At 44.7% G+C, this 243,633-nt stretch overlaps 5 protein-coding genes and 1 pseudogene across 5 annotated transcripts; 5 read left to right on the plus strand and 1 right to left on the minus strand.

Annotated features, from left to right (window-relative positions):
• Nucleotides 1-20,153: 20,153 nt before the first annotated feature.
• Nucleotides 20,154-55,928, minus strand: LOC131290500 (uncharacterized). Its single transcript, XM_058319649.1, has 5 exons — nt 55,924-55,928; nt 53,449-53,574; nt 53,314-53,369; nt 52,576-53,083; nt 20,154-20,622 (listed from the first exon to the last, which is right to left on the minus strand). The coding sequence occupies exons 1-5, from the start codon at nt 55,926-55,928 to the stop codon at nt 20,154-20,156; spliced, it is 1,164 nt and encodes a 387-aa protein (XP_058175632.1).
• A 1,286-nt stretch (nt 55,929-57,214) lies between these two features.
• On the plus strand, nt 57,215-149,221 carry LOC131290503 (ionotropic receptor 25a-like; annotated as a pseudogene).
• Nucleotides 149,222-175,247: 26,026 nt separating this feature from the next.
• Nucleotides 175,248-192,881, plus strand: LOC131290504 (zinc finger protein 1-like). Its single transcript, XM_058319652.1, has 6 exons — nt 175,248-175,332; nt 180,650-180,759; nt 184,261-184,944; nt 189,244-189,635; nt 189,666-192,400; nt 192,682-192,881. The coding sequence occupies exons 1-6, from the start codon at nt 175,248-175,250 to the stop codon at nt 192,879-192,881; spliced, it is 4,206 nt and encodes a 1,401-aa protein (XP_058175635.1).
• An 8,056-nt stretch (nt 192,882-200,937) lies between these two features.
• Nucleotides 200,938-202,895, plus strand: LOC131290909 (transmembrane protein 181). The gene is made up of 5 exons (XM_058320096.1): nt 200,938-201,865; nt 201,946-202,223; nt 202,289-202,391; nt 202,461-202,685; nt 202,756-202,895. The coding sequence occupies exons 1-5, from the start codon at nt 200,938-200,940 to the stop codon at nt 202,893-202,895; spliced, it is 1,674 nt and encodes a 557-aa protein (XP_058176079.1).
• A 7,507-nt stretch (nt 202,896-210,402) lies between these two features.
• Nucleotides 210,403-218,236, plus strand: LOC131290846 (myosin heavy chain 95F). The gene is made up of 13 exons (XM_058320030.1): nt 210,403-210,586; nt 210,682-210,755; nt 210,836-210,965; nt 211,657-212,646; nt 212,723-212,887; nt 213,146-213,369; nt 213,447-214,086; nt 214,401-214,863; nt 214,934-215,024; nt 215,160-215,299; nt 216,134-216,181; nt 217,055-217,293; nt 217,382-218,236. Exons 1-13 carry the CDS (start codon nt 210,403-210,405, stop codon nt 217,774-217,776), a joined length of 3,783 nt encoding a protein of 1,260 aa, XP_058176013.1. The 3' UTR covers nt 217,777-218,236.
• A 12,940-nt stretch (nt 218,237-231,176) lies between these two features.
• LOC131290842 (uncharacterized) lies at nt 231,177-237,250 on the plus strand. The gene is made up of 2 exons (XM_058320026.1): nt 231,177-231,279; nt 236,034-237,250. The coding sequence occupies exons 1-2, from the start codon at nt 231,210-231,212 to the stop codon at nt 236,873-236,875; spliced, it is 912 nt and encodes a 303-aa protein (XP_058176009.1). The 5' UTR covers nt 231,177-231,209; the 3' UTR covers nt 236,876-237,250.
• Nucleotides 237,251-243,633: the final 6,383 nt, after the last annotated feature.

The raw sequence follows: 243,633 nt of genomic DNA on the forward strand, positions 1-243,633 counted from the left end.
TTTAGATTAGAATAATCATCATGACGTACTAATTACCTAATACAAGAATTTGAAACTGTAGAGTGAACTTATAATCATATACATGTGAGGTGGGCAAAAAGTGAAGGAGTAGACATTGAAGTAGAAAATGGTAGGATATAAAAAGGAGGGATGAGCAGTAGCAGAGTGAGTTTTATCCAGAGTGTGGAAGGAAAAGGTTATATAGTAAAGAGTACAGAAGTTACTCAAAAAGTTTGTAAGGCTTTTGCCTACATGTCAGGTTGCTGAAGAAAATGAAGAAGCAAAGCGCCTTAGATGGATGAAGTTGTTAAAATACATTTAAAAATGAAGGTCCTGTTAAAGCATATGGCTGGCTGATGGTACTTTAAGCTCGACTACCACATCCAATTGTGCCGGCGGCCGATCGAAGAAAGTTGTGGTGAAATTTAAGCACCTCTAGGATCCACTCCGCTTCACCTCCCACCCCTGGCGTCGTCGGTTTTGCTTTTCAACGACAGCTTTTTGGCAGCTCGAATTTGGTTTTTATTTGGCATTTGTGCTCGCACGCACAATGAGACTATCGGCTTTATTGTGGCGAACGTTTTTCCCATTGGCCTTTCCCCCTTCCCTTTGGGACCGTCCTAGACCGGCGCCCATCCGGACGCTAGTGCACAGTGTCAGCGATAGTTAGCGGAGCGGCGGTTTTGGAAACAGGGATTTATATCCGAGTCCTCTCGTCCTTCCCCGCCGATTGGAGTGACAGTATCCTTGGTGGCGGTGGCAGCAACCTTCGTCTTGTAAAGCCACCACGTGGGCTGGGGCTGGGGCATTGGTTGGTTTGGGCGCGCAGGCGCACCGTTGCCCGAGCAGCCACGTGATCCCCCCGAACCTGCTGAGTGCCTTACGAGGGCTAGCCTATTCGCGTTCACCCCGAACGCGGTGGCACTCAGCGTGGCACGAAGATCGAATGAACTCATTCTCCCCCCTCAATTCTTCGTGAAAGGATCTGCCTACAGGATCCTGAGAGGGGGCTCGTGTTTTGTTTTCTTTTTCCACCTTTTCTGCTCCTTTCTTACCGTTCTTTTGTGGTTCTGCTTTTGTAATTCTCTCATTTGTCATTCCTGAACGAACCGTCCTGAAACGCTCGGGCACTTTCGGGCTTCGGCTCGGTTCGTGAGGTGTTTTCCTCCACATCCCTAAATGTTGTTTTGTTATTTTTTTTCCAGTTCCGTTCGACTTTTGTTTTAAGTTTCCTTTTGCTCGTTTTTGGACGCGAAAAAAAACAATGCTGAAGGTGGTGCGTGCTGCGCATTTTTCCATTTGTTTGGAAAGGCTGATCCTGAAAGGGATGGCATTTTGGGGGGTTTTTCTGTTTTTTTTTCAAAACTGCTACTTTCTAGTAATGGTTCCAAGCGAATGAATTGTGTCCAGTTGCTTCGTTTGACCTCCATATAACCCCACTCTCTGGTTGCTACCATCTCCTTCGGTTTTATCTACGGTACAACCCCGCCCGAAAGTGGACCCGAAATCGATCACAGACCACTATGTTGCAATGGCTACGAGCAAACGATTTTCCTCCCTCCACACCTCACCATCCGCTCTGCGGGAAATTTTTCCTTTGTGCTGGTTGTTAAAGCGGCACACTGTTCCGATGAACCACAGACAGAACCAGCCTGTATAGCCTGACGTGCCAAAACGAGGGGCCTTAAAGAGGGGCCGTTAAGCTGTCGTTTGGTGTGCGTGTTGACCTTCTGGGCGCTGCATTGGAAGCACTCTTCGGAGTATGGATGCGAAAAGCACTAATTTGGCTGTTCGGTATCGATTTTCTACAGACGGATAATTTTTCGACCATAGTGCAGTTTGTTGAGTACCAGCTTTAGGGTCTTGGTTTTTGATAATTTAATTGTTCACTGACAAAAGAAAATGTCCACGTTCAGTCGATCCCGCCTTCAGCCAAATAGGTAAAAAGGCTGAAAGGCGTAACCGTGTGCCACCCGGTTGAGGAATCTTTTCTCCTCCTTCGGTTCAACCTGAGCATGTACGCCAGACATACACACCTTAGTGGAATATGATGTAAACTACCACCTAGTAGGCCAGGGATACATTTACCACCTTCATAGCTCGCTATAGGTATGCTTTGTTTGCAGCGAAAGTACGTACACACCGAACCCCAGCCTTCTCCATTTCGAGGAAGAAGGGGTTGTGAAGGTGCCCCCCCTTCCTTAGCAGTTTTGTACACAGATTCCAGGTTCGTTGCACATACAAAGGTGGTAGCTGCATGTAACTACGCAAGAATGTGAGCTAAAGAAAACACATCCACGAGTCGGTCAAGAAACGAAACGGGCTAAAAAGGTAAAGTAACTGCCTTCGGCTGCTGGATTCGGTGCCCAATACCGAGTTAAAAACAGAGAAGGAGTTTGTGTGTGTGTGTCTGTGTGTGCTAGCAAGAAAGAGAGAGTGAGTAATAAAAACGGAATAAGAAGAAAAAATAACTGAGAATAGCTCGAGGAGTATTTAACAAAAAAAAAAAGTGAAAGAGCGAGAGAGAAACTGCAAGGTGCAAGGGATAAAGCTCGTGGGAAATAATAAAAAAAAAGAAGTAAGAAAGCTTCACCGAAGAAAAAGAAAGGGAATGTAATGCACAGTGGAAGGAAGCAAGAGAAAGAGAAATATATTGATCAACCGGTGATTTAAGAGTAACCGTGCAAAAGGAGGTGAAAATAGGGCGACAGGAAGCCGGTGTGCTGATGGCGGGGGGGGAGGGGGGGTGGGGGGGGGGGAAAGCTTTAAGCGAAAGGTGCGATTGCTGCCAGTTGGGGTTTGAAGAGAAAGAAAGGGTTTGGGGTGGGAGCGGTAAGGGAGAGTGTAATCAACGGTGCGCCCGAAATGATGCGCGCTCTCGCACGAAAAGGTGGAGTCGAGATTGTGTCGCCGTGAAATGTTCATCGCACAACCTGGCGGAAGAAAAGTGAGAGAGATAGAGAGAGAGAGAGAGTGAGCGAGTAAAAGCGAAGAGGGAGAGATGGAGTGAAAGAGAGCATGAAAGAGAGAATGGAAGAAAATATATAAATGGGAGAAAGAAAGAAGGGCACAAACTAGATAGTGTGAGCGAGCCACGATATCTTGGGCAGCTTGTGAAAAGGTGGGATCCTTTCAGCAGCACTCGGTAGTCGCAATTCTTTACTTTGCTCAACATATACTTCTTCTCACCGGAGAAGGTGTTCGCGTGCTACCGAGAAGGTCGATTGCCTGTGGGTGTTGTGTCAGCAGTTTCTTGTCCTCTTCATGTTTATTTTTTTACCGCTTCTCGCTACTCTCTTTGTTGTGCTGTCTCTTCTTCTTCTTCTTCTTCTAGTGCCCCCCCGTGTCCGTCCGGTGGCCCAATCGTAGCCCGAGGAGCCTTCGGGCGGTGTTCGAGCTTCGGTGGCGTTCGCGTCGGCTCCTGGCACGCGCCTAGCTGCATCTCGCCTTTATTCGAATTCCATTATTTTTCTTTTCGTTGAGCTGATCCCTCCAAGATGAGGCTGGCAACTTTCACCCGTCGCTTTCGTTTTCGACCGCACCGTGCGTGGAAGGGTTTGGCATTATGGATGGAGGTGCCTGGTGGTTCATGTGGAGCGCCCCGATGGAGGCGCCCGGTGGTTCATGTGGACGACCCCCTGATGGAGACGCCCGGTGGTTCATGTGGACGCGCCCCGATGGAGACGCCCGGTGGCTGTTCACCTCGAAAGGGGTGTGTTCACCTTGTTCTTGGGGTCCGCGGCCGATTGCGGAAGGTGTGCTGTGTCGGGTCATTAACGGCGAATGGGTCTTTGCACCTTTGCGAGCGAAATGGGGGGTTTACACCCGAGCATCTCGGCAGCAAATCGCAGACTCGCCACTGAGGCTCACTCTGCTGCTCTCGTTCGCGCGCTTTCCAAGGCTTCTCTTTCGTGCGCCTTGTTTCCTTCTCGGTTTCGCTGCCTACTGCACAGCAACGGCTTATCGCGTGGATCGAGATTACACATTCACCATGACACGGTGTCCTTTTCTTAGACGGCTTCAGGAGTTTGCGCCACTCTGCAGAGGTCCTTGAAGCACGGTGCGACTACAGGTACTAATAGGAGGTTTGAACCTGAAGGAGGTAGTTCTTTTCAATTTGCCTATAATTGTTCATTTTATTAAGATTTTTTCCTAAATTCCAATTTCCTTTTTTACGATTATAGTTTTAAATTATTATAACCTCATCTTTGCATATTTGTTTATCGACTTTTTTCTATCCAGTATTCTACCTTTAATGGCACAGAATTATTTAAATGATCAAGGTCCTTTATCGAAGCTTTGGTTTGAATAGTATAGGGTTGTTCTACAAAACAGCTGTAAGATTTCATGAACAGTTCATTACCTTGCAACCTTGTACATAACTCAGCTTGGCTTTGGCACTCGCAAAGGGGTTAAAATAGGACCAGCTTAATGGCAAGTGATGGATCAAAACTTTTCAACATTGTTTTTATAATGAATGTCACTATTATACTTGCAAGAGTGTATACTTAAGTAAACATAACTAGTTTTAATCAAATGTAACTTTTTATCGAATAATTCTATTTCAATTTTCTAAATGGAATTTGAAAGATACATTGTAGTTTACTTTAAGATGAGTGACAATTCATCATTGTGCTAACGCGACGTAAAGAGAAAAAGATGGGGATTGTGAGTACCTTATTTTCAATGAAAACATTCGACAAAACACTGAGATCGATTTGTGGCGCAATTCCACAGTGGAAATGGACATAAAATCATGTATTCGGATTTAGCAGCACAAGTCATGTACTAATTCACTTTCTGTCAGTAAATAGGTTAAAAAAGTCATACGAAAAGTTTATAATATAATCTCAAATGTGAGGAGGGTTGATACTTTTTCTAAAAATTAAAATTAGAACAAACAAACGTTTCAAAGCAAAGCAAATAATGTTCACCTGGTCTGCAAATTTGGACATTCGCCGTGTTTGCTTTATTGACGTACTGTGAGATTACGACTAGACATTTCTATCGGATCGTTCGTAATCATTCTCACCTCTCCTTGGCACTCGCCCTTTACAAAGGGTACAGGGATAGAAAGATTGTTTTGATTGTTTACATTTACTTTCCTACCGACAGCCGCGCAAATATCGCTTACCGCATCTTGTTTTTCCCCCCTGTTTGTGCAGCTGCGATCCCGGCAGCTCCGACATATGTTTCCGCCAGACATCGTTCCTCCCGTTTTCCCTCGCCCAATTTGAGATTCGGGAAATGCGGCGGATGGCTGATTGCCGATAGGCAGCACGGATTCAAGTGCACGCATTTCGGCTCGCGTTGTTCCATTGTCTTTCCCGGCAGCACTTGATAGACCCAGGCTGGGCCAAACACGGTTTGGACAAGGTTTCGAAACCGGAAGACGCTGAAAAGATTCCACGCACGGGAAGCAAACGCAAACAATGGTTGAGACGGTGATGAGTTGACGTTAACTCATTCCAGTTAAGGATGCCTTCAGCTGCACTTTTTTGACTCATGGGAAGAGTTATTGTACTCGCTCCTGAGATTTATTGATTTCCGGTTTAATCGTTATGACTGAACAGCGATTTTACGATAAAATATCTTATTCCCCATGCCAAATATTCATGGAAAGTGAAAGGGATCGGATCCGAGCGTTTTGAGAGCGGCAGGTTATTGAGTGATTCCCGGATGCCATCCACGCGCTTCGTGAGCAAACATGTAAACACACACACGTACACGGGTAAACACAGCCACATAGGTGCACACGACGGAGAGTGTTTAACCCCTTTTTTCCCCCCGCTTCAACCGCTAATGTTTGTCCGAGGTAGTAATCTCGGCCGAATGAACCACCGAGCGAGCGAGTGGGTATGTAAACACATTTGCACTCGCATCTACGTGCGGGCGAAAACTACTTACCCCTCCAACCCGACACCGGAACAACGTTTGGGACACTTGGGCCAGTCGCCAGATTGAGAAGGTGAAAGCAATTTCGGCAGATTTCCACACAGATAACCGCTTGTTTTGGGCACGGGATGGGAAAGTCCAGGGAAAGCAGCATCCGTTATTGGTTCGGGAGGGTTGAAATTTTCTTGAGGGTTGAAAACAAGAGTGTAGTGGGTCCGGCGTGGCTGTTCGATATGCCGGCACTCCCCTAAGAGCCCGATGGCAAATTAATTTATGGCTGGTTATGAGACATTATACACATATGCTGTAGCGTGTGAGAGTAAGGGGGGGAGAGAGGAATAATGGTAAAATAGAGTAGAAGGTCATACTCATACTCTTCACAGACTCTCGGTCTCTATGCTCCAGTCCGAAATTTATTGATGGCTAAAAGAAAATAGTAGCTCCGTCGCAATATGCTTGAATTTAAAGTTGTGTGAATCAGATTCAGATTCTTGAATCCGAATGATTCTCTGAGGGAATACGATCACGAATTCGGGAATGCGATCAAAGCTTAATGAACCTTTCGAAACCTCGGGGTTTTGAAAGAATCGGGGAGATTCGTGACAGATCCATGACAGATCCATGACAGATTCATGAAGGTTTCAAAAGGTTCATTAAGCTTTGATCGCATTCCCGAATTCGTAAAGCTCCATGAATCCATCTCAATGAATCTTAGGTGAATGATTCATATTAATGAAACTCGTTTAAAGATTCATTAAGCACAACACTACTTAACTTGTCTTACCTTACCTTGTTTTATTTCTTTGTCTCTCTAACTTTACATCGATCGCAGCATCATTATTTCCAATGATGTGGATGATGTAATTTACACTTTGAGCATTACAGTTAAGGTTCTATTTCACATCATTAACACATCGGCTACCATGACTATTATTATTTCTGACAGCCGGTAGTTCGGAATATATTCTAAACACTTTTAACCTCATAAACAAAGATAAAGTAAACGTCCAGCATTATCTTGATCTGTCATTATCACTGAGCATGTGTCGTTTATTTCATTTTACATACATACGTACTGTGTACAATAAATAACTACATTATACTATTTTGATAAACAGATTTGTCATGCGAACGGAACAGGGTATATATTCAGCCTCCAGCGTTAAAAGAAGGTCCTGGTCATCACCCAACAGCAGCCACGGCGTGAGTGGATGCAGATTTACATCTCCTTCATCCTCTTGTGCGGCAAGATGTAAAAAGGATAATAGCACACATTCCAGAGGAACAGTCACCCTAGCTCGGATTGCGGCCCATTGTGTCAAAACCTCGGACCTGGCTGGTTTGACTTTTAATTTTATTTTCCCTCCACCCCTGACCTGCTTCCCCATCCAAATCCCTCCACCGGATGTTGGGAGCGAAAAGGGTTTATTAAGAAAAAAAAAAACTAAATCTCCAGGCTTCCCAGATATAGTCCCAGACGTCCGAACAATCCGGTGAATGTTGCGATTTACGAAACTTTAATGAGCATATTACAAACGTAACGCGCTCTGGCGTCGCCAACGGCGTGTGGGAGTGTAAAAATGGGAGCAAAGCCAGCTTGGCACGGGACGAGAAAGTTTGTTTGCCCCAAAGCCGGGGGATACCGGAATCGGAAGCGAAAAAGGGGCATGCATGGGCCGAGTTTTGCGAGGCACCTTTTTATGGTGTTTGAACTCAAAAAGTTTTCAGCCATTCATCTACACACACACACACACACACCGGGTGGAAAGTCGGTTCAACTTCGCTTTCCAACCTATTGACAGTGGTTGGTTGGTGGATGGTAGGTACACCCGCCTATGGAGATGCGTGGAGGACGGTTTCGGACGCATGAAGGTATCCTTAATAACCGAAACAAATGAAGCTCCCGCTTGTGCCCCGGGATGAAGATAAGAAAAGCAAAGGGGAGGTATAGAGGAGGAGCGGTGAGAGCAAAATGAGCAGCGGGGAATAAAGTCCTCTCGACCAGCATACTTTTGGGGCCGAAGCTTGACTGACCACTGGAAATCCATTTCCGGATGTAAATTAAATTATGTCCTTTTCGCACCCTCCAACTAACACAGATAGCACCGTCCATCAGGGTAGGAGCGAGTCTTAGCTGCCTAACGTGGATAGGTACCGTCTCGACGGAAGCCGGAACCGACGGTTTTGGGAAGGTGTGCTATATGTAGTGTTGTGTCAAGTAGCTCTTTTCAGTGAGCAGAGCGGAGTCTGCTCGCTCAATTAGATGAGCAGAATGAGCCACCTAGCTCAGCTTGCTCATCTACTGAGCTTGCTCACCTACTGAGCTTGCTCACCTACTGAAGTGGCTCAGTTACTGAGGTGGCACACCTACTGAGCTTGCTCACCTACTGAGGTGGCTCAATTACTGAGGTGGCTCACCTACTGAGCTTGCTCACATATTAAGTTTGGTGTGCCACCAGCACAACTGAGTTGGTGAGCTACCAGCACAACTGAGTATGCCGAGCCACCTCAGTAATTGAGCAAGCTCAGTAGGTGAGCAAACTCAGTAGACGACCTAGCTCAGTAGGTGAGCCACCTCAGTTTTTGTATCAGGGAGGTAGCTCTCTGCTCAGTTAGCGTGAGCAGAGTGGGTCATGTTGCTCACCTGCTCGCTACACAACACTAGCTATATGCCAGCACGAACAAAAACAACTACATCCATACAAAACGGAATCGCACACGGAAAGGAAAAGTCATTACCGGAAATGAATTTTCCAACTTTGCTTATTTCCTTAATTAGCGGCTTCCCGTTTCAGACGCACGGGCAGAATTGCGGGCTTTGTCGTTGACTCGTTTGGGTTTTGTTTTTCTCTTTGCTGGAGGTGAAAAAACCTCTACATATCTGCAGACCACTGGCCTAAACGAGGGACCAACATTCGAAATAAAGTAATAAATTGAAAAGCAGGTCAACGTGACGGCGAACAAAGCTGCGTCTAATTTTTCTCGCCCATTCCTAGTGGAGGAAGTGACGAGGACATGTTACCCGAACCTCAACAATGTACATTCCCCAGCATTTGTGGGTGTAAAAAGAGTTGTGATGACATTCACTAGAAGCCAACGAACAACAAGGGTTTTTTTTGTTGCGCAGGTGTTCACCAAACAACGAGAAAAAAAACCAAATAGGAGGAGCAAATTCCATACAACCTTCGCCATCTCTGGACCTCTGGTGAGTCGAGAACTTTACAGTGTGAGCCGCAAGCCTAGGATAATTAAATCCGTTTGCTCACTCGCATACCAATACAAGCAGTACAACAAACGCGCGCAGAATCTGTTTTGGGGAGACTTCATGCACCATTTACGACCCATTGTCATAATTATTTCGACATAAGATAAATTATTCTGTCCCTTTAGCGCACCGCTTTGGGTTTCCGACTATCTAAATATTCAACTTAGCATAGCTCTGTGTCACGCTGCTACACAATCTTCTTTTTTCTCGACGATTCAATAATTTTAAGTTAAAGTATTTGCTGTGCTTTATGTGTTATTTGTTTTAATTCTGCTTCCGTGTAGTTTTGTTTTTCTTGCTCGTTTTCTTCATGCTTTTCTGTTTAAAATTGATTTATTTATTTTTTTATCTTATGTTATTAGTTAGTTATGGGTGTGTGTTGAAATTGGTACATAGTGTGAATGTGTGTGTGTGTGTATGCCCTGTATTCGGGAAAATGTTAGAAGGATGTTGAACGTACATAGACAACATTCGATCTGTAGGAGAAATGTGTTCAAAGAAAAAACGCGAAAAAGACTCTGAAATACGCACATATGCATCTTCTGGTCGCATGCAAGCCAGACGTTTTCCCGGGGGGAGGTTCGTGTTGGGTTTCCTCCACTGCAAGACGCTATCTGCCGTTACCCTCATGGCCAAAGCGAGCGATCGCTCCGAGCGGCACTTGGTGCTTGGTAGTAAAGGAATCGCATCGTAAATCGTTTCATGTTCCCACTTATACTCTATTTCGGTTAGAAGCCGACTGTCCCGAGACGGCCTGTAGTAGACGCGGATGGTCAATGCTGTAAGGATAGGGAGCAGCTGGACGCTGTCGGCATCGGGAGGTGCGGGGGAGGTACCGTGTTCTGTCGACATGGCTTGTTCGCAGCAGGCTTTTATTATGCGATCTACATAGCGACGTTACGTATGCTTCACGTGATTGCACACTCACACTTTCTCCTCATTCTCCACATCAACGTTGCATCGATCAAGTCCCCGAGACGAACGCCGACATGGAAAAAGCTTCGGCTGCAGAGCTGCACCGCTGGGAAATGGATAAATTTACTTCCCCGAAAAATAGGCAAAGGCCACAAACGCTCCTCCTTTCAACTCCTCCATTATTGCCCATTCCACCCGTCTTCAAAACGGGTACTTTTCGTTTTATCCCACATCCAAAGGTCGTTGATTGCGCAAGGATGGAGATTTAAAGATGGTTTTTAAGGTTAGGATGGAATAGATTTGAACCGTAGTTCACTTCTTCCCAGTCACATAGGGAATTGTATAATCAAAATGTTATTTTAATGGAATGTATGAAGGTTACCGTGTGGGTTCATGGTTGTACAAATCAATCCAATGTAGAACGTTGCTTAAAAATCAAAGGAAAGTACGACGGTTCTTTCGATTTCTTTTGGAGTGATACAGCTCTAATGCTTCTATTTTTAAACGTAAACATTCTACCACATTTGTTCCACTTATTACCAATCATGGCGTGGTTTGTCTTATTGAGGCAACAAATCATGAATAAATTTATTTGATTAAGAACGAAGTTAACCTTGCGCCACCAAGAGGGGCAGTGAGAATAGATATATCGTGGCTCAAAACAGACGGTATGTAACATTTACACATCGGCCTTACATTATTTTAATATTAAAAATTAAAATTATTTGTGTATTTTTCAGATTTGTAAGTTATTTATCATATCAACTTTTACAACAAAAAAGTGATGCACACTTACTATTAATATATAGCACAAACATAATAAATTCATTTGAAGCTGAATATAACTAACTTTTAAAAAGATACTGTAATCAAACCGTCCTTATATCAATTCCATGTGAACATTTCGTAACGTTGAAAACAAAATTGAGAAAGAACAATAACTTAAAGATATGTAAAATATTCAAGACAAACTAAAAGCTATACATGCGACAAAAACTGTAAAAATAAATAACAAATATGACCGGAGAAACAGCAATCGCACGTGGGAAAGGAAACGAAAACATCAACTCGGACAGTGGATAGGAGAAGACGTAGGAAAAGCAACAAAAAAATAGTAATGCCTAACGTATTTGCATAAAATGTGTGTACAATATGTTTAAAGGGAACCTTTTTTTCCTTGCTTAGGGTTTCTCAAATAGCCGTTTGGGGTTGAATGGACAACAATAAAAAAAAAGAAAAAAATAGGAAAAAGACTAAACGGGGATGCAGGAAGGTGGCTGGGAAAGCCGGAACGGTACCCACTGCTGGACATCAATAAAAAAAGGTAAAGTAAATCTATGAACACACATCTTTCCTCCTTCACAGCACCGACCAACAATACTCGCCATTAATATTTTTATTTTTGTTCGGGCGTATGGGGGAAGGGCAGGGGTAAGTGCAGAAGGACCGAATAGAGAACCCCGTGTATCCGGGCCCCTTTTTCCGGCAGGAAGAGACGAAGCACGGGGAAAGGGGGTTCGAGCATCCCAGAAAAGCAATCCCGCATGGCCGGAAAGAGCACGTCCGGGCTCGAATGGACCACATCCTGCGGGCATGCCGGTAAAGTTCCACCACCTGATGTTTCAGCCTCCCCCTGTCGATAGCTGCCTGCTTCACCCTCGGGGTGATGAAAATGTCCATGCAATTCGACTCCCTTCAAGCCCCGGGCCAAAACACTGAAAGTTCCAACCGTCGTAACACATGACAAGATGGTTATGGTCAAGCGTGAAGTAAAAAAAAAGAAAGACAGGCCCAGGGAAGCGAAGGAAGGGAAAGAAATAGTACAGAAAAAGAAAACGAAAGGTGGGGTATAATACAATCGCACTGAAGCGTGATGGCGTTTGGATTTTTGGTAGGAAAATCTTTGAACTATAATAGTGTTGGAGTTGGGAAAAAGGTGGGCGAAGAGTATATGCAAATACTAAATGAAATATTGACGCGCCACGCATAGGGTGTGGCAAGAGGCATGGACCAAAAGGAAAGGGGAAAAAAAGTGAGAGTAAAACCCAACTTTCATGAGCCCAACAACCCAGAGACACACACACAAAAACGCGCAAGCAAACGAAATAGTAGTAGGGAAGGGAGGGGACTTGTGCTAGCGGAGAAGGTTATCAAATCACACGATAAAATCATTCTATTTTCACAACCCCTTCTACCACTAACCCTTTTTCCCAGTTCTGCTTCGGTCAACCGTATCATCTAACAAAACCAAGTCCGTCAAACACGTACGCTCTTGCCTGCCCTTGCCTGATTCCTTTTTTATCCACGAGCCGGCAATCAACAATGTAGCACCTCCGGTCGATTGTTAAGCCGGCTCCACATGGCGGTGATCTGTGGTTCAATTTTAATCCTTTAATTCAACTTTAAAGGTATGTAATTCAACACACGCACACACCGTGTCCTTCTGCAGCTTTTCTTAGTGTGTTTTAGTTTTTTTTTCTAACTGAATTTTTCAACTTCAAAACCAAAGTCTGAGACTAATTCTTTCCTTCAGCCGGACATATTGTGCGATATGAGGTTCCCCCAATTATGACAGCACAACCCGACGTTCGTTTCCTCGCTGGGAGTTACGATACGTGACCATGTTGTGGGCAAAAAAAAAACCGGGTTCCCGGGGGTTTGGAAGTCGTTTTCATTTGATCCAACCATGTCCGGCTGCATAGATGTGCCTGACCTGGTTGATGTCCAAGCGACGGTAGCAATGATGCCCCTATGGCCCGTGTGTCCCGAATCAAAAAGAAAAAAAAAGAACGTCCCCGCAACTGTTATTTTTGCGTGCAGGCTGTAAAAAAAAGGGATGCGATTTCAGCACAGGCTTTGCCAGCGTAAACAGCAAGCGCCGCACTGATTTTGACAATCCGCGCCATAAAAATGGCACATGCGGCAAATGAGAGTGATAGTTATAGCAGGTTCTTTGTCATACCCGAGGCATTTGGCAAGCATAGTGTTGTAGTAGTAAAACTAACCTAATTTAAATCACCTATCTGATTAGAGTATTTCCTATTTCATTAATGTAATATTTGAATCGAAATTTATGGATAATTTATTATCTACGGTGAAACAACTATCTATCTCTTTCTAAAATGTTATCGTTCTATTTTATCTTGACTGCCTAGTTCAATTTCACCTCTATTCTTAACTTTACGAAACTTTGAATCGTACACCTTTAATCGATATACCTGATCCTTTGCCATAATTAATATCTAGCTATAAATAATTTCGAATATTTTTGATCGTTTTATATTTTCTATGATTATAAAATAAATTCTACTATACATGTATGCAATAAAATGAATTCTAATACCGAGTGCAAAGAGAAAGGGTGCGACAAAAAAACAGTGTACATTCAAAATGCCTACCTTTGGAGTCGTTGCGATTGCCAAAATCAATGCATAGCTTGCATACGCTGACAAAGCCTGTAACTTTAAAAATTATATTCAATTCACAGCCCCTTGTGGTTTTTACTACCCGACCCTTAAGAACTGCTTACATACATAGGCTTTAATGTAGGGGTATGCGTGTGTGTGTGTGTGTCTGTACGTTCAATCCTGGGGAGACCACTGGCCAAAGGTTGCAAATACAGCCGACGACATCCCGCTCATCAGCAATCGAAGGGATACCACAAGGATGGGCATTCCGAGCGGGGAAAAAAAGGCAGATCAACATTCGATGCTGTCAAAGCTCATATTACCTTTCGGGCCGTTTCGGGATGGTTGAAAAAACAGCACTCCTAGGGAGGGTCCACTCAAGAGGCAGCATGCGTGCTAGAGAAGAAAAAGGCGTGAGAGTGGGAGTTCGTAGAATGGGAGGGGGAAAAGGGTTGACCCGGAACCACCACCAAGGGAAGCATAAAAAATCGAAACGAAATACCGATTCTCAGGAATCGAAATCGATAAAAGTTGATCGAGTTTGATTTTCTTCCACGCAACACACGATAATACAGCTGCTGGAAAATAGGGATGGTCACTGCGGTTTGTGGTGTTGTTACGGTTGCGTTTTGTGGTTTCATTGTGATTTTTTGAAGCTGGACACTTGTGACCGGCGTATTTGGTGCAAACAGTTGCTGTTCAACATTAACTTTGGGACATTTTCATAATTTGTGATTAACTTAAAGAAAACAATACAAACTTGTTAAATGAAATGAAATCCTAAATGTTTCTCACAGTCGACAACAAAGATAAACATGAAGGTGCACGTACGTTATATTAAGCTGAGACTAGTTCACGTTTTAATTGAATTTCAAAGGACAATAACATGAAATGAAAACATGTTGGTCGAATAAACTGACTCTTATGCATAGACAAAAACATAATTTAAAAGGTAAAAGTAAACTAAAAAGTAACTAAATAAATCTTAAATTAAGTCACTATAATCCAATATGACGCTACGATAAAATACTACTCTGTTAACAAACCACTGTATCCAATTGTGTTCCCCACATTGACCGAAAATCACTAGAAAAAATCTTTCCTGTGTAAACTGAATCGTTATCGTGAAGTTTCCCTTGGGCAGCTTACTCAGTGAGTTTTATTGTAGGTAAATTTACTGCTAAATCTTAAACGCCATCCGCCCGAATACGATACTTCTCCCGCATCGTCTTACCCTCCTTTATAGGGTTTCTATCACGGTCGAGAGATGAAAAAATGTGTACCACCGTGGCAGTCCACCATCCGTTGAAAATGTGATACTTACTCTCCCACTAGACGCGCACTACCTTCAGTTTTCCGTCGTCCAACCCTCCAGGGTCGTCTCTCTCTCGAGGGTGTATATTGATTCAATAAATTTTCGATTTCCCATCCCCCATTGATCTCCCTGGCGAGTAGAGCTAATGAATACAGACTGGGAGTTTCTGGAGTAAACCATGTGAATGTGTACAATAAATTTATGATTTTTTGTTTTATACAAATTTCCCCTTACTTAGAGTACCTTCATTTTTGTCGCAGAACAAGTTTTACTACCTCGATCTGGGGATTTCAAACTTTATTTCTCCGTTCCCTACTACACGAGAAAAAATTAACTCTACCAACTTTTTACAGGGCAGAAACACACTACCTAAACCTGTGGAAGTAATACCTTTCCTATTATGTTTTGCGCTCCGGAGGTGTTGGTAAGCATATTAGAACAATATTCTTTTTCTTTTCGAGATGACCGCTGCTTTTGTCCTCTTCTTTCCAGCGAGGGTTGGAATATTATAATTGAATAATCATGTTTCATGTCACTTTAACTTGTGTCTTAATCCGAAATGTTGAACATTGTGCGTCCTGTTTTTTTTTTCACCGCACTTCTCTCCTCACTTTATTTGTCCTCAATTAATACTTTCTAGCGTTTTTTTTCAATGTTTTACTTTCGTTGTCTCGCCATACCGGTTTGCTAGGTTCGCAGCACAAGTATCTTGGCCCTTGGATAGCAGTCTCTAGTGTTTTTCCTTTGCATCTTTGCACTGCAGAAGCGTCGGCCTCTTTTTTTATCCAATTTAAGGTCACGTTTTCTTCTTCTTTCACGCCAGGCATAGATTTCTCCCATTTCCTTTACCAAGTACCCTTATCATTGTCATTATCATCACCACTTCTGTGCTGGTTAGCTGGGTCGCTCCGTTCGTCAGGATATGCCGAATGCTGGACAAAAAAACGAGTTTTTAACGTGTTTTTTCTTTCAACTCCTGGGCATAGGAGTAAGGTAAGAAAAAGTTAGGGCAGGAAGGTTGGCAAAAAATCCTCTACATGGAAAAGAAATTATAAAGTTGCCGGGCCACGCTCCTAGCCCCGACTGAAGTATTTTTTGCTTCTCAATTTATCCACCCGATGGCCGTCATTCTTTTTATTTCAAAAGTTTTTTCTTTCTACCTGTCACTTGACTTGGCATGCCAGGGGGGAGGGTGGAATGAGGGAAAATTATTGAATATAGGATGGGCTGAGTGGTGGGATAGGTGAAAAGTGGCTTCTAGCTTCTACACCCTGTTCCATAGTGCATACCTGTGTCAAAAATGTACGGAGAAAATATATTGTTCGGTTTTTTTCATAAAATTTATAATAACAATAATAACAACAACAATAATAATAAAAGTAATAATAATAATAAAAACAAACCACGTGCGAAATATGCAGTAGACTCTAAAAAGTCAAAACAAAAGGCAACTTCTTGTGCCAAATAAGGAAAACAGCAAAAAACTGTCAATAAAACCACATAGTATAATGAGTAGATTGATAAGTAAAAAATAGGCTAAAATACTGTATGTACCTATCATGCCTCAAAAGAAAGACGAGTTTGATTGCTAAAACAGATTACGGTAAAGAGACAAGTATTCCAAAGCAACTTGCCGCTACACGACGAGAAACACTTTGTAACGTTGTAACACTCGCCCCACGGCACAATTTTTCGTGCACTTTAATTGTTACTGATTGGAGATTAAAGTTAATACAACTTCACTTCGCGCACGCCGTCGGAGGAAATTGTCGGTTTGGTCGGAAAAATACCGAACGGAAGCTGGAATAGCGGCTCGTCACGCTTGGCGTCATTCGTCGTCGGCCCACGGTGAGTTTTTCCTTGCGAACCGAAGCACCGGTAGGCTCGATTTACGCGCGGATTCATCGCGACTGATCCGGGTGGAAATTTTAATTTTCCCCCGCAGCGCACCGTGCCGGTTCCGGTCGGGCACTTTCCAGCGGCTTTATGGCAGTGTGCCACAGCACGGTAGCCTGCCTTGTGACGAGTGGGAGTTCGAAATTCCCTAGTGCCAGGTTGGTGTTTTCCTTCGATTCGAGTTTTTTTTACTAACTGCATTTTTCACGACGGGATGCTTTCAGTTTCTAAATGGCATGGAAGGAAGCGGACGACTGGAAAGGGGAAACACTTGCTTATCGAGTGGAGTGGTGTCAAAATCTGATGCCACAAACATAGGACCAACCTCACGGAAAGCGGAGTCTCCGGGACAAATCGTTCAGTGGTGCGAAAATTCCCCTTCCCGCTTTCCACCACCAGTCAGGCTTTCCGAACGTTCCGACGGGGGGGTTTTTTTTTTCTCTGGGACGGGACCGAAATGCGGTTCAGACAAGGGACACAAGACGGACGGAAAACAAAGTAAAAAACCCCCAACGTTTGAGGAAACCGAAGGAAAAACACCGGAAAAGCGGTGGTTAAGATTTTCTTGAAAGGTACTTAATTCTGGCACTCCGCTCATTTGCTCGTTCCCATTTCGCGCCCAGCGGAAAGTAAGCCTTCGCGAGTGAGATTTCCTTCAATTTTCGTCCCCTCCGCACTTTGCTCTGGTGTTTGGGTCCGTGCTGGCGTCCACATTGTTTTTTTTTGGTTTGTTTTTGAAAAATCGTGCCTAAAACATAGGAACATTCGCGAGTTTCTCGGGCAAGTGTTTCAATTTACTTTCTCGAGTTAATCATTTGCACACTTTTCCGTACGGTTGTCCTTTCCTTCGTTCTTTCTGTCTTTGTTTCTCTTCCTCTTGTTTCCTGTGTGCTGTTCAGTTGTGATTTTTTATTTCTCTAGCGCTTTTTTTCCACATTTTCGACACACTTTTCTCTACAGAGTTGTGTTCGTTTTTGTTTGCTACGTACCGCAATTTCCATTTTATTTCCCGACCTTCCCGACTGTGTGAGTGTAGTTGAGTGTAGTTTTTTACCGTTCTTTCATTCTCTCTTCTTCTCTTTTTGCTGTAGAGTATACAGAAAATCGCGGTTGGCAACCACAGACATAAAAACAAAGGAGATTTTCGCGCGTTAGGATATACATTTCAACTAATACAAACACACAAATGTGCAAGATACAGAAAGATGTTTCCCGGGATAGAGGGCTAGACTGAGGAAGATATGAAAAGAAGACATTACGGAAAAACAGACGGCAGAGTAAAGTGCAAAGAGCTGAAAGATTGGTGTAAGTACCTCTGTTGATGATAAGAAAACAAATTGAAGCAATTTCGTTTAATTTAATTCAATTATCCGAGTATCGAATGCGGATCGCGTTGCAAATGAAGAAATACTCCAGGAACATCCATTTCAGCCGGGGGGTGGCCAGCGGTGCAAGGTTTTGGCCTACATTATCCACACCGTACCATTTTCTTCTAACTCCCGTACCTTTTTCTCTTTTTCCATAATTTTTCTCCTCTCGCGTCACGCGACACCTTGGTGGTGAAAATGACTCGAAATGCTGATGGAAAAGGCCGGGAAATTCCTTCACCTACCGACTGTAGCAATCTCTGAAAGCCGGGGCAGTTGAATTACTTCGCTAGACTTGTGGGAGCGTTCTGTCGGAGCGTGGGTGTTATGTTTCTATTGTTAGGTAGACGTCATTCGATGAGCAATCGATGTATGCTTTATTTAGCCTATTTATTGAGTATATTTTAGTGTTTATGGTATTTTTGATGCGCTTCTTGATTACTGTACTAGTTCTATGTAAACGACATTATTTAAATTTTCAATATTTGAAATTCAAACAATTTTAGTCCCGGAAAAAGAAGTACTATAGAAAGCAATCTCCAAAGCACATGAATGAATAATAGCTTAATATTTTTTAAGTTGATAAAAAAAATTAAAAGAAAACTTAAAATGTTTCTTGAGTATGATTCTGTAATTTAACCAACTAATCCAAGTAACAACGAAACTAACGTGAGTAGCATCAAAATATTGTCTGTGATCTATAAATTGTTTTAAAACCAAGAGAAGTTGCAAACTATTGTTATTTGTCACGCAGTTGGAAGGTGCATAGTTCAGAGTATTTTTCTTTCCCTACCTGGTGTTCAGTTGTATGAATATCTATGTACCCAATTTAACACGCCCAATCTTTCTCTGGAGTGATCCGATTTGATCGAACATTTTTTACGTATTCGAATGTTTTACAAAATGAAAAAAGATTCTATATTCCATTTTGCTCACGCTATTTTGCTCCGTTTTTCACTCCCTCATTTCCATACGGCACCACTAGCAGCATGTTTTTTTTTTTTGTATCAGGCTCAGTATCCTTGCAGCGACAGTTTTCCACATGCGGCGGGATCTACCATGCCCGGGGGATATCCATTCGTTTTTATTAGTTTCTTCGTAGTTTGCTTCTTTAGCACTTCTTCCATTCGCTCTCCGCATGACATTTTCCATTTCCTGAACCCAACGAAGGGAAATCGTATCAACCTTTCACTGTCCATTCGCTCCCTATCTCACTCATTTCCTTCCCTTCATTTCCTCAGCGCTTTCCGTGGTCGTTTTGTATAACGCGCTTTCTAAAGAGTTTCTCCTCCGTCGGCAGGACCGCCTGTTTCGGAGGGATTGATCAGATTTGCTTCGCTTCAGTATTCCGAGGAGTGCATATACATAAATTATTCAACCACGTCCCACGAAACACAACCCTTTTTTCCCTTTTGCTCACATGCTCCCATTTGCTCCGCTTGCCCGGCTGACGTCTCTTGGTCTGGTGGACATCGCGTAGGAATCAGATTTCCGCGCTGATTAACGCCCGCGCGCGCCTCGAAACGGAATGGAAAATAAACCCCGGTTTGGGACGACGAAAAGGACAACCCGAGCGGTAGGAGGACACGGACACAAAAACAAACAAAAATTGTGAGGAAAAAAAAATGTATGAAACCGAGCTCATCGTCTCCAGATCGCAGCCCATAAAAACCAGAAGTCCTTGCCCGGAACCACGGTGTCTCGAAGGCACGCGGGTGGTGCGGTAATCCGATATGACACCTTTTTCTCCAGTTTGTGTCCCAGCGTCACAGCTGGCAACGGGTGCACCGTTGGTTCGGTGACCGCATGCAAACGACGACCGCGACCAACGAGCACGGTGCTGCAATTATATTTTTTTCTTCTTCAGTGTGTGTGTGTGTGTGTGTGTATGTGGCAGAGAGAGGAGGAATTATGATCAATAGCGAGAGTAGGAATGTTTGGACGATGGGAGAAAGTGATGATAAAATGAAAGAAAACATTGGGATTACATGGAAATTTTGCACAATTTACCAAAATCTTCTTGCCGGCCGCATAAAGATTACGTCTTACAATATGCGACCTAAGTATGTGTGTGTATGTGTGCATCCTTTCTTCTACAAAAGTAGCCTGGTAGTTAGTGGTGTGTTCTTGGAACCGAACCGCCTGGAGCCGCCCGGAGCCATCTGGAGCAGTTCGGAGTCGTCCGAAGCCGTCTGGAGCCATCTGGAGCCGTCCGGAGCCGTCCGGAGCCGCTTGGAGTCGTCTGGAGCCGCTCGGAGCCATCTGGAGTCGTCCGGAGCCATCTGGAGTCGCCTGGAGTCGCCCGGAGCCATCTGGAGCAGTTCGGAGTTGTCCAAAGCCGTCTGGAGCCGTCTGGAGCCTTCCGGAGCCGTCCGGAGCCGCTTGGAGCCGTCCGGAGTCGTCTGGAGCCGCTCGGAGCCATCTGGAGTCGTCCGGAGCCATCTGGAGCAGTTCGGAGCCATCCGGAGTCGTCTGGAGCCGCCCGGAGCCATCTGGAGTCGCCTGGAGCCGACCGGAGTCGCCTGGAGCCGCCCGGAGCCATCTGGAGTCGCCCGGAGCCATCTGGAGCAGTTCGGAGTTGTTCAAAGCCGTCTGGAGCCGTCTGGAGCCGTCCGGAGCCGTCCGGAGCCGCTTGGAGCCGTCCGGAGTCGTCTGGAGCCGCTCGGAGCCATCTGGAGTCGTCCGGAGCCATCTGGAGCAGTTCGGAGCGGTCCGAAGTCGTCCGGAGCCATCTGGAGCCGTCCAGAGCCGTCTGGAGACGCCCGGAGCCATCTGGAGTCGTCCGGAACCATCTGGAGTCGCCCGGAGCCATCTGGAGTCGCCTGGAGTCGCTTGGAGCCATCTGGAGTCGCCTGGAGCCGGCCGGAGCCGCTTGGAGCCGTCCGGAGTCGTCTGGAGCCGTCCGGAGCCGTTCCGGTTGCTTGTCAAATTTACACATCACCACTGGTACTGTGTCGCTACCGGTGTCGACCACTTGCCCGGTCGTATTAGGACATTCCCACTCTGTCCCCGAGCTCGGAGCTCGAGTCCTGCTGAGGCACTTTTCACCGCGGAGGAAAAGTTTATCACCCAACCTACAGTCCTAGGTGTGGAAGTGTGTGTATATTGCCCTCCGGAGTATTATCGGCTAATCTTTCACCGCATTGTCGTCGTTTCTAGGAGTTCGTGTTTGTCTCAATCTCGTTATCGTTATCAGCTCCGGCGGATCTACCGGAGCCCGAGTGCTCGGCTTCGGCTCCTTCTCGCGGAGGGTGCCCGTTTTTTCTCCCCCCCCGTAAAAAGGAAGAAGAAAACATAGACAAACTTCACCGAGCACTCTTGGGGGGCGCCTTTGCCCATGAACACTTTCGAAATGTATTAACGCTTAAAGGGATCTTTTAATTTATTTTATCTCAAACATTATTACGCTTCGGCGCGATCCGGTGCAAAACTTTTTGCCGTACGGCGAGCGAGAACGAGAATTGAACGGGCCGGAGGTAGAGAGTACCTGATCCACGCAGATCATTAATGTAAACCACATTTTGAAGGAGATTTGAAGCTGGAGATTTATTTTCCCTGAGACGCTGAGAATTATCTGGCTAACTGTTTTCCTTTCTCCACAAAGATACTCTGGAGATATTATTCACTGTTCATCGGCAGTTCGAAAAGGATGTCTCCCTTTCCCCGTTCCCAGCATCGGCCCCCGCGTGACCTTTCTGCCTCAGGGCGTCCGTTGCGAAAAGGAAGACGAATAGACTAATTATTGCTTTCGCTCCCTTTTAACGTGACCATTAGGTGGAAAATGGTGGGGCAGTAAAAAGGGAAATGGGGTTTGGTAAAGGATGAGTGTGCTCAACCAGGCCATAGGGCTCGTGTGAATTCGGTCACCGTGTAAGGGAATGTGGGGCAAGATGCACCATCAAAAACAAGAGTAAATCAAAGTTCGGTGAACGGATCGATGCATTCTTGATGAAAATATGTTGAGATGTTGAACATTTGATGTAAGTTTCAATTAGAATGTTTTTAATGAGTGGAGGAGAAGAGAAAAAGGTTTTTTCTGTTAAGGAGGGGCGTGATGCCCCACTTTACCTTACTTGCTCGCGGGTGCGCATCGAGGCCGACTAAATAGAGAGTATCTCTAGAAGAAACTCGGTGCAAAACTTCGATGTAAAAAGGAACCTGCCCAACGTTGGTCCGGCTTTTGGCAGAGCTGACGACAAAAGAAATAGTTGACTAATTATCCTGCCGCCGGGCAACTGGCATGCTGTCCTCGGTTCGGTCAACTCGCCTTCAACATCTTCGGTGAATTGTTATTGAACTAAAAAAGAAAAAGCTAATGTAGATATAGGGCTTTCATGTCCTTGGATGGCGTCACCCGCCCGAAGGAGTGTAAGATGGAACGACACGGAAGCACGCACCTGACCCTGGTACACGACACAATTGGGGTGTTCGTTGTCCGGCGAGTTGGCTCTTGCCGAAATGCTATCTTCTTCTTTCACCATTTTAGGTCCTTATGCATTTTACTTTCCTCAAATTGACAGGAAGAACTTCTTCCTACAACTTGTTAGATATTTGCCATGAAAAAATCACAAGCTCTTTATGCCTACTTGGTGCCACACCTTCCAGATCGTTACAGCATTTCTACACTTCGTTCGTTGGGAGGAGGATTCATTACTTAAGCTTCGTGGCCTCCGGGGTCAAGCGGACGGATTGGACAGGGGTCGGCCAAGATGATGGCCCTACCATAACGCGGCAGCCATTAATGAGCGTGGATGACGACCGTAATAATTGACAGCAGTAAGCAGCAGTAAAACCAGCACATTCGGTCCCGGAAAAAACTACCTTAGCAACGGCGCACTAGGCAATAACACAAACACGTTTAATACCAAATAGCAATAATTTTTATTTTTGATTAATGCAATCTATCGTGCCTTCCGCTCTGTCGCAAGTCGGCTGATCCCTTGATATCGCAAGAACCAATAAGAAATCCTCACCCGATGGCTACGTTACTTTTTGATGACCTCTTTCAACAATCCTGCCTGCTAGAAGGATATGAAAAAACAGGCGGTATATGAATGCATTACCCCCCGAATGCCCGGTGGGGATCAACAGCTTGGGCTAGCTTGGAGGGGTTAGAAAACTTATTCCTTTTTCGTATGACATGCTCCGGTCGGAGGAAAGGTTCTCAGTATATTCGAGAATGTATACCTATAGGTTCATATCATCTGTCTTGTTGTATTTTCTTAACAAGTTTTTTTTTTTTTTTGCCAAACTAAACCAAGTTTCAGTGATAGAAGACTTGAACATTAACAAAAATAAGCAACAAAATTAATTAGAAAATTTCATCCGACGTCACTTGCTTTGTATCGGAAACGAGTAAGAATAATAATTGCAAGTTTAGGAAAAACCTCTCCAGCATAGCATTGGACCCAAAACCAAACGAAGCGTTATTGACTGAAGGATGCATCAGAACAAAAATAACGAGAGAGAAGGGAATGAAATAAAAATAACTTTAGTGAAGACAGAAGTGTAAAGAAGGGTAAAAGTAAAGAAAACAGTAGAAGTGAAGAAAGCCAGAGGTAAAAACATGAAATAAAACTGACGAAACACCATGCCGTAGTGGTCATCATGCCTCCGTTGCGTTTATGGTGCACGCTCTAGTGATCATAATTTTAATAATCTTTTATTGAAATTTTTCATCCAATAATACGAACACGAACAATAATAAGCCCACACCCACTTACCACTCACACACACCGTAGACATAGGCGTACCGGGGATTGTTCAGTGACCGTAACGACCGGAAAACAGCCGCCGGCTAAGAATTCCTTCGTGTTGGCCATATTTATATAGTATTTCTTAGCCGTCCAACTTTGCTCGACCAGTTTTCGCTGCTTCACGTCTCTCGCTGCTTTGTTTGGACGCCACCGCTGCATATCCTTCGGTTGGTTTGCGCATCGTTCACTAATATTTGATCTCCGATTTTCCGTTTTCCCGAACCAAACATGCTCAAATTGGTAGTTTTGAGTTCTTTTTCTGCGTAATGGTGCACCTCGAGCAAACGAGCACCGTATTCTCCTTGTCCGCCTTCAGTTGCTATTGTTGTTGTTATATCCTTCTTCCCTCGCACCTAGCAACATCTTCTTGATCGCGTTGACTTAAAAATGTTATTAAGAAGCTTAAATGATTTTCCACTTGACCAGTTAACGGCGATGAAGAATTCTCCTCTCGAACACGGTAACTGTTGGGAGTTTTGCCAAAGTTTTACCTCGTCGAGTTAGCCTTCTCAAGTGAAGTGCATTTTCTATTGGTAAAATTGGTTAAATGATATTTTATTTTGATATTTATTTTACATTTATTTTTGATTACATTTAAGCTATTTTGAGGTTAATTGACATCAACTATTATTTGTTGTTACTAGTCTCAGAAATTGGCGTGCCGTTTGTTGGAGAAAAACGTGTTAACAAACGCTCAGACAGATGATTGAAAGATGAGACCAATCGATAAAAGTTGCTATCAATTATTATTGGCCCGAGGCAAGTACTGGAAAGTTTTCCAAGCTCGTTCGAAACCGGTTCCAGGTTTCATCGGGCCTGGGAGAAATACTTTGGAGGTGCAAGTAGGGAAAGCGTAAGGGTACGAACCTCAACTGGTGCTATAAATAATGTGCCTCGTTCGTTATGCTCCCCAAAATTCATTGCAGAAGAAGTAGAAAAAGTTGGAACGAAAAGATGAGGAAGGTTGAACGATGGGAAAACTAATCAAATTAAAAATAGTAAGTTTTTTCAGTTTTCTGTAAGTGAAATATTTCTATTACAATTCGTCCTTACTTTCTTATTTACAAGGTATCGCAGTGATATTTAAATCTATGAAGAAGTAAATGATATGAAACGTAACTTAAGTGTCGCATGAGGGAGTATCGAGAAAAGATGACTTTTGTTTCCAGAAATACCGAACTTTTCTTCGAACTTTGAGTATCCTTTTCTACTTTTTTTATCTACCGTTCACCGTCAGGTGGCTTGTTACAGTTCAATTATGACGATAGCTGTTTTTCGCTGTTTCGAAAAACTGACTGAAAGTTATTTCCTAGCCTCCACAGTTGGCCACCTGTTATGCCAGCCGTCTTCTCTAGCTCCGACTGCTGGAGTCTTCCGTTTGCGTATGTTCAGGAAACTTGTAGCCGTGGTTCCACTTGGCAACTCTTTTTTGTGTGTTTGCTGTAAGCTATTGGCTTCCAATCGATTTTCGCCTTCACGGCAACAAGTGGCGAATGGTTGGCACTGTTTCCCACTACCAGTGAATATTGCTTCCGTTTGTCTCACGTTACGTTTACCGCATGGTAGTGAAGCTGCAAGCAGACATTGCGACACTTTCTTTCGTTCGTACTGAACGGTGCTAAATTGCTTCCGCATTCTGAACTATGATCGTTTCGTTGATAGAACACCACTGGTGTATGACATTCGGATCACTGTGCAAAGTGATTAGCAAAACATGCCTCTAAAATGAGCAGCACCATAAAACCCACGGTACAATTCCTTATCCAAACGAGAAAGACAAAAAAAGACATATATGACATACAAAATGGCATATATTTATGGTATACAAATTAAAACTTAGAACCACAACGAAATAATGTAATGATAGTCCGGTATAAAATCCGAGTTGAAGAATAAAGAAAGAAAAATGTTTCCCCACTTGGAAACAAACATGTAGTTGCATCAAAACAACAAGGTTCTGGGAATATATCAAGTATAGGACTATAATAATGCGTTAAAAAACATGAAACTTGAACCTTAAAGATATGGTACGAGATCTCGTATATAAAGAGAGTACAGAACATAACCTATAGGTATGACCGTAAATGATCGTTTCGCAAAAATATCAGTTTCCATTTTCTAGTTTTGTTTTTGCGAATAGTCCGTGGTTCTTCTTTTGTTTTTTCCTACTAACTACTCTGTCCAATTCCGGGCTTCTTCACTCTGTTGGTTCTCTATTCTATCAATTCTCCACTCGCAACTCATTTCAAAGTTCTACGCTGTTAGTTTCACCCTTATCGTTCAGGCAATTCACAGCCGGGCTTACAGCGACCGGACCGGTGCCGGTAAGCACTTCAATAAATCTTCTTCAAAACTCACCTGTCACTTCCGTTTAATGTGTTGCTCAATTTACTCTGCCCAGTGCCAAACCCCCTTACTTTCCCGTCCGAGTGGGCTGTGGCAGGAAGCCACACCGCCAGTGTCGGGAAGCAGGGAAAAACCGTTTACTGGGAAAACGATTTGATCCCTCGTTTGTAACGTACCCCATCGAGCAGGTAAGCGAGGTGGAAGTCGTGATGGTGAGCACAAGGTCTCTGTTCTCATTCGCAAAAGGGTAGCTGCACACAGATCGATCCACTGGTAGTTACATGGACGGTATCGTCCTCTTGCAATATACAAGCTGTACCGGCTAAGCTCGAACCATTTGATATTGAAGAAAACATGTAGAAACAAAACGAAACCAAATTCTGAAACCATTTCGATAGTTCTAGCGTAGTTATTGCAATATTTTTTGAGAAGTTCTGTTGGAATTCATTTGTTATTATTATGTAAGTCAAAACTAAAAAGCAACAAACATTCCAAAGAAGATTACTGTCCAAAACGAGGTAACAAGATGAACGAATATGTCCTTCGTGCAAGAGCTGGAAGCTGGTTGCTGTTTGGCGGGTCTCTATATGTTTAATCCGACGCCTTAAAACTCCCCAGGACATGTCCAGCCGGACATAGCGTCCATTCGCTTACGTGACCGAGGTGTGGTATCTCCCGAGGGAAAAATCAACCATCAGAGGCAGAGGATAAAAAGTCTTTCCGGAAGAAGATACCATTAACACACGCACACGCACAGTGCTACCGAGGCGTGCACACAGAAGGTAAGTGATTCGGATTTTAATTGCACAGGAAGTCCCAGGGTAATTATTTTCGTTTGCACAAACAACCTTCGCCCGGATGAGGCGTCTGTTGGATGGTCTCTGGTTGCCAACTCGGTCACTTCCGCAGCAGCTCCATCTAGGTACAGCTCCCCCTCCTCCAGTCTCCGTTGGGTTGCGGAATCATTAAACCAAAATCTCTCGGGAACGACAAGGACGAGGAGCGGAGGCCAGGTTGGGATTCGGGACTACCGAAGAAGCAAGTAACGTGTTCGAACTACTTGAACTAGAAAGCAAAGGGTGAGAAGCATACTGTACGAACAATGACCCACGGGCAGTTCATTTAGAAAGCTTTCACCGACTCGACAGGGCACACACAATTCCTCTAGCGAACAGCGTATGGCTATACCTTCATAGTACGGCTATATCTCAGCAAGTTCTCGTCTTTCTCGTTCCAATTTCCAAGTTCATCGTACTATTTAGTTATAGGTAGTCTCAGGATCAGGAGTACAATACCTAGAATGAAGTTATCATTCGGCGGTCCTATACATACTATCATCTATTCCTCTCCAACACATCCTAGTACAGTGCAGTAACAGCTGGTTCCTTACGAGTCCACCTTCTCACTCCACACTGGGAACCTAAACCTCAATAGTCTGCCTTGCAGGGTAGGTGTTGCCTGATGGAGTCACCCTTACTCTGGATTGGTAAGTCATTCCAAAAACCCCAAAAAAACCTCTGGAGTCACTTTTCAAGCCACATCCATACAGTACGTTGAAAATGATAGGAAAACCGATTCAGGCAGGCTAAAATCCACCGAAACACAACACTCAAAAAAGTCAGAAGTGCTTGTGGGTGAACCAGCCAAAGGTAGCCGCGTACCCGTTTCGGCCATTTAAATTCGAAACGCAAACATACGCGGGGCCAAACTTTGCCGTTTTGTCGTTTTGGCCTAAACGAACGATGCGCCAACCTTTCTGCCGACAAATAAATAAAGTCACGGACTGTTTGCCACATGCCGTCCCGTGGTCTGGCCGGCTGGCATCGGTGGTTTTCGTCCGTCGGGGTGTTTGCTCGAATCAGAGAGGAGATTGGAGGGAGATAAGCGGATGGAGAGCTGCCTCACCTTCTGTCCTCCTTTGACCAACGGAGAAACGAAAACAGACGAAGCTTGGACCGGTAATATGATCCTCCATCGTTCTCCACGCGCGTGTCTCATTTGTGGAAATGTTTATACATTCTTCAGTTTCGTTTGTTTTCTGCCTGATGATGGGATGGGAGGGTTTAAAAAGAAAGCCTACCCTTCAGTGGCACCTAGCCTGATGTGTCCTCATGAAGGTAGAACAATGTTGCTGGACATCATCTAGAGTCATAACCGCGGACCATTGGGTATATAAATAAGAAAAAAGCATAGCACAAATCCGGTTGGTGCTACCTGAAACAAACTGAAAGTAAAAGGGAAACAGTGAAAATAGCTATAAACATCGATCGAAAAGGTCGTACGAGAATGCTCCACCACAAATCAAAGCAAAACATTACCAGATATCGCGTGGATGAGGCAATGAAGCAGAATACAAAATGACAAAACAAGATATGAACTGGAAAAAAAAACCCGTTCGGAAATAAGGGAAGCACGTGTCCCGGGGAGCAAGGAGGAGGTGGAATCCGATGCGGGTCGAGCAAAATCACAGATGGTGATGGTGAAAATAATTTTTGAATTCATTATTTATTAACACCCTACATCGATTCGTTCGCTCGTATTATCACACACTCGTCTTCAATCTGCGGCAAATACGTGCTCGGAATGCCGGCGGGAGATGCGCTTTCACCGGCTCCGGGCCGATCGGTGCGAATTGGTCTGTGTGTGATTGTGTTTGAGCCCCCGCCCCCCCGCTGTGGAGGAGCCATTATCCTTTCCCTACCGTCCTTTGTATGGAGTTTCGGTTTTGGTTTTTCGGTTTGGTTTTTGAGGTTTGTACCCTGTCCCTCCTGGCATGGTGTCTTTGAATGTGTGTAATTGATTGTGTGTGAGTGTCATGCAAGTGGAAGGACGAATCTCCCCAGCTCCCCACACAGACAAACACACCCACACGCGTGCTCCCAGTAACTCCGCTCTAGGATGATTTTTTGACATTGAATTGATTGTTTATCGTTTCGGTTGGATGGTGCGACGATAAGTGCGACGATGGCGATGTTGATGACGATGATGATGGTGGCGATGATTATGATGATGAAGATCATGGTGGAGATGAAAATATTTGACAGTCCACGGGTCGCCTATTGCCGGCACTGGCTAAATAAATAACCCATTACAGGCGAGCTACCAGAGGAGAATCATTCGTCTGTTTTGTTTCTGCGAGTTGGTTCCGGCCCCATTGGATGTTTCATCTGTCAATCTAACTGGGCTGTATAGGTGTGGTGTGGTGAACCGAAGCGTGCCGTTCGTGACGGATTCCGGGCGATACCTCAAACGATCCCTATATAAAGTTCTGCTTTGTTCTAATTTATAGTTCCACGCGCGTACGGTTGTCGCTCTTTTTCGAAGCAAGACACGCTGTTGTACGTTGTACGCCACCACAGAGAACGGGCTCGACATCGCACCAGCCAACTCTGGTGTCTATACGTGGACACACGGGAATTGGATGCTGTAGGATTTTGGCGTCGGGTTCGTTCCAGTGTTCCATGTCAGCTCGCAGCGAGCTCGATCCGTGCTAAATACACATACGCACCACAGCCCCCCCCCCCCCCCCCCTTCTCACCCTACCATTGCGATCTCGAGGGTACGACGCACACCGGAACGAGCCTGAATTTGATATGATGGATTACAGTATCGATTAGGGTTGATTGCTTTCTAAATAGCAATGTAAACATGATACTCATAAGCACACACACGCAGCGTGTACACGGCCGGGTACGAAAGACAGGCAATTTACTCCAGCGCCATCGTCTCCTGGCCGGAGTACGGGGGGGAGGGGGAAGGATTCGCCGACTTCCGTGGCGTGCAAGTTGTCGGTTAGGTGAAAGATTTTTGTGTCGATTCGATTTGTACGGTGTTTGGCTCGGTACGTGTGTGTGTGTGTGTGTGCAGTGTTGTCAAGCGGAACAGTGGTGACGGAAAGGGCAGCATATGCCCAACGAACGAGTACGGCTAGACTATCACGTGGATGCTGTGCGATCTCTAACACACGTAACGTTACCGGGCAGGGATTCTCAAGCTACCTGCGATCCACACGTAAGAGGTACTGCAAGAGTTTAACAACTCTTTCATTAATCCTGAACGATTTCTCAACAGTACAGAAGTTCCTTCATGGTATTGTGGACTATGTTTATCAACAAGTCCTCTTATTGATTAGATATGAGAAGAAGTTCAAGGGACCTTGATGTCCTGCAGCAAATTAGACTCGCCGGGCTCCAGTGTTTAATAGAATGGTGTTAGCGACACAGGCCATATAGTCTTTAGATGTTGTTTTAAACAAAAATAGAGGCATGGTACGTTATTCTGCGATGTAACGATGGTGTTGATTTAGTTGGCAATACAGTCGGGATGCGGAATAGGACCAGTTTGGCGAGCGTCCATGAGCGGTTCCAGATGGCCATCAGGCCCAAGAGCTTTCGGTGGTTGTAACGCCAATGCTCTAAAGTGTGTTAACTGTTTCTAATAGATCTAATAGATACATAAACAAATAACAAATGTTTTGGTGGTCCAGTCAATCGATAACAAATTTCGGGTACGGAACAAGTTCACTTAGTTTCCATCAATCATTTCGATTAATAAAACTACTCCAGGGTATATACACTAAACCATGAGAATCTCTGCACAGGATGGGAATCTATTGCTGATGTACGACACACACCGAGGGCTCCGGTGCAATTATTCTCCGAACAATACTCTCACACCACCGGTATCCCCACCTAGTTCCTAGTTCCTAGTGTATTTCGCAATTAGCGCTGGAGGTCCGTCGGTTCCGCGAGTGACAGTGGGCTGTAATCTGCTGCTCGGGATCCACAGGAGGTCCAGGTCGAGGTGAGTTGTTTTTCTTCGCACATCGAAGCACCGAAGTGGTGGTAGGGAAAGAAAACTTGCCACCATTAAATGAAGCAGAGCAAAAGTCTCTCCTGGGAGTAGTAAGGGGGCATTACGTACACAATTAAGATGGGTGGCAGAGATGAGCTCGACAGAGGGGCGCGTGGGGGAAGCCAGCCAGGACAAATATACACTCACCGCATACGTGGTTGATTCGTTATTGGTTCTTCGGTTAACTGCTGCGCTGGGAACTAAGGCTGTGGCGAGGTTGTACACTTCAGAACTACCATCATGGTGGGGCATGTACCACTCGCCTGCAGGCTGTTCGAGTGCCACTCGCCGCACGTACCACAGAGAGGTAGGCTGCTGTCCAAAAACAATTAAGAACTAATTATGTTGATTCATCACACCGGGGGATGGCCCGGGGATGCGTCAAACGGTGGATGGCGAACTTTTGCAGGTGCATTCTTGTGGAGACTCATTAGCAGCAGTGGCGTGGAGCGTGGAGTGAGTGGTGGTACACTTGCGGTATTAGACCTGCGGACACACATCGCTCTGACTGCGTCTTCCACTGTTGGTGAATAGCTCCGGGTTACACCGATGACGAATGAGTTCGATTGTCTGATGCGTTTGATTGAATCATGCCCCGGCACATGTACGATATATATGTGTGTGCCTGCCTTTTCCGCGACTACGACGGCACTTCATGCTGGGCGCGTGTGCTTTGATTGTGTTTGCTTCCCGCTCGCTATCCGCTCGCCACGAAAAACCAACCTCCGGTGGTGGCAAAAGACCTTTACCTTTGAAAAAGCAGCATGGCCCACCAACCCCGAGTACCGTTTCTGCCGGACAATTTATCATAACGCATCATCATCATCGCCGTCAGCCCGAACGAAGGCATCCGTCACCGGTATCGCCATCTCCGCTTCCTCTTCCGCGCCACGTGCCACGCTCGATCACACACACGTGCGGCCCCCTTTTGTGTCATTCGGCTGAAGAATTTTGCTTTGATTTTCGGCATCCGATTCGCATATTTCGTTCCGGGCTGTGGAGGCTCCCGACCCGAGCGCCCGACCGTCGTTTGCGAAATTTTGCATTTCCGGCAGGACGCACTCGGGTTTTGTGAGCGTTGGGAGTGTGACTGTGGTTCGGTTTCGGAGACCGGCCGGTGAGTGCTCATTTTCATCAAATCGACCGTGTACGGCCGGCGTGTACCCCGCGGCGTGCATCATCCGCTCGCTTTATTGTTATTTGCCCCGCTCTCTATAACTCCTGACATTACTTTTTACCCTGTTATTATATCTCTTTGCAGTGCCGCTGCTGCCTAATCCGCTTCCCAGCCATAGTATATTCCCATCCCGTTCCCGACTCCTTGATTAGCCTTTTTGTGCTACATCTGCTCCGCTGTCAAAAATCACATCTCGGGCTGTAAGAGTACACTCACCTATTGGCACGGCACCGCCGGTGCCATAAGCCGGTGCGATTACACACACACACACACACACATGCCAACGGTGCGCGCCCGTTTGTCTGGCGGATTTTCGACCCCGCACAAGGATAACAGAATTAAATTTTGCATCGTCGGCCCTGCCTGTGACCGCGCGATGCAGGGAATGACTCAGGCATTCAATATTAAATGTAGCTATTCATTGTACATTTCGGTAGAGATAAGCACTGGTTTGACTTTTTGCGACCTGCTTTCGGTATTTTGAGTCCTTAATTTATAGACTTTTGCCTTGATCCGGTAATATGAAACTGGGTTTACCATCTTTTTCCTTTCTTTATGTACGTGTTTGTGCGCGTTCTTCGTGAATTCTTATGCAGAATTCATTGCTATTAATGACAGTACCACTTATAGTATACATATATACATACATGTATAAGTTATGGAATTGATCCGTCTTGTAGGACGTCTCTGAGAATGAACTGACTATATATTTATGTGTATTTCACCTTCACCGACTATCACTTTTTTGTTCGCTATCAATAAGGAATAAGGATAATAGTTACTTCAATGAGCATACCATCTATTCTTATGACGCCAATGTAGTTATTTATATTGAAACAAAACAGACTTAAGTCAACATACCTCACAAAGAACACACATTTCCCACCGCTTTGACGTTGTTCCAACTCATTCGTTAATGATGAAGGTTTTCTTTGGCTTTCTGAGGCAACTCCAATGCCTTAGTTTAACATTCAATTTCACAAGTACTTGTGTTTTCCCCCGGTATATATCCTTATTGTTTCTCCACACCATTGCCTTTAATCTCCTGTGACTCGCGGAGTCTGTATTCGGTTGACTCTTGAATCCCCAAACGCACCAAAGGTTTAGCGAGCCGAACGTAGGCGTTTGCATTTTGTTTGATGTAACCCCGGTGCTGGCACGGACGAGAACAAAGCGAGTAGAGATAAAAATGCTCGATGCTCATCAAATTGTGCTTGGGAGCGCTGGCAAATGGCAGGAATAAGAGTTGGATCGTTAGAGAAACGGGTAGGCAAAGTTAAAAAAAAACGAACCGCCTTCAGTGTGAGACAGAAATACAAACAAAACCGAAAGCAGTACATCAAGGTGCAAACTGTGCCACCGTACTACGTGACGTGTATGTAGAAAATAAAAATGATTGGAACAACATAATAGTTTCGTTTTCGAGGATAAAATATTGTATTGGTTTTCCGTATAAGGTTCTAAGCAAGTGACACATGTGTTTACCTTGGTTTAGTCACCTTAGGCTTCAACGAGCAACAGAGAAGCAAATCGGAACACACAAAAAAACCGGCGCAGAAATACATACAGCAAATACGCATTTAGTTGAGAATAATTTTTAAAAAAGTTTTGCGTGTTGCCTACCTTTTGGCGCACACTTTGGGAAAACAGTTTATACCACAGGCTTTCGTTCATATTCATATGGTTGTACGCCATTCGGAAAGGACATCGCGTAGAGAACCGAAATAGAAGGGCAAAACATGACTTCCGGTTTATCTTCACACGCGTGTGTGTGAGTGGGGACAAGGGAAGCTCGATCGGATGACCTGTACGAAGAACGAAAAGTTAGAATGCGCATCGGAAAAATCCTGCAAACGCCCTGAAGGTCCATCCGTCCATCGGGTGGGTTTCAGTCGCACAAAACGAGTGCACACACACGCACACACACATACAATTGAGGAGAAAACAAACATATCAAACCCCCCACCCCCGCCCGTTACCGTGCCAGACGAATGTTTGTTTTTCACATGCAAATGTTTTAATTACAGTTTTTATCCCCCTTTGCTGTTGCAATCTTTTGAGAGCTTTTTTTTCCTTCTGTTTTTTTGTTAAATTTTCCCTATTCGTTGGTTCACATCCGAGTGGGTTTCCAACCACCCGAACTCTTTGACAAGTGAGTTAAAAAAAAGGTAACGTTAGTGTGGAGTTCTAAATTGACGCGAATGGCGGGTTTGGGACTGGCATTAATCTAGCAGACCGAGCGGAACCAAAACACACGGCTGGAAATATTATTTCCGCGCCGCAAGGTGCTGCTCACCGTTTCCAGTGAGTGTCGGGCCCGAGCACACGAGCAGTTTCAACCACGAAATGAAGTTTTAAACGATGTGGTCAGCGGTGGTCTACTTTTCTACATTTAGAAAAAGAGGCTAAAAATGAGCAAGGCACGAAAAAAATCTTCCTGACTTACCTCTCTGGTAAGCCATTTCTGGTTTCCATTTTTTTGTTTCTCTCTCTACTTCTGATGATCTGGCCACCATCAAAGGTAAGTAATGGTTGCGGTTGTTTGGCCACAAGCCCGACCGAAAGTAGTTACACCGAACGTGGACGAACACCCTTATGGAAATCCCGTCGACGAAACGACTAGATTAATGCAACGGAGGGAGAAAACATACTTGGGGCGCCTCATCCAAACCATAAGTAGAGGATCGAGAACTGAAATTAATATGCCACCGGACGGCGAGCTGCCAATCTAACGTAATGGGTAGAGGAGTGAACCAATTTCCCGTAGAAGTGATTTATTTTATCATTTTTGTAGAGCAAAGTTCACATGAACGACATTTCTTAGCATTTAAAAATATTATGATACGCTTACACTAGTTAACATCTTGTTTGATTATTACCAGAAAATACTTCACACTATACATTTCATCACATTGGTCAATTAATGGTGCTTGACAGATGACGGGTATTGTTCCTGTTATTTTTCTTTGACTGGCTTTGGCCTGATGTTTTATTATCATTCAGTCATGAGCATGTCATAAGCCATCCATAGTTAGTCCAGCCAATGTTATATCAGTATAATCGGGATTTGGTATAGCCTCTCATAGGTTTGATACAGGCAATCTACTAAATGGGCCTGAAGCTTTGATTTACTGAATTTATGTGTTGTTGTATTTGTTTTTACTGAATTTTCGTTACTTCGTACAGCTTTAATTTCCATATTGCAACATTCATTTTCTGTTCATCTTAACAACACGGGCATGCTTGGTTTACTTTTTTTCTAATAAATTATCTTGTTGAGTGATTACATTTAGTTGCAAAGTTTCGTTAGGATCGTTTTGAATTAAAGACGCTGTTTCTTATTTCTATTCTATAAAAATTCTATTAAAATTGTGAGCATCCTGTAAATATTTATCCTACTAGTGCTTTAATGTTTAGTTTGAGTTGTTTTAGTAACCTGAAAATCTGAATGAACTTTTAAAGGAAAATAAGGAGAAGGATGCTAAGTCAATGATTGGTTCAATTTCCTTATCTTCCATACTCACGTGTGTTGTTTACGATATTGAAGCTTACCTCATCTTTTTTTGTATTCTAGTTTTGACTTACACAGATGATGTCCAAAGTAAGGGTGTACTGGGTTTTCTCCACACCCGCAAAAGAACTGGAAAGATTTCCCGGCGTGTAGGTGGTATTGAGTAGGGTTGTTAGGTTACTGAAGGTAGCAAAAAGAAGAAGAAAAAAAATCAAGGGCCAAAATAAACGACCACTCATCTAATAACAACATTTTTTTTTATTTATGATTTTCCAATCAAATATCTACTCGGCCCGGGAGGGCCCTCGGGGCAAGGTGCGTCAGTTTGTTTCCGATTTTCATCGCCCTTTTTTGCAGGCAGCGCAGACTTCGGTACATTTCACGCTTTCCTGGCACGTCAGTTTTGCGTTCGTCCAGCGCGTCTAATTGCCGTCAGCGATGCGATATACCCTCGGTTTCTTATTGGCTTATTATTTCCCAATCCCCTCCTTGCGATGGCCCCTGGGGCTAGCCACGTTTGCCTCTCCGGGGGATAAGATCGGCCCAAAAGGAATCTCAATTAAACGGCTACTTCGACGGGCAATAAAGGGAAAGTTAAAATTCCTTGTGAAGAGTATATCGAAAATGAGAACCGAAAGGAACAAAATTTACACACGAAGTAAAAGCTGAAGAAACAAACAGGCAGGCCTTCCGATACAGATAGAAAGTCAATTTGTTGTTCTGCCAGATCCCGGGGTACCTTTACTGCATCCGGTGAAAGTCTCCAATCGGTGAAAATTTGTTTTTAGTCCTAAGCGTTCCATGGCCAAATTTCAATCGCATAATAAAAATTCATACTCCCCTCCCTTCCCGGGGCAAGCGCCCGAACGAAGGAAGGAATAGAAATAAAACTTATCAACATCTTGTTATCCGTGTTTTGCGACGGAATGGAATCGGAGGAAAAGCAAGGTTGCGTTTCTCACTTCTTTTTCTTTTGTCCGGTATTACTTAGTCGTGGCTTCGTTAGGCTTTTTTTCGTCCGGGAACCCATTTAGGAGTCCCATTCCCCAATCTTACGAACATGCCCAGGACACGTCTCAAATCGGGCAGATCGAACCTCATAAAGTGAAGTCACCTTGATCGAAAAGATAAACTTCCCTGTTCTGCCAACAACGCACCCACATACATATACACATGCATATACACTCACTGAGCCAAAGTATCGATAACGGTCGAGGTAAACGACCGGTGGAAAATCTCATCCTCGCTCCCGACAGCGGTTCACAATTCATTTTTCCCCCCCCGTCTCCCAGTTTTCCCCGTCCTTGGAGAAGAGAGAAAGAAGAGGCTGCGACGAAAACAAAGACGCTTTCGTGTAAGGATGTTTCATTTCGAGCGACGCACGAACCCTCGGTTGGGCGATTTTATGGCGATGCGATGCAATCGATGGTCCACCCTCAAGCAAACCGCAAACATTCCCGAAGTACGAACTTTTGCGCAGGGGCGCCCGAAGGAACGATTTTCGGCGGTATCGGGACGCAAAACTGCAATCATAAATTCGAACGAGAAAAGTGGATGTGGTTACAGCCCGAAGAAAGGTAAACGGCCATCGATAAGCAAGGGGACCGGATTATAGGGCAGGGGGAAAACATTGGTGAAGAGAAAAATCATCGTAAACGTAACAAACGACAAAGAGGTATGTAGTATGCTTCGTGTGTGTGTGTTTTCATCCCGATATGCTTCATTGATCGAACGGTTGATCGGATCCGGTGTATCTCATTTTCCCTCTGCCTCTTTCTGCTTCACACTATTTATTTATTCCCCCCCTTCCCCCGGGGTGTCATTTGCTGCCTCGTGGACTATTTTTTTATAACTTTCTCAATCTTTTACTGCATTTGGTTGTTGTTTTTTTTCAACCACTTCTTCCTCCTTTCTTCTCACAGTTTGGCCTGGATTTGGAGGTACACGCAAGGACATGCTCTAATGATGCGTTTAGGGATCATTTGCATCCATTTCATGAACACTTACAGCAAACAAGTTAAGTTAGATCGATTCGAAATCTTTTAGATCGAATAGATTCAGAGTACTGATCTGTTAAAGTCGAAGAAGCTTTAAGATGATCGTTAAGAAAATGTTTTGTTCTATAATGCATCTGTATTTCAACCGTACTTTAATGTAAACGGTGAGATCAGCAAACTTATCCACGATCGGCGTGATCAAAACTAATAATAGAGGAAGGAACTAATAGATGAAACTAATTCGGTCATTTGCTAATATGGTAAACTATAGTACTGGGATAAATTTGAGGAAGTACTGTGGGTAAAAATGAAAACTTTGAAAAAACCCCAGTAGTTCAAACAGAAAAACAAAAACAGATGACCTAACATCGCTTATCGAGCTAGAGTGTTTATTGGGCTGACTCTAGTGTTGTGTACAGTAGTATTACTCTCTTTATTATCTTGTTTTTAAAATTGAGTTTTGATTTTCCGTTAATGAAACAGTACAAAACTTTGAACACTTTTTTCGCTTTCAATGCTTAGTTTATTGAAATATGTTTTACTTACTCCTTTGCCTATTTTAAGTCCAAGGTACTTTTTGGTATTTATACCAATAATACATTAGACAGTAATGTATTCAAGAAGGACAAAACAAGTTTAAAAATTTTAAGGATTTATATACATAGACATACATATATACTAACGAGAAGCGCAAACATCCTGGCGGGCTTGAGAGCCCGGGGGACTAGCAGTGCACGAAGAACGCATCGTGTCCTTCGCCTCCCTGTAGGGTTGGGAGGGGTGAGAAGGTGCGTGTGGTGGATGCTCCGTTAGTGATGCGCTTCAGAGTGGGAAGTGAGATTGGCTGAAGGGGCATCACTTTCAAACATCCATCATCGTAAAAATCACTCCAGCACACGGGTGCCAGAAACCGGAACACCGGAGCAGAAGGTAATGGATGGAACAGACTTTCGATGCCAGGAACGATGGAAGGGGGTGGGGGAGTGCTAGTGTCCGGAAGAAAATACGTGCACGGGGATCATGGGACGCTATCACGCACGCACCCATGCTTCCATATTCCCCGATCGGCCATCAAAGCCACTCGAACCCCGAAATAGCTTGTCATCGCGTCCAGCCTGCCTGATGCTGGCGCCTAAATGTAGGCACTCGGCTGCTTTCCACCTGCCGCCAGTCTGTTTCGGTTCAAGAATCAAAAACGAATATAAAAAAAAAACAATGGGTATATGGTAGCAAAGGCCTTAATGGAATGAAAAAGTCGAAGAAAAACTCCACCTAGAACTTCCCCCAAGAGAGTGGAGCGTGGAGGCGTAAGTGTGTTCCACTCACGTCCTCGCCAAGTAGTAAGGGCACAATGCATTTCCGCTGGGACTGCCCTTGTTCTGGGGGTTTCCACACGGCTTTTCCGTTGCGTCTTGAGTACCTCGATTCACGATCGTACGTACGAATCTTAAGTCTTACACCCGTCCCGTTGACCACCAATCTACAAGATACCATTCAACAATAGGGTCGTAGTAACTCTTCTTGTAGAGAGGTCAAGTCCCACTAGAGATATACAAAACATACACTCTTTGAGGCTAACTTGGCAACAAAATTGAGTCGAAAAGAATTAAAGAAACAAAACAATTTGTCGGAAATGTTTTACCAGATCGAAGTTCTTGGCTTTAATGCCCAAGAGTAGAGGAAACCAACACACCCGCTATCCTTAATGTCTCGTTTTTCATTATTGGTGGTACCGTTGCATACTTTCAGGCGTCAATGTGGCAATACAGGGCGACTATAATTTTGGACCGTGGGCCTTATTTGGAATTGTCCCGTTTTATGCCTCATGTATCATGTTGATGGCGCGAATTGCCAAACTGAATGCAGCGCACGCCGTGTACGATGAGTAACGCTTTAACGCGCGCCAGCCCTGTGCGCTTCCGGAGTGAAATTAAGACTTTACCATATTGTAAAGTGCATTGTCAGTGGATTTAGAAAATTTCCCCGCACCCCCCTATATCAAGGCTGCTCCGATGCCTTCTCCCGGAAAACCCTTCTGCTTCCGTGAACCGGCCCGGTTTCGGTAGGCCAGTAGGCAGCCAGACCATTTTTCGGGCGATGATTTACAACCACCGAAACAACGCGCTGCCCACCGTTTTGTTTCCTGACCAAGTCGTCGAGTCGCAAAATAAGCACACCGCAATCGTGGTGAGGGAGGGGTGGGGGGTCGTAAACGAGGGAACAATTTATTATAACATTGTCATCCTGCCCGCAATCGGCTCGGGGATGCCGCGCCGAAGCCGATGACATCCCTAAAACACCGCCTTTTTGGAGGGGTTGGTGGAAAATGTACGCTGCTGGACCGAAATAGGACACCAAATAAATAAAACGGAGAGTGAAACCAAGAAAACGCATGGAAAAAACGGCCTCGGCTGAAGGAAAAAAGGTGAACGGTATGCGGGATCCGCAATGTTGCGGGCAAGAAGAAGAAGAAGAAGAAAAAACACAAGCGGGAATCCTATCTCAGGCTGTGTTCAACCTCTTACCCATTTAGGTACAGGTTTTTTACTAGCCTTTATTTTTTTTTTTGTTTCTTCGTCCACCATAATATCCTTCATCGGTTCTCCAAGTGTTCTCATCCCCGCAAAATCCTCGCCGGCTCGGCACTCCAACACAGGGACTGGGAGGAGGGAGGCTGAGAGGGGTTGAACGATAATGTGATAATCCATTTTAAATTTTATGGTTTTTATTCGCAAAACGTGACATGAATTGATGCATAATTAAGAGTGTTCTGTCATTTGCTGCATCTCCCAAGGCCCAAGGATGATGATCCTGATCCCCCTGCCCCCTCTCCCGATCCCATACGCTTACGTCCCTTCATTAGGGATTTCGCAACACGCTCAGACCCCGGTTACCTTCCCTTTTCGGTTCGGCTTGTCAGTCGACATGCTGTTTACTTCGACATGCTGCCCGGGAAGAGGGTAGCGGTAACGGGGAGAAGAAGGAGGCATAATGAGATCAAGCGCAAGCCACCTAAGTGACACGTGCGTCTGGGTAAGGTATCCTGCAGGGTTGGTTTTTTACTCCAGCCAGCACGACGCTGCCATTCAGAACCTTAATTTCTTTCACAAAATACAGAAGACAAAAAAAATGGGGTGGCGAGTAGGAAAATGAGTACGAAAAAATTATTGATAAACCTAAGTTTATCTAGTGGCGGAGAGAAAGTTACTTCGAAAATGAATACAGTAGTTTAGTAAATGCAGTAAAAAGAAGAAAAATTACCATCTACAACGAAAACTAGAAAACGGCGGAACTTATCGCAACGAAATCTGCAGGTGATTAGTTTAATAAATGGCATAATAAAAATAATAAAAAGTTAGAAAACTTCCAAGGAAAATCCAGATAGCTAGAAAACTGGAAGAAGCCTTTTTTTAAATTAATAGATAAAATGAATCCAAAACAATTTACAACCATCACTAACAAACTGCTAATCTTAACGAAGTTTTGGCACGCAAACGAATAAAACAAACAAACAGCTTTTCCCATTTTATCCATCAATTCTACAATTTACAATTTAGCGTTTTAAATAGTGACGAATCACAAGTGCGAATCAACAGATGATCGAGTCTCGGAGTCATCTTGTACTTTTGTATTTCGTAAAATAGTGTTTGAACTAATTTTAACTTATGTGATCATAGTTTTTTTTATCGCAAAAACAAAAACTCTTTCGAAAATTCCGTAGTATTTACTATAACCTCCTACCCTAAAGGTAAAAAGACAAGAAGTGTTGATGTGAAGACACCACAGGAAAGGGGGTAACAGTGCGGTAATTTGAAACAATCAAGCGCAAAAGTATGGTGACAGATTGAGCAACGAGATGACGGGGAGCATGACGCCAGGTGAGTCCTTGGCACAATACAACGGGGTTGAACGTGTCGGAGGAAATCGAAGGACGACAACAGACGAAGACCGACGAAGACGAAGAGCGATCGAAACCTGAGTAGTCGAAGGAAATAATCATAAATCACCTTAATTGTACTATTAAGTCGGTATTCCACTCGGGCGAGTGACCATTTTCCTGCACACACACACGTTCACCCAAACTGCGTCGCAAACAAGATAATGTTTATCTTCCTCTTACTCTCTCTTTCTGTTTAAAGGACAATCAAATCAATGATCACTTTATATCACGTATTAACAGGAGTAATATAAAATTGGTATGTATAATATGTAATATAAAGCACAAAACATATTCTAAAATGCTTAACACTTGCAGAACACTTCCTAAAGTTGCATCCCAATGTTTGAACTTCGAAGAAAAGCGGGAAAACCTATAAATATGAAGCAAGGAGGAGTTGCGAAACAAATTAACCAAGCTGGAGGAAAAGTCGTTGAGGGAATTGAGAAGAAAATGGTTCAAATGAAACGATCCAAAGAAATTATCATGTGACGGGAATCGGTAAACGTCACCTTTGACCCTCTGTTTCGACGGAACCCTCTAGGGGGTTGGGGGGGAGGGGGTTGTCCTTGGAGGTGGGATGAAAAATCCGGAAGCAAGGCTAAGAAGTTGAGTCAATGTTTGAACAAGGTAAATTTATCAAGCCGACGTCTCAAGCGCTTCCCCCTGGTGGACGGTGCGTGCTTGCGACGACAAATGAACCATGTCATCCCCTTCCTCCCTCCCCTACATATACGTCCTCTGTGCCGGCCGTGTCGGAGGGGAAAGGAAAAAGGCTTTCCACTTCTCGCCACTTCTTGGGGAAGCGAAGGAAAAACAAAAGGTAAAAGGCACATTCTGTCCTCTACGACGTGACCGTGGCAAGCGCAACATTGTCCACCACCCCGTCCCCCCACTCCCAAGGAATCACTTCTCTACCCCCCACCACCACCATCACCACGACCGGGGGAAAGTGGACGGCTTGAGTGGAAAAGTGGCTAACACGATTGGGCACGGGCTTGGCGGGGTCGGAAATGGTCGGAAAATGCGTTCGAAAAGTGGAAAATAGGCGACGACGACGACCGTTTATCGACCGGTCGCCCGAAAGTGAACAGTACACTCTCCTCCCCCCACCCCCCACCCTCCCAGTCGGACTACATATATATGCACTGTAGTGTTTTGACCGAACGCTGGGCCCGGCATGACTTATTCGCTATAGGCCGCCGGCCGCGCACCATTTTCCAATCGCTTGCCTGCCGGGGGAAATCTACACCCCCTTCCGCCTACTTTCCCCCACATACCGTCGGAAACAATCCATCAGCTTTACCTTTTTTTTTTGGGTGAATCTTTCGGCATTCGGGAAAACTGACTTCGCCTACCGGCGTGTCGCCCCTGTGCACCGGGACGGCGGACGTTTTCTGCATCTGTTACCTGCGCGTACCCTCCCCGCCCGCTCGCCCCCCTCAGCCACATGGATCGGGTTGCGGGCGCAAAGCAGACGGCGGAATGAATCGTTCGAATGAATCGTTCGGTAAATATAAACATTTATCATTTTCCCCAATTTCTTATCTTCCCCATACAGCCACCCCTCCACTCCCGTCCTGGTGCCCCCTCCTCCCCGCTCCTATGGTCTTCCTTGTCTTTCTTCTCCCCTCGCTTTCGTTTCAGCAAGTTGTTTCACGTCTGTTCCGTCCGAGTATTTGATGCTTTAAGAGGGAGAAGAGGACGAACAAAAAAAAAACGAATAGTTGCTCCAGGAGCAGGGTTTTTCCGATGTTTCCACGTTCGCCGGGAGGTAACGTCGGTGGAGCAGGTGACGGTGCGAGAGCGTACGTGTGTGCAGTTGGGACGGGGCTCGGGTTTCAGGAAAACCGTTCGAGAAGTTGCGGGATGCAATACTTGTGGACTTCATTTATTTTCATCTCACATTTTTCCGCGCGTCCACTGCGGGATACTGCTGCTTCTTTCTCCTCGTTTTCCACACATCTTTTCTCCTTGGCTTTTCCTTTTTTCGCATTGCCTACCCGGGGGCTTCGATCTTTTTTTTCTTCTCCTGTTTTTTGAAAATCAATGGGTCGCCCCGGAGGTTTCGACCAGTTTATTTAGAGCACTTTGGCTGTGCATTGTGGTTGGAGACGTTCGCCCACCTTGGACACTTCTTAAGGTTTGCAATTCCCCTGCTTCGAAAGGTGCATGTCGCCATTTTTTTTAGTGAATTTCTTTTACCTTTCACTTTCTTTTGGATTTTTTAAACGGTTTGTCTTCGCCACGTTTTCTGTCGGAAACAAGAGGTGAAGAATTGTGGGAGGGGGGAGGGGGAGGGGGGAAACGGGAGATGGCAGAATTCGAAGTTGGGTGGAATTATAATTGGAAAGCGGTCACGAGTCTGCGACCGGCAGCCTGGGTAGAGTATTTTTCCGGTAAATTTAATCGAGACATTAGCTTCCTTCGATGACCAACGACGTCCTGCTGCATGTTTTGCAGTGACAAAGGCATGGAGACTATGTTCTACCCAAGCACCACAAGCTATATACGCAATGCCAACAGCTTTCTCACCATAATTTTGCTAGTTGTCGATAGGTTTCCTTCATGTTAGAAAAACATTAAATAAAATTGAAAATAATTCATACAAATGATAAGCAAATTTGTTAATGTTGCTTTTCATACCCAAGTAACATATTCAATTTTATCATGGTTCTAACGATGTTTGTTAATGCATATCATTGAGTCCCCCTCTTAAGAGTAAAAATTCATAAATGCTGTGATTAATCCTTTATAAAACCGTTTAACATGTTGACTGTCATGGCTATCATTTTTTGATAGCAACATGAATATTTAAAGTTACATATTTAGCCTTATAAAAAGTTGGGTTAAAAAATGTTATAAACAAATTTTAGTGAAAACAGATTGTACTAAGAAAGTGTGCTAAAAACGCTTGGCAGTCAACGTGTTAAAGCTATTTTCCATCCTGAAAAACCTCCATAAACTCAATTTGACTTAGTACAACAGTGATCAAACAATGATGAAACTCGTTGAAATATAATCACGTAAAACAGAGATTTTACTTGACCGAAAGAAGAAAGTTTAAAAGAATAGAAGAATGTTGATAAGGGATAAATCCAGCCACTAAATCAGGTAAAAACGGCAGTGAAACAATATTTACGAACGGAAAAACCTTTTCCAGCCGTCGGCAGCCGGTTCCAAAATCCCGCCTCAGCATCCGACGTACCTGTTCGCCCCGGTGGACGTTAGATATAGCTGTACATCGGTGGCCACATACAGCAACACAGCACAGTCGTCGGTCTCGGCTCGGCTCGGTTCGGCTTGGCTCGGTACGGGAAAAACGGGGGCGTGGGGAAAAACCTCAAAAACATAAATACGGCCAGCGCGTACAGCGACGGCAGCACCTGTCGCACCTGCTTCCCTTGCGAGGGTGCCCGGCGGAGGAAAAGGGTAGTCTTTTTCTTGCCGCCGAACCCGGTGGGTGGTGGGTGGCGGCGCGGAAGACATAAATTGAACGCCAAAACAAAACACAATCGAAAAACAAAATTGTTATTGAAGATGAAAAGGTGATCGATGGGCGGGTGGCGAGGGTGAACAGGGGTGCAGGATGATCATGACAGGTGGGTGGGGGGAGGAAACGCGCGCCTTGTGAGGTGTGAGGAAAAACGCCGGTGCCAATGGGTTTGAATGAATGGGACGAGGGAAAACGGAGCCAAAACGGTGTGATTGAAGCATTTTCCCGCGAAGAGAAAAACCTTCCCGCTGGGTCAATGGTTTTTGGTGAATGGTGCTACCGGCGGTGCGCGGCAGGGGGGGTGGCCTAAAAATAAACAAACCAGCCGTTTGTTTGAACACGTCGGAGAAAAACGGTGGAAATCGATTTAAACCTCGGGGAGAGCGTGCGAGCATGTAAATCTTCGGATGAATTATGCTCGGCAGGTGTGCACCGTACCTGGACACATGGACCCGGTCCCCAACGACACCGGGTGCTACAGCCCCCTCACCACCTTCCTTCTCCCTCAAACCCCCTAGTCACACACACTCGCGAACGCGACCTCAAAATGCCGCACGGAACGGTTGTTTTCCGCGGCATGATCGCCCGTTTTCCCGACCGCAAGGTGCGCTACGCTGCACAATGGGGCACTTGTATGGACATTACTAATTTTAACGAGAATCGAAGGACATTTTGGGATGTTTTGTTATTGTTTGCACGTGTCAAAGCCAACATTGCAACTATTCTACAAGCTTTAAACTTTTATAAATAATTTATCATATTTTAGCGCCTGAAGGTATGCAATGTACAGCACACACCCGGTTTTGTAACAAAATTATCTTAGTTAACTTGTCTACGGCTAGGAAATGTAACTTAAATTATCATACTATTCATCGCCTAATGTCCGCCTTTTCCCCATAGTGCGGGAGGGACTCCCACAGTCATCTCCCTAACCTCCCCCTCCCCCACCAACATATGGCGGGGAGGTTCGCACCTCGTGAAACGGTTGAACGCATCTCGCGATCGTTTCGAGTAATATACGTGCGTTGTGGCCGATTTTTCCGGCTTCTGGAAAGTGGTGACGAGTGGTGGTGGTGGGAGGTGTGGATGCGACCGGTACATTGCTCCCTTGGTGGCCACAGAAAACGCGCCGTTCGATGCGCCTCGGTACCGACCGGCGTGTCTTCGCGGAGCGGATATACTCAGGTTTCCATCGTTTTACTTTTTCCTCTCATTTCATTTTGCCGCTTTCATCTCTTTTGCCGCTTACAAATTGTGGTGCAAGCCTTTTTGCATTGCTTCTTTGCCGTGGCATTTGAAGGTGCAAATGGTTTTTTGATCGTCAATTAGAATTTCTTGTTCACGGCGATTCCTCCACGCACATGGCAGTTTTGTTGCAAAATATTTCGATTTTGATGTTCGTTGAATTGTTTTGGTAGGCAAATCGGTTTGAAGAAGCCAAAGGAGAACGACATAAAGTGTTAAAACCGAACCGAACAACCTTTTCGTAGTTTATTTGACAGTTTTGCGTTTGTTCACATTTGTTTATTTAGTCAATAACATTTATTCTAAATTCTAACGACTTTCCATTCACACCATCAAACCAACGCTCTTCATCTTCTTTTGTTTTAAGACTCTTAATGACTTGTAACTTCGTTTCAAACGTCACCAAGTTCGGCGGGCAAGTTTTTCATTATTTTCAAACTGGTTTTTACGATTTGTGTAAGAATTTATCTTTTCTAGGCAGCTATTTAGCCGGTGTTAAGTATGCCATCATTAATTTATAATGATCTATATGCGGTCAACTCTAGTCAGATTGTATGTATACTGCTCTCAAAAAGGTGGTCAGAAGAGCCAACTCCTAGTTATGAACTTTTTACGTGCGAAATGTTAGTTTTACTCCTCGTGCTGAGGGACGAAAATAAAGAAATCCATAAACCATCCAATTTCGCGCAACGGAAACCGCAACAGGAGCATAAAAGTACCCACGGTTAAGCATCACTGCGTTCCTTAACGCTTTCCGAAGGCTAAGAAAAAGGAAAAGAATGCATGCGGCAAAGGAGTTTTGAGAAAACTCTCTCCTCTGCGGAGCTGAACACACTGAAAATAGCAAATTACTGTACGGAAACATTCCGCTTGGTACAAGAAGTTTTCCCCTTTTCGTGTCACTACAATGTTCGGTTCCGTTCCGTTCTACCTTGTGCGGTGGTGCGAGGGGTTTTTCTTTCGATTTTGCTTTCGTTTTTTCCGCATCTGTTATGTTTTTACACCTCGTGTGACGCTGCGTGTTTTCCCTGGCGACGACGACGACGGGGGGGAGGGTTTTCCACCGGTAGATCGCGACAATTGCACCGGCTTTTCATATCGGCCACTGAGACGTGTCGCAAGGTAAGGCAAGCAGCGACGGAATTAGAGACAATTTTAGCTAGATTGTAGTGAAAGGTATTTCAGGCCGCTGAGGTGTCGGGCCATATGTGCATACGGCGGCTTTTTTTTTTCGAGGGAGATGGGACGAGGTTTTATGACCACCGGGGGATGGGCGGGTGGCCGGGGATGAGATCTGAAAATAGGTGACAATTTATGTGTCACTCGTCAGTCAAACGGGACGCGATCGTTCGCTTGCCGGTGCTGCCTTTTTGCGACCTCGGCGAGGGGCCAGGTGGCGGTTGGCGGCGGTGAGTTGACACCCAAGGGCCAACGGGGTGCGTTCCGCTCGATAGATTGTGCGATAAATGCGCCCCGACACCCTGGCCCAAGGTGGGCCATTAAATCATTTCACTTAATTTAATTTTCAGGTTCAAAACTCAACGGTCGCGACAGCGTGCCGTTGTTGGCAGTCTAAGCCGTGTTATTACCCCTTTTTAATCCCAACAACCTGGTGTTCTTCGAGCGTGTGCGACGATTCTTGTTTTTTTTTTCGTTCTCTGGCTTGCAGGTTTGAGGTGACCAGTTTTCACAAGCGATTGTTTTTTTTTTTTGTCTGGGGTTTTTTTTCTCATTCGGACGGTCCTTTTCATCGTCGCAACATACTTCACATAACAACACCCCGAAGACAGGGAAGACACCTGCTGACGGTGAAGATTCATGCAATCGATTGCAGTGGCTTGGTTCAATTTAAAGTCTTTTTTTAGGCCGCTTGCAAATGAGAAGGTTTCGTCACCAGCGAGGAAACTACATTTTCAATTTGAAATCAACCGTACGCTTTCGGAATTGTTTTTCATTTCTTTTTCTAATATTTTTCAGATCAAAGTTTCATGAAATTGCAGCAGAAAAATAGTCTTAATAGTCGATTCATTTGTCAATTCAAATGAATTAGAAGTAACGACCATGAAAATTGTTGATCGTACTCTTTAAATCATCGTTAAAATTAATCGACTCCGTATGCGATTCCACTTGCTGTTCCTCATAGCATTCGTATTCATTAACTAACATGTTGAGGCACTCGATTGCACTTTTTTAGTTCAATTGCATCAAAGAATCATTACTTACTTTTTAAATGGCTTAATTTAGTTAAAAAAATGTATTTGTGCCAATTCATAGCACACTAAATGTACTGGTTTTCTTAATGACTAGTTTTATTTATTGGTAGAAAAGGCAGCTAAGACATGTTAAGCACAGGAGAACATCTTTTAAAAAAATCCACTGTGAATCAAAGAAAAAGGAAAACCTTGGGACCAAAACAAACAATGCATAACTTTATTCTAATCCGTTTACGTGTAGTAAAATATTCTTCCTAACTCACCTTACCTTCTCTCCTGCGATCATAAATCGTTACACTGCTATTTCGGTATTTTTTTTAGTAAAACAGAAGTGTAAAAAAAATCTCTAAACAAATGGTACAAAATTTTGTTTCCCAACTCACCCACCCCGTAGAAACGTTGAAATACCCCCATTTTGGGGTTTCTTCGTTTTAGCGCTGCAGCCAACTCTTTCTTGACAGCGAAGAGAGACCGAGGAAAAGGCGAGACGAACGTTTGAAAAACCCCTGGTGGAGTTGGTAATGGTGATTAGAGTGAAATGACTGGGCTCGCCTTACCAAGAAAACAATGGAACGCGTGCGGAAGAAGCAATGGAAAAAATAATTGAAAAAAAACGTAAAAGAAGAATGGTAATCATAAGTCAAGGAGCCATGGCGAGGCGAAAGTCGCCCGTCACAAATGGTGGAAACTGGCAGCTAAAGGAGGGGCAGTAAACGGTTTGGGAAAAGGCAGACAAATGAGCGCGAAGAAAAAAAAACACACCACACACCCCAGTGACAAAATAAAAACAAAAAAAAACGGCACACGAAACGCCGTTTTACGCCACAATTTTCTTTCCACTTAATTAGACAAATTTTAACAAATTGCCCCCTGTTCATCATTCCACCTACACCCGCGTGCTCCCATCGAAACCCTTTTCTAACACCAAGCTACGCGTTTTCCACCCATCCATTTGCCTGTCCGCCCGAGTTTCCACCATTTGTTTTCCCATCCCCGGCCGCGCCTTTCCTTTCGGCGCGGGATCAGTTGGTCAATTTTGTTAGCCTTTTGGTTGATGGATTTTAAATTCTGCCTGTCACATTCCTTCCTACCCTGCATCCCTGCATATCCTGCGCCCCCGCCAGCCGCCATTTTGTGCACCGTTCCGTGTAGTTCCCCGCTTGATTGAGCATTTCGGCTTGAAATCACACTTTCTTCGCAAAGCCCATCCGCGTGACAGGAGCAATGATGCAGCTGATATAAATGAGGTTCAAACAGAGAGCACCCAAAAGAGACACTTGTGCACCGTTGCAAGCCAGCATTTATTTCCCCTCGTTCTTTTTATCCCCTATCAAGAGTTTAAAGTAAATTTCAAAACCTGCATTTTTAACAACAGCTGGACCTCAAAGTCAATCCCGGCATGGCTAACAGACTTTTCATCCCTCTAACTGATTTTCTAATTGATTTTATCAGTACACTCGTTTTTGATGACATTTGATGCTTAAAACAATACTTAGAATTGTGTTTAAACCGTTAACAAATAGAGTGAGGCTCCCTAAGGATATGTTTTTAGCAACTTCTACAACCTACTACTATATTATGTTTCTTTGTCTTCTCCTCTAAAACTGATAACGATACGAAACCCTACAAGCTACTTTTCTTACCTTTTCTCTAAACAAATATGTAGGAATAACTGATGGAAATGCGGAGCGGAAATAAAGGGAACAAACGGAGGAAAAATAAACACTTTAGTCGCATTTTCCCTCCCCGAGCTTCGAGCTAGTATTCAATAATTCTTACTTCTTTGAAAGTGAACTACGCGTGCGCGTTGCACAAAAAGCGTTACAAGCTGGAAACGATTGAATGTTCCGGGTGATACATCCACCTCCCGTTTAACAATATACACTGCTTTATCGTTTTTCGTTAGCTTTTATGTTGTTTGAAGATTTTTCGAACCGGTTAACAGCTCCTTTTTCAAACTGCTTTCCCCGCAGCGATAGTCAACATGTTTACTATCTGGCTGTCACTACCGACCTCGTGCTGGCGCGTCATTCCTTGCATCCTCGAGGATCCTTATCGGCTGGTCCCCTGGTAAGATTGCATCCTCGTTACTAACTTTTACAATTCCTTTCCTTGTAGGCTGCAGAGTTGCAGAACTGTCCCTCGAAGGCGATCGGAGGCTTCCTTCCGCAGGCGGATACTAATGTCAGCAGGATCAGTGACCGCTGGAACCATGGCCCGATGGGAATGCGTCTGCGTAGATTGAATGCTTCACCGATAACGCTGAGGAACAACTGGTTTATTAGCATCAATATAAGGATCCGTAAGATGCAGTTCTTTTCTAAGTATGTGACCGTATGTTTCCATCAAGCCATGGGATACCAATCTCAAAGCGGTTATCTGTCTCTATTGTTTCCTCTTCCAGCATTCCAGGCAGCTTCGAGTGAGTAGTGTGTTTGTGCGGCGGTAGAAGACAAGGATACACAAGGTCCATCTTAGCCTTGTCGTCTTCGTACCAATCGGTTGGTTGGCCTTTCCCTCTTAGGCCAACATTGCTTGCCCCGATGTGCAGTTGTCCGCTCCGATCAACACCTGAGGTTTAACGCCAGCGGAGGAGTCGGCTTTCGCTCCCGTAATGTGTTCGTATCGCTTGGACAGTGATACCGAATTTCTTCAATAGTCTTTATCGCGCTTACTTATCGTCAAAGGCGCCAGGAAGTGTACGTGCTAAGCGGACTGATCCGGTCTCCTTGCGTTTCTGGTTACCGGTCCAGCTAATACACAGGGGTCGCGGAACTCGACTTAACCCCAGCTCTTCGGCCAGGTCGTGTTCGATGGAGCCGTTTGCCATTTGTTTTGCGGCCCCTCAGCTCGTTTGCAAACCTTCGACGCGCTGCGACACCATTTGTGTGTGTTTATGTGAGTATTATTTTATTGTTCAAACAGATTTATTCTTTTCTTGGCCACAAGAGTTGAAGCTACAAAAGTTTTACTACTGTGTAGACATACATTCACTAACAAACTGCCAACCTCTCGAGACCAAATCCAAATAACACTGCACAAGCATCAACAAACTTTCTTTCAACCAGCGGTTATCTACACAGTTCCAGTTACATTAAAAAGCATACACGTTATCCAAATCAATTGAAATCCATCCACGCTAGGCTAGGCAATGATCCTTAACAACTTTCCCTAAGCTTGGGGTCACAACTCCGACGAGGAAGCAAAGGGGAATCACCAAGCCATACTCCAAGTAAAGTTTTCATTTAATAACCTATATTACACAAGGATTTGCTCCGTTAGTGCCTCAAAGTGAATGTGAAATCAGCTTTTCAAACAAGCCACACAACAATATAAGATGTTAGTAGAAGGATAAAAATATCCTTGAGTTTACTATACCCTAAGTTCGGGTATACTTAATGAGATGCTTTGGAGAAATATTATTGTAAAACAATCCAAAAGCTGAGTTTACATTGTTACTTTCACAGCTACTTGTAGTATCGTTCGATCCTATTTATATCTAACGAAAACACCACCAAAATGTAACAGCGATTGCAACATTGTCCGTCCTAGTGTGATAACGGTTTGATTTGAACACCTGTCACTACGCCATCTCACCTGTCACTAAGCCCTCTCACCTATCACTACGCCATCTCACCTTTCACTACGCCATCTCACCTGTCACTAAGCCTTCTCACTTGTCACCGCCACTCTGTCAAAGTGACTTCCTCTGAAACCATGTGCTTTTACTAACCTACAAAGCTACTAACTTCTCACGTAAGTTTTACTTTCTTTTAATGTCTATCACGGCATTTTTACTTGCCGGAAGAACGTTATTGCCCCCTACCGTGTCCTGTTCATTAAATATTAAGGTATGTTACAAAAATACCCCAAGAGACCTACATGATTGAGTACACCTAACCTTCCTACACCTAATCCTCGCTCGATCTTCCTTTTCTTGGCATTCTAAGATGGTTCTGGCCCGCTCTTTGCGCCGATAGCACCTTTGGACATCGCCGAACAGCGTGATCATGGCCAGCGCCAGCCCGACCAGCGTCCAGATGAACACCCCACCGAGGCTCTCCGCATCGGGAAAGTCCGCATCGAGCCGCTCGTTTACTCGCCGGAAGCCGTCCGCCGCACTCGCCACCGGCTCGGCCGACTCGATGACGGTGAGAATGTTGATGTTCCGCTCCTTGATCAGATAGTCCCAGAACTGCGCCGGCTCGTTGCCGCTCGAGAGCGTCAGATTGCGCCACATCTGGTACAGCACGTCCTCGTCGTTCTTCATGTTGCGTAAGTATTCATGTGTGTCCGAGTTCTGCACGACCGTGTACTTGATGCGGTTCTGGCGCGACAGTTGCTCAAGGGACTGGACCGGTGTTTGCATGCGCTCCACCGTGAGGAACGCGGCCAGGTTTACGGTAAACGTCGCGAGCAGGAACACCACGAACAGCCAGTAGGCAGCGACCAGAGTTCGCCCGGAGAGTGCCTTCGAAGCTTCATCACCACGCAGAATCTCGTACTTGATCTCGGCCGAATCGTGGATGAAGGCAAAGAGACGCTCGTGTACCCGCCGGAAGCCGTCCGCCGCACTCGATGGCGGCGAGAATGCTGATGTACTGCTCCTTGATCAGATAGTCCCAGAACTGCGCCGGATCGTTGCCGCTCGAGAGCGTCAGATTGCGCCACATCTGGTACAGCACGTCCTCGGCGTTCTTCATGTTCCGGAAGTAGTCATGTCAAGGGACTGGATGAGGTCAACGCGAACCAGCAGCTTTCCTTCATCGTAAAGTTCCTGCGTGTGGGAAATTCAGTGGAGTAATCGGAAACGAACACAGTGGAGGAGTTACATCTTAGGGAACCTGATCTCTTACCGACACTCGTACGGATAGGCGGCCTTGTTGTTTCTTGCACTGTAGGGCGAGAACTTGTCCAGCAAACCGATGCGAAAGCGAGCCCCACAACTACTGATGCGTTGCCGGTGATCGCAGGATATCAATCTGGCCGATACCGATCGGTTTATGGCTAGCCGGAAAGTAGATGCAGATCAACAGCTGGAATCCTTTGCGATGGGCTACAAATGTGACCGCCCGGATCTGGACCACCTTCAAGCGGAGAGCGTCGTCAATGAGAAACAACGGCAGCAACTCGTCCTTGGTGCCCGTCACAAACGCTCCGCTGCGTGGAAAGCGAAACCACCAGGCTCTTAACGTCGTCCGTGTGACTAAGTTTGCTAGACCTAAATAGTTACTTCAATCATCCTCGCCTCCTTCCGATCAACCTCCACTTCCTGAGTGCATGATGACAGACCGGTTGTTCTGTGACCTCTCCAACAGAGCCCCGTTGATCCCGCGCCTCTGCTCGGTCTTCAGGAGGCCAAAGATTCCTTAGAAAACTAGCTATTTTCCTTCCGAAATGTGTGGTCGCAAACTTCCGGATTAGCTTGTGGTGCTACGCGTGTGTTAGTTCAGTGTAGACGACGTAAGATTGTGTCGGGAAGGGATACCAATGTCCTTTCGATCCCCGGTGTCCTCCAAACAGCCAAGGGTGACTTGCGAGTGCGACGTTGGTGAGGTAAAACACGTCGAAATTCGGCACTGCGCGTGTGCAAACGTTTTACGTACGATTATTACAGCGCGCGGTCAAAACCAACTGTTTTAGAATAATAAAGTTACTTGTCCTTGCTTTACTCTTTGCGAAAGAAAAGAAAACAGCTATCAGCTTCGTTTGCATGTCGTTTCCTGTGAGTAAAGTGTAGTTTAAGTGTGTTGCGAGTAAATTAACGGGTTCTAATTGTATTTAGACATGTTCTATTGCGAATTTTAGTACTGTAAGAACTGCATTTTGTACGTGCGGACAAGAACATGCAGTTTTACTAGTTGTTTAAAAACAAATGTTATCAAAACCGATTATATAGGCCATAAGAAGACCAATTACAAGGTTGTAGAGGCTAACTGCAGTTGTTATTCCACATTTTTGTATGTTTACACGCTCGTTTCTGATTTGAAGAATAAATAAAGTCTTAAATAAGGTTATACTAAAGAATTTTAACCCTTTTTGTCGACTTTTTATTGCGTATTATCCGAAAATATCTGGAAATGAGGTAAGTAAGCTTTAAATTATCCGAAAAGAGTTATTTTGGTAAGTAAAACAACTTTTAATCACCTTAAAAAGAGTTATTTTGAAGTAAGTTAAATAACTTTTAATTAAACTAAAATATTACCACAAATTTCAGGCTTTTTTTCCGACAAAATCCTGAAAAAATCAGATTTTTTGGTCCAAAATTGCATTTTTTAGCGCGAAAACCGTCTCTCCGGTTCAATTGACAACTGTCAGCTGACAGCTGTCACCTGTCAACCGCTTCGGATAACCGGTCAACCGTTTCGGCCGAACCGCCAACTGTCACCTGTTTCCCGCCAACCGGTTCGGCCGAACCGGTTTAAATTTTGTGCTACCTCCTACGAAACTGGTAATCCTTCGCTCCTGTTACTTTTCGGCCAAAAAGCCGGTTTTTGACGGTTTTTGGGGCCCAAACCCGAGCGGGCCCGACAATTTTCGACCTGAAAATTTCAACTTTTGTAACAGGAGCGCAGGATTTTCAGGAGGTAGCAGGAGCAAAATTTTTATCGATTTTTCGACCTAGCCTGGTGATGTGGGAGATTTATTTAGGTAAGTTGAAAAGTTTTTAATTATCCGAAAACATAGCAATTTTATCCGAAAAAAGTAACAAAAGCTTCAAATTATCCGAAAATATTGCATTTTATCCGAAAAGAATGAGTTAGTCACATCACTTTTGGTTAAAAAAGTTGAATTTTTCATCCTCAAAACCCGGCCCAAAAGTACCAGGCTAGGTCGAAAAATCGATAAAAATTTTGCTCCTGCTACCTCCTGAAAATCCTGCGCTCCTGTTACAAAAGTTGAAATTTTCAGGTCGAAAATTGTCGGGCCCGCTCGGGTTTGGGCCCCAAAAACCGTCAAAAACCGGCTTTTTGGCCGAAAAGTAACAGGAGCGAAGGATTACCAGTTTCGTAGGAGGTAGCACAAAATTTAAACCGGTTCGGCCGAACCGGTTGGCGGGAAACAGGTGACAGTTGGCGGTTCGGCCGAAACGGTTGACCGGTTATCCGAAGCGGTTGACAGGTGACAGCTGTCAGCTGACAGTTGTCAATTGAACCGGAGAGACGGTTTTCGCGCTAAAAAATGCAATTTTGGACCAAAAAATCTGATTTTTTCAGGATTTTGTCGGAAAAAAAGCCTGAAATTTGTGGTAATATTTTAGTTTAATTAAAAGTTATTTAACTTACTTTAAAATAACTCTTTTTAAGGTGATTAAAAGTTGTTTTACTTACCTCATTTCCAGTTATTTTCGGATAATACGCAATAAAAAGTCGACAAAAAGGGTTAAAATTCTTTAGTATAACCTTATTTAAGACTTTATTTATTCTTCAAATCAGAAACGAGTGTGTAAACATACAAAAATGTGGAATAACAACTGCAGTTAGCCTCTACAACCTTGTAATTGGTCTTCTTATGGCCTATATAATCGGTTTTGATAACATTTGTTTTTAAACAACTAGTAAAACTGCATGTTCTTGTCCGCACGTACAAAATGCAGTTCTTACAGTACTAAAATTCGCAATAGAACATGTCTAAATACAATTGGAACCCGTTAATTTACTCGCAACACACTTAAACTACACTTTACTCACAGGAAACGACATGCAAACGAAGCTGATAGCTGTTTTCTTTTCTTTCGCAAAGAGTAAAGCAAGGACAAGTAACTTTATTATTCTAAAACAGTTGGTTTTGACCGCGCGCGGTAATAATCGTACGTAAAACGTTTGCACACGTGCCGTGCCGAATTTCGACGTGTTTTACCTCACCAACGTCGCACTCGCAAGTCACCCTTGGCTGTTTGGAGGACACCGGGGATGGAAAGGACATTGGTATGCCTTCCCGACAACATCTTACGTCGTCTACACTGAACTAACACACGAGTAGCACCAAAAGCTAATCCGGAAGTTTGCGACCACACATTTCGGAAGGAAAATAGCTAGTTTTCTAAGGAATCTTTGGCCTCCTGAAGACCGAGAAGAGGCGCGGGATCAACGGGGCTCTGTTGGAGAGGTCACAGAAAAACCGGTCTGTCATCATGCACTCAGGAAGTGGAGGTTGATCGGAAGGAGGCGAGGATGATTGAAGTAACTATTTAAGTCCAGCAAACTTAGTCACACGGACGACGTTAACAGCCTGGTGGTTTCGCTTGCCACGCAGCGGAGCGTTTGTAACGGGCACCAAACCAAGGACGAGTTGCTGCCGTTGTTTCTCATTGACGACGCTCTCCGCTTGAAGGTGGTCCAGATCCGAGCGGTCAAATTTGTGGACCATCGCAAAGGATCCCAGCTGCTGATCTGCATGGACTTTCCGGCCAGCCATAAACCGATCGGTATCGGCCAGATTGATATCCTGTGATCACCGGCAACACATCAGCAAGTACGTCTAATTGTATGGACCACTGGCTGTAGTTGTGGGGCTCGCTTTCGCATCGGTTTGCTGGACAAGTTCTCGCCCTACAGTACGCACTGAAGGAAAGCTGCTGGTTCGCGTTGACCTCGTCCAGTCCCTTGACATGACTACTTCCGGAACATGAAGAACGCCGAGGACGTGCTTTACCAGATGTGGCGCAATCTGACGCTCTCGAGCGGCAACGATCAGGCGCAGTTCTGGGACTATCTGATCAAGGAGCAGTACATCAACATTCTCGCCGCCATCGAGTGCGGCGGACGGCTTCCGGCTAGTGAACGAGCGTCTCGATGCGGACTTTGCCTTCATCCACGATTCGGCCGAAATCAAGTACGAGATTCTGCGCAACTGCAACTTCACCGAGGTGGGCGAGGTGTTTGCCGAGCAACCGTACGGGATAGCAGGGCAGCCATCTGCAGGAAGATCAGAGCTACTTCATACTGGAGCTTCAGAAGGAGCACTTCTTCGAGTCACTCACGGCGAAGTTCTGGAATAACTCGGGGCGCGGCCAGTGCCCGAACACGGACGACAGCGAGGGCACCACGCTGGAGAGCCTCGGTGGGGTGTTCACACTCTGGAAATCGAAGATTGGAGAGGTCACAGAACAACCGGTCTGTCATCATGCACTCAGGAAGTGAAGGTTGATCGGAAGGAGGCGAGGATGATTGAAGTAACTATTTGGATCCAGCGAACTTTGTCACACGGACGACGTCAAGAGCCTGGCGGTTTCGCTTGCCACGCAGCGGAGCGTTTGTGAAGGGCACCAAGGACGTGTTGCTGCCGCTGTTTCTCTTTGACGACGCTCTCCGCTTGAAGGTGGTCCAGATCTGGGCGGTCAAATTTGTGGCCTATTGCAAAGGATCCTAGCTGCTGATCTGCATGGACTTTCCGGCCAGCCATAAACCGATCGGTATCGGCCAGATTGATATCCTGTGATCACCGGCAACACATCAGCAAGTACGTCTAATTGTATGGACCACTGGTTGTAGTTGTGGGGCTCGCTTTCGCATCGGTTTGCTGGACAAGTTTTCGCCCTACAGTGCAAGAAACAACAAGGCCGCCTATCCGTACGAGTGTCGGCAAGAGATCAGGTTCCCTAAGATATTGTAACTCCTCCACTGTGTTCGTTTCCGATTACTCCACTGACTTTCCCACATGCACGGACTTTACGATGAAGGAAAGCTGCTGGTTCGCGTTGACCTCGACCAGTCCCTTGACATGACTACTTCCAGAACATGAAGAACGCCGAGGACGTGCTTTACCAGATGTGGTGCAATCTGACGCTCTCGAGCGGCAACGATCCGGCGCAGTTCTGGGACTATCTGATCAAGGAGCAGTACATCAGCATTCTCGCCGCCATCGAGTGCGGCGGACGGCTTCCGGCGGGTACACGAGCGTCTCTTTGCCTTCATCCACGATTCGGCCGAGATCAAGTACGAGATTCTGCGTGGTGATGAAGCTTCGAAGGCACTCTCCGGGCGAACTCTGGTGGAGCGCATGCAAACACCGGTCCAGTCCCTTGAGCAACTGTCGCGCCAGAACCGCATCAAGTACACGGTCGTGCAGAACTCGGACACACATGAATACTTACGCAACATGAAGAACAACGAGGACGTGCTGTACCAGATGTGGCGCAATCTGATGCTCTCGAGCGGCAACGAGCCGGCGCAGTTCTGGGACTATCTGATCAAGGAGCGGAACATCAACATTCTCACCGTCATCGAGTCGGCCGAGCTGGTGGCGAGTGCGGCGGACGGCTTCCGGCGAGTAAACGAGCGGCTCGATGCGGACTTTCCCGATGCGGAGAGCCTCGGTGGGGTGTTCATCTGGACGCTGGTCGGGCTAGCGCTGGCCATGATCACGCTGTTCGGCGATGTCCAAAGGTGCTATCGGAGCAAAGAGCGGGCCAGAACCATCTAAGAATGCCAAGAAAAGGAAGATCGAGCGAGGATTACGTGGAGGAAGGTTAGGTGTACTCAATCATGTAGGTCTCTTGGGGTATTTTTGTAACATACCTTAATATTTGATGAACAGGACACGGTAGGGGGCAATAACGTTCTTCCGGCAAGTAAAAATGCCGTGATAGACATAAAAAGAACGTAAAACTTACGTGAGAAGTTAGTAGCTTTGTAGGTTAGTAAAAGCACATGGTTTCAGAGGAAGTCACTTTGACAGAGTAGCGGTGACAGGTGAGAAGGCTTAGTGACAGGTGAGAAGGCTTAGTGATAGGTGAGATGGCGTAGTGAGAGGTGAGAGAGCTTAGTGAGAGGTGAGATGGCGTAGTGACAGGTGTTCAAATCAAACCGTTATCACACTAGGACGGACAATGTTGCAATCGCTGTTACATTTTGGTGGTGTTTTCGTTAGATATAAATAGGATCGAACGATACTACAAGTAGCTGTGAAACTAACAATGTAATCTCAGCTTTTGGATTGTTTTACAATAATATTTCTCCAAAGCATCTCATTAAATATACCCGAACTTAGGGTATAGTAAACTCAAGGATATCCTTCTACTAACATCTTATATTGTTGTGTGGCTTGTTTGAAAAGCTGATTTCACATTCACTTTGAGGCACTAACGGAGCAAATCCTTGTGTAATATAGGTAATTAAATAAAAACTTTACTTGGAGTATGGCTTGGTGATTCCCCTTTGCTTCCTCGTCGGAGTTGTGACCCCAAGCTTAGGGAAAGTTGTTAAGGATCATTGCCTAGCCTAGCGTGGATGGATTTCAATTGATTTGGATAACGTGTATGCTTTTTAATGTAACTGGAACTGGGTAGATAACCGCTGGTTGAAAGAAAGTTTGTTGATGCTTGTGCAGTGTTATTTGGATTTGGTCTCGAGAGGTTGGCAGTTTGTTAGTGAATGTATGTCTACACAGTAGTAACACTTTTGTAGCTTCAACTCTTGTGGCCAAGAAAAGAATAAATCTGTTTGAACAATAAAATAATACTCACATAAACACACACAAATGGTGTCGCAGCGCGTCGAAGGTTTGCAAACGAGCTGAGGGGCCGCAAAACAAATGGCAAACGGCTCCATCGAACACGACCTGGCCGAAGAGCTGGGGTTAAGTCGAGTTCCGCGACCCCTGTGTATTAGCTGGACCGGTAACCAGAAACGCAAGGAGACCGGATCAGTCCGCTTAGCACGTACACTTCCCGGCGCCTTTGACGATAAGTAAGCGCCATATAAACTATTGAAGAAACTCGGTATCACTGTCCAAGCGATACGAACACATTACGGGAGCGAAAGCCGACTCCTCCGCTGGCGTTAAACCTCAGGTGTTGATCGGAGCGGACAACTGCACATCGGGGCAAGCAATGTTGGCCTAAGAGGGAAAGGCCAACCAACCGATTGGTACGAAGACGACAAGGCTAAGATGGACCTTGTGTATCCTTGTCTTCTACCGCCGCACAAACACACTACTCACTCGAAGCTGCCTGGAATGCTGGAAGAGGAAACAATAGAGACAGATAACCGCTTTGAGATTGGTATCCCATGGCTTGATGGAAACATACGGTCACATACTTAGAAAAGAACTGCATCTTACGGATCCTTATATTGATGCTAATAAACCAGTTGTTCCTCAGCGTTATCGGTGAAGCATTCAATCTACGCAGACGCATTCCCATCGGGCCATGGTTCCAGCGGTCACTGATCCTGCTGACATTAGTATCCGCCTGCGGAAGGAAGCCTCCGATCGCCTTCGAGGGACAGTTCTGCAACTCTGCAGCCTACAAGGAAAGGAATTGTAAAAGTTAGTAACGAGGATGCAATCTTACCAGGGGACCAGCCGATAAGGATCCTCGAGGATGCAAGGAATGACGCGCCAGCACGAGGTCGGTAGTGACAGCCAGATAGTAAACATGTTGACTATCGCTGCGGGGAAAGCAGTTTGAAAAAGGAGCTGTTAACCGGTTCGAAAAATCTTCAAACAACATAAAAGCTAACGAAAAACGATAAAGCAGTGTATATTGTTAAAGGGAGGTGGATGTATCACCCGGAACATTCAATCGTTTCCAGCTTGTAACACTTTTGTGCAACGCGCACGCGTAGTTCACTTTCAAAGAAGTAAGAATTATTGAATACTAGCTCGAAGCTCGGGGAAGGAAAATGCGACTAAAGTTGTTATTTTTCCTTCGTTTTTCCCCCTTTATTTCCGCTCCGCATTTCCATCAGTTATTCCTACATATTTGTTTAGAGAAAAGGTAAGAAAAGTAGCTTGTAGGGTTTTGTATCGTTATCAGTTTCAGAGGAGAAGACAAAGAAACACAATGACCCTGTCGAGCCAGGATTTTCAGGAGGTAGCAGGAGCAAAAATTTGCACCGATTGTTGACCTGAAATGTAAAACTTTGTGCGAATTTTTTTTTGCGCCAAAAAAAAATACTTTTCGGATAATGTAATAAGAAGTCGACAAAGGAATTCATTTTCAGTAAGAAGAACATGTTAAATTATTATGAAACTAATATCGACTTTTATATTGTTTTTAAAGTTAATAAACTTGGTTTAAAGAAAAATTTGTGATGTTTATTATTATATTATTACATGGCTTTTATAAAAAACACATAATTATTTGACGATTAATGTTAAGCTTATATTTATACGAGCGCCTTTTTCGTTTAAAAGTGAGGAGCCATTGAATCATTTTCGGATCGTTCGTTAATTTCAGGTAAACAAAATCATTAGAATCACGGAGGAAAACAATCACTGAATCCTCTAAAATGAAAACAGGAGTGTACTTTGTAATGAAACTAGTTGTAGACCAATTAATCAAATAATATTTAAAAATAAAATAAAATATTTTTATTATCATCTCTCAGATGAACGTTACTAGCATCCGTCGATTTTAAGAAGATATCTGACCGATGCGGGATTAACAACTGAATTGATTTGAAGGAACGTACCTTTAGAAACAAACCATAAAACATCACATAAAGCACGGGGGACCCGGAAGGGCGATACCAACTCTGGATGCTGAAGTATTAGAGCGAGAGCAATCAATCAAAAGCCATGGTCAGGAGAAATGTTGCTTGAGTGAAACAGGGGGGAGGCGGGATATGGGTATCGGCTCGAGGGTGGGTAGTGTACCAAACCGAAACACGAACTGACACCCGTCCTTTTGCGAACCCTATCCTCCGCCAAAAAGGTGAAAGCCGTCGCGTCGGTTCCGTCGATGGAAAGACGGCCGCTTCTGCAAACGTTTGCTAAATTGTTGTCTATGGTTCCCTAAGGTTGTGTGTGAGTGAAGTACGAACATGCCTATTTTGTCTTCTCGCTGCATCCCCCCCCACATCCCCTCCTCGTCTCTAATACCATGCAAACGTACCAATAAATCTCCTTTGCGAAGGATGAGGAAAGAATGATCGTGTATCGAAAGCGTTAAGCGACGGGAGAAGCTGGGGTTAGGTGAGGGGGTGTCCGGTACACTCAAAACGAGAAACACAACCAACAGCCCTTGTTGTTGGCGGAAAGGACATCGACAGGCGGGTGAGCGGGTAGCCCATAATTGCTGACAATAAGGTGCTACCGTGTTTCGGGTTGACGTTGTCCTTTTAGCAACGCACACCTTCTGTTGTGTTGCAATGCCAATGCCTCCTCCCCCCCACGCATAACAGCTCCCGGAATATGAAATATCCTATCATGGCAGGACATGAGTACAGCCGGTGCAGGTGTCGCCCCTCGGGCTCGAAAAACGGACACCGGGATGATTCTGTTTGGCTTGCAGATTTACCAAAGCGGCTTGGGGAAAAGCTATCAGTGCGGAGGGTTGGACGCGGTGGTCGAAGGGCAAGGTGCTCGGAGGGAACGGTGTTAGGTGTTAGTGGTTGAAATTGTTGTCGTTGCATTGGTCATGACTGATTTCAGCCTCCACTTCCCACCATCGGCATCAAGCTGGAGGGTAGTGATGGGTTCTCGGAACTGCTTCCGAGCATGTTTAAACCGGCTCCGATTCACTCCGGCTTAGTAAAACCCACGATTCCGTCCGGAGCCGTCCAGAGCCCCTAGTCGGCAGCTAGGACCGGCTACGGACGACTCCGAACGGCTCCGGACGGCTCCGGACAGCTCCGGACGGCTCCGGATGGTTCCGGACAACTCCGGACGGCTCCGGACGACTCCGGGCGGCTCCGACGGCTCCGGACGGCTCCGGAGGGCTCCAACTGCTCCGGACGGCTTCGACAGCTCCGGCTGTCTACTAGCGGCTCCGGACGGCTCCGGACTTTTCCGGACGGCTCCGGATGGTTCCGAGCTCGGAGTATTGCACCTACCTTACGGAGCCGCTTCCGATATTGGTGGAATCATTCGGAAGCGGTTCCGGTTTTTTTTTTGTCGAATTTACCCATCACTAGTGGAGTGGTAGCGCCCTCCAGAAGCAAAGGAGCGACGAAAGCGGAGGGTGTTGCATGCATTGGAGCATCATTGGGATCCTGCCCCTCCTTCGAAGGACAAAGGTACGCCGATCTAAACACAAACAATCACGATTCCCAGGCCTTGAGCCACACCGCGAATGAGAATGTCATGTGAGTCAACGAAGAGCGGGAAGGGGAGGGGAGGGGGGGGGACACGAATGATGCAGATGGAATGGGAAGTAAAAGCGAAAAAAGTCCTGGAAGGGCTGGTAAACCTCATGGTTTGGTTGATGTAAAAGAATGAGAAACATGCACTAACTTCCAAGCGCACACTAACCCACACAAGTACACACACGAACGCACGAACGCACGCAAAAAGGACGCTCACACATACACCTTGACACATGGATACTAATTTGATCTATCGCGTACATCCTATCTAATCAAACTGACAGGAACAGTTGTGCTGACATAAATCAAATTTCCTGGACGCAGCCTCCAACACCACCTTCCCTCCAGTCCCACCAATACACTAGCAAGCGCTGTGGAGGTTTGGTTTTACCGAAAGGATCAAGGATCAGCCGCGCGCTTCCGTAGCCAGTTGTTGTTTTGGTTGCTGCATTTAAATTTCGTTACGTTTCATTTCCTTCGATTGTCCATGGAGGTGTATGGCTGGGGGGGGAGGAGGGGTGGTGTTTGAAGTAGGGGCATTGCGACGGATGCCTCTAGAACACACCGATGGTTTCAAAACCTTTCTTTCAAAGTCCCCCCTCCCCTTTTCCGAGCGGCGAACCGTACCGTTTTCGGAAAACGTCAAAGTTGCGTCAAGTCATCCGCGACAAAACCTGTCCAAAAGCATCCCCGTTAGGCATGCCGAATAGCATGCCGGGTGTGGTAGGGGGGTCTTGTCCCCCGGCGGGGGGTATGCGGGACAACGCTCGCTAAGCCCGAGATACCGTTCCGGAGCCGACGGATGGTTCCTCCTTGCGTTCTAGGTTCTCTGGGCAATAATGATTCTGTTCACTCGCACACACACACATACACACATGAAAAACGCCACTGTTGCGTATCGCTGTGGTGGGGAGGGAGAGGGAGTGGGGGAGGTTTGGGCAGGAGATTTTCCGGACTGACTGACTGACTGAATTGCAAGCTGACTGCAACTGACTGCATCTGACTGCAAGGCCAGCAATGACATCCCGCGTCATGCGTCGGTTCGTTTCTGTGTTGTTTAATACTCCCCCTTTCCCACTCCTTACCCTGGTTCTCCTCAACGACATAGGAAGGCGGGAAACTCTTCTAGTCCCGCAGCGAGGGCGAAAGAACGGAACGGAACTGGTTTTTGAGACATACTCACTGCCAGTTACACCGGACGCATAAGATCCTCTGGAAGGATTTATCCGCGTGTATTCCCCCCCCCCCCCCCCCCCCCCCCTTCTCCACTACCTTCGTCCTCGGTGTGACAAGTCGGAGCAACAATGGAAACAATAGCACGAGAAATGCTGCACTACCGGCTGCAGTAACTGCAACTGGCAATGCAATTATTGCAAAACCGGGTTGAAATAACTCCCCATCACATTCTTGGCCACTGTTTCCTGACATTCCCCACCTCTCCTCTTCTCTTTCTCTCTCGCTCTCTCTTTGCGCTGGGTGCACCTGACTTGCCCACTTCCTTGTTTGCGTTGACAACAACTCCGTTCCAATTCCGCCCGGTTTGTGCCAGCTCCCCGGTTGTCTGATCCAGTGACGATGGTGACTTTTTACTCAAACTTCCGGACCACAACGGACCGACAAGGGGGGGGATGAGGGTTTGTTTTCCCATGCCGGTAGCCTGATTGTATCGTGATCGGGAAGCACGTCGCACACTGGCACACGAGAATTTGAAGGTTCGAAGGGTTTTGCAGCTAATGTGCATTTTTCCCTGTTTCCACTGGGACTTTTCCAGTTTTTTTCTCTGTTTCTATTATCTCTACTTGCATTGGGCTTTGAAACATGTTTTAAATCCCGCTTATAAACACTTTCCCTATTGTCACCCATTTTATTTTAATTACTTTCTATTTGTAATAGTGTGTACAACGCCAAACCCATAGTTTAACTCATGTTTTATGTCCAATTCCCATATATTTGACTATTTCCTTTTTAGCAATAAAACAGATTATTCGATTTGCTCATTTCCGTAACAATTCGGTATGAAAAATTAATAATGGCCAAGTGAGTAAGTAAACTAGAAATAACTCTGTAAAATTAAAAAAAACTAACAACGTATTGTTGATGATCGAAACCCAAACGTCGCTAGTTGAAAAGAACTAGGATTTGTAACCTGAAGCCAATGTTATGTGAATTTCACATTTTTCAAAGTTTGTTTCATACATTCAGTTTTTAATGTTTTTAACAAGCAAAGCGTTTTTAACACATTTTCTTTGTACAATCTGTTTCGATAACGATTAACAAATAAACTACTCGAATTTTGTCATATGTATCCTTTTGTTTGCTTGTTATTGTTTGTTGTAGTTACCTAATTTGACTGAAATCGCTTCGAGTTGCTGGTTCGCGCAAGCAAAAGCGGCAGTGAGTATAAAGGGTTAACTCGCCTAATTCAGCTCAACACATTCCGGGAGCATTTCACCCCTCCTGAATATTTTCCCACGCTTTTCGCTACATCGTACCATCTTTAACCGCCCGAGCATTATTACTTTTATGATCTGTATATTTCTCCAGAGATTTTTGTGGAAGCATACAAATACACTCGCGCACAGGCATGCCAATAAAATCATGTTCTGATGAAAAGGGGCGCCCCTTGGCATCACAACCACACTCATTTTGCGTTTTCATTCTGCTCATAACATCTCAAAGTTGCCAAAAATCCACTGGGGGCGCAGGTGACTGTGACTCAAAATAAGACGACCTATGCACTGACAACCACCGTGCACTTGCGTTCGAAGAAGTGCGGCCATCGTTTGTAGAGGGAAAAGAGAAAACCGAAGGAAAAGGGATCGTTGGGAGCATGGTGTTAGTGGGGGTGCTGTAGGAGTGGAAACAAATATCATGAATGAAAGGGAAGCACAGAAAAATGCAGTACCCCCAAGATGGCAAGAGGTGAGCCCGTAAGATAAACAACGGGTATGGGCCCCGGATGACGAATGAAACCCGTCTGAAGCCATTCAATGCCATACGGAGAACTTACAGCATAAAATGGAATCTAAGAAAACGTAAAAGAATAGGAAAGCCGAATATACAATCACCGAATACAAGAAGGAAACGAAACCGAGTGAAGCTGGGTATAGAGAGAATAACATTGTGAAACAAGATAATGGAAAGAAGAAAGTAAAAGTCACCATTTTCTTTCCTCCATTATTCGGAGTTGTTATGAAATGTTTATTTTTTTTCTCTATTGCTTAAAAAAATTCATATAATTTATTACTTTCAGATTGTTTGAAAACTGTATTCATCTTGCCAACGAGAATGTGACAACATAATGAAACTAAAACATATACAGACAGCATCGGAACCAGCGAATCGCGTTAAAAAACGCACCACGAAGAAGAAACAGTAGTTAATTTAATGGCCGAGAGCAGCCATAGGGCAGGTAATCATCTTCTCTGCTTTGCTCTGTGCTTCGTCTTTCTTCAAGCATGCGTGTGTATTTTTGGGTATTTTTCAATTTCCAAAGATTGCCACTTTGCGTAAAGCTGTGTGGCTTTCTTTCTTTATTCATTCTTTATTTATGTCTTGAATCGGTTCTCTCATTTGCTATCTTTTACTGGAATTTAGTCATGTTTTATTGGATTAAATCTTCCCTTTGACTCACTCCTTCGTTTAACACACGCGAATACGTTTATACACGCGAACTCAAACGTGCGTTATGGAAAGCCAAACCTGTCGCCCATCTTGAACGTTGGCGTCGCTCTGCCAACAAAGTGGTTAATTGATAAATGAGTAACTGTGAAACACTGTGTTCGTCACTGTCGGAGCCTGTGTGTATGTGTGGACCCAGCGAACGTGTGTTTGTGTGAAAAAGTGTTTTCCCTGTTTTTTCTCTTTTCATAATTAACCCTTTTCCGCCTCGCACCAAGATAACCGGCGAAACTGATGTGAATCCCGAGAACGGTCCGAGCTGGTCAAGTCCGGATCCGTGCTACAATGTCTTCCAATTATTTTAACCTCGGCTTTTCTTCTTCGCTATTCCGTTCTGTTGTGCTCGTGACGGTTGTGTTATTGGTAGGCGCTAAGATGCCGCCAGAATTTCATCGCGTATGTTGCTGGAATGTTGCCACCGCGGGTAACTCACGTACTTCCCTGGTAGTTCTTCATGTTAGAGTTATGAGCGTTCTGGGTCAATGCTTTTTTTGTAACATATTTCACTTCATTTCGGCATTTTCGTTCAGAACTTCAGAGCGTAATTATGAAAACTATGAAATAAAGAAAATAGTTGGGAGTCTGAATCTTTGTCGAATTAAACCGAAGATTCATGAAGATTCAAAGATTCATCAATGTGAACCTCCTTCCACTGAAATTACAATGCATGAGGCAAAACCCATCATAAAATCGTGGGAGTACGATGAAGAAAAGGACATCTTATAAAGAGCCGTTTTCAATCACCAATTTTACGAGTATTGACATTCACTTCACTTTTGTCCTGCAAAACAATTTCACATGGGAAAATAATCGAAAATTAATGAAAGTTAATAAACCTGAATGTCGCGCACTTTGTCAAACACGAGGCCATAGCACAATATCGTTTTAAGAGGTGTAGAATTCACTTATTTCCTTTAAACATGTTAAGCGAGACCGAAGTCTCCCTCTGTGCGAAACTATCCACGCACACAAAGGTAAAAGATAAATAACCGAAGAGGGTTGATGCGTAAAAGAAGAACACGTTACACATTGCTGGCATTCAGCTGTTGAAGAAAACTATGCCCCAATTGTAGAAATATGCGGATTGAAAAGTTTTAATTGAAGTTTGCTGTTAGTGAAAGACTAAAAAAGTGGCGTATTCAACTATTGGTCCATTTAACACTGAATTGAAACGTGCTATGTTACACTTCTCGAGCGAAGTTTTGCCAAAAGACACCAAAACCCAAGAGAAAGCGAGGTGTTCTTGCATTCGCGGTGTCGGAATTTAAAGCAGATGGGAGAAGTACAAAGTCCCGTGTGACCGAGTCTTCAAACCGACGAGGATGTTTGTCCTCCGATGCCTACTGGTGTGGCTGTGAATTCCCTTCAGGAAAATGTTACTCAAACTTATCGAAACCATCGAAAAGGCACCACGCTATCGTCCTCGGACTGTCGTAAAAATAATACGAACCATTTACCACTCCCGCAAACGGTCCGCACCCCCTATCCGAGGAGTCCGATAAAGATGGAATCCAACGGACGAACAAAACAAAAAAATCAAGCCCGAAATCCCCGAACCAGCCGCGTCTCATTTCGGCGAACGTTATCTGTACGAAAGTTTCCACAGTGGCCATCTTTCGTTTTCTTTTTTTCCATTTTGACCCTCTTGCCGGTTATCTCACCGACTTCACTCCCGTAACATTACTCGTTTGAGGGCGCTAGGAAAGGGTTTTCGTGGGAGGTTTTGAAAAAGTAGCCATCATTAAAAGATGGAAACAAATTGTCATTTCCCCTAGCTACTAGTTCTCTTGCAATGTAAGTATGTTTGTATATCTTCGAACGAACTAGTTTTTGGTAAAAACAAAAGAAAAATATAACGCAAATAAATAATGTACGAATAAAAATGAATTCATCAATAATAATATTTAAACAAAATTTAACAAACCCAGCAGCCGCAGCATCAACCCCTGCTCAATTCACCAAACGGAAACTAAAAGAAATGGGAAACAAATAAGATGAAGCAACAAAGGAATCACAACATATGGGAAAAGCAAAGTATTATTCGAACGTTAAAGTAGGTGGTGTCAAATTGTTGCAATGTTGCAGTTTGTGTCCAAAAATATGCTGTAGCTTAAAACGTGAACTGTGCCTTCAAAGTTTTCTTATGTTCCTTACTTTCGTCTTTGTTTCTATGTATTCTTTACTTTCGTTTTTTTGCTGATTCGCCGGAGGTTTTCGAAAGATGCATTTATGTTCACCTTTTTCATAATTCCGCGAATCCCTCCGTATTCTGGCATTGTAAAACACATAGGAGAAAAACAACTTTAATTCGAAACACGCACACAGTGGCATGAAGAGATATAGCCCCCCAAAAGGGGAGATGGGTTACGTTTTTTTTTTTCCTTCTCTCCGTTTACTTGCCCCGTCCTCTTCCGATGACCCGCACCTTTTCAGCCCTATACCGACACACACACGCAACTACCGAGGTTCACTAGCATATACACACACTGACATGCACTTGAGGGAAAAGATTTCTTTGTTTTCCCTCGGCTGGTGGTTTAGTGTAAGTTTTTTAATGGTTGAAATGATGTCCGGGCACGAGAGAAAGTAGTATCAGCGGCATAACCATCCCCAAACCAATGAAAAACCGGGGGGAGGAAATGAAACGGGGAAACGGCAGCCAAATCGATAAGGACCGTTCGCTGGAGTTCGACCGTATTGGGATAATGCTTAGGCATTTTTCCAACGCATCGATTTCCTTTCCCCGATAGAACAAATCGCGACACAATCTTCTAGCCAGCCCCAGCTTTTCCTTCCCTGTTTTCCCTGTTTCCCCTGTTTGAGCGAGGCGTTGTATTTGATTGATGTGCTGTACAGTTTTCAGTGTATGTCTTTTGGTCTGCCTGGAAGAAGAAAAATAAAATATACCAATGAAAGTCCAAATGTTGTACCCATACAACGAATATGCAAAAATGGGAGAGATAAAGACATTGGTAGATGTAAAAATATAGACAGCACCCTTAAGGAGATCTTAGGACATCTTATTTGCTTTTCCAAACACTTGACTTAAACCGACCTGGGATGACCCAATTTTCTCACCCTACCGTAGAGGTGGTCGATGGCTTCCGTCCGTGTGTATCGGTTTGCATAAATGGGGCTGTATAGTTTTCTAAACAAGCAAATATGTTACCATGTTCTGATCACCTGTATTTTAGAAAGAAAAAAAACAGACGTCAGTACTGTAAACGAATAGCTATAGCGAGCACCAGTAGTCGTGGTGTGTGCTATATATCGCTATGTACCAAACACACCGCAGATTACACACCCGCACACACACCGATGCACACAGACACATGCACACTGTTTCACGGAAGAATAGCACGCAGCATTCGCAAGGAAATCAGTACGTAAAAGCCGCGGTCGCCCAGGCAACTAACTCCGAGCCCTAAGATACAAAGCTGCTCACGCGATACTCACGCGAATGAACGCATGTGCTCGGGAGGGGGGCACTCACTTCTCCTCCGCTGTATCTCACGCACGCACGAAGAAGCGAAGCGGAGGCGGAGCTACGGATGGTAAGCGCGCAGCATCCCGTCCAGATGAGTTCCGCTCGCGCGTCGTGATCGCCATCCTCAACCGCGTGAGTGCGTGAGTGCGTGCGTGCACTAAACCAATAAAAAAAAATACACAAGTACAGAACGGTCTTCGTTCGTGACTATTCCAACGGATAGCTAAAAAAAATCATGCATTTTCTTCCCATCCACAAGGGAAACGAACGGCGGAAGACATGCATAATGAACTCCAATTAAGGGGAGTGAGTGACAGCTGAGTGCACACTCCGAACGAATCTTGATAAACGGTGCCCAACAATCCCAATCCTATTATTTGTCTTCTCGCATCATCCCCCGGCATTATTCAACCAGACTGAGCAGGATGTGGGATTCCGTTTTCTTTATTTGTCCGTTCGCTTTTCTGTCACTCAACGTCGTCATCGTTATGTTGCAGTGGATCAATTTTGTTTTGTCTCCCTTTGATCTTCGCTACGGGTAATACTAGCGTAGAGGTCGGGAGGAAAAAACATAAACTATACACACACATACACTTTTTTTGCCTCAATACAATAACCTTTCTAATAATTTATGCTCTTTAGATTAGTTTATTTATCAACTTTTTCTGCAGAGCTGTAACTTCCTTGCGATGATTTCACATTCCGTTTCGAAATGTCCTGACCGGTGTCTATTAGTTTGCGCGACCACGTGGGTGTGTATTTGTGTCACAGTCACCAGTCACGTCGCGTTTTTCATCCGTCACTACTTTCACGCGTTCATCTGCGAAAAAAAAACTCGAAAGAATGACAAAGAACGCAGATGTTGTGTTTCTACATCTCCAGCTCTTCATCAGTCACTCCATCATCCCCGTTCGCAGCAGGGTTGCTAGATTGATAATTTCTATGCCCCATTTACCGATAAAAAAGTATAATTTTCACTTGCCCTTACTACTAACTCCCACTCATATAGCATAAGAAATCGCAAAGGTATTTCTTTCTTGTTCTCTTATTTGTTTATAATTAAATACAATACCTCACCAGAAGATCGGCTCCGGCATCATCAGATGACGCACTATTACTTTAATTGAAGAGTTTGTCTTCAAATTGATACTTGAAATGCTTTTTTTAAGTTCATCAACAACTTCGCTGAATAAATCGCTCTACATAGTTGCTGTCCAATTCATTTTCGGACTAGTTATATGTTATGTCAAATTGCTGGTATATGTGTTGCGAATTCACTTCATTGGGGTGTGTGGTGACGCCAAAGGATGTCAGTTACTTTAAACAAATAACGTGGCAGGTGTATTCCTAGCTGCCCGGAAGAGATTCATTTTCATTCTAATATCACAAGAAAATTAGACGAAAACACGCATCCATAAACCACTTGTTGATTTCCGAACAATCGAGTCCTCAAGGAGATTTTTGTGGATCGGAACTACAGAAGCAATTTTCAAATGATCAAAACAAAAATGTCAGCATTAAACCTGTTCATAAATAACTTCAACGGTAACGTAGAAAGCAGGTAATGCAGTATTTATTATCAACATACGAATGTATAGATGGTAGAGTATAAGATAACGGGATGTCTAGTAAGGCCTACACGAACATTAAACCTGTTCGAGTTCGAGCAAGATGTTAATGATACCAACGAAGAAGAAAGTGAACTCTTGAACGTAAACAGTCGATGGTGCGAAAGAAACAACCTAACTTTGAAAACGTTGATTTCGAAGCAGTCAAAATAAACTGTTTATAGGGAAAGCTGTGACCTATGTGCCATCGCGCCAATCAGTTTTAACATTGTGTTCTTCAACGGAAGGTTGAACCCAACTAATAAATAAGTTCCTCTTTACTAAAGGGTTAAGCCATTAGAGTCGTAACGCATTTGGATCTTTTATTTCAACCCGTGTTACCTTAAATCACGGTTAATGTTTGTTCTACACGCGCCTTACAAGCTCCAAGCGCCACCAAATCTCTCCTAATAGCCATCCACCGGTGGAAAAAACGGTAAATCTGCCGGCCAGGACTGGGGCAGCATGGACTCTGGGACTCATGGCACGAGGACCTGACCCAATCCGGGTAATCGGCACCGGATGAAAGGATGATTTATGCTCGAATTCGGGGTTGAGGTTAATCTCCACGGACGAGTGTTGTTGCCTCCCTTTTCTCGGGAGGCATTGTAATTAAAATCGTAAAAAATAAACGGGGTCCGGTGGCGGTGGAGTAGTTTCCACGCCGGCGAATACCTCCTAGAGCCATCTGCAAACCACCAAGAGCAGCGAACGAAACAAATAAATAATCGCACCAATTCCGGAAGCATTAGATCGCTTGCTTTGGAACAAATTAAAGAAGTCACGGGTGCGGTTAATTACCTCCTATTTGTGGAAAATTAAAAAGCATGAAAAAGGCATGGCTGAAGGGTAAGGAACTTGAAGGGTTATTGGATGGAAATATTACCGAAACACCGAATCCAGCTTGTCGGTAAATGTCAATAATAAAAAAAGGCTTAATGAAGAATAAAAGTTGAAGTGGCTATCGCACCACGTATCCAAGGATCTAATCCCCAGCAGGGGTTTTCACTTAGCGTTAGTGCAACTAATAACCGAGATCGTTTTGCCATCAAGATTATACAGTGTTAGGAAACAACGGCAGATCATGAAGAATAAAAAAAGCTGTACTACTGGGAGGTAAACTTTCTATCACCTTAATTTGACGTTTAATACTTTGATGTGTGTCAAAACAGCAACTAATCTGGTTTTAGTAAGGATAAAGGTAGGTGGTAGGCAATCAACAGGATCCATGTAAGTCCTTGGTCACCTGGTCTTACAAACATTTCAGAGCAAAATCCGCAGTTCCCACACCTCGTTTCCAAATAAAGGCACACGACGCTGTCATAGCAGCAAAAGGAATAAAAGTGGCTACAATGCGTAGCATAAGCGAAAGTCTTGAAATGTGGTTAGTCTAACAAGGATCGGCGAGGATGAAATCTAAAACCTAACCTATACACCATATTCGGAACAAAAACATCCATCCTCAGATTTCCTCCAATAAGTATCAACATTGTGGTTCAGAAGTTCCAACTACTAGTGGCACCATTTATAAGTCCTCAATTAGAACCAGCGACGTTAACTGCGGGTCTCAACTCAACTTAAGGCTTATCTTTTTCTAAATCGCTCTGGATGTAACCGTTTTATAGCAATATCAGGGAGATGACTTCCAGTAAGTTCTTTTTATCGAAAGACTCACGGAGGCTAAGGCTGCTCCGATTATTAAAACAAAACTTCAACAACCAACAACGGCAGCAGGATCAAATCTTCGTAGAGGTTTGAATAAGTATATCCAGGACCCAGAAAAGCCGCAAACTTTATCCACTCTCCGAAATTCTTCCCCTTTTAACTAGGCTTCATCATCGCAACGTAAATCAACATGGTGCTTTTTTATGAGGGTCAATGGAGAATGATACAATTTACAGCAGTTTAACATCGTATGTTAACACACTCAGGAAAGCGTGCTTGCGTGAATGTAATTATAATGTTTTCACCTCCTTTCCCGCTAACCCTCCGTTCCGGATGGCGACCCTCGCCACCGATCAATTGGTGCAAGAATGAGTTATTCCTATTCTATGCTGTGTGACACATTTAAAGAAGTTCCAGCGTCTTAACCTTCCGTTATTTCTAGAGTTTTTTTTCCGTCACTGATCCTTTCGGGGGAATAAGACCCGCATGAAGATTGGCCTCCGGGTAAAGGTAAGGTCGAGAAAGACACCTCACTCGGGAAAAGTCGGGGCGAAAAGCGAAAACCATAACTCATCATTTATATGACAGTTAGTATTGCCATTTTGGCGGAAGCTGAAACGGAGCCATCGCACCCAAAAGGAAGGGGGAGAGGAAGATATATGTGTGTGTGTGTGTGGTGGCAAGTTAAGAGAGTAGTAAAAGAGGAAAAAGAAGTACACAAAACCAAGCAACCTCACACGACCAGGAAATAAATCCCACCGAGAAACCGGTGTGCGTTTGGTGACAAAACCCGACCCGGCTAAGGATTCCATCCACCGCAAATCCCCAAGGAGCCATTTCGAGGGGCAGAGGAGTTGGGGTTGGGGTGGTGGGAGGTTAAATCTTCCGGCGAGCTCGGATCAGCAACCGCCGGGTGGAAAACTTTTCCGTGGCCTGCTGCTGAAAATCACGCGCACTTTTCTAAGATTGTCTGGGACTTTGTGCATGAATCCGCGTGGTGAGGCAAAGTGGACCACCGACCACCCATCATTTCCCCCGCACCACCCCCTCTGCCAACGGGGTTGTGATAACTATCATGGGAAACCTAAACGATGTGAAGGGCACATATATAAATAATAAAATGTGGTACTGAAATGGGTTAAGGCAAAAAAAGGGTGAGGATATTTTAATCCTCCCAACCCGCCCTTACCCCTTCAGTCGTCGTTACGCCCACGTGCCCCAATGTCAAGCAAACCGGGATGCAAATTGATCTCACGTCGTGGTGGATTCCTGGTTGCGTTTGTGTTTGATTTGTTCATGTTTTAGTTTTATTTTCCTTTCTCTCTAAGACGCCTCTTATCAGGTGATGCATACACAATGAGCCAATGCATCAACATAGATCATTTTCTAATCGTAAGAGTCGGGAAACTACTAGGATGTAGACTCGTGCAACTTAACCAGTTACTAGCTTTTAGTTTTTCTCGTGTTTTTTAATGACTATTTATAGTTTGGAGTATTTTAAAAAGAAAACAGAAGACAAACAAATAACATATTGAATAATGGTGGATTGGTATAGTTTTCGGAATAACATGAACATGCTGTTGAACTGGGCCAAATTTGACGCTTACTTTCGACAACATATAAGGATTAATGAATAAGAAAACGGAATTGACTTGAAAGTCGTCAAAAGAAGAAAAAAAAAACAATTCGACTGAGCGTTTTAAGAATTGGATTTTCGTCCAGTTCTTTTCTGGCAATCTTATTTACTCGTCCAAGGCCCAACTGAAAACCTTCAACTGGACATTTTCTGGACATACTACGAGTAAGTCAACAATGTTTTACTTTCGTTTGTGTTCTTGAGATATAAGAGAAAATAATTACAGAACATAGTATACCATTACTATTCACTTTTTAACTTTTCCAAACCCGGCTTCGTTTCGTCCAAACATTCGTGAAAAAAGGAGAAATCTACATTTAGTTGCATCCCTCTAAAGAAAACCGGATTGTAACACTCTCTTTCGGCGAGAGGTACTAAAGACACCAGAAAGATATTCGTAGTTGTGAAGTAAATAGAGCTGACTTTATCATCAAGTGATGAGAAACATTCTACAGTACCATCTACGATGGGGAACCACGGGATATATAGAATAGTCCAACTGCTGAGAAGCAGCTTGCGGTCACCTAAAGGACCTCTCCCAGTGCGCGTACACGGAATGAGGAAAGTTTTTTCGAAACGTTGTTCGAACAGCGTTCGCCAAAGGTTGTGTGTGCTTCAGTCTCTATTCTGCATTCTTTGGATTTCGAAACTTTCTCCATCCCAGCGATCCGGTCAGACCAACCGGATAAACGTTCCATTTGGCAGCTTTCGATCCAAGAGACTGGCAGCAGATCAAGAGTACGGCGAAAAACTATCGTTTCTTCCCATCTACCGAATCGCTACTCCGCACCCACACAACCGCATTTTGAAAAGTAACTTGGCGAAACCCTTTCCCCACTTTTCACTTGTTCTGTCTTCGGCTACTCGGCAAAAGGAGCAACTTTTCAATTTCTTGCGAAATTATCATTACAGAACCGGGGTTTTGTGCCGCTCCATATCCCGAACGTTCACACACCCGGTTTCGCCCGTCTACATTTTCCTTCGACATGAACATTTACTTACCTTCCCCGAGCCACTCTCTCAGGCTACACCTTTTTGGAAGAGAAAACCAACGTTCCGGTGATCTCTTCCGGCTATCCTTCGTAACCGAAACCGACCGCAAACACACGGACGGCTGACAGCTTGAGCCCTGTGAAAGCCGGTGTTCGTTGACTACGCACCGTCGCGTCACATCAACGTGGTATCAAACTAAATATAACTACAGCGAACTACCAATACGTTAAATACCGTTCGAGACGTAAATAATGATTTTTCTAAAGCTTTTAGACAATCTGTTGATCAAATGTTGCATATGATCCAATTGACTGCTTCGGTGCTAGGCTTGGCTCAAATGTTTTGTCTAAACTGAGTATGCAATATGACGATTTTAGCTAATTTGATTAGCATTCCAAAGTAACTGAGAATTGTTAAAGAATTCTTATATATATGTTCAGTACATTTGGAACATTTAAAACAAGGTGTACTACGTCTGGAACGTCTATTTCGATGTTTTATTTTGTTTATGTTCTTTTCTATTTACTTTCGAAAGCGTGACTATTTCGACTGTCATTGAATTAAAAAGGAATCAAGTAGGAAAAGCGTTGTGGTTTATTAAAGTCGACTATATTCAAACATGATACCGTATTACTATCCCGAGTAAGATACAACACGTTTGTTAGAGTATAGGTTTGGCTATTTAACCTCTGTGTTTTGTGTTTATATTTAACCCATGGCTTAAGAAAGGACGCCAAAACGTAAGCCAGTTCTAGGTAAAACATGGTTGACTACGTTGAACGCTCGATGAAAGCAATGTAGTGAGTAGGTGTGCCGGGTTCCCCACGAAAACTTTGATTCTTCGAGCAGTTGAACACGAAACTATTTGCGAGAAATTATAATTTATAGAATTCGTTACGTTCAGCCCTTGTAGGATTCTTCCCAATACTTAGTTATCCCGCGGGTGCCTTGGGGTTTAAGATTGGGCAGTCGAGAATAGCCAGTCCGTTGCAAAACGTTGTATACGATGTTCCACACCAAGCAATGCATGAGGTTCAGAAAGATTAACATTCCTTCCCGAATCCGGAAAAAAGTAGAGAGTCGGGAAAACTTACAACTTAAAATTTTTGGATAGCTTTCAACTCCACAGCAGCATTTTACTTCATTGCCTACTTGCCAACGACCATAACCCATTTTCTCTTATGCCGGTTAGTTGGTCACCCGCGGAAAATACGCATACAACACCGTCCTCCAGTTTGAGCTTCCGTTTCCGTTTTCCTTTGGATGGTGAAAACTTTCCGCCGTTCTTTCGTTGGAAATCCGATGAATTTTGCTTATTAATGTTCGTTTTACCCATCTCCATCCCATCTAGTTGCTCGAGACACTACCGCTCGTCTTAAAGACGTTCGTTTTGAACATTTTGAGAAATTGGAGGTAGATTTATAAAGTACAGTGTTTTTTTAATGATTTCCTTTTCCTTCACGGTGAGGCAGGGATCCATTTTCAACGAAAGAATACTAAGCAACCGGAAACCGGAAAAAGATGGTGGTGAGAGGCTAGTTTACCTAATACATTCTCTGAACACTGCCTTTCTCCCTGTAGACCTGTAATCCTTTCACTTCCCTCCTCCCGGTCCAGCAGCATCTTGCTCCCTTTTCTTACCTTGAACAACCTTCCGGCGTTCGTCTGCAATCGATTCGAGCGCCGTTTTGTCATTTCCCGCGCGCTTGGACTTTTTAATGAAAATTAACGACTTTCTTCAGCGCGCAGTGGTTACTTCGCAGCCTCTCGGCACTCCTACACCGACCGGTTCCTGGCGATAAACTGGTGACAAACCCAACCGGTGAAGAGAAACAGCGACAAGTCTCTCTCTTTCTTCATCCCATCCCAGATGGCTGGACGACGATTAATCATCCAGAAATTTTGGCAGACATGATTAAAAGGAAAATAAAAATCCGGACAAGAAACCTATTTTTAAAAAGCTAGCACCAAGAACTGATCTTTGTTCGTAAGGGAAAAGCGTATGGTACACATCCTTGGGTGCTTTGTACCTCGAAGCTTCGAAGCTGGCAAGATGTGGTAATCACGTTCGCTAGACGGGAAACTCTTTTTTTTTTGGAGAGTCTTACAGGTGTTGCATTGCTCAAGCATGAAAATGCAAGACTGTCTTTAATTCTAAATATAAAAAGTAAATAATTTATTCCAAGCAACATATTACATTCATGATGTTGGGTTGAAGTTGAGAAAATAAAACAATTTTTTGACAATAATACATTAAAACAAACTGGCCTTATTTGAGGTATTGGGTAGTTTGAAATCCCCCACATTTCCCCTTCCCATAGATCGGTGAAATTTTAACCCATGCTATGTCCTTATGTAAGCTGCATGTATACCAACTTTTGTGAAAATCCGTTCAATAACCGTTGAGCTATAATTCTTTTTCATAAATTTTAGAGGGTAGGTGTTCGGGAGGAGTAGTGAGGTATGGGGATATCAACAAACCAAGTTCAGATCATTCAACCTTGGAAAATTAGCTATCTTCCAGCCAAGTTTGGTACAAATCGGCTCGGTAAATGTTGCGTGATGCAAACACATACATATATACATATTTATATACAGATAACGGCGATTTTTATATATTAGAGATGTAATAAACAACGGCGGAAAGATGCTGAGCATTTCATCATTTAAAACTTAAAGTTATATGATGGAACACTAACCCAAGGAACAGGTAACTCTAGTTCGAGTAGTTGTAGGAAATCTATCCCAAGAGCGTTTTGAAGCAAACGAACCCCAAGACAAGACATTCGCGTAACCGAACGGCGAGTAATAATTTAATCAGAAAATCAATTTAATTCGATCCGATCCGACCGACGCGACGGTGTAGTGTAAAGTGCGTAAAATGGATGGTCGAATTCAATTTTCCGTAGCTTGTGGAAGGAGGAGGCAGTGGTAGGCTGCGACGCGTTGTTGCTGGAGTGTTTAAGGCACACTACCTACAACACCGGGATTGCTCCAATCCGGGGGTAAAACACACCGGGAACGCGCCTCGGAACCTCCAAGATCGCAGCTGGCAGACGCAGGGGAGATGCAGGGGAGGGGGTTCTTCCAAAACGATGGATGGGATCCGTGTAGTCGCGGAAGCGTAAAACCACCGATCATTAATCATCCTTTTTCCCCGGAAAGTGCAGCCGAAAGCCTTTTTCGACGGATTTGCCAACGAAGGATGGCCTTCATGCTAATAGAGCTAGATTGATTCGAAAACTGCTTACCTCCGGTTGTTCACTGTTTGGAATCCTCACCCACCGCCCCCCCTCCGGCGTTTGTCAAGCACCACCCCCTCCCTTCCTCCCCCCTCGCAACTCCTGGCTTCGATCGTGTTTAGCGCGTTTACCTAACCTAACCTCGGGGCGGCTTCCACGGTCCATAATCTACTCGCACCAACATACTAGTGATGTGCGCTCTGCGTGAGAATGAGTGAGTGATTTGCATCTTAATATTGAATGAACGATTTAAATCCTAACAGATAGTTTTTGTTTCTCCCTTTGATTTGAATCCTTGACAGGGATTTGAATTCCGAAAGAGTCAATGAGTCAGTAAAAGAGTTGCCAGTCGTCATAAAGATTCGAATCCGAAGTTGTGATTTGAATCCCATATAGTGATTCCCAAACTGGGAGTCGTGGAACGAGTGGGTAAAAGAATCACTAGTGATTCAAATCCCATGTAGTGATTCGAATCACTAGTGATTCTTTAACCCACTCATTCACTCTTTCGGGTTTCGAATCCCTGTTAAGAATTCAAATCTCTTTGACAACTAAAAGCTCATTTTAAATCCCAAAAGAGTGACTTAAAGATTCGAATCATCGTGATGATTATTCATTCTGATTCAGATCTCTAAAAAGAGTTGTTATTCTCATCACTAAAACATACACAAACTGGCACACGCACCTCAACGGTAAGAGAACACCGGGAGGGATAGAGATAGATAGAGAGAAAGAGAGGGGGGGGGGGGGGGGGGGGTGGAGGCAAGCTGGCTGCGGGTTGAAACGAGGTTCACGTGAGCGGACGATGGCGGACCAGGATCACTTGCAGTGCTCGGGAAAAGTGAGACACTTCCACTCCCCTTCCCCCACCTCTTGCTCATCCAGCCTCAGCCTCAGGGAAAAAGAACGTGAAGGACTTAAAGGTTTTAATTCCTGGCAATCAATCAACCGACAGCGCGCGTCGCACTCCATCCCTTCGAGCAGTTTTCCTATTTCTAATGCTCTTTTCCAGCTAGTTGGTTTCAGCATTTTTTTTCCCCTTTCCACTCTCATTCCGGATTGCAAGGATGTCGCTTGTCGTTCTCCTTTGCGTCACCTCCTGCCGACCCCTTTATGTGATCGCACTTGCCTTTCTTGACGCGGTTTTTCGCACAAGGTTTTTCCTAGCGTCTCTGTGTTTCGTAGCGCTCTTTTTTTTTTGCTTTCCTGTTCCTTTCTTCGCCTTGCTTCATCTTTGTTGTAAACATTCTCCGGTGTTGCTCCGAGAATGGCCTTTCTTCCCTTTCGGTGTCCTCCTCCCGCCCCGGCTCCCAGGCGAGTTTTCTTTGTTTCTCTGTTTAGAGACACAGGTTGGTGGGCTGTCGCCAGGCGGGCGCCATGCCATTGTATGTAGATTTCCTCCTTTTTCCACTCCTTTCCACCTACCAGCGCTTCTATGCTGCGCTTGTAGCAGATGATGGTTTCTGGATGTATTGGTGTTGTGAAGGTGAAGGACGCGTTTACGTGATACCTTTCCTCCTGTTTTTTCCTCGCTCGTCCGGACACAAACTAGCGGTGACTTGAAATTTTCTCTCCCCCTTTGGTGGTGCTTTTATTGTACCACGTGCTTCGATTTGTGCGTGTGTATGTTGAACGTGTCCATCACTCGTACGTTGAGGGGTTCTGACATACATGTTAAGTCGTATGCCTTTTTTCCACAAAGAATGATTCCTTGACTCATTTAATTATCTCTTACGCCTAGACGTTTTTTTTTTAACTTTTTTAACCAAAAAATAGGAGCTGAAACAAATTTGATTAAACAATGTATCATAGCGATCTCAGCAAAAGGTTTATAAATCAAATTTACGAGAGAACGTTTGAGCCATTTTGGATTTTTATTTTGGCCATTAAACGAATGACATATATTTTACGTAATAAATTCAGTGTTTTTTTTAGATTTTTACATAACATAACAAACAACAACTGTTTCACTTGTAATATTAGAAATAAGCGTTATGAAAGCTAACAGGCCAGATCAAATAATAATGAAATAAACAAATAAATAAAAAAAAAAACAAAAAAATCGTAAATAAGTAAATAACTAACTCACTAAATAAACAAACAAAATCTCCTATTTGGGAATGAATTCAATGCACTCTTACCATGCATTATTTGAAGGAAATCTCATGATGTTCTTTTTCTTTTCGTTGGGGTCACCAGTTCAGGGCACAGTATTCATTATGATTGTTGTTAGTAGTTCGATAATCCAAAATAGAAAATCGTTTTGAGATCTCTATGAAGTGTCAAATCATCAGTGTCTTTCTTCATCAAATTGGTTGAGGTTCACCTTCATTTGAACCTCATCATCATGCTCATCTATTGTCAGCAACTTAAGCTTAATACATAACATATCCTTTTGCATATTCTTCATTGTATCATCTAGCTATGGAAAGGTCTCCGTTTCTTCATCTAGGAAAATTTATGTCGCAGTCCTGTTGTACCTCTAATTTATGATCAACGCTGGTGTGCGAGCTGCTCCGATCATTCGATCAAAGGAAGGTTATTTATTCTGCACCTCATAAACCTGGTGATAAACTGACCCCTCGGCACGATTAAAGGGCACTCGTATGGCGACATGAAGGATCACTAAAAAGGGCGCCTCATCATAGGCACTTCATCATCGGCCATCACGGACATCGGCGTTCTCGGTCGCATACTCGTAAAAGAAAATAAAACAAGATGGCCCTCCACCGTCCGAGCAATTTCGATCTTATTAATTTATTTTCCTTTGACACACACACACACTGTCCAGCTCGAGGGGGGTGGGAAAAAAGGGAAACCGTCTTCGATGATGTTTAATTTTTCGGTTCCGGACGCGCGTTGCCTTGTGATTTGGCTTGAGTTTCTTCTCGCTCTACAAGCTGCGCTTGATTTGATGCTTGAGCTCCAATGTGACAAGTTTTACGCTTTATGCGCATTTTTCACGGTCCATTCGCGACCATCCTTCCCAACCCTCACCCTTCTGGACGGACGAGCACATGCTAAGGCATAGTTGGATGCGAATAAACGCGCGCGATAAGTCCACGACTAGATAGATATCCATATTCCTCCCGTCTGATTTAGTAGTGGGAACTATTGTGTGTGTGTGTGGAGTTTTTTTTTGTCGTTTTTCTTCCTTATTGGGCTCATCCGGAGGATAGGAAATCAGCGCCAGACAAGGACCTACACTCCACCAACACCAGCTGACCCGTCAAGGATCTTCTAATGAATCTAATTTTGTTTAATTAATTAATTCACTGACGCTGGAAATGAGAAGCCATAAGTCAATAATAATTCCTATCGCTCTTTCAAACGACATGCCATTTATCTTCATCCGTCACCCGGGGACCATGGCGCAGAGGAGAGGGGGCTCAAGCGGGGCAAACACACTGTGGGATTATCATGCGAAATAATATTATAATTTTGCAAGCCAAGTTAAAACAACAACAATAGGATCCACAAACACAAAAACTCAATAACAAACACTAAATTCAATATTATCCTTGTGAAACAACAGTCAAGCATTGGATAAATCTTTTTGCGACTGTGATAAATCATAAAAACACTTTTATTTCTTTAACTTAAACTTTACAAACTACAGTTCTTAGGACAGTTTTAAGTTCTTATAAAAAACAGTCTCTCTGTTTGAGACAACAAAATAGCATGCGGTGGACCACTTACACAACTATTAAAAATAAATAAATAAATAGTTTTAAGAACTTAAACATTTTTAATCTATGTGAGTTGGGAACAATCAAGTAGACATTGAAATATTATGGAGGAGAATATGAAAAGGAGTGATGAGCAGCAGCAGTAGAGTTGAATTCAGAGAGTGAAAGGACAAGGTTTTATATCAGAGGAAGTATCTAAAGAAGAACTAATGTATAGAAAACCTTACATATATTGTTATATATTTTTTTAATTATTTAATTTTTAAATAAGCATTATGTCAATAACAAAATAACAAAAGTTTATGTATTTAATATGTAAAATTGTACGTGAAAATTCCAACGTGCACTGGAGAAAAGGCAATGAAGGCAACGAAATACGGTACGCGGTTTCGCGTTTCTTTTTGCCTTGACGAGATTGGAAAGAAACCCGTCAAGCGAGGAAAATAGAGATCGGAAGCATCGAAAATCCACTGCGTATATCCGGTTGCACCGTGAATTCACTTCCCCCCCGCGGCTTTCTTCGCAACGACAGTCAAGGATGGGGTTTTGATTTGCTAGGGGTAGCTTGAAAAGTGTTACATTCGGCGGGAAAAACACTAGATGCGCGAAGCCCTACCGATGCTAGAGTTAGAAATACATTTGAAATCGCTTAAATTTCTGCGTTTCTCGTTCTATACTGTAAGGATAGCTTTGCATCTAATCCACCGTGCGTCTTAGTGGAGTAGAGGACAAATTTTATTTTTCCTGTTCATTCCACCAGCCCTCCCTCCGTCCCTTGCCAAGAGGAAGAAAAATTATAATCAAAACTCGAGCCCATCAAGCTGCGAACAATTATCATTTTTTGGGTGTGATTTGTTTTCCGCTTCCTTCCTTCCTGTTTCGGTTCCTAGGTGGCGTTGATTTTTTCTTTTTACGTCACCACCTACCACTCCACCCTTAGCAGAGCACCTTACTCTAGGGGCCAATTACACTCAGGGCAATAAAGTCATTACGTGCAAAGCCAAGAGGTCCTTTGGGGGCGGAGAGTTTGGATCGTTTCGGACGCGATTGGCTTGCTCCTTCCTTCTGCGTCTCTTTTTCTGTCTTATTTTTATAATCCCTGCAAATTAAACAGGACAACGTTGGGTGTTCGCGCCCTATTTAATGTGAGTCGTTTTTTTTCTTTTTTCTAAAAACACTCTAAGAAAACCCTTCCCAGCGAGATAAATTTCGGCGAATCTCTGAAAAATATTAATTGTCGTCATCGCTCCTTTTTTCTTCGCTTCCCTTTTGTGTCCCCCGTTTGTAAGCGTTTCATTTTTCCCCGCCCCCTCATTCTTCGCCCTCCCCCATCCCACGGGTTTGCCTGGTGGTTTATTTTCATCATAATATTTATTTGCTGACAATGATGTCCTTCTCATCGACGACGTTCGTTGGCACGAGTAGCGGGGGACGTTTGGGGGGAAAAGGCTGGTTTCAAACATAAACCCATCCTCAAGCCCATCTTCGGCGTTTTTGCTACGAGCTGTCCGGCCGCTCCCAGGGGGAACATTTTTTGGAATTTTATTTCGTCCCACCAACCGGCGCAAAATAAACACCAATCCCAATTTTTATTTTTGTATAACAATAATTATAATTTTATCTCCCCGTTTTGCCCCCGTAATAATTTCGCACTTCCGCAGGCCAAAATGGGCATGGGCACGGATTTGGCACGCAAGTACGGGGTCAATCAACGGATCAGTGAAAATAAATTAAAATAAGATTGCATCCCCGGTTTGGTCAAAGACAACTAAAATCCCTGGCACTCGTTATCTCATGAGAAGTAAGTGGGTGTGCTCCTATAAAACCTTTTAATTAATCGATAATTGCTTGAGAAGTTACAAAAAGTTATGCTGTAGGGTTTGGGACCCGATGCCACGCAGACTCTCCTTACCAACTGGTACTTAATACTACCGCGACGTACAGGTCTGTGACGTATCAAAGATGCAATAATATTACAAAACTGAATCCACCAAGAAGATTTTAAAGAAACGAAGATACGTTTAACGAAATTTTGATGGTTCTCAATATTCTGAAGCTGATATATTGAAATTACTGAGAGTAAATAGATAGATAGATAATTAATATGAACTATTAAAAATGAAACTGTGTCAAAGTACAACGAACGGACAGTTGTTTATCGAAAATGTGCAAAATTGTTTGAAAATAAGTACCAAATTAATGATTAGAGAGATGGCTTTTATTTTAAAGTAAAGTGGGTGACAGCAGCAATTAAATCTGAAAAGTGTTTGACCCATAAATAAATGAAAATGCAACATAAAAACAATAATAATATTACAAACAAGTTCTTTGGGAAGCTAAGTATTTGCTTGACCTTCGAAAACTGTCGGTTTAACAAAAGTTATAAACAAATTTAATAAAAAGAAAAAGTTGAACTAATAAACGCTTGGCAGTGAACGTGTTAATCCTGTTTTATCCGAACTAAATTAACAAACACATCTTTGTGTTAATACAGTTCAGAATGTTCGGCTATTTTTTAACCTACATTGATTCATTTATGATGATAGGCTTATCAGGTTTTGAAGTACTAGTTGTTGATGAGAAGTTGAAGAAATTCTATCTGAAGGTTCTTTGGTTCTTTTGTATTGTTCAAGTTCAGCTCAAATTGGTTTTTAATCTAAATACATTAGCTACTTGTCGAGTAAAGCAAACCTCCAAGAAAACAAAACCGGGATGTTTTCAAGCTCCCATCGACTCCTATCGAGTGCCTTCCGAAAGGTATGAAAATTCTTCCTTTTAGGATGCTGAAAGGTTGCTTGGAAGATTGTACTATCTCCTGCCCGGAAGATTCGGCTTGGCGAAGAATGCGTCACGCTCAATCAAGGCCTCGAGGAAATTAATTTCAATTCACCTCAGCCTCAGCCCGCTCGAGGCCAAACACCGACTCCGTCGGAGCGCGCCGAGTTTTGGGTGGCGATTTCACTTAATGGGTGCTGTGGCCACAGTGCAACTAAGCCAGCTAATTTAATAGTACATTAACCTTCCAGGCTTGACAGCCGGCCGCATGGATGGCGAATACGGTGTGGTGTCTTGGGCACTTTTCCTTGGGGTTTGGAAAAGACGCTCCCGGGGGTTGGGACGGACGGTTAATCCTGCTTCGGTACTCCAAGTTCTCCTTCGTTGGTCGAGGTGACCTGGTTTGAAAACCCCTTTTTTTAAGGGGTCGAACCGGGAGTTAAGAGGCTGGAAAACTTTCTCCACCCATCGGGTGATCTCGGTCCCCTTTCGCTTCGTTTTCCATCGATAGGACTCCTGATTTCCTATTTCCAACGCCCCGAAACTCCCATTCTGGGGCTTTCTTAGCTTCGGCCATTAATTTACGCTTGATCCAGTTTCGAAAAATAAAATAAACTTCCTCATTATCAGAGGTCGGGTAGCTCCGGGTAGCGAAAGTATCTCCTTTTGCCCATGTAACCGTTTTGTAACCCGGACCGACGCCCTTTTCGATGTAATATGGGTCCGATTTTGCCAATGAAGCTGCCCAAGCTGGCTCGGCTTCAAACCGTCTTGAAACGCCGGGTTTCCTCGGACAGTTGGGCCCACCCTTTCGCACCGGAATGGCGCCAGCCAGGCAAAGCCCCCTTTTAGCAAACTCCTTCGGCATCCTAACCCTTGACCATTTCGGAAGTCGCCCCTCTCGCTCTCTCGCTGCGACTTGTCATCTGCGATTAACGTTCAAATTAATTAAAAATGAAGCCAAGCATTTATGGTTACCCTCTGCGGGAGGACGTAGCACTTTCGTCTCATCCGTGAAAGGGCGATTGAATACACTCACACACACACACATACACACATGAAGGACGTGGGTGATATAACACCAATGGCGACGGAGTTCAGGTCGTCAACGTTTCTTGAATCAATTTCTGCAATCAGACTCCCCGGGAACTCCCCGGATCTCAATCTACCAACGCTGTTGGTCCCATCATCCCTTCCATTTTCCCATGCACACACATACACAGCACCGCAACCTTTGGTGAGGAAGGCTTATTCTGGATTTCGTGGCGTCTCGAGCGAGATGCTTCATTTGTACGGGTCATTAAATAATAGGGAAAGACAAATAAAGTTTTCCACCGGCTGACCCTATGTCACTAGGATCCTCTTCCTCTGCTTCGGCTCTTCTTTCCAAACCCACACACGCGAATTCTAGGCGAATTGAATTCTTCTACTTTCACTTTCAGTCGCAGAGTCGCTTCGCCATCGAAGAGGTGAATCGTCGGCCATTTGCTCGCATTTAATTGTCCGGCTTTGGTCTTGGGCGGTTCGCTGCTGAGTGAATTTATTGCCTACATATAGGTCAGTTGGGCTCAAGTTAGTTTCGGAAAAGTAACTTTCTTCAAACTTTGCCGAAAAACAATCTCAAAACAAAGCATTCCAAACTTTAACACTTTCAAATTATTTTCACCATTATTCTATCCACAGCTGGAATTGTTTCCTAGATTTGATATGGTAGTTCGATAGAAGTTGTATTCTAGTTTAATTGGAAAGTACATTCGTATGTGTGTGAACGAATGAGCGAAAGGATTTTGAAGACATCTTCGGTTAAGTCTCAAGTCAATTCAATTTGCATAGCTTGGCCATATACTTTGTGAGTGTGTGTTTGATATCTCCCGTGCCATTTGTTTTGATTAAGTTGTAAAACAGTGTGAGACAGTATTTTACTATGACCAACATAATTTCGAGTTTATATTCCTTCATTGTACATTTTATTCCAAATTAGAAAACCCCAAAGGTGCCTACTTAGTTAGTATTTCCTGTCATCTGATTGGAGTTTGTTTTCTTCAGTGTGAAGCACCTGATAACAACAACAAAAAAACTATTCACCTCTTCTTGTCTGATTTCTAATATAGAGTTCAGAAATCCTAACACCAGCCACTAAACCTTAGTAAGATGAACAAATAGGAGCGAAGGCAACTAACTGGAGATCAGCAGACGCGCGCATGCGTCCGAAAGACGCTGAGCCATGAAGCTAATAAGAAGAAGTAAATCCCTTACTTAATTACTTAATTTGCGCTACATTGAATTCCGTACTCTGACTGATCTGACACCAATCTTGCACCTCAATTTGTGTACTCTTACGTTTCCTTCGACTAAAAGGACTTTCATTGCTAGATTTGGTGTCTTCTGCATGATATAAACAGCTTACCGTAGTCTGACTAGATTCGCTTGCATAACATTGACGTCGTTGGTACATTTCATACAGCTTGTCGTTATATCCTTCGTGTTATATCTTATATCTCCTGAGCATCTTTCCCTCTTACACAGCTTTGTTGGATTAGGCAAAGTTCTTGTATCGGAGGAGGGCGATGCCTTATTGCTCACTATTTATTATTAGAGCTGATATTCGTGAACCAAGCGAAACGCTATTTGCAAAATTTAGTAAAACGCAAATAGCTTTCCTCTTTGACCTCTTTGAAAACAAAGGAAAACGGTTAAAGGATTGCCCGGGTGTATACTCGCGAGTGCGAGGATGTCCATTAAGTGCCCCTTTATGACCCCCCATCGGTGGCGGGGTTAGGGAGCAACACGCGTCCTCTTGGCAGATTTCTTTCCGCCCGAAGTGCGTTTAGAAGAAAATGGAGGGCGTGAGCAAATATTCAAATATATTAAATCGCCACCGGACGTGAGCGCGCACATTCGCTCGTCCACTTGGTCCACCGGCGCTGGCTGGCTGATGGCTGCGTGTTGAGCTGTCAATGTCGAAGGTAGATGTGTGTTGGTAGTAGGTAGTGCCCGTGGGTCCGCTTGATGCTCGGAAAAATTCACTGCAAATTGAAACGTGACCACGAATTTAAATCCGAAAATTACCTACCGAAGACGGTGTGTGTCTCGTCGATAGGCGGGGTGGGGGTAGGAGTGAGGAAAAGGAAAAGGAATTTCCTACCAAACGCACCCATGTACATCACAATACGTGGACGTAACCGGAGACGCAGCCACCGGTCAATATGGGGATGTTAAGAGAAATACGAAGGAAAAGGCGGATTTTTCCACTTCCGAAATTCAAAAAGATATATTTGGCAGGTACGTGTGTGTGTGTGTGTGTGTTTAAATGGGTGTGAAAATTCGAAGAAGGATTCCATAGAACAAGGAGATGTAGACACTTTTCCAATTGAACTGCTCCAAACGCGGGACGTTTACGAGTTTCGGGCGTGTCCTGGTTGGTTTTGATTCTTTTTTTCCGTTACTTTACTTCACTGTTTTAAAAAGCTGTCAGTCTTTGAGCGTCATGAACGTCTCGATGGATGATGCCAAAGCTATCGCAATAGAAGTTGGGATAAGCAATACTCTTTCCTTTGAGTAAACGTTTTTATTTCGTTCTATTTTTTCGTCCATATCCCGGTTTGGATACACTGTGCAGTTGACTTGTCACATCACCAAACCGCTGTCATAAATCGAAGAGAAGGATCAAGTGCGTGGAATAATGTTCTTTTCTAGTGCACTAAAGTTTCCCCTTTTCTACTAGTTCCTCCATTTCTAGCCGCCCTGTTTGGTCACTCTTTTTCAATCTTTATTAGAATTTACGCACGAACAGCAACGCGTTCTGTGCAATTTGTTTACTTTTCATTTGATATTTGATTTGTTTGTTGACAGATGATGTTTATGGTATTCAAGGTAAAACTTGAACGATCCTAGCGCTAACTGAGCGGTATTTATAAATGAATTGCATCTTTTCAATACGGAAGAGAATTCTAAATATGTCTTTCTATAGACGACGTGGATGCATGTGTTGAAATGGAGACGCCTGGTAGGTGGTGGAAAGGTAGCACTAAAACGCAGACAATTCACTCATTTATTGTTACAAAAGATAAACGCCAATCTTTTTCAATCCTTAGCAACCGAACAAGGTAAAAAACGGAAAACAGATACTTTTTTCAGTAGTTTTACAAAAGAATACAAAACGCAACATTGAGCTACAATTCAATCAAACCGAACATAATTCAAAAGACCAATAATATTCCATAAAATATCTATCTCTTAAGTTGAACTCCTACGATTATTATAGGAGTTGATAGCCGTTATTTTATTTTATTATTGATGTATTTTTTCCTATTTTTGAACATTTTAACAAATCTTGACTTTAACGGGTTATTAACCAGATTCTAAGCTTTACTATTTTGTTCATTTCTTAGTTTTAGCACCATTTCATCAAATCTTGTTGAGTGATTTTATTTTATATTTTTGTTTTAAATCACCTTGTCGTTGTATGAGAGCTATTCTTTGTAATAATTTGTTTCGCTAAAATGTCATTCGCGTAATTAAAACAACATCACCCAACCCTATTGGTGTTGAGATCTATTCTGCTCTTCCACAGGTGGCGTAGACCCCCAGTTCATCCCTAAACTTATCTCTTGCCAATCAAAAGGTTTTGGGCTACCGGCCGGATACAAAAAAGGGAATATAAAATGAAAAACTGAACCACAGGTCGTATGGCTTACGGCAGTCAAAAACCATAAGGACATACCAACCAATGCAGAGGAGGAGGAGTCACGGAAGTTTTTCGCCCGAAAAGAGGGAATATTTTCACTTACTGATCAATTATGAACGCAACCTCTTAATTATCTCTATATCTTCGCGACCGCAACCGCGAAACGAGTTGCCCTAGCGGAGTGGGGTTTGAAAAGGTGGAAAGAGGCGCAAACTGTCACAACCCGAGGGCACACAAACTTCGGCTCCCGGTGGTTCCCGTGGAAAATTGCGGCCCCCGGAAGGGAAAACTCGGCGTGAAGCATAATGGAAAGGTACAGGAAACGGTAATCAAACAGATTAACATAAATTTAAAAAGACTAGGCGACGTTGGTTGGCGGGAAAATCTATCCCTGGCGCGTGCTTTCATCGTGCAGGCTTTCATTCTCTCTCTTTCCCTCTACCTCCCCTCTCCTCTTCCAACTCCGGCAAACAAAGAGCTCCCTTATTTGTACCGGATGAATTTCTCCGAGGCTGGAAATTCCTTCACCCATCCATGGTCTTTCTTTTTTTTTTCTCTCTCGGTTTTGGTTCCCCCGTCCCCTCTGACACATCCTTCCTCCTTTTGCTCGTTTTCCTACTCACTCTACTGACGGCTTTATCCGAATTTTTCATCCGTTTTTTCGCGCTTGATCAATTATTCTCTTTGGACCGGGCGTAATGAGTTGTTTATGGACGGAGAGCTTGTTCTTTTCACCATCCCATCTGTGCTCCGGTGCTCTAAGGCACCCGACCGCCTTCCAGCCGCTAAACTTCTTCGGGTTAGCGGGGGGGGGGGGGGGGGGGGGGGGGTTGCGGTACCAAGACATCGCGCAATCTTTACCTTTCCACCCGGGGAAAAACCACTCGAGCCTGATTGGTTGGAGTTAAAATTAAAAATTTAAATCGCAACTCCATTCCTCCCACTCGCCCACCCAAGTATCGGTTGTCGGTTTTGGGAGTGAAAATTGTGGGTTTTAGTTGGATTAAAGGTGAATTGGTTGGAGGCGCACGGGCACTTGGCAAAACTTTCCCTTGCGTGAGTCGGCCGCATTGAGCAGGTTTTGCTCGGTGTTTGTTTTTTCCGTTTCTCTTGATTTTTACATCCGCGGAAAACTCGCGACTTTGGTTTAACAATCTTACGTCAATTACGCGCCGCCTCCCCCTTGGCCGTTTTCCTCCCGGGTAGCAAATTAAGGACTTTCTTGAAAAACCACTCCTTACAGTCGGGTTGGGGAGGGGTAGTGAGAGGAACAATTTAAACGAGTGCCACAAGATTGTAGCACCACGGAAGGGGCGGGAAAGGGGGCCAAGATTTTTGGTGTACCGCCACGAGTCCTGGATGGCAGATGAAGTTTTCATTTTTCACCAGACTTCAACCGGGTAGGGAGGGAGTAACAGGCGCAGATCAAAGAAAAGCCATTTGCTAAAGCCTCCCCGCCAGAAGAAGAGAGTTTTGCGAGCTGAAAGTATGAAGTAGACCTGTGCCGTATGAAGGTGAAGCAGATTAACCGCTGAACTATTATTTGAAATACACACAATCCACATCAAGTGATTTGTTTACCTTTTTCCACGAGAGAACTGATTAAATTGGGGTTCGTAATATTTTCAAAGAAAAATGAATTGAGCGAATCTTCGCTTAATCTTACTAATAGCATCATTTTTAATTGGAAGGATTTCTTGCAGAATTGATGTTTGAAGCTAGGAATCAAAATTCGTTTCCTACGAATATAAATGGAGATTAATAAACATGTAAAATCCACAAAAGATAGTCCACAAATATACTAAAAAGTTGCCGTTCACCGATTTGAAAAACTAAAAAAATGACAATGTTACTGTGTGTTAAGAAGAGCGAACAAAAAAAAAACGTTAAAACGCATACGGACAAGATTCCAAAGCTATGTATTCGAGAGCAAATACACTTTTAAAGTAAAAAAATAAACAAAACAAAAAAAAAACATCCAACACCAAACAGAACTAACGATATCGATTGGATAAAACAGCGCAATATAAATCGAGACATGGAAAAATCGTCCTACAAGTGATAAAACAGAAGTACAGAACGAATGAAAGAAAGGGGAAAAGTTGTCGCCTGGAAAACAGGACGGGTGAAGGTATCGATTCAACGCCAACCGGAGGCAACAAAAAATCAGCAGACCTGTCAATTCCAAATTGCAATAACATACATTCATTCGGTCAACGAACACCGGTACTGACGCTTTCCGAAAGGTTGGATGCTGGGGCTCGCGTGTAGGAGAAAGCAGGGCAGGATGCACTGTTAGGGTTAAATACACCGTCATGTGTTAACCGAATTAAGCAATAAGATTCTATTTGAACTGTTAAATTATGTTCATCGTTTTGTCTAATACATTCAATATGTATCATTGTGAAATAAATAAAAATTTAATAGAGGAAACAACATTAGGCAAATCAAGCTTCATTCTTATGTCTTTACCTGTATTAGCTTGTTTAATCTGTGAATAATTATTAAAAGCGTGGAAGGCCCAACTCAGCTAGGGTACATAAAGAACCTTACTGTCCCCAAAACTATATGCAAACTACTACAAAAGTTATACTGCCGGTTCTTTCCCTTTTACTGCACATTTTTCCTCTTTTCCACAAATATTTTATCAAATCTGAGCTTCATCGGTTTCTCGGTTCGCTCGAATGTTCGCTTATCAATGTGGATCTAGTGTTACATGTTGCAAAAACAGCATTCTTGTACATCGTCGTACGTCTTCCTTTTCGGCCGAGCAGAGTATCTTCTTGAGTTTTCCAAGTATTTTCACTATCGGCCTTTCCGGGGATTGAGAGAAGAGGAACGAAGAGGAGTCACGCGTAGGTGATGACATCCCTTACAGTGTAAGAGGAGACGATGGCGTTTTGTCAAATTTATTAGACATGCTGGAATTTAATCTATCGAGAAAAATAAATTCCAATAAATTAATGTTTATGGTAATCGTTAAAGGCGCGTAATCGAATCCGAGCGCCGCACACACACACACACACTCACTCACACCAGGATCGCATCGTCGCCGCCGTGGGAAAATCTCAGCCAGGCGAGAGGGAGAGTCACGCCAGCACAAACGGGAATGTGAATAATTTAAAGCTATTTCGGCTCAAAAATTGCAGTCGGAAAAGCGCGCTCGTTTTTTTCCCCCCCGGATGAGAAAGAACGATGTGTGGGGTTAGAGAGAGAGAGAGGGAAAGAAGCGTTCTTTTTCAGTTTTTCCACCCAGATTTAGGTGGACACAATCAGTAGTGAATAAAACTGGCATACGTGTGACCTACGTGCGTTTTGTCGAAGTAAAGGTTTTGCAAGCAAACACTATCTATATAACATTTTCGAATCAATTTTCTCATGATTTGATTTCCTGTGTTTAGTTTTATGACATGATTTCAAATTTTATAACAAGCTTGTATACTATGGTAGCTTTGAATAAAATCTATATTTATACTGTTTTCAGAGTCGGTTTATCTGTGTTAGTTTATAGTTCATCCGTGATAAGTACAACGTTGGCGTCGTCACTAAGGATGAACGATTTTAAAGAATTAGAAAAGTTTACTGAAAAGTAAAAGTAGTAGAAAAAGACTAAAAGTTTAAAAACAGGCTGAGGTATTGATTATTTTTCCTGCAATCACACACTCAGGCATGGCAACTTTTTCACACCCTTGGTCCAATCCCGTATGGTCTTATCAGTCGCTTCTAATCCCGCCTTCACGGTACAGCGAGAACCTTTCCTTCATCACACTAGCTTATTCCCAACATCAGGGGTCGGCACATAGTTTTCGAATGTGTCCTGGTGTAATATACAATTCCACGTAGGACGTTCTTTGATACTGACATTTTCTTTTTCATTTCTAAGACGGCAAGTATTTCACAAAAGAAAGATATGATTGAATATTTTTTAACTTTTCCTTATTGGTTTTTCAACTTTTCTAAATCTATTTCTGATAGACTATATTGTGGTTTAGTTTAATTTCGTCTAAAAGCGATTTTTGTTCACATTTGGTAATTAAATAATTTATATTGTGTTGTTATTTCGATGAAACGATTAGTTCTCCAATTAAACACCATCAAATTATGCTGTTCTCAACAAACATCTTATTGAAAATTGCTCTCATGAGTAAATTGTTAATTTTGAGTAATTCAAAATTTAAATTATATTTGAATTGAATGTTTAATATAATACGCATATAGCCAATATTAGACAAGTTTGATTCACGTAGTTATTGTAATGGTGTACATTCGTAGCTAGCCGAACCCTGCCGTACATACATACTGGACTGCAAAATGATCCGTGAAGGGCAAGAAGAAGGGGGGAGAAGGCGAGCTGCTAGTGGAATCGAACGAAAGAAATCACCGGAAAGTCAGATAAAACACCGCGACACACACGACGATACCGCTGACTTCAGTCACTGCTGTCGAATTGCACCCTGGGATTGATTTTATTACTGGAAAATTTTATTACATTTTGAAACACACACCTACGCACAGTCCGCTATTTCCACACACCCGCCATTTTCGACGGTGGAGGGAAAAAAAATCGGTGGATGCTCGAATTCTTTATCGCTTCGATCGTTTCCTGTATTTCGCTGTCTCCTCAGCCCGTTTTATTCATTTTATTGAACGAACCGTGCAACCCTTCCTGGGACGGGGGGTACATGTGTGTGTGTGTTTCGTAGCTACTCTCTCCACCCGTTCCACCCCATGCACTCGATGCCGAACGCCAAGTGCGAACAAACCAGTTTCAATACACCCCGCTTCCGGTCACCCCAGAGTACGGAACGAAGGAAAAGACGCCTCGGAACGATCGGAACGAAAGAAGAGGAAAAATCTGACACCAGTGAAAAATCGGGGCGGGCGGCAATGGGCCGTGGGCCGGACGGTAACGAAAATAAATACACGTAAGTTAAAGGATGATATCACGCGACAAACGCCTCGAGCGGAGGAAAAACTAAACGTTGGCCACCCCTTTTTTTTTTGTCAGGGACGGTGAAATAAAATGCAAAATACAAAATAGCACCAAATTTAGGAGCGATAATCCAACGCCGTATCGAACGACGTGTGTTTAACCCCTGCGTGCGCTTCTGCGATGGGTTTCAAGTTTGTTTCAAATAATATAACTATATTTGAATAACGTAGAGAAAATTTCTTAAATATATTCTGTTCCACATTATCAGGTTCACTTTCAAAGTGTACAAAAACTTTTACAACCAACAAATAACAAGATTGATGGTGATAGAGATGAAAAACATGCAAAATTTTCTTTGATTTAAGGATATTCAAAAGTACATCTATGAATGTAAGGAAATAGAAAAGTAGGCGCGAGTATGGATGAGGAAACTTTTCGTGTCTCATCCATTGGTTATTGGGTCTTTACTCACTATAAATGACAATTTATTTCCTGGTAACAAAGATCAAACTGCTAGCACCATTCTGTTTTACACGTACGCTGAGTTTAGGAAGTGTGTTGAAACGTAAAAGATAATATAAATACTCAAACAAATCAAGTATTCACTGTACAACAAATACTCAAACACACAATAAGAAGATATTATAGTTTTTCGATGAAATAAGATAAGAAGAATAAATAATAAGAAATAAATAGTAAATAAATAAATAAACAGACAAATAAATAAATAAATAAGTAAATAAATAAATGAAATAAGATGTAAAATAAGGCTACCATCTTGTTTTTAGAATACAAGGAACCTTCTGTGCATCGAAGGGTTGAATCAGCCTCATCGCGAGATCGCGAGTGTGGAATGTGGCTGTTGTTGCTAATTCGATCACTAATGGTTGTGTTGTGTTTCATTTATTTTTTTTATTATCCAATTCCCTACGAGCGTTCGTATGTGCTATTGTGTGTGTGTGTTTTAAAATTGTTTTTATTAGTTTTCCGAGTCCCGATTTTTGCACGAGTCGAAAAGTCGAAAAACGATAGCCACACGGTTGGCTGATAGTGCAAAGTTCCACCGTTTCCACCCACACACCCAACCCAACCCCCACACACTTACCCTTCGACACTTTACACCATCGCCAGCATCGCCGTATCTATCGTTCATCTCGAGCTGCGATGCGATAGTTTTGCTGAGCAAAGTCGAGCTGTCGAAAATAAGCGAACGTAAGCGAAATCGCCCCCTAACACTCCCGTTCTAGCAACAATTCAGCAAAAGGTGGTAGGTAGGTGGAGGAGAGGAGTGTCAATAAAGGGAAAAAGAACGTGAAAATATAAAAATCTACACAAAGGAAGCAAAACAGCGGCTCTGTCACGGTAGTCGGTCGACTATCACTTTTAAATTTAGTTACAATCGAATAAGCGAAAAACTAAATGGAAAAAGGGGATACTCTTACTGCTGGAACTGGAAAATGTGAAGCGTTTTAGGGGTGGCTTTCTGTTCCATCCTTGCAAACGTTTATCGCCTAGCATCGTTTGATTGATTGATGGCTCGAACGGTAGTACTAGTGCAACGATTGAGAGTTTTTCCACCCCCCCCCCCCCCCCCCCTCAGTCTTGTAACAGCCTTGCCCCGTCCAGCGGGGATGGAAAACAATCGGCACACAGCCACAGGACCGGTGTGAAAAAGGTATGAATGTCGACGTGTCGGGCTGAACGTCAACGCTAATCGATTAACAAATGCCCTGCAATTAGCACCGTTGGGCAAAAGGGCCTCCCATTTTTTCCATCCCCCCCATCAAAGTCTCATTAGCATCAAACACACACACACAGACACGCATGCCACCAGAGGATGGCTGGCAAATCCTTTTGGCGAGATGTTGGTTGGATCGATTATCGATAATCTCCTCCTCTTAGGAGGTAAAACCCACCGAACAATTCATTCTCGATTGTCGACCCCTTTCGACCGACACATACACATACCTTCGCACATACGAGTGCGCATAAAGGATTTTTATTCCACACGGAAAGAGCCGTGTGGGAGTTGAATGAATTGAAATTAAATTACATCATAACAAACGGGTGAGGTCTAGGACGCGCGGACGATGAGGAGGAACGGGTGGAAATGCATGGTATCCCCGGTTTCCCAAACCAACAACACGCATTTTTGTTTCCACAGGCACCTGTTGACTTGCGTTGGCGCTGGAAAAAAGGTTCGATTTTGCCAACCCACCGTGAAATCAGGGGATTCAAATCAAAGCGATCATCTGCATCATTCAATTAGTTGTTCCCTTTTTCTGGGGGTTTTCTTTTCTTCTATTTTTGTTCGGGCTCGGAAAAACCTCTCGCCTCGGTCCGGGGTTCGGAGTGTGGTTTTAATTAATGCAATCACGATAACTGGGCACTTTCGTCCGGTTTTGGCGGGTTGGGATTGTAAAATGGCTGCTCCACCCCGGGGAATTTTTCCATCTAAAAAGAGGGGTTGAGGGGGGAGGGTGTCGTATTTTCCTCCAGGGCCCGGATCCCACCGGAACCCGGTACGGTACTTGAAAGGACGCGCCCCAGTTGGAAGGGGAACCGTCTCCTCGGAATATATTCGAATCTATTTCTGGGTTTGTTTATTTGGAGCGTCTTCTCTTACTTTCCATTTACTCTATTTTCCATTTTCAGCCCATCGATTTTTAACCGTGAAGGGTGATTTTCAGCACGGCACGCGCGATGGTCAGCAGTTTTCCGATCGGCTTTCGAACCGGCATAAAGTACCGGCGGGTTTGCTCCTCTACCTTTTTTTGTCGACGGCACCGAACCGTTTGTCAAATTTTCGCTTATAAGAACGACGTTTACAATATGGCGTAGTAAAGCCAGTTCACTATAGGTAAAATGGTGGATGATAAATTTATGATTTGAATCTTCTTGTTTAACCTTCCCAAGTAACATTTCGAATACCTAATAAACTTTTACATGTTTTATCAATGTTTTAACATCGTTGAACTAAGTCAAATAGGGTTTATGGAGATTTTTTAGGATGCGAAATAGTTTTAACTATTTTATCATCTTTAATACCTTTTAAAGAAAGCTATAAAACCGACCATTAAGTCTAAAATTTTAATCTATTAAACCCTTTCAGGACCATAAGCTATTCAAGACTAAAATTGGCAATACAATACAATATTTTGGCAATTTGAGGTGTAAAATAAAAGAATCTAAATCACGTAAAAATATCTTAATTGATTTTGAGTGAATATTAACATGAAAACATGTAACATAAAAATGAAAGCAACGTTATTGATGCCGTGGGCTTCCCTTGAGCGTTAAATTAGTGAAATTCATCCTAATAACCGAATCTTTTCCCTTATTCACTCCGGTTCAACAAGTTCGGTGTTGTGCCCACTGTGCAAGGTTTTTTGTTAACCTGTAACGCAATGCTTCATGCCTCGATGTTCACTACCGGATGGATGCACGAACGAACCTCAATTGCAACCGGTGCGACCGATGGGAAGGATGTGTGAAAAACCCCAACCACCCCCTCTGGCTCACCTATGCCTACCCCTACTTCTTCCAGTTGCCCCATAATCCTGCAATATGGATGCAAATCCTTGCAAATGTGAAACCATTTTGATCGTTCGAAGCTTTGTTTCGGCATCAGCCCAGGCACAAAAAAGCCACCTGCCCTTTTTGGTGTGGCGATGGAAAACCCGTAAGGAGGAGGAGGGTGTAGGAGGAGCAGGGAGAAACAGGAGTTGTTAAGCGCTCGTAAGCCATCGTGTAGAGCGTTGGTAAATCCCATCGTGAATCCAGTGCGGGAGCAGGAGAATCAACACACTGCGATGCGGCCCCAGCACGATGGATTTTCCGGCCGTACCGAACGGGTTAGCTACCGCCGAGGGAAAAATTGATGAGTGATAATTGTGTTAGCATTTTTGATCCGTTTTCCGGTTGTTTTGGATCATGGTGTTTTTCTTCTGTTTTCCCGGCCTTACTTTTCGCTCCCGTATGCTGTTCATAGCGTGATTTTCCGATGACATATGGGTAGTTTCCATGGGTCGGATTGCATATCGGCAGTTATGGTTGACTTTATTTATTTTTTGCAAAATATGGGCTACGATTCAAATGTCGCTCGCACACCCACACATCGAGTCCTTTTGCTCTTGCCGCTGATTTACTTCGCACTGCTTGTCTTTTATCCAGTTCGGTGCAATACGACATTGGAAAAACAAAATCCAAAGCAGAAAACCCGTTTACAATCAACCGGTAACAAGCGAGAATGCACTTTTAACGGCTTCGAATGCTTTAGTTGTTATATCGCACTCAACGTTTCTATGCATTCAATAGTCCACCCCTTGAAAGCTCCTTGCCTGAGCTGTTATATTTCTATTTCCCTCCAAATGTACAACCGATTCTATTGCATGTCCAATGTCGGAACCATGATATACAAATTTCTATCAATTGTCAATGCGTTTTGTTTTTTTTCTGAACTGTACTTCACAAATTCTTGTCAAGCTGCATGGTTGCTTAATTATTTTGATCCTACCTTAAAGTAAATTTCAATGTTAAAGCATACTTTGGCGATTCGAAGAAAATACGTGTAATGAACACCTTAAATGTACATATTTCATATTATTTTTCCACTCAGAGATTAGTCTTATTGTTAATATCTCCCATTGTTAACAGAATATATTATTAAAGTAAAATACAGTTTTATACAATGGAAAATAGAATAGTTGCTAATTTAATTCAGATTTGTGTAAAAGTTTGACCGTGTTTTTGCGAAATTTATAAATTAGCAAATATCGTTTTTCAATGTCTAATTTGTATATATGAATTTAAATTCTGTTAGCTGTTTTGTTGTTACTTTGTATTGGAAGTTTAAAATATTATAATATTGGTAGGAAATTACACTCTTCCATAGCTGTAGCATGATGTAATGGATTAAATTAAAACTTGCGGGGTTTCTAACTCAACATTAAATTGTACTACTTCATCATTCCAAGATTTATTTTAATCCAAATAGCGACCCCAACCAAACCAAATGAAATAAACACGTGGATAGGTCTGGATTTAACACATTCCATTTTCTAAGTCATTCATCCACCTTACAACCGCGGCAACCGAAGACACCTGTTTCGCTCGAAACCTTATGCCAGCTCGCGTGTTGGCGTGTGTGGCTAGCTTACACTAGTTTGAGTGTTTCGTGCGCCGTGTTTATTAATGTTTTCATTGTGGCTTACCCATCCCCCCGCACCATCCGCTCAACTCGCTCACCTTAGCAAGGCCAACGGCGGACACACGCGAGTCTGGAAAAGTCACCACACACCGCGAACCCAAGCTAGCCAAGCGCGCCGAACGGGAAAGTGTCACGTTTATGTTTGGATGCAGAATTTATTGCCTTTCATCAAACCGCAGCCACTGGCGGCCAACGTGATGATGCGCATAATTACATAATGGCGCCTCGCTTGCCCCGGGCGTGTGCCTGGGCATAACGTGGTGTATGTGTGTGTGTGTGAATGTGTCCTGCACGCTTATTTTCATCACTCTCAACCTACAGCGACATAATTAGTTTCTTGTTTGAAACAATCAATTATAAAACGTATAAAAAGAAGTTTGTTTCCAACGAACTTCTTGCAAATAAATATAAAATGAGCATATAAATAAGTGTACGCGCACGCATACTGCAAACAATTAGGCTTTGAAATAACAAGCAAAGGGAATAGTAAAAAGAACTACATTCTACGTAGACGATAAATAAATTGCGAGGGAAGTAACATCTTGCAAATGCATTAGCAATTTCATAAACAGAGATGTACTAAACAGAGCTACATCAATTACAACTTACTTTAAAACTAGTTTGTGCCTATTATGATGATTTGTTTACCAATTTTCCTAGTATGTACATTTTTGTTTTCTTGTTTGCATAGCTTCGGAGATATAAACATATTTTCAAAGCTGCTAAGCGTCACTTGTTTTGTTTGTTTACCGTCATTCCGAATAACCAAATTTATAGATAGCGACAAAACCAGATGACCACGAGACAAACACTGATGAATTAGAGACAAAATCAGGTGCATTCGAGACATTATCTGATGAACTATTTCAATCGGGGGTGGGTTACAAGTAAAGATAGGTGTCAACGACTGCTATACAAATGCAACAACACCCATATGTTGTTAAGTAATAACATTATATGACAAATGTGGTGTTGTACACGTCACGAAAATACGTCACTTTAGAACTGTCAAAACTATAATGAAAGCAACCGATGAAAGGACATCAGGAGAAACATTTAAATCAAGTCCTTTGAAACGCGAAAAAAGTAAGTTGGTGCACCAAATGCTGTTGCATCTGAATGTTGGCTAACACTGCACACCTATACACCGACAGGGTAGTGGAGACGAATGGAAATGGAAAATGGAAAACTATGAAATTTTTTCCGTCTTTTGTGACCCACATTTTCCGTTTTCGAGCCACCATTCAAACGTTCAACCGACCTACCCGATAGCGACATCGTCGACCTACCAAACCAAACCCCGACCCCTCCCCCCACTATCCTTGTCACCTTTTGCCAAAACGTCAGCGCCAAAATTGATCGTAGGCAACAATATGCGTGTGGTAAAAGTGTCAAAATAAATGGTGAATGATAAATTTGCTACCGCACTGTTGGGCGATGCGGGCGGCCCACTCGCGTGCGTGTGCTCATGTGGCCATTTCCGCTCCGCCACGAGTTTTCCAACGAATTTCCTTTCCACTGTCGTGCGTTTTTTTTCCCAACCGACCGATCGCTTCGGACGAAGGTGAGTTAGGAACGTGAAACGATTTGTGTTTATTGGTGTAAAGGGAGGGCGGGGGGGGGGTGATGATGTTTATCAACGGTAAGGGTGAGGGCTGAGCTGTGGTGGAAAATTATATTTGGGAGGTTTTCGAAGAGGCGGACAGGTGGTGGAAAATTATACGACATGACTTATCTGCTTTTAATTGTTACGCGTTTTTTCCTTTTCGCTTGTCAATCGTACTTGGAAAGCCCCTGCAAGGCGAGTGGGAGCAGGATGGCATCGATGGTGGCTGCTGTGGTGGATTGGAAAGCGGAGCGGACACCCCCTGGAGAACGGCCATCACGAAAACAAGCAGCAAAAGCACGGCACATCGATTTTTATTGAGCACCTCGACATGACAGCTGTTCGTAGGAGTTGGAGTTCCAATGGCCGGGTTCTGATTTCACCTACCCTGCTCACCCTGATGGTCACAGGCCTTGCGCTCCCCCGTCCAATGTCCACCCAAGCTAATTGGGTACGGTCAAATGTTATGACGCGCCAACAAGCCATGTCAAACGAGTGCCTTTGCATCTTCATTTCATTACCATTTGCATGCTCTCCTGCGTCTTTTACACATACACACACACACACACCCTCCCGGCCACAAAAGTATCGGTTACACGATTGATTCGATACACAGTTGAGCACAGCACGCTTGTGACAGATTGGTTTTAAGATAAATTCGGTATAACAGCAGTCAAAATCACTATTTTGTTTCCTCAAAATGGCGCTTGAATGTTCGACAAATTTTCATCAAACGCTATGTGAAATTAAACCATGTCAAGAGTTAGCATAGGATGCCCCCCTTCTTCCCCCCATCAGTTTTCCTACTAATCGGGGTGTTTTAAATGTTAATCCCACATTTTCGAAACGAACCCGTTTCGCAAAAGTCCTTTTGGGGCAATTGCGTTGGGGTTAAAATGACCACTGTGTGGATTCTATTGTTAAAAAACTCAATTGTTCATTTGTAGATTTTTTTAAAAACTCTTTTCGATACTTTAGGGAAGATTTAAAAAACCTAAAATTGGAATCCTATCATTCACCTGTTAATAGGGGGTAAAACATTGTACGATAAATTGTGTACGCAACGGTGAACCACAAATACACTGTTTACCAAAGGGGATGGAGGGGGAGGGGGGCTAGAGAAGGTTGAGGTTGAGAAAAATGTGATCCCCCGCCGAAACCGTGCTGGCGCCCAGGTAACACGGCCGGCGATGTCGGGTGGCGATGGCGCTTTTGGCTTTTCTTTTATTTTTGGGAAAATCTCGTCTCGTCGCGAGACGAGTGCTTCGCGCGGGGGGAAATCGACGGCGGGCGCTGGGAAGTGGTAACACCACCCCGTGAAAAAAACCCCTTGAACGTGAAATCAACAGTCGAACAATTCAATCGCTTCGACACGAGTGCAGGCAAAGCGCAGAGAGAGAGGTGCAAGGAAAGTTGGTCCGAAGGTGGGTGGAGAGTAGCGATGAGAATAACGATTCAGTAACGTGATTCAATGCAGAGTGAGTGAGTTGGAATAGAGAGTCAATTCTTTAATTCACTCAGTATGAATTGACACAGTGAGAATGATTCAGCTCAGTGAGAATGTATTGATTCAGTGAGATTTCGTCATTTCGCTCTCCCTGAGTCAATTCGACTCTCCCTGAGCCAATTCAACTCTCGCTGAGCCAATTCCCTATCCCTGAGCCACTTCACTCTTCCTGAGTTAATTCACTCTTCCTGAGTCAATTCACTGTTCATGAGCCAATTCATTATTCGTGAGTCAATTAACTCTTCCTGAGCTATTTCACTCTCACTGAGTCGATTCATTCTCACTGAGCCGAATCACTTATGAGCCAAAATAAATCCCCTTGGTGAATTGAATCAATTTATTCACTGCGATGAATTGGCTCACTCACTCAGTCTGATTCAGTTTGCACATCACTAGTGGCGAGCAGGAGAATGAAGAATATTTAGAGTAAGGTAATCGGGCAGGTTCGCGCATTCCTAGCGGTTTGCAAGAAAATTGTTCGAAGGCAAGACCCGAACACCCGACCTCGAGGGGCAAGCTGGGAAATGGTGTGGGGGAAATGTTGGTTGTCTTTTTTTGAAGGCGCCATCGGGCGATGGGCCGTCCGGCTCCTGGCGCGCGCGCTCGGGCGAGAAGTTTTGGCTAATTAATCGGCACGGCTTGGCGCGAGTGACATACCGGACCCGCGTGCGTGACAAGAATCGTGAACTCTTGTGCGCCAAAATAAATGCGACAACAGCGGGGGGAAAAAAAATTACCACACACCTACACCAGCAGTCAAACGCTAGGAAGGTACAGAAGAGATGTACAGATCGTCGGACTGGGGCACATTAGCAAATGCACTACTTTAGCGTAAAATTTATCGCCGCCGTGTCAGCTCGGTTCTCGAATGAGTGTGGCACGGGGTGCGCACCTTCAAACCAATTAACCCTAAGGTAGCGTGCGTTTGAAAAAACAAAACAAAACTGTGAGCTATACTATTGCTTGATCACAGCTGAAATCATGGTCACTCCTATATGATGACGCTTCTAAAACATGTTTTTAACCGAATAAATGACCAGTAATTGCAAGATAACGACGACCTGCTCAGCGCACCCTGTATCCACATAGAGTAAACAATTTGGTAAAAGCGAAAAATTGAAACGATACTAGTAACGCGCCGAGAGACTGCACAGATAGAGAAAAGAAGGGCAAGGTGCCTCGGTGAGGTAACATAAGTCACCAAAACTACGCTGTTTGAAAATACATATGGAAATCGAATAAGTTCATTAACGTTTCTAATACATCCAGTGAAATTTACGGCTCTACAATAAATTGTAAAGCGTGAAAACAGATGGAACGAACTAAGTCTAATATCAGATAAAATTTTCTCACTATTATTTACATACATTACAAGTGTTGAAATATAAATTTGAAACCATGCAGTCATCCATTAAGTAACATTACAAATAATAACGTTTAGAGCCAACACTGAACAGAAACAAATTAGCGGAGTAAAAACCATGAGAGCTTTATATTGTTACTGGAACAGAAACTCAAAGCTGAGCACAAAAAAATCAACTATTGCTGTATAAAACCATCATTAGCCCAATCATACAAATGTACATTAAACCACCGAACTGTACAGTATTGTTTTATTAGGTTTTAGTTTTTGTGGTAGTTAAGAGGTTAAGTTGAGTTTTGCTTGTTTCCCTTTTTTCTTCTTTCTGTAATGTATTATCCTTTTATGTTAAAGTACAAATGAAAAGTGCCACGGTTTTTGGAGTTATTTCCCAAACTGTATAGTTTTGCCATTTAAAATTTGAGTGTCCACAATTTCACCGTAAAAGTAACTCCATAAATGATGTTTGAAGTATTTATAGGAACGTTGCCTGTTTGAAAATAAATTGTGTACTTTGAAGATGAATAAGTATAAACATGTGCAAATCAAACTATGTAGCAGCACCTTTATATTGTATGATTTTGTATTTATGTGTGCACAAGTGTCTGTGTATGTGTCCCGCAAATGGTCAATGGAAGGACAGCGGGAACGAAGGCTTTGTTGTGCATGAGTTATAGTTATCCGTCGCAACGAGCGACATCGTTTCCTAAACGTGCGCTTCGATGCGTCAGATATCGATGGGCGACGTCGGAACCGGATTCCGTTCGCGCGAGCTGTGCTGTGGCGGAGTATAGGGCTCAGAAGAAAACCACACAGGTTGAAAGAACCGCCACAAATACGCTGCGCTTCTCAGACAAGGCAATAAAGATAACGATAAGCACATAAATTACCTTCCGAACGGTTCCGGTCCGGGTGAAGCAGTATCAGGATGATGGCATGACGGATGGGAAAACGCGGAGGGGGGGGGCGGTCTGTCCCAATTTTCCACCCGAAATCTCATATCGCGTCGCACAGTGTGTGCAAGCCGGCGATTATAGCGCCAGCAGCCCGGGGGGATTGGGGGAAAAATCGGACGTAACGGGAAAATCCACCGACCAGATTGACAGAGGTCTCCGGAACGGAACGACCGGTCAAGCTGCTGGGAAAAAGGTGAGCCCCGGTGCCCCCGGGTTGCTTGTGACCAATCGCGATGCGGGGCCGACCTATCAATGAACAGATGGCCGGCCTCGCTTAAACTCCACTCCGAGTTTTCCCTCCCCCCAAGCCAACTCGCCGGATTAGCGTTTTCATTGTCCTTTCACCTCGAGCAGGATGTGTCCGAGAGCTGTGGGGATCCTTTTTAACAAAAGAGAGGGACGCCTACGCTGCCTTGCGTTTTCGCTACTTGGTCAGCGCTCGGCAACATTTTGCTTCCCTCCTGGCCACACTGCTGTTTGAATAATTTATCGTGGAAAATGCTGGCTCCAGCTTTTCGAGCACCCGAGCCGCACCAAGTCGATCGACCCTCAACTGCTCCGGTTTTGGCAAGACCAGACCGCAAGGATATTCATATCGATATTCATATTTTCCGTCTCAGTACCGTTTCGTTCGGTATCACAAAAAAAACTGGAATTGAAATTCGCTTCCCATTATTTATATTCCTGTTCGTTTCCAGGGGGGGCTCATACTTATTCTGTTACGATTGGAGCTTCGTAAACCATTATGTCTATTACCTAAAACACTACAGATGAATATTTCCAACATACCTGGCTGTGGCATACATTTTGTCTGAAAATAGAAAGATTGGTTTTGTTAATTATTCTGTTAACTTGATTAGGTAAACGTACCAAAGAATGGCAAAGAAAACAAACTCTATATTTTTCTACATGCAAAAAGCATTTGTAAGGTTTCGTAAAGTTCGATTGTTGCATATTAATTAAAGAACGATTGATCAACATACGAGTAAAGTGCAAACAGTTTTAAAACGACGTACACAAAACCACCTTAAGGCCTAAAAGTCTGATGAAAGAACTGGTGTAGACTAATAACGCATAATGAATTGTCAAAACAACTAAGATAATTGAATCCTTCAAAACATGTTGTTTGGTGTTGAATTTTATGGCTTATTTTTGAGGATTGCTGTACAGATTCGTGCCGTCATGAGTATTTTTGTGGGTTGTTGTATTTGTGGTACGAGACATCTGCTTTTTTCCTTCCTGAATCAAAGGTTCAAAGATTTAAATGAAGTTTAAATTATTAAAACTGTTTTGCTAAGTATACCCATGTTGAAATATTCATAAAACTTGCCCAAAGTTTACTAGATATTGAAAATGTTACTGCTGAATCACACTTGGCTAGTTATAGAAGAAGATTTAAGAACTTTAAGGTTGTAAGTCGTCTACTGGTATGCGGATGCAAGCATTACAAGTGAGGATATTGCCTGAAATACTTGAAATTGTGAAAGCTTTGTCGATAATTCTCGTATCACGTGGATTCAACTGTAAAACGGCGAACGTAATGCAACAGTACCACGAGGGGTTTAATTAGTCTTGCCTGATCGCGAACCTGCCAGTTGTCACGCACGTGACGAGTGAGTAAATAGAAGTGACACAGCAACTTTCTCCTGCGAGCTTGCAAGCAGAAACAAAAACAATCATAAGAAAGTTATACTTCCATCGCTTTGCGACGAGTCTGAGCATCAAGCGTAGACGAGGAAATGAAAAGTATTCCACTCATCAATCGGAAAAAGATAAAGAAGCCAGCGAGAAGCACACCAGAAGTGAGGAGAACATAAACAAATAAAAACAAAGTCAAGTAATTAATAAGGCAAAGAGAACGTACGTGCCGGTCGCGACAACCGGAGGACTAAATTGGGTGTGTACATGCCCGGTTTATTTCTCGAACCCCCCCATGAAAACCAATTAAACAGGAATCAAATGAGCATCATCATCGTCGTCATCTGGGGACGAAGAATGGATAGACGGCAGCGGCGCAAACGGATCGTGCTTTTCCATGGCCAGTGCGCTTGCGTTTGACTTTGACAACGTCAGTTCGGCAGCTTATCAGGTGCTGCCAGGATACCGACTCAAGAGTTTTCCACGGTGGGAATCGGATTTCTCAAAATCTCCCAGGTGAAACGAGGTGTAAAGTTAATTAGCCCGAAGTTGAAGTGCAAAGGTACACACAGGAATCCTTAATGTCGGTGAAAAAACGAAAACAAATGACATAACAAACAAGGGACCAGCGACTAACAGAATGGCATATTCCCAAAATAAAAACAATCCACAAAAGACAAGCGCACAATGCGCCAGCCGGTGGTGTGATTTAAATTGCATCTCTTGCCCTATGTCTTCCAATCCCCGGGAAACGAAAGCCACCACCGTCAGGGGATCGCTTTGCCGCAGACTAGATTAGCCGCCAACGCCGCGTGGAGAAGAGGTGTCACTGCAGATTGGAACAAATTGGCATTTTGATGAAGCGAACCTTCGTCGGTGTGGTGCCCTCTAGGGATACTCGGGCTTATACATCTCCCGCCCGCATGCTCATGAACAAATACCTTTAGCGTCAGGTGACGAAACGGGACGCTCCCAGGAAGTCATGGGATCGAAAGGAAAAATACACCAAATAATAATTGCCCTGGGCCCCCGAGACGTATGCCGGGGCTCGGTTTTGCCTTTTTCGGCGAGCATAGGGAAACAAGCATAATAGAATGTCGGAGAAAAGAGTCCCACCAGAGGGGATTGGCTAGACAATTGCTAGCTAGATTTCAAATCGTTGCTTAAAACTCCCTTGTGCGAGCGTTTTCCATTCATTTTCCACCTGCTTTGGGTATTTCCTTCCCTGCCCAAAGTGGTTTACTTCACAGACTACGAACCGAGACCAGGGTTATCTTGCTTTTCCACAGACGTTTTTGTTTTTGTAAATGCGCTTTTATGCATTTTTGGTTGAAGATCCAAATGCAAAATGAAGATGGCATTCAGAAGAGAGTTGCTCAATGCAAATTAAAGCATTTATAACTAGATAATTAGCGAATTATAAATTAAATTGTAAAATTAAATTGTACAATCGAAGTAAGAACTGAGGAAGTTTAAAACGAGATGGTAGAAACTCGTAAGCAAAGAAGATAGAAAGCAAGACTTCGACCGGCAAAAACAGGAGGAGGCTCAGCAGAAGAAGCAGAGGAAAGAAAAGAGAAAGCAGGCGAAGAGTATACTATAGAGCATATACTTTAATTTTAGTTGTAACATTCAACACCCCTTTTATAAGTTAAAATAGGACATATATAATCAGTCATCATCATTTTGTCAGTCATGTTCTATTTGCCGTTTTGAAATTAAAAATATGTAATTTTAAGGAAAACGTAGAAAATAAAAATATCCAAGTAAAGAAGCCCACAACTCAACTGACAACTGTAAATTTTTATTTGCTCTATCCATCGTATATGTTTGAAAAATTGGCATTCATGGGAGCGCTAATAGATGGATCAATTATGAAGAAAAGTAGGATAGAAGAAAGTGCAACCATACACGCCAGTTTTATTTCTTCCTTGCACAAGCCGTACCAAACACAATTTTTCCTAACATCTGGTCAAATCGCAGTGATAAGGATAAATTATTGCCGATTAAGTTCGACACGTCCGTTCGGCTGTACGGAAAAATCAAGTGAAAGCAATGAAATAAAATAGAACGTCAACGAAGGGAGAAAGTGTTTTCACCAAAGCCGACTCCAAGGGGAAGGAACCCTTCCAAAGCCATCCTCGGATGTGCGCCGATAGGGAAGGACGGTGCTGGTGGGGCAATCGCACTTTATCCAACCTGTCAATTTGCTAATGAATCCCTGCATTTTTTTTTTCATTCACTCTCTCAGGAAATCTCGACGAACGTACGCAATAAAGGAAAAATCCTCCAAAAGAAGCGAGCCTCCTTGAGCGTATATCGTTGCAGTGCGTATCCATGTGTGTGCTGTGTTCTAGCTCACGTACTTTATAAATTTATTACTTTCCATATTTTTGTCCCTTGCGCCTCTGCTCCTGCCAGAGTGGTATAGGGCGGGGGAGATAGGGTAGTTAAGTGAAGGATACAGAAGGTGACGTGTGCATACAGCTACTGTACTAGATAGACTTCCACCGCGTGTTGACACATTTTTCTCTTAAAATGAACAACTGATCCTTATTCTTGGTGACACACAAAAATAGCATAATCAACTAAATAACTAAACATAAAAAAACAATTCGATTTAATGACTCAACTCTAAGTCTCTTACAGGGATTTCCAGATGATATGATAACAGTAGCAGTATTTATTCCAACTGCAGCACATGATATTCTAACAGAACCAGTTGATTTTATAACGCAATCATGTTTATTATAACTGTGTCAGTTGATAGCAGGATCGCAATCCCGGAGCCGTTAGTTCAGAGCCCTTAGTTCGGAGCCAGCTCTGAGCTAATGCCGGAGCCAAATCTCCACTATCACCTCCCGTGATCACACATTTCCTTTGCTTGGTGAAGTATATCAAACCTGTTCGACGATGTTTATCCAATATGAAAATTATATCTCATTTTTCGATCACATTTTCCAGTTCTCCAACACCCAAGTACTGGATTCCATAATTACGGAGTGGTATACACAGAGTTGAAAGAGTTTTTCCAAGCGCTGTATCGACTCTGGTAGACAATGTAGCCAAGGCCGCATCGCCACACCGGAGTACCGATAGCGCGAAGCACGCACGATTCGCGTAAATCTTACCAATCACCTTCTCTACTCGGCTTCCCTCCCGAAAAACGCCCCATCTGCTCTTCTGCCGGAAAAGTCGGACAAATTATGCTATACACATGCATGCATCATCGCCGCGTGCGGCAAGCGTGATTTTTCCGGCGTGCATCGTCCATCCGCCCGGTTCGCGAAGATCGAATTGTCTTCGACAGGGAGAAGCGGTAACAGTCTCTATACAGTACAGGAAATATTTTAAGAGTACTCTCTTATTTATAATTTTATTGAAAAATATTGTCCTAAAAAAGTGTGCTAAAACGCTTGGCAGCCAACGTGTTAATTATTAGTAAACCTGTTATGTACTAATTAGTACATCTCTAGTAAACCGATGCCCCCTGGGGCTCACTTGGGTTAAAGTGCGGGGTATATGAGCCGGATGCCCGAAAAAGGATGGTTGTGTGAACACGTTGACTGCCAAGTGTTTTAGTACGTTTTAGTACAATTTTAGTACATACTTTTTTAGTACAATCTTTTTTAATATTTTTTTTTATAAAATTTGTTAATCCGACGGTTTTCGTAGGCTAAGCAAAGAGTTAGCGTCCCAAAAAACTTGTTAACGGAGAAAATAAATTTTCTCACACAGTGTTTCTTCCTGAAAACCAACGTTGTAGTTACAACATTTCCCATCACTGTATTTCGGTGATCTCCGTAAGGCAGCGAAGTGGCCCGTGCAGAAAAATGTCGTGTGTCGATACAGTCAGGCAATCATATTTCCCCCTATATACGTGGTTGAGTTCACACTAATATGTGCGCGCGCGTGTGTGTGTGCATCGATGAGGGGTTCCCTTTAACCCTCCCCGGGGGACGGGCGATGATGATGATGCTCTCGAAAAGCCGCAGGTTATGATTGTCGCCGCCGTCGTTATGATCGTTCGGCGGATATTCAGGCGGCGTTGCGGGGATGAGACGGTACGGTAATAGTCATTTTTCCGATAGTCAATTTCCGCCCCTAGTGCCCACCCTCGTGGCGATGCGCGCCGGGATAGGGGTCGGGGAAATCTATCTGTCAACTGCAAACGACCGAATCCCGGAGTTCCGGAGAGCGGCCCAGGATTAGAGCTGGGCGGAACGCGGGATGAAAGTTTTTCGCAAAATTGTAGAGAAAGGATCAAATTTGGCGAAATGGATTGCCCGCGTGAGGCCGTGGCTAGAGGGGAAGGGAGCAGTGCGAAACTGCTGAGCAGCGGCAAACATCCGGCAGCCGGGGGAGTTGTGGCGACATCGACAACGTAAATTGAATTAAACTGACGAGCCGAGCGAGTTTGATGCGTCCCTTTTCGGTCCGCACTCCGTCGCAAAAGTGGGACGCACGATTGACTGCGGACGGAAGGGCGCGGGGAAAAACTCCCGCCACAAACTGGGAAGCGAAAAAGGAAAAGCGGCCGAAGCCTCCGAGATGTTTTAAACTTTCCTTTCCCGCTGCTCAGCTCGTTCTCTCCCCGCCCCCCCTTGGCAAGTGTTTTTCCACGCGGCGCACTCATGAGTGTAACGACGTCATCAGGCGGCGGGTACGCGGGAAAAAAGTAAATAAACAAAGCGATATATCCTGGGCGAAGGGGCAAGCGCGGGGATGGGCACTTTATTAAGTGAATTAAATGAAAAACCCTACGGGCGGTACCGTCCGCCGCAAGGGTTCGCGCTTGATGTGCGGCTGTGTTTGGAGAGGGTGAGTTTCTGAGGGTGGAGAAAAGCAACCCACCCCCCTCCTGGAACGAAAGGAACCGGAAGTGGGTGACATCCATTTGGGAGAATGTTCAGTATCCATTCGGTTTGCTCATTACCGGGAAAGCGCAACTAAACTGCACAGTTTTACTTAACGCGTGGAAATAAAAACTAAAACTTCCAACGAAAAATGGCGGCTCGTCCCGGAAAGAAAATGATGTCGAAACATAGCTTCCACATTCGACTAACATGTAAAGTATGGGAACAGAACAGAAGAAGAGATACCCAAAAAGGTTTCAAAAGTAGTTTTCACATGACATTCCTAGGTTTAAAGAGTGGTTGAAATAAGTGTACTATAAGTGTAGCATTCCAATGGCAATAATTAATTACAACACACGGTTCTTTCCGCTGAAGCATAGAGATTTGTGTTTATGAAAGACAACTCTTACCTTCTGAAGATGGGATGCAAACGCTGGCAATACAACCAACGACAAGGAGCTTTGTAGGCTTAGCCTAGGCTTTCTAAGCATCCTGCGTTTTAAAATTAGCTCATGGGCTTATATAGCTTTACCCTGGATAAGCTAAGCCAATGAAGAGATGGTATACGTTATTCTGGAACTCTGTCATCTTCTCCATATCTTGCCGTATGGTGAAGAACCGAAGGCGTCCGGAATCACCCGGAGCCGGAGCTGTCCGGAGCCAATCGGAGCCATCCGGAGCCGTCCGGAATCACCCGGAGCCTTAGCCGTCAGGAGCCGCCCGGAGCCGTCCGGAGCCATCCGAAGCCGTCCGGAGCCGTCCGAAGCCGTCCGGAATCACCCGGAGTCGTCCGGAATCACCCGGAACCGGAGCCGTCCGGAGCCGTCCGGTGCCGTCCGGAACCGTCCGGAATCACCCGGAGCCGGAGACCGACAGACAGCTCCGGCCGGCTCCAGACAGCTCCAAACGGAATCGTGGGATTTACTAAGCCGGAATCAGAGCCGGTTTAAAGATGCTCGGAAGCAGTTCCGGGCGGTGGATGTGGTTCCGAGAACCCATCACTACTCTACACCAGCCAAATGTGGTTGTTTCTTTTGTCCTTGTACGTGATTGAACGAATGCTTACACTACGCATCACTAAATAAAGCTCGCCAATAATCTACGCATCACATACACCGTACTTGCTTCTCCAGTCTCGATGAACGGATTTTCGAGGAGAAGCGTTCTAAAGCAAACCTGCTCATGATCTCTGCATCTCAAGCTACCTCGTCGAAAGTTGATCCTAAAGCTCCCTCGTTCCCTTTGTTGAAGGTTGAAAACCACTGGCTAGTCTTGGAGGAGCAGCTCCAAGGAGCTGATCGACTGTCGACTGTTGTGAACCAGCGTCGATGAGAAGGGAATAATAAAATCATACACAACGGCAGCGACCAGACGGGCCATCTGCTTCACCGGCCGGAATCATTTTCCCCATGTTGATACTTTCCTTTCGCCGCATCCCACTCAAGGCCACGCAAAAGTGTCGAACCCGGCGCGTAGCCGGTGCGTATATGCCTCGATTCGATGGTGTTTAATGACTCATGGATGGGGTGGGGGGGGGGGGGGGGGGCACACACTGGTCCGTGGAACGAAAAACCAAACCCTGAGCTGTCCAACGACCGGTGGCGTTTAATGACTCATGATGGGAGCACACACAAAAAAAACGAACCTCGAGCTGTCCCCGATGACCGGGCACTCCAGCGCCCCCTGGTGCGCCATTCTTCCTTGGGCGCACACACTCGCACACACACACACACGGCGTGGGATGCTAAGTGCAGCGTAAATTGAAAATTAATTCAATTATCACCTTTTGCTCGGTGCAAACGCCGTTGATGACGTTGATGACGAAGTCCCCCGGAGCCGCCGACATGTGCCCTGGGCTATTAATATTAATTTGCCACAGTCCGTACCAGACGCGGGATAGCTATCCCTAGACGGTGATAGGCACCAGGCACGTGTAACCTGGGTGAGAGGAAAAAAAAGGCAGCAATGAACATCCTTCTCCTACGCCGATCTGTGATAGGCCGATGTCCTTTTTGTGGTAGTTTGAAGGCGAGTGAAATGCGACTTGACTTCCAGCAGGGGTGTTGTGTTTTTCATCTCCAGCTCAAGGAAGGTACGGCACACACACTTCGGTGTTTATTCATTAACTTCATGCCTTTTTTTTATTCATTTTTGCAGAATACCCAACACAGGGAACGGGTGGCGGTTATGGAAAACTTTGTCCGAGCAGCACTTGAGCACGGGCCTTCCTTCGCCCTCGACGAAAAAAAAAAGTCTTTACGGAACCGAGTCACGAGCCGGCAAGACTCGAGGGGAGAAACCGGGCACACCGAAAGCAGGTGCATCGTAATTAGATTTTTCTCCTTCCACACTCCCTCAACCCGGGGAAAGCCGAACCGGATGGCCATTTTCACCACCTCCCCCTGCGGGGGCTGCAGCGGGACGGGACGTCACCGAGCGAGCGCACATGAGCGCTCGAAATTAAATCGAACGGCACTTTGGTCGGGCGATGATTAAATCATGCCACTGTTTTTCCGACGACCTCCGTTTATCCGTCCAACAATGTGCCCCTGTCCGGGAGTTCGTTCGGGCAGAGTCGGACAAACCGGGAGGCTGCTTAGTGTGCGCTTATGTGAGGCACTATTTTTACTGTCACCCCCTCGCTTGCGTTTAATCTGATAAGCAACTGATAATTTAATAATTCTTTCTTTTTACTCACTGTCTCATTAAAAGGCTAGGGTGGTGGAATGCCCTTTTCAAGAGGGGAAGAATAGCTGGCGCTGGAAAATGACGTTAAGGAAAATGTGGACCTACAGTGGGTTCCTAAATCAAATGAGTAATAATACGATTCAGAAGCACGGTGAAGCATACTCCATGGGTAAAACATTGTCTAGACTTGAGCTACTTTTTCGTAGATTTGCATCAATTCTTTGACAACATTCGATTTTTTTTTATAAACCTCAAACGTTCAGTTCTAATTTTAGCAATGTCACATGGTAGACAATGTCATACCTACGCGAAATGTTAAGTGAACTCTCTGTTGCTCCCTATATATACCAAGGTACTGACTAAATGTACGCCAGAAATTAGATATCAATTGAGGGTATTATGATCCAGTTCCGCGTTATTGCTCGAAAGTTTCCGCATATTTGCTCGAATAGCAACCTGGGTATTTATACAAGTATTTCAAGGTATATAAACATATAGTTTTTAACAAGTTTCGAGCACTTTGATTTTTAATCAATTTTCAAAACGATCGAGTTATTGGTGTGTTTTATACTATGGCTAAATGGCTAAATAAATCAAAGTGACTTGTCTAAACACAACGTTGATATGAAAAGTGCATCCTGAATTATCATGTTCTTGGTAAATACCAAGATCCATAGAACCCACATATGCTTCGGACACATACGGTCTATAGAGATCCATCGACCAGGAGGTGCTTGAAACTGCTCGACGATAACGACGCGCGTCGTTTCGTATCCGCGCATTGTCTCGACACGCAGGTGGCGTCGTTTTGGATCGTCGAGACGCCCAGCCATTTTTTCGCTTTTTTCAAAGTGTTGTTTACCTTTTGTATGGGCCAGCGTCGAGAAGTTTACGTTTCCGCGCTCCCAATCATAATACCCTCAAATGTCACAGAATTTGTCGTACGTTATTGTACACTTGTTCCTTATTCTACGTTATTGTACCTATGTCAGAGATTCGTGTTGGTTGGTGTTATACTTTATAAATCTTGAGGCGAGATTCCTTCATATCAACAGTTTGAACGTTATTCAAACCAAAGCGGCTCGAGTTATGCACAGACGATCGCCATTGGTCCGTTGAGTCGTTTTTCAGTTGTTCGGAAAATAAAAACAGTAGTACTGTTTTTAATGCCCTAACCCCGGTTTTGTAACAAACGACCTGCGGGGTTTCTGCTCCTCGTGATTTTTATTTTTTTGCAGTTTGATACCAGAAACTCCACCGTTAACAAGGTAAGAAGATAGCATCTGAAACTGATTTTATACACTCTCCACCCCGCTTGGAACCTCTCTTTTCCAGGTTTCAAGGAACGTGACACGCGGGGAACAGATTAACGTGTCCAATTGGGTTGAGTTATTGCTTCCGAGGTCCCCGAGCTCGGTGCAATGGACCGTGGCTTCGGGGGGCGGTACGGTACCAGGGGGGGCGAGCGATGACCGTAATGAGGTGGAAGGAAAGCCACCTTTCAATCGTAGCAACCGCAACATTACGCGAGCTGCTGCCGACGGACCGTATTTTCCGACCGGGTTTTTCCTTTTTCTATCCGGATGGTGGAAGATTTTTACGACGTTGTCGACGCCAGTCCAGATGGCACGTATTGTGCACAGGAGAAGGTAATCGGGTTCTTTCAAGTTTGCCTTCCCGAACCACAGGCTGGTTCCACACAGGGTAGCACCAGACTTATCGTGCAAAAAATATTTTAAGAAATCGAACGTAGAAACGACTTGAGTAGAAAACTACAACGGAACTAATTGAAGCAGCTAAAAGCTAAAGGTAGGTAGTCTACGGTATCAACGGTGGAGTGGTCTTCTTTGATTTGAGATTTGGCAACCCATGGAGGCACCAGAAAAAGAGAGGAACAAGAAAGCCGTTAACCCGAAACCCCCCCACCAGACGTCGTGTGGAAAATACTGCTACGGCTAAGTGAGACTATAAATAAATCAATCATTTCCAACAATCGAGACCCACTTTAGCCCACTCCACGAAGGCGGCGATAGAAGTCTATTTAAATACATGCTCCACGTTCAATTTGGTATTTTTTTCAAGCTGCTGTGGAAACCCCAGCACGAGCGGATTTGATGCGCCACTGGAACTCACCTTAAGGTTTGGTGGGCAGCTCGGATCAACTCAAATATTGGGAAGGATGAACATCTGTTAAGCCACGTTCCGAAACTGCTGATTGAAGCGCGAACTTTCGATTGACAAAACGAATTCACGAAAGCGATACAGCAATACAGAGGCTATCGCATAAAAATGATGCAATTTAACACTAGAATCCAAGTAGGGGTCATTTTGACCCCAACGCTATTTTCGGCTTCTCTTCAAACTGTAAAGCTAAATCCAAAACAAAAATTTCAGATTTTTCTGTTCGTCCAGTTCCGAAGAACCAACTTGGCTATCCCTAAAATGATTTTTAGGGGTCACTTTGACCCCTCTTTTTAACACGCTGTAACTTCTCTACTTTGAAGATTTTTCAAATCTGTTAAATGTTACTTTTTAGTATCTTTGTTTTCTATCTTTGAGAAATTATAGAGTTTTCAAAATAGGGATCAAAATGACCCCTAAAAAGCATTCAGGCAAGAGTGCCAAGTAATATATTCTAGTGTAAAATACCAATAAACAATAGTTATTCAAATTGTGGTTTTGTACACCTTTCGTGAAATTGTTTCACTTCTTTAGTAAAAAATTTTGGAATTTATTTGGAAATTACGAATCGAATGTCCACGCTTGAAACGTAAAGATGGCGTTAACGAAACGCTGGAGATTGGCGATTCTTGGCCGGTTGTTCCCTCTCCGTCCCACATCTGTCCGCCCCGGGGACGCGATGTACGAGTGCGTGTGTCTTGATTTATTTTCCCGTGCGTAAATTCCGGTGCGGCATAAATTATCGCCCATCGAACGCCGCGTTTTCCGAATGCGGCTAGGGGCGAACTTCTTCCCGGTACATCCGTTTCATCCGTCGGCAAAAAGAAGGGGTGGGGGGGGGGGAGGGGGGTGTCCGTGGCTATAAGTTAGTCTTTCCCTGCTTCACATTGTTTCAATGGCGACCTACGCCGGGACCGGGATTTTTCCCTTTTGCACGCTAGTCGATCTCCTCTCCGGAGTCTGATTGTGCCGATGAGGGGTTGTCATTTTTTGACAATTGTCTCCTGTCGACATTGGGCTGCGGGCTGCGGTTCCGGTTTTGCCAAATTTATGCTAAGGTTATATTCCTTTTCGGCCACGGAGCAGGTGACTGGCACGGAGGAAGGAAGGGGACACGACGGGAAGAACGCTGAAGCGACTCCTCGCCCGGGGAATGGGATGACAGTGGCAGAAGTCGGCCTGTCATTACGGCCAGAGCGGTCGACACCGAAGCCAACGGTGCGCATCGGAGAGGAAATCAGAATGAATGCTGCCGGTGACGGGGCATCGGCCGTCCTTGCAGGCGACCCGGGCGGAGGGTGCCGAACAAAAGGGGGCAGAAAGTTCACTGCCAGAGGTCGCCCGTCGCCCGCCTGCCGGAACTGTCACCCGAAAACATTAGCATTGGCATGCCGTGTTTTTGCACGGGGCGGAAAGACAACCAGCTGCTGACGTGCGGAGGTTGGCGTAGGAGGAGGACTGGTGGCACTGTGAGCGCTTCGCTTTCCCCCCTTCCACGCTTCCTGCGTATTATTAACATAACAATGTTCGTCTTCTTAGCTGCACTTCCGGGAAGAAAAGAACTCGATGTAAACAAGCGGACGCAACCGGAAGCAGGAGTCTCTGAAAACTTCATCCCGTAATGAACTCTGCGCGGCCAGCGGACACTCGGTGTTGGGGAAGGCAGCTTCGTTATTGCTTTTCGTTTTAGGGACGTACAGCGGACAAACTTGCAAAACGTTCAATAATCGTACTCGAAGCACACCAGCTGAGAGCAAAACATTTGGAGATCAACTCTTCAAGAGTTCGCTAGGAACCAAGTCGACGAAAAACAAAACATTTCGACACTAAAATTCAACAGTGATCAACTACTCCAGGCAACTCATTTCTCAGCTCACTCGCCATTCGTCGATGATCATGACTAGGAGAGGTTCCAAAATAGCCCAAGGTTGCAGCTGGGAACAGGGAACTACAGTTTCGCATTTGCTAGCTATAAACAGGAGATCACCGGAAGGAAGTACTCGCGTGAAGACGTTCAGATATACCACCAATGTGGCGCGACGTGTGAGATCCCCTACAAGATATGTGCGGTCGCCAAGGAAGCAACGCATCCAGGATATCCAGTCAGGAAGTCAGCGGGGTTGAAGATTCGCTGAGTGGAGGTAAGTATAGGTAAGGCATATATACTTAATCAGTTCCAATTCTGACATTCGTTGTTTCGAACGCAATCCAACCATTCTAGATGCGTTCTTTCTTATCAACCTCTAGCTCTAGGAGAGAAAAAGTAAATTTACGAATGTATATGACAATAGCAATATAGCAATGTGCCAAAAATGTTGTATATGAAACGCTAAAGTTTAGTGTTTGAATGTCTACTTCTTTGGTACGGGTGCCTACCCGCCTTGGCCTGGAGTTCTTTTGTCGCTGCCTAGAGAGCTCTTAAAAATGGACGCAAGGTGCATTCTAAGGTTTTACATTATTTTTCAGTTTCAGATTTCAAACCTCTATAACAATTAGAATACTTCTTACGGTACAGACTTCTTACAGCTTCAGAATACGGTACTGCTTCTTTCCAGATGTAGCGTGTTTGATCGACTCATCCGTCGACGATGAAAAAAGGGCACCCGATAACGATGTGCAGTAATGTTATTGATACAAACGTGCTCGCGCTGACCCTTCGGCAGGGTTTACTTAATTTCTTCGCTTCCGCGACCGGAAGCCGGACAACGATAGGCCGCTGTTGCCTCGCTTCCGCCACGTTTCGCTTGAGATGCGCCACAGAATGCGCGACGCAGAAACCTGAACCCCTAGCGGGAAGGGCAAAGGACGTTGCTCTAGCCACCGATGGGACCGAGGGAAAAGAAAACGAAACCCGTAAGGTTCAATGGACGTAGCTGTTTTCGATTAATCTTCCCTTCCTTCCGGATGGCTTCGATTCCCCGGAACCGATTGTGATTGAGATGGACGTCTGGACACGTGGCCACTAAATCGAGTTGCGCAGGCAACGTGTCTTCAGGATAACGGAAGCGTGTTGCAGAAATGTTTAGCCAAACAAGAATCAAAAATGCATTCGTAAAGATACATGAAGTTCCTATATGAGCTGTTGATTTGTTTTGTGAGCAACGTATTACAATTGACGAGCACTAGCAAAACACAAAAGATATTTATGCATTATTTAACGTCGGAACATTGTTAGTACAATTCCAACGAAAAGAAGAGTATAAAAGATGATAGGAAAAGATAGTACCTTTATAAGTATAATAAAACTTACGTTATTTACGCCGATTATAAGATAAGATTAGATAACAGTGATAAGAATGGAGAAAATAAGCGGAAAGGAAAACTAAATATTTAAACGACAATCAAAACGAGACGTTGAAAGACTCAACAAATCGGATGATTTAGCAATAACAAAGACACAAAATAATATTAAACAATTTTAATAAAGTACTATGTTATTAACTATTAACGTACTTTAAATTAAAAATAAAATCAAATAAAAATAAGATAAGAATGGGGAAGGTTGGGATGTTTTTCTAATGGATCTTTCCCTACACATACACATAAACGCTCGTCCGTGACTCGTCAGGAACGACCTGCGTTAATTAATAAGGTGTGAACGGTGTGACCCCCAATTGAGACCCGGGTTTCCGCAGGGGCTGCATTACTTTTCCCGACTCGCTGATGACGCTGGCAGGTGAGGAAAATCGTAAACTATCCCGCGCGAGTTTGCTTAACCCAGCCCCCCTCGGATGGTTGCGATGAAAGCGCACGGTCCTGGTTGCGGGTCGCGATCGGCGTTTAAACATGTCGTTAGTGACATTGGCAGGTCACGTGAAAAGTAAATATAAACACCGACGTCATTTCTTCCGCTTTCCCAGTTTTATTGCGTCGATTGAAGCACAATACTGTGATTGTTTCTTCAAGCTCTCAATCACAGTTAAGGACTGATATTTTAAACGAGAATTTCATTTTAAAGCAATCGCACAGATTATTATCTTGATGTTTTATCTTTGAACAAGATCGTGCACTTAGGAAACGAATAGAAAAATAACCAATTTTAATCTTTACTTAATCTGATCTTAACGCCAAAACTATCCTCCTTTCATTTTCCTGTATGCTTTAAAACAAGAAAAACCATATCTTATTGGCGTATATTAATAACAATAATTCTTACACAAAACACAATAACATGAAGTAAAACTATGGCCATTGATAAAATTGGTTGAGCACATGTTTTTGTTCAACTTCGACAAGGAAAATTAAATTATAACCAGTTAGAATTCAAAATGATAACACAATAATTACAAATAGTAACATCTAAAGTTGTTTTTCTATGTTGTTCTGCTCATAAGTGTTTTTATTTTCGCAATGTACTTTCGTTATTTTTATTTCTGTACTTCTGTATATTTATATTTAAATTATTAATCCATCGTTTTTTCCGAGCACTTGATTTCGTGTGTTTTTGTTCGTTTGTTTTCTTAACTGCATTTGATTCGTCGATGTAAGGCTAAGAATAAGTACAGCCCTTTCTGCTTTCAGAAAACAAGCCCACGTATTTCCATTGCATGGTTTCTTGTTTTCCTATGGATGCAATTCGATCGTGCTCGCAGCATCCATACATGAAGTCGTATGATTTATGAGCGGTGGGTTTATGCGTCCGAGCCGCCAGTGCATGACGATCTGTTGTCTAAGAGAGAGAGAGGGGAAGAGAGATAGTGCGAGCCAGAGAAGCAGAATGGCATATGGCGTTTTCGGAGCCATACTTTTCTTCCACTTGGAGGCATCGTTTTTCCAGACGTGATCGGCTGAGCTAGGCGTCGCCGAGATGCGTTCTACGAATCGTTGTTCTTTCGCACGCGTCACAGATTTGCTGAGGTTTACCCTTCCCTTTCAATAACTTCCTAAGCTCTTTTCTAATTTAATGTTTTCGTTTTTCTTTCAACGTAAACTGAATTACGAATCACTCGACGCGCCGTGAACGAATCAATAGTCAACATGAACAAACACATGGGCTCACGTGCGGTTTCCGGTGGAGCTGGTTGCACAACGCAAATTCGAGCCGAATGTCGATAGACAACTCATGCGGTTTGCATGTGGTGACAGGCATGACGAATTCATCGTAAATTACTTTTTACGACTTCTCAAAGAGACAATTCGCATCGCACATTGTCCGTCGTCGTCTGTTTCCGGCGCGACTGACTAAAAATAACTCATCTGCTGCTACGACCCGATGCATTATGATCGCTAGATAAGATCAGATTGTAAACCGATCATGATGAAAAACAAGCCTTTCGATCCAATACACTGCCTCCGATCAAAAACCATATGATTATTTTTGTTGATCTAATTGTTTATGATATTCTTATACACCAAATTTGAATCTCAAGTAATAGCTCATTAAAAATAAACCTTGTTCCGGAGAAAGCGCATTCACAGGAACTAATATAAGTACGTTTATACTACCTCTATTATGAAATACCAGGAAACAACCATTGAGAACATAAATTAACAGTAAGAAGTAAACTATCGTCAAAAGCAAGCTAAACCCAAATAAAGTAAATAAATTTGTAAAAATAACATGGTTCTAGTCAAATCAACAAATGAACAATTTGGATTTCATACTATGTTCTCTAGCTATATGTCGATTTGACAGCAAGCGAATATCAACACAAAAGGTGTGATAATTTAAAATTGTTAAGAATTTCAATTAACAAAACTCACAATTTTACGATGTATTACCCATTTCATTACATACATTCCGCCTATCTCAAAGAAAATTGGAATTCTTCTCTAACAATTGTAATATCCGTATTGTAAAACAAATATGAAAAATATCACACCTGACACACCATCACCTTCACGTTGCTACCTGACCCCCTTCCTTCTGGTGCCCACCATTCGTGCCGGAGAAAAACGCCTATCGGTGTTTACATTGTCGAGGAAACTCATTCATATGTTGCTCTACCACCGAGATCAGCAGAAAGGTAGACGAAACATCCACCAAACTGGAAATTCTTGGGATGGTACGATGGGCAGGGCGGAATGAAAATCGACTGTTGGGGAGGGAAGAACGGGGCAGCATAATGAAAAATTAACTCATGAATGGGCCAACGCTTGGATGGTCCAGATCAACGACCCACTGGGGAGGTTGAAATGGAAGGGGTAAGGAGGTGGTGGGCGGGGTGGGAGGTCGGATTCGAGGCAGCCGGTTCGTTAATGAAATGTACGTAAACAGGAAGTGCACCTCTCAAAAACCCGACCCGAGCACTGTGCCAAGCATCGTAGCAAAAGAACACGTACAAAACTGTGGAAAGCGATCATTCTCCCCCCCCGAATCGGTACCACCCACCCTCCCCCTAACTGCACCCCATTACGTACCCTTTCCTTGGAAACATCACGGACGTGCCCCGAGCTCGGTAGTTGCTAGCATGTAATTCTCCTTGTTTACGATCACCCCCGCTGTCCCTTGACGTCCCCGAAACGAAATTGTATAATGGAAATGCGAACCCGATCAGAAGGTGTGAGATCGTATTCCTTTTTCCAGCTTGTTGGAGACGCAAAAAAAAAACAAGTTGATCACTTTTTGTTTTAATTTCTTCTTTTGTGCTGCATTTATCCATTCCAACCTTCATTCTTTAGGTGTCCATCCTTTGTGCGTTTTGCAATGTTAAATCTAGATCGTCTCCATTTCTAACAAGCACTTTTTCTATCGTGTTTTTTATTTGATCTTTGAAATCAGTTAAAATAACAAAAACACATATTCGGGGCAATTATTGCACGAACAGAAATCATCAAACTTTTATCGCTATTTTGCTAATAAAAGCTAAAAGAATTTCAAACCAAGCCTTACCACTAAAATACCCGCGAAAAGAAAAAGTGTGCGGCGAAAGGAACATAAAAGTATATTTATGGCATTAACAAATTACTGCTCACACAACAACAAAAAACACGACTACTGTACAACATTACATAACGCGACAGTTAATTGGTTTGTAAATAACGAGTAAAGCGTATCGTATAGAATGCAAAATACATCAATCACTCTTTCATTTTAAAAATGATTGAGCATTACGCAACAACAATGCACGATCTGTGTAGATTTTGTTTTTGCTGCCGTGTTTTGTGACGACGTTTGATATGGAGCTGTCTAGCAATGGTTCTCGCTTCTTGTACCATAATTTTATTGCTGCTCGTAAAAGTTGTGGTTGTTGAAATCAACTGTAAACAAACTTGAATGCATCTGTCGAGGCTTGTTCAGGGTATTTCTCACCGAATTGGGATGCTGATTCAATTTGATGAAATGCATGAATTCAAGTGTTTTATTTTTTTCGTATGTAAACAATTGCTCACTAGAGCTACTGAATCAAACCACGCAGCAAGCCGTGCCATTGTTAAACCTTTTCTCTCCTTCCGATCGCCGTTACGCGACCGCTATCCAATTCGAAGGGATTTACATTCACTCCGATAGACGTGTCATATTTTTACATTTGATCAGCGTTAGTTGTGTCTTTAAATGATACGAACATAAGGAAAGCTTCAAATGCATGTAAATACTTGGGAAACTCTTAAACAAAGAAGCGAATAGGACAAACTAAAAAAAAAACAAACAAAGGTGAGATAAATTAATCATGTATTTAAAAATAACAATTGTTAATTAAATATCCTCGGCACGACACAACTATTTCTTGATTGTTAGATAGTAATTAAAAATAAGTTACCAATTACAGCACTCGTAATGTTTAATTAATGCATAAACCGGGTTGGGAAAAAAAGGAAGTTTTAACGTTTGTTCAGATGTTATTGGTAAGCAAGTTTCCTGCTACATTTAGTCAGCACAATGTTATGATATGCGACGCTTTGAAGTGATACAGACGAATAAGGAAAAACGTAAATAAACATAACAAACTTACATATGTCAAAGACTCTGTGCAGTTTATTTGAATACAAAGCATCTGCGCTGTGCCTTCAGCTAAAGAGATCAGTTATTCTATATGCACTCCCTTAACTTTCTATAAAAACCATATTGACATTGCGCGACGCTTTTAAGAACAAATTGTAACATGTGTTTAACATGCCAATTTTAGCTGTTCATTGTTTTGAAAGAGATGCACACAATGGTTTGAAACCGTTTCTTTTTGCTGGAAGTTTGCAGGCTTCGGTTCTTCTTTGTTCGTCCCGAGTTTCTTAGATTTCTGTCTGCATCTTGTAGTCCTTTTTTAGCACGTACCGCTAGTGACGCCACGATGGAGTTGTGGCTTTATTTCACGGAAGAAAAGAAAACCAAACGTGAGCCATGCTGTCGGACGGGTCACTTTACGTGGAAAGCCCCGGTACCAGCTGAACGTGAGTGCTTCACACCTTTTTTCCGGGCCCCTTTACCACCCTACCCCTCCCGATTGCACTCGCTGTTTCGATCGCGAGAACGATCACGGACTCATACGACGCCGCCGAAGATGAGTCGCGACGACGGCGTCGTTGTTCACGTTTCGATTTCATTCTTCTTGGAGCGCACGTTTTGTTTTATGTTTGGGGGTGTCTTTTTTCTTCCCCGTTACTCACTCTTTACCTCTTGCTGTCCTTAGAAAAGGTGCAGCGTTCGAATCATAACCTCCATTACCGCGGAAGCAACAAAAGACGCCCCCCGAATGCTTTGTCTTCAAAACATCGTTTAACCTAAGTATAAGGTACCTCTCTTAGAAACATTTGCACACACACACACACTACCACCCCGTGCCAGGTGCCGCTACAGTTTCCCGGCAGTCAGATCTTTGACCTCATTTCCCTCTGGAAAGATGAAGCGCTGCGTACTCCACACTGTCGCTATCTGCCAACGTGAGCATAAATGAGTTCTTTTGTTTTTACGTCCGTTTGTTTACTTTACGGCCGGTTTGCAACACGCAACTGCAGCTAACTTCCGGGAACGGGGGGGAAAGGTGCTTGAAACGTGCCGGTTTGGAGAAGGCTGGTGCAACACGTTCTGCTCAATGCCTTCGGTGCACTTTCTCGAGAGCATCTGCGTGATCGGACAAGTAGGGATAGATTTTTTTAATAGATTTAAAATAATTTCAAGAGCCTTGTTTTGGTCTGTTAATCGAAGTGGGGATTATTAATTTATTTTTGAGTTATAGCTTTGATTTTCTATTTAAGAAACAAAGGATTTATGGTGTTTTTACCATTTACCAATTTCATGTCGATGAGCTTACAAAAAAAGCCTTCTAAAGTCTATATGAAAGCTAGATATTATTTTATTCATTCTTTCTCACTTTTTGAAGCAGTTTGTTCTATTCCATTTAAGAAAAGCTATTACCTGTTTTACAGGTAATTTTGTTTTTTATTTTACACCTAACGGTTTGTATCAGTTGCTACACCTCGGCGGTTGGTTAGTTTCATTGAATTGATTTCTCTTTCTTCTGCTACTTTTGGATCTTTCGCCTGTTTTTCATTTAAGGTTACTCCTTCTAATTTGAATCTTCTTTTGATTGATGCCTAACTTTTTCCTTTTTCTACGCCGTTCATAGAAAAATGCCCACCCTTTTTTCCCATTCGTTGACGCTTATTAGCTTGCGATAATTTTTGCCTCCCTCCCTCCATAGTTACCGCCATTTCCGTTGACAGATTAGGTTTGGTATCATTTTTTGTTTTTTTCTTTACGCATTATCAACATGATTGCATCAAGTAAATCCCTGCTCCGCTTGGTTTACTAAAAAAAAAGGCCGCAGATAAAACGAAAACTCCTTTAATAAAAACAAAATCGGTGTCACAAAAAAACACTGGTTATTTTGATGCAATCACCTCCCCCCACCCCAAAACAGAAAGGGATGAAAAATTGCAAGTAGCGAAATTGAATTCCAAAACCCCTTGTCCCTTTTCCTGGAGGAGCTGGCTGGCAGCAGATAAAGCATCATCACGCCATAATGAGTTGCTTTCTTTTGGTTGAAAGGGGTTTGCGCTTTTTTGTCGTATTATTTGAAATTGGGAAGAGAAAAAAAACACTGTACCGGAAAAGGAGAAAGCGATGGCTGGCGGAAGGAGGCCAGGTTCTAATTTAATTGTACGTTGCTCAAATTATTTTATTATTTAATTTGTTTTGCCACTTCCGAGCAGACGGACTCGTCCTCCTTTTCATCACCCCGTTCGTATTTCCTCGGCCACCTTCACCCTCGCCACGGTCGGTGGAAATAACGATCCTCATCATCATAACATTGCAATTTTCTTTTTGCTGCCGTGTGGAAGTGAAATATCTACCAAGCACCGAAATGAAGCGAAAGGGGAAAAAAATAAGCCCAATCTTGAGAGTTTTCGTGTATTTTAACCAGCCTTCGGCCTTCTCAAAGGGATGAGGAAGTCGTGCGAAAGGATTTTCTTGCGGGCCCGTGCCGCCGTATTCCCTCTTTGATTTCTTAATAAAGCAATAGCCTTTGCCAGGGAAGGGACAGTGCTAGACATCAGTAACCGAAGTGTGCTGGGGAGGAGCCCGAGGGGTCAAAACCGCAGGGACTTCGAATAAATATTCATCCTTCTTGCTTGCCTGTCCGTTTCCCGGTGTACCAGCGTGTAGGATACATTAAGAAAGGATTTGGTAAAGGATGCCAAGGAACAGAGTGTTGAAGGAGCGGATGAGGGGGTGTGAAGGACTTCTCCTGCATAATAGTTGAAGAATAAATAAACGAAAATCGAAACAGACAGGAACAGCAAAACAAAGTAGTGGTCCAAGGAAATCAGTATAACGTTGTATGTAGACGACGAAACATGTAGAAGAGATAAACACTGTGTCCAGTTGCCCCAAGACCCTAGAGTTTAATATAAATATACTTTTATTAGTAGCATTCTTAAATTTCATCAATTGAAATGTGTATAACAGATATTTATATTAGACTTCTTGAGTCACATTCAAACTGATATACATCCTAGAAAGTTCAATTTTGCACACTTTCAGTAAACTACACACGCAAAGATGAATAAAAACTCGCCCAGCTGGTTAAAATTGAAGGTTGAAATGTTTTTTTTAGAAAGAAAAGACTCGATTAAAAACTCTAAGTAGTGTTATATAGACAAGTTTACTGAAATAAAGGTTGTTTAAAAGAGAAAGCTTAAACTTCTTATAGACTTACAAAAGAAATTAGTAAGACTTGATTTTTTCGACAGAAACAATGGATGAAGTCGCTAACCTTTCCTTTTTTTCCGTCAAGAAAAAACAAGATATGTCTTTTCTCCGTTTATTTGTTTATTTTTTATTTATTTATTCATTAAACAATTGAGTTTCTGTCTTTTGTATAAGCAAATTTATTAGTCTGTAACCCAAACATTCACGAGAGCGGGATCTGCTTCAATTATATTCATTAAACCTCCCGATGCACGGAATGCCCTTAAGGCAGCAGGAAAAAAAGTATAAGAAAAGCAAAATGAATGTAATTGTTTCTCAACTCTCACACCCATACGTACCGCATTTCAAGCCAATGCCCGAAAAGGACGCTCGTCTTAAACCTATCGGAGGCAAGTCTTCACATTAAGCCGATTATGCCTTGGACACTTTGCGGAAGCGAGCGGAAAGTAGGGATTTCATTGTCCGATATAACTCTCCGATGTTCATATGCGCCGGACACTCCCCCTTGTGGGCTTCGCAAAGGGTAGAGGTGAGGGTGCAGGGAAATGCAGATAGCGATTTTCTTCAGGAATGTGGTCGGCAACAAAAAAAAAAAAAAAGAAACGGTTATCTTAAAATCTCTTATGACACCCGCCTCGGCCAAAGGGCGAGCGAAGGAAAATTTAATTATTTTTCCTCAAAATGCTGGTTGCCGTTCCGCAAAAGGACACGAGTGCGCTCGTTCCGCACCACTTTCCACCCGCGTTTGGCCCCCCCGCGCTAGCCAAGTATGTCGATTTCCTTCGTCACCCCGGGCAATATTATTCGTCACTCCGACATCCGTTATTATCGTAGCCGGTATCAATTTTCAGCCAAATGGTGGGGCGGAGAAGGGGGTAGGGGAGGTAGGGTTGGAAAACCTGCCCCGCCTTTTGGCTGGACAAAAGTTGACCAGAATCCGACTGACCGACAGCCCACAAGTGCACATCTCCAAACACTTACGGATGGCTTTAGCCGCCGTTGGGGTTGGTCCACCCACACGAAAGAGGTTAGCAGGAGAGGGGGGAAAGGAAAGGACCGGGGCGTCTGTTTCGTTTGACTTTTGCCGCTTTGCCCACTGAATGGGCGAGCGGTCATCGGATCGGTTTACGGTTCGGTTTTTCCAATTCGACACGGTTTAGCGACGCCAAGGACCCGGAAAGGATGTTTGCAGGCAGAACAGAATAGGGGACAAGGGGGAGGAGAGGGTGAATCAAGGAACCGTAACCCTTTTCCAGCATGTTATCACACAATTACAACTGGGTTTATACCCCTCAGAAGATTCGATCGGCACCAGCCAGAGTCTTTGAGCCAGCCGTACAGCTTGTAACCATCGTCGTTACATTGGCTCCTATATGGTCCTTCTTCACATAAGAGGTCAAAACTTCGCCTGAAGACAACACAACAACCACTGATGGAACGAATTTTAAATTCTTGGCCAGAGTTCTTGCAAAGAACTTGAAAGATCTGGTATTATTCGGAGCTCACCTTGACAAACTAAAGGTCGCATTGATCCTCTGGACGCCCCCAAACCCATTCTGTGCCTTTGGTACATATATGTTAGTCTTACAACATCATTATATAGGCCTGAATCTGGACTCCAGTGAAAGGATTGAGGGTGCTCGGAGGATCCTAACCTCATCCCAGTTCCCAAAACAACAAAGGCTTAAGTCAATCACACAAGATGGCGTCTTCTGGAGATATCGTCGCTTTTACATTACTCGACTATTTTGAGTCTCTTGAGTTGGATGTGGATGGAGATAGCTCTCCGTGAAATCTGATGTCGCTATGACATTCTCTCTATGTTATTGTTGCCCTCAGAGCATTCGCCATTCATATGGGAGTCATCGCATCATCAAACCTTCCAGGTTCCATCATCAGAGGACTCCTAAAACTATCGGAGAATCCCCAAACTTCTAGACTATCACAAAAAAGGTGCCCATAAAAAATGCAATATGTTACAATAAATAAAACCCAAACCCAAAAGGTTAGTTATACCAATGGTCACTTTCTTCCCCAAACGGTCTTCCTCCAACCAGCTCCTTCATATGAAGGGGACCTTCACAGGCCGAACGCCTCATATACCGCCACAAGAAAGAACCTTTTTTCGGCTGGTGTTCAGGAAATATATTCATCAAGAATTAACCATTCCAAACTCTTAGCGAATTTCTTAAGATGTGGTTCACAAAGTTAGAACCACGTCCATGTCCACACCAACCCGTTCCCTCCCCCACCCCCCTACACGTGTCGGTCACCGCCACCACCTTATGTATGCAAGGATGCGACTGGATTAAATTGTTGCAATGCTTCCCCCCCCCCCCCGCCCCCCCCGGGGAAAACCCCGTTCTGGTCAGCAGCGTTGGAAATTAAAATTCTCATTATTTACCCCCTACCCTCCCGCAACCCGCTCTTCAAACGGCCGGTTTTCCTAACCCTCTCTTTCACCGCTTCTCGCTGTAGCGAAAATTGGAAAATTGAGCCGACTCCTGACAGGAGGGGCGTCAGGCGTAGGAATTTGTGAATATAAAAGTGTCCGTTTCGTTCCTTTTTTGGACCTTTTCCGGGTGGTCCAAGGCAGGCGGGGTGGCGGCTAGAGGCAATGTGTCCAGCAGCCTCATGTTGCCTTACGCTGTGTTGTGCCCCCCATGCTTTGGCGTTGGTGAAATTAAAATTCTGATTACATTACTTCTGACCTCACTCACAGACACACACGCACCGACGTTGGCGTGCCACATGTGACTCTAGCGTACGATGATGGGTGGCTGGGTGTTTTCTTTTTTTTTCTTCCAAACTCCTTTTCCACTCCAGTGCAATAAACCCCGCGGTTCGTGCCTTCGTCCAAAGACGTGCGTCGGTGGCAGGTTGTTAAAAACTTCGGGGGTTGGTAGGGGAATGGGGGGGTTGATTGGGAGAGGCAAACACTAGTGGACTAGAGAAAGAAGAAAGAATTAAACCATACACACACACACACACACACACACCGCCACATGGATTAGAAGCTGCTTTTTGATGTCTTTGTCTCCGAAGCCGATATCCATAAACATATTTCCATCTGGGGATATCATTACGATTGCGACAAAGTGATGTTGGATAGGCCTAGGTGGGGGGGAGGGGAGGAGCTGGAAAGAATGCTGGGCCGTGAATTCAGGCCGTGAGAAGCGCGCTGAGCCTGTGTGCATGCCCGTCCAATTATTAATAACTATTACTTCAAACCCGAGTGGGTAAGTTAACTACTTTCATTCCCACGGTTTGCCCCACGGTTTGCCGTAGTGTTTGTCGCCACCGGAATTAAAACATATGCCACTTCAATTGCCACAACACTAATAACCCCTTGCATCCTACCCCGCACACCCCCCAAAATGCCGTGGCAAAGTGTGACAATCGGTGCCGCGTTTCGTCAAACACTCTCACGCACCGCACGATTCGTTCCACTTTCCCGGTTGGCGTGCGGGAAAGGATGCGGGGGAGAAAAGATTCCGTTTTCCTCTTCCTGCTTCCTTTTCCTCCTGCCTCCGTTTCACGCCCCGACAGGGAAGAGAAAGTAATCGCGCGACACGTTAGCGGCTCACACTCGAAAACCGCACAGGAAAAACGCGGGAGAAAAACGGTTGAGTTTTCATTTGTTTCCCAGCCTCCAACCCCATTTTTCGGACCTCCGTAGTCGCGGCCCCGGGGTCCGGGGTTGCTGGTTTTCTAATTTACTCACTCACCCACCGGTCTCCGCTTTCACCCGCTCCTAAGCTCGGGTCCGATCCCGATCCTGTGCCACTTTGTTTTTCCAACTGCTTTCCCACTTTTCGGTTTTCGGAGGTGGCGGAGGTTGGGAAAAGGGAACCTCCAGTTCATCGACACGTGCATACACAGACCCGCCAAACATTTCGGAGCCCGGAAAAATGGGTTGCTCTATCGAACGCGATCGTTTTGGCGTTTCTTGGTTTATGGCTGCACTCGATCGCGTTGGTTACTTTGTTTTGTGGTGTGGCGCAAGGGAAAAGGGTGTGTTTGTGTCGGTGCGGGGAAGGGGTAAGCGGTGACCGAAAGTGACACCTTATTGATGGGCCCCGAGCGCGACGTAGGGTAAAGGTTCCCGAACGATAATGCGCCCAGATTGTTTTCCGTGCCGTTCTCGGCAGCTGCTTACAAAGTTGCTACAGTGTTGCACGGAACAAACGCACTTGACACACCATCAGGGGGGGGGGGGGGGGGGGGGAGGAGGATGCAGGGTGCGGATAACGACCCCGACGATCTCTGGGCTCTGCTCTTCCGGCGATGAATATGGGATCGGTTCTATCGGCACTTTGCTGGACCGGAGTTTTAATTCGTCGTTCGACCACTTTTGCTGGAGTTCTTTCGAACGTGTGGGAATCCAAACGCACGCAGAGAAGCGGCGATGTTGATGTGCTATGGAAATAAAGCAAAACCCCCCTCCCCGCAGCTCAGGAACGATCACAGCACCGAGAAGGAACCGCTATTTTGTAACGGTTTGAAAACCACGCTTCAAGTGTTCCGACAATAAAAACGCATTTAACGTTCAATTTTGACAAAGTTTTCGGGTAATAATCGTAGGCCGCGGCTTGCGTGCTTCGATCTGTATTCTGTCATTTGCTCGGGACGGGTTTTTGGACAAAAACAGCGTCGATGGCGTTTCTACCCCCCCCTCAAGCGGTACCCTTGAAGACAATGTTTCAAGTCGGTGCTGCTGGAAATGTACGAAAGCGAATAAATCAAAAATTACTACCAAAAGGCCCTACCATTCGTCGATCGTGTTTGATATTGTTACAATGTTTGAAGGTGGAGGAGCTAGAGTATGTAATACTTATACAAATTGTACTCTACTTGTATTGTAATAAACTGAAGTTGAAAAAGCAATCAAATCCGTTTGGAACCTATGGCTATATTTATTCTATAATTTGATAGTTTAGCTAGAGACCTTGTCCAACAGGTAGCGACTCCTTCTTTTATCTGTGAAGCGATCCTAAATGAACAACATCTTACAAACATTTCAGCATTTTCTTCCATCGTGATAGAAATGAGGCGTTTTATTCTTTCCACTTTGTTAGTTTATCAACATTCTAACAAGACTGTTGGAAGCAAGCTCTGATGATGCTTGCAGTTGCCTCAACAGCATGTTGTAAGCACACAAATATGTGGTGCTAATCAAACAACGCGGGCAGCTGCCATTCTTGCCTCCAACACCGTGTGCAAATCGAACGGCGCCAATATTGAGCTCCCGATCCGTCACTCATCCGCTCGGGTTGACCTACCAACCATTGTTGCTGCATCGGTAGTCGCGGCACACATCCTTCCTCGGGACCCCGGGCGGAATGGAATGGAACGTGGAGGCTGTTTATTTACACATTCAGCTGTCAAGTCTTGTAACGTGCCTGCAAAACCGTCTCGCCTGTAACGGCGTTACTACGGGACGGGTTCGTGGGAGCTGTCAGTTAGCGGTAGGAAGATCGGAAAAAAATACGACCATAAGCAAGAAACCACTGCCAAATTACATTGTTCAAGCGCCGACGATCCTCATCTGACCGTACCTTTGGTATATCGTTCAAGTGGCGATCTGCCTTGTCGAAGAACTGGACCGTGGAGCAACTACTTGACTCGCCTTTCAAGTTTCTCACTCGAGCACGCTCAGCTCAGTTCGCTCCACGGCGTACACTTGTAGGTGTACCTTTGGTGAAGCTGCTTCGAAGGTGCCGGTAGAGCCGCTGGGCCTTGCAGGCATCATACAAGGTATCGTTCCATATAATGGAATGTTTCAATAGGTAGAGAGAACATTTCAAAAGTATAGGGAATATTGTCAACCGGTTGAGATCACTTTGCAATCATATAAGCGGTTGTAAAGCTGTATTCATTCTCTTAGCTGTCTGACACATTCCCTTATATGCTTGCAAAGTTCTCTCAACCGGTTGAAAATATCCCCTGTGCGATGAAAATGTTCTCTCTACCTATTGAAACATTCCATTGCATGGATCGAAACGCTGTAAAGGTATACGCGTACCCAACAGCGCCGTGTGTGCGGCGCGATGCACCTGATCCGCGATGAACTGGGTGGAGCAAACGCGAACGCGAACTAGTCGGGCTGTTCTCGCCGTCGCTTTCTCGCTTTGCCGAAGCGCGGCCCTTTACACACACCTCGCGGTTCGGTGTAAATTCGGTTCAGGTGTGTCCGCGCGCTCACCTCGCCGAAAAGGGAGCGCCCGAGTCCGCGTTTGATTGGCTGCCCGACGCACGCCACCGCTTATCGCGCGCGCATCGTTACGGCAGGTTTCTTCCCTTTCTCTCTCTCTCTCTCACACACCGCGCATTCGCCTACTCGCTCCCCCAAACACGCACGCACGCCGGTTCGGCCGCTCGGTCGAATGGCGAACTCAAACGCCGGCCAAATCGAACGGAACGGTATGTCATCCAAAGTGTCAGGTATAGCCAGGAGTCAGCAACGATGCTCGACGTCTCGCAGCGAGCTACACCGTCTTATAGCAAGGCTACGACAATCCGAAGGAGACTAGGTAGGCACCTATCGTCTAAAACTTCTTTGAAAACCTTCCTGCCTTTGCCTTCTGAATTCTTGTTCTTCTTTACTTTCAACCTTTAAAGAGTAGGCAACACTTTCCGTGACTGTTTTATTAATTTTCCTCCACTTATATATTAAACGCGTTAAATGGGAAGTAAAAGCGTTAAATCGAATATTGCTTTTAAAATACTTTACGTACAATCAACGTAAAACAAATTCCAAATTCTTCAAAGAAAAAGGAATAAACTAGATATTGAACGACGCGAGATGAAATTTTGATTCAAGATCGAAACCGTCAGAGTGAAGATAATGGTTTCTAATAGTTTTTATGCCTAGAAATATCGAAGGTAATGTGAAGCAAGACATAACATTCATTACTTACACTCAAGTAAATGTTTCAACAAATCGATGCTCTATCCTCTCAACTACTAGCCATCTTTTCAAGGCATCATTTACGTACTTCCATCACAGAGTCTATACTTTGTCAAGAAATTTAACTAAATGTGCTTCCAACTGCAAATAAACATATTTTTTGCTGCAATTCAATTTACATCACATATTTTAATATGAATTATCTAAAATATTATGAGGATGTTTTGTAATGTTTTTCAAAGGATGTTTTGTAATGTTTGTTTCGATATTTAATGTTTTCACCTATATTATTATCACACCGTACCCACCATGCAGGAAAAACAAAAACAAAAGCCTAGCAACAATCGTGAAATCAAACACGTTGTTCGTGAAAAACCAATCAGATTTCCCTCGGTTTTCACTTGCTTCCCAGCGCCAACAACGCTTTATATTCCTAAACTCTATGATTGCATGCTTAATACGTGCAGCACGCATACAAACTCATACATAAATATGAACCGGAAACGATTGGAAAATGTTCGACCAGTTCGGGGTCCAAAAATGTGAATGTTCTTTGTTGTTTGTATTTTAAGTGCACTGCAAAAGTGCAATAAAGTGCCGAAAAATCATCCGACGATCCTAGTTTCCACTTTTCCCCACTTTTCCAAGGTGTGCAGAAGGAAAATTGAGCAGCATAGGATGAAACGGAAACAACGAGCGCCACCAAGTAATCCTCGCGGAACGGACCGGTAGAAGAGGTGGAAGGGGGGGGGGGGGGGGGCAGAAAGGTGACGGTATTGGTAGTGGCGCATCGCAGCTCGCGAGAAAAAAGGCAAACCAAAATTTAGCAAACGTGTCTTATGAATTCATTCGCCTGTGAAGTGTTTATGTCACTGCCATAAAATGTGTCTTTTCGTCCCCGCTTTCGCGTCGTTTCACTATTATCATAATCGGGGCACGGGGCTGGAAAACGACAACCAACGTTTGGCGTGGGTTGGGTGGGACGGCGGGAAACACAGCTCAAAGCAAAACAAAGCAAAAAAAAATGGAAGATCCATGACTCATGCTTCCTTTTTGCTACCGTTTCCCCCAGCGTCAGCTCACTAGTCGCACACTATCGCCCATCGCTGAACCTTTTCCCCCACCCACCCCAACCTTGCAAGAAAGATTCATCAGCTTCCCACCGCTCACCACCCACCCCCCACAACGCACTTCCGCACACGCAAGAAGCTACGCCGGAAAGAATGGATTTGCGTTGCGTTCCGATTCGTTTCGTTTCTTCGATTCGCTTCGTACGATTCGTGTGTTTATGTGCGTTTGTATGAATCTATAAGAGCAGTTATTACCTTTGACTCCCTCGGTGCTGGACTCCTTCCCCCTGTATTTTTTTTCCCCAATGCCAATGGTCGCCGGGTTTTCGCACGGTGCACGCCATGTTTACACATTTCAGGGTAAGTTTTGTTTCCTTTCTTTACCAGCCCAGATTTGCTTGGCGAATCAATTTACCGCTTCGAGGCAGCACGCGCCAACGGCGCGAAGGCTCATCTGTCAACGGGCGACAATCGGTCGGAATAAGTGTGGACGGTAGGACATCGAACTCACGAATCGGATGTCGAAATTGATGGGTTAAGTTAACTGCCCTCGCGAGCGACAACTATCGAAAAGGGACAATCCAAGCTCTTAATTGTTCTTTGAAAGCTATGTGTGATGTACATTTAACGTAAATACTGGGTTGGGGAATTGGTGTGTAGCATCATTTGTTGTTTAATGTCTAACCTTTAACGCTCAAATCATTCAGAACTAGGCCACCTACAATTTCGTTACATTGTAACCAGAACCACAATTCAACTTGAAACTCCTTCGTTGGATGAAAGGTGAAACATATTATGTTACATTAAAAAAAAAACTGGTTTCGTGCAGAAAGGCAATCTTTAAAATAAATAATCAAATATAATAAAAAAAAAACAAATAAAATATCATAGAATAATAAAACAGGCAAATGAAAACACATAGAAAACATAAAACACTTATCCAACGTTCTTTAAACCTAACGATAGCTATCTATATTTTTGACACATTTCACATATAAACATGTCACTAAACTTCCTTCATTACTAACGCGACCTACTTTTAATTTTCTTCTCATCCCCTTTTCCTAAAACTCCATGATCTGGAACCGTACTGAGAAAACAACCATTTCTTCAAACGGTATGCCTTATTTATGTTTTGATATCTATTTAGACTACCTTTTTTTCTATTCCTTCTGTGATTTTTAAGATTACTTTTGCGCTGGTAGAGCTTGAACGGTACTCTTTCCATAGAAATCGCTCTGAAATGGCATTTTTATTCATGAGAGCAACTCAGCGAACGTTGTGTGCGAGCGCGTATGTGTGCACGATAATCCTGTAACTGCAGGAAAATTACTTACTATTAGTTTCATGCTTGATTGTTTTAGTGTATTAGTTTCATCGGGACGAAGCGAACGACGCAACCGGAAAAGGGCATCGGTAGGAGAAATCCTTTACGAAATTGTAATGTATGCGTACGCAGTTGCTTGCATAAAACGGCCATAACGCGGGTGGGAATAGGCGGATTAAAGGGGTAGCAGGGTGTGGAAAACGGGGTCACACTGCAATCCTTTACGACATATTCGTTTCACTCCCACCCCCAAACAAACGGTCACCCAACGGAAGAAAAATGGTCCATTCCGAAGGTCTTCGTGACACACGATTTTTTTATTTGGTTTTTATTAAGCCTTGTATGGTTTTACCGAACTGTCAAGCGATTACAGTAAAATGTAATATTACTTCAGTGAGCTGGAAAATGTGTATCAAATCTAATAACATCCAATAGTTAGCATAATAAAAATAATATTTCAATTCCACTATCGATTTGATTGACATATTAAAAAGGATTCTAGAATAAACCCTAGTTTGATGATAGTTTTTGCGCACTTTTTCTCATTCTTATGGTTGGTTTTGCACTACAGTTGTTCTCAGTAGTGAAGTTCAAATAAATCTTTTCCTTTGCAGTCCATTTGGAGCAAGTAAAGCATGTCTTACAAAATTTTGTTTTATATAGTTTTTATTTCATCTTTGTTTTGTAGTTCGAGTGCCTCCTCGGGCCCGGCCTTCGTTTGCATATGGATGGTCTGGTGCTATTTCATTGGTGCTCCCGTCTCTCTACCCGCCAAAGGGAAAAAACTATCCTATCCAAACTAGCAAGGCGCAAATGCAAATGAAATGAAATGAGGGAATACAAATAACAGTGCTACACTGTAGGAAAAATCAAAAATAAACAAAACAAAGCCAAAGACGGGCCGAATAAAAACTTGATGGTTGTTGAAAGTGATTGGAAACAATTTACATTCATATATACCACCGATGGTCCCAGCTCTGCCCTCGGTAACCTCCCCCAGCTTGTAATGGCGCACTTTCACTGCTTTGCTCGGGTGTTGTTTTTTTTTCACGAGACGAAACTGAGTAAAAAAAACGTTTTCTCGTTCAGTCATGTGAACTCCCTTGGAGCAGCAGGAGAAAGGGAGTGGAGAGGGTAACGGAGGAATATTACAACTCAAGAGTCAGTAATCGAGTGCAGTAATCAAAGGAGCCCGTTGCTCCATTTAGCAAATTGAATAGTCTTAGTCAAACCCATCCACCCAAAGCGTTTTCGTCCTTTGCTTTACTTTTCCTTTCTTTATCCCACCCCCTCCCCCACGGAAACGGAACGAAGGCCAAGCAATCCACGAGCGCGACGACATTCCGACGGCCTACCCCCGACTCAGTTCTAATCGCAACCGCTCGCACCGGGAAGGCAAGGTGGGGGGTGGGCCGAGGACGGGCAAACAAACTCGCACTCAGAATGTATGGAAACAAGATATCTTTATGGCATAATCCACCATCTACATTTCCTTCCTTTCCCAACCCGCCGGGAAGCTCAGGCGTACAAATTTGCCCACTTTTGCCTCCGGGCAGGGGGGGGGGGGGGGGGGGGGGGAACTGTGTACGAAGAGAAAAATCGTACATCGCAAGTGTAAAAAACCTAAACAAGAGACGAAAAAAAAACAAACAAACATACGCTGGAACAAAACGAAACAACCTATCGAGAAAAATAACATGGAAAAACGAAAGCACCATACTTGTCCGAGCCGAGCGCTTCGGAAAGGGCTACGGAGTGGATTAAGTGTTTGGATGGAGAAAGCCAATTTCAACCCTTAAATGTGTGATGAGTGCGGCGAGGGAAGGGGGTCCCAAATGGGACGAGAAACGGGATCGTTCTTGGGGTACATTAAAATGAATTGTGAAGGTAATTTAGAGTCTTAATTTGCAAGCACACAAATATTCGTGCCAACTCGAGCGAAACCGCGGCTACGCGAAATGCTTGCGGGAGGAATGGTAGTGGGGAGGGAGGGGGGGGGGGACGACTTGTCCTGGACAAGTAAGCGCGAAACGAATGGGAATAATGATTCCGTGAAATTAAATGACGACAGTAAAATGGGAAAATACGGATGCGGGAAAGGGGTTGGACGCAAGGCGGTGGAAGAACGGGGAAAAGGGTAGTTTTGCAATAGTAAATCAAACCTCTTCCGGCTGCCAGTGTTAATTGGAAGCCAGCATCTTTCCGCCATCGAAAAAGCCGCCACCCCCTAACATTAAACAATCAGGAATGAAATCAACAAATAAAACATAATATTGTTGAAGTGCGAAATAACAGTATTGAAACGGAGACCGAAGTGTAGTTTTAAATATTGATGAGAAAAGCGGATATTAAAATCACCCCCCCCAACAAGAAAGAAATGACTGACTGAAAAGATTTAGTAAACAAAACATCTATAGTAATGACAATCTCTTTTAAGACAGTGAGTAAATAAAGCGAAACTGAACGTACGTATGTCAAATAAAGAACTAACAACTCGGCAATCCATTTTTAAGGGCCATTGAAACCAGATTAAATTTATAACACTTGTATAAAGAGATATCTAACTAAATAAACGATCTAATAGTTGCTAATTTGGCTTGTTTTAAACTTCCTTGATGGAATTTCTCGAAAACAAAACTCATGCAAGAACATTTTATACTACTAGTTTATAGCACCCTCCTTTCCTTAAATCTAGTGTTAAGAATAAAAACGTTCAAACGGTTGAAAGTTGTTAGAATTGAATCACCAGAACAGTTTAGTGAACAAGAAATACAAGAATAAATAGAAATACAGAAAAATAGTGAACAGCGACTTGTAATAAATACGTCCATTAATTCTGAACTATTCTAAGGACTTTGATTCTTTAAAAAGGGAATGCTGGAAAAGCCCAAAGGACAAAGAATTGTAACACAACATCGAATGATACCTTCAACCGGATAAGGTGCGGTTTAATTCCACAACTTTCGGAAACAGTTTAATCAGTAGTGTTGATGCAAATAATAACAGACTCAAAGATGTATTCACTCTTGATGATCGACCACGAACTATCATCAGCATGGATGAGATGTAGAATCCTCTCAGATCCTCCAGAATTCCCACATGCCGGTTCTCAAAAGGCAATTGCGTACGAATAAAAAAACTGGGTGATCATTTGGGTTTAATTCCCCGTCGTCGGCCACCCATCGGCACCTTTTATCAAATGTATAGTGCCATCACCCATCCGATGCGCCGGAGGAGGCTTTCCCGTGGCGTTCCAGCTAGCGTTGAGGCAAACGCAGAAGAAAATAAAATATTAAAGAAACTTTATATCGCCCCTGTTCCAATCCAATTGAAATCAATTGAGCGTATTTGAGAAAGCCCGTGCCTCCTTCTAATGATTCAACGTGTCTCTCACTCGTCACACGTCGGCAACCGAGGCAGAGACCAGAGCCTATACGGGCCTCCTGCTGACTCCAACATAACACACCGAAGCACACAGAGTCCTAACCGAAACCGCGGCGGGCGACACAACGTCCCGCATCATGCCAGAGATCCTCCGGCTTACGGCGGGTCCTGGACCATTGCTAACACCTCCATCCATTACCAACTGCTCACCCTCCTGCTCCTAAACGGACGCTCTTAATGGGCCTGGGTACTCAATTTAGTTTCGTTTCGTTAGTGAGACGACTCTCGGCCGTACACGTACCGTACCGTTTGGAGATGCTGCTGCTGCTGCTGGCACTTAATTTGGACCAATTTAATTTACCTTTTTTTCTCCTTTCTTGCCGCCAGAGCACACACACACACAGACACAAAGTCACCGAGCTTGTCGTTGGCCCGCATTATCCGCGCGAATCTGCCCGGAGGTACCAAGTTTCCTTTCGTTCGGTTCAGGTTTTTTTTCCTCCCAATGTTGCCCTCCCCCTCGGTGTGGATGTGTGAAAAGTGTACAACCGGGTCCGGGTCCACTCCCTCCACGAATTGATGGTGAGTGAGTGAGGCTACAGCCTTCAGGTGCGGGTCGATTTCAGGTCCAGGAGCAGCAGCTTCTCGACCAGCATTTTTCGACCACAACTGTCGCACGGTTGATCCCCTTTTTTCCGGATGAGTATATTTTTTCCTCCTCCTGGTTCTTAATTGGGGACCCCCGTACCCAATTCAACATACCTTCAACAAGCTATTGTGCTACAACGAACCTATACAGTGTTGTGCGAGAGATAGGCAACCGTGGTCGTTCAGCAATGAATCAAGCGCTAAACTATTTGAGATTTAATATTAAAATACTATAGGACATCAATCAGCAAAAAACATATTTTCAATGTGTTATTTGTTTTTCGCAGAATATTAGACATTTGTTACGTAGAATAAAAAAAATCCTTATTCTTTGAACTTGACTTCTTCAATTATTAACCTGTTCAGAGATTTTTCCTTTTGAGATAATGGTTCACATTATTTTGTTTTTGGTATGGATTAGTTTTTCTTGGTTTATGATGTAAAACATGAGAAAAATGAAATGCTTTTCACCCATACATAAAAAAAACATCATTAAATGAGTTTTTAATGAGTTCATTAATGAGTTTTTTTATATCTTACGAGTTAATGTTGCGTTATATTTTATTTGCAATATTTATTTGTTTACTTCTTTTTATTTTAATGCCATTTTTTACTAAAATCCATGTTTGTTTTGCACGACACTGTAGCATTCTGGGTTTTTTTTCAAAGCCTTCCCCTTCCGCAACATCGGTATTGTTCTCAGTGGTACGCTTCTTTCTGCCTTCCCGAAGTGCTTCATAAGATGAAATTGTCGGTGATGACGACGATGATCATTATTCAATTAAGACTCCTTCGCCCTAATATCCCTAACAAAAAACAGGGCGCGGACCACGAATGGTTGGAAGGTGGTTCGGGAAAACTGTTTTCCTGCCATCTCGCGTGCTTCGTTCTCTTTTTTTCTCACTTGTGCTGTGATCCTTTGCAATGTGGGCGCACACCATCCACGAAGGGAGATTTTCTCACGTCCTTTACATTGTCATAGTTCACGTGAGGTGCAAATAGGTGCAAACAAGTAATGAAAGGCTAAAAGAAGGAAAAACAATGAAGGAACGCAATGGCTTGGCAAAATAAACGTTGCTGTTGTGTGGTCTGGCTAAATCTGCTGCCTTTCTCATCCAAGAAAAGAAAAAGAAATGATAGTCATAGTTGTTTGTGTGGGTACTTGCCCGAGTACCTTACCCAAGCAATACAAGGACAAGGTCATTAAAGAGGAATGAAAAACGAAGCCCATTTTACAATTTTCCGAATGATTGTTTTTCCTGACAAGTCATACCCAGACCAATAAGATCAAGAAATATGCCAAAATTGTGAAAACTACGCGACCAAGGATAAGCGTACGGTCTGGCGCCTACTCAAGCTTCCTTTTTTGCCTGCAATTCATCATCCTCGGGGCCAAAGCACGCTTGGCATTGCAATTGAGCGCGCGTACTTCATCAAACGCGCCGTCACATTGTCGCACACACATGCCTTGCACGAGAGTGTTGATGACCGAGAAGCCCTTTTAGAATAAGGGAAGAAAGAATAGGAAGAACAGAAAATGGAGAGCGTTCAACGTTGCTATGAAAACGCAACATAACATCTAGAAGTGCTGAAGAAATGAGAAGTACTTAATAAAATGGCTAGGATGCATGTGTACAAAACAAAACTGTAAATATAAGATTAAAATGTAACAATAAAACTAATAAGAAAGCGATGAATGACCTTATATTTACATCGCAGGTCTTAGACATGAAAGCTTCAATCTTAGCATTATGTTATTAGTATTATCCATTTCTTAAAATTTTGTAAATAAACAAGAATTGTTACTCTAGTTGTATCAAAGACGGTTTGTCTCTTTCTTTACTCTTTCGTTAACGATGGTTTTTACGTATTTTCTCGTATTCTCTGCTTACGAAAGTAATTACCATTTAAAACATTCTTTCAGAGTACCACCCAGTACTTTTTGAATATCACTTTTTTGTTCTTTTTATCTTCTTGAACCATTGGGAATCAGTACTAACAGAAACGTATAAAATAACCCATATCGATAATGATCGATGTCTTTTGGACGTGCATGGAACTTTGCTTGTGTGTTGATCTTTAATACGTGCTTTTTTTTTCATTTATTCTGTTATCTAGCTGGGAAATACCTTTGACGTCCGATATAAATATATCTGGCACACTCCGTCGCAAATTGTAACAACACCAGCATCCCCACTGAGTTTGGAATAACAAAATCAAAAGCAATTCTCTACCACGGCTAGGAAAAACCAAAACCCTCTCCTAGTCCGGCCGAACAAAAATAAATGAAAATCAAATTTCCCTCACACGAAGCGAGGAGGTGGAGAGAGGTAAGCGCTATGCTTTGACGGCGTTAACGGCGACCGAAGCAACACACTGCCTGTTTTTCGCTGGGCGGAAAATTTTGCTGCTGCTCATCTGTGGCGATATCCTCACCGAAGGGAGAGAAAAAAAAACACACAAAAGCCGTGTGTCGATTAGTCAATCCATTGTTTTCCCATTAATTCCAAGCGCTTCCCCTCCTTCCCCGGGAAAAGCGGATCCGCAAATCCAGTTCCGTTCCCTTGGGTCAAATTTTCCATTGGAGGAATGTCGCCCCCCCTCCACCCTCATCTCTATGAAGAATGTCAATAGTTGGGGCACACAAATAACACACGTCCACCAAAAAGCTGACTTAGAAAAGACCCCGGGAAAAGTCGGGGAAAATTCCGACCCCTGCGCAAAACCGGGAACGATCCTGCGGCTGCGGCTTCTCGTGTGAAAAAGTCACTTGACAAATGCGGCTCCTGCTTTACTCCTGCCGCCACTGATCCTTTTCCATCCGTCCCATCCTCCTTCGTGCGCATTTTCACCCGCATTTCCCATCCGGCAGAACGGATTCTAATATTCGACGCATTAAAATCTCATTCACTCGCGTGTTCTGCGGCTCACCGGTGAATCGTCCCTTGCGTGGCTGGAAGGAAAAAGATTGCCTGATACTATTATCCTCCCCCCCCCCCCTCCCATCGAGCCACCACCACCCTCCCGTCATCCCTCACTCACTCACTCAAGTATAAACGGGAAAAAAAGTAACGGTGGTCGGTTTTACTCCGTGAATCGCCCTCGGTTTACCTCTTTCACCATTTTTGCCCCGTTCGCATACCTTTTTTTTGCGAAAAGGGATTTTCCCAATTTCCCGTGTTGGACGTGGGAGCAATATCACTAACCGAATCGAATCTGCTTACGACTTGGTAGCCTTGATACTTTTTTTTCATACGCTCGTAACTGTTTGCTTGGTTTGGAATGTGTTTTATGTGTTCGTGTTTGTGTTTTTGTTTGTTTTTTTATGTATTATACCTCTTGGGTATATTGGTTTGTTAAGGGATACCACCTCTCCTGGTCAAATACAGTATTAGATTGAATAATTGTACGAAAATGTTTGCTGTGATTGAATTAAGCAATAAGTTTATTTTCTACAGCAGCGCAGAACTGAACAATGTGAATGTTTTTTTTAAATTTAAACAATACTAAGAGAAACATTTCACATCACGAATCTAATCAAAACAGTATACAAGTTAATGTTTGAGCGTAAGAAGTACTACAATTTCATCTCCTTTTTTATTAACGAAATGAAAACGGAAACTTTGAAACACATACGCTTTTATGTGATTATAACTAATAAAGCGTATCTACTGTTTGTATTTGTATTTATATCTACTGTTTGATTTTGTAGTTTGCTCCATAATCCTGAATTGTCCCGATTTATTGCACTTTCGCTACTTTACCATTTGTAATACGTCTATGCGTACCTCGAAGATATTTGTTCGTTGTCAAATAAACTTATTTGCTTGTTACTTGTTCTTTATACATATAGTATACCCCGGTGCTCCTCCATCAGAGCAATATGTCTTATTATTTTTTTTTAACCTCCAGATATAACTGTTTTACTCAATCACATCTGGCCATAAGTGGGCTGCAGTTATGTGTGCTACCTTTTTGCCCTACAACAAGCGCCCTCCAGGTTTAGCCTGCAAACGCCAGCAACGAGCATACGCGCTTAAGTGCACCGGACCTTTATTTATACGTTATGCACCGTCCCAGAGAGTTGCCGATCTATCGCTACGTTTTTAATGGTAGCTCGTCTCTCTCTCTCTCTTTCTTTGTATCTCCCTCTGAGTCTTCCCTAAACACGCACACATCGTCACATGCTGGGCCCTTTAATCTGGCAGGGCACATCGATGCGGGTACACGTCCTGTGACGCATGACGTGAGAACGTTGCGCTGGCTTTATATGCTATCGGGGGAAAAAGCATACGCATACACTCACAACATTAAGGGACCACCGATCAGGGTGAACTTTTACTCGCGGTACGGTGTTCGCAAAGAAAACCCAATGGAATATTGAATGAACAAGATTAGATGAATTGGAACATATAATCCGAATTGTTTCCGGAACGAAAAGTTTATGGAACGTACAAAATATTCTTTCTACAGAACATAGTAAGCGTCCAACAAGTAATGTGTACTATCTTCAGGCACGCTAGAATATGTTTCAAAATGACATTTGTTTTTGTAGCGATTTTTTTTAACATAACCATTATTTTTGACAGGTTTGATCATCTTCTCAGGTATGATTGAAAATGCAAAGAATGCATTTGGAAAGGAATTGTCAAATAGATTCGTCGAAGGGACATTTAATGGTTGTTTGTTTAAACCGAAGCACAAAACAACCTTCCATTCCTTCCTTCCTCCCCGCTGGTGGGAACTTATCAATCCACTAGGCCCGCACGTGACACACGGCAGTGGTGATGCTGGTGATTTAGGGTGATGATGCGAACCGGAGTCGGGATTGCGCTCGGGAAATATTTCCCTTTAAAAAAAACAAAAACGCGCTTCCAGCCAAGGTGTGGAACACGGGAAAAGCGTTCGCTAGACGCGGAGGGAAAGCACGGGGATTAGTTCAATTACGCACGGTATTGTTGTTGGGCGCACGCGCCGAGCTAGTCGCAGCGACCCCCTGCTTCAACCTGAGAGCCATCCGTGGGTTTAGGAAGGAAGGAATAAACTGAACAGCAAAACCTGACGCCTTGTTTCCGCCGTTAGGCGACGGTTGGTGCTGAACTATACACCGTACAAAAAACGGAAGCAAAACTAAGCAAATATCTGTAATAGGACACGGGGAACGGATGCGTGAGGGTAGCATGAAATACCCTTCCCACGTAGGTACCACCGATTGGCGAATATCTCTGACGACAGCCTGCAGGCATCATGGTGGTAAAGCGGGTTGTGAATATTATCGAGGTTTACAAACACACACGCGGGCGAGTCAGTGAAGGTGTACCGGATCAGGGTTCATATTTAAGCCAGAAGGGGTCTGTCACACTCAGCACTGGAACACAGTTGGATATATTCCCATATGGTCAGAGGCTACTCGGAAGATCCAACATTTTTGCTTCAAATTTATCTTATTCAGTGGCGAAGAATGGCACACTACGCTTCTTAATAACACGACTCTCAAAGAGAACACTCAAAACAACAAGAAACATGGAAACTATGCGTGTAACCTGTCCAAAGTCCTCTTGGATTGCTGAAAAAGCAGATCCAAAACGACGCCACTTACGCGTCTAGTCTCTGCGCGGAAGCGAAACAACACCGCTAGCCATTTTCAGCTTTTTTTTTTAATGTTGTTTCCTTTTAGTTTAGGACAGCATCTACAAAACTGACAGATCCCGACGGAAAATCGTGATGACCCCAATGAACGGTTAGACAAACTCATTTATAGGAAGCCCGAATTTATTCCGAACAACAAATTGTAGCTATAAAGCATGTTCCCATCTCCAGTATTATCCATTTTCAGTATCAATTGGAGCTGTAGTACCCAAACATGCACAAACAAACTTCAGATAAATATAGAACAATTCTTAAATGATTCCTAACCTGACAAAACTCAAGATCGCTTTATACAACAACAGTTGTCAATAAGACCGCAAAGTGGAAAATCAACTGACACTGCTTTAACAAATATGAACAATGTTCAATAGGTTTGTTGAACGAACTTGTAGCGAACTGAAGTCTAATCAATAGTTAGGCTATGATGAAAAGGCCCCATCTCACTACTTTCTCAAAAAAAAAAAACGAAAACAAAAGCTTCTTCATAAACAATGTGTTGTATGAATCAAGATCATAAATGGACCAATAATGTAAATGACGTGAATAATTACCGGTTTAATTTTATTTTAGAGAAACTGGAACAACTAGATTACGAGACTTTAAAAAAGGTTAAAAAAGTTTTTTGAAAAGCAAATCAAATTTTCTGTTTACAAAATAATTAACAAATCGAACAAAAAAAAACACAACAAATTGTAAAATAAAAAATAAATCCGAGCAGCAAAAGCCGAGGACAAATTTTAAAAAAAATACTGAAAACCAAGAAAGCAGTATGAAACGAAAAGTTATAAATGAAGCAATATTTTTTCTAAGGCAAAAGGGATGATTAAAAAAAACCTGAACTCTTTATGATCGGCACACAATCGTGCACTGGGTACAAAACTGAGCAGCTCGTGGCTGGAATACAATCTTGTTTCGGGCGAAATTTGCATTTCTATAAACCAACTAATGACTAATTGAGTGCCGCCTAGTGCGCGAGTGGGGGGGCCCGCAGGTGGTCGTTCTTTTTTTTATCCTTTCGTTCGCTTTCTTCGCAACTCTTCGTGCTTTTGTTATTGTTTAATTTCTTTTTTCTCAATATTTATCTACTTCCAGACCCTTCGGCCGGTGGACGTGGTGACGTTTGGTAAAGCGCGCGCGCACAAGCGGGTGCCAAATCAGCGCGACGTGAAAAGTGAATACATTTGTCGAGCTAATTACATTACGGCCCCGAGACGATGGATGAGCTGGTTAAGGAGGGTCTGGGTCTGCCGAAAGGATTAGAAAGCGTTCTACGCTGGAGTGGAGGAAATAAATAACAAACAAAACCGTCCCTTTACTAACCGCGGCCAGCAACTCACTGCTTTTTCCATTCGGAGGAGGAGAGGTGGTAGGAAAATTTGAATCCTCACCTAACACACACTTTCTCCTTTCCCCTTAGTCCCCCCCTACCAATGTCTCTGGTAGGTATCGGTCCGTTCTTCTTCAGCACCCGAACCTGAAACTACGAAAAAGTACATCAGACACTCTTTTCCGCGAAGTGCCGTGGTAAAATACTGTCGGAAGTAATAATAATAATCAACCCGAGATGCGCAATTTTCTTCGAGCCGTGTTTGTCTTTTCCCCGCCGAGCTCACTCCCTTCTCCCATTTTACCAGCTAGTCAACTCTTTACGTTGCAATCAACCAAAAGAAACTTCCAATCGCAGATTTTTATAGGGTGCACAGTGCGCCCGGGGCTGGAGATTTATGGGGACAATTTTGATGGATAAGCGTAAATCGAATCTTTAATAAATGAAGCTAAAATTAAAGGACCCCTTATGTATTTTACCTCAACGCTCTTCCATCGCAAAGCACTTCCTTCCTTTCCTCCCCTGTACGAGAGGACTGACCAACCACGTATACATAAGGAAAAGAGGAGAGTTGTGTAAATCTGATTCAGATTCATGAATCTGAATGAATCTCTGCCTTGTAAGGGATTCATGAATCTGTCGTTGAGAGATTCATGAATCCTAAAGACACACCAACTGATTAAAAGTCACCAGTCAAAAATGGGTTGAGGGACCCCTTTTTTTTGGTCCCATTGTCGACGCCTATGAAAGAATCGGGGAGATTCGTGACAGATCCATGAAAGATTCATGAAGATTCATTAAGGTTTCGAAAGATTCATTAAGCTTTGAAGATTCCGGCTCCGTAGTACGTTGCTACCTATCGTTCATTTAAAATATATAATTTTGATAAACATTTTTGTCGTTTATTCCATGGTTATTTTACCATTTAATTAATGCGTCATCAATAAACGTTCGATCAACTGTCAAAATCACCAATCGAAACCCCCTCACATGCCCTACTGTGCACGGTGCGCAAGCCAAAAGTCGCTTGCCATAGGCTCCGGGAAGCGATCGCTTTTTATCTCTCTGTTCCCTTCGTGCCAAGTCCTCCGAACAGAACCATCTCCGATGGCTTTAAAAAGGTTAAGGCAAAGGCAAATTGGTCCTTTTGCATGCAAAACCCCAAACCCGAAGCTAACAATCGCTTGGTCGAGAGATTGTCGTTCCGTCATATTTCTTCAGGGGCTTTCTTTCTTCCGGTTACACCAAGTGGGAGGTGAAAAATCTAATTATGAGGAAACTGAAATGAAAGAAAAACAAAACATCTTGCAAACAGATTTCGTCGTACACGGGGCGCTTCCAGCCGTTGGCGTTCTGACGGCGTCGCCGGCGTGTGTGTGTGTGTGTTGGCGGGGGGGCCAGCACTAAGGAATATGAGGAAAGAATAGAGAAAGTAAAGAAAGGGTACAAGCGATACGCACGTCTTCGCGTAATCGAGGTTTAAAGTTCGGGCGAGCTGCTTCTCATATCTTGGTGGGAGAATGCAGGGTTGTCTACGCCTTCAACAAGGTTACTTCCTCTTACGATTGAACAAAATTAACGCCCGTTTTTTGGCAAATGTCCGATCAGTACGAATGTCAAATACGTGTTTAGACAGGCTTTACCTACTCTGGTGTTATCTTGTTACATTCTTTTCTCCTTCGACATAAAAAAAACTGTGAATGGAAACACATGTAAAACCCCCATGGTGTCACTGAAGACTGAAATGCAGAGAGAGAGAGAGCGAAGCACACAGTTCCGGAAAACCGGATGATCTTCGACCAAATGGTTTGCGTTTCATTACCGCTTCTCAAGCGCCAGGTACTTGGAACGCCATCTGCTTACGGCAAAAAGACGTTCGCTTGGAAACGGAATTTGTTCCAGAAAAGAAAACAACAGACGACCAAGCAAAAAGGTAACAGGCAACAGGCAACGACCCGTGTTTCATTTGCATATAGATCCAACACATGTGAGCAACGTTTCATCCCGAACCGACCTCCTTCCTACCTCTGGGGGATTTTCCCAGAGACCTTCGGGTAGGCTCGTCTGCCTTCCGATGCCTTCTTGACTATCCACTGCCGACTATTTAAGGTTTACTTCCGAGGTATCTTCCGACCGCATGCTGCTGGCGCTATCCTTTCCGGGATCCTCGCAGGAGGTAGCACAAAAGTTGCTGAGGGCGCCATAAAAATTGACTTGTATTGTAGCTGCACCAAAAGATTATATGACCTTTGCTCAACACCTTCGTCTCGTTGTTACAATAGCACAAATATTTGCTTTTAATTGTAGAGGAAAAACAGTCCATCTGCATAGTAGTATTAAAATTTCTTATGTTTCTTTCGAGGGTAACCTTAATAGGTCTCGAGAAATTGGGTAAATAATTACTTTATTTTTAAAAGAGGGTAATAAATGATTCTGTTAAAGACAATCTTTAACGGCCTCTACGCGGAGCGAGAATATAAAATGTCCAGCTTTTCTTGCCTTTGTGAAAACACCTTTTTATTGTAATCGCAATAGCCAAAAAATTGTCTGGCTTTCTCGCTTACGTTTTTACTAAGAGGACGAAGGCGCATCCTTCGATCCTTTTTATATATTTCCAAAACATCGCCATCGCGGCGACGTTTCCGTTCTGACAGCTTCGTTGGACCGATACATTACAGCGGTTCCAACAGATTCTATCGCTTCTTTAAGAAGTTAAATGTCAAATATGATTAGCCATTGTAAAAAAGCATGAAACTTAATTCTGCTATACGCCGGTGTGTGAATGAAGTACGATTAGACCCCTCTTGAGGCTCTTGAGGCTACATCACATCGCAATATCACCATTAACGATACCGAAATTCATTGAAACAATGAAATCAAATACCTTGGGATCTGCCTGGACAAAAGGTTAACCTTCAAAACAACACGTCCAACCAAAAAATTTGTGAGAAAACGATTAAATCACTCCATTGCTTTGTAAATAGGAAGTCGAGTTTAAACTTATGTAACAAACTGTTGTTACAGAAGACAGAACAGAACAGAAGATCCAAGATAAATGCCTCAAAAACATACTCATATTGGAAAACCTCAATGAAAAAAAAAAGTTGTTACACTAAAAAACTAAGTAACAAGTATAAGAGGAAATGCCAAACAAGTCAGAATTACTTATTGAAATCATTGTTCAACAATCGCTAAATGCGTGTTGTAGTCCGTAGATTAGTTGTTGATCATTGTTATTATCGTTATTTGTTTATTATACTAGTAAGTTGTGCATGTCCTTTTTTGTTTTTTATTAGGTTAAGGTAAGGGTTATAAACCAAAAACGATTGCAGGTTTTTTTTTCATTTTTTTCCCTTAATTAACTTTCTCATCAAATTTAACTTGTCAATATGATCACTGATCATCGATATAAATGTAAAATGTCGAGTTGAGGATATGTATCCAGTACCGAGAAATCACTAAAATACAAATAAAACAAACTGAAACTGAACTCATCAGGAGGAGGCTTCAAAGTGTTGATACCGGGAGAAAAAGATGTCGGACATTGCCTCGGAATCGCGTCAAACCCGATTCGTGAAGTGCAAACAAGAAGAGACTATCAATTGCGGGCGACAAATATAACGACTCCGTTCTCGTAAATCAGAAATATGCTGCTGGCAAAAGCAAAACTGCTGTCCATTTTCCAAGTGCAGTAGGAAGGAAGGCGGGGGAGGCCCGGGCAAGAGAAAAGATATTCAAAATTACAGTGATGATGGTGGTGGTGGTGGTGGGGGAAAATGAAACAGTTCATTTCTGCCTTTTGCTCCAACCGAAGGGTGTCCATGTCCGGCGGACTTCTCTCAGTTTCAAACTTTTGGCATCGACATCGAGACGGCCCCTTTTTTCCGTTAAATCTCCCGACGGCAGATATACCAAAGACCCCCCCCCCCCCCACACCCTCCTTCCCCTCCCGGCATCATTTGGAGATGGGCCCGAATGCAAAAGAAAAACGCACTGTACCATATAAACGTATTAAAATAAATCATTATTTTAATAGTCCCAGCGCGGGACTCGAATGAGGAAAAGCCGAAGGCCGACGATGCCCAACCGTACCGGCAATGTCGTCATCATAGTTCGCAAGTGGTGGGGGCGGAAAGGGGTGGGAAAAGGCAACGGGATAGAGAGAGGTGCGAGAGGTTCGCGGAAGCGAACGCGTGATTTCCGGACGCCAAAGGATTCGTTATTCGTTCTGTCCGAAGTTTTGGAAGGAGGAGGCTGGACGATGGAAGGATGATGATGGTGGGGCGGAGGCGGCGCGATAATAAGACATGAAAAACGGTGGAAAAACTCGTATACAAAGGCCAAGAAACAAAGCCGCGTCTTTGTATGGATGTAGCTGCAAGTAGCCATCGGCCAAAAATGAATGCCCGGCCCAGCCATGTGTCAAAATAATTTTTTCCCCCCGATTACCTACTTCATCCACCCAACCCCCGCCCTGCCTGAGTGAGGGAGGGGGTTGGAGATTCGGTTGTAGCTGGAGTGCGATAAAAATCTATTTTATTATATCCTTCATCCGTCTCCGGACCGAAAATTATGACACCCTTCCGTCTCTGTACCCTCCCCCCCTCCGCTGGCGGCTCCTTAAGATGCTAGAACTTCTTTTACGAGCTAATACAACCCTCACATCCCTCACCCACCCCCTCCCTCAGGCTTAATCGAAAAGAAAAACAATCATTTTCTTCTCGATGCTATTTCAAATGCATGGCGCGGTAGTATGTTTCGCCGGCAGCAAAGCGGGACTTTTGGGCAGAGAATTGTTGTCATTTTTCCCACCCTCCCCTACTCAGTTTTTCCCCCCTTCCCCCTTTGCTGACCCCACCACCATCCCCTGCTGAGCAACTAAAAGCACATCAATTGCATTTCCAGAGCACAACGGAAAAAAAAAATTGGTGGTATGAAAAACCCAGCCCCACCGTGTGATAATATCCCAACCACCCAACACCCCCTCCCCCACCCTCGTGTGGAAAGCGGAAAGGGTGCACTCGAGTGCCTTTTTGAACGGTAATGAAAAACTATTTATTCCCTTTGAGAGCATTTATTGGAGCCCATTAGCGAGTATGTTGCGTTACCGTTGGTGATATGTGTGTCTATGTGTGTGTGTGTGTGCCAAAAGATATCCCAAGATCCCACGTCTTCCCGGAAGCCGCAATCGAGTCCGTTTGAATGTCGTTTTATTTGAATCGTTGTCCCATTTCCAGTGGTTTTTGTTCTATTTTGTTGTTTTCTTTTTGCTTCCTGTCCTTCCTAGCATGTGTTTTTGCTAACCATCCTGTGTGTGTGTGCGTGGCTGGCCAGTTGGCAACGACGATTATGTTGTCCGCTGGCACCCAAAGTCTGAAGAAAGTGGAAATGCACGCGCCGGAATCAAGTGCTCATAATAGCGGGCGTCATTAGCGATGACGGTTATAGGGCGGTTTGTGCCACACACATCGACACACACACACACAACAACACGCACATCGTAAAAGCACGGAACGCCAGGCGGCGTGCAGTGTGCAATTACATTGCTCTTGTTTATCGTTTTGAAAACCCTTTGCTTACGGAAAGAGGACGCTGGCAGGGAGGGCAGGGCATTTTCCGAGGAAATGAGAAGGGGGGGGGGGGGGGGGGGGGGGCTAAGAAGTAAAATCTGATCCCCTTCATGTGCTGTTGCTGTTGCAGATATTGCTGGCTCATCCTGGAGAGGGCAGTCGAATGCGTTCTTAACCCTTAGCACTAGAATCTAATAGTTTTCGATTCAACTTTTCTAACTACATTTTTTAACATTCCATAGTTCTTATTATTTCTGTAATCGAACGAAATGAAACATATTATTAAAGAAAAAAAATGAGTGGAATATGTGTGCATTATAATCAAAATGAGACGAAACGAAACAAAAATATGACATAACAAAACCTGTTGCTTCTTCACTTCAATAGATAAGCTATTAGTCTATCTTTGCAATTGAAATCTTTTCTTGTTCGCTTTTGTCAATTGCTTTAGAATAATTGTTTCAATAGTTCCAATATTTTGTCTCAATTAATTTTGGTAGGTTTTAGTGTGACTGCTCATTTGTTGGATTCTATTACTAAGATAGAAAACTGTTAAAAATAGCAAAACAAATAAGTGTCTAATACCAATCATTCACATCAATTTAAAATACAGAAGACAAAACTCTTCTAATATTGTTGATGGCTACAGGTCACCCCATGCAAGTCACTCTTCTTCCATCACTTTTTCGAACCAACAACTTGGTTGCTAAACACTTTTGAAAGGCAGATAATTTTACCAAATTTCGAATTAGTTTTTTTAAGTTATTAACGACTTTTAACAACATATATTTTTATTTTCAATTGTGTACATCACTTCAAACATATTTAGTAAGTACAACATTACATTGAAATTTTACATTTTGGACATTTTGGACCATTTTTCTTATTTGCTCGATGCATGTTTGGATACAGCGTCCACTAAAGGGTTATTTCAAGTTTGGGGGCAGAGTTCGGGACGATTTAATTGTCGGCGACACAAATGGCGATAAAATCGTTTCCCACCCATTCGCCTCCGCCAACTGCACTCGCGCGCCGGGTAGTTTAAGGATAATTCCTTCGGCTGTTTGGCAGGATCGAAATTAAAACAGGACCCACTTTTCCCGAAATGGGAATGAACTGCCACTTGCGCGCTGTGGCCAGAGATAAACGAATTTACTGCCCGTTATTGACCACCGTAAATCGTGCCTCCCCCTTTCCGCCGGGGCAATTTTCCCACCCCTTTTGCTATCACGAACGCTACGCCAGATACTGTTTTTACTTCATTTGTTTCTACCCCTGCCTCTCTCTTCTGTTGATTCAAAGGGATTGGAAGCGACTTCCAAGACCGTTTTTGGCATGCCAGTTTTCGAATACCATTCGAAACAATAAAGCAGGACCTCTTACGACAACCTTGGAGAAAGCCCTTAAGAAACTGTAATGGCTCATATACGATCCGCATCATGATGCGTTTTGGCAATAGATTTATGAAATTTACATTGAAGCCAAATCACGCTGTTCCGCGGTTTATTCGGGTTAAACGGGTTTTATCTACTAAAAACTACATTAAACAAAAATAGTCAAACTACGGAACTTGTGTTTAACATTTCTTTGCATTCTTAAAAGAAAGCATCACAATCTATGTTTTATACGAAAATTTAACATTATTGGTTTTCTGATTGTCGCTTTTCAATATTCGCTGGAATATTGCTACATAGTGCTTCAGTTTGACACTTTCACATGTCAAAGTATTTTTTTGACATTGAGTGAAAAATGTTGTTACATAAACTATTTTACAGCCAAGCAATCGTAGCTTTGATAACAAAATGAAGCGGTTTTTACTTTTGCCGTTCTATTGAAAGAATAAATTGGTAAAGGATCCCTTACTTACATCGACGTACGATGCTAAAAAGTGTGTTTGTTGAAATTTCTTTGAAAAAATTAAATTTGAATTGTATCTTTAAGATGTTTGTAATAACTTTAAACCTGGTATATTTGTTTTTAAATTTGTATTATATCAAGAGTAGAACGAAAATCAATCCCAAACAAAATGTTTAAACAAAAATAAAATTGACACATCATAATTTGTTCATCGAGTGCTGACAAATATTTCAGCGGTACAGAATCTCTCGTAGAGGAATTATTCAAAGTTAACTTTCTCCTTTTCCTCACCGACCTAGAGAGGCAGTTGAATTTATTTCCACCGCAGCGTAAAACTTTACGATTCAATTTGAATGGAAAAAGGTTTCCACGCAGCGAAGGGAAAGTCGGGAAAACCCCGAAACGAGGGGCGCCCTGGGAGGGGTGTGGGGTCGGGCGAATCACGAAGGGAACAACAATCGGAAACAATTACTTTGCACTGACCGTAATGGAGGTTACTATAGGAGTCGGTGGGGGAAAGCGGGAAAACCGGCCGGGTGCGGAGGGTTTTAAAATTCTAAGGACATTCGGACGAAAAACCTGACGGGCAGAGGTCTGCCAGGGGGGGGAGGGGGTCGGAAGACAGGTTCGAAGAACCGAGAGCCATTTGGCGCAATTTAACAGCGGGAAAAAAGGTAGCACCCTTCCATTCGCTTTTTTCCAATCCGATCAGCTGAAAATGCCGAGTCGCGTCCCACTACCTCCTCTGCGCCCTGCTGAAGGTGTGTATGTGTGAAAGAGATGGTGAGGAAAGCGCACTAGGGCTGGCGCGATGGGAGTTGAAAAGCTATGAACTTCGACAGCAGGGGCCCAATTCGGTCCATAAATATCATCTGTTCGCATTTTCCCAATCGGTGCCCCGTTTTCCCGGTGTGCATGTGTGTATGGTGTGTCTTCCCTCAACCGACACTTGAGAGCAGTGCGTGCTTGAGAACTAACCTCCTCACCGTGAGCAGAGGGAAAGCCTTCCAACGCTGGAACGGTAATCTAAAACTGGGCCGAAACGACACACACAACCAAACGAAACCGGACGGTGTTTTCACAGGTGACGGTGTCGCCGATGGATGACACAGTGGGTGGTGGAAGGGGCACGGGGCGGCCACCGCAAACGGTCTCCGAGTTCCGAGATTAGGCGAGCAATATATTGTAAACACATTTAAAGCCGCGTTGAACGCGAACGCGTTTTCCGCCGAACGACGAAAAGGATGTGAAGAAGACAAGCGAAGTAGTTTGGGGGAGAGGAAAATTGAATGGAAATCCTGTAAACGACGCTTGGTCTGCCACATAAAGTAAGCCGAATACGCGAATAGTTGCTCTTGCCTTCTTCGTCTTAATTTATTTTCCCGGAGTTGGGCGCTCGAGTCGATTAATTTCGAAAAGATTTTTGCGCTTCCTTCAAGGACGCTGCTTTCTTTTACTTTATTTATGCTTGTTTGTGTTTTTTTTCTATTTTGTAAACGATTTTTGTCGCGTCATAGTGTATTATACTACCTTCGCATATATGTTTATCGTATTAAAAAAGCGTTTTTAAACATATTTTTCCATTCTATTGTACAAAATTGAAAAACAAATTCATTTTTTTCTCTGCTATATTACTTCTTCAATAACTTTTCGGTTGTTTCTAAACGGAAATGACCCTTTCTCTAAAGTAGTAGTGATAGACGAAGTTTCAAACATACTGACGATTATTTATATGTTTCGAAATGTGCAAGCGATTTTGATAATCGGTATATTTCCACACTCCTCAACCAAAATACTCAAAAAACAAAACTAAAATATGAGCTTCTCATTGACCTTTGCATCTTCTCCCAAAAAGTTACACGTTTCATTCAGCTTAAATCGACACAAAATAAGTACGAAGTGATCTGGTTCTGTGAAAGGCATGATACTTGCATAGCATACTTGCATGCAACATGATATTGTACAACTTGTAAGCGCACTTTGCTAAATTTTATATAGATAGATAGATAGAAGACATGTTTTTTAACGAATGCTGAAAATAAGCGTTTGCATATTCGTTGCATTCTCGTTGTTGAGACGAACGTTCTTTTCACGTGTTGCTTACATCGAATACAACCTCCTGTTGAACGAATTCAACCGATTCCTCATATGTAGCACTTTCTCGATAAAAGAAAGTAGCAAACCTTCGCTGCCGCCTGTTTCGGGGGAAAACCGTTCGTCAAAAAAACTTGCACTCAAACGTGAGAAAGACCACCCCTTTGCCTCGGGCGCATTTTCTCCCACCCCTCCCCGATGCCATTTTCGTACTGTGCCGAGTTCTGGCGTGTAATACGATCAAGGCGAGCGAACAATAGGCAGCAGCCGACCAAAGCCAAGCCACGCGCTTGCAACAGCCCTCCGCCGCCGCCACCACCACCACCACCGCCGCCAGGTGAAGGGGGAACGTGGGCAAAAGGGAGAAAATGGATCATTATCCTGCCCTGGAGTGGCCCGGCCAACTGCAGGACGAGTTCACCTTGCCACCGTTGGCACCGCTTCCAAGGGTGGAAAACCTCGTACGGGGAAAGCCAACGACGTAAAGTGTGCGTTCGACGGTTTTTCACACTCCGGGCTACAAATGCCCGGGCGCTCGCGCTAAACGGTTACAATGACAACCCCCGGTCGCACTATGGCCGTGCGGGAGATGCAAAGAGATGCACGGCCTCGAATCGCGCTTTCTCACACACCTTCCACACCACGGCTCGGTATGCGGAGGGGAATATAGCGACCCTTCGACGTGACAACTGTGCGATTTATCGTCAATTTAAACCCTCCTTCTGCCCCGGTGCGACCGTTTGCACGCCGAATTTGTTACCTTTTGTTCGGCCGAGAGTATGTGCGTGCGTTTTGTGTGTGTGTCGATGTATGCATGTTCGTTCTCCCAACCCCTCGGTAGGTGAGGTAAGACTTAGACGCACCTTCCGCTACCCCAACCATGCGAACGATGGAAAAGTCACCCCGTAAAAGCGGAAACGGATGAGATTGTGATTGAAATCCTCGCGCGGCCACGCGCCGACGAACGGTTGACGATGATGCGTGCCCGGGCCGTTTGAAGAGGATGAAACCTTTGCGAAAGAGCAAACCGGAAGAACAACGAACCTGATGCGAGGCCGCGCACCGATCCGCGCACAGTGGTGCACGCCGGTGACCGGATGGCCGAATTTAATTCCTCACGTGTAACACGTTCCGTACCGAATTAAGCAATTTTAAACGAAAACCTTGTGTTCCAACAACTTATTTATACCATGGCAGCAATTTTTGTCAAATATTCAGACACGTTGGACAATCTTTGAACCTTGTTTGCTAGTTCACTCCATTCAATGTATGCCAAAATCGAACTATTCAAATGATTAAACTGTTTGAAAAGGATATTTACAATTATCAAACTCTAAAATTAAGCACATTAGTTTGGGATAATGCCTTTTCAATCCAATTGAATCTTATAGAATCGTATCTTATTATACAAGTGGTCTTATAGCAACTGGACATTCATTGAAGGGACGTTTTCAACTTTTTATTGTATTATTTTTGGTAGTCCATGTTGCGCAATCAGTTTCCGTATTGATAATAGCAAATTAGGCAGATTTTTACTTTTTAGGCGAACTAATTTACCAATATTATTAATGAAAATTGTAAAAATCAAGTATCTTATAGAAACTGGACATTTTGGGAAAAATTATATCAATTTGCATATAGCTAATGTCACACTTATGCCGTTTGTATATGACGTGTGATATGTTTTCTTGTTTTCTCAGCTTCGAGCCATCGTATCCTTCTTACTACTCAACTCTACGACCAGGGTGAGTGCAAGTCACCGTCCTCCGATGAGATTTTAGGGGTAGATCGAGAGGGGTGTCAGGGAGCGGCCGGTCAAATAAATCACCTTACAATTCTGGCCGTGAATCGCGGTTTTTTGGCCGACGCCACGCGTTCCGCTCCTCACTCTGCGCTCTCCGTGCCCTGTATCTCACACACACACACACACACATACACGCAGCCGGTCTATTCCTTCTAGTGGCACAGATGCACTTTTTTCCCTACCTACCTTCCAACCTATCTCTGCCCTAACAACGCCTGGCAAATCCGTTCAAAACCCCTTGAAGGGGGTTCAGCTAGAGATGTGCCGCTAACATTGAAGTTCAGAACAATATAAAATTATCTTAATTGTAACAATTATAATTCATTACAATTTGACGATAAACTCATGTCCGGTTACGAATCATGAAGCTCTGTTGATTTTTAAAACAACAGTAGTTTATGGATCGCAAACGATTCATGAATCATCAACTACTTATGAATCTTTAACGTCGATTTTTTTTGCTCTAGAGCCTTGCATGGTGGGTATCTATTTCCAACGTGTCCTAATTCTACATACAATTTCCCACCGTGCATGTTTAAGCAACACAAGTTACACAAAGCAGATACATGAATTTTTGGTGATGATTCATTGGAGTATTATGATTGGATCGAATCCGCTCATATGAATGAATCTCGTCGTAAGATTAATAAGGTACACCACTAGACTCAACCCTTATCGGTTGTCCGTCAACGAAGGGTAGAATTCACGGTGTCCGTAGATAAAGGTGCAATCTGGCCCCGTTTGTCCCGTCGCTTCGCACACGAACACGCTCGAAGGACACACGTCCATACACAGACGATCACTGTGGACAGCTATAGGGCTATAGAGCAATGGACCCATATACTAGATTAGGGACGATGTTCGCCAATTTGCATGCATCCCTTCAACGAAAACGGTCCCTATTGCGTCATCGGTGGGAATGTGTGTATGTGTGTGTGTGTGTGTTCGGAGGGTGAAAGGTAACCCCTCACCCTGGGCTCTGGCACGCGCCCGGTGCACCAAGGATGGAAACAGTGTTTAAAGGGGTCTGATGAAAGCGAAGGTGCAAAACGCCGAAAGGACCGCCGGATCGGACAGGCTTAACTTTCAAATGGATGACTTTTTAATTTGCTCGTGAATGCGTACAGCGCGCGCGCGCGTCACGGGGCTGTGTAAGGGAAAATCCCAACCAGTCCCTTTTTCCCACATGTTCCAAAAATGTTCGGCCGCAGCGTCTCGCTCGGTTAGGAAACAAAAAAGTACATTATTCTATTCAATTAAGGAAGCGTAATAATGCGAGAAGCTTGTAACGTCATGCCAAAGCCAAAGAAAAGCCAATTTGAAATTTTGAACGAGATTCAATTAAATATGTCTGGAGTAAACTCCGTAAAATTCCAAGCATCAGATGTTAGTTCAAACCAAAAAAGTGTAAGTTACGTTTATTTGAAGAATTATTTTAGCATCGTGTTGAGTAAATAAGCAAACTAATAACCGGCATGATTAAATGTCCACCTTTTAGTTTCTTTTTTATAATTTTTGTTCGAACTTTTGTTCAAATCGAAGTAAATAAAGAGTAAAAAAATGTTTATATATTATTTCACATATTCTTTAAACGATTTGTGAAAAATAGTTAAACCGCAAGACAAAAATAAGAATATGTGCTTCAGAAGTGACAACATAAAGTGCCCACTTTGACAAATCAAGAAAATATATGAAACAAGATACAAAAAATGATCACAGTGTATGGAACTTGGAATTGAACAAAACTTAATAAAAACCTTCGAGGTGAGCACATCATCATGCCTATCACTGAAGTGAAAGAAATAGACAAATAGACAAACATCAACCTCCTGTCGATGTTTATCATCTTTCCTTGTTTGTTTTTCAGGTTTTTGATTCTAATTCTCTAAGCTCATACCTGAAATAATTTATTGGATTTGATAGTGTATGGTCCTTATTTGACAATAATTGCCCATGGAATTCTTGACGAAAGAACAGAAAAAAACTGTAGCCAGTCTATCAAGACCAATAAGGGAAAAACAATTCAAAAATATCTGCAAACAATATTTATGTTTAATTTTCTACTGTTCCTCTATTGAAAACCCAAATTCCTTCTAAAACAGTATAAGAACGACACATTTGGTTTAATAGAGTGTTACTATAACTAGTACTGCAGAACAGAAGGAAACACTTTCATTTCTAGACATAGGAAACGAGAATACCGAATAAGTATCGCAATATTATAGTACTTCTCCATTGTTTTTCTTCAACAAGGATCGCTTTCTGCGACTTGTACCTGATTAACTCCATGTTTGTTGGGTTGTATTTCTTCGGTGTTTTGTACAATGCTGGCGACAGGACTTAAGAGTTGCACTATCGCCACAATCTCACACCACCGAGCGGAACAATCCCGTCTGACCCTCGAGTTGCGCACACACACACACACACAGATTAGCGCCCATTTCGACTAACCGATCGTGGCCTGAATTGAGCTCGATGATTGTGCCGTTCGCGGGGGAATGTGTGTCAGCACCGCGATACACAAGGTAACCGCTCCCTCCAATACATCCCCCCCTGCACATGCCACCCGGTTCCGGGGGGCGTCCCTTGCGATCGATGCTGAACGTTGGATGGCCATCTGTGTGCGTTACCAGTTGGTTGATCCAGTGATCGCTCCAGCTGAAGAACAAATGATAAAAAAAAACACGAACACCACACACACACGCGCAAAGGAGGCAATATTGTTTACGTAAATCATTCGCAGGTTTACAAAACTGACAACAGAAGCCAAATAGCGTCTCGACTTTCAAATCATAAAGTTATCCAATGGTTAACACTGGGGGGAGTTCGCCTTGCCATTCACATTTGTGTTTGATTGAATTATTTATATTTTTAATTTTTAACTACAGCACTTAAAGCAAGCACTAACTTACAAATGTTTTTTACCAGTGCTGGAACAGTTATCTTGCGTGAAAGATGAATTAGATAAAATAAATTAAACTTCTTAAATTTTGGTGCTAAGGTTGTATAACGTCTATCAAGCTTCAGTAAAATAAATTAAACTGCTTAAATGTTGGTGCTAAAGTCGTATAACATCTATCAAGCTTCAGTACGAAGCGAAAAACTTAAACCACAGACAATCCAAACCTCAAGCAACCTACAGATTCACCAAGGAAAAGAATTTATAACTCCAAATCTGTGTTGGTTTCGTGTGTTGTTATGGTCATGCATAATGTTTTGTTTCACGTTGCCTTCACCCATAAAACTGTTCAAGTTTTCTCGCGGTGACAAAGACAAAAAATCCCGCCTGAAAGCAAAGTAAACTTCAATGTTGCGGTTTCTCCGTTTGCGAATCACGAATAAGCACACCTCATCGGGGGCAAATCCCACCGCTTGTGGGTGTGTGTGTGTTGATGTATGCGCGCGTGAAAGCATATCGAGTTGCGTGTTTGCGTCATCGACGTCGTTGAGCTTCCCCGGTCCCCCCACAAGCACCCCCGAGCATACCACCGCCAATCCAATAAGGCGACGAAGGCTTCCCATCGCTAGGGTCCTCCACTTCCGCCCGGGCTTAGCCCGGGATGCCGGGGGACCGCAAAATAATGGAGGTGTTTAATTGAGAGACAGACCGATGGGGAACCTAAACAGGGCAGAGCGAACAGGACAGCACATATGGTGAAGGGCCGGGGCAAAACAAAAAACCCTTCAGTGTGGCCATTGACAGCGTCGCCGGTGACCATTGGCGCAAACGTGGAAACATTGTACACGTATCCCGGCTGGATGTGGTCAGGCACCGAGGAACCGAGGAGACCCACACACCACCAGCATTATTCACCGCCAGCAGCAGGCGAGGACTGACACCAGGGCCAGGGCGAACCGTACCGTGGCTGACGCAAATTAAATTCAATTAAAACTAATTTACCGCGATACGATACGATCGACGGAGGGGGAGCGGGGGAGGATGGATGAGGATTGTGGTGTATATGAGAGGTTGTGTGTGTGTGTGTGTTTGGGAAGTGTCGGACCACGTTCCAGTACACATCTCCGCGAGGGGCGTACGTTACACTCTCGCTTGACGTGGTTCATCTTTATAGCCACGAACAAAACCGAGATCCTGGGACTCGGTGACATATTCGGTGTACATTGGTTTGGCTTCAACTGGTAGCCACTGAAGCTACCCAGTTAGTCAGTGTTTTTTTTTGTTTTTGTGCGGGAAACGCAGAATCTGAGGTCAGCCAGCATTCTGCAAGAGAAAAAGGTTTATTATGCCGCCACTTCTTCTGCTTCTCCGTTAGCGTATACAACTCCCATTGGGGGCTTACTAAACCTTTTCACTTGGTGTAAGGATATGTGAAGCAAAATGCCCCATGAAGCGGAAACATTCTCGCAGCTCATACACGCAAAATACCCAAAACTTTTATAGATCGATTTTCAAAACTCGGTCAACGTCCGGCGACTTTCTCGTATACTTTTTGATAGAGTCCTCGAAGAGTATGACAGTAAAACCGTGAAGCTGTGAAATAGTTGGAGGATTAATTTGAAGAACAATGCACGAAAAACGTATGCCGAGACCGACACTTTAACTTCTCTGCCACTAGCAAAAACTAGTAAAACGACCAGAAAACTCATAAGTTGTTATCAAAACACATATTTTTGAGAGCGTCATATGAAAAAAAAGAAAATTTGGTATAAAATAGCTCAAATAATGACGTAAAACGCAGAGCTATAATCGTGATAAAGTAGATTATGTTTAGAAAGTTAGTTAAATGTCCTTTTCTACTCCAAACAAGATGTTTTATGTTGCAATCAATTATGGGTTTCGCGATTTGTCGACGGTACCTGTCAGTTTTCTCAACGCGGCCATTTTGCTTTTTTCAAAGTATTGTTTACCTTTTGTACGGGACAGCGTCGCAAAAGCTGAGATCCTGACGTTTGATGTTCCAACAATCATGATGACCTCAAATGTTACCTCATACATTTCATGGTTCATCTTACAATTCTTATTGTAGAGCAGAGTAATCCACATATGATACATAAATAAGACATACCAATAATATATTTTACTACTTAATGTTTTTTAGATGGCTTAACTCAGCTGATAATATGAAGGTGCATTTTACCCACATTACATCTTGCTAACCTCTCCCCTACGTGGATAGCAAGTCCGGTCTCACGCTGCTTTTCTGAAAGGCTAAGCCCCCCTCCTCCCTCCCCACCCTAGCCTGCTTTTCCAATGTCTCGGACACGCCCCAGTGGCGCCTCGTCCTACCGCACTCCCACAAGCAGCTTAATCCTAACCGTTGTTCGCTTCGCTCTTTGTGTTGACGTATTTGTCAGTTCGTCATTTTCTACGAAATTTACGTCACGTGTGGTCCAGTACATGTTCTGCACCACGAAAGGCAGATAGCAGAGGAGCGCAGGAAAGAAAACAACCTTCCCTTTACGGTGGCAATTCCGTGTAAGTTATTCCCAATGAAGGCATTGATGCATACAACCTAATCAACTAGATTTGCAGCCGAAAATTCTTATCGGTTTCTCCCAAATGGTTGATCGCCAGATGCAATGACATCACTGTTCCTAGTCCATCTAGGACCTAGAGGAATTGATGGCCGTTTTTACTTTGGGACTCTGTATCTTGTTCAAAGATACCACCTGAGTCGACGACAAGGAATGATGTATGCCCTAGAAGGAATCACAGAAATTTGATCTCGCCGAACTCCGAACTAACGAAATTGATAACAATCGTTTGATACTATCTGAACTCCAAACTCCACCCTGCAAGCGACATTTGGTGATATGGCATGCATGGGTTTCGCCATGGGAGTCGTCTTAGGTAATGGAAGGCCCAACTAGCTGTGATCTTTACCTTCGAATCAGAGCTTCCCTTTCTACTTGAATGAATCGGGGAACCGGAAGTGATGCCTCCGTAAGGCTAAATCTGATGGGGTCATGTGCAAAGAGCTGTCGAAAGATCGGAGCGGAAAGAACGTAAATACCTAAAGGAGTTGTGCCTAAGGGAGAAGGGCTGATGATGTGGTATGCTAGAGGAAAGCCTTATCAGGACTAATTTTTTCTTCCTTAACTCTACGTACCCCTGTCTCTCTCTCTCTATCGCTTTTTCGTTCACATTCTTTTTTTTCAATTTAACTTGGGTATTTCTGCGACTTGGTGGATTGATCCCGCTTATCAGAGTGCCAGTGTGACGGCTCGACTGCGTGTGGATGCTCTCAGGAAGTGATGCTGTGTGTGCATGTGTGTGTATGTGTGTGTGCGCACGCCCGTGTGTTTGTGTGCATGTGTACAACGGGGCATGTAGTGCGAAAGGTTTGAGCTGCGCTGTTGTGTTCTGCCGGTGCTGATAGCGGAGCCGCGCAAACACACTGCCTACGAGGACCGACCACCGGGGCTGGTAAATCGTTCGTCATCTGCAGCCCTCCGTTGGCGACATGAGTGACCGGAGCGAGACCTACGGTGGATCAACGTGGAGGAGGCGGAGGTGCGCAGACCTGACATACACATATGGAGGCGGCCTTACACCGCGCAACGATAAGCGGGTAGCGTGAATCAGAGCTGGTTCCTCGTACGTCGGAATGGTTGGTAAACTGCTTTCTTCTACTCAGCCATGGACGGTGCCCTGTGGTTGTGGTTTTTATCGCCCGTTCGGACACTTCGAAGGTATTTTTGAGAAAATGATCACATCATACAACAAAAAGAGTACTACGGGAGTTATAGGGTAATTTTATTGAGGAGAGTAGGCAAAGCATCAGATATTGGAACGTCATTCGTACATTACGGCGTCTTTAGGGTTTAGGAAGACGACTTCTTCCCGTAAAATTGATCTTGTAAAACAATTACTAATAACTATTAGCATTACTGCTAACAATTGTTTAACAATTACTTACAAGTGTTGGGTCGTGTGGTACTCACACCCAGCACAGTAAAGTGTGGCACCAAACACGCACTTGGAAAACAAACTGTGGTAGCATGATAAAGAGTCATAACCATCATAACAATAAAGTGTATAACTGCTATTAACTGGTGGAAGTTAGAGAAATATAACAACAACCAAACATCTGGTAACAAATACCATACCACCAGCTGTGTGAAAACAAAACGAAACAATTAGTAAAACAGAGAAATTTCCAGTGAACTACACAAACAATTAAGATATTCATATAAACATTGAACACAGAATTTTTAATAACTTTAAAAAACGGAACTTTTAAGATGAAGTTACACAATACAAATATACGTGAAATAAAATCGCCTTTAATCGAAAACGAGCAAAGAAAACAGAGAGAATTCTTCGTGAATCTTTGCGATTCATGATTCTCCCATTCAAACTTTCATGATTTGTTTTTCGATGCAAAAGAGTCATTCAAGGTTCAATAACATTCTCAACAAATCAGTGTACTTTTCTTGCTGTTATCATGCGAAACACATATGATTTTGACGATATCTGTTTCATTTCGTTTGTTCCTTGAATTCTCTTCTTTAAGGTCAATTTCATGTAGGATTCATTAATAACGTAATCGAACATATTTCTTCCGTACTTGATTATGTAATAGAAACATCCTCCATTGCTGCAGTTGTATTTGCTACATCCATATGTAGTAACATTAGCTTAGCATGAACATACAGGTTTTGCTCCAGCGCGCTCGAGTGTTTAACTTCCCCGTTAATTTATGTTCGATGGCGACCATGGACAAAGAAAGCAAAGGGAGCAGCATTCGTTAATAATTGGCAACAAAACAAAACGTCTCTCTCTGTCACTTCTAGGGAAGATCTTATGAGTCATAATCGTGTGACGCCTTTGCCTCTGCCCGGTCTCCTGCAACAGCAAGACGAGCACGATTGCTCGGAGCACCGTTCGCCGCAGGGTGCAGGAAGTGGATCCTGGCAGGCACTCAGCCTCGGAATCGATCCGCATTTGGCGTGCCGGACTGCTTCGCACCTTCTTCCGAGTCGGCAGAAGGAAGGCGTGTTAGGCGACGCTACCGGTAGGGCCCCGGAGCCGAAACATTTGTTGGCCAAATGTTTTTCCCCGTTTGTCGCTCAGGGATTTTCTTCCACATGCTGCTTTAGGTGCGTTACCGACGAGCCTGCTTCGCTTCCCAACATATTGCTGGTTTCGGTGTTTTTTTTTTTGTTTTCATTTCGTTAGAATACCGTTTTCCTAATTTATGCCACACTGGGTCATTCGAGAGGTTTACATATCTGCCTCATCCTCTTCAACGGCGTTGAGCGTCGGCGTCCGGCGCCGAAGGCATATTTTGTTTAATCTCGTTTTGCCAAAAAAACAACACTCTAGTCAAACGGTTAGAAGAAAACTCCCGGTTTGGTTACCCTTTTTCACTCTATTTTCATCTTTGCCTGCATGGAGTTATTCGCCAGATATGCAGATAAACATACCACCGTGCGGCAATGGAAACGTTTATATTTATTTTACTTATATTGATCTGTTTGTTTGCTTCGGAGCGGCTTTTTTAAAATGTATATTATCGTGGAAACGATCGACCAGCAAGCGACATGTGGCATGATCTTGCCGAACCTGGACGCGTATTGTCAAACTAAAAGCACGAACTCAGAGGCACTGTGCATCGTGACATACATCACACAATATGGTGTTTGGAATACATCACTTACAATAGGTAACGAACACATACTGTCTTACAATAGTTAATGAACCAACACTATTTAAAATATGTTACTATAAAAAAGGAAATCATATCAAGGTGCAAGTGTCTGACCCGACCCCCTAGACTAGGAAATTCCAAGAGCAACGAGTCTGTGTGTGGTTTATCAGCTTTAGAGCGAGCGTATCAAGTCCACCGATTCATGTGACCGTGCCACCAATTTTAGAAGAACAGCTTATCACTAAACTTTCCCTTAAATAGGTGTTAAATAAATAAATAAGTAACACTAACGTAAATAAAACCTGTTCACAGTCGGGAAGTAAAACAGCGTGGATGCTGATTAATGTAAAACGTTTAGGAGTAGTATTAAGTGATTCAAGGCGAACTGTCACACACAAAGTGCGACTTGCTGGTCGTAAGAACGGAACCTAAAAGATCTAAAGTAAAAACCAGAATAAGAAAATGTGAGAATAATGCAACTGAACTATCATATTTTAGTTATGGGGAAGAAAACGTCGCTTTCTCGAGTATTAATTGAGGTTAAAATGAATCCTAAAGGTAACAAATAACTCGTTAACTAAGCCAAATAAGAAAACATTTGACTAAAACAACATTGAGGTAAATTGTAGATAAATTTAAATTTGATTGCGTTTAGTGATTTGATATTAATCGAAATTTTATAAATAGTAAGATGAAAAACACTATCGTGAATGTCGTGTGTATGTTTTTGGTGCTCTGAATCCAACTCTGCTCACAATATCAAAATTGTTTCCTCCAGGATAAAACTAGCAACACGATGAAGTAATCGATTGTTTCACTGTGTGCAGGAAAATTCAATTTAAATGATAAAAGTTTGTCATATTTTCACAAGAGTTTAGAACATAAGAAAAATAATTCTTTTGACTTTTCTAATGCTATACGCTTTAGTATAAGGATAAGATATGTTTCTTTTCATTACTTTCATTTCTAATTTCATATTAAATATGTGGTATTGCTGTTCTAGGACCTTGGTTTTTGCCTTTGACATCTTCCGGATGAGCGATCCATCGATTATCCGGTTGCATCTCATATTCCACCAACAATTTTGTTTTCCGCGTATATGTTTTTGTTTTGTTTCGTTTCATTAACAACTGGATGGTTTTTTCTTTCTGCTCCCTTTCGTTTGTTTGTGATTAATCATCATCCGGGCAGTCAACACTGATGCACTGCTTGGGCGCAAACACAAGTACACACCGTTTTGTGTATATGGTGTAGCTAACTAAAAACCGCGGCTGGTCATCGCCAGCAATCAAAATGGCTTCACTCGCGGGACCACGGAATGCGCAAGGGAAGAAAAGCAGCACAGTCCAAGAAGGCGACGAGAAAGAAGAATCGAAACTCAAAAACCCCTTTTCCAGCGGACAAACCCATCTCCCCCCCCCACCCCCTGGCCTTCATTTACCATCCCCCACAACCGGTTGTGTCACGAACACTTCTTCGGGGATTCGAAACGCCATGACACGCTTATCGGGCGATATGTTTCCCATACTCCCACCCGTCGTTTTGGATGTGAGTGTGTTTCCTTCGAGTTGTTTTTTCCTTTCGCCGCAAGCACCTTGAACGTCCACGTCGCTTCCTGGCCGGCCGATGGAATGGGGTGGAGGGGAGAGTGCGTTGCCGCCCACCACGCAACGTTTTCTAATGGTTGCTACTTTAATCATTATTATTAATCTCACTGGAAAGCCGCTCGCGGGGTTGAAACAAAACAACCCAAACACGCACTCAGCATCCGAGCAGGCAGCTTTGATGCCGCAGCGCGTCCGAGTCCTCGGTGCAACCATAATAATAATAACGATAGTTGGCCGGCAGTAAAACGAACGCGTCTAATAACTGCATCAATGCGGCAGCGGGCCACGGGAAACGGAGGCCTTCGGAATGTTTTTCCCGCAGTCTCGTCGTCCCCAACCCCGGCAGGAGGCGGCACACGCAGTCTGCATCTTTTGAAGCCGCGTTCCGGGATTGCGACGATTTGCAATAATAATAATCATCATCAGCGTCATCCTGACCTGAACACTCGTCGCGGTACCGGTGCTTATCGGATTACTGGCAAAGGGGTGTTGATTTTTCCGCCCGAGTCGCAAAAAAAACAAAAACCAATTGGAGAAAATCTGCGGCGAAAATCGAAGACTGTTTTCCTATAGCTAATAGATATCTAACAACGCCAAACTAAACATTCGTAACCATGCACAACAACCGATATCAATTTGAGTGATTCTAGTGAAGTTCGTGGTGAACACGACAGTTATTAGGATGAGAACGGTGGCGGATCAAAGGGTAAGCAAACTAAGCAGCTGCAAACTCAGTTTTTCAGAGACTCAGTTGCTAATCTATTCTATCTTCTATCTTCTATATCTATCTATAATATATAAAATTTAGCAAAGTGCGCTTACAAGTTGTACAATCTCATGTTGCATGCAAGTATGCTATGCAAGTTTCATGCACTTCACAGAACCAGATCACTTCGTACTTATTTCGTGTCGATTTAAGCTGAAAGAAACTATTAACACTGTAGCTTCTTGCGGCTTCTAGACCATTTATCCAATTGCTTTCTACTTCAGGTGTTTTGCAAACAAAGCTTCACCTCGACTGTATTGGTTTGACAACTCCGAACATCCGAATCTATAGGACACAGTAAAACTACCTTTTATTGTAAGAATGACTCCATTCCAACCTGTCATTCAGTAAAGAATGTTGAGGAATTCTACAAAATATTTGTTGAGGTACACATCTTACGCACTTGGGCCTTGGAAGTTCGAGGACTCTTGTGAGCTCGGGGACCCCCCCCCCCAGTAGTTAAAGTTGCCTGTTCTTGGGTGCCAAAGGTGTAATTAAAGTCCATTGATCGGTGTATTGCGGTTGCCTAAATCTTGCCCTTCATCCGAAACGTCAAACTGACACAATGGCATTTGCCAGCGGGCAGTAATAATGGATGTGAATAACAAGTTCAGAGGACAGAAAGTGTCCACATCAGCTGACTTACTGTAATTAGAACATAAATAACCGCGCCTGTTTTAGAATTCGCACGTACATGTGGAGTAGTCGCTGTTGGCTTTGTTTGGTCTCCGATGTTTTCCCCAATGCCCGATCTTCCTTCGGGAGGCGAGTTCTCAGCGCGTTTCGGGGCCGGGGAGGGGAAGAAGTGATCGAATCAGGTCAAACGATCGGAACTGCGCGTACGGAACCAGACTCCGGACGGAGCAGCGCTTTCAGTTTATGAATCAAAACAACAACGGCCGGGCGGGCCTAACATGTATGCTGCCCTCGGCCTCTGACTCGGAGTTTCCCCTGCGCCATACGAGACGGGAATAGAAAAAATAACAGAATGTTGCAATAATAAACTCCAGCAACGGCGATACAGTTACCTTGCCCCTTTCCCTGGCCCCTTCCCCCCCGCGCCGGATGCTGCGTAAAGACAGGCGTAGACTGAGCAGTGCGCACACCACGCACTCGGTTTTTCCTTTTTCCCAAACCCGGTTTTGTTTGATTTAGTTTTCCGTATGTATTTCCCTTTTTTTCAAAACGATGAAAAAGACGTGTCCGGAGAAGACGGCGAAACATCTGCAACCACAGAGAGACCGGGAACAGCGGGCCCGCCGGTTCCAGCAGGCCGCCGGTGAAGGTGGGCACACACACGCACATGCATGCACGCACGCAGACCCGATGTTAAAAGGGCATCGCTCCGACTCGCTCTGGTCGCCAGCCGAACTCACCCTTGCCCATCGCAACCCTCGCACGCACGCACACACACACACACGCACGCACCACAAAGTGCGCGGCGGAAAAGTCATCTCCACCCGGGTGATGCTCTCTCCTGCGCCCCTCTACCCCCTTTTTAGCCCGTTAGCAGATATCCTTCCGAATTCGCGGTCACTCAACCTCCAGCCAGCAAAACAAAGAAAAAAGGCGAGGGCTCTTGCCTCTCGCGGATGGGTGGGGGACGGGGAGGCTGCGTTGGAGAGGGTGGAGGGGATGCGAGAGATCACAGGCGGAACGTCGAATGATCATCATTGGGAACGGTTGCGGGAAGCTGGCATGAACGCACCGAACTCGCTCGAGCACTCACGCGGCGAGTGTTCATTCGCCCTTCGGAAAAAAGGGGGCACTCACGCAGCATCACGCGAAAACGCCGCGTGTAGAGCGGGAGGGAGGGGAGGGAGGTCAAAAAGTGCAGTGGGATCTCACAGCGATGGTTCACGACGACCGTCTGATATTCCCCTTTCGCGTCATGATGATGGGTGCCCGGGCGCTCGCAGCCGCGCTGCAGGACGGACCTTACCCGTGCCGTTCTATCGCTGGCCGCTCCCGGACGGATCAGTTTAGCAGAAGAGCTCGTAGTGTAAGCATGTGCCAGCGGCGCCGGTGCTAAAAAAGCGAGGAAAACAAGGAACAACAACGACGACGACGACGACGACGACGCCGATTTTACTTCGACGGCACTGGTACGACGTGCTCGGAGGATAGTGTGTGCTGATCCCCTTCCCAACTGGGACAGACCTTCACTGGCCGTGAAGGTGCTCTAGTGCGTGTGCGTGTATGTTTGTGGTCTAGGACCATATAGCGTGGAAATCCGAGCCAAAACCTTTCCGGTGACAGTGGCATTCGAACTCAACCAAATCGCGATTGTGATGATGTCAAACGTTTGGAAGTGTGCGAATGTGGCACGATGGAAAGCGAGGAGTCGGGGTTGATTAGAAGAGGTTAACCTGCTCTTGTAAGTGCCAGTACCGTGCCGTTTTTCCAGCGTCCAGTCGAAGGACGCGCCGGACGTCGGAGACTTCCGACAAACCCTGAGCAAGCAACCGAATAAACACACCATTCAAAAGCGACCGGGACGCTGTTCAGCGGGCTCTGAGGGTTTGTCGTTTGGCGAAGGGGCCCATCGGAAACTCTCAGGGAAAAGTGTTTAGAGTGGGCGGGATTTTCTGATAGATAGATTTTGCAACTTTGTTGCACTCATATCGGATATATGCTATTGGCAGGTATCTGACTCCGGTAGGGACTCCTCGCTCCATTCCACGTCACGGACTTTCGCAAAAGGAAAGCGAGAGCCTTTTGCTCGCGTGTGTGGTGCGGTTTTTCTTACGGTTTTCCTCTTCCACCAGCAGGCCCTATCGATTACAGCAACCTCCCCCCCCCCCTCCCCCGCGCCGGGCATTACATTCCGTGATGTTTCGCACGGCACGGGCGTGCAGAAGCGGTGCACCATCGGTGACGTTCCCTCGTGCGGCCGTGCGGCCTCTGCTGGCCGGTCCGGCATGTGCCTAGCGTGCGCGCGTGTGTGGGTGTGTGTGTGCCCGCGCGACCTTGCTCCACCAGTGCGTCCGTGAGCGCGCGTGTGTGTGTGTACGTGTGTGTGTGTGTGTGCATTCCGTGCGTGCGTGCCCGGGTCCGGGCGAGTCGAAGGAGAGGAGTGTGTGTCCAACCCGTCCGCCGTTCAGCAGCAGCCGTTCTTCTATCAAAAAGCTAATCGCAGCAAGTTACAAAACCCCGCAAGAATAAGATAAACCGCACAATCAAACGAAGACAACACAAAAGAAAAGGAAGGGAAAGGAAAGGAAGAGAAAAGAAGAAGAAAAAGAGCCGCTTGCAGCAACAGCAGCAGCACGGTGTCGTCAAAACACGTCCATACTGTCGCCGTCCGATGCCGAGTCGCGGTGCGGAAAAGCGGATGAAAGAAGTGCATTCAGTGCTAAGAAGTGCAGCGAAATACAAGTAGACACGAAGCGTCGGGGGAAAGAGTGTGCAGGAAGTGCGTGCAGCAGTGTGTGCGCGCGACGAGGCGAAGAAGCACGCCAGAACGCCGAGCCAGAAGGAATAAACAAGCCTTGTCGGAGAAAATCGCAATCAATGGTGTCTTGCAGCGTCGGTGTGTCGACGTACTATAAAGCGGAAGGAAGAATAATGCCCTCATCGACGAAGTTTTCCCTCCAATGTAAGTGTTCTCACCCCCCCCTGTGATGTGCCCTCTAGCTCTTAGCTTCCATTCCAAACACTTTCCTTTTGCAAACACTCCCGAAATGCGGTGAAATGCGTGCGGTTGAATGAAAGAAAGAAGCGGGTCGGCATCTCCACAGGGAAACTGGTCAGACAGGTGGTACACCAGCGAGATGTAAGCCAATCAAACTCTATCAAACGTAAACATCACCTTCGCTCTTTGGGAGACTACCCGCCTACGCCCGAATGCGTGGAGTTGCGTTGCCTTTGCACTACAGCACAGTTACAGCTATAGGCTATAGGGACGGCGCTAGTAACCCTCTCTAGGTGTGGATAGATGCTAACTTTGCACCTTGATCCCTCCCATGGGCCAGTGAAGGTGTTCTGTGCGCATACGTGTTTGGTCAGGATCGCGGTGATATACATGTACGGTTAGATAAGATTAGATGAAGCAGGTCGGATGTCAGATGGGTGAAGATGGCGCAGTTCGGGATCCGACGAACGTCTACGTCATCTCCGAACGAGTCCGCGGCCGCTTGGTTGTGCACGTGTGTATCCGAGTGTGCGCTCGGGTGTGTGTGTATGCGCTTATATATGAGTATATATATACATGTACACATACATCCAGATAGATACACACAAAGGAAGGGAGAGATATGTTAAGGCGCGGATGGAGCATGGACTCGGATTTTACACCTTCAGAGATCTCTTTTGCTCCCTCGGCCTTGCAGGCAGGTGCTCGTCGGCTACGCCACGAAGCGCTTTTTTATGGATCCTCTCACCCTTAAGGTGTGCCACCTACCCCGAGTACCTGCGCGTACTCGTGCATCTCGCCATCCCTCGCTTCGCCCGCTTTGTGCCCGTCATTCGTACGCTCCTCCCACTATGCAGCCAGCGCAAGGTTCCATGGCCGTTTCCGTGGCAGGTCCGAGGCGCGCTGTTCGCCATCAGTTCTTTTTGATTCGACTTTTATCGAGTTACTTGGACATTGGCTTCGCGCATTGGGGCAACCACTTTGGGCTCACCTTCGTTCGCCATCGCTTTTCGTTTACTGGCAAGCGGGTTGTTTTCTTCGAACTCCGTCCGGGTTTTCGTTTCCTCCAAATATGCGATGTGAGTAAAGTGTGAGTTTTATAACCTCTTCAAAAGTGTTCCTCGGTAGTGTTTGACAACTGATTCGTGGCAGTTACGACGCGAGTGTGGAGAGCACCCCTCCCCCCCGAACAAATTGTTGGTTAACAACCGGAAGTGCACCATTTTGAAAGCGCCTGTGTACATCGGTGACGTCCCTGTCAGACCTCTCTAGAGCCTAGAGCCTCTGTTCGTTCGATTCAGGCCACCTGCCTGGTGGGCGAAAAGCGAAAACACGCCCGAACAGGAACAAACGAGCCCGCTTGTAGTCGCAATCGAAAAGCCCTTTATCGGACGACGGTGGTACTTTTACAGCGACTTGCTGATAGACCAAGCTAGGAAACGTGCTCCTTGCTCATGACTACACACTATATATTCGTCCCACTTTTACCGCAAGAGCATGACCGTTGCAAACGGGGTGGGCAGATAAGATGGCGAAGACCCATCGGCATCGGTAGATAAGCGAGCACCGCAACCGGAAGGACCTGAGAACGCAAGGCGGGCACCATTACCTGGGCCCAAGGTGACTCAGGCAGGCACACGCAAACTCCAGGGTGCGCGTGTTGGTAGAATGATCCTACTTTTTGATAGGACCACCGAGCAACGACCACCATCGGGCGAACAGTGCGCTATCGCGAGCAAACGGTGACAAGACATTCCGGGCGAGATAAACCTGAGCCACCAATAGGGTGCTTCACACGGTTCGTACTTTGGTGGCCATTTTTCTTTTCCTTCTTTTTTTGTTTGTTTGCCGCAATCAAAGGCCTACTCAGGTTATGCTGTGTTTGCCATTGTCGTATTTACAATGTTACGAAAGAGTAGCGGTACCTCTCCGGTCGGGGCAAATCTTTGGTTTGAAAGGCGGAGTAAACAACAGCCCTATCAGTCTTAACCCGCGCCGCAAAAAAAGGAAGGCTGTCGACGTCCATTGCGAATCTCGCTCGTACCGTGTACTCTTCTGAACATGCTAGTAGTGCCTGTAGCCAGCAGCCATTGGAACAATAGTGAGTACCTACTGCGCGCTAATGCCTACAGTGTTTTTGAGAACTGCAGAAGTACCTCTAGCACCTCCAGTACGGTATTGGGATCAGTTCGTACTAGTGTTGTGTCTTATGAATCTTTCACGTTAGGTTTAGGCTCAAAACATTGATGAATCTCGAGCTCTCTTCCCAGTTTTGCATATTTTGAACGTAACCGATAAGGTTCTTTATGAAAACTTTGGATTAGGATTTAGGACTCAAAAGCGTCACTCAAAATCATGAATCCAGAGGCGCAATTACACAATTTTAGTTCTTACTGTTGATAATTATAGCTTTGTATATAGTGGACTGGTTTATGTACGTGGAGTTGCCTGCGACACTTGGAGTTGGTACTCTACCTCCATTACTCGACAACTACTGGTCTGAGATTTTCGGAGGGAAGTTATTCTTTAAGTATATGGCCCCAAACTTTTAATACGCAAAGGTGTTGCGCTGCCTAACAAACGCCATTACTATGCTGAGGCACGACACATCCCCCAGTGTGACAAGCTCTCAGAAGAGTGTTTTCGGTGACCGAAAGACGGGTATATTATAGATCGGTGGTCGAGATTCGATCCCACACCTGCGCGGGTGTTGCTTCCTCGCGCTCGCCATAACAACAAAACGCCATTAGTGTACCAAGAGGAAGGCTAGAAACTGCAGGACGTGTACACCGTTCGATGGCATACGTTGTTGAGGCGCTCGAAAAACGGATGTTTGATTTACGGCACTTTTTGAAGATTTCCTAAATGTGATAGTAGTTTGTTGCGCCTCATGCGAGTGGTGATTGCAGGAGATCGGCTTGCGATGCCTATAGTAATCGTCCATCAATGAATTCGGTCCGGGTGCTCACTGGCTGCTGCGTAGATGACACAAACACCGAGCTCACGGACCGCCGTCGAGTGGCCTGACCTACTGGAAAATTCAACACTATCGTGGTTCGGTACAGTGTCGCCCTGTTTGTTTTTTTTTTTTTTTGTTCTACAGCCGCCACTAGGTGGATGACGCTTGATGCCCACCTATCAAAGACGCGTCGTTCAAATTAGACTTCCGCTTGTTTAAAAAAGCCGCGGAATCCACGGCATTATCGGCGTGACGGCGCACTTGTACTTGGTGGTGAGGTGCAGTAAGCGGTGTGCCTGTGTATGTATGTATGTGTGCGTATGTGTGTATGTGCGGTCGTGAAGTGAATCTGTGCTACCCGCCAATGCCAACGGAGCGAACGGAGCGCACAGAGCACCCCGTTATCAATAATTTATTCCCACTCAAGCCGCGATCTACAGCGGACCTACACGCGGGGAACTTGGGTGTATGCGAGCTGATCGGAGCGACACGTTGGTTCGAGTGTGTCCGTCGCTCCCTGCTATAGCTTCCCTCACCCACCCCCTCCACTGAAACCGACGTTCGCGGTACGACGGGGTGCGATAAAGTCGGTGGTGGACGTCGAATGGTGGACGTCAATTATCAGCTATCAGTAGCGCAGAGGAATGCCGCTGTCCATTACTGCCGATGTTGCCAGAAACCCCCCGAGCCGAAAGGGTGCGCGCAAGGTATCGGCTCAGCAGAGTGAGATAGTGGCGGGCAAACGGGGCGACCGAGCGACAGAGAAGACGGAGGGAAAACCCTCGAACCCGCTGGTGCGAGATTCATAGACCCATCCACATCCTGCATCCGATGGGGGTGTTGTTGGGCGGCTGGCTTCAATCGTGGCGAAGGCTGAGCTGGAGTGCGTCGTATGCCTCGGCGATTGGGTGGGTGCGATAGTGGTGGTTGCCTTCGAAGCCTTCAGGGTTTCTGCTGATAAGCCGCCGGTTCTGGTGAAGCTGATCGTAGGACCTCGGTGCGACATCTAAAGCAGCGTCAGGTCGGACCTGTCACATCCGCTCCCTTGCTCCCTTTGAGCGGTATGCTGTTCCTTTCCCCCCCGTCACCTGACCCCTTACTCCTAACGATGGTGGCAGGAAGCTGGCAATCGACGTCGCTTGTCCGATCGGGTGTCGAGAGGTAGCGAAAAAAACAAACGACATACACCACCAGGCAGTTATCAGCGCCTCGCGAAGGACTTCGTCCGGCCGCGCTTGCCTCCATCTGGCACACACGGTGCCTATATACACACTGCTGCCTGCTGCTTCCTACATTTTACCGGGCCCGAGGTTGTGCATGATTAGCATTCCTCACGCCAACCACTGCTGCGCTACTGCAAACAAATTCGGATCGAGGGCACAGTTCACCAGGCGAGCGGCCTCGGAAGGTAGACGGCTTATCAGGCGGCGAGAGTCCACGTCACGTTTCGACCGGTAGTGGGCCACATTCAGGTGGCCACCAGATCGGATCGGGCTACCGCTTCCAGTCTACGTCATCAAGGCCCTTATCAGGACACTCTGCCGCTTACCCAGAGTAATCACTGTCCGACTTTTGTATATCCCATGGATTGGATAGATCCTTCGCAGAGTACCATGGTTGCAAGGAGTCGCCACTTGGTTCGGCTTCGGAACCGAAGCGGCAGGAATTGAAGGCGTTCCTTGTGCCCCTGCCACGGATCCCCAGGTACGGAGCCTCGGATCAACACCTAGTCCTGCACAGGTGCGCCCGACCGAGCCCACCTCGGAAGGGGAAGTGCTATTATGGCTTCCGTCGTTTCCCGAAAGGGGTTGAGTGCGAGCAACGAACGAATATCCGCTCGCGAATGGGCGGTACCCCGGCGCCTGTGTGCTATAGGTGTGCGTGTGCAGCAGCGCCGTGAGCGGAAGGATGGACTCGCCGGCGACGGATGGCTGATGTGCAGCGTTATATATAGACTTCACCTTCGCGCGCGCGCTGCCCTTCGGCACGGCTTTGGCCAAAGTCGAGCAAGTTTTATTTATTTACCCAAAGATTTCGTTTCGTTTGGAGGAACGCTGAACTCGGTTCGAAGACGCGCGGCCCGAGACTCGGTGGTCGAGTTCTCTTTCCAAACAATCTGCTGCTGCTGCTGCTGCTGCTCCATTTATTTAATTCTTTTACTTTTCCTTGTGCCAACGAAAACAGAGCAAACCACAAAACTTCGCGTCTCAAATATCGTTCCACCCCGCAACCCGCAGCCCGCAGCGCGTCCCTAACCACGCAATTTATCACGTCTCATTTGTTGTTATTTTTGACGTTTTTTCTTTCTCTTTTCCTTTGCAGTTCCTTCCCTGCCATCCGGTTTGCCGAATGACAGCGACAACGAGGCGCTAGCGGCCGCGGATTGCTGCGTCCAGTGCCCACAGTGCCACCAGACGGTCCAGGGAATCGAGGTATGTCACCCCGTGTTTCACCGTGTCTAGTCTTTTCCCCCCCAGCCTCCGACCAATGTCGACTTTGACGACTCTAACCTCTGCAAAAACCGATCCGAGTGCTCTCTCAGCTTCTTCTTTCGATTCGATCGGTCGAAAAGAGTCGAAACACACAGGTCGTTGCATAAGTAATGCAAACAGTGTTCGAAAAGTACTCTTAAGGTAGCGTTTAATCGCAGCTCCTACTCGGAACAGGTTAAGTGACAGTAGTACATCACATTGTGATTTCCAATGCAATCGAAACCTTGCCTAGTCATTAATCATAATCAGTGCAAGTATATTTTTTGACATCTGGTGGGATTTCCTTTGTTTCTGTTTGGTTTTTTCTGCATTGTAGAAGCCTCGGTCCCTACAACCATTTGGATTCTTGGGAATCAGCTTATCACTTCAATCTCACTTATGACTTGGAGCGTTGTAGCATGATGGTGGGGGGAGTGTTTTGACATACCTTTCCCAAAACCAAAACTCCTGTGGTCCGTCAGAGAGACCTTCCCGGTAAAAATGGTGGCCCGATTGTTCGATTCAAGACGCGCCTGTCGATGAATGAGGCTTCCTTTTTTCCGATTCAGCGAAAAACGGGTGATCGATTGGTTTTTCCCTAACGTCGAGCGAAGAACATCAATACCACCACACACACACAGGCACCAAACGCGCGTCAAGATGACGGCGGTTCAAGTTTTGCTATCGGAAGACCACGTGGGGCCATGCGGAAAACAAATTCACTCCATAGTTCATTTTGTTTTATTTTTATTTCGTCGTCCATTTGTTTTCCCCCTGGTCCTGGCTGGGGATGAGTGGGAGTAGCGAAGCCGTGTGCTCGAAATGAGCTACACGTACATCTATACACATTCCGATTCATAACGTTTGAGATTTTTATCACACCGAGTTGGTGCGATGCTGTTAACTGTTGTTTTGAACCACTGTACCTCTACTTCAACCTTTTTCAAACATATCTATTTATAAAATGGTTCAAAGTTAACTTATTTAGATGAAAAGATAGATATAGTAATAAGATGCAGCGTATAACTTGAAAACAACACAATGGTTGCATACATGATTGAATCCAACACGAGAATCTGTGATAATTCGTGTATTGTTGAGTGATTATTCATGAATGAATGAAAAAAAAAATATGAGAAAACACACTCCGGGGAACTTTTAAAGCCCGTGATTCTCGTATTAAACAGAAATACAACTTTAAAATTAAATACAAATTGTGTTTTTTGAGTGTTAAATATCACGAACGAGCAGCAAAGTTTAAAATAGCAATAACATAATTTGTTATTTTGTCCCCAAGTCCTACACGGAAACGGAGTGTTTAATCAGTTACCGGAACATATTTCTGTTGAAGTTTGGAGATTTGCTTTTCGTTTCGTTTTTCGAAGAAAGTTGATACGTTAACAGTGTAAATAACTTTTGCTTACCGAATCGACACGCTCCGCAAGGACATTCTGATTGGCTCACTAATAATAGGCACTTACATATTCGTGCACCCTAAAATAAGTACAAATAATCTTTGCAATCATCAAGTACGATTCCTATACAAGCAGACGTGAATCATCCTTAATCAACTTTAGCGCACACACACACACACCGAATCGAAAACGCTGAAATGCCAAAAACAAACCAAAGCTAAATTTACTGTTCCATCGCTGTTCAAAATGGAGTTCGATGGGCGAAGACTGCGTGGCCGAATCGATAAGTCTAGGCGGACGTCAATTAAAATGCCTTCGCCCGGCGGAATGAGGTCTACGCACCAAACCGGGACGTAGACGGCTTTAAAAGGCACAATTATGGCGCAGAAGTGAGGCACACGGACACTCATAGTGCCGCTACCTCTGAACAGCAACGCTATTCATTCGCCGTTTGTCGGCCTCGTCAGAATGTTCGTAGTTGTGTCGGGCAAACGGACGCGCAGTGATCTTTTGCCAGTGATCCCTCGTGCGAGCCGAGGATCAATGCCTCGGGTGAGCTGGCGGGTGAGTGTGCGACGGGAGGAAGGGCCCCGGTATTGATAGGAGTATTGGATTGACCGCGTTTCACTTCTAAGGCGAAACGCATCAAACCGATTATCAACGTCATGGTGGAAGATTGCGGGAACATCGTTCGCTGGAGGGGTGGTAGGTGATTACCGCTAAAGGGGGGGCAACAACGGTAGATTGCGAGGCTCGCCGCGACGACACGTTTGGAAAAAAGAGCGTACCGCCTAGGGACTAGGACAAGCTTTCCGGGTAATAGCAAGCAGAAGGAAAACATTGCAAAACACAAAAAAAAACATAAACACGCAATCGTCCCTGTCTGATAGTGCAGACCACGCAATGGTACAAGACCGAACGAGATGTGTAGAAACCAAAACATTCGATCAGCGATCGCGATAACGATGCGAGAACGACTTAACAAGGCCAAACAGGTTGTGAAGGGAGGAACGCTTTGGATAAGGATGGTAGAGATGTGTTGTTCCCCGTGTTATGACTATCCCAAGTCTCATGGACACACTTCGAACGCAGATTGTCATTTACCAGACGAAACAATAACAATTCGTCACTCCAGCGTTAGATAAATCTTAAAGACCTGTCTATAACATCAGGAAACTGGGCTTGTTACTAACTTTCTCACTTTTTCGAACTGTTGCAACATGCTCCACACGTTCTTGTGAACAAATACTTGTTAATTGCAAACTCCAAGTATGTCAACGTTATTAAAAAGCTTAGAACAAATTTGGAACCAATAACAGTGTGCTACTGATGATGAAATGATGAACCTAACAGCTGTTCTATCATCCGCCAGGAATATAAATTCTGGTTCTATTGGACTATGATCTTCTGTTTGCTTTAACCACTATCTAGCAATTTAAGCTTAAACAATTAGCTCTAGACTTAGCTCAAGTCCGAGATGTTAAACCCTTTACTTTCCATATACTTTACTAGTCCATATATTTCATTGGGTTATCCTGTCGCATAGGAGATGAATCTGATTGAAAAGTAAATTCTTCCAGTGTCAGAGTTCACTTCCAAAAGTTCAATGTTCAAGTTGTGAGTAATATGAACATGCTATGGAACGGAGAAAGGAGTCCACAATCACAAAAAAATGAGACTTGAAAAATTGTAATTGAATGAGGTATGCATGATTTGGTTGGTACGTGACGTGTGAGTTCTTCCGAGCTGAGGGACTGATCCCTGGAAACGGTCCGTTATCGGAGTATGTTAACTTTCTTGCAAGATGTGCCCCCGACGGGCTGGCGCAATCGCTTTTCCCGTGTATTGCTCGTGGTCTACTTGTGGATGAATCACTTGAAGAACAGCTAACAAAGAAAGGGTCTTTTAGCGAGGCCAATCAACCGCCGCTGGTCGGAACCGGGGGCGCTATCTCACAATGAGCATGGGATCGAACCCTTCCCCTCGGAAGGTGGTTAGTCGCAACTAAAGTTGGCACGGACTCACTAAAGTTTTGTCGTTCCCGCAGGCGCTCAAGCAGCACATCCAGGTGAACCACAGCGGCAGTTCGGCGGAGGGGGACAACAGCGGCAGCCTTGGTCTGCGGTTGAAGGCCCCGGCAGCAGAAGCGAGCGAGCCGGACGACGACAACGACGACTACGACGACGACGACGACGATGACGGCGCTGAGGAGCCCGCCAAACGGCGGACGGATCCGGATGCCAGCGGCCACGCTCCGTCGCCCTCGGTAGTGTCCGGCCTGGAACCATTCCCAGTGGGCAACAACCGGGCGAGCGGCGATCTCATCGGCAGTCGCCTGCAGGCCAAGTGCGTCAGCCTTCTGCAGCAGCAGGAGCACAAGGACCGGCAACGGAAGCAGCACGAGCAGGCCGCGGACGGCGAGGACGAGGAGGACATCGAGGTCGAGCACCGAAGCACGCCGCTGGACTTCCTCATGGCCTCCGTACAGTCGCAGGCGACTGCGCTGCACCAACAGGAGGAGCCACCGTATAGACGCAGCGCGCTCGTCGTCAGCCCGGCCCAAAGTGGCAACAGCAACGCGAGCAGCGCCGGAAGTCTTGCCGCAGGCGGCTCCCCACAGGACGCCGATGGCCACGGCCCGATGTACCACTGTTCGCAGTGTCAGGCCACGTTCACCAACCGGGATCAGTACGAGAGGCATGAGCAACTTCACACACCCTCGGCGCTCGTGGTAAGTAGCACTTTTTCGCCAGGGACTTGCTTCCACATTTCTTCTGGACTATCTGATTCTGTTCCTAAGCACTAAGCAAAGCTTTAAAAACCCAACCCCTCTGGTACTTTATGTTACTTTTGAAGCTTGTTACAGTATATTTAAAATATTTTGGGGTCTCTTAACTCTCATAGAACGCCATATTGTGGCTAGAAGGCTATGCACAACGCCGTTGTTTTTTCAGTCAAGATTTCTGGCGTATGGGAGAAGTGTATAGTGTGCAGTACTTTCCGGAATTAAGCAACTTTATCAAAAAACATCATAAAGAGTACGATCCAGAGGTTTGGACATACCTGGCCTCAGTAAATCATGCCCAAAGATCATCGGTGAAGTTGAACCGGTCAAAAATAATTAATACACCCCACACTGCTAACCCATCTTATGCCTCTCAACGCCAAAACAATCGAAACAATATTCAGAACTCTTAAAGATAGGACCTATTCCAACATTTTAAAGTCCAAAGGGAGTAGCGTTTGGTCAAGAATACCTCACAACAACTGAAAAACATCCCTACACGATTGATTTTGTCGGCTATGGTTAAAGTTTCGGCCCAGGAGCGTAAGGCCCAATCTAATATCCTCAAACCCCAACACATTGCAGTTGAGAAGAAAGAAGTCACACGGACTAAAATGGAAAAGAACCCGATGCAGTAAACGCGATAAAAATCGCCAGTGGAACAGCATGTATATAGATATAGCTGTGCACAATAATCCAACGGGACGGTGCCGCCATTTGTATATCTATAGCAGCAGCAACGTCTCGGTAGCTGTAGCTCACCATTAGAAGACCAATAGGATTCTTTTTCGGTCGCTCTTGGCGTTGGCACCCTTCCTCCACCTGTGCGCCTTGCCTTTGTTTACCTTGGGCGTGATGGCTTTGCTGCATCCTTTCCCCTCTCTCTTTCCTGTTCTCCATTTCCTGTGCCGCTATCAAACTCGCATTCGCTCTGCGCCTTTTCCTCTCTCTCTTTCCCCCGGCCGGATCCATGGGCCGATGCTGGGCAGGGTGGTTCTGGGACCGTTAATCAACTACATTACTCATAACCGCTTCTTCCGAACATGCATCATCCAGCACTCAGCGCGGAGAAAGTCAATGCTGAGTGGTTTTAGTTTCATTCACATCCTTTCCGCTGTTTCCGCCGACATTCCTTCCTCCCGAGTGTTCCCGCTTTCGACCGCGATCATCACGCACTTGATGAAGTGAAGCCGAGCGCATCTTCGTGTGCTGCCTGCATTCACCACGACGAGGAGAGTGGGGGGTTTCCTTGATTTTTCCAGCCATCGTAGCCCTCCCGCAGCGTGAGCACAATTCGCGCTTTCCTTTGTTCGGCTGCTGCCGAAGAGTTGCTTCCTTCAAGGGGCGGAAAACGCTGGCCATCAGCAATCGCTATCTTTCTTCTGCACACACACACCAAACACACACACATGCCACCGCCGTACGTGCCACGGTCTGCTCCTCTATGGGCATCTTTTCTTGATGCTTCTCTCACTCCACCTTGTGGGCAGCATGTGGGAACAATGTGTGGAATTGACGCCACACCGAAGGATTTGGTCCCAGAACTAGAACACAAGCCAACTCATCAAGAGTCCCTTGTTTTTATTCTCTAAAACGTTCGCCTTACCAAGCCGAAAGCGATATTAATAACACCTTGTGGCGGCGGTAGCAATCATTGCAGTAAAAGTAAGAGAGAAATAACAATCCATCGTCGGGAATCCGAAATTGCGCCGGAAGGAGGCAACTACAACTTGAATCGATCTTCATGCATCACGGTCGATATAGCACCGTACCAGAGGGGCACATACACACACACACGCGCGCGGCCTGAGACACAACACTGGTGCAATTATATACTTGTGGCACTCTTCAGCGTAGTGGTGGTTCTACGTTTTTATTTTTAACCCACACACGGCGTGTTTGTTGCTGTCGCGCATCCCCCCCATCCCCTTGCCCGCACCATGTCACCGACCATGTGTCCTCCAAAAATCGAAGATGTGAACATCTGCTTTCCCAGCATTCCCGACCACCCGTCCACAGTTTCCCACTGCCCTTCCGTTTGCTCTAGTTTTTGGCTGTGATTGTTTTCCGGTGTAAGGGCACCAGCGACTACCTTCACGGCTGAGGGGCAGACCTGAGGGGGAAATGGTGAAAGCCGCTGGCCACAGTGTCACTCAAAACGTTTGCCGAACACCTGCTGATTTCTACAACGGCCTGGTAGATGTACCTACAATTGTTAGACAAACTGTCAACTGACTTCACAGAAGCGGATTAAGGGTTCTAAGGACCACAAACAGCAATCAGTTGAAACCCCCAAAAACATGCAACCATTCAGTTTTATGTTTCAAGATTTATAAAATTTCAATTCTGATAAAACCACACATTTTTAACAAAGAATCGAATGGGACTTCACATAAATCTTAGGCAGCTTTGACACTTTTAGCTGCTAAAAAATGTCAATCAAATATCTCCTCGGTTTTCGCGTGGAGATGTGTGTGCCTTAGCCATAGTTTTGTATGCTACTGTGTCTTATATGAATTTGCGTGTTGTACGTGTTTTGAAACACTTGAACCGAACCGTGTATCCCGGTTAATGGAGAAGCCAATGTAAAGGAAATATGCCATCACTTCTGGCACTTCTGTTCTGGTGGTACTAATCATCCGTGGTACTCTAGCAGCAGGCTACCAGGTTGTATAGCATTCTTTCTTGCAACATGAGATTGTACAACTTTCTGCCATGCAACAGTACAGTCCTAAATTTTATATATTATAGAATAGAAGATAGGACACTACTTGAGTACTAGAGGACTGCCTATTCACATACGTCGAGCAAGAGTGTTCTTATATTAGACGAAAAATAGAAGAACAGCTACATTATGAGAAATATGTTCTTAACTCATTATTTTATGAGATTAGTCTATTAAAAAACAGTTCCATAAAACAATGATAAGCGACTTACAAATTCAGTGAGTGCCACTGTTTCCACCGGGAATTAGCTAGCCAATCGTCAGTCGGAACATACCTGTGCCTGTACCGTGATAGACATCGGCGACAACATGGAGACGGGCCGACAACGCCATCAACGAACGAAAAAACGACATCTGGGGCTGAGGTCTACGGAAGGTGTCGATTTCAAAACCCATCGTTGGCCCGGGGTAGGGGCGCGCGTTGAAGCAAGCGGCTTGACGGCGCTTCCAAATTACCTCCGCCGAGAATTTCGACTCTTTGGTGCGGGAAGGAACCGGGTGCGTGCATGGTGAGACGTAACACCGCACAGCCGTAACGGAGACGCCATGCTAAAACCGTGATTGCGCTCCCGCGTACCGTTTACGCGTAAATGATATTTTTACCTTTCCGTCACTTGCCTAAGTGAATGCAATATGTTTTCCCCAGCCGCGGGAAAATGCCCCCCCCCCCTCCCCCCTCAGCCGCGGCTTGGCGCAAACTTATTTTTGGACCCATCCGAGGATGTGCGCGGTTCGGGCCGTTGTTTAGCTTTTTGCCACTTGGTCGTCACGTTTGCGGTTGCCAGGTTTGCCATTTGGAACTAAACCCAGTGCCTCCCGTCGTCGTTCCATGTGGATCCATGAGCTCCGGGTGACGTGCCTCAATGCAGCCTCAGAATGGTCCAACACTTTGATCAAATGGGTAACCCCGTTGCCGGTCTTGTTAAATTACCTACGAACCAATTCACAAACGTCACTTAACACTAGAACACATTGCTTTGGTTGGTTGGTGCCCTAATGCTTTACAGGGGTCATTTTGACGTCAAAATATAGAAAACAAATATACCAAAAAGTAACAGTTTGCGGATTTGAAAAATCAGAAAAAATAGTGAAGTTATAGCATTTTAAAAATAGGGGTCAAAGTTACCCCTAAATGTCATTCTAGAGATAGTAAAGTTGGTTCTAGGAACTGGTCGAACAGAAAAATCTGAAATTGTTGGTTTAGATGTAACTTTGGATTTTAAAAATAGACTTTTTTTTTGTAAAAACATTCAGTCGTTTTCAAGATATTAAAATAAAACATGGCGCTGGGGTCCAAATGACCCCAATTTGGATTCTAGTGTTCAAAACCGCAATGCCGCTACGTCGTAGAACCCTCCCGTTATCCCCATAGGGTAAATAACAAAGGATAGAAGTCTTCTCTAGAATCACACATGCTTTTACCCATTCCTTACTTATTTCACATTCTCGCTGTTAATAGCGCCCTTTAAATCTCTTATATTCTTCCCGCCCTTTTCTCTTTCGCCTCGGCAAAACCCTAGAACTGCAAGGTGTGCAACAAAACGTTCGCCAACGTGTACCGTCTCCAGCGCCACATGATCTCGCACGACGAGTCGACGCTGCTACGCAAGTTCAAATGCAACGACTGTGATAAAGCATTTAAATTTAAACACCACCTTAAGGAGCACGTGCGCATCCACTCGGGCGAGAAGCCGTTCGCGTGCAACAACTGCGGCAAGCGCTTTTCCCATTCCGGTTCCTACTCGAGCCACATGACCTCGAAGAAGTGCATCAACACGGGCATCAAGCTGCACCACAACCCGCTCAACAACAACAACAACAACAATAACAACAGCAGCAGCCATAACAACAACAATAACAACAACGGCAGCAGCAACGGGCTGAACTCCAGCCACACGCTGCTGCAGCTCCGGTACAGCAACAACAACAACAACAACAACAGCAACAACAACAACAATAACCACAACGGTGGGCTAGGGCTGCACGCCAACGGCAAGCAGTCGTCGTCGGCGGCTCGGATCGCTTCCTCGCTGCAGGCCGACATGGACTGGATGGGGGCGGTGGGGTCCGGCAAGGGTGTACTGGCCATGTCGCCATCGCCCACGTCGTCCTGCTCGTCGGCAACGAAGCACGAGCTGGACATCAGTGCCGTCGCGCACGCAGCCGCCGCCGTCGCTGTAGCGGCGAGTGGGGCCGGCAGCGGCCTGCAGCCGGGTGATGCGTTGCTGCCCATCATCGGCAAGTACCCGCCGAACTACACGGCGATGAACTTCCTGGCGGCCACCATGAGCCCGTTCTACTCGATGCTGAACAACCCGCTGCACCTACGCCTGCTGGAGCTGTCGGCGGCTGCACAACAGCAGCAGCAACAGCAGCAGCAGCAACAGCAGCAGCAGCAGCAGCAGCAACACCATCAAGCGGAAGCGGGTGTCAGTGACGGGACGGAGATATTCATGCCGCACCGGCAATCGTTTGGGCGAAGCGACGAGGACGAGAGCGATGAGCACTCGTCGACTCGCCGTCGTTCCAACTCGATCGAGCGGCAGATGGACGCGCTGTCTGCATCCGGCTCGAATGTCGACGTTGGCGAAACCGCTCGCCACAGCCCCGTGGCATCCAGTTCCGATTCGAGCGACCGGATGGAGGTTGACGACGAGGCGGCTAACGAAGGCGGCTCTTTTCGCGGCAGCGGCGATGATAAAATGGTGGCGGCTCAGACCGAACGGGACGATGAACAAGGCTTCCAACACGATGGCACCAACAAGTGTGAAACGGTCGCCGACACAAGCGACGAAACACGCGACCACCCGCTGGCTCTAGAGCCGCCGAAGGATGCTGGTGAGTTGGCGGGCAACGTTGTCTCGCCACTGGGGGCAACGGTACCACTCCTGCCACTCCCGAGCAAGCGCGAACCGATCGACGACGAAATGAATGGCAAGGCGTCGGTACAATCGGAACAACCGGATCAGCCGCCGCAGCAAGGAGGTGGGGCGAGCGAGCCGGTGACGATAAAAGGCGAGCCCGAGGACGACAGGGAAGACAACGCCGATGGAGAGATGGAGCTCGAGCCGTTGGCTCGCGGCTCGCCAGGTTCTAGTACACCGGTTGGTTCACCGTCCCTTTCCTCCTCGGCGTCGGCTACGTCACTCTCGTTAGCCTCCTCGCTGGTGGCGGCCGCCCAACCGCACTGTCTCTACTGCAACGAGCACTTCGCCAACCAGGCGGAGCTGCTCCAACACACACAGATCTTGTGCAAGCGGTCGCTTCTGCACAATCAGTTCGTGGCGGCTGCCGCGGCGGCTGCCAGCAGTCCCCAGTCTGCGCTGCCGCAGACCGCAGGCGGCAATACCACAGCCAGCAGCAGCAACAGTAGCAGTAGCGGCAGCGAAGACGACACCGACTACGAGACCAAGGGTGGCGGCTTGAACGGTCCCGGCGGCGGCTGCGGCATCTTCAACGGCCCGCACGGTCCAGCTGGGCTGGGTATGGGCCCCGGTGGCATGGGAGCAGCTGGTGGAACCGGCAGTGGCGGGAAGGTACGTGTGCGGACGGCCATTTCTGAGGAGCAGCAGAACGAGCTCAAGAAGTACTATGCGCGTAACAGCAAGCCGAGCCGCGATGAGTTTCAGTCGATCGCACAGCACGTCAAGATGGAGGCGAGAGTGGTGCAGGTATGGTTTCAGAACAACAGATCGCGCGAGCGCAAGATGGGCTCCCTTGGTGGAGGCGGCCGCCAGTACCCGAATGGTGGTGGTAGCGGCGGCGGTGGCAGCTCAGGTGCACCAGCCTCGCCGCTGCACGCTGATCGGGCACCGTCGGTGGTGGCCGGCCAGGAAACGGCAGCCGACCAGCCGCTCGACCTGTCCGTGAAAAAGGAGCTGTTCATGACGGCGGCTGAGGTGACCGCAGCGGCGGCTGAAGCACTGTTGACGGCTGCTGGCAATACGAGCGCCAATGCAACGGGCGGTTCGCTGCCTGCCGGGCTGCTGCAGGTGGCAGCCGGCCAAGCTGACACCATGTCCGCGCTCAACGAGGCCATCAACCTCACCATCCGTACACCCTGCTCTCCCAACGCCTTCTACTACAACGACATCCATCCTATCCACGGCGTACCGGCGACGCAGGGGCACGCCGGTCACGGCGGCCATCCTCTGCAAGACGGATTCGGCGGCGGTAGCGTTGGTACTCGCGATACTCCCTCACCTCAAGAGGCACGTGGTCAATATCACCACTACCATCCCCAGCCGCACACGCTCGTCCAGTACGGCCAGGGCCCTTACTCGGGCATGCTGCACTCGCACCATCCGGTCGGCCTGGAGCATCTCTTCCGACGCCAAATCTCACCCGAGCTCTCTGGTGTTGCCAGTGGTGGTGCCAGCTTGGCCAGTCTCAGTCCAGGAACCCGCGAACTGGTGCAGGATGCGGCCGGCACCGGTCCCTACGACGGTAAATACTACAATCCGTTCGACAAACAGCTCCTCCAGTCGATGCTGAACGTCCCGAAGCGAATGGGGGGACCGTACGGTGCAGGCGGCATAGGAAGCGGCGCCTCCATCGGGAAGGACGCCAACACTCAGCAGCAACCGCCGGACGCAGAGGGCCAGTACGTCTGTGATCAGTGCGACAAGACGTTCAGCAAGCACAGTTCTCTACAGCGGCACAAGTATGAACATTCAGGTGAGCCCAAATTTCAAAAACCATTTGCTTATCATCTATGGTAAGCTGAAACATACATTTGCTTAGCTTTAGGTCTGTGATGACTGCTTCAGTCAAGGTGTTTGTCACAAGTACTGAGGAGATTAGCTCCCTGTTTGTTAGCGGTACTGAGTTCTAAGTACAATGACACACACCTGAATGATTTGAAACCTAATATGGCATGCACCTACGTATTGCGCCCTAATGTAGCCCTTTTTTTTTGCTCCCTCCGTTTATAACACGCTCCGCTTTCCGGGAACTAGGACAACGACCCTACAAATGCATGGACTGTCCGAAGGCGTTCAAGCACAAGCACCACCTGACCGAGCACAAGCGACTACACAGTGGCGAAAAGCCGTTCCAGTGCTGCAAGTGTCTGAAGCGCTTCTCGCACTCTGGCTCCTACAGTCAGCACATGAACCATCGCTACTCGTACTGCAAGCCATACAGGGAGGGCAAATAAGGCAACGGTACGGGGCGGGATATTCCGTCCCCCGGGGCACCCTCCCTGCTAGCGCCCGGCCCTTACAACCATCGAGACCATCGGCATTACTCCGCTCATCCATCGAAGCGAGGGCTTCGGCGTGGCCGCGGTGGCAGGCTCGCCTTCACTGCCCACGGCTACGGCAGGTCTCGAGCGGGCTTAGGGCAGAAGAGCCAGTATCCACAACTGGCACCACCACCACCTCCACCACCACCACCACCACCACCTCCACAACCAACGCTACCACCAATCCCGAGCTCTGCTGGAGCTGTGGACCACATGAAGCAGCTCGGACAGCCGTCGGCGTCCAGCCCGCACCGGCTCTACCATCCCCAGCATTACCACAGCATCCAACCAGCCGGCCCACCGATGACACAATCAGGACCCAAGCCAACAGTAACCGCATCGGACGCGGTTCTGCAGCCGCGGCAGCAGAAAAAACGACTACACAATCAGTATAATCAGCATCCGCTCCCGCTCGCCATGCTTGCGTCAGTGGACACCTCACCGTACCTTAACCAGCGCCTGTTCGTCGACTGCTACCTGAACTCGCCGACTAGCGTCCCCACCTTCATGGCGCACGACACCACTAGCATTGCTATGGCAAACAGCAGTAGCACTAGTTACAGCAGCAGCAGCAGCAGTGCCAAGAGTAATAGTATCAGCAGCAGCATCAGCAGTACAGTTCACGGTGTCCACTAAACGTCAAGTGCTTAGCGAGCAACCGAGCAGACCAGCAAACAATCGCTCCTTGGGTATCAGTAGTAGTAGAGGATGGGCATTAGAATCGATCTATATACCGCACATCGTATCGTGTAGATCGGTCGTTTTGTTATGTTGCTTGTTTTCGATTGAGGTTGTTCGTTGTATTTTGTTTTTTTTCCAATGCTATTTGTTCTCTCGATACAAGATTGCGAGGCGAGGGTTCACTTAAGACAATGACAAAGCAGACATATGCTAACGGAAGCACTATTTTTAAGACCTTGAAGAACGATGCACCAGAAAAGGACATAAAGAGAATGAAAGGTGACTAGATATAAATGGATATCACAAAAGAGAAACCTAGAGTAAAGTAAATAAGGGTGGAAAGTGATGTCCAGCAGCGCGACGAGAAACATAACTCCTTTTCGGGATTAAAATCAGACTGAACAATCGTCAGAAAACAAAGAGAAAATTCACACAATAACTCTCTAGATTACTTGATTTTTTAATTTTGTCAATGCTTAAACTCCTTGTGGCGACCAATAGCTCATTTTGTTGTAAGCCACAAGAGAGTTAAGCAAACTGTTTGATTTTGATTTGAATATATTCAATCTCATAAATGAGCTTCTACTCACGCACTCATTCACAAGCGTGCAGGAATTTATCTTCCAACTAGACACCTTTTTAATTTGTTATTATTTTCGTATATGCAGTTGAATGCTACTATATTGTTTCTAACTCTATTAGTTTTATTAGCTTCTATAATACCTTTTCAAACCCAGTTTACGTTGCCTTGTGTCAAAACTAAATAAACATTCATCTATTTTAGCTTGCTTTCCGATCATCAGCTGTAATATAGCTGTTGTTTCTGCTATACGTTGAAGCAATCATTTGAATGGTTCAATCAACGGATAAACACATTTCCAACGCGCATCATCGTAGCTCTTGTAATTTTGCAACCTACTTCATACCGATCTGCCGGCAAACAATGTTTTCGCTGTCAGTGAAAATTACTAGTATTAAATCCACTGCGCCTGAGAATGACATGACATGCAAACATTTCTCTTCCAGTGCTAGTTTACCTATTTAGCATCTATGATCGGCGCAGACGACGTTCACTTTCGACGAAACTAATGTTATTTTTGGTCCTCCTCTTCTTGTCGGAGAATCTCTATATCTACTTCCTTTAATCGGGCTCGAACCTTTGCGTGAGATAACACAGAAGCCTTAACGGCGAATGAGAACCACCACTTAAAAACTGTTATAATGGGCAAACAAAAGCCGTACTTAAGTTATCGGAATAGAGCAACAAATGACGCCCACGGAACAGCGCGGAAAAGTTCAAGGACTGTGCGAAAATCAGATGGATTGTGCAATTCTCGCGTCGCCTACTTTTGGAAATACCAAATGAGACATATGCATTTGCGAATAACATGACTATTTCTATTATTTTTATTATGAGTATCATTATTATTATTCTTATTATTATTAACTTTTTAACATTATTATAGCTACACTATAATTATTATAGGTCATTTCTTCCACAACAACGCTATTTTTAACGCTTTGCATATAAACAATTGTTTAGATTATTTTTTTATACATTTCCCATTACACCTCCTTGGTGGAACACTTGATACGACCGGGAAGGTGCACGAGTTGTAAGATGGCAGTAAAACAGACTTATCCATACAGCCCACACAATAAACACACATACATAAGATGACCAAAGCTTACAAAACCCCATCACAACATGGGATCTGCATTTTCCACGAAAGTGCGTCTCTACGAAATCGATAAAGATATCCCAGCGTACAGTGGAAAACAAATGACAGACATGGCGCCCAATTCTTAACCTCGGAACATTGTATCTCATTCCTATTTAAGTCTAGTTTTGTCCGGCGGTGAAACTGCAACAACCGGTTGCTTGACGATCGGTGGAGCACCGGAAGTGAGTTGAGTTACTTATTATTCCTTTTTTTATATTTTATAGAAATATATTTAGACAAAACGCGGTAATATCTCATCTTACGAGCAAAGACGTACACTAAAATACATAACCACACCGACACGGCCTCGTTTTCACCGAATGTATTTTTCAAAAGGTAAAAATGTTTACCTTCCAGCTTCAGTTTTTACCACTATTGAAAGTCGTTTATCATATGCATACGGATACGTCTAAAACACATGCATAAACAACACTGGAACAGAGAAACCATATTCTCCAGCCCTCAATGTATGTTTTGTCGTGCCAAACCGCATTTATCTTCGGTTATCTATATCCTGTTTGTGCTTTGAATTATTTGTTCATTCATTAACATTAAACTACAAAGCAACAATTACCTTTAGACAATTTCAAAGTGTTTACTACTCCTAAGTATGCCCACGTTCACGATGTGCAGTATGAGGATGGCGTGGGATTTCGGCGAACTCAGTCCTACTTCTATCACCGGTTGTAAGAGAGTGGTAACGACACCAGACCCTATATGCGTACACACACGTTTTTGGACCAGAAAGTGTTAACAAGACAATACCAGTATAAATTTGAAGATAAATGAAAACTAAAACAGTAATCCTATCTCCGGCACTTATGAGATAATAAGATAATAAAAAAATAATGAAAAAACAAACAAGCACAGAACTGGAGAATTCTAGCATTTGAGCAAATCGAATATGAAGTTGCGTAAGAACAACAGAAAAAACTAAAGGTTCACTTTGCACTGCATAAGGCGACGAATGATAAGAAAATTAAGTTGGCAGTATAATAAAACCATACCAGCAATCTTCAAAACGTCACAAATTGTAAAAAAATAAAACACTCTATTGAAAAATCGAACGAACAAAACTACGCTAATCTTATCCCAATAATTATATCGAATTTTCTTCATAAAGATTGCGCAACACGATGGAAGTCAGAAAAAAAACAAACAACAACCATTAAATATGCTGGTGATAAAAAATAGGATGCAAAATTTAAAAAAAAACTGCGGGGGAGCAAGGAAAATTAAGCAAGCAGGATGGAAAAGATAACCGTTTTAGAAGCAAGTTAGAGAAAGTAAGCGCGAAAGCAAAGAGCTCATGGTTTGAATATTACATGCATAATGTCTTTTCTTCCCTGTTATATATTTATAAATGCGGATAACTATGATCGAGAGAAGACGGTCACAACTAGGCAAACATCCTTGAATAAGGATAAACCGATAGTTATTTCAATATTTTCCTAAGACGAAAGTTTTCATTTTCGATTTTGCTTTTTGTTTTAGTTAGAGTTTGGTAATTACGCAAACCATAAACAGAGAGAATGCAGCAGAATAAAGTTAGAGAAAGGTTTCATGGCGGACTTAAACTAAAAGAGATAATTAACTAAAGACTAGCAGAAATGCGAACGGACGAATGCAACGAAAACACGAACAGAGAATGGTGTTCGTAATGAAAATTAAACGGACAAATGAAAATATTTAAAGTTTACATACACCAGTAACCGTTTTCCCGATGCTCCCAATTCAGTATGTTCCGACACAGTGTATGTGTGTGATACTAATAAAAAGAAGCTTACAGAAAAAGGAAAAGTGAAGAGGCGTAAAACAAGGATAAATAGGTGAAGGAATAGAGGACGAAAAGAAATAGTCAGTGAATGGAAGGATTCGGTCAGTCAAATCAATACATCTGCAGCACAAGAATCTGGAGATAAGAAACATACTTGTTATTCAACGTTATGCACCCGTGAAAAGCATCGAGCGACGAGGGCAACGACCATCGTCTTTTGTCAGCATTTTCCATCCTCCTTTGGGAGTGGTTGCTAGGTCAACTATTACAGCACAAAAATGCTACTGGGAACACCTTCTAGGCGGTTTTGAGAAAGTCATGGTATATACAGTGCCGTTCTGCTCCAACTCCCCACGGGGTAAATTTAAACAATAAATACCTTCCATCAAAACTATCCCGTCCCACCCCCTCCATTCCCGTCGTTTTCCCTATTCCAGAACCACTTTCCTAAACACGTCGATAGGCCCATAAGCTCTTTTTTTACATACAAATATTGTTATACCACAATTTCGAAAACTTAAAAACAAAAATGCAGTAAAATTTATCGCGATTATTTCATTGTTAGTAATACTTGTAAATAGCATCAGGCCAGCGTTGCTGCAGGCTGCCTGCAGGCCAGAGAGCATGAGCAAAATCTCACTAAAATCCAATCGAACGAAGATAAACGCTAATATAAAAAATTACCATACGCTCCATTATTTGACAAACGAGTAGAAAACCATGATTTTTAAACCGAAAAGAAAAAGTCAAAATATGGGGAAAATTAACGAAACAGCAAAACATTACAGCAAATGCAATGTAGGTGAAAGAGAATCAGGGGAAATGCAATGTAGATGAAGGTTAGCCATATAGAAGATATAGATAGCAAGAAAGAGTAAGGTATCCGTGAAACAAAAATGCAAGTATTGGCCATGCACAGCAACAATGTAGCTGCTGTGTGACGACTCTGCGGAATGGAAGAATCAGACACACAAACAATACACAATAACACACATACACACTAATGCGCGCGCGCGCACACTTTCAAAACCACCTCCAACCAATCATGTACTAACGGTTTACGAGTTCTAGTTTTAATGCAAACTATTAAATTATGCATTAACAAACATATTCGAACGCAAAAGGAAGGATATCGAAAGCACAGATAAAATGGTAGGCAAACATTTTATACTCTTTCCTTTTTTCCGAATACCAAAAACGGAAATACCGTTACAGCCGGAAAGCTCAGCGTCTTTCCGAAGGGCACAAACGGTGAAACAAAAAGCAAATCGTATATATATATAAACATTATATAATTATACATACATAAATATTATAATAATAACAAACGAACAAAAAGTGTCTTTAATTGAATTTACATTTATTGCAAACGCCTATTAATTAGTGATTTATTGAACCGGAATAATTTAGCTATTGGAATTCAGGATGGCAAGTGAAAATTGTGCAAAGTAAAGAAAAGAAAGTTGGACAGTTAATGCACGAACACGAATGGTAGATAGAGTAGCAGAAGGATATGCAGCTCACTCTTCCAGCCGGCTTGCTGATAGACAGAGTATATTTAAACCATTGCAAAAGTGAGCGGCGAAGGAAATAGAAAAATGTGAGATACAAGAAGAGAAGCAAAACGAAACTATTGATCAGTGCCACAAGCAACATGCCAAGAAATAACTATTGTTAAATATTTCTATTGAGAGAGAGTCCGTATGAGTAAGTGCATTTTGAAAACAGCCAGACGCAACCCGATTTGAGAATTGCAAGCATACAACGGGAAAGAAGAAGCAAACACAACGAATATGCACTAAGTACTAGCAACATTCAACACACCTTTACGTTTTGAGACGCATCAATCTGGATCCAAATTAAGTCAAATAAGATGCGCTCCGGCGATTGCTGCTAGGCACGAGCCGAGCACACGCTACCAACAGAACATACATATGGAAATATACAATTAATCATTCCAAGCAAGACAACAGAGTAAGTGGGAAGAATCGTAGTTATAGCTTAAAAAAGAGGAAAAAAGGCAGTGTATCGAAAAGTATATTAATATATATACAGATATACATATATAATTATATATATATATATATGTATACAGTTATATACAACAGAAAATATTAATTGCCAAACTCAGCCAACTCTCGTACATGTGTTATTTAATTATTTGACTTGTTACATCCTCAGTTGGAACAAATAACGAACAATTAAACAAAAACTGAAACAAACAAACAAGTAAAGATACCACGAATAAAAGAGTGGAAAAAACGAAGAAAACACATACAAGAGAACGAAACGACCAGAGATTTTTTCTATGCTATTCGTTAGAAAAATACACAAAAGTACCAAGTCAGACAATAAAGATGAAAACAAACTTAAAAATATAAGTTATAAATCTAAATTTGATTTAATAACAGTGTACTGCGTTGTTATTTCTTTGAGTGATACTTTTCTCTTTTAAGTTATTGCCAATTTTGTTTGCACACACTTCCGTTTCCGCTTTTATCACTAATTTTGGCTATCCAAAACATATTGAGCGGTTTAAAGTTTACTATTTTGATCATGTTAACTAATTTATTTGACTACTTTTTAGTTTTCCCAATAAAACAACGTTGAACCTTATTCGCTTGATAACAAATAGACTAAATAAATGCTTAGATAAAGTAAAAAGTTAAATACTATGAGGTATAAGGGCTCTATAAAAAGTTAAGGTATATATCTATTTAAAACAATATATCTAAATGTGTGATATTTAAAACAAATCCCGTATATATCTCGATTATATGCAATCAATTTTATAATTTATTTAATAATTACATTTATCTTTTTTACAAAATATTTTTTCTCTTGCTATTACGTACCTGTGTATTTGTCTATCAAACCTCAAATAAATAGCGTTTCTACTGATTCTGAAAACGCTTTACCAATATTTGGCGTAAAATGAAAGGAGGAAGAAACAGTCAACGTTAATTGGTGATTCATCAATGAGAATGAGTAAGCATTGTTTTGTACAAATATTTAAAAAAAGGCAATATTACTACCACGTACGTACAGTATAATGTATAATGTATAGCTAGTACGCACAGTATAATGTTTTAAAATCAAGTTTGCCCTCAAATAATGTTATACACGCGAGAATACGTTATTTTCCACCTGTAGGTGACAGCTTTGAAAACCCCATCAATCGATAAAAGCAATCGTTCTCGTTATTGCATACCCAGCACCATATAGCATAGATGACATTTTCATCGAGTTTCCCTTGTAACTAGTCCCCATTTTCCCTTACACAGTGGCAGCTACGGCAAGATTTTTCTTTTCTCCAACGCGCAGGCGTACATGCCGCCATCATGCGTCCTCCTTGCTGAGAGCCCTTGAAATACCAGCGCAGCCTACGGAAGGAGATGGAACACAACACAAACAGTGTGTAGGTCCGGTAGTACGTAGTGCGCTGGTTGCTCGGAGGACTGGAAGGTTTGTGGTAAAATTTTTACTTCGAAAGATTTAATTAGTTGTCCACTGTGCTGTAATCAATAATTGAACGACTTTAGAGTTATCGTCAAGCTGAGGTGGGGCGAAGCGAGCCTTTCGAAAACGACCTTCGGCGTAAGGTTGTTGGAAGTGCGGAAGGCCTGTGGGAAGGAACAGCGCATTTAACATATGTCAACACGGCATACAATTCAAACCAGCGGGAAGAATCGTCACCAGCCGTAGCCTGACAACAAGCAATACGATTTTCGTCGATCAACCCGTCGAGAGAAACTGAAATTAGTAACTCGAAAGACAGTTGTTCGCGATGGCCACCACTCCATCGTCCAAGGCCAACGCAGATGATGCGTCCAAGCTCGGCTATTCGTACGTAACGCCGTCCGGCATGTGCCTACGGTTTCGCCAAAGCCTGGCCCAGTTCAGTGACCTGTTCAGCGAGTTCAACAAATACATCGCCCCGGCGTACCATCACGACCGCTGCGAGCGCTCCGTGCACATGCGACTATACTCGATGAACAAGCGAGAGTTCGCGACCGTCTTCCTAGCGTTCTTTGCCTGCTTTGGGCTCGGCATCTTTATCGGGCTCGCTGGGCCACCAATAACAGTTATGAGCAAGGTAAGTGGCAGCTCGCTACTACCGAATGTGAGTGGGGAAAGCGGGGGCGGAAATGGACACCTGGCGAAGGGCCCGTTCGTGATGCGCACCCCGCTCATGACCACCTATTCGCAGCAGCTATGGATCATAGCGAAGCTGCTGACCGCTAACACGGACGACGAGATGGTGGACAAAAAGTTTCACATCAACGTACAGATCGAGGGCCTCACGGCCGAGCATAAGCCGACGATGGTGTACGGTGCAAGGGCGGGTGGTTTAGGAATGGGCGTGGAGCTGAAAAACCGGACACGCCACCTGTCTTGCAGCTACGAAGAATGCGATGAGTTTACCGTTCTACACTTCGGTTTTCTGGACTACGCGCACTATATCGTCACAGTGCGCTTCTACGGGCTGGAGGCGTTCCATCAGCGTTACAACATTCGCACCGTCCAGTTCTACTTCAAGTCTTACAATCCTGCCTTCACGCAGATCGAGATCTGGTTCCGATTCATCTTCGTGCTGTTCACGTTCATAATTACATGCTGGTTCGCGCACACACTCCGGCGCTACCCCATGAACGATTGGTCAATCGAGCAGAAGTGGATTTCGATATTGCTACCGTTGTTGCTGATGTTCAACAGTAAGTTACTAAACATAACATCTCAGTCAACCCGGTACCGGCAACATAAGATTTTTAACTTACCGTTGGTTCCTTTGCAGATCCCATTTTCCCGCTTATCTTTATCGCCAACAGTTGGTTCCCGGGCATGATCGACGCACTGATGCAGACCACGTTCCTGTGTGGACTGCTCATGTTTTGGCTTTGTGTTTACCATGGTTTGAGGCAGAACGAGCGCAAGTTCTTATCTTTCTACCTTCCCAAGCTGATCGTTGTTCTGCCGATCTGGCTGTGTGCGGTTATGCTGGGAATTTGGGAAAAGTGCGATGAGCTGAACGATCCCACATACAGTCACTTTGAGGATTCACAAAACTACAACGTAAGGAAATATGGCTGGAAAAACAATAGAACGTTAATGTATATTCTTATTTCCTATCTTAACAGGGTCTTAAGGTATTTGTTTCCATAGCCGGTGTAATGTACCTGTTGTATCTGGGACTTTTGATGCTCAAGGCGTATTCCGAATTACGTTCAATGCCATACTTTGGTAGGCTTCTGATGGAAAATAAGGCTAATAGTGTTTTCATCACGAATTATCTTCTTCCCTGCTTTATAGACATGCGACTACGAATCCTCACGCTCCTAATGCTGATCGTACTGTCTATTTCACTGATTGTAACACTGCAGCACTTCGGCTTCGACACATTGGAGGACAATTTTATAGCACAACTGTACACCAGCTACAAGAGCTCAGCACAGTTTATGTGTTTTTATGGCCTGCTAAACTTCTACCTGTACGCTATGGCGTACGTTTATTCACCAAGCGGCCCGGCAGTGCATGGTAACTGATATTTGATGTTGACTCGAAGAAGAATCGTTTGACCACCGACCATGATTTGCTTTGCTTCCAGAGCCCATTATTGCCAAGGATAATCCAACCTTCTCAATGATCAACGACTCCGACGAAGAGGTTATGTACGGATCGGACGAAGAAAGCCGGCGGCCGTTGAACTCTGCGTGCAGAAAGGGAAACGATTACGATAGCGATTAAATCCATCTCCTATCCATCATTAGGCGGGCTGTTCCAATGGAATAATTAGTTCAATTACTTTAATTCTTACCCATCAATTAAGCGTCTGATATGCATTATAAATATCGTAGTTAATATGGATGAACAACAGGAAACCCACAATGAATCAGTTACAACTAAACGGCGTCGACAGAAGGGTCGTACATGAACCGACCGTGACATCCTCATCCATCCATTCCACTCCACTGGGGTACTTGTGTACTAACTTATTAATTTGTTGTACTGTTGATCATTTCTAGCAACACACTTTTCAATGAAGTAATTTCCTTACTAAGGTAAAGTGAGAATGCGAGTTTAAAACAATTTGTTTATCATTTTTGCAGCAGGTAAACAAGCAGCTAACCATTTACACTAACGAGTTGGTTTCTCCAGGCATGCGAACGTAACGCTTTCCAATAAGCGTTACGCGAAAAATGACAGCTATGGCGGACAAAATATCTCTAGTTTTTTTTTCAAAATCCATCCAAATAGGATTGCCTGGGTGATGAGAGTACATTAGCAAAGTTGGTTGTTCCTTAAGATAATCTGTGAGGTTGCACCTGAATCTGCTCGAATGATACGGAAACGTAGGACTTTGAATCGTACGAAAATTCACAGAACTAATGATAATAATTACATGTATAGGGTATAGGACATTTACCATTCATTCGACAAAGATTTACCGTGCAGCCTGCCTTCTTCCGGTAGGGTGAAATTATCAACTAACGAATGTATAGAAATAAAATATCACTAAACCAAGCGCTTTAGCGTATTTGATGTACTATAGAGATGTAGTAATACCAAGGGGAAACACACGTACGGGGCTGGTTGATTTGTATTCAAAATTGCATAAATATGTAGTCAAGTGGGTAAATTGCAAAAGCGTTCATCGCTACCCACTTTTTCGAAAGAACATCCCAAATAGAAACAATCGTATCTAATGGAATTACATTCTGAATATCTAAAGATTGAAATCTGTCATACCAGCTTCGTTTTTTAGTCGCTGTCATGGTCTTACTACACCGGTCACCATTGGTGGCACCGTACATTTCGTTTGTATTTAGAAAAATATTGATTAAATATCGAGAGATTGAATCAACATATGGTACTGTAAAAATGCCAATTATCCTTTTGAAGTGAACGATATATACGACATGCGTTATTAACCTGAACTGTCATCGTCGAGTCAAAGTAGAACGTAACGCTTATGGTAACGTGCCCGGCGATGCATTACACATAACGCTACGTGGTAGCCTGTTCTCCAGTCAGTCTAGAGTTGTCTGTCAGTCGGTTTGGACAGTGGGTGATTGCGACGCTGGAGATAAAAGTTGTAATCGATAGGAAAAGGGCTAATTACATCACCATAACATTACTTTAAACGTAGAGAAAGAGTGAAAGGACTACGGAAGGAAAGTTTACACGAAACAGCTCTCTGCCCAAGCCGGCATCGGGTATGCTGCGGCGAGCAGGCAGCGTATTTCGGGCTTCCTCTGTTTGACCGTGGCAACGAAACAACAGTTAAGCAAAAAAACTTAGGATAAAACAACAAGCCGAGAAAGAAATTTGCCATTTCCGTCAGTAGACCGTGCGCGGAACAGCACCGCTTCCCTTCGAAAGGTTTCCGGGTGTTGTTTCGCTGCGGTACGCAAGTTTTGTGTGTGTGTGCGCGCGCCCCCCGTTGGTCCGTGTAGGTGGCTGTATGTACCGTACGTGTGCTGCATCAACGTTTGTGACCAACGCTCCCATCCCTGGCTAGCAATCAACCCGCCAACACACAACTAGCACGCACGCAATTGTTCGACTCCAACTGGCCACCGACAGCTAGGTCCGGGAGAGCTTAGCGGTGGCAGCGAACCAGCATACCTCACCGGTTGCTACGATTGGCGGTGGCACCTAGCAACGGTGAAACGGACAGATTCGTGGGCACTTGGATGCATTGATCATTATACCACGAAAGGAAACATTCACGTGACAGGTGAGCGCAGCTTTTGACCATTCCTAAGTTCATTTTTATCATTTCATAAGTTTCAGCAGGTGCGGTACACTTTTTATCATTCAATTCCATCCCTGTTGAATCATCTCAACTTGTAGAAGCGTCAACAAGGGTGGCTAGAGTGTATGGACGGCTCGCACCGCTCGAGTGCGATGCGTTTTTCCACGTCCCTCCGTCACAAATTGACGCTTCATTTACACTCAGCAGAAAGTAGATGCTACAGAACCCCCAAACGTTGACTATAAAAGAGAGATGATACAGCATGAAAAAACAAAGAACCAATCAACCATCCGGCGTTTGAATGCTTGCTCTTTTCGGTTGCCCGACACCTACCTTCTTTTTTTTATCGGTACCAGGATACGGTGACGTGCCATGGCGGCAACGCAAACGGAAATGAAGTGTAGCAATTGCTCCGGTTCGCCAAGTGACAAGCGGAAAGCCGCCGCATCGCTTTGTGTCATCACCACCGTCGCCGTCGTTGTCGTCACAATCGGCAAGATGGTAAATTGTTTCTTATCGTGGAATCAAACAAGATGGCGGGATTGTAAAGCTCCCGGTAACGGGCCCAGGTCTGTGGGCAGGTTTGAGCACGGGCGATGGTTAGGGCGGACGAGCGGGGGAGGGGAGTGGCCATGAAGACAGGGCTGAGTTACGACCGCGGTCGGCAGAAGTGGCCGCTGATACCGATACGGGACGGCAAGTGCGGTTGATTGAGCAATGGTTCCGTCTGCTGGAGGGCCGAAGGTAGGCTCCACAACTCGTCCCCCATCAATTTTTTTCAAGTGGTCACATTCATAGATAAGGTTGGAAAAATCACCCTGTATCAAACCCCCCCCTTTCGCACAACCTTCGCACCATTCCTTGTCAATTTGTCATCAAGTTAAGGTTGTTCGGCAATCATGCTATGGCAAAAAAATGTCTTTTTGTGGGTCTCAACCGAAAGGCTCCTTCCTTCCAAAGCATTTTGTTTTTTAATTTTACTTCATGTTTTTCTCACTCGCTGCGTGGAAATGGATAGCTCCGAAGGGCGGCATTCAACTATCTTCTCGTCTTTTTATCACTCCCTTGATATCTTTTGTGCATTGAACGTAGCGTGGCGCTGCGTGAAATCTTGGCCAACTGATCACAGGTGAAATTATTCAGTACCAATTTTAGAGAATTTCATGCTTCCCCCTGTGTTTCCCTTCCGGGTGATTAGTAATTACGATAGGAGCGGCGCTTGCCAAGAGGGAATCTCTTTTTTTCCTCTTTTGGTAACGGCTCTGACCTTATCCGGGCGAAGTGAGTACACGCACAGCGTGAATCGATCGCGAAATAGGCTGACGAGCTACAATAAATATATGTTCAAATATAACGGCAGTTTCGGTGCGGCTGATCTGGCTGGCCGCGTTTTGTTTTTTCGACTTTTCGTGGGTTTCCTTTCGCCGTTCATCCTACTAGCGCACGATGCCGCGCATCTTTTTGGACAGCCAGAAGTCGGAACCGCCAACGGCCACGCATAACAACAACAGTTTCTCGACCCGGTCCGGCCCCTGTCTCGGAGCGTGCCTAGTTTTACGCCAGCGGTCCATCCAGTATTTGCGGTTTAGCATATTGAGAGATGGACGCGGATTGGAATCGAGCAACGGATCACACTACAAACCTACATGCATACACGCTCCTCACACGTGTATCATACGCATGCACTCGATCGATCGATACCCATACGACGAATAACCCGGCGAACCAGATTCCTGGACCGTTTCCTTTTCTTGTAGCGTCAACGTCTCGACATTTTACGACCAGGACAACGAATTTTCGCTTCGTCGGAAACTGGCGGATTGGAGACTTTTCTTGCCGAAGCCTTATTTATACATCGCGCCGGATTGCCGAGCGAAGCAAAGAGCTCAGACAGAAAGACAGGCTTTCGATCGATGCTGCAACGCGCTTCTTCGGAACGGAATTCTTACCAACGTTAAGTAAAGTTCACATATACATCGCGTTTGGCAAAACACGAGGCAATACCGACGCAATATGCACCCATAAGCTTAGCGTCACAAAATTGTTTCTCAATATTTTTCCACACGGTTGCCCAGGCTTTCTGTAGGCCTGCATTTTATTTCCACACAGAGGAAACTTGTCGCACCAAAGCCAACCCTACGCTGACCACGGTCCGACACTCGCCCTCCCTTTCCCGGGTGTGCTCTCAACTCTCAACCCAGGTTGGTAAGTGTTTATGGAAAGTTTTACGACCGAGAAAACTCGCTGCCATAGATTCCCCCTTTCCGTATTGCTCAGGAGCCTGGTGCATCTATTCGTACTGGAATTGGCTGAAAGTGCACAAACGCAAGGTGGTAGCGAGAGAGTTTATAAAAGCTTGCTTTACCGGATTATTTTTCTTAAGACTGTTGCGCTTGGAAATGAAACGCTTTTGCGTGTGTTGTTTTATAACTTTTGCCCTATTTTTTTTTTTTCGTAAAACCGCACAATACATAATGTGCACAACCAACAAGCTAAACTGGGGACTTTCGCAAGAATAAAAATACAACCACACACATCCACATATAGAAGGGCGCGTGTCACCCGAAAACAATAAACATGTAACCGCGCTGTACTGTTGTAAGTTGGCAGCAAAACTGGCCGAACCGTACAAATGCAACCGTCCCCACACACTTGTCTCTTTATTTTTTTCTATGTTTTTCGCCGCATTGCAAGATGCGGATAAGGGCCAGGGGGGAAGGGTAGGTGTGGTGGGACTTAAAGCTATGCTGATTGTATTGCTTCTCGCTTTTGTCCTCCTGCCCAGCGACGCGTATCGGCCGGCAGCATAACGCGCATTACACATAGCCATTTCAGCGGCGTAGAGGGAGTGGATAGGGGTAACGAAAGGGAAGGTGGGTGCGGGCAGCCGGAAGGGGAGGGGTTGCGCGGTTGGGCAGTAAGAATAATTCTCTAATTAGCTAGTCTCAGGTTTCACAAATTTTCATGTACCGATAGACTATCCTCCGGTGTGCAATTGTGGGTTTTCGAACAATCTGCATTTCTTGTGTAATATACTGGCTCACATTTTGCCACACTCAATTGCGGTTGGCTTTGTGGCGCTGGTGATAGAGCTTAGGGACGCTCGATAAAGGGTTCATATTGACGTGCAAAGAAATTAGTGCATTGTTTGAAATAATTTGTCATAAGGTAGTTATGTAGTTATGGCATAAATTAACGTTTACGTGTTAATTTCACGCTTTTAAAGGCTTGTTGTTTTCGATATTTCACTTCTCATCCCACCATTTTGATCATCAGCTGTCATTTACTGTTCAGTTCGAGATGAACGTCCAGAAGTTTCATCCTTCACCCGCCCTCTTGCTACCATCTCTCTTCGCAACGTGCTCGATGACTCATCAGAAGGGTTCTACCGAATGGACAAAACGGAAGCCACCCACAACTAGGGGTGAACAAACAAATAGAAGCTAAAACCCCGTACTCGAGCGATCGGCTATTTGCTTCTATACTTTTAATTTGCCCTCTCCCGCACACCTAGTAGAGGGACGAAAAAGTTTGTTATGTTTGTGCAAAGCGCGAGCGTAGATCAGCATACCACGAAATGGAAATATAGCTAAGCAAATATTGACAGATTGACTTTTCAGGCTCTCGCACAGAAAAAATGGAGAAACTCATGCTATTGCGTTCGCTGATACATGGAGGGTGCACGCTCTAAACCCTTGCTAATCATATTTTAACCCTAAACCCTAACCATCGCTTATCTAGCGAGCATGATATGGATGGTATCTTAAATTTGCAGCCTTTTGCAGCCCTCCGATTCCTAGTGATCAATTCTACGACAATACCCCCCCTTTATCGCAACTACTTGAAGTTGTAGCAAACTAACTTCGCACAGTTTCCATAATTGAAGATCATATCGTGTTGAAGAAGAAGAAGATCGTGCGACTGTTGTTCGGTTCCAATTTCAAAGTATTCAGGAGGTAATGTCTAAAAATGACAAAATATATCCGTTTACTACCTGGAACTGATAGCAGCAGTTTCATGTTGTAAATGTTAGCAGCATAAAGCTTTTTAAAATCCATTTTGGTGAGAAGCATAACACTTTGGCATAAATCGCTTTCCATAAGTGGATCAATTTACCTTCTGGACGTGGTTTTGGAAGCGTTAAGTATGCGATCGAACTCGGAAATGTTCCACCCTCTTCTCGATTCCAGTTGTACGGTGAAGTGCGGGCTTCAGCTTCCTGTGCGACTTCCCCAAAAGCTAAGGTAAGATCGCATACAAAGCGAGAGACGCCGGAAGAAATTTCTTCAGCAGGCAGCAAGCCTCGGTGAGATTGTTCTGCCCTCAATTCGAACAAACAAACAAAAAACTACAACCCCTCACAAGAGAGCAGCTGATGTTTTTTGGCCACGAGTTGCGGGGGGGAAGCATAGAAGCATAACACTTTTTCTCTGGCCACCGTGTGCAGGGCCACTAAGTGCACCTTTTACCCCCTGCATGCATCGCTTCAGTTCACGAGAAACACACCGCCATCTACACGTGTTTGTATGTGTGTGTTAGGGGGAGGGGGATGTTCATCACCTCTTCGACACCAACCCCTTTGCTTTAAACCGTGCATTTCGAGGTTCGCGCGTAATGCTCTTGATTCATGCATGCCGTTATTGGCGTTTGTGTGTGTCTGTGTGTGCCTGTAAAGAAGGGCCAAACACGAGACTCTATAATTGCATGATTCTATGATTATCTTTTTAACTTTCCCATCCCACCGAATGGACCGAACAGATCTGCAGATGACAAGACTGGAAACATAAAATAAATCACCAGAGATAGCGACAGTGTGAAGGAAACAGTGTAAGAGAATGATAGAGAAAGAGAGCGAGATAATGTCCATTGCGGAACAACTTGTACTTTGCCTTTGCTCCGGTCTGCTTGCGCATTTCCTTCTCGCTTTCTACCTACATTTTCTCCTTATGGAAAAGGGCATGCTGTCGGGGGGTACTGGTCCGATTTTCCATTCCACGTTTCCATCGTACCAGCCGCGGCAGTTCCGTCCTGACAATACAACGACCCTGTACATACACACATAGCCACACGCCCACAGTTGCCCCCAGCGGTAAGCAGGGCAACGTTAATTTTCTTTCCTCCATAGCCCGGCCGGGTGATTTTTCTATTTCCATTTCTAATTTTTCTACAACGATTTCTCTTTTCCAGCCAGTGCTTTGTGGAACGTCGTGGGGCTTCTGCCTACGAAAGGTTGAAGAGAAGGGGGTCCGTTCGATCGACCAGAGCTTGCGCGGCTGGTGCACCGCGCCACACTATCAACCACACAACTATCCTCTCAACCTCCATTCCATCCATCATCAACCTGGCCGATTATAAAGTTTCGTTTTTTGTTTATGAAATTGGCAGCAAACAACTAAAAGTACGTGTTGAGGTACTACGCTTGAGGAATGCGTACATTTATGCATGCTGATCATACTTTTATTTCTCAATTGCAATCGAAAACCGCTGGAACACAGGATGTTGGACTCTCAGCTCATCTGGTTTCGAGACATACAGGATGGCTACATTCAGGGGCGGATCAGCGAGATCGGCTCCACCGAGTACGAGGTCCAGCCGGTCGACGAAAAGCTGCCGAAGCGCAGCTGCATTCCGGAGGACATCTTTCCGTCCTGCGAACGACCGTCGGATAACGATGACAACTGTAGGTTTCGGGGGCATTGCGCTAGCGCCATTTGCTTGGCCACGTCTGATTTAATCGTGTTTTTTTTTTGTTTTGTCATCGCATGGCCAACGCAGGCGAATTGATGTATCTGAATGAGGCGACGCTGCTGGACAACATCCGTAACCGATATTTTAAGGACAAGATTTATGTAAGTCGCTTACATTAAGTTTGTTTTCAACATCAGATATTAATACTACTTGCTTCTTTTTGTCCTCACGCTACTTACAGACATACGTGGCGAACATCCTGATTGCCGTGAATCCGTACAAGGAGATACCGGATCTTTACTCTAAAGTGACGCTGAAACGCTATAGCGGCAAATCGATCGGTGAACTACCGCCACACGTGTACGCCATCGGTAAGAACATCTTTCTCTCCTGTGGTCGGTGTTGATTAAGATGATAAATACCACTTAGTTGTTGGTGTAACTCCCGTCTTCGGTTATGTCTGTCCATTAGAAGATTTCTTGTGTACACAAAACACCACACATAAAAAAGCTAAAATATGTAATAGATGATCAAAATACTGCTTCCAAAGTGCTTTTCCTTTTTTTTTTAATCATGAAATTAAAAATACAACAAATGTTAGTAATCTTTTGCTCGCACGGATTGTTTAGCTTCACTGGTGGACTCTTGAATTCGCTTTAAAGTATGCATTCGGTCCATATGAAATGAAAGCGAAAGCTAGGTATGGATGGTGATTACATGGTGATTCATGAGTATTTAATCTATGTATATTGACACAGCAATCACCAACAAAGTTTTGATGCAACTCTATCAACATAGGTCTTTATTTAAAATTCAATAAAAATTTGGTAGTCGACATTGGATTCACATACGAAAAGGATCTTTCTGTGGTGCATCATGTTTTATCTAACAAATTTAGACCCTTCTAATGGGTAGGCATAACTGAAGACCCTAACGAGGACCGGAAAGGTCCAGTAAGCCTTTAAAGACCTGAAGAGCGTCGTTACGCCGAATAGAAGGAATTGAAGCCACATAAAAAATAATCTACTTTTCATCTCATTGTTTCATCATTTTTATTGACAGCTGACAAAGCGATCCGCGATATGCGCGTCCTGAAGCTGTCTCAATCGATCATCGTCTCAGGCGAATCCGGTGCGGGCAAGACGGAAAGCACCAAGTATTTGTTGAAGTTCCTGTGTGACGCGGTGGCCACAGCTGGCCCCATCGAACAAAAGATTCTCGATGCCAACCCGATCCTGGAAGCGTTCGGCAACGCAAAAACAACACGCAACAATAACAGCTCGCGCTTCGGCAAGTTCATCGAGGTGCACTACGATCGCCAGTGCCAGGTGGTGGGTGGGCACATCTCGCATTATCTGCTAGAAAAAAGCCGCATCTGCACGCAGGGCGCCGACGAGCGCAACTACCACGTGTTTTACATGCTTTGCGCCGGCGCCCCGCCAGCCCTGCGCGAAAAGCTCGATCTCACGAAGCCGGACGACTACCGCTACCTGGGCGGGTGCACGCAATACTTCACGCACCCGCACACCGAGTCACGCATTCCAGCCGGCTATAAGTCGCGTGTGCACATCAGCAAGGGACCGTTGAAGGATCCAATCCTGGACGACCACGACGACTTTCACCAGCTCGATCAGGCCCTCGGGCGGCTAGGGTTGGGCGATGCAGAGCGCATGCAGATCTACTCGCTGGTGGCTGCCGTCCTGCATCTCGGAAACATCAGCTTCGAGGAAAACCCGGAGGATATGAACGGCGGTTGCCGGATTACGCAGGACTCGCAGTCGTCCCTCGTCGTGACAGCGCGCCTGATCGGCGTCGATCCGTCCGAGCTGCGCCAGGCGCTCATGTCGCGCGTGATGAAGAGCAAGGGCGGCGGCATCAAGGGCACAGTCATCATGGTGATGCTTAAAGTGTACGAAGCAAACAATGCTCGCGACGCGCTCGCCAAGGCACTCTACTCCAAGTTGTTCGACCACATCGTGTCGCTCATCAACCGAAGCATTCCCTTCCAGGCCTCGAGCTACTACATTGGCGTGCTCGACATCGCCGGTTTCGGTAATCCCATCTACAATACATAGCTCATCGAGATCGAACCCGACTCATATTCTTTCTCTCCCCCCCGTTAACGTAGAGTACTTCACGGTCAACTCGTTCGAGCAGTTCTGCATCAACTACTGTAACGAGCGGCTGCAGAAATTTTTCAACGATAACATCCTAGCCGCCGAGCAGGTTTTGTACGCTCGCGAGGGTCTCAACGTGCCGGAAATCAAGTATACGGATAACCAAGACATTATCGGTACGTAGCCCCTAACTAATTTTGAAACCACAAGGGAGTGTAGGAAAGCGCCATCGATAAATTGATTTGCAATTGCACTATCGATAAATTGATTTGAATTTGTTTGCACTTTAGGCAGAACAGGAAAACAACTACAATTGTTCTCGCCGTTCTTTCTCAATCCTAGCCATGTTGCGATTGATATTTTACTTGTCCAACAATTCATTTATCATATTCGTACTCTATAATTACTCGTGCCCTCGGTTTCTCTTTTTGCAGAACTGATTGAATCGAAGGCAAATGGTATCTTTACACTCCTGGACGAGGAATCGAAACTGCCCCGTCCGTCATATTCGCACTTCACCACTGAGGTGCACGCCGCTTGGAACGGCCACTATCGGCTGTCACTCCCGAGGGCATCCCGCCTGAAGGCGCACCGTTCGCTGCGCGATGATGAAGGATTCCTCGTGCGCCACTTTGCCGGTGCCGTATGCTACAACACGGTAGGTAGAAACCCTACAGCATCGCATGCTGGTTCCAACGTTGAGCGATAATACTACTGCTTCTATCATTTCCGCAGCACCAATTCATCGAAAAAAACAATGATGCTCTCCATGCGTCGCTGGAGGGTCTCGTGCAGGAGTCGGAAAATCCGCTCCTGAACACGTTGTTCACCGGAGGCGCTGGGGGCCGGCCAGCGGCAAATGTCGGCAAGCTGGCGTTCATTTCCGTCGGCTCGAAGTTCAAATCCCAGCTGGGCGAGCTGCTCGAGAAGCTGCGCAGCAACGGCACCAACTTCATTCGCTGCATCAAACCAAACAGCCGCATGATCGACCACGAGTTCGAGGGCAGTCTCGCGCTAGCCCAGCTGAAGTACTCTGGCACCAACTCTGTGCTGGAGCTGATGGAGTACGGATACCCGTCGCGTGTGCCCTTCAATGAGCTGCACAGCATGTACCGCAGCTACCTACCACCCGAGCTCGCGCGTCTCGATCCGCGCACGTTCTGCGAGGCGATGTTGATGGCGCTCAAGCTCAACTCGCACGATTTCAAGTTCGGCATTACGAAAGTTTTCTTCCGGCCCGGCAAGTTCGTCGAGTTTGATCGCATTATGCGCTCGGACCCGGAGAACCTCCGCGCGATCGTAGTGAAGGTGAAGAAGTGGCTGATTCGCTCGCGATGGATCAAGTCGGCGTTCGCTGCCATCTGCGTCATCAAACGTGCGTTTGGTTTCCCATTTGTTTTCCATTTTTTTCTTTATTTATCTATGGTTAGATGTGGAAATGCGAGCTTAACTCTTATTGTTCTCTCTGCAAAGTTCTGCAGAAGTGGGTTTTGAGGGATATGGAACAATGAAAATGATTGTCAAATCTTTGTTTGATAATGTTTCGTGATTATCTGTTTCAGTGGGTTGTTTTTTAATAGTAGTTTAATCAGCAGGTCGTAAGATGTGCAATCGCTGTTAAATCTTACTCCGTCTGCAGTTCTTTTAATGTGCTTCTCTTTTGTTCTTGTTTTGGCGTTCCTTCTGAAGTGAAAAATCGTATCATCTTCCGCAACAAATGCGTGGTGCTGCTGCAAAAGACGATCCGCGGCTGGCTGGCTCGGAAGCAGCATCAACCGCGTTATCGTGGTATCGCCAAGATCCGCGCGGTCGAGCAAAACCTTGGCAAGATGCACACGATCGCCGACCAGCTGAAGGCGGACCGTGAGAAGATGCAGGTCAACATCCGCACGCTGCAGGCTTCGCTGCTGGCCGCGATCGAGCGCATTCGGGGCGACCCGAAGATGACGGCGGACGCCATCGACGCGCAGTATGCGACCATAATGCGCAACCTGGACGCTAACATGAAGCTAATCAACGCACGGCTGGAAGAGCAGCGTAATGCCGAGGAGCAGGAGAAGCTCAACAAGATCAAGCTCGCCCTCGAGGCTGAGCGACGCGCCAAGGAGGAGGCCGAGCGCCGCCAGCGCGAGGAAGAAGAAACGCGTAAAAAGTGAGTATCGCGACGCAGCCGCTGCGAAAACGTCTCGCTGACCTCTCTTCTTTTTTTTTGGCTTGCGCAGGAAAGCAGAGATAGAGGCACGCCGTAAGGAGGAGGAAGCCAAGCGCGTCCGACAGGAAGACGAGGATCGTATGGCAGCCTTAGCCCTACAGGTATCGAAAAGTGCCTATGACTGCTTCAAGGCCGCAAATGAATTTATGCACATCTACGCCGAGCGGACGGGAAAGATGCTGCACTGGGAAGAAACGAACGTTAATGGAATCTATATTCTAACACCCTCAACGCAGGCCCAGCTGGTGAAAGAAGCTCAAGAGGACATCCAGTACCGACAGCTGTTGGAGCAGGAGCGACGCGACCACGAGCTCGCCCTTCGTCTGGCACAGGAATCGAACGGGCAGGTTGAGGAAAGCCCGCCTGCGCTGAGAAAGTATGCACACTTCAAACCGCCCCTCACTTCGCTAACCGCCCGTTTGGACTCACTAACTTAATCCGGTGTCGGCGTAAAGGTTCCGGGGGAAACCGGCTACGGTAGCACGGTTTTCCTCCTGCTCCGCTTTCCCATTTCACAGTTTCCTCAGTCTAAGCTTGTTCGCACTTGTTTTTGTGGGTGTCGGAATCGTACTCTTCGACTTGTCTTGTCTCAAAAGTAGGCTAGTATGGTGAAGGCTCCATCAATCCCGTAGTTTCGTAGTTTTCTCAACAACGCTAGTGAATATAATGGTGTGGATGGGCTTTACTCCAACTCAATCTTCTAAGCCATAAGAACTTCTGTCATTCCCTGTGCCGTGGGAAAAAATGTCTTACTCGTCTGTCCCGTACTATGAACCTGCTTCTTCCGGCACAATGGCACGTACAGCCACACATGTACGCCCTGATTCGGCCCATACAAATACCTAAACTCGAACACTTCTGTCCAATCCTTCGTCTAGAAGCTTCTGATTTGTTAGTCTAGTTTGTGCAGTAAGACCTTAGAGAGGGCGAGATTTAGAGGAAAAGAGATAGTGGGAGATTTTCCGGTCATACACTAAACGGATTTTTAATATCTCGCACTAGTCTAACTGCCACTGTAGATCCTCTTCTTATCGCAACGTCCTTTACTACTTCATTTCCCATTCCTCGTCGTCTTCACGCTATCAGTCTCCACAGCTTTTATCTAGCTCCGTATAAGTTTTGCTAAATGTTTTTGTCTATTTTACGTAAAATCGAAGCAGTTCTCTATTAAACTATCTTTGTTTCAATGCATTTTTCAACCATTCTCCAGCGGTACGCCAGAGGTCACGCCATTGGGCAACGCAAACCGATTGATAAGGTACATTTGTAAAATACAACATAAAACTACACTCCAAACATACCAATGCACCTATACACACACCCACAAACACACACACGACAAAATAGCAATCGATTCAACACACTTTCCCTTCGTTTGTCCTATCGTTTCTATTCACAGTATTTCATTCGTTGTGTTCTGGCTTTTTAATTTTATTTTTCCATGTATTTCATTTGTTCGTTTGATTTTCGTTCGTGCTACGAATGGTGTCTTATGCCTAGCATGCCCCATCTCCATCGTCCGTTTGTTGGGAAGAATTTTCTTTCCCAAGTAAAAACGGTAATGTTGATCGGGGTCAGCTGACATAAGGTCGCATTAGACGTTATTTTGGAAGAAAAAAAAAAACAAGAGGGAAGCTGGAAGCGCTTTTCCGATTAGTTTGTTTTCCAAACAGCCATGTAAAATATATGTACATATATTCCGAAGTCTTTTATTTTTACACGCAGTGTTGATGTTGTGTGCGAGAAACGATGTGTGATTTTTATCGAGATCAAAATTTTTTAAAATTATTAATATTTTCTTCACATCTCTTTTGCTACCCTATTGTTTCATATGCGATGCGTTCAGTACCTACCTAAACTTTTTTGAAGTGTGCAACCATCCTATAGCAATGCAACATGTCCTTGTGTTCGTACATTTGCGAAAAAAAAGAAAAGTGATACAACCAAATGTATGACGCGGGATATGTTCCTGCTATGGGATGACCGTGCAACCTTCGCAAAAAGAAAAACCTGACCAACCAGTGACCGACAGACGCCCACGAGCTAAAAGCGATAGCGTAGTTTCTAAGCCTTTAATCCTTTACCCCGTTTGCTACTTTTTCCGGACATCGGTCGGCTGGCGGCATCACAGATCGGAAGCGATTCGCGCACAACAGCAGCTGGTCGAGAAGCAGAAGCACGACCTGTCGAAATGGAAGTACTCGGAGCTGCGGGACGCAATCAACACCAGCTGCGACATCGAGCTGCTGGAAGCGTGTCGACACGAGTTCCACCGTCGCCTGAAGGTGTACCACGCCTGGAAGACCAAGAACCGCAAGCGCACGACGATGGATGAGAACGAGCGGGCACCGCGTAGCGTCATGGAAGCTGGTATGTATCGTCCGGTGTTGGTTGACTATTTGCTTGTTGTCGCCCGTGTTCACTAACTCAAATCCCGTTCGTTTGTGTGCTTTCGTAGCTGCGCGCACCCAGCCACGCCTTACGCCGAAGCAGGAGATTGTTCCGACCGGCAGCGTCCATCGGTACTTCCGCATCCCGTTCATCCGGTCGGGCAACGGAGGCGGGCAGGAGAGTGGCGGTACCGGCATTTCGTCGGCTGATGACAGCAACAAACGAGGCTGGTGGTTCGCCCACTTCGACGGGCAGTACGTCGCGCGCCAGATGGAGCTGCACGCGGACAAGCCGCCCATCCTGCTGGTAGCGGGCAAGGACGACATGCAGATGTGTGAACTTAGCCTGGAGGAGACCGCCCTGACGCGGAAGCGCGGTGCCGAGATACTTGAGCATGAGTTCAACCGCGAATGGGAGCAACACGGTGGCAAACCCTACAGCCGCATGTCTGCCCGGAAGTAGTCATTCGCACAGACAGCTGGCGAGGCATGCGTCGGTACGGGTCGCACCATGATTCCACGCGTCAAGCGTGTGTCAATCCAACACCACCACCATGCGACTGCCCTGCCTTGCTGCATGGATTTATTCTCCATAAGAAGCCTTTTTATCTTCCTGTTCCATTCCAATCAGTATTTTGCTGTATTTTGCGTTGGATTTCACTTTGCGGATGGAAAATTATTATTATTATTATTATTACTATGAGTAATCACGCACTAGCGTCTAGTAGTCCATGTGCCCGATGTAGTGCACGTTTAGTTTCTTATTCGTATGAATACGACCGCAGAAATGCTTCCAGACCACATAGCGCTATCAATAGCCCATTTACACCTGTCAACGTATGCCTGTAAGACGCATATGACTATGATTAAAAAAGAAGGTCTACATCCTACATCACATTACACGTAAATTGTTTTAGCATTCCGTTGCCCCCGTTTTTCTTGCCTTGCCCCCCGCTTTATAATCCATCTGCCTTTTTCTAACTCTTAAACCTCATTCGCGAATGGTGCTCGACGTATAGTTTGGTATGCGCCAACGTTTACTCGACGTTGTCCCTTCAAATCCGTTTCATTCCTCAAAGCCCCGTTCTCCGTACTTTTCTCAAAGAACTATCTTTGGTGTATTTGATCGGTGTTGTGTCTTATTTTGGTGCCTTTTTGGTAGAGAGCTAGAAACGAACGCAATATTCCACGTGTAACGAGCGATTCGCAGCGATAGCGGTTGTATGTTCGCACGCAAAAGGATAGGGGAAGGCGGCGGATGACGTCGAGATATGCAGTTCTGCAGAGAAAAAAGGAATACCGATTCCCCATATCCTAAACATAATACTAGTAATTTTAAGAGTGGATAACTAACTGGTGCAAAACAACTGGTGGGTGGTGTGTGCGTCGTTTATTATTTTTTTTTTATTTGTATTTTCTGGTGTTAATCAAAGGAACAAAAAGTGGACGTTATACAAAAGAGAGAATTTAAAGACGTTAAACGTTTCCATCGAGACTGGTTTTTAATGCTACGGATCAATATTATAATTCTATATTAAAACAAAATCTACCGATTTAGCTGATAAACCTAACCAGATGCGAATTTAATAGGAAAATGTATTTTGAGGGTTCTATTTAAAACCGGAATGTTGGACGCAAGAAAACGATACCCATGAAAGTGGTCTCCTTACGAGAAAATAAACAATATTAATAACATAACAAAAACATGGTGGTTTCTTTATTTTTTACAAGTTCTCTTCCTCTAATTCTAGTGAGCAATAGTGTAATAGCATACAAGTTGTCCTGCACTATAGTGAGTCGATGGAAAAAACGACTAGGCTATTGCCTATGGCTATGAATTGCGCAGTCAAATACAAACGGAAAAAGGTAAAATCGACACATGCTGTGCATCTCAGATATGCATCCAGGCACAGACTATAGGGGGTCCTTTCCATTGACTGGGCTACAAGTTAGATGTTTCAGCTCTAAAACGCATGGGCCAAAAAATTTCCACAACAAGGACATATTGATTGATAATAAAGAAAACAGTCATCAATTTTAACTATTTATAATCCTTATTTGTTATCGCAGTGAAAATGACCTATGACTAAATAAAGTTTTTAATGAGTGTTTAAATCATTAGTAAAGTTGCTTGGGAAAGATTCGAAACTGATGCCAAAAACTTTTCCGTACTAGCTGAGTATTTTACTATTCATTGTACCAGAATGTTCAATGATTGGAATGATCTCCGTTTGTTCCATTTGACTCAAATTTGACTGCAAATGACCCACATTTAAATGAAATGAAATGAAATTAAAAAACGTTAAAAACGCAAATGAGGTGGCAAAGTTATTTTATTTCTACAAAGCAACATTTGCCGCAAAACGACCGTTTCGAATCGATCGAAAATCGATATTCTCGACCCCATCTCGGGGTCCACACTACAGCGCGACGTCGCATGACAGGCAGCCGAACTCCATATAAAAAAAATGTCGCACAAATCGCGCTAGACGATGCCTAGTGTAGAAACAGCGAAAACGCGACATCGCGCTAGCTCTTGTCATCGGCAAATGTCAATTCGAAACGAAAACAAACCGACAGCTGGACAAAACGTAAACAAACCGAAGCACAAACGCGAACAAAACGAGCAATATTCTCCACGAAACATCGGATTTTTCATTGTGCTACTTATTTCTTGGCTTCACAAATGTAATTCAGTTATAAAAGTTATCATTTTAATTGATTTCTTTACCAAAGTTTTTTCGGGTGCCGAAACGTAAACAAACTGCTCTTCAACAAGTAGGAGCAGTTCTAGTTCGGTAGTGCATCAGAGCGGATGTTAGCAGTGCATAAGTTTCCTGAAAGGGTTAGCGGAAAAGTAAGGTTACGGCACGACCGCGTGGTGACGCCGAGCTGGAGCTCAGGTCAGACAAATCCTAGCTGCCGCACATCTCGTGCCGTTTGAGACAATCAAGCGGACCACGAGTTCTTGTGTCCTGACAACGGAAGGAATTATCCCTCCCGTGGACGGCGGGTGGACATATGGCTATTATAGCCGGTCCTAAAGGACGAGCCCCTTCATAGGAGTTCGGACAGAGTTGGTACGCCTCTGATTACGTGTAAGGGAACAAATTGTTCGACCTAGCGTAGGAGGATATACCCCGACTCGCATATCGAAAGAAGAAGAAGAAGAACAAGTAGGAGATGACGGAGAAATATATACCTCCCACGGTAGTGCAAAATATCGTCGTTGTTTGTTTTAGGTTGTTTTCTCAGTGAATTTCAATTGTTGATGCGCCAAACTAACTCAGGGTGCATAAAATACGTAGCTCAACAAATATCTTGCATTACTATGTCAAAATTCAACAAAAAAACATTCGCTGAGTTTGCGCCCCAATGTGATACATATTTCCACATACTCCCCTACTTCTGTCGCGCTTTGCTTGCGCGATTGTTCTGCCAAAACTGGGCTACTTTTGAAACGGGACGTCGCGCTGCAGTGTGGACCCCGAGTTTCATTCGGTAAATAAGAAACGTCACAGTTGACGTTTGAATCAACCTGTGGATTTTACTACATTTGGTTCAATTTCGGAAATGGCATACGGTAGACGGGAACTGTAAAAACAACGATTACAATGTAAAACAAAAAGCGTAGAAGCTTGCATTTTTGCTTTACTGCTAGAAAGAGAAGGGCAGGTTAAGATTCGCGTATTCGTGGAGGAATTGGAAAAGGTGTAAATCGCATTATTACCTGGCAGCAGCGCGGCTGCTCGTAAATCACTCGTGCATTCGTGTCCACGTCAATTGGCGTGTGTCTCCGGTAATTCCAGGTATTCGCTTCGCTACTCAATCGTAGATCGCTGCGGGGAACGCGTCGAGGGAGAAATAGTGTGCGCGCACTGCCTGCCTAGGTCAATTCGATATTGAACCTCATCTTCCATTACGCCACGATCAATCGAGTAATCCACGACCAGCCCGATGTGTAGCATGCAGCGGGGATGATGCTGCATGTTTGCCGTGTGCATTTGGACGTCGAAGTGCGAAATTTCCATGCCAAAATCATGGCGAAACAGTCGCGGAGAAAGGCGGTGCTAGATCGTAAATCCGACAACCCCAGCCGGACCAACGTCGTTACGCTTCCTGGCCGTCAACTGTAGCTCAACAGATCGATCAAGATTGGCGTCGGGAATGGAAAGCCAGCAAAGGCTTCGTCCTCATCAAGAAGCAAGTAAGTGACTTTCCCAGCATGTCGCCGTTGGGCGACGGTGGTGGTGGTGCGCATGTGTGGCGCAAGCCGTGGGGGGAGGGCTGAGTGCATCAACAATACAAATCCCCTCAATGGTACGGAACGCGATTGTTAGTTATTCTACGATCTACGAAACCCATTTCCACGAATGTTCTGCTCCCTCGTGGGCGTTTGAAAGCCCCGTGGAAACAAAGTGATCATTCCACCTGGTACGCGATCATGGCAACGCCGTCGAAGACAAACGTTCATTGGTGTGGTCTTGTTTCTTCTTTTGCTGTGCAAAACGAGCAAGCTCCAACGCCTGCTGCGCTGCTTGGAAAACTGTTTGTCTTCTTGCAAGCCGCATTAAAATCGCCTTCGATGACGATGTCATCACAATCCGCAAACATTTAGCTGCTTGGTACGTGCGTGCGTGCGTGTATCTGCGCCATTTTTTGTGCAACTAGACTTCGGTAGAAATATGCGCACGTGCGTTAGTGCGAATTCGTGCCAAAGTAGTACGTTTTTTTAGCTTTTCGCGAACGTACGATGCAGCTGTGTACGCTGGTGCAGGAAGGAAAATTATGCTTATACGTCATATACAGTCTATAAGTGCGAATCCGTTTCTTTGGCGGAAGAGGACGAGCTGCATGAGGAAAATAATAAAAAAAATCCATGTTTTATATTCTACATATATTCAACACATTAGCACTAAATCTCCCGTTTCCCCCTTCCTTCACGGTCCTTCAGGGTATTGCATTCCGTCTACCGACCGAGAATTATCGATCTCCGTTCCCACTTTTTCATTCACCGCTCTGGCCGTGCATCCGGCATTCGTGCCCATTCGCTTTTTCCACTCGCGCAATGATCAGCCTCAATTTTACGTTTTCCAGCGTATTCATAACGCGCGTTGGTTGGCTCAGCTGCCGCCGAACATACTTTTGTTGATCTACGCAGTATTTCCCTTTTGGGGAACTGTTCGGGGTTCTTCTTTGGCGAGTCTTTTCGCGAACGATAGTGTCCCTCAAGGATACAACAACCAGCTTGTGCAAGGAACATTCCGTTGGGGCGTTTGCAAAAATGTCATCTTTATTCGATTCCCACATTCTTCCGGATGGCAAAGCTCTTTCATCATTGCAGGTGTTTAAGATGGAAAACACTTTCATTATATATATAAACTACATCTAATCCAAGTTTGCAACTCTTAACATAATGTCCTAGCTGATCAGTGACCATAAAGTCATACAAAGTGGCATAGTGTTGTATTGACAAGGAACGATTACAAGTTGAAAGTTTGTATTTGATTTCATGAAAAATCTTTTCATTTTGGAATAAGTTTGTAAAAAAAACCTTACATTGCACATACCATGTAAAGATAACTGTAAGGTAGATGGTAATTGTTGGGTCCTGGATCTTTCTACTTCGATGGGAAAAAGGTTTCCGAAAGGAAGAAACGCCAGTAACGGCTTGCCTTTCCGGATGGTCCTTCCGAAGCTAATGACTCCGTTGTTACAACCGACAAGCAGAAAAAAAGGAAATTGACCTTCCTAAGTAATCGGAACCACCGTGGCCATCGGGTGTTCGTACGTGACCACTACCGACACACGGCGGCACCGATTCAATTACCCATTCGCCGTCCCCAGCTGGTCGCCGTCGACCGTTGAGCATGTACTACGCTCTATCGTGGGAAACGAACATTCTCAGGGCCACATATCAAGCCGGTAGGGGATCCGGACGGATGAATGGAAAGATCGAAGTCAGAGAAGATCATCCCGCCCGGGGCGTGCCGCCTATCGGAGGCGAAAGCAACGGGGGGAGGATAGCAAGGTAGAAAAGTATCGCACCATGGGTAGTCGCTTCATGGATATCCTGCCGCTGGACCGTTGTTAGTTGGTGGCCAGGCTACACCAACTACAAAATATGAATGGAATGAAGCGAAGGCTGTAACTTCCGAGTCTATGTTGCAAACATCGAAGTAGATTAAATCGAGAAAATCGGAAGCGAACGCAAACAGCATACACAGGTTTCGATTTATTACCTGCATGCTAATTGGGCTTCGACCTGTTCATCGTGGGTTCAAACCGTGCAGGCTAGGGTTGTGTATTTCATTTTCCCGGTCAAAAAGACGGTAGGATGACATACAGTCTGCAGCAAGCATCCGATGTTGCTTGCTGCCGTTACTTGTATCAATATTAAAGCCGATATTTTGTTGCTCAGGGTTTTTTTTTACCCAGCCTGATGTTGTCTAAAGATGCCGCACATAAAACGTAAATCTGACCCCTCTTTCATGTTCTTAAGGTGATATTCATAGTTATTTTTTTTTTATTGAAAAGAAAACTCAGTAACTCACAAAAAAGAATCACATTATAAACTCAAAAAGTTGTTGACTATCTTTGTACTAAACAGAAGTCGTTTACAGATCGGGAAAATTTCGGAAAAGACGTAGCGTTTTTGGTCAAATTGAACACACCCCCAAAGCATTCGTGCATGGTCCACACGCAATGCATTCTAGTGTTAACAAGCTAAACAAACAGAAGGAAAAGCAGCAACGCACTGAATACCGAAAAGCCGAAACAGATGAATAGAGAATGTTTCCAAAAGTGATGAAAACTCTTCTTACCTTCTGTTGTCATGTCCCTACTGTTGGTGCTCTTTTTATTCGGTTCGGCGTCTGCATTTTCTATTTGGGGCGGACTACTAGCGGCGGCTTTTCTTTGTTATTATTATTATTTTTTGCTTCCCCCTCTCTGTTTCTTCTCTTTCTTTTCTTCTCTCCCTTCCTTCGTACAACCGCGTACCTTCGCTTTATTCGTGCTTAACCTGCCGATGAGATGCGCTTGGAAGCCAGCAGACGTGTTTCTTGCTTCGCTTCCAAAGTTTTACACAATATTTATATGGAAGAGAAGAAGAAAAATGGGTGGGGGGGGATTACTGGAAGTCCGAAGCGCAGGCGGAAAGTTTCCCCCCACACACTTTTCTTCACTTGCTTTCCCAAGCTCACGGCGTGGTGCAATGCAGTGGAAGATCGTAAGCGTCTCCGACATCACCCTCCCCTCCCTCACTCTTCTGTAACCGCCTCTCTCTCTCTTGGCCCGGCCCCCTCCAAACCTCAAACGCCTTGATTCCTTCTGCTTCGATCGTTTCTTTACTTCCCACCCCCACCTGTCATCGGGGCAAAAGCAAGTGTTGTGTGTGTAACGATGTGTACTGTGTTTTTCTGCCTTTTTAAGCACAACTTTTTGGTTTTCTCCAAACCAACTTCCTCCGCCACATCTACGTCGGGTGTGGTATTTATGCTCCGTGTGCGGGTATTTTATTATTTTTTGGTTTTTCTTCTGTTCATTTCCATTCCCATGTGCATGTTCTTTTCTTTCTCCACTTTTTATGCTTTTTTTTTTGCCTCGCTTTTGTATTATCTTGCTCATTTCGGAATCGTTTTGGCCTATGCCTGCGCATTCTACTCCTCCGGTAACTCGTTGCCTCGGCGGGACCCAACTATATACACGTCCTCGAGATCTCACACAGATGTGGCGCGGTCTGATCTCTGTCCCGCGCTCCTTGCTTTATGCTTCACGTCGTACACATGCTCTGCCGTCCACCCGCGGGGACCACCAGAGGAGACAGAACACCGGCGGGTACACGCACATAAAAGGAATGGAAAAACGGAGGAAAAAGTAGAGTTGTGGCAGGAACACACTCGTAAAAGGAAGAAGGTAGCAGGAAGCAACGAACGTGATGGGGTGGAAGGGAAGCAGAATGGTGTAGTAAGAAAAAGAGAAAGGAAGGGAGGAAGTACGACCGGCAAATGCGGAATGTACACGGGCACACAACACCTCTAAACTGGCGACGGGGAACAGCAAGAGGATCCACCCCGGGGAAAGAGCCCGCTAGCACCAGGATCATCCCGAGCCCAGCGAGGTGTGGGAAACGGGTCGAGCGGGACAAGGTTGAACCCGAGGGGGAGAGGTGATGCAAGTTCACGTTTACCTGTTCACCCGGCAGCGGTAGCCCCGAAAAAAAGCAGGCTTCAACGATGAGGAACTTCAGGCTTCTCCAGAGGGCATCTGTGTTCCGGCGAGCATAGCGGAACAGTAACGAGAGGAAGAAAAACAATAAAATCGTAAAAACGAGAGCCCTTTTAATAAGACATCTTCGCCTTTTTTCCCTTTTTGAGGCTCTCCTTCCTCTATGTCGTCCCGGCATACTTGACTTCCACCAGGGGATGACCTGTGCAATCCAGGGGATGACCCGCACACACACATACACCCACGTGGGCAGCAGAACCCCGAGTCGATCGACAACAGACGCTGCCGAGTCAGTGGGCCCTTTGTGCGAACGTCCGGAAATTTCACGGATCGCCACCGGGGGTGGCCGCGGTCTCTAGGGGATCACTGGTCGCCCGGAAGGGTATGCCTTGGTGGAGGGTGGGTTTCTGTGTGCTCAAACATAGCGAGGCTGACCGTTGATGGCTGCGATTGATCTCTTTCTCACACACACGATCCCTTTTTATGGTTTCATTTTCCGATTCTCCTTCTTGCTCGTTTTTGCTGTCTTTAGCGAGCAATACGATTTTTATGCTGCCGTGGTCAGTGGTCGGCAATTGCTGCTATTTAGGTTAGCTTAGTGTTATTCTTCCCTGAGAAATTGTTTTGTCAAGCCACAATGCTGGTAGCCCCTGAGGGAAGTTTAATGCATGCCTAATTGATGGTTATCTTTTGCATCTTTTGCAAGTACACTGAAACGAGACAAGTGGTACATGATGTTCTTATCAGAGTGCGGCTACCAGGTTAGATTTATGTACTGAAACCACATTGGCATTTGATTTGACCGTTGGGACATAGCCCGAGGTCTGCCTGAATAAAGTGGTTCAACATTCTCCAAAACTATAACTACAGATCCAACAGTTGTTGGAAAACTTGAACCCAGCCCATGGAGGGAAAAGTTTGCCAGCCACTGACTTTTGTTGGCGTAATGCGCGCATGATGAAACAGAGGAACGGAGGAAGTAGAGCAGCGGGATCGTGATCTCTTCCCCCTTGGTTGATCACGTCCGTCTTGAAGTGGGAAGACGGAGACGTTGGAAGTGTTTACGGATCTTCCGAAAGCCCTCAAATCGCCACACAAATACTCGCACGCAACAGCACATACACAATCGTATTGACGAGCGTTCGTTCAGGCTGCAGTGGAACGGAACCCCGCGGGAACCACTGCCTGGAAAGAGAAAAGAAAGGCATCGGCCACCGCCAGCGGCGGCAGCAGCAGCAGGCATGAGCATAACGAAGAAGGACAGGTCAGGCACGCAGAACAGCTTAGCCAACCCCCGGTTGTAGGTGGTTCGATTCAAGCAGTACCCATTTTCAAGCGGCTCAGCGCAGTGTCGTCGTCTCGATGTCAGCAGTATTCGGCTAACTTTGACAGTAGCAGCAGCAGCAGCAGCAGCAGCAGCAGCATAGCCTCCGTTTTGCCACCGCCAAAAAAACGCCCCAACCAGGCACGGACTAAGTAAACACTAGAGTTCCGCCATCATTGGCGACGCCAAGCGACGAACCCCGCGTTTGCTTTCGCGAAGGACGCCTCGCATAAAATTCAGCAAACGCCACCACTTCGCCTACCCTGTTATCACAGTGCTTTGCTCTGCGGTGTTTGTATGGCTGTACGTGTGCTTTTTTTTCTTTCTCTTCTGCTCAAAAGGGTCCTATTGAACCCCGCTAGCATATGAAGTTTGCGTAGTGCTTTCTTAACATATTTTTTCCCTTCGCGCAAGCCCGCAGTTCCTGCCCTGTAAGTGTGTTGTGTATGTGTGTGTTTTTTGTACGTGCGTATTGGGTTTTGTTGTTTTTTCATTGGAGTCTCAACCATCAACCGTTCTCACGGTATTAGTATTATTGTTTCGCTTCTGTTTGTTAGGCATACATACAAGCCATCCGAGTGGGGAACAAAAAGCGAACCAGATCCAACTTCAGTAAATTAGAGATCACCATAGCCAACAGAGGAGCACAGTGGCAATAGTTTTGTGAACAGTCATACAAATTTGCCGATTCCCATTGTGAATAACTGGAGCTTTGGGTCCGGGACAGCCCGGTACCGGTTGCGTTGGTTAGAAAATCGACCCACGAGCATTTTGGGCAGACGACAGCGTGGGTTCGAACCCCAACCGAGCCCCCTCAACGCAACAACAACAACTACTACTACTACTACTGCTATGAACAGCCTGGTGTATGCTGCTAAAACACCCGCATCATGTTGCCATGTTCATGTTGTATTGTGTGGGGGTGTGTGTGTGTATTTAAATGGAAAATTAAATATCAGATACAATTTTCAGCTAGTAAGGACGAAAGGAAATTTATGTTTTTATTTTATTTTTTTTCTTTCTTTTCCGGTTTTTTCCTACTGACGCAGTTTTCTTAGCCAACATTCGACAGTGCGCAATGTTTTGCTAAAGTAAAGTGATCGTATTGAGTGTGTGTGAGCGAGTGTTTTTTTTTTTTGTTGTTCGTGAATGTATTTGTGTGTACGTGCAAATCAATGCATTGCATCTGCGAAGTGTTGTGAATTCGGAAGAAAATGTCGTCAACCCCAAAGTAGGGGGTTGTTCGAAAAACGAGTGAAGAAAAGAGGGGTAGAGAAAACCGTGTGAAAAAGAGGGAGCGAGGGTGCAATGAAAAGCAGAAGAAAAGGTAGAAGCAACGAAAGAAAGACTCCGATGGTAATCGCAATTCGTCAGCAGTGGTTCGATTTTCTTGAGGAATCGATCGGATTCTCCGTCTCGGATCACATTCGGGAGCGGAGCGCCTAGTGGAGTCGGGTGTAGTGGTTGTGGAGGGTCGTGTTTTGTCGTTCGAGAAACCGCCCCGTTGCGGTCGTCAGTCAACCCCCGCTGGTGTTGGAATGAACCGCTGGACAGTTAGCCGAGCGAGCGTGAAAGAAACCACCGAAAGAAAGAACGGGCACGAAGTGAGGCTGCTGCACCTACGGAATACGGAACAAAATGAAAATACACCACCATCGGGCACGGTTATCGGGCTGCGCATTGAACGATCATAACCATCATCTTGATCGCCACCATCAACACCACCAACACCACCATCACGATCAACGCCATCAGCAGCATCGCGCGTTTCTAGAGCCTTGTCATCCTCTGCCCGGATGGGAGGATAGCATCATCGTAGCCGGCATCAGCGAGTTTCTGCCACAGTTACCCAGTAGGTTTCCCCTCGAACGAAAACAGTAGACAAATAGAACCGTAGCCGTGGTCCCGCATACGGGACTATTTTAACCTTTCATGCAACCCTTTTTCCTCAAAATTAACTTATTGATCGCTTCTCGCAACAAGGTCGCGTTCTGCTCCTTGAACAAATGCTGAAATTCGTGCAAAGGATTAACCTAGTCCCCCATAAAAGGAGGAGTCAACCCTATGCACAGAACAAAAGTAAAAAGGGCAGATAACATGACGATAATAAACCAACTATATTTGCGCTTCAAGTAAACTATGTGTCATACCATTAAACGCGAGTTATGTTTGATCATTAAAATTCAACTATATTCTCTTTTTGAACGTAAAGTTGTGTAAAAAGATGAAGTTTGTTGTGCAACAACAGAGCATAATAAACTAATAGATAAGATTTTGTAATAGTCTAGTTCTAACAATCATGCATGAGAGGATTTTATGATTGCTTAAACAAAATATAAATAAAAACCTGTCAATGAGGCAAAAATGGTTACGCTGTATTACAAAATCGTATCTAAGAGGCAAACATGAATACCTCAAGAACCCATTATACCATTATAACAAACCTTTACTTATTTTCAACCCATATCTTTAACAATAAGCAGAAACAACACCTATCTTCAGTTGTTTATTACGTTACTATTCTGACTTAACTGAACAAAAAGTTTGTATAGACACCAATCTTATTTTGAACAGTTCTTTCTTTGCATACGTTTCATTTTAAAAAGTTTACAAGGAGTGTAATAACTGGTTAAGAAACGATGTATTTTGGGCATATTACGTACCTCACCGTATTGATATATTGAGCCTCACAGTAACTTCTATATGTTTCTGTTTTTTTTTGTTTTTTAGGTATTGTGGTATCTACCAGTATCGGAGGACATTTTTGCTCGAAGAACCAAGAACGAAAGCAGCCAGCGTGGCAAATATTGCAGGACCGTCAACGGATACTTTTGCCACCGCATTCAGTCCTCAGCACCACCGTGCCGTGCTGGCCGTGTCGAAAAACGCTCCCGACACTAACGACGATCGTGAGCAGGACTAAGCACAGCATTAGGTAAAACAACAACCGAACAAGTTGGCCCGTCGCTAGTGTGCGAAGCATTCGGTAAACCGAAAACAAAACCAACATATCACGGTGGCGCGAAGAAACACATAAAGCACTACACTGCCTACGGATATAATCGCACGGTTCCCGGTTGACAGAAGGGGCAAGTGTCCTTTCCGGTGTGGCGAGAGACACTGTTTCTTCGTCGTCCAATTCGCTTTGCCGCATTTGTGCCATCTGAGTTTGTCGTCCTGTTGTGGAGCGCGTGCTCTAGCCAGTCTTTCTATTGCACCCGGTGCGTTAGGTGCTTCCTGCCAGGCGAAACTTTTTGCGAAACGGGCGTCGAATATCCTCCTCGTCAAAGCGAAAGACTATCCGTCGCGTGACGTCATACGTCACGTGAAACGTACGCACCACGTACGACATTCCACCGGAAAGGCGTGCTTCGCTGCCAGATTGCTTCAGCGTCTCGGAATTTCTTTGCTGCGTGCCTTCTAACTGCCACCAGCGGTGCCTTCTACTGCATAAAGCGTTGTGCGTGTGATATAGTTTGCGTGTATGTGTTGTTCATCAACCGATCGGAAAGGACGATCTTATTAGAACATTGGAGTGTAGTAGAACGTGATGAAAAGAGTGATCCATCAGTGCCGGTTTTGATTGCGCGAGTTTCCATTAGTTTGCAGCGGAAAAACTTACTTTACCGATCAACCATCAATCACTGAAGAGTTTACCAGCTTGTGCTGGGACGTCCATCCAGCGTTGCACGCTGGTGTTGCAGCATCGAGTTTGTGCGAGTTTTCAGGGCGGCGTGTAGCTGCGATTATCGTTTTGTTGTATTTCAAGTTCGCGAGATTCGACTATTTTCCACTCGCACTTCCTTTCAGTCGAACTATCAGATCGAACACAGGTAAGATTTCTCGTCCCGGTGCTCCCCCACCGCTTTCCGTATCTAATAACAGTATTTTACCAAACGTAACCTACTCAAAACCTGTTGTGTTCTAGACATGTTGACATAATTAACATGTTTAAACAGGACGACTAAACAAATTTAAAATGTTTTGGTTTGAGACGGGGTTGTTATTTGATTAAAACTATTTATGTACCTCTTTTAAAAAAAGCTCTTCATTAACCAGTAGGATACATGTTGAAAAATTTCCCAAAATTGCAAAATTGTCAGAATGAACTGGTCAACAAAAGTCAAGCAATATCAATTACGAAATCAGAAAGGGGATAAAAACTTCTCGCACAATATTTAGTGCGCAACTAAATAGTTTTACGGGTTTCAGTCGCAAGGTACTAAAGATTCTTTTTCCACTTGTAGGAGCGAACCGTTTGCCGGTAGGAAATCGATTCGACCAACGCGGAAGGATTCCGCGTCGAACGCTACTTCCGGCTGCAGGAAAAACATTCGAGAGAGATGAAATCGAGTGTAGGAAAATTGTCTGCTATACTACTAATCATGCTGTCATCAGTTGTGGTCAACACAGGTGAGTGTGCATGAGAGTGACTAGAAGGGTGGAGAGGGTAACCCTCCTCTCCCTCTTGCGGAACTGTGTTAGATTGTTCATCATATCAGCGCACCATCAGAAAGAACGTGGAACGATTGTTGTGCCTTCCCAAAACGTGGCCGATGACTAGAAACCCATACTGTCGCGTCAATTTTTATCGCCCATTGTGCGAATATACTCTGTCCTGTTGGCGACACCAGTCTAGCCATGATCGTAAAACATGTTTGGCCAGAAGGATGGCGCGAGGATGCGCTCATTGTTGCTCAGGATCGAACGCTTCCAATAGCACTCGTAGCCCGGTCGGTGGGTAAACTTACCAGAAGACGATAAAAACTAATGAGGAGGGTGCATACACAAAACTCACACAAAACAATCACAAACCGTCGTCAAAGCATTTCTGGCACGAGTGCCATGGATCTACGGATTATAGATTTGCTAACCATGCCACGAGAAAATGGAAAACTTCCTTCAAGCGCTGGGCAGAGGAAACCGATGCTTTCAATCCCAGTAAACAAAGGTCGAAATGTGTACCTTCTTTGGCAATGCAGCAGCGGGATAAAGTTTAATTGAATTCAATTTGTTAACGCAACACAATCTCTACACTCTCCTCTGGGATCCTTCCCACACCCGGAAAACTGATGAGTTTCTCAAATGAGGCAGAAAGGAAAGAGACGGCCATCCATTCTCCAACCGCCCAGGGTCGGCACCTCTTGCCCCCTCCTCGTCAATTGATCTGCTCGATAAATTAATGATGGAAAATTGCGCGCGCGCACCCGCGGAAGAATGGTTATGCCGCGGTTTTTACCGACCTCGCTCGCATTTTCGGGGTCCGGGAGATCAAAAGGCAGCAGCCTTACCTAGGCCGCATCATTTGCTCACAGGAAGAAACGATTTTAATTGGTAGAAATGAACCTATTTCTCCTTGCCTCCCAGTGCGCTCCATCGTTTTCATTGGGTTGTGAAAGAGGTAAAAGACGAACAGGCCGAAAACTGAACAACAAAACAATAGGAAAAAAAGAAAAACGAAACTGATTGATTCCCCTCGTTTTAGAGCAGGAAGGCGCTTACCTTTTCCTTTGTTACAAGTCCACCAGCGGATCCACTTTACAGGCCTCCTCCGACTGGTGGACTCCTATCCACTGTGGGTTTGCTGCATCTGACCCACGAAAGTGATCTACGTAGAATCTATTGCTATGTTTTCTGTGCTGGAAATGCACGTGGAATGTTGTTATTGTACAAAATAAGTGTCTCCTTTGGTCGGCTCTTGTATGCTGTGTTATATTTATATACTTTTGTATGGAAATAGCTTAGAAATAATAATTGTACAACGCTGAAATAGAATTGAACGATGTCGTTCTGTTGATACGAATGTTTTCAATGGCGATTGCAAGGAGCCGTAGGTAGAGAGTAGGGCTTTTTCTCAAAACGATTGTTACTTATATCAAAATGGAAGCAATATAGCCAATAACGTTGGCCGTAACTTGGTGTACGCAACCACCCCGTTCAAATCAATATAGCCAATTGATATACTGCTTGATCATGGCACATACTGTACGTACTTATTGAAATGAAGCCCGCATACATGTTTAAATGATGGAAACATTAGATCAATCATAATCATAACAGAAGTACACCACCAAATCCCAATGATCCGACGCTACGGATGGTGGAACTTGAGCTCGTTGTGGAAACCCATGGTTCGGGTTTCTGCTGCATTTCTTAACTCCTCTCCCACGAAAGTAATTTGTGCTTGCGATTCTTAAAATCTCCAATAACTCTACCTACCGCTTACTCTTCCTGCTTCTCGTAGTTCAGGGGCCACAACGGAAACACGAAGGGCAGATAGAGACGGTGTTTTGCCTCGTCCAAGCTGGCAAGAAGCTGGCGCAGCGCTAACTGACTGACGCAATGGAAGGAAAGCAATGTTGCTAAGAGAGAAAAGGGTCGCGCCCTCCTCACCTCGGCCAACTGGAGCCAGACAATGCGTCAGCGGGAATGAGACGGAGAGAAGATGGAGTGAACCTTAACCGGTTTATGTTTTTATAGTTCACTCCGTATTTTGTACATCTCTTTTTGTTTGTGATCGCCGCCCGCGGTCTGATGAGACGCGGGTGTGGGTTTCGGGCATGTCTAATCCCTCCCCACCATAACCCCCCGACCATTGCTGTACCTTACTCTTGGTGCACCACCCTCCCGCGAGCAAAGCTAGCGAAAGCGTGGGAAAATCGTGGCCGCCGCCGGACTGCCGTGATCTTGGGAAATATGTCCGGGTAGCCCCCTTCTCTTACTTTTTTTTATTGCTTTTCTTTTCATTCCCTTTTTCTCTTTCCCTCTCTCTCTCTCTACAACCATCTACCCCTCGCTACCATCCACTTACTCCACATCATGCATCAAGAAAAATTTCGGCGGTCAGCTTTAGGCTGATGGTTTCTTTGATCAGATTTCAGATATATTTTACCTCCGGGTGGACGGAAAAACCAGATCCCGCGAGTGATGCAACGAGGAAAGCGAATGAATATGTTGTTATTCTCATCTCATCGGCTCCCACTCACTTACCGCGCTCGGGATGGATAATTACCGTCGGAAAGATGTTTGCTTTATTTTGGCCACTATTGTTATTATTTATTTTCTTCTCGGGGGTTCGCCTTCAACCCGAGCCTCCCGGTCTGTTTCTGCCGCGTTTGAACTTCGGCTGATCCCCGAAAACTGGTGGAGGAACTTTCTTTCCATCACCGAGCGAGACGAGACGGCTTTCCACCGGTCAGAGTGCGGTGCTAATCACACTAATCATCGGTAAGACCCGGTGATGGCGACCGATCTCCGGATTGTCGTGCGCCATTGGATCCGTGTTTTATATTTTTTTTCCTTTCCTTCTATTGCGTTTGTCACCGCTTTCCCTAGCATCCCCAACGAACTCTGGTGGGCCCTTATTTTACCTCTCTCCCAAACGCAATAAAATACAGTAGACCCTGAACGGACGACAAACTAGGCAACAAGTTTATTAGGCGATAATGAGGTGGGAAAAATGGTCTGTCGTGAGTGTGAAAAGTTTTAATTTTGTTTTTATGCTCCTACACTTTACTGGGAGAAACAAAGGGGTGTGGGGGAGTTTTAGTGTGTGCAGTAAAAGCTACCAGAATGTTGGAAAGGGATGAGGGATATCTATCGAATAAACAAACTCCATCCTGTGGCGCAATCGATTGGAAAACTAACAGAGATTATATAGGGATTGTCTTTGCCCGACGTGGCTTTTATGATGCAAACATTTGCAATTGTAGTTTCTTTTATTAATTTGCTACTCAGCTTGTGTACTAAAATCTACTTATTGGATTCTCAATACGTTGCTGTCCTATGCATCCTGATGGTTATGAACGTTCTCGTACAGTTTTACCACTTTCATTAATAATTTCAAATTAATCAATTAAATTCCTTTCTTTTGGAACCTTTCGTGCGCATTTTGTACGAAACCGAACTTCGTCTCATTTTATGAGCGTCCCATGCTACTTGCTGCTGAGTGTATGTCGTTACTTATGTAAACTCGGGCGCATATGCAATGTACCATGCAGCAATATGTTTGATCATTTAAACCTGAAGGTGCAATGAAGGTTGTTTTGTCAGGTGAACAGCAACCATTGTGCCTTGCGTTTGAATCCATTTATACTCGCTCGATATCCCCTCAGTGAACAAAGTCAGCAGCCCACCACAGCCGTGCTGGAAGACAGTCCCTCTTAGAGCTGCAGTGTTCCCATGCAATACTAATGCAAGTCCCGGAACAAATAGCCGTCCATTCTTCGTGTCCGTTATGCTCCTTAACCGTTCCCTGATCGCAGTCCGGCTTGGGATTTCTTTTCCTCGGAGGGTTTTTTTTATTTTGCCTCTTCTTCTCAAATATTAATTTTCATCGCTTCCCCGCATTGTCTGCCGCCGGCTGCGGCTGACCTAACCTATCCTGCCCCTTCAGTTGCGGTTGGGCTGCACCTGTTGTGTTCCCGTTTCCATGCTTTGTGTTCCGCGCGTGTCTCAAAGAGCCGCGCGTTTCTGCGGCCCGAAAAGAACACTTCTTGGGCATCAACCTCCCGAAGCGAATCGGAACGGGAAAACCGCTGGCTTTTTCGAAACCAACACCACCATTGCAATCGTGGATCGAGCGATGTAACTGGGAACGGTTGTGTGGGTGTTGCTAAGCCATGGAGCAGACGTGACAATAGAATGAAACACGAAAAAGCCGCTTTCGTTTCATAATTATTTTTTCTCTCAATACCTTTCTACCTGCTTGAAGTAATTGGGTTGTGGAAGATCTCCTTTCTATACCACTCAAATTGTCTAATAATAAAACGCGAAGAAGGTAGACAAATTAGTCACCAAGTTAGGGTCGTTGAAGGCTTTCTTCTCCCGGAGAAATTATCGCTACATTTTGACCAATCCATTCTTCAATTGGAGCCCATCTCAACACAGTTTGGATCTCGATTAAACGCAGATACCCATATTATATTGTTTCTAGTAGATTTTAATGTGACTCATATAATTGGGATGTTCAAAAATTTAAAGTATTATTTGCCATAGAAAATTGTGTAAGTTTGACAAATGAAAAACGCAAATTTTGTCTTTAAAATAATCAAGATTAGCCAAGGTAAGATATAGTTGGGATGCCTTTTCAGGCGAATATTCTTCGCAAGGTTGAATTTAACTCGTTACTGCTCAATTTTAACTCGTTACTTCTCCTTTCATTGTAGACTGCTGTTCTAGCAGATCGATGCCCAAATCGCGCCCTCGGCCGGTGTCACACTTTCGCGGTGTGATGACATCATCCACCACCACCTCCACCACCACCACCTTCGTGCGGCATCAGCAACCGGAGGCACAGCCACCGATCCAGGCGCCACCCGAGACGACGTCCACGGGGACGAACGTGCGGTTCGGCCCAGGGGGCGGTGGTGGTGGTGTGATGGTAGCCGGTGGCGGACAGCTGGGGGGAGTGCCGGGCATCCGTGATAGTATTGGCGGCAGTATCGGCGGAAAGCAGCAGCAGTCGCACGAGGAGCGTGCACTACCGGGCGGGAACGGCGAGCAGCAGGGCGCTGCGCGAGAGCAGCAGCAGCGCATGGTGGAGGAGGCGCGCCAGCGGGGCCGGACGACCGGCAGCAATGAGCAGCTGATGCGCATGGGCCGGTGCTCGCAGCTGTTCGAGGAAAACTACTGCTTGAACGGCGGCAAGTGCCACAACTTCACCATTGCCAACTCGACCATGCCGACCTGCGAGTGCGCCGACGGCTTCATGGGTGAACGGTGCGAGTCAAAGTACTTGGATGGGACCTACCTGAGCATGCGCAAGCCGAAAATCCACATCGAAACGGCGAGCGTGTACTACGGGGCATTTCTAGCGCTCATGGTGCTGCTGGTGGTGTTCTACTACCTGCACCTGTGCCAACACTGCCGCCGCGGCAAGGTCGGCCGTCTGCTCCTGCAGGAACAGCAGGACCAGCAGGAGCAGCAGCTGGTGCCACCGTCGCCGGTGCACCGTGAGCAGCTGGGTCGCGGCGCTTCCGGCCGACTGATCCGCGCAGCCAGGGCCTAAAAACCCACGGCCGCACGGATAGCCCCGTAGTCCGGGTACGTCCCATCGTTCCAAGTACCAGCCAAACTACCAATACAAGGACAACAGGCCCCAGCCCCAAACGACCGACGCTCGTTGTTGTCTGGCGGGGAGGGGCCAGCGATGAATCTCGGAGTAAACTACCGCTCCGCTGTATATACTATTACTGTAGGAAAAGACAGAAGGAGTGTTTCTTTCTCGCGTACATCAGCAAACCCTCATTATTGAGCCACCGATCAGCTTTCCTTCACTCTTCGTCGACGACGAGAATCAGGAGCCCGAAAGGCGCAGATTTTCCGCTCAACGGAAAAACGACCGACAAGACACGGGCATGTCGGTAGATCGCTAACGGGAGGTGCAGGGTGGTTTCCATCGAGAAAACGCTTTTTAAGCGCTCCGGAACTCAGAAGCATCCTTGAAACGAATTAAAGCAAAACTCTATCAGGCGAGACAACATCGAACAGCTACGCGAGGAAGAGGAGTGAGAAGGAGGAGATAAAAACGGTTAGCAAATGAACATATTTGGATTCAAACTAGCGAAAGAGAGGAAACAAGAAGCACGAAACGAAGAAGAAAATACGAATATTAAACTAAGCTAATCCTATACATATTAGAATTAAAAACGTATACATACAATCATTAAAGAAAATCCGTTATAAATATCGAACATCGGTACGGTTAGGAGGGGAAGGAGGCGGAGTGCGTAAGTGGCATTTATGGGTTAAGGTTGTTACAGAGAACGCGTGAGTGATGGTTCTTTTTTTCCAATGAGTCAATGTGAAATAGCAAAACGGGTATTTGCGTTTTTGTTGTTTTCGAAATTGTTCGCGCCGCTTGAAAAGATATCAGTCTGGTTAAAAAACTTAATAATAGAGAAGCAAGGACCTTTTAGCATTTTAGGGAGGACGATGTGCGTTGGAGTATGAGCAAGGATAGAAGCAGTACTAGAGAACGGTACCATTGGTGAAGTTGTTTGCGGCTGTGAGTGCATTTTTTGGGGCGTTTTCGTGTTGGTCACCCGAACTACTTCTCTGAATATGCATCCGTGAGTTTTTTGGGGCGAAAAGTTGACAATAGGAGACGTGCCGGTGTATCGCTTATTATTGAACAACATACCAAGTGAGAAGATAAACACTTCCAACAGCGCTGCACAATTGCAAGTCTTTTGGAAAAGATTAATAAGTGGCAGAACTTGAATAGAATATAGTATGTGTAGCATACAGCTTTGGTTGACATCCAGCAGCTCCCGCTTGCACAGGACTTGAAACATTTCTTGCTCTTATTTTTTGGTGGCATATTGTTGTTACCCCCCTAGCATTTCTGGAACGACCTGAATTATGATATCCTCGGTATTGTGTTAGAACCCAGATCCGTCTCGATTACTCCACTGCTACTTACTTCTATTTTCTCTCTATGGAGCAGCGCATCACTGCTTAGACGAAGACGCATGAAAAGAAGGCCAAAAATAGGGAAAACAGTACACTACGCGGTACATACCGTGCGTCCCGCGGAAAAACACCAGCTCTTTGGAGTACGTTTTAGTACTTACTTATCACTTACCCATCTTAGCCACCAGACGACACCCTAACCTCCGCCCCCTGCCGTCCCTTGCTTCTCTACTAGTACCCTAGTACGGCCCACCGGGAAAAAAAGCAAGCCCGCCATCCCGGCTGCCACTAGGTGATTCTATTTCGCGAGAATAGACAAACAGTGCATAAAGCGGTAGTAATTTCTACTGCGCTCACTCTGGGGTCCGTACCGTGGCCCTGTTTTCCGCTCTCTGTGCTCGGTGTGGTGCGGTAATGCTTGCTGCCTTTCCAATGCCTTTCCTGTGGCCTTATACGTTGTGCCTTTATTGTAAGATAGTGAGAGATCTGTTTTTGCACACGGGCGACCTTCGCTGCGGACGCTCTAGAAATCGGAAGATGATGGAAGGCGACAACGAAATTTATATATGAACTAAAAAAGATAAATACCTAAATACACCGGTAATATAACTTAAGGAAACGCGAAACGAAGAGTGTACGACGATAGCAAGTGTCAGAAATAAGAATATCTGACATTCAGCAGGGTACAACTGTTTCGAGTGGTAATAACTATCCGTAAGAATGCAAGTAACAGTATTATACAAACATCATCTAGAACGTAGGAAAAGTCGAAAGTGAGAATCAAACCAAGTAAGCCCCCGCGCCAGTAAAAGTCGGGTGAAGAATAAACAATTGGTAGACCATGACAGGGTTTTACGCGACTGTTGAAATAGTGAGGAAAATGCTTCCTCCTACTGGGGTTCTAGAATTTGCTTAAAACAACGCCACGAGCTCTAATTGCCGGACACGCAGCGCCAAATTTTAGCGCATTTTGTGCAACATGTTGCTCCTTGGTGCCTTTTTGTTTCCTGCTTTTTACATCAACAGGTTGCAATTTTCTTACACACGAAGCATTAGAACGAATGATAATTGCATTAGAAAATGATCCACCATGGAACAACATAGAAAACAAAGAACAAAATCAAGTTACGGATAAGTTCAATAGATCCTCATTATCAGTTGAATTTTTGTTACGCTCGCTCGCAACCACGTAAAGCCACCGTCGGACACTGATATCTACACATTTACCTGCATAAGGTGATAAACCAAGCGAATAATATTTTCAATCTGCTTTTTTTTATTTTCACATTGCTTATTTAGAAGTCTAGTACATTTTTGAACCTGAAAAACGGTTCTCAACAAACGTCAACAACATACGATTATTTGAGAGCAGATGTCTAAACAAAAGTCTATACTGATTAATTGTTCAAACAATACTATTTTGCTTCTAAAGTCTACGTTTACACTTTTTTTTAAATTATTAATACTGACACATTGCGATTAAGGAACTACTAAGGGAAACAAAAACGCTTCATTACATTTTGGAAAATAATAGAACAGAAACGAGAACGATAAACAGATCGTATCTTAAGGTGTGCTAATACGTTAGAAATCCATATTGTTGCGCTAAATTGCGTCATCACCATTTCAACCTGTTTTGGGCTGGATATATATTCGCTTTTATTATGTTTTATCTTCTGTACTTTCAACATACGTTCGACGTCTCAGAATTTCAAAAAACAAAACAAAGCATTCGATATGCGGTGTGTAACATCACTTTTATTGCATGGAATTTAAGCTCGGTTATAGAAAACGGTTCGGAAAACCGATACACATTTACATCAGATGTTAAAGATGCTGGCGAGCATATTGCAATCCGTATGGCGAATTTTTTTTCGTACGATGTTCTGATTAATCCAATTCTTACACAATACAATCGTAACATTTTACCGAAAAAAACAAACACACACATTGTCAACTTTTTGTTCCTATCGAATTTAAGATAAAACTTAATGAATTTATGAAGAGAAGATACCCTTTTTCCTACAACAAGCTATATTAATATATACCTTACTAATTTTAAAAGCAACGGAGAAATAATCAAGGACGCGTTGCGTTGCAGATCCACGTTTTCTTTCTTGTTGCGAATAAAAAAATCGTCCGGAGCAGTATGAAAATGCGAAGCTTGCTGATAATAGGGGGACACATATGAAATGGTCTATACTCTGAAAGTGAGGCGAAACACGTTCGAATATTCTTCGCGCTCCATAAAGTTGAAGATAAAACTTTTGAACCAGGTAACTTTTGAAGTGTGGCGTGTATTTTCTGCTCGACTTTTTACCGAAGTGTAACGAAAAGAAAAACATCTGTCGATATGATGTGGTATAGGAAAGTGTAAACAACTTTGTAGAGCATTCCTAGGACGAATGAAATAGGAAACAGTAGGCTACGACAAATTTAGCCAAAACAAACAAAACTGGGAATAACAAAACAGTGCCACCGAGTGCTTTGCGATACGCCCGTACGTCTACTGTCGCCGTTTGATAATTATTACATTTCCTGCCCACCAGTCCGGGACTGGGACCGATGATTTAGTAAGAAAGAAAGGCTCTGTTAGGAAAAAAAGAAGGGACACAGGGAGCTTTTTACTGCAATTAGCAATTGTACACGATCACTTTCCCATCCAAAATGTTTTTTTTAACCGACAAATTGTTCATCGCAAGAAGCATCACACGCACACAGAAATACCACCCGGAAAGGAAGTGCAAGACTCGATATATTCAGTTGTAGCGCGTGCTGAAGACTGATACACATTACACAGTTTTGTTCGTTGAGTTTGTTTCACTTGTTTTTTTTATTTAATTCAACCGTCTGCCGAGAAGGCGCGAAAACGTTTTTGCGATCAGGGGATATACTGTCTACGAAAAACACGAACATAAAATATTTTTTTCCCGAATTTGTGCAGCTACGAAAAATTTATAAAAATCGAAAAGAAAGCGTATTATTTCATGAATTAAAGAAAACAAATAAACATAAAAAATCAAGTTAAAAGATGAATGTTCATTGTAGCTAGAAACGTTGTTCACATTAAGTTGATTTAAGCAAAGTTAAGTTCTCGATTACTTTCTAAATAGCTTGCATGAACATTTGTAATGCTATAATCACAGATTTAAAATTTCCCTTGAACTATGTCCAGTGCGGAAACTTGGAGAGGGATTTAAGCTTCGCACATGACAAAAAGTTGACCAGGTTAAACCCGCACTTCCTAGATACGAGCTGCCCGACGTAAGTATAAGTTAACACAGTCATTAGGCGGTTAGTGATGTTTGGTTTTAACACTTTATTTTTTATTTCTCCAATTCAGTTCCTATACATACTACAGCCCTTAGAGAGGTGGCAGCTTGAGGACAGCTCTAGGATGGCATACAGGAAAAGGGGGTATATGTCATATCCGTTTTGTTTTTTTGTTTATCATCGTAGACATATTAGGGTAAGTTCAATTGTCGCCCTAAATTAGTTTAGCTAAAACTTAATGTTCGGGATGTTTCCAGCATCCAATCGGTTTGGGAAACGCTGTAAAGGTTTTAAGATGCTACAGCAGACGGTAAACGTTCGGAGAGTTTTTCCGAAAACGAAACGAGGGGAGGGGGGGGGGACTATTGCCCGAAACTGGGTTAGTAAAAATTTGGAGGAAAGTTAGCAAGAGAAAGAGTCGAGTGAGCGAGAGAGAGAGAGATCAGGGAGGCACAGGTACAAAAAAGGACACACATGCGCACTCGGATCGGGGCATGTTTTTTCGCCTCGGTTCGGCGTGGAGCGGAGGAGGGGGGAGGGAAGCGTTGTGATCGAAGAAAATAAACGGACCACGCGAATGTCAGATGTCGCATGGTGTTTGCTGTTGGTGTTGGGCTACTCTCCCGTCCCGGAGTAGTAGCAGCGCATAAGGGTTTTTCCAACCAACTCTCGCCCTTTATCCGCGGCCTTGCGAAGCGGAGGGAGAGCACGAGCGCGATGTAGTATAAATATTAGATACTCACGACGCCACACAGAGGCAGAGAGGCACAGCGCCATAGCGCGCGTTCAGGAAAAAGGGCCCAAACCCAACCGAACGGCGCGCGGCGTACGCGTTCTAGGGGGGTGGAGAGGAAGTCCTCTCCCGTTTTTGGGTCCACCGCGCTCGCTCGGAAAACCGCAAATTTTTCCATCACAATCTAGCCAGTCTGGGGGAGCGCACAACAGCAGGCAAGTGTGTAATCCGAAGAAAATTCGCTGCCCGTCGAGGCATACCGTCACTACCAGCTTCTTTTGCAGTAAGAATTCGAGCAGGGCTTTGGGCGGTGGAGATGCGTTCCCTTTAGGAAGGTGGTTTAGATAAATTGTGCAGCCATTTGGTGCTCCAGCTCACCGTGGAACGAGCAACCGTGTTGCGGAGCCAGCCAGTTGTGGGAGGAAAATAAATGGTGGCCTAGGACGACCGTGCTTGGTCGACGACGATTCCGCGGACGGAGGAGTTGTAGACGAAAGGGGCGGGCCGCGGGGATTCTCCTAACTCGTGGATAACAGGACGCTTAAAATAGAATCTTTCGTAGTAAAATGCGCGAAGTTGGCGTATTTGCGTTGTTTTTGTGCAATTGAAGGGTTCGCGGTGGTGTTGGAAAAACGATTGCATGTTGTTCCGCAGTTGAATTGCGATCCTTTGGTGGCCCGAATATCCTATCCTTTGCTGCCAGTGTGCGCCCGCGCTCATGCGTTTGTTTGTATGTCTGCGTGCGGCCCGTTGTCTGTGATTGTATCATCATCCTCGGTCGGTTTTGATGCCGAACGCGCTCCACTGAAGGCGGTTGTGCGGGGGATTGGGAGCGCTGGAGAATTGCTAGCTCCACACGCGCGTGTGAACCATCCTTCGCTCAGTGCCCGGATGTTGTTGCACACCAGCAAAGCAGCAGCCCTACAGTAGCGCAGTGGATGCGTCGAGCATGTCGGGCAAAAGTGTGCAGCCCGTGGCCTGTGCCGTGTGTTGTCAGTGATATAATTGCAATCGAACACCCTGGTTGGGCCTACGCCGCCACACTCCAACCCTGCTCCCCTCGCGCGCCGGCGGGCGAGAGATCACAGCAAAATCAATACAAAGCGAACGCCGCAGTGTGCTTTTTTCTCTGTTCCCTTCGGAAGTAAACTTCAGCAGCAACAGCAGCAGCAGCAGCGGCAGTCCGAAGCGAGCGGACACAACACGCATCTCTCGGCATTCGTTGCTGGTCGCGGTCAGCAGGTGTACCCTCCCGATCCAATCAAACAGCAATCAACCGGACCAACGGGGAAACCAGCAAACAACGCTCCAAACGCGAGCGATCGTGAGGCCAAACGAAGCGGCCA

This window comes from Anopheles ziemanni, chromosome X (assembly GCF_943734765.1).
Source record: "Anopheles ziemanni chromosome X, idAnoZiCoDA_A2_x.2, whole genome shotgun sequence".
In the NCBI taxonomy this organism is placed as follows: Eukaryota; Metazoa; Arthropoda; class Insecta; order Diptera; family Culicidae; genus Anopheles; species Anopheles ziemanni.

What these genes read in the sequence shown, in the direction of transcription:
- LOC131290500 (XM_058319649.1), bottom strand. An exon ending in GCCTATCCGTACGAGTGTCG is followed by an intron (nt 53,370 to 53,448) that starts GTAAGAGATCAG and finishes TCCCACACGCAG; the next exon opens with GAACTTTACGATGAAGGAAA. An exon ending in GACCTCATCCAGTCCCTTGA is followed by an intron (nt 53,084 to 53,313) that starts CATGACTACTTC and finishes ACGAGATTCTGC; the next exon opens with GTGGTGATGAAGCTTCGAAG.
- LOC131290504 (XM_058319652.1), top strand. Translation starts at nt 175,248, where the DNA reads ATGGTGTCTTGCAGCGTCGGTGTGTCGACGTACTATAAAGCGGAAGGA. An exon ending in GACGAAGTTTTCCCTCCAAT is followed by an intron (nt 175,333 to 180,649) that starts GTAAGTGTTCTC and finishes TTTCCTTTGCAG; the next exon opens with TTCCTTCCCTGCCATCCGGT. An exon ending in AGACGGTCCAGGGAATCGAG is followed by an intron (nt 180,760 to 184,260) that starts GTATGTCACCCC and finishes TCGTTCCCGCAG; the next exon opens with GCGCTCAAGCAGCACATCCA.
- LOC131290909 (XM_058320096.1), top strand. Translation starts at nt 200,938, where the DNA reads ATGGCCACCACTCCATCGTCCAAGGCCAACGCAGATGATGCGTCCAAG. An exon ending in AGGATTCACAAAACTACAAC is followed by an intron (nt 202,224 to 202,288) that starts GTAAGGAAATAT and finishes CTATCTTAACAG; the next exon opens with GGTCTTAAGGTATTTGTTTC. An exon ending in ACGTTCAATGCCATACTTTG is followed by an intron (nt 202,392 to 202,460) that starts GTAGGCTTCTGA and finishes CCTGCTTTATAG; the next exon opens with ACATGCGACTACGAATCCTC.
- LOC131290846 (XM_058320030.1), top strand. Translation starts at nt 210,403, where the DNA reads ATGTTGGACTCTCAGCTCATCTGGTTTCGAGACATACAGGATGGCTAC. An exon ending in TGGCAGCCTTAGCCCTACAG is followed by an intron (nt 215,025 to 215,159) that starts GTATCGAAAAGT and finishes CCCTCAACGCAG; the next exon opens with GCCCAGCTGGTGAAAGAAGC. An exon ending in AGCCCGCCTGCGCTGAGAAA is followed by an intron (nt 215,300 to 216,133) that starts GTATGCACACTT and finishes ACCATTCTCCAG; the next exon opens with CGGTACGCCAGAGGTCACGC.
- LOC131290842 (XM_058320026.1), top strand. Translation starts at nt 231,210, where the DNA reads ATGAAATCGAGTGTAGGAAAATTGTCTGCTATACTACTAATCATGCTG. An exon ending in ATCAGTTGTGGTCAACACAG is followed by an intron (nt 231,280 to 236,033) that starts GTGAGTGTGCAT and finishes CTTTCATTGTAG; the next exon opens with ACTGCTGTTCTAGCAGATCG.